Below are 276,720 nucleotides of genomic sequence, written 5' to 3'. Positions count from 1 at the left end.
CAGGCGCTGCTTCCGCTAGCATAGTAGGCATCCCTGCCAAAGGTCGTTTCCACGGCCGGGCCGGGGCATCGGATGCCGCGAGCCCGCGGCACCGGCCATCTCCCGCCCAGTCCCAGCCGACCCTGACGAAGCCAGCTGCCGAGAGCGCCCGGCCCGGTTCGACGCCCGCGCGGCGCGCCGTACCGGGAGGCGGGGCGTGCATGTCAGCATGTGCCGCTGCCCGCCCGCGCAGCTAGCGACGCGACGCGACAGCGCGCAGGGGCCGCGCGCGGCGCGGCTGGGTGATGGGCACCGCACAGGACGCCGCGGACGCGCTGCTGGCGAGAGAGAGGGCGAGGGATTCCTGTGGCGCCGCTTGGCCGGTTGCCCCGCCCCCGCGCTGCCCACTCCGCGGCCCGCGCGCTGACGCACACGGGCACAGCGCCACAGCCCCCGCGCCGCGCCGGATCAACCCCAAGTGCGCAGCGCGCCAGCGCGTTAACTCTGATCACTGTAGGCTTACGTTCCTTCTGCCCGCGAATTGAAAGCCCCCGGCGCAGCGCAGCGCGCACAGGGCCGCGGACCGGAGCCAGGCAGCCAGCCATGATCCATCCCATGCAAAAGGTAACAAAGTACACGAGTAAAAATGCTCGATTCATTCTCCGAAGCAGCAGGCATGAATTGAAGCCCGCGGGCGGTTAATTCCTGGCTGCTGCTGCTCGTGCTCGTGCTCGACGAGGTTACGTCGCGTCAGAGAGGTTCCAGTTTCACTTTCACCTTCGCCGCCTGCAGCAGGAATGTAGAGCCATTTACTACGCCTGGCTCAAGCGGCCATGCTGCACGATCAATGAATACGTATGCACAGGCCTGCCTGGCCCCGGCCGGCGTCGTCGTGGCCGACGCGCGCGGGGGGGAGGATGGCGCCGGTGCGTCGGATCCCGTGCCGCGCACTGTTGGGCTCGTCGTCCGGAGGAGTGAATGCGTCCACGGTTCCACCGGTGGCGCCGGAGCGGAGGGGGGGAACGTGCGCGCGGCCCCGCCTGCCTGCTTTGCTTGGCCTGTTGGCCATCGGCGCGGCGGGCGTAAATTCGTCACGCGCGCGGGCGCGCTGGCGGGCGGGTGGGGAGTTTTGAGGGTTACGGCGGCCGTAAGCAACGCGAGCCGGCACTGTTCACGTGGTCACTTTCACGGAGGATCCGGTAATGGAGCTCCTACGCTCCTACTCCTACAACGTAGAGGAGGCCTTGATTTGAAGGAGGGAGGATCTACATGACACATCTACTGCGTTTGCTGCTTTGATGTCTTGGACTGATTCGCGCTGCTCAAAATGGGCCTAACAAAAGCTGCCCTGGTCCATCTTAGAGCTTTGAGCCCATCGAAAGTTCCGGCCTTCGAATGAATGCTTGGGCCTTAGTTACAGCATCGGCCCAATATTCTTCATGGGCCCAAGATACAATCCATTTTTGGGCCCTACGTTGAAAACAGTCCGTGTACATATGTCGCATGTTGTGGGTCACAACTACGAGCACTTTTGATTTTTACCAATCAACCAATGTTGTAGAACTTAAGAATAGGAAGCCTATCCGATGAGGAGTCGCGCTAACATGCAAGAGTGCGACTGCCGCAGCCAAGGGGAGGTGGGTTACCATGGCCCGTTTTTTTTCCACTTCTAAATAACTTCCTTGCATAGTATCTATTTTCAATTCCGTTTGCATCACTGTATCTTTCATATTGAGATCTATGAAACAACACCCATGATTGATATATTTTGAAATATTTTTTATTTACTAGCAACTTATACTAAGTGTGTGGTAGCTACTTATATATTAAGTGTGCAACAAATTATGTGTAAATCTCTCAATAAACTGTGTACATAAATTGCTACACAAATATTTTTCACCTTCATATTATTTTACCTACTGAAGAGTAAAGTATCTAAATAAGTCACCACGTTGTCTCTACATAAGTTACTACCATAAGTTATAATACTATATGCACATAAGTTGTTACATGTTTACATAATTGATACATATTATATGATATCAATTTATGTGCATATCACGTGACAATCTTAGTATATTTTTATAGCAATTTATGACCTCTACGATAGTACCTAATGTGCATACCATGTAGCAACTTCAATATATTCCTACGATAGCAATTTTAATATATACACGATAGCAACTCCATTGATAATCTTTAATAACACCTTTACACATAAGTTGCTACTAATATAAAAAGGTCTTCAAAACATATGCAAGTGCGGTCTAGTTTTGTTCGCCTCGTCACGTAGAGCGCAATGGTACAAATGGAATTTGAAACGGACACCCCATTCAAAAGTTATAGCGATTTAAAGTAAATATTATCTTTTTTTTCTCCTAGGTGCGTCAGCCCAACAGTAGCCATGCATACAGCTTGCTTCTCCGACAGCAGTAGTATGGTAGGGTTGCGTTGTTACCGGTCACAGGTTATTCCTGTCCTTAAGAATAAATATAAACAACATTTCAACCACTTGAGCTTGTATGTCTTCACTCATGCCATACTTAATCGATGTCAACTTGAGGGCTTCAACATTGCATTCTAGCTGAGCACATCCATATTTGAACCAGTAGTTTAGGATTTTATAACATATGTGATCCAAGTCATAATTCAAATCCTTAAGCTACTCCAATATATCCTTCGACAAATATTTGATGCACTGCATTACTTCACTGGATAATGTTGCAACCTAGTCACGAAGGAAGCGTTCCGTGGGTGGGTGTTCGTAGGCGGGCGGCGGCGACGCATCCTCATCGCCTCGACCGGCAACGCTTGGCCTTCACGTCGTGGAGGCCCGACGCCGCTGGAACGCGGAAGGCGCCTGAGCGAGTCGCCCAGGAAAGGCTCAGGATCGTGCCGAGCTGCGGGATCTCGCGCCGTGGACTCATGGTGCACAACCATGCGCCTCATTGGCAAAGCGGCGGCATGCCCAGAGTCATCGAGGGTGAAAAGTCCATCCGGGGCGACGGAGACAACCGGCCGTTTGAGCGCATTCCCCATGACATCCGACGCTGACGGATCCCTAATCACCGATCATGTGGCTCCCTTATGGTTGTCAGGGTTGTAAGTTGCATAAGTGTTTGGCGACGTGACACACAAGAGAGGGTGTACGTTGTGTGTGGGCGTGTAGTGCACCCGACTAGGTGCACGTACACTAAGCTTCCTGGCGGCTGGCACCAAACGTGACGAACCATGTGGCTCCACAGCCACAACCTCTTGGCCACAGCACATCATCAGGCGTACATCCACGGGATGGGTTCCGAGTACATGGTGAATGTACACAATTAAGTAACCGACATGACACGTATATACTACGAGCGATCGTCCCGCCCGCCAGCAATCTCCTCGATGAAGCACACTCTCGAGGGCCGTGCACGTGGCTCGAGCGCTTCACACTTTGAGGTCATCGTGTTGCAGAGGCTGAAGGGTCAAAGGGATGCTTGGGCTGGGCCGAATCGGGCTGGTGTGCTTGTTGGTGAACTACCGTGCATCGCATGAAGCCTAGCGGGAAACCAAACCGCATGGTACCTGACTCCCTCCAGCTTTCCAAGCTGTGGGGATTTCGACTCGTGTCGGCCGTGTGCCCCGGTGGTCTATAAACATAGTTTATCTCTGCGCCAACAGAATTTGAATTCCTCCCTTTCCTTTTCATTTCCACTCCCTACGCACGTTACACCCTCCATCCATTCTCTCATCTCCGAGCGTCGTCCAGGGACTCGCAACCATGGTGGTGAAGCTTCTGATCACCGACCGGATTAGTAAAATTATCAGCGCCTCTTTCTCCCCTTCTCTCAATGTCGCACCGTAGTTGGGAGAAGATGAAAGCGTTTAGGGTTTTTGCTTGCTGAACTCGTGGGTGGGAACATCGTGGATGGATTTGTTGAGAAGGGTTTCGTAGCAATTCTCTATAACATTTGGTGACAAATCTGTTTAGCCGCGAGATTCATTGCTGGAGTTTGCTCGACGGTGCATCGCGTCGCGTTGAAGGATCACGAGGGGTTGGGTTTTGCATTGTCAGAAAGTCGCGTGGAAGGCTGGGCGACGCCACAGTGCGGCGGGGAGTCTGTAGTTCGTAGCAGCATGTCGTCGCGGTGCGTAGAGTAGCGCGTGGCGCTAATCAATTCAGTCAACTTAGGGTTCGTAACATGTCACTGGGGGCATAGTAGAGCGCGGCAGGGATCAATTGTGCGAGCGCAGGGTTCGTAACATGTTGCTGCACAGTTTGCCGAGGGGCGCGCATGGTAGAGCATTGCGGCAAAACGTTCGTGAGATCGGATGCTGTTGTAGCGTTCGATCTTATCGCGGCCTGATCAGCTCGCATTTTGTTGATGTGCAAGGCTGTGGAGTCCATCTACACCGCGATCAAGTCCACTGTCGAGGAGTTCAGGTGGCACGCGCACATTTTGATCCCTGATGATCCCACCTCACTCCCAGAGACTTGGCAGATCATCACTACAGCATCGGGTGTGAGGAGGAGCGGCGTGCACCTGCGCGCATCTCTGCTCGTGCTTGCGTTGTAGGAGTGCCGCGCACCGTTCGCCGCGTGGAGGCTTGTGGTTGTGGGCGATGTGTTGCTCATCGTCATTTGGGGAGTAGGCGTATTCACTCTGGGGGATGCTGATATGGAGGTGATACAATTAGTTCTACTGCTAGATCACTTGTTTTACTGATAATTTTTTTATTTTTCCTTTTTATTTTTCTCATTGGTTTATCTCTGCTGCAGGAGGATTTCCCACTACCTTCGGCTGGACTCACTGCGGCAGAGATGCTGGTGGCATCGCCGCCTGCCATCCCTGCCGCCACGTTCCAGCAGGTCATCTGCTGGGGCCGCACTAGCTTTAGAGTTGTCCTTCCTGCACCGTCCCTTCCAGGGCTCCTGCAGCAGCTGTACGCCGACTTCATCCCCGCCGCTCCATGCCCCCCTCCCGCTGCCGTGGCCGCTCCCATCCATCCAGTCTTCCACTGGGGCCGCGCGGGGTTGGACCTGACGTGGAGGTGCTCCCTGCCGCGCCTCGCTCCGCCACCCCCCTCCCCCCCGTTCCACTCGTCGATCCGCTCTGTGCATCTGGTGCCCGGTGCAGCGGCACCACCCTACCGACCTCTTCTCATCCCCATAGTTAGGTGAGTAACACACTCGTATTTGCATTTTTATTCTGTTTGTGCCTGAGTTCTGTGTCTGCTTGGTGAATGCCGAGTTTGATTTTGGGGGCATTTAGTTTATTTGTTATTCTCAAATACTTCTAGGATTAGATAGTGTTGAAATATGCAATACATACTTAGAATATTCTTGAAGATCGTGGAGATCTCAAGAGACTAACTTTGCCATGTATAAGGATAAGATCATGGCAAGGTAAGAAGGTTCTAGAAAATTGAAGAGAATGCATGAGCCATAGTTGCCATGCTTCATGGTGAAGTGTAGAATACTCTAGAACTAGATATATTAGCATGGTAGAAATATAAGAAACTAGATAAGAATGAGAAGGGTTCTAGAGTTAGGATATTTTGTATGGAAGAGTGTGGAAGTTACCACATGGCAACACCACAATGATCATGAGCACCTATAAATAGAGGTGCTTCCCTCCCTCCTAGCCATACCATGGCTAGAGTGGCATGTGAGCCATAGGTGAAGAGATGACAAGGTTGCCATGTAGTGTAATGATGTCTTGGTAGGGTAGGCACATAAAGAGTTTAAGAGTGAGTGTTGTATCAAGTTGTGATTAGGTGAATAAAAGATTTGGGTACCCTTGTAGAGAGTTGGTCTCCCGCATTCGTGTTAATGCGAAGTTCTTTTCGAAGTAGTGTGGGTAAGGGTTTAAAAAAAAGTGGTAGCACATTACTTTGGTGCCACTTCTAAAAAGTCGGTAGTTCGGGACGCTGATTTCTCAAAAGATAGTGTTGGAACTTTTAGAAATGCATCACTAGTCTAATTTGACATAAGATTCACTCGATGATTAATCTAAAATTTTCTCACAAGAGTAAGATTATATCTGTAGTTAACATTGTTAGTAAATCTGTTTTGTATAAATTGATTCTTTTGTATGACTTGCAATATATTTGAACTCGTTGGTTGATTATATATAACTCCCATTGCTAAGATCAACCATGGAGTAAAAGCATAACTTTTTCAATATTGTACTAATCTTGATTTTCATCTCAATCGACAACTTCTTTTACAAATCTGAGATTGTATTTTGTTGAAATTTTAGTTTTGCTCGTGGATCTGCGAAAGCACGCGGAGTTGATTACATCAAGGACAAAGAATGTACATATCAAGGGTCTAAGACATTGGCGGCTCCTTAGAAGTAGTTTTCAGTTACTCTCCGGATGGTAGGGCCAGACCTTATGCTGGTCAATCCATGCTGGATGTCCTTTTTTTTAAATACATGTTCTAGCGAGCAATTGGCTTAGGGCCTAATAAAACTATCAAGAGGTGCAGAAAACAAATGGTCAAGGTCACATTGCTCTAAAACTGTTGAAAGGGACACATGGTCATGGTCACATACCTCTTAACTAAATGAAAGGGACAAAAACCATGGCACATTGCTCTGAAACTCACATGTCTAACCTGTGTTTTTGTTTTGAGCTGATGCATCCTACATGCCCGCCTCCAGCTCACTCCCAACACGTTATGTTGTCTTTGTTCCTGAAGTTTGTGGGATACATGGCATTGTTTTTGTTCCCGAAATCTGCTATATTTCACTATTTTTGTTCCTATGTTCTAAATGAAAAAGTAAGTATTGAAGTATTTTACAGTCTTGTGAAAGGGCCTCTAGCCTAGTGATTAGAGCACCTGAGTAGCACTCAGCAAGCTCGGGTTCAACTCCCCGTGGAAGCGAATTAAACAGGTCTGGAATAAAAAAAAATTATAAAAAATTAGGTAAGGGCTTCCCTTGCTGATTTCGGTAAAAAAAAGTATTTTACATCCTCAAAAGATGATCGCCTAATGAGATGCTATTTTTTAGGCTTTAGGATGGACGAATACTCTTTTAGATGCTATTTTTTAGGCTTTAGGATGGATGGGTAAAAAAAAGTATTTTACAGTCTCAAAAGATGATCGCCTAACGAGATGCTATTTTTTAGGCTTTAGGATGGATGAGTACTGTTTTAGATGCCATTTTTTAGGCTTTAGGATGGACGAGTACTGTTTTAGATGCTATTTTTTAGGCTTTAGGATGGACGAGTACTCTTTTAGAGTTTAAAATACCTGATGCGGTATTTTAGGCTAGAAGAAGAATATTTTATAGTTTCAAAGGTTGATATGGTACTCTGGGTCTGAGGTGACATGTGATGCATGTTGGTTTCAGGTTCAATAATCTTGGCTTACTAACAAGGTCCAATGGTCAGTACCTATTAAATTATGGGATTTATGACAAGTATCATGTCTCTTTGATAAGTGAGCAGGATGACCATGAAGTGTTCAGCAAAGTTGGTAGACGAAAATACAGTGAAGTATTTGAGGGCATCAGTGTCAACAGCAATGAGAAATGCATCAATAAGATCCTCAAACCTGTGAAGAAAAAGAAGGTTTTCCATGAATCCTATTGCTTGTTCTTTATTTATCCCTTGAACTACTGTTTTAGCAATAACAGGTTACGGTTTTGTTAGTTGTTACACATCTGTTTATATTGTGATGGCCTTTTTAACCTGCACCCTTGCAGATCAAAACTCAAAAGAAATATTAAAATCCTTCAGAATCTTTGTAGAGGCTTAATATTGTGAAGCTGCTTGATACTGTTAGAAATCAGCATTCAACACAGATTTCAAAGTTCTGTATCCAACATTGACAGAATATGACATTCGCTATTACATCTAAGAGTTGTTTGATTCTTCCACTTATTTATGTTATATCATAAGCAACTAACATATTTTATTCTCTGAAGAAGTCTTGGTAACCACCAAATTGCTTTGGACTAAAGGCTTGGCTGTCGTTGTTTAGTCTTGATAACTTCGAATTCTATCTATATCTACTCTTGAGTTGCAACGTATGAAATTTTTTTCTTTGTGTGCACTGTGAAGGCATTTTTATGTTAGCAAGGAAATGACCACATCAAGTTACTGTTGGTCTGATTATCAAGTAACAACACTTAGATCTTTCACTTAGCAGGACAGAAGTGTTATCGTTAGTGCAAAGTGCAAATATTGCAGATGATAAATAATCCATCAGTTCCAAGTATGCTTAGGTTTTACTTTGCATTAAGAGCTATGCTTCTCAGCCTGGAAGCCTTTTTTCAGACAAAGGGCCTGACCTTGGATCTGCTTCAATTGGAAGCGAACAAACTAACTGTTGCATACAATACAAGAATTAGGTCTTAGGAAATTCAGAACAGTATCCAAAAAGCATTGTCTTACATGTCAGGATATCATTTCAACTATGGATCAACTAAACAGCTTCGGAAATTGGAATTTAATTTTGGACCTTCAGTGCTGTATACCAAAACTGTATATTGCCTTTTGAGTTAGGCACATCAATTTAATTATCAATATCATTTAGTAAAGGTTTGGGATATTACATCTCCTTTGTAATTCTCTCTCTGCCATTTTTCTCTTTCACTTTTGGTATCCTTTTTCATTTCCGTGCTGCGAGACAATGACACCATTGTTTCGCTGCAGCATATTTTTTAATTCAGATCAACATTGTGGCCAAAAGTTTAAGTATCGCTTCACAGTTTGTCACGAGATACTGATTAATCAGTTATAGCATGCTATAGCTTTCTAATTTTTTTTCGAAACGAGCCAGCCGCTTTATTAATAAAGAGGAATGCCCGACGGCGTAATAAGATAGAAAACTTTACATGCTATACACTGTGGACTCGGCTGAAACCCGAAAAAAATGATCAGACACCCCTATGTACACTCAACTACGCCTCGCAGCGTCAAGGACCCGCTCCAGGTGTGTAGCACGTGCGCCACCCACGTGTTTGCTTCGTCTTTTATCTTGGCCACTAATCGAGAGAGGGATTGTTCCTGACAATGGAAAACCCATGCATTGCGTTCCTTCCATATCTTCCACAACACTAGAATGATAAGAGATCTCAATCCTTTTGCATCAACGACCTGCACACCCGCTAAAGTTGTCCACCAGTCATGCAGGGTGTCGTGTGGAGTCCAGCAGCTCGGGTCCATGGCTTCGCACCTGGTTCATGTACTCAATTGGGTCCAAATATTCCTTGTATAACTGGATTCAGTGAACAAATGCAGCCCCGTCTCATGAGCCACTTTGCAGAGGACGCAACGTGGATTGCATGGCTATCCCCGACGCTGCAGCCGATCCGCAATCCATATTTTGTCCTGAACGGCCAACCAGCCAAAGAACTTGCACTTCGGTGGTGCCCAGGTTTCCAGATAATTGCCTCGAAATTGGTGTTCGTTGATCCAAAGAACTGCGCTCGGTATACTGATTGCGTGGTGTGTTGTCCATCTGCCGTCAATTTCCATCGAATAGTGTCCGGGACTCCTGGTTGGAGTTGCACGCAGGATGCGGCGTTCCAGAGATTCTGAAGCTCAATGAAGTATGTCACTGAGAACCCCTGGTGCCGGAGGTCAATATCCGTGACCCAAGCATTATCCGTGATGGCTTCGCGTAGTGATCTGTTCTTCCCTTTTGAGATGTTGAAGAGGTTAGGTGCCATGTCCCTGGGCCTTTGACCATTGATCCATCCATAGTCCTAGAAGGATATTTTGTTGCCATCGCCAATTGTTAGCGTCGTGCTTGCCGCGAAGAGCTTATGGTCAGCTTGCAAGCAAGGGGCGTCGCAATCATCCTAGGATGCACCCTCATTAATCCATTGTTGCCATAACTAGCATAAGCGTAGCGCTCTAGAGAATTTGGCAAGGTGTAACACACCTAGACCGCCCCCTTTCCTATGTTTGGCAGATCTCGTCCAGTTCACTTTGCATTTACCACCTGTGATATTTTCATTGTTGGCCCACAGAAATTGCTTTCTCTTGGCATCTATTGTCTTCATGATTTCCTTTGGTGCATTCAGAGCTGTGAGTAGGTACACTGGTTGGGCAGTTAGCACCGATTTGACAAGTTTCAATCTCCCAGCTGTTGTCATGTTTCTTGCGCTCCAACTGCTAAGTTTCCCAACTGTCTTGTCCACTAGAGTCTGAAAGTGGATTGATTTTAATCGTGACGTAGATATAAGCCCAGATATTTGGTAGGGAAAGTTCCGAGCTTGCCCGACAAATTTCACAGTACTTCCATTAGCGGTATCCCTTGGCATCAAATAGGCAGTGCTGTTGATTTTTGGAAGTTTGATTTGAGCCCCATCGTCTCACCGAACATATTCAAGATGTCTACTAGTGCATCTATCTCCTCCTTTCTTGGCGCAATGAACAAAGCCGCGTCATCAGCGTACAATGATATCCGGCATGAAGGCCCACGTCCTCGGAGTTTGGTAAAAATTCCCATCTCCATTGCTAGTTGGAGTAATCTTTGCAGCGGGTCGATTGCTATGACGAAGAGAAGCGGCGAAAGGGGGTCACCTTGTCGCAGACCCCTGCCATGCTTTATAGGCGGGTTTGGGACCCCATTTAGTAGAACCCTCGATGAGGAGGTTGACAATATTGCCACAATCTAGTCACGCCAACGCGCCAGGAAGCCAAGGCTTTGCATTAGTGATAGCAAGTAATCCCATCTAATGGAGTCGAATGCCTTTGCAATGTCCAGTTTAAGGAAGATAGCTTGCTCTCTGTTGCGATGGTAGTGTCGCGCCGTGTTGCGTACCGACATGAAATTGTCATGAATACTCCTCTTCTTAATGAATGCGCTCTGGCATGTGGAAACAATGGAGTTCATGTATGGTTGGAGTCTTAATGCCAATGCTTTCATGATGATTTTGATGAATGAGTGTATCAAGCTAATGGGCCTGAAGTCCTGAACCGTGTCAGCCCCCTCTTTCTTTGGCAGCAGAATGATTGTAGCCGAATTTATGAGGCTGAGATTGTTGCAGCGAAGTGAGTAGAAGGCATTTATTGCCCCATGACATCCTGTTTGATTACTTCCCATCATGACTTGAAGAAGAGGCCCGTGTAACCGTCCGGTCCTGGGGCTTTATCGCTTGGCAATTTGTCGATGACCCTTTTGATTTCCTCTTCAGAGAATGGCGAGTCGAGTGAGGAGAGGTCATGGCTGCTGAGTCCCAGGGTGTCCCAATTGAAATCTGCCTGACGTGGTTGTGGCTGTTGCATGGTGAGTTTAAAGAAGTTTTGTATCTCTGTTGCTTTTTCTTCATGTGTGCATGCCCAGCCGATGCCCTTCTTTAATTTTTGTATGAATTTTGCACGGCGCCATGCGTTGACCCGCCGATGAAAAAATCACGTGTTTGCATCCCCCATTCTCGCATCAGGTATCAGGCGGTTGGACCATTCTCGTAAAGTGACGGCTGTGTCATGGAGCCTGTGATAGAGTCTGTGGAAAGGCTCAACGTGGGCTGACGGAGCATTCCATGCTCGGGCGACCGTGTCCCTGAATCCTGGAAGCTTTGTCCAGTAGTTTTCAAAGCTGAATGATTTTGGTCGTATCGAGCCGTCGTGGTTGGAAAGGAGTAGTGGACAATGATCGGAGAGCGAGGTGGATAGTGCTTGAAGCATATGGTTATTGAAAGCCTGCTCCCATTGCTCATTTGGCAAAACTCTGTCTAGCCTAACCATAGTGGAGTTTCTCCTCTCATTATTCCATGTGAACTTTCTGTTCTGAAGGTGAATCTCACGGAGATCACAAGCATCCAAGGCCTTTCTAAACATGTTCATTTGTCGCCGATTTAGTCTGTTGTTATTTTTGTCGCTTGCTTTGTAGACGAGGTTGAAGTCACCTAGGACTAGCCATCAGGAATTGTTCTGTGGCTTTATAGATTGCAGCTCGGCGAGGAATTCAGCTTTCCTGCTAGCTCTGGTCGGACCTACACTGCCGACAGAACAAAGGTATTTAACGTTTGTTGCAAAGTGACTGTCGCCGTTATATGATGTTGTCCTGTTACCACGTTTGTCAGCTTGACATGATTGGCGTTCCATAACAGGAGAATGCCTTCCCGCGTTCCGCTAATGCCCCTTGCTGGCTTGTAGGAGTAGTTATCGAGCCTATGTCCTCCCAAATATGCCGCTGTGAAATGGTTGATGTCGGCAAGTTTTGTTTCTTGGAGGCATGGATGTGGCATAAGGTGGCTGAGATCGTCTCTAGGACTGTGTCTCTCCTCGCTCTACTGTTCAGCCCCCTCAGCATAGGATTTCAATGTTCATTTGCGTCATGTTTGGACAGAGAGACGTCGTTTGCAGCGTTGGTGATTGTGGCGTTCGTGCGGCTGCTGGTCGTCGGTAAGTGCAGCCTGGTCAAGGGTGGGGGAAGGTTGCTGGCTGAGCCTTGCCTCTTCCCCATTAGCTCGTGCAAGTGTACCAGAACCCACTCAGGCGTATAGAAAAGTAATGCAGCCATTAGCTGGAACAACACAAACGCTGGAGGTTGGTGCAACGCTGAAGTTAAAAGAAGAAACGACGACACAGAAGTTGTAGCGCAGCCTTTACGAAGCTGTAGCATTAAAATTACAACCCAAATTGAAACGGAGTCTCTGATGATGAAAAGTAGACTGCAGCGACGGCATGTGCTGCACAAATTTTCTGAACTTGCAACTGACATAACAGAGTAGGAGACACTAAGCGACACAGAGGCGTGACTGTTAAGCAGCCGCCTGCAGGACATCTTCCTGTAAAGCGTCGACAGCTTTTTGGATGTCCTGAATTGCTTCTCCGGTCACCATTGCCATGGCTTCGTCTAGGGCTTCGGCGTGCGCGTCGTCCAGGTTGAAAGTCGCCATGAGCGCCGCGATGACATGCTGCGGGAGAGGGCCCTGGAACATGGCGAGGTATTCCTGCAATGCAGCCTCCACGGGCTGCAGGTCATCATTCAGGAGACCGAGTTTACGACATAAGTTGCGCTGCGCGCGTTGCATGGCCGGCATTGGGCGTAGAGTGGAGAGGCGCGCACTACGACGTACCGTTGACACGTCGAAGACACGGCGTGAGCGGCGGCGCTTGGTTGACCCCGGCTGTACCGGCGGGGCCGGTTCCTGCAGCGACGGCGCGCTGCTGTGAAGTGGCCTCTCCGGCCTGATGAAGAGAGCCCCGGTGATGCTCGTGGTGCTCTGGTGCTCTGGTGCAGCGGTTGCGTGGATGATGCGGCCGTCGGCCTGGGCTCCTGGTGGCGCGGTGAAGAGGCCAGCAGGTGAGCCACCATGCTCCGTTTCTGCCACGGGAGAGGCTCGGCCGTCAGGTTCAGCCACGCGCGGAGCCTGGCCATTGGTGCCGGGGACGTTCTGGCCGCCCTGGTGCGCGCGTGCGGCCGCGTCCAGGCGCACCGACAGCAAGTTCAACGCATCGTCCACTTCCTCTGTGGGGTTGTTCATTATAGCTTTCTATTCAACATTCCAAGATCAGACGATTGTTTTCCAGAAAGGTATCTATGATTTTATAGAAAGCATGTAGAGTTTTGTTACAACCGATTCTGCTTGGGACTCTAGCTTACAATAGATGTTAATCAGCAAAAGAACCTGCCGCGGCCACTACTATAGCAAAAGACAAAGAACTGCAGCTACAAGATAGATCAGCCAATTGTTAGCAAGTACTATAATTTTAGTTTTGACAATTTATGCGTAAACACATCCAATCCTCTTACTATGGAAGATTTAGTACTATTATGAGTTTAATGTTTTAAAACACGGAATTCAGGCATTTATTTGAGATAAACAGTTGAGTTTTACCTTATAGTGTCTTGTAGAAGTCAAGAGTAAACATTGCTGTGCTGCATCGACCTTTAGACATTATATGTTGTGTCTGTAGCTTCCAGCTTGTATGCAGTCGTGATGGATTTTAGTTTAACAAGGCACTGTTGGCCTGTTGAGTCTGGGGTGGCAGTATCGGTATGACTTTCTGACTTTTTTCATGGTCCCTGTGAGCTTTGTATAGTGAAATCCTCAGTTGTCCTCTGGTAAACTTGACTGTGATGCTTGAGTCATTCTCTTTAAACACACATATATTAATAGATTAATAATAAGGCTGGGAGCCTGGGACAGATTTGCTAGTTTTGATTAGAAAGAAAATTACGCTGTTATAACTTTAGAGAATGTCAGGCCTGCGTGTTTTTGAATTCTGCAAAGGATGCTTAATTTGCAAATGGATTGCCTATGACATACTGTGGCTAAAAAAAGGCAACGAAAATGCTTCTAACAATCATTGGTTCTGATAAATGGAGTTGACATGTTAAATAAAATTTATTAGTGTTTGTGCTTCATGATTAATGGAGTTACATTGTGATGAGCTGATTTACTAGCAGAAATAAAAATATATAGCTGCTTTAGGGGTGAACTTAGACACTGCTGTGACTTTAGCTGCTAAGGATTTGCTGAACAGCAGAGCAGATAATGTAGAATGGCTAAACAGCTGATATGAGCGCAATGAATGCTTTCAGTCATTACCTGCTAACGATGAAGCTTATTAAACCATTGCCAAGTTTTTTTTTGAACATATTGCCTGGATGGCGAAAAGTGATATCTACGTAGATTTATTTCTTTTGTTGAGCACAGATTCGTTTATGTGAACCTGCTCATGTGTAGATGTCTTTTTTTTTTTGAGCAAAGCTCGGGCAGGTGCGCTGCCATTTAATGATAAAGGAGAAAACATTTACTGGCGGGAGTGCCAGTTACATGTATGGAATAATTTACAAGGCGGCAGCCATATTGTTAGCGTGCCTTCATACAACAGGAAACAAATTCTTGTTTGATCACTCTTTAAAGGTCTGCGCCATTCTGTATGCCTGAATGTCTTGCCTGATGATGTTGAACAGTTGTTCCGGTGATAGAGCTTTGTTGTCAAATACTCTGCGGCAACGTTCCTTCCAAATGTTCCAGGCTGTGTAGATTATAGTTTGTGTTCTCTGAATAGATATTCCACGGCCTCCTTCTGTCAATTCTTGCCATCCCTCTTTTAAGGTTCGATCAGTTCCCCATTGCGGCTGTGGGAGATCAACCCAAGTCAAGATACGGGTCCATATCAACTGCATTTTGCGATCATGTGGGTATTGGATTCAGCCGTCGTTCTACATAGCTGACAGATTGGTCTGCCTTGACTTCCTGCGGCAGTGAACTTGTCCGATGCGATGTCGGCAGCTTATATTGCAGTAACAGCCACGCGAAGAATTTGCATTTGTTTTCCACCTTAGCCTCCCAGATGGACTGCCACTTGGTGTCTGAATGTGATCCAATGAATTTGTGTCTGATAAGCAGATTATACTGAATAAGTTCCATTGGCAGTAAATCTCCATTTTATCTGATCATCTTCCTCTGTCAGTTGGAAGTCTTGTATCGCTGTCCAGAGTGCTATGAATTGTAGTAGACCTTCTTCAGTGTTTATGCGTCTCAGGCCTCGCATCCAACGCTTGTTTGTCAGTGCGACTGCCACTGACTGGTTCTTGCGCCAGGCAAGTCTGAAGCATACCGGCGCTATCTCCATGGGTGATCTTCCTCTTAGCCAGTTGTCTTTCCAGAAGTTTGTTTTTTGCCCATTTCCAACAGTGATCTCGGTGCATGTTTTGAAAAGTTGCCTTTCAGTTTCAGTCATAGTTATGGGTAATCCGGAATATGGTTTGTCAGGCTGTTTCCATTTGAACCACAACCATCGAAGCCGCAGTGCGCGATTGAAACGACCAAGATCAAGAATGCCCAGGCCACCCAACCTCTTTGGTCATGTGTAGATGTCTTAAAGATTGTTGTCCCATTTACAGGGCCAGCTTATGCAAATGACCATGATGGTTCCACCTACTTTCACGCAAGAACTCCACTATCTGAACAAGGAGGACAGGCTGCTCGCTGGCTGGTTGTGAAGCATAGAGATGCGGTATACGGTCTGGAGTTCATCAACGAGGATGATGGGAGGAACGAGATGAGCGGGTTCAGCCTTGCTCATACAAAAGACGACTACGATATTGAAATTGGCTCCGATGAATCCGAATCCGAGTTCCTCTCCTCCGACGAGGAGTCCGATGGCTACAAGTTGTTCGAGGGGGGAGGGGGAGAAGTAGAATGCTGTATGACCTTGTACGTTTGTAGGTTTGAATGAGCTGCAAATCTTTTAGTGGTAACATTTGCTACCAGGTTCTTTCTTACACAAGTCGGAAACATTCAGCAGGCCGCCCAACCGTCGCTGCACACTAGATTCTGGCAAACATCTTCTTTCTGAAGGAGAAAAGCACAGCAATCTCATTTCTGACCCTCCGCCTCCGGCTTTCTGACCCTTCAACCTTCATGGAGATGTGGCCATGCACGATCAATGAATCAGTCGACCGTCGTGGCTACCGCGCGGTTTTCTATTGCTTGCTGTTCGCATCAACATGTGAGCATCTACAACTTGGATTGGTTTTAGTAACTTTTCTGAGTCGCGTTCGCTGGTTCGGCACCCAAGTTTAGCAAGATCTCATCATTGTGCGTCGCCCGCCCTAGGAATAGCAAAACGTGGCGTACTTCACCTATGCCCCGCTTAACAATCAAGCGAGACGAAAAAGTCACGGCGAGAAGCGCTTCTCCAATAAGATATAAAAAATAAAAAAAATTATGCGTTTTAGCACTAATGGAAGAGGTGGGGAGAAAGCGTGGTCAGAAAAGTTGAAAAAAAATTCTCTAATTTCAACTTATTTTGACGATTTGATCGTAAGCAAAATTTAAACAGTTTCAAAAAAGACCGAAAGCACGCGAGAATCGGACCCACCCGCAGCAGATGCACCAGCCGGCCCAGGCCCATCGCCGAGAAGATTTTTTGATGCGCCACACGCCCACACCCCCTCCCCTTCCACCCTACCTCTCTTTCCCCTCCGACGCCACCACGCCCATCTCCTCCTCGCCACCTCCCGCTTCCTCACGCCCGGCGCGCCAGGTACCTTCCTCCCCTTCTCGCGTTTCCTTCTAGAACCTTCTCGGCGCGTCCGCCGCCCGCTACCTCTTCCTCTCGGGGGCCCGGGCGTAGGAGCTGCTGCTCGGCGGTGCGGTTTAATCTTCCGGTTTGGCTCTCGCGCGCTTGCACGTTTTAGATCTCCGAGTTCGTTTCGGTAGATCCTCGAGCTTCTGGCCAAATTGAGCAGCGCTGCTTGGTTCGTGCCGCGCGGTACGCTGGGGGTTCCTGCTGGGAGTGGGTTGGTGGTTCGGTTCGGGTGTGCAGGGTTCGTGCGGGTCGGTAGCTTGTGAAACTTGTGCTCTGGTGTTGGAACTTGTAAGGATTCTGCGGAAGTTTACTTCAGATTTCAGAGTGATGGTTAGTTGGTTACACCTGTATTAGCCTGTCTTCGTTGGGCTGTTGAACTTGTTCTAGGGTGTTCACTGCATGTGGGGCTATACCTGCTTGCTTACTGGTTTGCAGTCACAGAGTGTCTCAATTTGTGGCACACTTTACTGTTTTGGGCCTGTTAGGAACTAAAAAATTGGCATGCCTGTTCGTTCGGTGGCTAATTAGTGCATAGTTACATTGTTAGGTTTTCTCACAACGTTTTGCAAGGTCTTGCTCCTGACAGGTGCCTCATCATGTATGCCTATTGGATATGCTACTGCATAATTCACATGATATTGGATATGTTACTGCATAATTTCACATGTTCTTGTGCGTAAGGATTACTGTGCTAGTTTGGCTTTATGTTTTATACAGCCAGCCCAGTTTCAACATTGCGAAAAATGTGGACGCTCTAGATTTTTCTGGGAGAAGAGGGTTTTTGCGATACCTTACTCAAGAAAATTACGTATTAGATTTCTGCAATTGCATTATAAATTCAGTTTAGTCCTGTCCGAACGATGCCGCATAAGGAGCCATGGATATTGGGATAATATACAGTCCTCTGATCTATATAACATTAGTTCTTGTCGGTTACAGGTCGGCTCACACATGTACTAGGTGTTGGACAAATTTGTGCTTCACATGGCTGGGGCGCTGCACAGTTCCTGTTTTATGGCTCCGCTGTTATGGGTTGTGTTGTTACTGGTCGTCTCACCAGGCAATGCATTCTACCTGCCTGGCAGCTACATGCACACATACTCCCAAGGTGAGTTGATATCTGCCAAGGTGAACTCGCTCACATCCATTGAGACGGAGATGCCTTTCAACTACTATAGCCTTCCATACTGCCGCCCCCAGGGTGGCATCAAGAAGAGTGCCGAGAATCTGGGTGAGCTTCTGATGGGTGACCAGATCGACAACTCGCCCTACCGGTTCCATGTGAATGTTAACGAGTCCATCTTCCTCTGCACCACAAAAGGGCTTAATGAGAATGATGCAAAGCTCCTTAAGCAACGTGCCCGTGATCTTTACCAGGTCAACATGATGCTGGACAATCTGCCTGTCATGCGTTTCACTGAGCAGAATGGTGTCACAGTACAGTGGACTGGCTTCCCTGTTGGTTACTCTCCAGCCGGTAGCTCAGAGGATTATATCATCAACCATTTGAAGTTTAAGGTCTTGGTCCATGAGTATGAGGGCAACAATGTGGAAATCATTGGCACTGGAGAAGAAGGATCTGGTGTCATCTCAGAGATAGACAAGAAGGGGATGTCTGGTTATCAGATTGTTGGATTTCAGGTCGTGCCTTGCAGTGTGAAGCGTAATGCTGAGGATTTCTCTAAGCTTAACATGTACGACAGCATTGACCCAGTGGACTGCCCTGTGGAGCTTAAGAAGGCTCAAGTGATCAGGCAACAAGAGAGGATCACATTCACTTATGACGTCGAGTTTGTGAAGAGTGATATCAAGTGGCCATCTAGGTGGGATGCTTATCTGAAGATGGAGGCTGGTTCTAAGGTCCACTGGTTCTCTATAATGAACTCCCTCATGGTGATCTTGTTCTTGGCTGGAATTGTCTTTGTCATATTCCTCAGAACTGTCAGGAGGGACCTGACCAGGTACGAAGAGCTCGACAAGGAGGCACAGGCACAGATGAATGAGGAATTATCTGGGTGGAAGCTTGTAGTTGGAGATGTATTCAGAGAGCCAACTTGCTCCAAGCTGTTATGCATAATGATCGGTGATGGGGTTCAGATTTTGGGCATGGCAATCGTAACAATAGTTTTTGCCACACTTGGGTTCATGTCTCCAGCCTCAAGAGGAATGCTTCTTACAGGGATGATTGTTCTCTATCTTTTCCTTGGTATTGCAGCTGGGTATGCCAGTGTTCGGTTCTGGAGGACTATTAAGGGCACATCTGAAGGTTGGAGATCAGTGTCCTGGCTGACTGCCTGCTTTTTCCCTGGTGTCATGTTTACCGTCCTGACAGTCTTAAACTTTGTGTTGTGGAAAAGCGGGAGCACTGGGGCTTTACCTATCTCACTGTTTTTCACTCTTCTGGCTCTATGGTTCTGCATTTCCGTGCCATTGACTCTTGTTGGTGGCTTTCTCGGTACAAGAGCGGAGCAAATAGAGTTCCCTGTTAGAACCAATCAGATCCCTAGAGAGATCCCTGCGAGGAAGTGTCCATCATGGCTTCTTGTCCTTGGTGCAGGCACGCTGCCATTTGGAACCCTTTTTATTGAACTCTTCTTCATTCTATCGAGCATCTGGCTTGGAAGGTTTTACTATGTGTTTGGCTTCCTGCTGATTGTCCTGCTGCTGCTTGTCGTTGTCTGCGCTGAGGTTTCCGTTGTCCTAACATACATGAATCTCTGTGTGGAGGACTGGAGGTGGTGGTGGAAGGCTTTCTTCGCCCCAGGTTCTGTTGCTATCTACGTGTTCCTCTACTCCATCAACTACTTGGTCTTTGATCTCAGAAGCCTGAGCGGGCCTGTCTCTGCAATGCTTTATGTCGGCTATTCATTCCTCATGGCATTTGCGATCATGCTAGCAACTGGAACCATTGGCTTTTTGACATCATTCGCCTTCGTGCACTACCTCTTCTCATCAGTAAAGATTGATTGATGGATTCCACGGACTTCAGATCCATACACAAGTGTGCATGCCACGTGTCGTTCACCCTGAGATGCACAGTTTACCATTTGAGGTGAATTTTGACAGCTAGAGATGTTTTCAGTTTCAAGTAGATGGAGTGCAGTATCCCCCATTTAATGCAGCATCCTTTTTTAGTTCCAATTGTTCTGAGTTGTAACTGCTCCATTAGATCTAGATATTACAATCCGGCTTTGTAAGGGTTCGGTGCAATGATGATATGTTTCGTCCTGTGTGTGTTCCACAAACTGTAATGGAGTGGAAATGGAATGTTTGCTGGCTTGCTGCATGTTTTGGACAGTTACTGAAAATTGCTTAGTACTGTAGCTTGTACGCTCTTCTTGATCGGGTTTCAATACGATTGGAGTTCTGATGGTATTCGTGATCTTCAGATTGAGATGATCTCTTAATGGTACATTGCCATCTTTGCTACACTAGATCAACTACAGGATTTTCTGGGCATGGGTGCTATGTAATTTCACATTAATCCATGTTTCCCATTCTCTATTTAAGTTGTAACAATCATTTGTAGTTCCTTGACCTTTACCTATTCAGTTTCAGTCTGTCTCTAGTCTTAACACGTTTACCAATATATGCAGAAAATGACAATCATAGTGTGGTACTGTGGCCTTGGTTCAACAGTAGATTAACACGAAGTGTTCGTGTAAATGCAAAGCACTATCAGTCCTTTTATTGCAGACGCTGCTCTAGTGAGTAGTGAGTACTGACCACGAACTGCAGAGGTACAAGAGCAGACAGACTAGGTGGCATGAACAACAACACATAAAATAGATACGGCATCGATCAGAAATACTACGGCAGAATGGTGCTCCGCTCCTTAAGCCGGCGAGCGCTTCTCGTTATTGGCCCAGATGATGTGCCCGTACGGCATGAGGTGGCAGATCGGCGCGCCGCCGGGCTTGGTGCCGAGGAGCTTGAAGGAGACGTGCTCCGGGTTCCACCGGGACGTGTCGGTGTGGCAGACGGTGGCCACGGTGACCGCGCCCCCGCGGGTGCCCTCCATCTCCACCATGTACGCCCTGGCCGGGCCGGTGCCGTGGCACCGGTACACGGTGTACGGGTACGCCTCGTCGTGGCACGCCACGAAGCCGGCGCCGCCGACGCGGCGCACGGCGCGGACGGTGTACGGCTGCAGAGGCGCGCCGGCGCGGGGCAGAGTGGAGGTCACCGCCCGGACGTCGCGCGTGCCCAGCGCCGCCACGGCGCCCTTGACCAGCGCCTCCAGCGACGTGGCGCAGAACTTGGGATCCCCGGCGAGCGGCGGCGTCTCGCACGCGCGCAGCGTCCTCGCCATGGCGGCGGCCTGCGCGGAGCCCGGGGCGACGCCGAGCAGCGCGAGGACGGCCGGCAGCGACGGCGCCGCGAACGGTATGGCGTCCGCGATGTGGCGCGGCAGGAGCCCGAGCGGCGCGGGCGACGCGGCAGGGAAGCGGAACGCCAGGCGCTCGCCCACGCGCACCGCCTCCTCGTGGAAGAACACCGTCGTCGTCGCCGACGCCGGCGCGTCGCCGCCTGCGTGGCGGTGCCCGCCGGGCGCCTTGTAGTCGTAGCCGAACGGCGTGTCGGCTCTGGAGCCACCGCCGTCCGCGGCGGCCTTGCTCGGTGCCTTGTAGTCGTAGCCGAACGGCGTGTCGTCTCTGGCGCCGCCGCCGCCCGCGGCGCCCTTGTCCGGCGCCTTGTAGTCGTAGCCGTACGGTGCAGATGAGCGCTCGTAGTTCTGGTAATCAAACGGAGAGTTTGACCGATCCGCGTCCTCCGCCTCGGCTTTGCTTACGAAGCTGTCTGCACCATCCATGAGAGACCATGTCACCATGACCATGAACCGTGCACTGCACATTCCCTTCAGAGGCGCATACTGCATTCGTGTGTGATGGAGGTCAGGTAAAAATTAACGAAGGGGGGAGGAGAACCGACCGGGGCGGAGGAACCGGAGAACGGCGTCCGGCACGGCGGAGCCCGGCAGGACGGCGCGCCAGAACACCTCGGCCGTCGACGGCGCCGCATGGCTCAGCCGTCCAGCCTGAACCCGAGAAGAGACACGTAAACGCGTTCTTTCTAGTTACATGCTTGAACTATACATCAAGAGAAATAAAACACGCGCGTTGACCAGTGAATTCTCCGGTGATTACCGCTAGCAGGGCGGCGGCGGCGAGGAGAACGGCAGCGAAGCGCGCCATGGAACCGGAAGCAGAGTCAGGCAGCCGCGTCTCCCGTGCTTGCGTGGGAACAAGGCGGCGCGGCAGGCGGGTACTTATATACGATCGCGAGGCCGGGAAGCACCTGCGTTTGTTGCTCGGCTCCTGCGCGAAGGTTTGCCAGCGGTGTTTGCCATGGAGCCGGAGGGGTGACGGTGACAGATAACAGAGCGGCCACGACATGCCCGGTGCTGCCGAGCGCCGATGCACTTGAGGAGGCCCGCCGGAGAATATAATCTTGGGCGTGACATCCGCCGTGCCCGCAGAATCGCGCTGTCGCCGCCTCGCCGGAGTTATCCGCCGCGGATGCCGAGCGCATCGGATGCTTACGCGCTCTTGATTTCCCCGACGTCACACTCGGACGGAAGGGAATATTGCGCCGTGGACGGCGTTTCTGGTAGAAGTTTTGGGCCTGCGCTCGTGTTTGGGACCTTCTGATTATGGGCCGACCATAGTGACTTGTGTCCTGCACTTTGTGGCCCAACTTCTCAGGCCCTTGCGATCCGCCGAAAATTCCAGGCCCGCACAGGATCTGATTCTGACCGTTGCCTACCTCCTTCCCAAAAGCGCTCGGCCACCCGACCGTTGGACGCAGCGCAATCCGCTTGGCCTTAAGCCGCGCCGGCGCCGCGCCCAATCCTCCCAACCCAGAGATCAGCGTGCTTCCAACCCCATCTTGCCATCTCCGCTTCCCCTTTCCCAACTCCAATCTCACATCGAACTCAGATCTTTCCCCAAGAGACCGCCCCTTTCCCTGTTTCCTCCCCCCACATAGATCCCGTTCTTGGACAAGAAACCTTGCTGCCATGGCGGAGCCGGCCAAGAACGACGCCCACATCGTGGAGATCCCTGTCTCCGTCGACGGGGGCGAGGCGGAGGCAGCCGCGTCCCTCGACAAGACGACGGCGGAGGTGGAGGCAGGCGGGGCCCACCCGCTCGGGGAGATCGCGGCGAGCGCGGGCCACCTGCTCCTGCTCAAGCTGTGGCAGCGGGAGGAGGACCGCCTGGGCCGCCGCGCGTGCGCGCTGGAGTCGCGCATGGACGCGGCGCGCCGGGACGCATTCTACCTCTGCGCGGCCTTCCTCGCCTTCCACGGCCTCTCCCTCGCGCTCCTCTTCGCCGCGTCCGTGGCCGCCGCCGCCGCCGACGGCGGCGGCGGCCAGGCGAGCGCCGCGTGCAGGAGGTGGTGGGCGCCATCGTCGCTGTCCCTGGCGGCGTCCCTCGCGCTCGCCGCGGCCGTGCAGCTCCGGGTGTGCGCCTACTGGCGCGCCGCCGCGCGGCTGCGCCGGGAGCGCGGCGACGCGCGGGCGCTGGCGCGCGCCGTGCAGGAGCTGCGCATGAAGGGCGCGGCGTTCGACCTGTCCAAGGAGCCGCAGTACGGGGTGACGAGGGCCAAGTGCGCCAGCGTCGAGGGCGCCGGAGCATGGGCGCCGCTCCGGTGGTGCCAGCAGAACGTCGTCACCGCCTGCCTGCTTGCCGCCGCCGCCGCCGCGTTGCCCTCCGGCAAGTTCATCCTGTGCGCGTAGAATGAACGCCAAAATGTGGGGTGAATTCTGAACCTACCCAGTTCCTTCCAGTTTCCCTTCCCCTTATAACTTCGTTTTCGCTCAATTCCTCGTCAAATTTTGAAGTAAAATTTATGGTAATTTCACATCAAAATATCCAATAAGTAAAATTCAGAACCAAGAACTTTTTAGTTAGCATGACGTGTTTTCTGCAATTCAGTAACAGAAAAATTGGAATCGTACATGTTAAGAGTCCCAACTTCTTATGGACGCAGTTCTGCCTGCTTGTTTGCAGGGACGCCAGCTTCTTGAGCAGATCTGGGAAAACGGAAGAGGGAAATTGCAGAGTGTTCATCGCTGCATCGGGGACAGATCACTACTTGTGCTCCCTTGCAAAGAGAGACCCCCGAGCCCAGGAAGATAGTGCTACAAGGCAATAACAGGCTTAACATCGTAGTAAATTCTTTTTCCCTGCCCTGAAATGATTGAAGGGCGCATTCTTTTGTGGTAATTTTTACAGTAGCTGGAGCTTGAGTTGTATGTTCTTGGGCCTTCTAGCATGAAAAATCTGTGCATTTTCAGCCCATTCAAAAGTGATTCTCCTTGCAAAAGTGATCAGGGTTCTCACACCTAAAACCGTAAATTGTATCGGCTCCAGATCAATTCGCTAAAACACTTTTGGGGACTGGTGTCATCTTTCTATGACTTATGAGCCCCGGCCTGATGACAAACATGACCCAGTCTTTTCTAGATTCAGAAATTCCACGACGGCAGGTCATTTCATCGTCCTCCAGCAGTGGCACACCAAATTTTGCTGCAAACCAGCATTCCATGTTTCCAACAAATCAATGGAGCATCAGCAACCAAATACCTGGATTTAAGGCGAGCATCGATTTTTATCTAGTCTACCCGTAGACAAGAATCTTGAAATTACGATTTCGATGCTCTGATAGTTGTTAGACAAGCTGAGAGTACGATCAATTAGATTTTCAGCTCTGAAAGTGAGAGGTACCACGTGAACGGTGGAATATTAGTGCTAATCATGATTATTCCATTAAGAAGCAACTAAAACGATCGCGTGTGTTTGCAGCAAATACTTAGCTTAAGATGGTCACATTTCAGCATAATAAAAATAAAATACATCGAGCCAACTTAAGCAAAATAAAATTGAAGAGACCCCATTTCTGCTCCCCAAGTCCAGTATAGCAGCATATATTCACAATCTCACAGTAATACAGGAGTCAAGTAAACCATGGATATGCAGAGCTTGCAGAATTCTGTATGAAAATGTTTTACTAAGCGGCTATTGGCTATACAAGGAACGGTTATCCAGATAAATTATCAGGGTCCAGTAGTCTGTTTTCCAGAAAAAGGCCATAAGTTTATTTCATTCAAGTCCCCTCTAGATTCAGAGAGACAGCAACTTTAAAGTAAGTAGAAAACAGCAATAGGAAATGTCAGAAGTTTGTATCGCAAAGTGAAATGCTCGGGCACGCACACACGTCTGCTGCAAGTTAACTTTCGTGAGCATAGCTACCACAAAGTGCAGGGGTTATTGCATCATACAGAAAATTGCAACCCGTCCATACTCTGGAAATTTGGCAAAGAGTTGGCCTGAAACTATTCCCAGGAGAAACAGTATATACAACCACATTCTGAAAATTTGGTAAAACACCACCACCCTGAAATTACTCCAAGGGAAAGCATGATATTCATTATACACAAACCAAAGGATTGACTAATGCACAGAAAATGGAAAAGTATTTAAACCTGTACAGACAGAGCTCCAAATTACACAGAACTCTTCTGGGCTGCAATTGACAAACAAGCAAATCTAAAGAACATAATGACATAACACAACTATAGCTTCAGGAATTTATAGTAATACAAACATTTCATGGCAGTCTGAGATGGACAAGATGAAGCATCACAATAATCAGGGAGTAGCACACGATTAATAAATATGGAAGGAGTATCTGTCACGCATGAATCATCACCATCATACAGCCTCCCTCTCCCAACTACAACCAGTTCCCTCTCCCAAATCTGAATCGAATATCACTACTTGTACTCAAGAGGGGGCACATCAGATGATCATCACGCCATCTTAGAGTTATTAGGCGGCAAACAACAGAACAAGGGAAACAGCAGAGCTCAGCGCACTCTCAATAATTTACTAAAACTCGCAAGGCTCGATCGAAGCTACTAGTAAAAGATACGGGATGGGCAATGGTTTTACTGCGGCTGGACGTAGTAGTAGCCCATGGGGTCGGTGGCGGGCATGCCGGCGCCGGGGTGCGGGATCCCCGCCCCCATGCCGGCAGCCGCGGCGGCCTCGGCGTCCTTGGCCTCGTCCCTCGGCACGATGTCGACGAGGAAGTCGAAGACCTCGGTGCGCGCGACGGCGGCGGCGATGTCGGACTTCTGCAGCGTGCGGCGCTTGTTCTCCTCGGCGTGCGCCCAGCCGCGGTGGGTGAGCTCGAGGATGAACATCTCGCAGGCGCGGGCGAAGACGACGGGCGCCTCGGCGGCGATCATGCGGACGTCCTCGTCGGCCTTCATGATCTTCTTGATGCGCGCCAGGGGCAGGTTGTGGTTCTTGAAGTCGGTGGTGGCCTCGATCTCGCGGTACTGCTCGTTCCAGAAGATCTGCAGCTGCTGCTGCGCCGCGGGGCCCAGCTGTCCCGCCGCGGCGGATGCGGCGGCGGGGTGGGGCGGGGGAGGCGGCGGCGGCGGAGGGTAGAGCGCGGCCGCCGGCGCGTGGGCGTAGGGGCCCGCGGGGTACGCGGCGGCGGGCGGCGGAGGGTACGCGACGGGCGCTCCCATGACGGGGGGCGGGGTGGTGGATTTGGGCTCCATTGCTAGGGTTTCGGGGGGGGGGGGGGGGGGGGGGGGGGGGGGGGGGGGGGATTGGGGGAGTGGGGGGAGTGGAGGATTGGGGTGGGGGGGAGGTGGCCTGGTTCTCCGCCGATGCGGGGGGAAGGGGAAGGGAGGAGAGGTGGAGGCTTTGGCTTTGGTTGGGGGAAAGGGATGGGCGTCGCTGTCCGGATTATATTTTTCGACTTTAATTAACGACTCGCCTTTCGCGAAATGTTGCACAGCGCAGCGGCGGAATGGTCGCCGGTGGGTGCGCGGCTTGCGTGTCGCGCAAAGACACGTGCACGGTGTATGCTCCACCCGACTTTTTTAAATGTTTCAGTACACTGCATTCGGAGAAAACCCCTCAAACGCATTCATTTTTAATCAGGAACCGTAATAAGAACTGCGAATAGACGGTGAGGGTAACTGTTAATCTCTTATTTGTTTGTTTGATGAGTGGCATAATGCATGGCCACGTGGATTCATAAATGAATTATAGCTCGGCACTTTGACCGCTCTGATTCCATGTAGAGTTTGTTATAGGTAAAATAGGCGTAATCATCTCTAAATTTTTGCTTATAGGTATGTTCAATTTAGTTCATCAACTTTACCTGTTTAGTCAATTTCGTCCTTCGTCCGAGCTAGACAGATACGTTGGCATTTCACGTCATTTGGTCGCGTGTTAGGGTTTTGTTACACATGTTAAAAGTCCATACTGCCCTTTGCCCTTTTAACTTATGGGTCCACCACTTAAACGAGCTTCTCGTTTTCACGTGCAGCCAGCTCTCCTTTCATTTCCCCTTCCGCCTCCATCGTAGCTAGTCCATCCGCCTCCAAAATGGAGAGCGCCGATGGCTTGCGCTGGCTGTCACAAGAACAGATCGATGCTAGGTAGGGAAGGAAGAACACATGGTGGTGAGAAAATCCGACCGCATGCATGTAGAGATGGAGGTTAGGCATCAATTTTTCCCATATTTGGAATTTGAGAGTTTTATTGGTATTCAAATTGATTCCTTTCTATAATTCGTTTAATGATTCCAAGTTGAATTCACTTGTTTTTAATAGCTCGAGCGGCTGCTCGGCGAGCACACAAAAGGCAGGGTGGTTACGACAGGGATTACATGCCGTCATGGTTTATCTAAGATTGGCTTGCAGCTGGTCTATATGCATGCAGGAAGGAGGTCCTTGCAATGCGCAGATGTGGAGGATCCGTGTGATTTAAGTACGAGCATCAAACCCCTAAGGCCCTAAGAGCAGGGTGCCCACGCCAGGGGATACCACCGGCGGCGGCGGCTTCAAAAATCAGGACCCGCGGGGAAGAGGGGTTAAGTAGAATGAAGAGCATGTATGACATTTACTATGGTTTTACATGTAGCCTGGTGACATGCGGCATGTTCGCTTCAGCTTATTCAGCCGGCTTATCAGCCACCAAATAGTATTTTTCTCTCACAACAAATCAGCCGTTTCAGCTGGCTTATAAGCTGAAGCGAACAGGCTAATGGAACGTCTACGTAGCTGTGCAACTCGGATGAAGGATGGAATTGAATAGGCAGGTTGCCAACCAACCAATCACGTCCTTGGTGGCTGAAAAATAACATCTCTTTTGTTCAAGCTACCGAGGTGTAAATTAGTTTATCACCCTCTAAATCAAAACGACACAATACAATATGGATGTGTTTGGTTGGTTGTTTGGATCATTTAATTCATGTATGAAATGATTTAAAATAATATGATTTTTTTGTTCGGTTGAATAAATTTTACCAACACATTCAAAGTAAATTGTTTGAACCGCACCATCCAAAATTATCTATACATGTATCATGTAGTGCATGCAACTAAATACGCATTATGCTTGGATCTGTCACACATAGACCGTTGATACGGTGGTAGCGGTACTACATTCTTCAGTCCTGTTAACTCCGCTAGCTAGCTAGCTATCCATTGCTGGCGAGGGCGACCAAGCCGCAGACGCGGTTGACGACGGGAAGCAGCGGGGGGCCCACGGAGGCGCCGGAGAACACCGCGGCGACGCACTCCTCGCCGACCCCGGCGAGCACCCGGCAGCAGTCCGTGCTGAGGCGCGCGGTCTTGAAGACGAGCGTCTCGAGGACGTCGCGCGCGCAGGGCCCGGACGCCTCCAGGACGGACTGCACGCAGGCGGCCGCGGCCGCGCCGGCTTCTGCTGTCGCGGGCGGCAGGCTGGAGCCGAGGGGCAAGAGCCGGCGCGCGCGCGCAGGCGCCTCTGGCGCCGGGGCGCCCGTTGTGGCCGCCGCCGCCGCCGCCGCCGCGGCGTGCGCGACGGCGAGGACGAGGAGGCAGCAGGTCGACGAACCGTTCGCCATTGCCGCGGTACTGGGAGCAGTGCACGATCTACCAGCAGGGCAGCGCTCTGCACAGTTGCTACCTGCGTTAGCTGTGCCATCGCCGAAGGATAGCGGCTCACCATTTGTAGAAGCGAGGAAGACGATGGATCAGCGTTACGTCTATTTTGGAAACCGGCATTGGCGCACCGCACCAACCCAAAACGGACATTGATTCAGCGTGCGGTTTCAGAAAGCTTTACTTCCAGCAAATTTAAAACGGAGCAATTTAAAATTTAAAATCGAACAATTCGCTGCTGTCACCACCAGCAAATCAAAGTCTCGAACCACCGAATAAACCGCAGGAAAGATTTTTTTTTTAAAGCAAACATCAACGACACGATTTCATTTGTCGATGGACCCTTCGTCTGTGATCTGTCGTGTAAACACTCAACGGCTCCGTGGTCTCGACGTAGGCGAACGTCCGAAGGCAGTAGGCGTCCTTGATGTGGGCCACCGCCGTTCCTGGCTCCCTGATCCGCACGGACCGCACCTCGCCGGTCGCCGCTCTGCAACCTCCTCCCCGCGTCACGCATCCTGTGCGCGTGCAAGTGATTCCGCCCCCACTCCGTCGACTGCACGGTCAGCACGTACTCGCCGCCGTGCGCAAAGTGCGGCGCCGCGAGCTGCCCCTCCACCCCCTGCACCCGCACGCTGTACCGGCGGGTCCACCCCCGCCGGCCGCCTCCGCCGTCCCCGAGGACCCAGACCTCGGTCTTTGCCGGCGCCGGCCTGTCGGCGCTGACGGCCAGGCCCAGCTGTAAACTTCTAAACCATTCGAACGGTAGAACCGTCCCAACTAAACCACTCAACCAGTCCCTCCACAAACAACGGAAACCAGTTAGGCCCAAGCAAACCGTCCACCAGCGGGCTGGTTTGAAACGAGTTGGCAGTAGAGCTGCCACTTTATTAATAAAGGAGAATGCCCGAAGGACGAAACAAACTAGAAAACTTTACATGCTGCACACTGCAAACTTACCTCGCGGGCTGGAGAAATAAAGGAACAGACACCCCTATATACACTCAATTACGCCTTGCGGCGTCAAGAAACCGCTCCAGGTGCTTAGCACCTGCCGCCACCCACGTGGTTGCCTCGTCCCTTATCCGGGCCACTAAGCGGGGGATGGATTGTTCCTGATGATGGAAAACCCGCGCATTGCGCTCTTTCCAAACCTCCCACAATACTAAGATGATGAGAGATCTCAAGCCTTTTTTTGTCAACGACCTGCGCGCCTGCTAATGCAGTCCACCAGTCATGCAGGGCGTCATGTGGAGTCCAGCATTCCGGGTCTATTGCCGGGCACCTCGTCCACGCACTTAGTTGAGTCCAAACATTCCTTGTGTAATTGCATTCGGTGAACATATGCAGCCCCGTCTCTTGAGTTGCTTCACAGAGAGCACAATTTGGATTGCTTGGCCATCCCCGATGTTGCAACAGGTCCGCTGTCCATATTCTGTCCTGGATCGCCAGCCAGCTGAAGAACTTACACTTTGGTGGCGCCCACGGTTTCCCTGATATCGTAACAATCGTATACTCCTACCGACGGAACGCGTACGCTACGCACGTTTTCTAAATTTGGAATTTTGACCTTGAATCAGAGTTTGTTCCTAGCAACCCGGCATCCCTGATCTTGGGGAGTGAGTTCCTTATTTGCCTCCTTGGCCCTCAAGTTTGCTCCGGCTAACATATCTCGGCTAAGCGAAACGGGAGAGAAAACACAAAAGTGAGGCCGTGCAAACTGCAAGGTGCATGCGTTGCCAATGGCGACGGCGCCGCCTACCGACGGCGAAGTGGATGAGGGCTTGAGCCTCCATACGGACGCCTTCGTGGAGATCCTGATGCGCCTGCCGCCGAGCTGCCGGCGCTGGGCCCGGCTCGTATGCCGGCACTGGCGCGACATCATCGACCAGCGGACGCCGCGGAGCCCGCCGCCCAAGGTGCTCGCCTTCTTCACGAGCACCAGGTCAGCTTCAGCGTACGTCGTCAACGACCTCGAGCACGGGTGGGGCAGAGAGGTGTGGGGGGTCACCGCCGGCACCGCCACGGGGAGGTGGATCGACGTGACGGCGGTCGGCACGTGCAACGGCCTGCTGTGCCTGTGCGACAACAGGAAGCCCGGCGGGAGGGTCGCGTTGCTGAACCCGGCCACCGGCGAGACGCTGCGCGTCCCGCCGCTCCCCGTCTCGTACCGCGGGCTGCACGGCTACGGCAGCGGGAAGAGGTACACCTTCGGGTTCCACCCGGCGACGGGGGCGTACAAGATCCTTCACCTCCCGTGCCGCGGCGACGCGACCGCGGGCTTCAACGTGCTGCAGGCGTTCACGCTGGGGGCCGCGGCGTGGCGCGACGTCCCCGTCCCCGGCGCGAGCTGCTGCCTCGGCGCCGGCCTCGTCAGGGTCGGCGGCGCGGCGCACTGGGTCACCAAGGGGATGGAGGGCGTTGCTTGTGCCCGGATGTCTATCGGACGCTCCGTTGGTCCATCACAACATCAAAAAATAATGTCTACAACATAAAAAATAAATATTTGCAACATATAAAACCACCATTTGCAATATCAAAAAATATGTTGAAAAAAATTTATTAGCCATCTGTTGATGATGAGGAAAAAAACCCGCTGCAACATCTGTTTCGTGTTGCATGGAACATTTAAATCTCTCATTGAAAATGCAACATTCAGATAAAACACTTGCAACATGTGTGTGAAACATGTACAATATCGCAACATCTAGATCTACTTTGCAACATCCACATGAAACACTTGCAACATTCTTCTGAAACATCTAAAACACTTGAAACATACGCTTGCAACATGCAGCAAACCCTGGCACGAGAAGCACTGCACACCAGGATCCTAGGAAACGGTGGTGGAGGAGGAGGAGGATGGCGGCGGCCGGCGCGGCTCGCCCCTGGCCGCGGTGGAATCTTCCTCCTCCTAGAGTACGATAGCAGCTACCATGGATTCTTTCCCAGCCCCACGCCTGCCGACCGCCGCCGCAACCTGTGCCCGCATCGCCAGTAGGTGCCGCCGTTGGCCTCACCACCACGCACCGCTGCCGTCGCTGGCCTCGCGCGCCCATGCCTGCCGGCGCGGCCCCGCAGCGCGCCCATGCTCGCATGAACTGCGCGGCAGAGAGAGTGAGTGGTGCGGGTGATTTTTCCCTAGATGAAAGGATAAGGAAGAATTGTAGGAGAGAAAGGATAAGGTGGAAAGAGAGAAGGTGTTTGTAGGATCCGTGCCAGATATTTTTAGTGATAAGCGTCTGACGCGTCGAGCCATGCCATTACCGTAATTCTTTCTGTGCGCCGAGCAACTCTTTTCGGTTATCCATCGCCCATGCCCCCGCACTCTTCTCCCCACGTCTCCTGCACTCTTTCTCCCCGCCTCTCCAGAACGTGTGCCTGTGCTTGTGCCCGCTTGCGCTATTAATTTACCGCCTAGGGCCTAAACAAAGCACTAGGCCTCTGTTTCACGCGTAATTGTGCCTACACGCACACGAGTAATAACGTTTTGTCGAAATTGGTTCATTGTAAATACATGGTTGTGTATGAGAATCTACTGCTAATGCTCTTGATAGCGCATTCCATTGTTTGAGTTATGTTTATTCTTCTTTCCTTTTTTTTATATTTTAGGTAGCTCAAGTGGGGAGAGGGACAAGAATCAGGAGCTTTCCATATCCTCTACAAGTTATTCAGAAGGTGAGTCAAGCTGGGCTATTTAAAATCCGACGTCATTAAATTATCATGCAAACTGTCATCCTATGCAGCGAAGATATGGATACACGGATACACTATTTTCCAGAAATATCCAAGACACAGATATGTTTTGGTATTTTTTTGAAATGCGAATACTAAAGCATAGTATGAATAAAAAAATTAGCTTGTGATTAGGCCATTTTTCTCTTTTCCAAAGCTTTCATTTTAATGAGCCAAAACAGCCAAGCGTCTCAAATTCACCAAAGGCCCCCATCGGGCCATGGCTACTGTTTCCCATACAAACTTTGGCGAAAGGGCATAGTAGCGAAAGTTGGTCTCTGGACGGCTACGGCAAAGGTCTATTTGTTTCCACCCTCCTAAAATGTTAGCTCCTAAAAAGTGATTAAAAAGTGACTAAAGAACCAAACACTGACTAAAAGTGACTAAAAACTTTTAGGAGGCTTCAATTTCTTTAGGAGCTCCACCCCTCCTAAAACCTCCTAAAGCCCATCCTGAACCCCATTGCCCTCATTTATTGTCCTCCTCTCTCTCTCTCACCCTCCCTCCTGCCTAGGCCCCCGCATTCCGCCCGCCACCGGCGTCTTCCCCCGTTCGGCCCCCGCCAGCGGCGTCCTTCCCGCCGCCCGCCGCCGCCGCACGGCACCCCTACCCCCGCCGCCCCCGCTCCCTTGCGCCGCTGCACGGGCCGGCCGGGCGCTCCCCCGCCAGATCCCCCGTCGCCGGATCCGGGCGAGGGAGGAACGGGAGGGGGGCGGCGGTGCCGGGGAAGAAGAGGAGGGGAGGGGCGCGGCGGCTGGGATTTGAAGGGAGGGGGCGGAGTCGGCGGAGGGGCAGTGCAGGGGCCGGCAACAGACGAGCCTAGCGCCGGCGGAGGGGCGGTGCGGCGCCGGTAGAGGGGCATGCAGGGGCATGGAGGAAGGGCATCTTGGGTATTTTACACTTCATTAATTGCCTTTAGTCACTTTTAGGAGGTGGAACCAAACATACTTTTAGGAGGTGCCTAAAAACTTTTAGGAGCTAAAACTTTAGGAGGGTGGAAACAAACAGGCCCAAAGTGGGCAATGCGGCTGATGAGGCCATCCCTTGACATTTAGAATGCCTGCTTTGGGAAAAAAAATTTGTATCATTGCCCAAGCGAAGAATTTGCACTTGTTCTCTGTCTTAATAAATGGGGATGACCGGATGTACTCACTGATGAGTCGGGGCGGTAGGGGTCACCCAGCAGTAGTAAGGGGAAGCGTGCGGTGGTCTGGTCTGGCTTACGTGAGGCGGTAGGGGTCACCCAGCAGTAGTAAGGGGAAGCGTGCGGTGGTTTGGTCTGGCTTACGTGAGTTCCAAGACGTGCTGTGCTAGGACCTGTTTGCCTGACAGGGGCTAACTTTCATATATTAATTAGAAGTATTAAATATAGTCTAATTATAAAACTAATTACACAGACGGAGGTTAATTCGTAAGATAAATTTATTAAGTCTAATTAGTCCATGATTTGACAATGTGGTGCTACAGTAACTATTTGCTAATGATGGATTAATTAGACTTAATAGATTCATCTCGCGAATTAGCCTAGGGGTTATACAATTAGTTTTATAATTAATTCATATTTAGTCCTCCTAATTAGCATCCGACATCCAACGTGATAGGGCTAAAGTTAGTTACCGGTGTCAAACAGCCCCTTAGTCTTATTGTCGTTAAGTTTTAGGTTGTGGCTAGGCGGCGGGGCTTTATCCATGAAGTATCCACCAAGCAAGTGCCGAATATGTGTCAGCAATTAAAATCTTTGTTTTCCCAATACTTATGTATCTGTGATGTATCCACCATGTACCGGATACCGGATACAGATACATGTCTTGGTATGTGGCTTTTGGAGTTTGCGTGATGATGGTTACTTATTATCAATACTAGTCATGGTCATTACAGCCAATTCTTCCTCTGGTTAGTAGCCCATAGTCAATGTTGGACTGCTGACTGCCTAGCACGATGGGAACTACCACATCCAGAGCGTTGCCTGCTCTGTGACCAGGAAGATGGGATAATCCACCGCATCATAGTCTCCTGTATCTTCTCAAGAGAAGTCTGGTCACTCTTGTTTATACTGTTTGGTCTCCCCGACCTGTCACCCCTACATCATGCAGTTCTTTGATCGGTGGTCTGGAGCTATTAAGTTAGTGGCAAGTTCTATGAAGGCTGGTTTGAACTCCTTGGGGGCTCGGATATTTTGGAAACATCGGGTATCACCGCTTGCAAAGGGTCGTTCAGATTATTAAGGATGAGGTCCAACTTTGAGTCATGGCTGGTCCCATGGTTGGCACAGCCATAGTCGAGGTTTAACTTTAAAGGGAGAAGTCACGGGTCATTTTTGTTTTCTTTAGTGGTGTGTTGTGTGTGTGTTTTGTGCTCTATATATTCTTTTTAATGCAATGATGTGCCGTCTTCTGGGTATTCGAGGGAAAAAAAGTTAGGGTATGATCATTCATCGCTTCAACCATGTTGCTTGTTAGATTCTCCTGTTTTTTTTTTAAATCTTGCCACTAACACAGATGTCGCTTGTGTGTGTGTGTTTTGTTTTTTTTTCTAGCTATAGTATCAGTGAACCCCACATTAATCACTTCACCGTGTTGCACCAGATTTCACGGAGCTTGTGAGAAATGATCTAAAGTCCCGTAATTTCAAAAAAAAAATCATGTCATTTTCCTCAAGAAAAAGAGGACCAAAAGGACAATAGGCACGAACTAGAAGTAAATGAGTGCTGGTGCTTCTGGTAAACAGATGTTTTTCTTGTTTGAGTTGCCCTATTTCTCAGTTGGGACCTACAGCGAGCTGGACCCATGTTATTGTCCGGTCATGTACATGAGTCCACGTACGAAGAGCCAGCACAGCAAGCCCATCTCGTCAGTTTCCGGATGCTCGCAAGCTGCGACGCCGAGGTGCTTGCTGGCTTGCTGCTTTCGACAGGAACAGCGCCTCCTTTCTGCCCCTTGCACAGAGGTCCCTTTCCTGGTCCGCCCATGCCCTCACATCAGCTCGCCGACGACGACCTTTCGCCCGTCCTGTCAACGTGAGGCCAGGATCGCCACACACCTGTTACGTACGCACTACGCGGAGCTCGTTCGGCACTGCTCAGACAGGACCAGAGCGCGATCTAGATGTAGATGAGCTCTTCGACTGTGCGCTGTGCGTTGATGAAAGTTTCTCTCTGCGACCGCCCAATCACCCAACAGTCGATCCAATGCGTACACGGACTGTGGCGTGTGATCAGCGAGTCCAAGGATGCGACGTGGCCGGCCAGTTCAACGCGATAGGGACCAGTGCTTCTTCGTCGAGAAAAGGGTTTAGACTGTGCAAACTTCCAAGAACATTGGCGAGCTTTGCATTGCCGAACCGTGGGAAAGCGGATGTCTAAAAATTCTCTACAGGCAGCGGAGCGAAAGTAATCAAAACACAAAGGAACGCATGGACAGCGAAACGCTTTGATTGGACTGAGATGCTGCCACCCCAAAAAGCCCGGATAAAGGTTTCCGGATAAAGCAGTCAAAGATTGTTCCGGTTTACCTCTGCGTCCAGCATCTTCAGACGAGGGGCAAACTGGAATAGCTTCCGGTTGCCGTTCTGATGCAGACGACCCAAAGTCGAAACGCGTGCACACTTGCCCAGGTTCAGTTCCTGCGGGGTCGCGCCCATGACGCGCGTGCGAGGCTGCGAGCAGATCCCTCGCCCCCTCGCTAATTTCCAAGCCAACCCTGAACCCTGTGTCGTCCTCGTGCTAGCAACTTGCTCGTCGCCCCGACTCGAACAGTTGCCAGCTTGACAGGGAAATAGCTTTTGGCCTCAATTAGTCTTAAAAAAAAAGATGGTTGGGTGGAGGTCTGGTGGAGAGGTCCGAGAGGACCAGTAGTGAAAGCCGCTTTGAGCTGGTCAGCTGGATAAAAATTAGATAAATGGATCTACGTACTATACAAATTAATCCCTTTGCACCATATATACTTGTATATTTGGATATTTTAAAATAAAATTTATATAAGAGATAGAATAGAAAAAACGTTTATCTTTTCACTTCTGCTATTTGAGATTTGCATGACTCTTTTTTTTACTTCAAAAAAGACATTTGCATGGCAGTATTTTAAAACAAAATGTCGACAACGACATCTGAGTAGAAAGCATATCAGTACAACAATATTACTAGTGGTGACAGTGGCACCGCGGGGTTTGAATCATGGTCGCCGGCTGGCCAATCCGGGTCTCCCTCTTACTAATAATTAGCTTCACATGATGATGGCGAGCAGCAGCACCGCGAAAGCAGGAGACAGACAGAAGGGCGTCAACGGCGCCTGGGCCACCGACGAAGAAGTAGACGGCGACGGCTTGGAGGACGCCGACGCGGCGTCGTCGAACGTCAACGTGTTGTCGTCCAGTTTGTAGGTCATCTGCCTGCCCGCCTGCACCATGCTGCCGATGACCGACAAGCCGTTGGACCACGGCGACGGCAGGATGGACAGGCACACGACCCCGTTGCTCTTCTTGTACGAGTAGTGCTCCGGCTGCAGCTCCATCCCGGCGTTCTCGCCGACGAACAACAGCGTGATCGCCGGTAACTTCGTGCCGTTCGGGTAGCACAGCTGCCCGAATCGGACGGAGCCATTGACCGGTGACGCCACCGCCTTGAGCTCCTGCTTGAGGTGGTCGAAGAGAGACGAATTGAGGAACGTGAACGGCATGGTGGTCGTCAAGATTCCGGTGGCCGCCTCGCTGGCGACCTCGCCGCCGCCGACCTTGATGCCGGTGACCTTGACGGAGTAGGTGCTATTGTTGGAGCCGACGGGGCCGAATAGGGTGATGCTCCTGCTACCGGCTCGCGCCGCCGTCGCTCTCCGGGCCAAGAACGCGTTGTGGGCAAGCCAGACCGTGCTGCCTTGAAGATCGCCATCGATGATGTAGGAGAAGAGCGGCCACTCCTTTGGGAAGCTGGCGAGGATGTTGTTGCCCCTGCCGAGTCCGATGACGGCGTAGTAGTCGCCGGAGGCGTCTGGCCGGCACGCGTACGCCGTGTTGTACGCCGTGTTGTTAGAAAAGATTCCCTTGCTCTTGGCACCGAACAGGGTGATATTGCCCTTGCGGAGCGGGACGCCAGCCGGAGCTGCGCTGTTGCAGACCCGTCCCGCCGCCGACGGGGCATCCCCGCCGTCGCACGCGCCGTACTTCTCGCACAGCGGGTCGCCGCACGCCACCTGCTGGCTGCTGCTGTCGCCGCCGCACCGGCTTGTCCAAGTGACCCGGCTGGTGACGTCGACCCCGCCCACGGAGAAGTTCACGCCCCCGGCCTTGACGACGTCGACGGCGACGGCGTTCGGCAACAACCCCGCCGCCGCGTCGTTACCGCGAGGAAGCAGCTCGCCGTCCGTGGCCTTGTCGATGGCCTCGAATCTGTCCTTGGCGTCCTCGATCCGTTTCTTCCACTTCTCGAGGAAATCGGCGGCCCTCTTGAGCGCGGCGTTGCCCGCGCCGGCGGCGCCGGCGGGCGCGGGAATGGACACCGCGGCGACGGCGAGGACGAGTAGGGCGAGGCTGGTAACCTTTGCCATGGCTGTGGATCGATGTGCTGCGTCGAGCTATCGATGGATGTCGTGAACACGAACGTTCACGTACACTGGCTTTATATATCATCATCAGCTAGTAGTAGGATATGATTATTAGTCAAGGATGGCGGGCGATGTAGGAGAGCACATGTATGTGGTCACTGTGCGCGTGCAAGTGGGAGATCGACGACTGGTCAGGTCCTTGGAAACCGCTTGCAGGATGCAGAGGCTGCATGCAGCTGATTTCTTCGTGTGGTCGGCCGGTTGGATCCACATGATGCTTGATTTCAGTCGGCCGTGGGCCATTCTGCCTTGACTGCAGCTTGGTTGGCTGACGGTGACAATTCACCTCGCTGGTACTAGTTGCCACGATGATCAGCTTGCCACGTCAAACATTACTGTCTCTTCAGCTAGCATGATTCGGTGGATTAGCCGTAAGATTGTAACACCCTAATTTTCAGCCTTTTGTTAGAATTTTCTAGAAATTAATTGCTTATGTTTAAGGATTTAAGGTTTTCTAAGGTTGCAGATTAAATTATTAGGCATTTAAATTTCTTTTAAAAATAAGTCAATAAATCATAGGGGTTTATTGCATTCATGCTGGTGCATTAGTTTTGGGTGTTTGTATTCAAATTTGTATTTGAATTCATTTGTTTGATCCCTTTTAAATAATAGGAAAACCTTTCTCTTTCTTTCTCTTTTCTCCTCTCTTTTGACCCGTTCCTCCTTTCGGCCCGGCTCTACAGCAGCAGTACCGCAGGAGTCAGCCCAGCAGGCCGGCCCATCAACACCTCCTCCACGCCGACCCGTTCCTGCACCGGCCCCGCCCGCGTCTCGCTGACGGGTGGCCCCCACCCATCATCCCTTCCGCTGCGCCGCATCGAGCCGGATAGCTCGAGTCCCGGTCGCCTCCGACCTTGGGCCTGCACGCCAAGGACACCTCCCCGGGCCTATAAAACCCGCCGCCGCCTCCGCAGCCCTTACCAAACCCTAAACCCCACACCCTCGAGCCCCGGAGCCGCCCTCGCGCCCACAACCCTATCCAAGTGCCGCCACCTTCGATCTCCATCGCCACCGCCTTCATGATCGGATTATTGCCCGAAGCACCGCGAGGAGGTGAGGAAGCTACCCGTGAAGATCCCGTACGCCCCCATGCCTTCTTCCGCGTGCACGACCTCGTCGGAGTTGCCGCCGCCGCGCCGAGCTGCTTCACCGAGCCGCGCCCCGTCTTCACCACGCAATCGAGGCCCTCAACACCCTAGATGTGCTCACAAGCCTTCCAGCTGGATCCAGGGCCTCACCGTGTCGCAATTTGAGCCTTCTAGATTGAGATCAAGCTCGCTCCGGCGAGGCAGCCCCGCTCTGGCGCCGCGTGCCACAGTTTCCACCACCGAGCGCCGCCCATCTACCGCCAGCTGTCCGATCGCCAATCCACCCTGCGCTGATCAAAGATCCAGAGGATGTGATGGTTTTCTGCTGGTGAGCCTCGAGCATCGCTGGTCAATATGATCTTGTATGTGATAAGGGTAAGACTACTGATTAAATTTTATAGGTTTATCCATGATATCCACTTTAGTAATGCAAGAAAAAATTCTGTGAATGTGAAGTTATTTGAAGCACCAATGTCTTCGGAACATTTTTGGCCTCTCACAAAGGAAGATGAGAAGGAATGGCATATGGAACAGGCGCTACATACAATATGTTGCCTATACTTACACTGGGACCATGTAAAGGCTATTTTGTTGTTTCAGTTTTACTTCTCTGAATATTTGTTTCCATGTGAGTTACTCTTCTTACAATGGAAAACTGATTATTGGCAGATGTAGCTTGTTTGTTTACAGGGCTTCTTGGCAAGCACTGTTCTTAAAGTGAAGAATGTGCCTAGCTAGCACTACTATTTATTCATTAGTGAAGTCTCATTTTTGCATGTAAGCTGCAGGCCTTCCCACTGTTGGTTTTAATTTAATTCAAATGCTTACTTTATAATATTAGGTCTCATAGCTCGGTATCAATAACTGAAGACCCCTGGTGTCCATATATTTCGGTCCTGCTGGAAGATCACATTGACCATGAGTTTATCTTGGTGCTGATCATTTCTTTAGTTCTGAACATCTAGAAATCAATCAATCTCGCGCATGTGAATTATTTTGCTTTCTGTCCGAATGCATAGATTGTTCATAGATTTTAGAAAAGAACCAATCAATAATTTGCTCATGCAGCTTGTTTGGGCACCAAAACATATGCGGAGCACAAAACATATATCTGTGAAAATATCCATCATTCAGGGCTTCCTGCAGAATCAGGGGCTCTCTCTCCAACCTTGATTATTTTCCTCTTCCTGGCACTCCCTGCAGAAACTTGTTTCCACCCGAAGCTTGCACGCCATTATGTTCTCTCTGTCAGAAATAACATATTTAGTTTTATATAATATCTACTCCTAACTGCATATTCCTGCACATATTAGTTTCTAAAAGTTCAATAATATCCTGAACATATAGAATGTCAGAATCTATATCTGGTTTACTATCTGACCTCTCTCAGTTGTTTCAATACATGATGGAGTGTGACTAATATACTTATACCTTACTTTTGAGAAACTTATGTATTGATCTAACATACTTTGAAAATGCAAAGTTTGCTAATTAGCAGCACACTCGGTATTGTTCTTTTGAGGCAGAGTTTGTCCATCGATCCCTTTTCCCATCAGGTACAATCTGTCAATCTCTTTTGCTGGTTAGGCAGTTGCAAAATGCTATAGTTGTAAGACAATTAATAAAGTTCATATCATGGTTTAGGCAGCAAAAATAGCAATACTTTTACTTTTTTGGTTATTTCTGGTCATTTGTTTCCAATTTCTGGTGAAGTCGTTTCACTAAGTTTTGAAATTCAATTGACAGGACTCGATGAATCTCAAGAGCTGCTACCGTAACTTGTTGGAGAGATTATATGTAGACCCTAGAAAAGAGGAAGAATGTTGCACAAGTTCCATGTGTGTAGTTCTCAAGATTTTCTATTTTAGTTTCCATCCATTTGTGTTAACCAAGTTTGTTTCTTGGCATATCAATTTATGGCCGCTTTCACTTATTATGCTTGGTATTCCATTTTGTTCGGTTGGACAAGAAACTTTTCACCCGCCGCTCTGCGTTGTCACTGGCAGCCTTGTGCAGATTTTATTGAAGTATTATTATAACACCTGTAATAATTTTTTTTATTGCGTTAAAATTTTTAGGCTCCCGTGGCAATGCACAGCTATAAACCTAGTGATGAATAAATTTATCTTGTTGAAGGTGGAGCCAGTGCAGGTGATAAATGTGGTAGATTAGGGCCTCTCTTTGGCACGGCTTATGCAGCGGCTCCTTTGTAGACTTTCGCTGAAGGCATACCAAACGGGGGTAAAAAAACAGCTCCGAAGGCAAAGCCGAAGCCGAAGAAGCTGTTTTGCGATTTGTGTTGAAGGCATGAAGCCAAACAAAAAAAGTGGCTCTGCGTGGCTCCCTCCTCGGCCCCGTGAAAAAGGACCAAAGCGCCCCTGAACTTCGTTGTATTTATTTACAACAAAATTGCCATTGCTCCTGAATGGATAACCCAAAGCCTCTCAATCCCCTCTCTGTTCCCTTCTCTCGTTCCCTCGTCTCTCTCTTTCTCACGGGAAAAAGCACGGCGGTGGTAGATGGAAGGCTGGCCGGCACTAGAAGCTACTGATGGCCCGGATGGGGTAACTGGCGGATCCGGTGATAGCACGGCCAATCTGTCCATCGTTGTTTGTTATTAGTTCAGTAGTTGTTTGTTTGTTGCTTCTCATGACTTGTGTGTATGGCTAATGATCAAAAACTTCTTTTGGTCTAGTTCTCCTGTTCTAATATGTTTTGTCCATGAAATTGATTTTGTTGGTAACAACTTGGCTGATTGTTGTGATGAGAACACTAGAATAGTGTGTGAGATTTTTGCAGATAAAGTTGACAAAGGACATCATTCAAACACACATTTGAGTAAGACTGGGTACAAGAATGTGATAGAAAGGTTCAAAGAGAGGACTGATATTCTGTACACTAGAAAATAATTCAAGAACAAATATGATAAATTAAAAACTGATTATGGTATTAGGAAGAACTGAAACATTGTGAGATAGGTATAGGATGGGATGAAAGCAAACAGAATATTGAAATGACTGAGGCTTGGGGGAGGAACACAACAAAAGTGAGTGTCATCTATGTTTCAATTGTGGCTCTATTTTGGTGCTGTTCCATCCACAATGAGAATTTTGTTGCATCTCTAGTTTTTACCGAGAGAGCTGAAAGAGAAATGTTTATGACTTTGGACACTCCGGAGGAAAGATTTGACTGGTTGAAGAGAAAGCATGAGTGGATGACTAAAAATGATATTCCTGAGTAGATATTGCATTTCATTCATATTAATTACCTTCCAATTTGGCTTGGAGCATGAACCAGTGTTCCTGTATCAGTATGTTGTGTGAGTTTTCATTAGTTATGTATGAATAATGTGTGTGACTTTCCATTATTCCTGCATGAATAATTTATGTGCAATCAAATAATTCCTTATTCATGAGTGTTGTTTGTATGGTGTACAGATCTGATTCTTCTGATGTTAAAATGGATGACAGTGGTTCAGACAAGGATCAGTGGGCTATAAATACTATGATATTGATAAAGTCAAATCAGAATAGTCTGTTTGCTTCCAAGTACTTTATGACCTATCATGATAAAAATGATGCAAGAACTCCAACACAGAGTGGATTTGGTTGGACAATGGAAAAACTCAATACTCCTAGTGAAAGCCATAAGATGTTCAGAATGAATACATTACTATTTTACAAGCTGCATGATTTGTTAGTGAGTACTTATGGTCTCCAATCATCTCTTCATATGAATTCTATAGAATCACTTGCTATCTTCTTGTGTGTTGCAGTTTTGTGTGTTGCATTCATGCTGGAAATGCATAGGGTTTTGTTTGAAAATATTTTATGCACTAGGTTCCATTTGAGAAAATATTTTGGGCCAAATTCCCTTTTAATACGCCACCCCTCCCCTTCTCCCTTTTACTTCAGCCCAACCCACCTCCCCTCCCTTATCTTCTCGCAGGCCAAGCCCACCTCCCCTCCCCCGTTCGTTTTCGTTTTCTTTTCCATTCTCCCGAACTAGGCCACAACCCAACTTCCCTCTCCGCTCCCCCCTACCCCCTTCTCCTCTACCTTCCCTTGTTGGGCCGAGCACAGTTCCCTTCCCCCTCTTCCCCCTTCCTTAGCTAGCCTTTCCACCTGCTTCCCCTCCGCTTCTCTCGCATGGGCCGTAGCCCATCAGCAGCCCAGCCCCCTCCCCCACTCTCTCTCCCTTCTCTCCCTTCAACGCGGGGCTCACCTATCAGCTCCGTCTTCCTCCTCCCTCACCTGCCCTTTTTCCCACACCGAACACCATCGCCCCATCAAAATCCCGTAGTACCACACCTCCTCGCCCCCGCCCAGCCCCATGCCGCAATCCCCGCTTCCCCCTCCCTCCCTTCTTCCGCCCGTTACTCCTCTCCTCCTTTAATGGCAACAAGTGCCATCAAGGCCATCAAGACTGAGACCCCTACTCTTGATCTCCTCTTCTTGCCTCCCATCCGTCCTTCTCCAAGCAATTCTTCCCCAATAAATCTTGTGCCGAGCTCCATCTCTCTCCTTTTTGCCTCTCCAACATCACCCCACCGTTTATCGTGCCTTCTCCCAGCACCATTTGCTCACCAACGCCGCCATGGCCGAAGCTCGGTAAGCGAGCTCTGCCACTGCCTTTTGCCGCAGTCGAACTAGCTCTCACTTCCTCCTCCCTCTCTCGGTGTCATGGGACTCCCAACGATGCAATTCCAGCGCCCAGGAGCACCAGACCAAGGCTGCCATGCCGCCCTCACTCACGGCTCCGACCTCCTCCGTCCCTCTCCGCTGTACACCTTACATGCCATGGATTTATCCTTGCCCCACCCCTGGTAAGCTCGCCGTGTCCTCCTCTCTCGAGCGCGCCACGTCTCGTCGTCCCTTGTGGGTTGTAGAGCTGTCGTTCCGTAATCTGGCAAAACTCCATTGTCGGGGCTCCTGTGCGAGCGGCACCAGGCCCAGAACCGGCAGCACGCCCCAGGCCGCTCGATCCCATATGAATGGCCATGATTAAAACAAGGGGTACCTCTTTGGTCATTAAAATCCGACCATCCATATCAAATCCAACGGCCAAAATGCAATCTTGACCACAGTCAGATTTGCCTGGCAATCTTATGATCTAGCCCCTGAAGATCTATGAAATTAATCTAAAATTTCTTTGAGTCGTAGGAATACTTACCAGCTACCCCCTATTGTCTATCGATAATTGCACCTAGGTCCTTGCTGACGTCATCACCAAAAAAACTCACAAAAATTCCAATTTATATATTTTCATTTCCTAAAAATTCATGATGATGTCATAAAACCCCTTGCTAACTTAATCATACAACCATGAGAATTATATGGGCTATGGTCTTGGCTGAGTAAGTTGGGTAATCCAACGATCTATGTTGAGCGGGTAGGCGCCGACTAGGGCAGCGTCCCATAAATCATGGCTCGACGCAGTGATGGTTAAGAGCCTTGATGGGTCAATGCGCGCTGGAGAACCAATGGAAGGCGTCGTAGTGAACACATGCCAACACATCTCGGTAATGTGTAAGAGGTTTGGCCGCCTTGTCATGATGGGTATCATGACTCGTGGGTAAAGTTGTACAACCTCTGCAAAGTGTTAAAAATTGTTATAACAGTTGTGCTCATGGTCAAGAGTGGTATGGACCCTCACATGGTTAGTTGGATTGAGAGAATCACAGATGGTGTCTGTGGTTTGGGAGTTGGGTTTGGATGATGAGACATTGACCTTAGGTTCAGGACAGGTGGGGTAACATGTGCCTTGTTGGGTTTTTTGGAAGCTTATCACACTAATGGTTCTAGGTGCTTAATTAAAACTTGACAAACATTAAAAAATGAGCTTTGTAGTCCACTTGCGGAGTACACGCCTCCAAGTGTACTCACCTTTTTCCTTTCAACCCCCTTGCTGTGCCCTCCTGTTGCTGCTCAGATAGTGCCATACAGGAGCTGCTACGAGGAAACTTGGAGGAGCCACTCATGAAGACTTGGAGTTCTAGGTTGGTGTGCCCCTGGTCGACGTCCAGTTTGGAGGTGAGTTCGTGTTCCTCAAGCCGTGTGCTCAGAGGGGGTGCTCGTGAGGGAGTGAGTGTGCAGTTGGGGAATGGAATGCGTACGTGCCGTGAAGAAGTGGCCCAGCTCCCCTTATATGTCTTCGGGGGCCGGGTACAAGAAAGAAGGAGGGGTCCCTCAGGTCTGTCGGTCCTGCGGGGCCCATTGGTGGAGCTCTCCTGGGTCCTAGTCGGGGCATCGCCGTTCCATCGTATCGGGAGTCCCGTTGGCTCGTCCTTGTATCGTGGCCGTCCTGCGCCGCCTATGGCCGCATTAGGGCAGTACATGCTGCTGCTAGGTAGTCTCATAAGTCGTTTTATGCAATGTCATGTAGGATTTTTACTGATGTGAAGAGAAGGTGATAAGAGAGAAAGATGTTGATTTTAGGACTACGAGACGACTACTCTACCATTGTACAAATTGTGATTGGTATGCAACTAATAATATTTCTTTTTTTCATGCACAAATTAAGGGAATGGAATTATTATGAGACAACTTAAAAAGATAACCTATTATACAAGTTGTTTGTTAAATCATCTCATAATTACATGTTGCATGACTGTCTACTAAGGCAGCACTTGCCCTTAGGGCACTCCCAATGGGAGAAACCATCGTAGTTTCCAGAGTCTAGGATATTGTATCAAGAAATCATCCTTCATAATGCAATTTTTTTTTATCTAGAGTCTAAACAAAAATCCAACCAATCATTCTCCCTTCTAGTACCAGATCCTCTATACATCATGTAAAGGAGCTCGAGTGATGGGTAGAAGCGGTGCAAGCACAAAGGATCCGACGGTAAGCAAGAAGAAACTACTTGGTCTCCCCAATGCATATTCATTGGTTTCTTGACCTATCAGTATGCGTGAGGACTTGGTTTCCTCTCCAAGAAATGGTTTCTCTCTCTCCATAATAAATCTACTGCCACATCAGCAAATTGCTTAGTTGGCATGACAATTAAGAGGGATAGAAACTATCATCAATGTTCCATTGGGACTGCCCTTAGTCCTATCTGCCAACCCCCGTTGCAGAGGGTGGCGTGCGGCAAGTGTGCTGGCGCCTGTAGCATCCCATCAGAGTAGGTGGCAGGTCGTGAGGTGGTCGGATCGGTACTCCGACCCCACGCCAGTGTCGGTCACTAGCTCCCGAGGTCGGGAGGGTTGGATACGGTGGTCGTAGTGATCGGTTCAGGTCAACAGGGCAGGTAGTGCAACGCCTCGTCCCCGCGCACAACGTGGCTGTCCTCGTCGACTGTTGTGTAACACCCAAAATTTTGAATAATTCAAATTCATTAAAATTTGCTCAAATTAGGGTGTCATTTAAATTCTAGGCATTTAAATTCATTTTCTTTAATTTAATTAAATTCATCATAGGAGTTAATTGTGCATTCATGCTGGTGCATTTATTTTGATTGCTTGAGTTTGAATCAAAATTTGAATTTCCAAATTTAAATTCAATTTCCAAAACCTTTTCTTTTCCTCTTTCTTTTTCTTTTTCTTCTTCTCCTTTCTGGGCCGCATCTTCCATTCGTTCCCTTCCCCTTTCTTCTTTCGGCCCAGCCGCAGCATCTCCACCGGCCCGCGAAGCAGCTCCGCGGGCCCCCTTTCTTTTTCTCCCGCGCGGCCCACCGTTTCCCCTTTTCCCGCGCGGCCCGCCGCTTCGTTTCCTTCCCGCGGCCCGCAAACACGCGCGCCGGCCCACGAAGTCACGCCGGCCCGCCTACCGCTCCCTTCCTCCGGCCTGACGGGTGGGCCCCACCCGTCATCCCCTTCCTCCGACCGTATCCGGCCGGAACTCCCTCCCGCAACCGACGCGCCGCCGCCTCCGGAAACCCGTCGGCCCCCGCTCCGAATCCTTCGGGGAGTTTAAACCCGGGGCGCTCTATCTCCAAGCCTCCACCCTATATAAGCCGCCGCCCCTCCCGGCCTCAAGCACCCGCACCCGAAGCCCCCAAAACCCTAGCGCCCGAGCTCCAAGCGCCGCCACCTCTTCCCCGCCGTCAAGCACCGCCTCCGGTGAGCTCCGGTCGTCAAGGACCCCCAAAACGAGTTCGCCGTGTTCTCCTCTTGCTTCTGGTGAAATCCGCGCGCCAAACCGTGCCCCGGAGCGCCGTTTCGGCCAACTCCGGCGAACCGCCGCCGCTCGCCGTCGCATATGTTGCTTACTTTATTTATGATCATGTTTAATTTCAAGTGGTATGAACTTATACTTAGTTAATTGCTAATAAAACTTGACCAACTTAATTAAAAGCGAATGCTAATTATGCCTTAGCCATACCTTGAATTAGCCTTACACTACACTATTCCCCACGACTTGTTGAGTACCAACCATAAGTGTACTCACCCTTGCAAAACCGCTGTTCAGACCAAGCTAATTGGGAAGAGGAGTATCTACACGACTTTGAGGAGTTCTAGGCGTACGTTTCTTCAGTCAGCTGCCTGTGGAGTTGTCGTCGTCTTTGGAGTTCCGCTGCGTAATAATTAGACTTTGTGGTTTACTTGAGACTTTCGGTCATGTAATAATGGTTAATACTCTCTTTATTCGTTTTAGCACTGTCTTTGTTATTCACTATTGTCGTACATGTGTGTAACTTGATCCTGGCACACATGTATTTAATGCACTCGATTTTGTCCTTAAAATCGGGCGTGACATGTTGCCTCCGTCAGCGCCTAGGGTATGGGTGCCGCCCCTGTTCGAATCGTGCGGGGGCAGGTGCCCGTACGCCGTGGCGCACGTCGACCGCGTGGCGGTGCAGCGGGGTGTTTATTGCCCTATCCGCTAGCGGGGCGTGGTGGTGCAGCGTGGCGGAACTCAACCATTTGTTGACCGGGGTGACTGATCGGGCGCTTGACCTAGCTGATGGTCGGATCCCGGACCACCCGGGCTGCCTTGCCCCATTCGTGGACCAGCCGATGTGCGCTAGTTGGACCGCGTGGCCCAAGTTTGAGCTCTTGAGGCCACCTGCGCGGGTACCCTTGGTCATAGATGGCCAAACAGGTGGCCCGGCCCGGCCTGGCATGAGCCTAATTAGGCCCGCACAGTAACCGTGCTGGGCCGGGCCAGCCCACGTGACGAAGGAGCGGCCCAGGCCCGGCCTGCTGCCTTCTTAGGCGGGCCGTGCCGGGCCGCTTGCCCGACAGGCCTTAGCGGCCTGGCCGTGCTCGTGCCGGCCCGCGGCACGGCTCCAGCTCCTCCTTTTTCCCCAATCCCCACCGCAGCTTGCACTTCCCCCAAATCGGCGAGGCCACCACCATATCACGCCAAAATCACCACCAAATTGGAGCAACAATATAGCAGCAGGGACTTGCATCGACGAAGGGGCGCGGGGAGGCGGCGAAGGGCCGCGGGAGGAGGTGGCCGGGGGTAGGCGGAGGCCGCTAGGGGTAGGGGGAGGTAGTGGAGGGCCGCGGGAGGAGGTGGCCGGCTCCGTCGTGGGAAGAGGTGGCCAGGGGCAGGCGGAGGCCGCTAGGGCAGGGCTGCAGGGGGAGGCAACGGAGGGCCGCGGGAGGAGGTGGCCGGCTCCGCCGCGAGAGGAGGCGGCGGAGGGCCGTGGGAGGAGGCCGCTGGGGAGTTGCGAGGAAGCGGAGGGGGGATAGGGGGACGTGGCAGTTGCGAGGGAGAGGGTGAGTCGCGAGGGAGGCGGCAGTTGGTGGGATGAAGGTGCCGTGAAGCAGATAGGGTTGGTTTGGGAGGAGCAGGCCGCTAGTTTTAGATGGACATGGAGGTGGGCCAAACGGGCCTAAACAGGCCATGCCGCCCGTTGCAGTCCATGGGCTAAATAGGTCGTGCCGTGCCCGGGCCAGCCCACGGGTTGAGGCAGCGGCCCAAGCCCATCCTGTGGTGTAGGTTGGGCCGGGCCGGCCTGCAAGGCCACCATGCCGTGCCTAGGCCGGGCCAAAATGCCATGCCGTGGGCTGGCCCATGAGCCGTGAGCCGTGGGCCAAATGGACAACGGTTTAGGTACCCGACACTTTACAACATTCAAGTAAAAAGGTACCTTCTAATAGACCATTTCATTATTGACGAGCAAATAAACAGGAGTTCACATGCCAAATTGTGCCACATATGTGATGCACTAGCACGACGAAGCTAAAGGAGATCCATGTACCCCTCAGAACTTGAGTTCTCCAATTGTGAAAACAAGCTCATCGATGTACAAAATTTGAGTCAAGAAGTTGCAACACGGATAAATTATTTACCGAACATCAAAGCAAAATAAGAATGAAATCTGTTTATTAAAGACATTGATTATGGTTCAACAAAACGATCATAGTATCCATGGGAAGTACTAGAGAATAATAACATTTACAACTGCATATATGCTGCTAGCAGCCATAATACACACAAACACACACACACATGCATACACAAAACATGTACTTCCTCAGTGAACTGCACTAGCTGGCCCCATACAGTCAGACTGTCACAACTTCATAAATTTCTAGTGGATCTATACCAACGCATATTATGCGTTGCCATATGTGGCGTTGTAATGTCCTATATAAAATGCATATAAATGCGTTGGTAAGTGGATTTTGCAACCTACCAAAGTATTTCAACAACGCATATATGTGCTGTATAATACAGAATATGTGCTTTTTTGGAATCGTATATGGGTACGGTATTTTCAATTGGCTTTTGCTGATCACTGTTGGTAAGGTGATAAATGTTATATGCATCAAGCATGACACGTGCAACAAGAGTTCAACATAGTAAATATGTTCATTAAATAAAAAGATTCTATACAGAGAAGAAAATGACACAATACAACAACACAATGTTCACAGACCAAAATAAAATATACATGAAATCTGAAATTGTAAACTTCTCTTGTGGGCAAATCTTGTAGTTCGTTCATCCTTCGATCATCTGCACATCCAGAGTCCTGCATGAAAATATAGAATGCTATGGTAAGTATATAGTTGATGACATGATATTTTCTCCATGAATAAAATTAACGTGCATGTGGCAAATTTATTCTTGCCATGTCTGTCGTTTTGTCTTTTGGTGATAGATCATTTGTTCATTTGTTGTAGAATTTTTCAGGCCTGCAAGAAGGGTTAGACCCTCTGTCGCCAAAATAAAACCTAGTTATCTGCAATATGAAATATTAAATTTGAGTACCAACTATAACATATAAGGGCATATACAACGGTATTTAGAAGATATCTATATACCACCAGGTCAGCCAATCCGTCCTACGTGGACCATCAACAATGATGAGAGCGGATGGTGTCGTCGTCTCGCGCGACGCCGGCAAAGGCTCGTTGTCCCAGATCGTATCGCCAGTCCTCGCCGCGTTGTAGCCCTCGTTCCCAACCGACGACGGCCTTCCTCGATCTGGTGCGGAAGGCGGAATCGTTGATGGCGGCAAAGAGCATGCTCGCACGCCAATCTTCCACGCCAAAATTTCTTCCTCGGTTCCTCCCCGTCCGTCTTGCCCCGGTACCCTCCAATCTCTCGCCCCCATCCCTTCTTCCCCCAACCACACGATGCATCCCCTGCGGCATGAGATGAGCAAGGCGGCTGCGGTGCGGCCGCGGAAGCTGCTAAACGCGGCGGCAGTGCGGGAGCAGAACGGAGTAGCGGACTGCGCGGGAGGTGAAGGGCGCGGCGACTCTTTCCGGCGTCCAGTCGCCTTCCCAGCGCCGAAGCCTTCGGCTGCGCTGATTCTTCCACCGCCGCCTCGCCCTTCTCTGGATGCACAGCTTGCTAGATTTCACGCTGAGTAGTTTGTTTCTTGCAGTGTCTCGACCCGTCGGCATTCAGCTGATCAGCTCCACTTCACATATTGCAAAGTAGGTGGCGTCTGTGCTTGCTTCTTTGAATGCCTTGCGCTCCTTGCTTCTTTGTTTACTTCAAAATACAGAGTGAAGATGGTGCAGATCTTCTCTCTTCCAATTTCTGATTTTTTTTTACATCCTGGTGCTTGCATATCTGAAACGTAGATTTGTGTTTTAATTTCATGATCGATTTTTATGATTCAGAATGTGATGAGATATTAAGCAAATTGAACAGAAGGTTCAATTATTCTACTAATATCAGTTGTTTTACAGTTTAAGTTCTCTGCTAGCATGTTCCTGATATTCTAATAATCTTGATCAGTTCAAGACATGCTAATATTGGCATTAATTTTTGCAGGCACAGCTGCTGCACAGCCTACTGCTATTTCATTCTGTCTAGTAAGGCTCAAAAGCCCCCAATTCTGCCTACTGAATGCTAGGTAGTGATTGTTAGGATGGATATGGAGCTATGCAGGAACACAAATCCCCTCCGTTTCCAGCTTATGCAGGCTGCACAAGCATCGCTGGCGCAAAAGGTCTCAGTTCCGCTCACATCACTGCGTCTCCTCACCGTGTGCCGCATCTCCTCACCAGTCCACCACCATGCCTCCGCCGCCGACCTTCTGCGCCAGCAGCGGGGCTGGCACCCCAGCAAAGGCTGCCGCTTTCGGTGGCTCGGTAGGACACGACGGTGCCGGCTCTGACTCGTCCCAAAGGCGCCGCCTTCAGCATCCGGCCGGAGCTTCTCGCGGTGGGCGGGGTCCTAGCGCCGGCGATGCTGATGATTTAGAGCAAGCGGCATGTGGTCGCGGCGACTCTCGCGTCAGTGGCGCTGTTCAAGATTGACGTCGGCGGCCGCTACCGGAGACGAATAAACAGGAGCTGGATTTGTGCGGCCTCGGCCTAGTCTCGTCAATTCGGGAGCAGAGTCGCCGGCCAAGACGCCTAGGCTGAGCTGCTCTGACTCCGACACGGGGAGCAAGGTCCCACCATCGGTGAGAGAGCGCATTGCCGTGGGTCGCTTTGGTGCCAATCATCCTCGTCGGTCTCGTGGCCGGACAGCTCCCCGCGGTGGCGCTCACTGAGTCACTGTGCTCTGCGCCGTGTTCTTCATCTCGGTGGAGGGAACACTAGCCCAGTGATGACCCCGTCAAATCCAACTCCGCGGCCAGGTCACTGAAGCTGCTGCTCCTCGAAGCAGCACGCAGAGAAGCAATGATGAATCCAATTTTGGTTGTGCCTAGATTCGATTCACCATGTGAGAATTGGATTTTGATGCTCATCAGTCAATTTTAAAGTTATGTGGGTTCAATTTTGTAATTCTCGATCTGCAACCTTCCGTCTCTGTTCTTTTTTATTTTTCTTTCCTTCGCGTGTGTGAACAGAGATAGCGTAATTTCCTTTTGGTTTGCCTGTGTCAAGGTTCAGTCTTTAGAGCATATGCATGCACAACAGTAAGAGCTACATAATTAGATTTACTACTTCGATATGAGTTATGAACGTGTTTCATGTACTTGCGCTCAAGGTGTTGGGTGAAATGTCTAGGAGGACACAGGTGCATGGTAAACTCGCTGCATAGCACAGGAGGTGGCTATACCCAATGCAAGCCAATCAACCAGCACGATCTTCGTAAGCCAGGCTAAGCTTAGCACAACAACCAAACAAGGAGGTATAGTACTAGCATAGCCAGGCGAAGGCTTGCCATGGCTAACTCATTGTCAAGCTTGGACTAAGCCAAGCAACCAATCACCACCTATGTACGCAAGATTCAGTCAATTCTTTCAACCGGATACTTTTGTGAACAAGTATTGTCATGTGTCTCAACAAGCAACAAAATAAAATACAAAGATCATATTCATGCTTAATCGTTAGTACGATTTATGGTCCATACATGTATTAAATACCTTGCAGCCTAATAATCTGAACGGCAGGGAAGTAGATGCAGGATTGACCTTATCTAATAGTTATGGTAGGGTTCAGTATTTCAAAATAAATGATTTGCTATCTACTTGTCTAAATGATTTGCTATCTACAATTAGTGTTCTTTAAAAAAAATACTACAATATTGATTATGCGTTGTCAGTTTCATGTATATTTTATATGCTAATAACTGACGTGTCAACAAGGTAGAGGATCTGCTTCGCGCCCAGACTGCGCCGTAACCGAAATTCGGCATATATACGAGTTTGTAACTGGTAAACATGCCAGGTTTGGTCGTTGTTTAATGAAAGTCTTTCCTTTCAAAAGAACAAAAAGTTTACCAAAGTGGCATGTGACAAGTTTATTTAATGAGGATTTTTATTGTGGTTGAACGGTACCAGGAGGTACCGTCCGGTACCCATTTTTTCTGAATTTTTGTGGCCGTTGATCTGCAAATGCTATTTAAAAATTAAATTTATGAATTTTAAAAATAATTAAAATCGGTACTGATCCCACTTTATTTGGTACCGAACCCACCAATTTAAGTACAGGTACCTCGAAGTACCTCTTATTTCTCAGCTATTGGATTCATGACGATGGTATCGTACAACCACCATAACAAGGCTCTTATTTAATTTAACTAACATAAATTAAAAAAATCAAGCTTCTCCTGTTAGATTTCACCAATCCCGAGCCGCCACGCAACACGAACAAATTTATTTAATTTAACTAACACAAATTAAAAAAATCAAACTTCTCCTGTCAGATTTCACCAATCCCGAGCCGCCACGCAATGCGCCAGCTATATTACATTATATTAATTATAGAAGAAGACATGGAAAAGTTGCCCGCACCGCCTCTTGGACCCCCTATCTTCCCATCGCCTAGTCTAGCCTAGGGTTTCGCCCTTTTCCCCGCTGGTGGCGGCGAATAATCAGATCTGGCGGTACTCTACCCTGCAATTCCCTCCGATCCCTCGGTTCGGCACCGCCTCACCCGCTTCTCTTCCCTCGACGCCGGATCTCGGGTGCTTGCACCGCCAGCCACCGTCCATCGGCCTTGTCCCCCACCGCTAACTTCGGGTCACGGAGGTGACCTCTAAAGCTCCTTCTCTTCTCTCAATTGTATTCTTATTTTCCATGTGATCTTTGTACAAGACTAGTCATCGGCTTGACCTGTAGATATGTTTGCCATTTGGGAAAGATTGTTGATGGGCTACATTCGATCTGCCTAGTACTAGTATCATTTGGGTCCATTCTTGACCTAAATATATAGAAGAACATAATATTCATATGTTTTGCAAGTTGTGTTTGTTTAAATATATTTTTAACTTTTTAACTAAAATATATGTTCCACAGGTTACCAAATATTTCGGGAGATATCATGGCAACTCTCAAACTTTAGTGATAAGGAAGTTGCAGGTTGGTTGTCTTTATAGAAAATTTAATAGATCACAGTGTAGTTGCGCTAGCCAAATGATAAAAATAACTAGTGCTTTTATAATATCATATTTAAAAAATGTTCAATTTCTTTTTTATGTAGCGATGACAATATTTTTGTTAAAAAAATATTTTATCTAGAACCATCATTAAAAGCACTTGGTGATTCTATCTTGGTTTGTATTACTTTTTGTTGGAAACTCTTATTTTTACATTTTCTTTTAACCATATCAGCAATTCATGTCTTGTTTGGGCATATTATCCTATTCTTAAGGGGATGGTTGGCTGACTTTTCGCTAAAGTTCCGGTACCTAAATAAGCTAAGAGCCAAATACAATGCATAAGCCAGTCAAGTGCCCCCAAGCTTCTACTTGTGATCTTCAGCTCACTTAGTTTTTGTGCTCTTCGTAGGTCTGATGTTGATGAGGCTAGCTACAAGAAGCCAAACAGGTATTCTTTGAAGTTCCTCGATATGATCTGCTTGCTTTATTTTATAAATAATTCATTGATTAATTATTAATACATTGTTCATTAACAGATGGCCTATGCCTGAGCCATGTTGGTCCTATCCTTCCAGCAGGGTACCACGGCCCTAGTTGCTTTTCGGTGCCATGCACGATTGAAATGTGACCTTAATGCATCTCAGTCCCGAACCTCCAAATTTGCCAAGAACCTATCTAATTTGAGCTATTGGATTCTTAGTTTATGATCTCCATGCCCCTACCTAATAGCAAACCTGGCTTAGTTTCATAGACTCCTACTTGGTAGCAAACCTGTTAAAACCTGTTGAATTTGAACCATGAAGCTCACCATGTGAGTAGAGATTTCCCTATCGGTTTGCATGTTATGACTTAAATTTAAAGAATATTTTGAGAATTTGATGTAACTTTATCAGCTCAGCCATACCACCCAACTCTGCCCTACCCTGCCACATCATCCTTTACCGGCCCCAAAGGCTAAAGTATAAGCGGGTGGTTCTGGTAGTTGTGGTTAAGATCTCGCTAAATCAGAAGCGGCTGGTTATGGTACTTGTGGTTGAAATCTCGCTAAAATAGAAGCGGCTGGTTACGGTAGTTGTGGTTGAAATCTCCCTAGTTAGTTTTGAGCATGATGAATGCTGGTTGAGGATGCCTTCTTTGTTATGTGAACCAAGAAGGGATGAGATTTTCACAGTTGCAGAAGTAGAAGGGGGCTATAGTGGGTTTAACTTCATGTCAAGCACTATAATGTAAAGTACTCTAACTAATTCACTACTCAGTTTTTCCTTGTATGGTTTCAGGAATAATAACCCCTATTTGGTTTAGCCTTTGCTTCCATTTCTGAAGATTTATTTGTTGGCTTATCAGAGTAGAGTCAGAAAAGTCTATTAGACTTTGTTTGGCAGTGTTGTCCAAGTCCTTTACTTTCAATCAAGCACTCAAGCTTTGTCCTAGAAGTTAAGAAGTGTACTCAGCTGGTCATTGTGGGCTAGTTTTCAAGAGCCACTATAGCCACCTTGATCATGTACTTTGGTTATAAAAAATAGCAACATAAATCCAGAAAAGCTGCAAAATGCAGTGCAAAATCCTTTTGTATTCATCCAATTCACTGATTGGAGAGAGTAGAGAAGAGTAGGATCTCACGTTATTTCCTATGTGCCGTATTAATATTTAGCTATGCCTTTCTACTGTTTCAAGATCTTTATGCTGATGATAAGGGCATGTGTATGGCTAAAACTGCTTGCATTTGCAGTTGTGCTAAAGAAAAATGCTATTTTTGCAGTTCTCCAAGCTACAAAGCTTCAGATGTAAGGTTGAAGAAGGTTGTTTCTGAAAGTAAAAGAAAATTTGCTCTATCTTGTCTAGCCGTAGTATGTCTTGAAGTGGTAACCAAAGAAAAAATGGAGGTAGCCAAGCGACAAATAATTGGTGCCACTATTTTTGATCTAGAGGGCTCGTTGATTGGTACAATTACCTCATTGGATCAGCTGGCATATGATTTGAAGTTCGCACAATAAGTGGCAGTTGATTGGTACAATCATCTCATTGGATGAATTGGCATATGATTTGAAGTTCACACAACAAGCGTGCCTCTGGGTGGATGAGCTCGAAGCAAAATTGAAGGCTAAAGATAAAAAGGTAAATATTCTGTAGGCTAGGAAGGGCAGACTCGGACCAAGTGAAACAAAGAAAGGGCCAAATGGAACAAAGAAAAGGTTTGTGCATGTCAGACATCATAAAATGCACGTGTGAATTTCTTTTGTTTTTATCCGGATAGACAATCAATATGTGCTTTTCACTTTGTGAGATAAACTTTCAACTATCTCTTATTAGGAAACTCAAGGATTACTATGAGTAGATCATCTGATGACAAAATATATAGAAGAACATAATATTCATATGTTTTGCAAGTTGCGTTTGTTTAAATACATTTTTAAATTTTTAACTAAAATATACGTTCCACGGGTCACCAAATATTTCGGGAGATAACATGGCAACTCTCAAACTTTAGTGATAAGGAAGTTGCTAGTTGGTTGTCTTTGTTAAAAATGTAATAGATCACAGTGTGGTTGCGCTAGCCAGATGACAATAATAACTAGTGCTTTTATAATATCATATTTAAAAAATGTTCACTTTCTTTTTTATGTAGCGATGCCGATATTTTTGTTAAAAAATCTTTTATCTAGAACCATCATTAAAAGAAAAAATCTTTATATTGTTTTTATATTATCTTGAAAGAAGTATATATCTATTTGATTTCAATGATATTCTAAAAGTATTATTTACAAGGTAAAAGGTTTTAGAGGTGAAAATTGAAATATTATGTTAAGGTAATACTTTAGAAAAAATAATAAATATTTCTATCAGATTTGGACAGCTCGTTCTCGCTGCACGTCCCGCCCTTGTTGCCGTCCATTAGCGCCACCTCCACCATGCACCACCCGTACTTGTTGTGAGCGTTGATCTCCATCGCATCCACCACTGTGACCTATCGATGTCATCTATCTCCACCACGCGCTGCTAGTGCTTGTGCTTGCCACGGCGGCCCTCCAGCTACCGACTTTGGGGAAGAAGAAGAAATAAAAAAGTAGCATTTCAAAAATGTTGATCTTTGCTCTAGAAAATGTTGGATCTGTTCTAGCCTATAAAAAATGTTGACTGCACTACTATCTACAAAATATTGATATATGTTTTGAAAAATGTTGATTATGTTATTTTCGAATGTTAGTCTGATTTTTTAAAGTTGTTAAATTTGTTATGTTGAAATATTAATTTATTTTAGATTTCTAGGCCGATGGACTTTAAAATTATGGAGTCTTTCCCCTCTCTCCAACGAAATCGGTCGAACCGGTTCGGCCCATGTGACAGCGTCTGTTGCGGTTTTCTTCCTCCCCGTGACCCATCTCCTCCCTTTGCTCCCCCAACGCCCGCCGCTCTCCGTGTTGTCAGCCCGTGCACCGCCCTTCACGCTCCCCTGCCCAGCTGCAACTCGAGTCCAGCTGGTGCGGCAGCACCCTCCTATCAGGGCTAGGGGCTCCTATCTACCTTCCATAAGGGATGAAACTTCTGACCCATCGAGGCCCATCTTTTCCCCTTCCTCATCTTCTTCCCCACGCTCCCCGCCTTCGCCGTCGCCTCGTCCTCTACCCCAGTCGGCGGCTGCCACGCTACCGCGCCGTTCGCCTACCCTCCACTGCCATCCCCACCCCACCATTCCTAATCCGAAGCTTGCCGTCCATCGCCCGCTGGATTTCCTGCCCTAGCTGGCTGGCGGCGCTCTCGCGCCGCCTCACCTTCGCAGCTGGCCCAACTGTCACCACCGCCAGACCTACCCCCCCGGCCTTGACCTCCTCCTCTAAGCCTGACGGACACTGGAGCTCCCCGAAAACCCTGAACCCTAACCCTAACTCCACCACTACCGCCGGTGGTGGTGGCAGCCTCGACCACCACCCAAGCGTCGTATCGCTGCCACGGCCGAACCGCCGCCGCCGCCGGGCCAACCTCATCCTGTAGCGGAGGAGAAGAAGCGGGGGAAGAAAAAGATCAGCAAGTGTTGGTTCATATTCTCATACGAATCTTAAAGTGGAAGTTCCTTTGGAAAAAAAACTCCCGGAAGATGCATAGGTTTTCCGGCTACAGGGTCACATGAACTTGGCTAAGTATCCTTTGTAATGCTCGGGCCAGAGGCCATGTCAAGAACTGGGCTAAGCCCATTGGGCCACCACGCCGACCTGTGGCATAACCCAACCCCGTGTAGGGAAGGGGCGTGAATGAACAGAGTACCGAAACCTAACCCTTCCCGCTCATCTTCTTCTCTGTTCTCTCTCTCTCGGCCTCGGTCTTCCTTTCCTAGCGGCGACGACAGGGCGAGTTGCGCTGCCCGTTGTTCGTCGAGCGACGGGCACTTCGCCAGTGACGAACATCCGACAGGGGTATGCCTGCCTATTCCCCTCCCTTCCCATCCTGCTGCGCGAAATCAAACACCCAAAACCCTAACGTATGGTATTTGTATTCGGATCTGACCATGATTTTACCTACTAAATTCGATCTTTCTGCAACAGTTATTGGATGTACACATGTACACCCATGTCCTATACTGGGTCCGCCCCTGCTAAACGACACTCCCTGTCCTGAGTCATTCATCCCTGTCTTGGCATCCCCTGTCTATCTGCTGAACTATAGACAGCAAGCAAGAAAGGAACAAAAAACACATATAAGTTGATATGTGATTGCCATGTGCGCTGCCCCATGTCAGTGAGGCTTCTTTGCGATTGCAAATGATATACTGGCTTGCTGCTGACAATGTCATTGTGACACATTGCTAGTTGTACTGATCAAGACATTGCTAAGGTCTGGGGGCACTGTTATTGCTAATTGCCTAATTATATGGCTGACCATTTCATTGTTGCATACTGTACTTTTGCTTGAAATGCACTGGAGCAAAATCCACTTCTGCTAGAAATTACCGCTTTTGCTTGACATCAAGTCGCCAATCTGTACTTTTCTTGTGTTATTTCTACCTTGGGCTTCTTTTGTGAGCTAGTGTATCATTAGTAACTATTCTGCTCATCTATATAGCTTTCAGGGTTATAGATCTGGTTGGATTATGGGTGTTTAGTTGGCCTTTTAATCTGCTGCAAATTTATACATTACCATGACGATGCTACGTTTAGTAGATAAATAGTTATTCTGAACTTGCTTTCATCATTGCCCACATTGTAAATTAGTATCGCCCGTACCTCCAGTTCAAATCACCTTATTTATCTTATATATGAACTTTTCAGGTCTGATTCATTTGAACTAAAGGGCTAGTTTTTCTTTTGCTGGTGCAGATTTTTGGAGCACCATGTTGATGTTCCAAGTTTTTTACTAGATTGTCTTGTCTTACTCTGTTACATGTATACCTATGTGCTGCAGAGTCACTCCTAAACGTATAAAAACAGTTTACAATTTTACGAGTTACTTGTGCACAAAAATAAAACAAAAACAAATAACTCCCATGCTGATGATTACTCAATATTGGGATCTTATCTTTCTGCTTCAGGGTTGGAAAGATGTCTATCAGAATATGTGACAGCTCAAGCTCGAATAAAAAGAAGAAAGCTCGCAAAAGTGGAAAAAAGACGAGTTATTGATTCACTTTTGCCAGTTGTACCTCTTTTGCATGTATTTATGCAATTATATTATAACAGTAATAATTTTGTTGTACAATGCTCCTTGACTAGGAAACCTGTGGTTGTACAATGTTTTTGAAGAGGAATTTGGCAGCTTAAGTAATTCTAGTCAAGGCACCTTTAGTAAACTCAGTCAAGAAGTTGTTTCAAATTTATCTGAAACTGTTGTCTCACTGGCTTCATTCAATGGTGATTATACAAATCAGCTTTCCTTATTTGCATCTGATCATCAGTTATAAAGATTTAAGTGTTGTCTTAAGCAGGAGATCGGATTCATGCTGTCTGCACAGGCATAGTTGTCAAAAACGAGGGATGTGGTACAAGTGTCCTAACTTCAGCAACTCTGGTTAGATCTCTGGATATTGATAATGGGTGCAAGATTTTTCCAGGCTTGATGGTCGGTATTGCAATTTCTTATGTATTCCATTTCTTGCCTATTTAATGTATGGCAATAATTCTGTGCTATTGTTTTGCTTTTATCGTTACAGATTGAAGTGAGCCTTCCAAATAACCGAAGTGCCGATGGGTGGTTGGTGCACTGTGACTTAAATTACAATGTTGCTGTTGTCAACATCAGTCATTACCCTGGTTTTCGAGCTGCACATTTTGCTCACCTCATACATTTTGGGTGTAAGGTAGTAGCTTTAGGGCGTTGCTTCAAGACAGGCAAATTGAAGGCCTTGTATGGGACAGTGAATGATGAGCCCAGTGGAGATTTACGCAAACACCTTATGATCTCCACGTGTAAAATCACTATGGTTCGCTGCTGATTTCTCTTGCCTCTTCTCAACATACTGGAAATAATTAATTGTTTCATGATATTGGTGGCATAATTTATCAATGCATGCACTTACTTTTGGGGCATTAACATTTCTTTTCTTTATGAACTTGTTATTTTTCATGCTTGGCTTAGCTTAGCCTAACATTATTTTTTTGTTCCAGACAATGGCTGGAGGGCCCCTTGTTGATTTGGATGGCAGCTTTGTTGGCATGAACTTTTATTCTAAGAAGATGATGACTCCATTCCTACCAGTGGACACAATTTATAAGTGCTTGGTCCATGCTGGGATACTCTGGTACGCCTTCTATACTCCCTCCATCGCAAAACAAGTCATTCTATTTTTGTCCTAAGTCAAACCTTCTCAAGTTTGATCAAGTATATATAAAAAAAATATCAATATTTACGATACCTAATAAGTATCATTAGGTTCATCATGAAATGTATTTTCGTAGTATAATTATTTCATGTCATAAATGTTAATACTTTTCGCCATAAATTTGGTTAAACTTAGAAAAGTTTAACTTAGGACAAAACTAGAATGACTTGTTTTTTGGGACGGAGGGAGTACTTTCATATAGACCTGTCTGAACACTGGGCCAAGCCAGGTCTGAGACTAGGCTTGGAAATCCTGAAGCTCAATCCTACCAATAAACCATTTCCCAAAGCTAAAAACAGATGAAAAGTCACATGCTATCAACTAGTTCTCGAAAAACAGAAGTCTTTTAATGAAACTAAAGGTGAAAATGTGCTAAAAGGCAACTAATGCTAGTACCAATAACCAGATAAAGACAATGAATTACAAGATAGGCATCTAAATGAGAATGCTCAGTTGTAGATACACACATTGAAGTTGAGATGTCAGCAACTTCCAAATGACCATATAAAAAAATTAACTCGGCCTTCCTAGGAGGAACTTGGCATTGTAGATAAGAAGTAGGAACCTAAATTTGAGTTGAAGAGGACTCGAACCTTAGGGGTTGAGGTTGTACACCCACACATTTCTTTACTAAACTTGGTTCAGTTCGTACTTCTGAACGACCGTAAAGCACCTGGGCTACTTGTGATTTTACTGTTCAAGCTGGAATATGGAATCAGTTGACGTAAGATAAGTGGATGTATAAAATGAAGTAAGCAACAACTTACTACATTGGCAACTGCAGTTGTTTGGGCCAGAAGCAAGTTCCAAATTTATACATCAGTGTAGTGTGTACTGGATAAGGCATGCTATATCAAAAAACTTTTGAGCTGATTCTAGCTTGCTAGTTCATTTGGCACAACAATTTGGTTTGCACATCTGTAGCTGAATACTATTGTATCCATAAGAAGCAATGTTTGCTTTAATTTGGGATTGGTAGCTCTGTGCATTTGTTCTAGATGAGTTTACTACATTTCTGATGCAGTGCTGAAATCAAGCATGGAGGTGATAGCACAATTGAAAGAAGCCCATGTGAGATACAGGAATTTCTTATGCCCAATGTAGAAGGTAAATTAAAGCATGATCACTCTTAATGGTTTAAATTATTTAGTGTCAGGAAATTCATCTTCACCAGCTTTAATCATTAATCATCACTTATAGATTCCTGTCCTGTAGCTTTAGGTAAGTTTTGTGGTGCTCCCTCTATCCATAAAGTGGATTTTTATTAGGGATGTATTGGGGATAATAAACCTATTTTGCTTTGAAGTATGAAATACTGCATTTTTGGACAATGATATAAAAAATCGACACTACCCGTGGAACTTATTGCTGTACTAACATATAATCTGTGCTAACTGGTTCATTACAAGGCTCAAAAAGGTGCTAGGCACTAGACCACTGCCTAGCGCCTAGGTTGACTCAACGTGGATTAAATGCGGTTAAGTGATTGTGTTTTATGCTGCTGGGAGCATGATCAGAAGGCATTTGTCTAGCACTTGGTGGATTTGCATCACAATTCATACATTCATATGTTCATTTGTCAGGTTCAGAGCACAAGCACACGAGCAGTAATCAGATTCAGACGAAATTAGAAAACACCAAGACAGTTTTGTTTAGATTGGCCAAATCGCCCAAATCTGATGAATGCATGTAGCAGAGAGAGGCAGGGTGAGAGAGGTAGGACATAGAGCAATTCAATTTTATGCAAAGAAGTGAACTCATCTAAGTAGGAAAAAAAAAGCATGGGAAGGTAGGGAGGATGCGTGTGTGAGGGGAGGGGACTCGGGGCTGCGCCGATGGTTGGGTGGCACAGTAGCAGGGAAGGGCACATGTGGTCGGGGTTCCCCTCGAAGCCACGGGTTAGTACTGCGCGGACGGCGGGAGGATATGCACGTGGGGGTGGCACCGTGACGGGGTTCCCACGCGCAGATGCAGTGGCGCGGCGTGGCGCGGTAATTCTTTCTGTGCGCCAGGCAACTCTTTTCGGTTCCTGCACTCTTTTTCCCCGCCTCTCCAGACCGTGTGCCTGTGCTTGTGCCCGCTTGCGCGATTAATTTACCGCCTAGGGCCTAAACAAAGCACTAGGCCTCTGTTTCACGCGTAATTGTGCCTACACGCACACGAGTAATAACGTTTTGTCGAAATTGGTTCATTGTAAATACATGGTTGTGTATGAGAATCTACTGCTAATGCTCTTGATAGCGCATTCCATTGTTTGAGTTATGTTTATTCTTCTTTCCTTTTTTTATATATTTTAGGTAGCTCAACTGGGGAGAGGGACAAGAATCAGGAGCTTTCCATATCCTCTACAAGTTATTCAGAAGGTGAGTCAAGCTGGGCTATTTAAAATCCAACGTCATTAAATTATCATGCAAACTGTCATCCTATGCAGCAAAGATATGGATACACGGAATTTTCAAGAAATATCCAAGACACAGATATGTTTTGGTATTTTTTTTGAAATGCAAATACTAAAGCATAGTATGAATAAAAAAATTAGCTTGTGATTAGGCCATTTTTCTCTTTTCCAAAGCTTTCATTTTAATGAGCCAAAACAGCCAAGCGTCTCAAATTCACCAAAGGCCCCATCGGGCCATGGCTACTGTTTCCCATACAAACTTTGGCGAAAGGGCATAGTAGCGAAAGTTGGTCTCTGGACGGCTACGGCAAAGGTCTATTTGTTTCCACCCTCCTAAAATGTTAGCTCCTAAAAAGTGATTAAAAAGTGACTAAAGAACCAAACACTGACTAAAAGTGACTAAAAACTTTTAGGAGGCTTCAATTTCTTTAGGAGCTCCACCCCTCCTAAAACCTCCTAAAGCCCATCCTGAACCCCATTGCCCTCATTTATTGTCCTCCTCTCTCTCTCTCACCCTCCCTCCTGCCTAGGCCCCCGCATTCCGCCCGCCACCGGCGTCTTCCCCCGTTCGGCCCCCGCCAGCGGCGTCCTTCCCGCCGCCCGCCGCCGCCGCACGGCACCCCTACCCCCGCCGCCCCCGCTCCCTTGCGCCGCTGCACGGGCCGGCCGGGCGCTCCCCCGCCAGATCCCCCGTCGCCGGATCCGGGCGAGGGAGGAACGGGAGGGGGGCGGCGGTGCCGGGGAAGAAGAGGAGGGGAGGGGCGCGGCGGCTGGGATTTGAAGGGAGGGGGCGGAGTCGGCGGAGGGGCAGTGCAGGGGCCGGCAACAGACGAGCCTAGCGCCGGCGGAGGGGCGGTGCGGCGCCGGTAGAGGGGCATGCAGGGGCATGGAGGAAGGGCATCTTGGGTATTTTACACTTCATTAATTGCCTTTAGTCACTTTTAGGAGGTGGAACCAAACATACTTTTAGGAGGTGCCTAAAAACTTTTAGGAGCTAAAACTTTAGGAGGGTGGAAACAAACAGGCCCAAAGTGGGCAATGCGGCTGATGAGGCCATCCCTTGACATTTAGAATGCCTGCTTTGGGAAAAAAAATTTGTATCATTGCCCAAGCGAAGAATTTGCACTTGTTCTCTGTCTTAATAAATGGGGATGACCGGATGTACTCACTGATGAGTCGGGGCGGTAGGGGTCACCCAGCAGTAGTAAGGGGAAGCGTGCGGTGGTCTGGTCTGGCTTACGTGAGGCGGTAGGGGTCACCCAGCAGTAGTAAGGGGAAGCGTGCGGTGGTTTGGTCTGGCTTACGTGAGTTCCAAGACGTGCTGTGCTAGGACCTGTTTGCCTGACAGGGGCTAACTTTCATATATTAATTAGAAGTATTAAATATAGTCTAATTATAAAACTAATTACACAGACGGAGGTTAATTCGTAAGATAAATTTATTAAGTCTAATTAGTCCATGATTTGACAATGTGGTGCTACAGTAACTATTTGCTAATGATGGATTAATTAGACTTAATAGATTCATCTCGCGAATTAGCCTAGGGGTTATACAATTAGTTTTATAATTAATTCATATTTAGTCCTCCTAATTAGCATCCGACATCCAACGTGATAGGGCTAAAGTTAGTTACCGGTGTCAAACAGCCCCTTAGTCTTATTGTCGTTAAGTTTTAGGTTGTGGCTAGGCGGCGGGGCTTTATCCATGAAGTATCCACCAAGCAAGTGCCGAATATGTGTCAGCAATTAAAATCTTTGTTTTCCCAATACTTATGTATCTGTGATGTATCCACCATGTACCGGATACCGGATACAGATACATGTCTTGGTATGTGGCTTTTGGAGTTTGCGTGATGATGGTTACTTATTATCAATACTAGTCATGGTCATTACAGCCAATTCTTCCTCTGGTTAGTAGCCCATAGTCAATGTTGGACTGCTGACTGCCTAGCACGATGGGAACTACCACATCCAGAGCGTTGCCTGCTCTGTGACCAGGAAGATGGGATAATCCACCGCATCATAGTCTCCTGTATCTTCTCAAGAGAAGTCTGGTCACTCTTGTTTATACTGTTTGGTCTCCCCGACCTGTCACCCCTACATCATGCAGTTCTTTGATCGGTGGTCTGGAGCTATTAAGTTAGTGGCAAGTTCTATGGAGGCTGGTTTGAACTCCTTGGGGGCTTGGATATATTGGAAACATCGGGTATCACCGCTTGCAACTTGCAAAGGGTCGTTCAGATTATTAAGGATGAGGTCCAACTTTGAGTCATGGCTGGTCCCATTGTTGGCACAGCTCACCATAGTCGAGGTTTAACTTTAAAGGGAGAAGTCACGGGTCATATGAGGATAGTGAAAGTAAGAATCAGCTTTTCATATCCTTTGCGAGTGTTTCAGAAGGTGAATCAAGCTGAGTCACTTCCTTTTTTAACCGAAACACGGGCCACTTAAGTTCTAATGTTATTAAATTATCGTGCACACTGTCATCATGTTATAATGTTGCTTGTTTATCATTACTGGTACTTGGTCATTGATTCACTTCAGCTTGATGCACCAGATTCTGAAGAAGAGGAACTCTGGCCCTTGCTTTATCCTAATCCATTACCAGTTGATGGTCAGTCATTGCTTTCAGTTTTTCTAGCTATAGTATCAGTGAACCCCACATTAATCACTTCACCGTGTTGCACCAGATTTCACGGAGCTTGTGAGAAATGATCTAAAGTCCCGTAATTATCCTATGCCAATTAGGCTTGAGGGTGAGCAATTATTGCTTTGCTTTTTCTGACTAATTTTGTTTCACAGTTTGACAGTCTATTCTAGCACTCAACTGTTATACTATGTTTTTTTACCCAGGGGGTATGCGCTTGATTAATACTTTTGAAGAGGAATTTGTTGAAGATACATGGAGCAAACTCAGTAAGAAGGTTGCTTCAGGTATATCCCGAAGTGTTGTCTCACTTGCTTCATTCAAAGGTGATTGCATAAGATAATTTACTTTTTCATATATGTTTGCTTTCTCTATTACATCACTGACTACGGTTGCAACAATTTTTCTTTGTAGGAGAAGAAAGGTTTTTTGCTTGCACTGGTATATTTATAGGCTTCAATGAATCCACCTCAAGGGTTTTGACTTCAGCAAGTTTGGTTAGAACTTCTGCTGATGAATACAAGATTGCTGATAACTTGAAGGTTCGTACTGCAAACAGTTATGTACTTCTTTGTCTGTTCATTTGAGATACTGGTTAATTCTCACTTTCTCATTCGTAGCAGATTAAAGTGTACCTTCCAAATAAGCAAGTTGCTGAAGGGACATTGCAACGTTACAATTTGAGTTATAATATTGCTGTGGTCAGTGTCATGGGTTTCCGCTGTCTTCGAACCGCAGCATTCAACAATAGGCAAATTGAACCCCATATGGAGGTAGTAGCTGTAGGACGTATCTTTGAATCAGGCAAATTAATGGCCACAAGTGGGAAAGTGGCTGACAAAGAAGGCAATCTCGACTGCAAAGAGCTTATGATCTCCACTTGTAAAGTCACAAAGGTACACTGTTGATTTCATTTATGGTTGAAACAAATAGTTGCATCAGATTATGAGCAACTTAAATTATCACTTGCATCTGCATTTGCATGGTATTAGAAATAATAAATATTATCTGTTCACGTGTCAATTTGCTTCTGTGCTAGGCTGGTATTGGAGGCCCCCTGATTGATTTTGATGGGAATTTCATTGGCATGAACTTCCATGGTAAGGAAGAAACACATTATCTACCAAGGTCTATTGTTCTGGAAAGGTTGAGGCTTTTTGAAAGGTATGCCTATACACATCTTTTTTTTAATAGTCAGCAAGTGCTATTTGTTAGCCCAAAGATCTCTTTCCATTAACCACAGGGACAATAGCTCAGTTTGGGGTATATATATAGCCAACCATGCGTAGTACTATATAGAGCTACTAGACTTAACTATCACTATTCATGTACACGATACTCTTGTGTTAGGACATTGCACTTGGTTCTCATCGACTAGTGTGATTATGTCCCCTCTTCCAACAAAACTTTTGGTGGTAATTGCAAAACATAGGGTCAGTTTGGTGATTCTATCTTGGTTCATTTTACTTTTTGTTGGAAACTCTTATTTTTACATTTTCTTTTAACCATATTAGCAATACATGTCTTGTTTGGGCATATTACAATGTCTGAACAGATGTTGCATGATTTTTATCCTATTCTTAAGGGGATAGTTGGCCGACCTTTAGCTAAAGTTCCGGTACCTAAATAAGCTAAGAGCCAAATACAATGCATAAGCCGGTCAAGTGGCTCCATGCTTCTACTTGTGATCTTCAGCTCACTTATTTTTTGTGCTCTTCATAGGTCTGATGTTGACGAGGCTAGCTACAAGAAGCCAAACAGGTAATTCTTTGAAGTTCCTCGATGCGATTTGCTTGCTTTGTTTTATAAAATAATTCATTGATTGACTATTAATACATTGTTCATTAACAGATGGCCTGTGCCTGAGCCACGTTGGTCCTATCTTCGCAGCAGGGTACCACTGCCCTTGGCGCTTGTCGGTGCAACGTACGATTGAAATGTGACCTTAATGCATCTCAGTCCCGAACCCCAAATTTGCCAAGAACCTATCTAATTTGAGCTATTGGATTCTTAGTTTATGATCTCCATGCCCCTACCTAATAGCAAATCTGGCTTAGTTTCGTAGACTTCTATTTGGTAGCAAACCTGTTAAATTTGAACCATGAAACACACCATGTGAGTAGAGATTTCCTATGCATGTTTATGACTTAAATTTAAAGAATATTTTGAGAATTTGATGTAACTTTATCAGCTCAGCCGTAAGCACAGCACCACCCAACTCTACCCTACCTTGCCATGTCATCATTTCCTGGCCCCAAAGGCCAAAGCAAAAGCGGGTGGTTCTGGTAGTTGTGGTTAAGATCTTGCTAAAGCAGAAGCGGCTAATTATGGTATTTGTGGTTGAAATCTCGCTAAAGCAGAAGCGGCTAGTTATGGTACTTGTGGTTGAAATCTCCCTGGTAAGTTTTGAGCATGATGAATGCTGGTTGAGGATGTCTTCCCTGTTATGTGAAAATCACCTCTATGGCTCTTGGAGTGATGATCTATGCTTAGTGTTGCTGAGGTAGAACCACATATGGGCTGAAAGTTGGTCCGAATTGAGACCAGCAAATGGTACACGGCACACCAGCAACTCGTCAATAATCTCCAGTCACCACGCTTTCCACACTACACGAAGTCAGCTTACAAAGTAACAACCACAACAATAGCAACAACACTGGACTCAGCTGAGCTGTCCTGACATCTAGATACTGACACAAAACACACTACTAGCTTAGACATACATCACTTGGTTCTACACAGGCACCTAACACAAACACATGACGGGTCATCCTGCAACTTTGAGACGCCTTATCATTCCCTCAGAAGTGAGAACTCACGTCGATCGTGGCTAGCTGGCTCCTCCCCAGAGTAGAAAACCACAGCACAAGTCGAGCACCGCGAACCTGTCCAGATTTAAACTGCACTGTGAGCATCTGTATGTTTGTTTTTCCTAAGAGCCAACGTTAACTCCCCAAGAGACCAATTCGATCTTTGGAAGGCATTACAATTTTGAAAAATTGAAGGAGGGCCTTCTCTACCCCAAACTGAAATAAAATAGACCTTACCTCTTTTATTGGCACGTGCTTGTGCCTCATACAATCACTAGTAGAAAACTGAGTATTAGTCCCGGTTGGAAGGGTGCAAATCTCTCGAAAAACTATCCGGGATAAAGCATTCGGGATAAAAGGGGGGTGTCTTTTATCCCGGGTCCCTCAACCAGGACTAAAGACACCCTTTAGTCCCGGTTGGTAATACCAACCGGGATAAATGGTTTTGCAAAAAAATTTGAAAAATAAATAAATTCCCAAGGGGCCTCCCCACCCCACACGCGCAAGTCACAAGTCACGCGATTTTCACGCGAAATATGCGCGTGCGCGGTTCGTGGGATTCGAACCCACGACTTCAAGCCTCGCGTGTACCTTCCTTGCCATCCCACCTACACACCACATCTAACTATATAGGGGATCCAATCCTTTTATACTAACTCGTGGGGGACCCTTTTATCCCGGTTGGAAACACCAACCGGGATAAAAGGGTCTAAATGATTTAGTTTTGTCCCAGCTACACGTGGGGGACCCTTTTATCCCGGTTGGAAACACCAACCAGGATAAAAGATCCCCTTTTATCCCGATTGGTGTTACAAACCGGGATAAAAGGGTCCGAGGACTTTAGTTCTTTTTCAGCCGCCCGTGAGGGACCCTTTTATCCCGGTTGGTGTCGTGAGTTTTAGTCCCGAGTGGTAACACCAACCGGGATTAAAAGGGTGACCTTTAGTCCCGGTTATTCTTACCACCCGAGACAAAAGGGTCTCCCACGGGTAGCTGATTTTTTCATCCGGGACTAAAGGGTCCCCCACGGGTGGCTGATTTTTAAACCGGGACAAAAGGTGACTTTTAGTTCTGGTTGCAAATACCAACCGGGAGTAAAGCTCCGCACACCCCCTTTATACCGGGCCTACTTTAAACCGGGATTAAAAGGGGGCGCATCGAAAGTCAGTTCTCTGCTCTGCTTAGTGAATTCTCGCTAGCATGGCCAGTATTGAAACATTTTCCTAGCAAATGTAGAAAAAACAATGCAAATGTCACAATCTGTAACCTAGCTTGAACGAGAGTTACTATATGTAATTTTGTACTGTTATTACGAGGTTTGTAACTCTTACATCTGCGATTCGAAGCCACCCTCGTAGAGCCGCCTTTATAGTTGGGACTGAAACAGAAAACTTGCATCCTAGCTCTTGCACCTTCGGAATGCACTCCAACCACCAAATGATCTCTTGCCAACAAAACAGGTGCACCTGATGTGTTCCCGGCTTAGCTGTGTAGTTGGAGCGAACAATTTCACGTTCAGCGTTCCGAGGACTAGTAGTCGGTGGGGTCCTCTGCATGATGCCATGGAGACACAAAACAAAAACTCAAGAGTCAACATATGCATGCACACAAGTAATCATATGCATGCATGGTACAGTACGTAATAATGCAAGTAATTAAAAACTCTAGTCGGTCCTTACATTATCTTGCCGGCGAATGTCCCTGGGCGCAATACGATTAAAGGACCCATGTGGAAGAATGAAAGTAAGACAACATCCATCCCTGGGCTAGTGGGTGCGGCTTCAAAGAAGGCCAAAACATTGCAGGGATCCCACTGCACAGCATCAACCCGCAACAAGGCAAGGTCCCTAGCCTCGTCAACAAAGAGCAGTGTGGCAGGAGTAGATTGTGCGGTCAAATATGGCTCGGAGCGAGACACCATTATGTTGCGGGTACCCAGGGGAAGCCCATGCACGACATGCTCACAGGTCATGATCAGACGTGTGTTTCCACGGCCAAAAACAACGAAGCCATTGCCCGCTCCGCCGCAAGGCACACGCAAGCGTACCACAGAGGACTCGAAGCAGTCAAATATGCTTCTCTCCCACTCAGACACCCCACCACCACCCGCCATTGTTTGTTGAAGGTGCGGTTGTGGGGGATCGGAGATGGATCGGTGACCTTCGTTCCGATCCTGGAATTAAGACAAGGAAACCAAACGAATCAGCACCCAACTTGTATTGCATTGTATGCACGCGCTAGCTTGTGATCTGAACGATGGAGATCGATGACGGAGCAGCTAGCAGATCATTACGAAAGCAAATGCAAGGTCCCAGAGATGAGAAACAGAGACTCCCATACATACCTAGCAAGCAGGCTAGCTCCTCTCGTCGTCGGCGGGGCGGGAGCGTGCCGGACCGGAGCACCCACCCTCTGGCCGGCTTTATACACAGTGCTTCAAGCTTTTGATCAAGCCGAAGCCGGCCTGGCGCGCAGCTGCGTCGTCTAGTGTATGCTGCTCTTGCTTTACGGCGAGCGAAATACTTTTAATGCAAGAGACGAAAAAGTTTTCATTTTTAGCTCTACTCAGAATACGGACACGTGAAGCCAGCAATAATTCTGCACAGGATGCATGGGCCGGGACGCTGAGATCTTTTACTGCAACGTGTCTAGCGTGAATCTCTACTACCTTCATCTAATGAGATGAAGATTTACTGCAGCTCGCAATCCGGAATAGGGGGTCAGAAAATCTTGCTAGTTAACCTAGCCCAAGAGTCACACGAGGGCACGAGGCGACACATATAGACTGAACCGCCCCAATTCAACTGAATGCAACAGGAGTAGTCACACTTGCTTAGTTGCTAATTTTTCTTCTTGTCCCGTGCGTAAGGCCACATTTCGGTATAATAGTTAGCAGGTGGAGATCCAAACGGATCTGCTAACTATTAGCACTCCACCCTGCTAATAATTAGTCTATTAGCTAGTTGGAGCGTGCTAATAATTTAAAACCAACTATCTTACTATCTATTAGCAGTACTATCTAGCAGGTGGATTCAAACACCACCATAGCTATCTAACTATTAAATAATGCTGGCCCTAGATATGTTATGGTCTTGCAGATGGTCATCTCGATTTTCATTACCCATTTCCGCCCGATTCCAGCATGGTTCCCATCCGTACAGGTTCATTTTTTATATGCATAACCTTTAAAAAATTTTGTATACATGGATATCTGCGCCATTCTTGCTTTTATCTTTTTTCCATTTTCATCGTGACAATTTCTTTTGGCCGTCTCAATTTTTTATACTTAAGGACTCAATTATATTAAGATAATAAAACCAGAGTACTAACAGGGCTTCACCACCTGCCACCTACCCCTACATTCCGTGGGGCAAACCCGCACCCAACGGCATTTAGATAACTCAGGCACCGTGCCTGTGTTACTAAATAATACTCCAGCCCTCCTAGGACTTCCGCCCTCCGGATAGACAAGCATAGGGCCAGAGCAACCAATATGATCATTTGAATTGATGACGTGGCTTATATCGACTAGCCTAACCATGCTTTGCATATGGAGTAAATATAAACTATGGAAAGGGTATAGGACTAGTAAGATAGCACATAAATATATGACTAGCAAGATAGCATATAAGCCGAGCACAACAATATATAAGAAAGATAACTCTATTATAAAGCATAAAGTCTTACAAGGAGGAAAGGATACAAGAGTCATAGCCAAAACTCCAAGAGGTGGAACCAAAGAGTAGAGCTTCCCTTAGCCTAAAAATCCAACCTATAGACTAAAGAATACAAGAGAGAGTGGTCGCTTCTTGGTATATGTAGGAAGTGAGAGCACACTCCTCTATTTATAACAGCTTGGAGGAAAATCTCCCAAGGAATCTTTAAGGAATCATCCACAACCGTGTAACCACGGCGGTAACTGTCAACACGTGGCAACCAGGGGGCAAGAGGAGGCAAGGGCGGCGACCGACCCCCTGGTGGCCCCGCTCGCCACCGCCTTTGGCAAGGTGGCTCCTTAACCCAGTGCACAGTGGTTCCTGAGAAGTTGTGGCGGTTTTGGCCGGTTTGTGGGCCCTTTGATCCATGTGCTTCCTACAATGGTGATCCCTTATTGGTTGGAGTTGTGCTTCTTCGCCATAGAATGTGTTTTCTTCTTTCTTTATTGATAAACTTCTGCTTTCAAATAATCTCCAAGGACAAGTGGAACTGCATTATTATAATAAAATATGTGGGTAAGAAATATTAGTTCTCCTTTATTTTTAGAGTATATTGACGGTCATATTTGGTACTTAACTACCGTCAACACCTTGCGCTGTGGCTATTACGTGTGTGAGATGATCAGGGTCATCGGGAGGTACAGAACAAACGACGAAGATACAAGTCTTTTATTCGAAGAACTCATCATGTAAACATTTACACATGATAATTTCCATCTCTTTAACACTTGCATGCTTTCATTGCAGCCTCCTATCCCATTACATAGCTATCACACCCGATTTTATAAGGACAAAACCAAATGCATAACTATCACACCAGGATAGTTTATTTATATATGCGGCGACTTCATCAATGTATCGTTACAATATCATACATAAACAATAGAATTCATTACAAAAGGAACGGGGGGTCTAAAATAAAACATACATGGAGAACGTCCAGCGAAAAGTGAGTCTTCCATTATTTTACGAGCAGTCATCCGGGAATCACCATCCTAGTACGGAGCATCAGGGTCGAAGCCAATCATCTTCTTGGTACTCCACTTCGTCTCCAGCTTCTAAATAGCAGAAGGGGGAAGAGAAGAGATATAGCAGGGGTTGAAAGGAAAAACGGTGAGTATCTAGATGTACTCCGCAAGTGTAGTAAAAATATAACATGTGGCTGAAATCAAGGAAGGACAACTCAGGTTTGACACGCTCTTAAGCCAACTTCCTAAAGTCAACGAAAGCATCCTGGTTACTAAGTGAGAGTACTCCAACACCTTGACCAATATCTCCTCGGTTTCCATCCGGACAACCGAGGCCAACCAAAACCAAACACCAGATTCCATCCAGTGCCCAAACCAACCACGAACCATCCAACCATAGCCCCGCTAGGCCACTAATCATGAAGAACTGTTCAGTTTCATCGTCGTACATCATTGTCGCCGTTGCTGTCGTAGGCCCCGACATCATACAGGATCCGCTTGTTGGTGTCCGACAGAACTGTTCAGTTTCAGTTAAAAATCACATCACTTTTTGGGTCTTTATTTTATTCTCCGTGCGTAAAATCTCTACCTAATATTAAAGTGCGGTTGTTTCTTCCAACCGTCGTGATTGTTTTGCAAAAAAATCTCTCAACTTTTTTTAATCAACCTGCAGTCCGATCCATCAAAACCCGGTGTCACGTACACAGTTGGAAAAAAACCGGTGAATCGACGTTTTCTGGTTAAAAAAAAATAGCTGAAGTGGACTTCTACGACGTGAGGAAAAACTCCGCTCTTGGGCCTGGCTGTTGCATCCACCTCCTAAGCTGAGCTTGCTATGCCTGGGCCAGCCCTCATGAGCCAGCAATGCAATGCCCCCCATTCGCGCATTTGTGCCATACCGGTGATGCTAACTGCTAAGTAAGCACCACAGCAGGTGATAAGACGACACCCTCAAAAAGAAAAAAAAAGTGATACGATAGCATCATCATTCCACAAATCCTTCCGAGGCTATTTTTTCTCCTCTGATCTCCAAAGTAAATGAACTTTATATTTATTTTAATCGCCCCGATGAGATCTTCGACATGGTGTAGTCCAATTTTGTATTTGAAATCATCTCCAATATTACCTACTTTGGCCCTACATTATGGCTTTTTTTAACATAATCACATATGCTCCATTTATATGATTGCTCATGTATTTCTAGCATATTTTTGAAAAAAGAAACAAGCAGAAACACCCAAAATCCTAGAATAGTGAGGGTTAGTGCTAAATAAATGCACAGATATGAACTTCAACCATAAATTCTCGAATTTGGCTACACCTTACGAATCGAAGAAAAAGAATAAGAAGAAGACCAACAAGTGCCACCGGATCGACCAAACAAGAAAAATCCAATACATGATGCACGATAACCCAGCCAGATTCCAATGGTAATTGCAGCACACAAACAATCTAGGAAAAAATCCAATTCAATTTCAAACAATTCTTCACTAGATTAGATTAGGGATTAGGGAAAAGTTTTTTTAGGTAGGGATTAGGAAAAACTTAGCTCACTTGCCCAATTTCCCTCGAGGCAAAAGAGGTGACTTAACGTTGATGGATGATGGAGGCATGTCGACCTCATTGGAGCCTGCGAGCGCTACGAGCCGACTCCATCACCGTTGGAGGATAAACATGAGGCTCATCCATACTGGAGGCGTCACGCTTCATGCGCCGACCACAACCCTGTTAGAGGACAAGCACGAGGGCTGGGACCATGCTATGAGCTGGCCCTGCGCCCAACCCCAACACGTGCCATGCTCTAGCCTTCCGTCTTTGAAGATAGAGAAGGCTATTGCATTGGCTGTGCAATTTTAATCACTTGGATTTTTTTGTCATGTTTATTAGCATAGATTTCTTCCGTTGCATCGCACGGACATATTTGCTAGTATAAAAATATGCAACGTTCAAGTTGAGCAAAGGTTAATGGTGCCACTGGGCCTGGTGTTGTTGCACAGACACAGCAGCCCGATGCACTTGCAGGTGCCGACCATCACCATGTCGATTGACACCGAGGGTTTCTTCGGGTGGACGTGGAGTCGCGCCGGGGGGACCGGCTCACTCCGCCACAGCTCTGTGCCGTGCCCTTCTGCTCAAGGCTGGCCCTGGGGGGCAGGGGGGGCGGCTGCCCTGGGCCCCCAAATCCCAGGGGCCCCACCCCAGGTGTCAGGTAGCAGGAGGTACTCAAGTGCTTTTGGCCTTTGGGCCGGCCTAAAGCTAAAGGGCAACGCAATTAGCAGCTAATAGGTGGCAGGCTACCGTACCAATTAGTAGTTGGAGTTCTAATTGGAGTTCGGACGATAGGTGCGCTGTGCGCAGCAGATCGCACGCGATTAGGCAGGTAGTAGATTGCGTCCTAGCCTCCTAGTACCGCAACGCCGCCGCCGCACGCGGCACGCTGCACTACCGCAGCGCCGGCCAGGGATGCCACCGCACGCGTGCTGCGCGCCTGCGCCCGCGCTCCCAGCGCATGCACGCGCGATCCTCGTCGTGACTCGTGCCGTCGTGCGCGTGTTGTTCCTGTTCGACTGCGTCAGCACACAGGTACGCTGCTCGATTACCAATTCCCCAATTCTCCATATCATTAATTATTAATTCATAAGTTATTTAATCTCAACTGATTTATAACTATTGTATATTTATAATAATTTCAGCACCGTGGGAATTGGGATATCATGTCGTCTAGAAAATATGAATCAAGCTACGAGAAAAGAAAAAGGAAAAGACGTGTGGATGAGTTGATAGAATCACAGAGAGGAGCTATGGATAAATTTTGCAAGAGTTATCATGGCTCTAAGAGTAATACGGGCGCCTCGACGAACCCAGATGAGTTGGCAATAGTTGTTGCGGATGAACCAACTAATGGGAATCAGGAAGAAAATGTTAACATCAACGTGGATGATAACAATGTAAGTGACTCTCAGACCACAATAAATGCATCATGTGCACATGCACAGTCTGCTAGTGTTGATGAGGAACTAATTTACACTTCAGATATTTATGATCCAAGAAATTGGGATAATCTTGATAATAAAGCAAGAGACATATTAGTCGAGAAAGGGCCTATAAGAGAAGAAAATATCAAATTTCCTCTAGATGTTGCCTCAAGATATTTTTCATATGCTCATTATTCTAGAAAATTAAGCAATGGAGAGGTACATGATAGAAAATGGTTAGTTTATTTGAAGTATGTTGACAAAGTTTTTTGTTTCTGCTGTAAGATCTTCAAGTCTAACACTAGCAAGAGTCCTAGTTCCTTAGCAGGTGATGGGTTAAGAAATTGGAAGTATATCAGTGAGAAGCTTAAAGAACATGAAAATAGTGTTGAGCATATTAGTAACATGAATAGTTGGAATGAATTAAGAGGTAGACTGCGGAAAAAGGAAACAATTGACAAAGAATTGCAGCAGCAAATCACAAAGGAGAAAGAACGGTTGAGGCAAGTTTTGTTAAGAATAATAGCCATTGTGAAATTTCTTGGTAAACGCAATTTGGCTTTCAGAGGAAGCAGTGAGCAGCTTTATAATGATAGTAATGGTAATTTCTTAGCTTGTGTTGAGATGATTGCAGAATTTGACTTGGTAATGCAAGGCTACCTTAGACGTATTCAGAACAAAGAAATTCATTATCATTATCTTAGTCACAAAATTCAGAATGAATTCATCTCTCTTTTGGCTTCTGATATCACAAGTTATATCATAAAGGTCGTTAAAGAGGCCAAGTATTTCTCTGTTATCCTAGATTGTACCCCTGATGTCAGTCATCACGAACAAATGACTTTATTAGTTCGATGTGTTAATTTATCTGATGGCAAGATAAAAATTGAGGAGTACTTTTTGGGGTTCTTGAAGGTGGATGACACATCTGGTATGGGGCTTTTTAATGTATTGCTTGAATCTATGAAGTCCTTTGGCCTAAATATTAGTGATATAAGGGGTCAAGGATGAGACAATGGTTCTAATAGAAAGGAAAATACAAAGGGGTAAAAACACGGTTACTTGATATCAATCCAAGAGCATTCTACATGCCATGTGCGTGCCATAGTCTAAATCTTACTCTTTGTGATATGGCAAAATCTAGTGGGAAAGTTGTTTCATTTTTTTGGAATTGTTCAACGCATATATGTGTTATTTGCTGGTTCTACGAAAAGATGGAATGTTTTGCTTAAACATGTTCCTAGTCTAACTGCGAAATCATTATCCAATACTCGTTGGGAGAGTCGAATCAAAAGTGTTACAGCAATAAGATATCAAGTTACTGAGTTAAGATCTGCTTTGTCTGAGTTACATCATGATTCTGACGTTGAACCTAAGGATAGAAGTGATGCAAAAAATTTATTCGATGCACTTGGCAGCTTTGAGTTTCTACTTGGTATGGTTATCTGGCATGATATTTTATTTACTGTAAATAAAGTGAGCAAGAAGTTGCAATCACCAGCCATGTGCATTGACTCTACTTTGAAGCAAATACAAGGTATAATGCAATACTTTGAGAATTACAGAAATGAAGGGTTTTCTTCTAGTCTGATCATCGCCAAAGGTATTGCAACAGACATGGGTGTGGAGGCATCATTTCCTGAAAAACGTCGTGCTACGAGGAAGAAACAATTTGATGAAAGTAATTGCCAAGAAGAAATTTTTGAAGCTGAGAAGGCTTTTGAAGTTGAATATTTTTTGTTTTGGTTGATATGGCAATCGCTTCTTTGAAGAACAGATTTGAAGAACTCATGATATTTAAAGATATATTTGGATTTTTGATGAGCTCAAGCACTTTGAAGTCATTATATGAACTTGAAGAATGTTGCATTAAATTTGCAGAAACCTTTTTTTTATGGTTCATCTGATGTTGAGGTATATGATCTTATTTCTGAATTGAAGATTATGAAATTCACTTTGCCAGATGACGTGATGTCTGCTATGGAGATTTTTGAGCATGTCAGAGATGTGGATTGTTATCCTAATATCTCCATTACTTACCGACTCTTGTTTACTGTGCCTGTGACTGTCGCATCGGCTGAAAGAAGCTTTTCAAAGTTGAAGTTATTGAGGAACTATTTGAGGTCAACAATGACTCAAGAGAGGTTAAATGGTTTGGCAACATTATGCATCGAGAAGAAATTGTTGGATGAGATTGACATAAACTCTATCATAAGTAACTTTGCATCGAGGAATGTTAGAAGAAACTTTTAAGGTAATATGTATAAATAATTTGATATGAATATTGCTTTTAGATACATTTAATTATGTATTGGTAATATTTTATATATATCTGTATAATATTTATATTAAAAGATCCCAAATTTTACTTTCACCCCAGGCCTCCCAAATCTTAGGACCGGCCCTGTTTCCGCTAGGTCGTCGATGACGAACGCGGAGGCTGACACTTTCCTCAGGCCATTGTAGTTCTGGTAGTCGTAGCCGTAGTTCTGGAAGAAGACGAGCGCCATGGGCTGGCTCCACCTCTCCGGCGCCGGCGTCAGCTCGTGGATGACGTCGCGCCAGTGCCGGCAGACGATGCGGAGCCGCCACCGCTTGGTCGGCGGGAGGAGTAGCAGGATCTCCACGAAGACGTCAGTAGGGAGGTTCCAGCCCTCGTCCGCTGCGGCTGTAGCTTCGCGGTCGACCGGCGCCGCAGTTGCCGTCGCCGCCGCCATTGCCCTCGGAAATTTCGGATCGGTCTCCAGTTTCAGGTGCAGGAAGGTTATGCGTGACCGAGATATATGCCGGGATCATAGAAAACTTGAGAGCCAAGGAGGTGAATACGGATCGACGTGGCCATGACATCCGAGTTTCAATCGCGTCGTGGCCATCGGATGGCGTGGCGTATCTAAGGGCATCTGTCCTGCTTTCAGCCTGGCACGTTCTCGTGCTCGGCCCCGTGCGAAACTGCGAACACACTGCTCCGTTGTCCCGTTACAACGGCATGGATGACGATGCGGCACTTGGTGAGTAATACATCTCAGCAGTCGTGAGCGACTGGGTGGATGATAACGGCAAGTGCGCCGCAGCAACTGCCGTTGGAAGGGGCAGAACTCATCATGAGCGAGGAAAATCCAGGGCGAATTCACAGCTATGTCCTCCCCCAGCTCCTATTTTCAGGAGGTAGCTTCATCTTCATGTGCTGCAGCAATCATGCATTTGGTTTGTAGAATAAAGATGTAAACAATATCACAAAATGTTCAGATTAAAGTCTCAGCACCATACAAGGATTTAGTCGGGCCTATTCATATCCTTGATTTTGTTAAGAAAAAAAGAACAGATAAAACAGAGCTACTTTTGTTACTCAATACACAATACAGAATACACTAATGCGACATCCCCATAACTGCAGCATTACCATCACTCCACTAGTAAGATTAGATCAAAAGGATCAGAACAGCTCGAAAACTCTTATCAACAATCTTATTCTACGACTTATACTATACTTGCCCTATGATTTATGGCCATGGCATTTCAGGAACAAAAATAGACGCTCTATATCACTTATTATACATCAATAAACAAATTAATGAACTACTCTATATTGCTAATATATGTTATCAGCAAAAGCAGGATCTCATGGATTTATGTTGCACTCACGTAGAAAAACATGATCAAAATTGACATACTTGGACCAGAATTGGCGGTATCTTGGCAATCCAATCTCAAGCCACGGTTTTCGATTCCCATTGTAGTGTACAACAGCTGCGCGCTCGATATCCCTTTGGTTGACATTCGGCTTGTACCCTAGACCCAAGAGATGCCATGAGCGATCAAGAGGGAATGTGTTGTTCCAGAATGTGACAAGGCCAGCGGGAAGTGTTCCTAATTTCCATAATTGCCTGTTTGCGTTCTGCAAAAATGAGATTTTATGTCCTTGGTAAGACAAGAAAATAATACAGCATTAAGCAATGCCAAAATCAATTTATGGTTATCCACAAGTGTATAAAAATAGTCTATATTTTGTTAATACTTTTAAAATAAGGATTAAGTAGCAAAATAACGCAAGCCAACAACCATTGCCACTAATGATACTTTACAAGCACTTACGGCAACAGTAATTTTGCCTCGGAACATTATTGATAATTGATAAGTTTATGAATTATGAATACTCACCAGATTCTGCCAGTAGTGGTAGGCATCAGTAATATTCTGCTTCCTCCACTCAGACAAATCAAACATGTTCATGCCATATGCCCAGCCACAGGCACGGCGATCGAACTTCTTAGCGATTAGAGGATTTGAGAAGTTGAGGTACCTATCAAACCTATGGAAAGTCTCTCCGCAGGTATGGACAGCGCCATTAACTTTGCCCTTGAGATCTATCGACCAAAGATAACTTAAATCCTGCTGGACTACAATATCATCATCGAGAAATAGCACCTTGCTAAGCTTCGGGAAGATCTCAGGAAGATAAAATCTCAGATGGTTGAGAATAGAAAGGTACTTGGGATTCTGGAACTTTGGGTTTTTATCCGGCTTATCCTGATGGGTATTGAAGTAGTAGTTGATCATGAAATGGGACTCCAGCTGCTTCAGAACTGGACTATAGCTCGAATTTAGCCATGTAAACTCTTCAATGTTCTGGACCTGAACAGCAGTTTCTCCAATGGGATTTGCCAAGAACCACATTCTCATTGCAGCATAATTGTGTTTGTCCGTCACAATATGGAAGACATGGCTTACTGGATTCTGCATTGGATTTTGGTTAAAATGTTAGCCCATGCCTACATGGTACAAACAAAGTAATATTGAATCTTATAATATTTACTGCACTGTAAGTTGATTTGCATAGATTCATAGCTTCTCACTTTTAAATTTTAAATGTAAGCCACTTACTCTCTCACATGTTAAATACTGTACCTTAGCATTTATAAGAGTTGAGTTCACAACCACTGCAGCTGCCAGTACATTATCTGAGAATAAGGCATAGTGCTGTAGCTTTGGATCTTCAAACCTTTCTTCATATGGAAACTGCTTTTTGTTGGTGGTGGAAGAATAATACTCATTTGTAAGACGCAGTGTAAGACAATAGAGCCTTTTTGGTAGAGCCTTAGCTGCTATTTGTGCTACATAGTTAGCCTTTTGCTTGTGAGCTTGAACTTGGTCCTCAGTTGAATGAAGGGTTGCTAGTAGCTTATCAATAACAGCTGCACAGTTCTCGTGTACTTGCTTGATCTTTGCTAATGTCAACTCCATAGCTCTAACTAATCCATGGACACTGTGTATAAAAAAATTAAATTGAAGTAAACAGGTAAGACACGTTTCACTTCTGATCAGAATCCAAACAATTAGGTACACACCATCATCGCAAAATACCAAGGTGAACTACTTTACAATACAACTAAGGAAAAACGTACTTCTTTGGCAACCGCCTATCACTTGTTGCATCACCGAGTGCTTGTTGGATATCCCTCATCTTTCTTCGAAGATCTCTAACAAAAGCATGACGGCCTCTAGAAGGTAGGAGCCCAATATATGTTTTTGCTGTTCTTAACTGGTTCTTGATGGCACGTATTGTAGCATCTGGCAAACTTGTATGATGACTAGTACTACTGCTAATTGCCTTTGCATCAGAGTCTTCTGAGGTAGCGCCTCTTAATTTCTCAGATGATCTATCAGAAGTATTTTCCTGGAGAATTCAATCAGTAGCAACTAAATAACTACTTAACCTTGAAAAAAAAACAAGACGGAAACTACCATGTTCAGACTGCACAAACTACATCCTGCAGACTACATCATAAAATTGTGCACCTAAAGCAAGATAATTATAATGTGTATATGAAATAATATACAGTGGAAAGAATACATCTTCACGTAGTTTTACTAAATCTGAAGCAATAAGGGAAAAAGGTAAAAACATCCCCTGACTAGAGGAAAAACAGATGCAAGGACGAATTAGCTATCAGCAGGAAAGCCACCAGGACAGAATTTGCTGATAATCGGAAACAAGCAGAGTTGGGATGGAATCCTGCATATTCTGCTACGCCACTAGTGTAGCGAAAGCAGCTTACTAATTTTAGTCCTACGACGATCTGCTCACTAAAAAATGGAAAAGACATCTTAAGATTTCTATATTTCATCCTACTTTATGAAATCTCATAGTTCAGAAACTTAATGCTTTACTCTTTGGACATGAATTTGATCAGTTCACAAGTTTAAAATTTTCAATCTATCAGTAGCTCACTCTCTTACCTTTTTCAATGAAGCGTTAGGATTGCTGTGCATTGCAGTAGCATTGTGGTACCTCGCTTCAACATCACTACCACGACCACTTTCTTTTCCCAACCGAGCAACCCCCTCTTTGCCACTAATGGCAACATCATCATCATGCCTCTTAGCCTCATCCTGTGACTCCATCTCCTTCATCTCTTGTCCATTCCACAGTATGTTATGCTTTCTGACCGTGGATTCTCTTGATCTATCTGAAACACTTCTCCGACCAACATTTCGCCGGATTACTCCATCCTGTCCCAATTGAGAGCCATGATCCACTGCGACAACCACGCCCTCCTTGCCGTGCGCGCCTATGGCAGATGCAACTGTCTGTGCAGGCTCTTTCACTGCCACACCGAATGTGTTCTGCAGAGCAGTTCGCCACGGTGCCTTTAACTCTGAATCTTGTACAACTGCAAATGGAAGCATCTCTAAGCAGAGTGAAATTCACGCACCTGTGCCAGCGTGTTTAGCCGCTTGTCCATGTCACTCCGAGCGATCTACGAAAAGAAACACGTCAAGATCGCTGATTGGCATCGTCTCCGAAAGCCTGACTGAAACAAACAGGTAGGGGATGCCAAACGCGGCCGTACCGAATCGGACGGATCACGGCCTAATGAGCGCCTCCCGGTCACTGCGATCACCGAGAGCGCAAGCAATTTCGTCAAGGGAGGCGTATAGGGCCAGTGTGAAATGAGGGAGGGGGGCGGATCAGGGAACCGTACGGAGGGGGCCGGAGAAGGGGGAGATGGGGGCGCCGCTGTAGAGCGCGAGGGGCGCGAGCACCGAGGCGAGGAGCAGCGCCAGCACCACGTCCCGGGGCCGACACTTCCACCTCCGGCACCGCCACCGCCGCGGCGCGGCCGCCGCCATGGCCGTCGTGGACGTGTGCTCACAGGGAACGGCGCGCCCCGCCGCGTGCTCAGGTGGAGAGAAAGCCTGCCACGTGTGACAGGGGTGGGCGAGCGCGTGCGTTGGAGGGAAGGGAGCGAGACATCCGTCGCAGCCCCAGGTTCATTCCGTAGTACAATTGACGATGGTCTGCGGTCTGCTGCTGGCATTTGGATGAAAGTGTATCGGTTATTCGGATTCGCGTAGAATCAGATTGGGATAACACTTTTTTTATTACTATATCTTTAACTCGAATATGAGTATAAATTTGGATGTTTTCAAACGCAAATAAAGAACTAATGTAATAAATTTGGATTCACATTCGAATAGCAATTAGTCAGTATTAAGTATCTATTTACTTTGTTCATAGTTTTAGAAAGTAGAAATCAAATACAAGTATATCGATAAAGATCACTTGTGCAAATATGTATTTTATGTATTTTATAATAATATTTTAAAATAAATAAATAAATAGAGAAAAATGATGTAAAATATTTTACATTAATAAAATAAATAAAATGTTTGAAAGTAATTAATATCAATAAATATATGGATTTCAAAGTTATTGAAAATAATATATTTATAACATTTAGAGAGGCGTTTATTCTATTTCAAATACAAATACATCCACGTTCATGTTAAATACGAATTCAGATAATGAATAACGAATTTGAATATATCCAGTTTAGTTACCACTTTAAAACGGATGTGGATATGAATATCCATATTCACGTTTTAGTGGATATGGAATCCGAAGATCCACGCTAACAATGATGCACACACACTTATCCTTTTAAATTAGACCCACAAAAAATCTTACAAGCTGAGTTACTAAGTTTTTTCTTCACTTTAATCTTCACCGTCCTCAGTTCTAGTGAAATTAGCCTCCCACACCTTCATCTTCAACCAGATCAAACCTCTCCTAGTCCCGTAGAAATTACAGATGCAACACAAACACACATGCAACCCTACTCTTATAAACATCTCTGAGAGATTGAGATAACAATCTCGGGATTGATGAAGTCACCACATGCACCTCGCTATGGACGGATACATCACCTACCACTAAAAGAGTAATGTTGGTTGAATCTTAAAATAAATCTAGAAAAATACAAGTACCTGTGATGAGTCGAAAACTCGAATCCGGGTGGATAAGTTTCACCAGAAGTAACCTTACAAGTTGAGATACGCTTAGTTTGTTTTTTTTTTCTCCTTGCTCAAAACCTCAACTTGAACGGTGGTAACTCTTCCACGCATCGGTCTAGGATTGGATCATGCGGAGGAGAGTAGGAAGAGGATCTTTTGTCTGTCCTACCTTACCCTATTGATGTGTCTTTCACCACGGTTCCACTCCCACTTCCACAGAAGTTGTTGTGTGCATTTTTTAGCATTCACGACAGTTGAGCGGATTGTGTGTACTTATGACAGTACGGTTACCTTTCGTCAAATATCCCGAGGAAAACAGGGACAAAAGGATGGGAACCGATGCCGTGATGCGGTATACGTTTGCATCCAGCTTGCACTTGCATGCAAGGCATGAAGCTTTAACCGAGTCGTATAGCAAAACTTTAGCTGCACTAACCGTCCATGAACTTTGGCAATCAGTTAAAAGTTAAAACAGAAAGAAAAAATCTTTGCCTTGGTTACTTGCTGCCACCTCGAACCAAAATACGAAAGGAAGATGTATGCAAGATCCGTCATTCACATTTGGCAGGTTAGTGAGACAAAACAAGCGACAAAACCCTAGAATGGTTGATAAAATAGCGAATTGAGAAGTATTCTTTGATTTCCCCAAGTTTCTAGCAGCCACAAACATGTTAAATTCTTTTTCCATCTATATCTATATCTGGAACTCTGGGACTGTAAATAAAACCCAAACCTATCAAACTAAAATTCTAAATTCGAAATTTGTATTACAGAAAGCGAGGAAATAACAAAAACCATTGCATCCGTCGCCATCTATCCTTCTAGTATATCTCCCCTGTTCCACAGGCAACCGCGCCAGCGCAGGGCTCCGCTGACGCGGCGGACCCCTGTGCAGCCGCCAGGTGGGGCCCGGGGTACCTGGCGACTCGGCACGTTGGCGTCATGCGGCGGGCTTGGCCCCCTCGAGCACGGAGCGCCAGAGCGGGTCCACCTCGCCGTCGCCGGCGGCGGCGAGCCACGCGTCCAAGTCGTCGAAGAGCGTCCGCTTGCTGGGCGGCGGGGAGAGGCGGTCGCCTGGCACCCCGATCGCCGCCGCGCGCCCGTCCACGAGCGAGCGGAAGAACACGTCGCGGAGCTCCCACCCGCAGCAGCCGCCGAAGCCGAGCCCGTTGCGGCACTTCTGCCACGGGAGATCGAACACCCCCGCGGGGCGCTGCCACGCGCCCTCCCCGCCGTCCGCCACCGCCAGCGCCGCCGCGGTGGCCGCCGCCTCGTCGAATAATGCCGCCACCGCCGCGTCCTCCGCCTGCAGCCCCCTCTTCTTCCCCGCCGCCGGCGCCACCTCCTCCCCCTCCCGCGCGCGCTTCCTGTCCACCCGGCGATCCATGCACGGCGCTAACGATACATGCACCAACATTTCAGGCTTTCAGCTCCAAGAACCGTCATGGCCGAGCCTTTCAATCCTTGGGCATGCATGCAAGAAAATAACAAAAGAGCACATGCATTCGATTATAACCCACCTGATCGGAGCAAGGGTTGTTGAGCGGAGGCGGATGCCACCTCGGGTGTTCTTGGAAGGGAGGAGGCGGTGGAGGTTGGTGTATGTGCTGTGTGTCCAAGAGGCTGTGGATGTGTGTATATATAGAGCGCGGTGGACTGGGCTGGATGAGAGGCCAAGGCTGATGGGCGAGCGTTTTGCACGGCCTGCGGCCAAAATAAACTTGGATCCGAACAAACTACTGTACTATATGATTTTTAGTGCAATCTTATGAGCCTACCTTATTATGTGATTTGTAATATGCATGGATTGATAAGATTTGGCATTGGAAGAAGATTTGGCGATTTTTATTTTGAACTTCAAAAAGGAATTGGGATTCCTAGGCTGGTTTTAATTCGATCCAAGTGGTGTGCGAGAAAGAAAGGTCGGATTTAAGAGGAATGTAGTTAATGCAATAAATAAGTTTTCTTCACGCGGATATGGCTTTGGGCATCCTAGTGTATGCAACGGCTGTGATAATTTATATTTCATATCCGGGAAAATCATCGTCCAGCGGGCGGAGTAATTTATATTCCGTATACTGGAAAAATCATCATTCAACAACCGGAATAATTTATTTTTCCTTATCCTGGAAAAATCATGGCTGTGGGCATTAACAAAAGCTATACATAAATAACATTTCCATGTCAAAAGGATCGGCAAATATCTGTTGGTTAAGGAAAGCATCGAATGTCGCATCTTGCCATCAGATCTGCACTGAAATTTTTGTTGATCAAGCCCATAGGAGTGTTAACTGTGCTCGACTCCAAGATCCAGATGACCGGCAGTGCAACGCCGCCAGCAAAGATGACCAAAGAGAACATCACACCATAAGGAGGTAACATGAGACATAAGAATGATAGGGTGGTGTCAGATTGATGGCTGGAGGATTCGATGTAGGCCAACGAGGGAAGGTCACTCATGAGGAATTGTCATTACGGACATAAATTGCTCTGATGTGGCTATGAGAAGTGATAATTGGGACAAACTTGGAAGGAAGGTCGATGACCGCCTGTTAGAAGGATCAACGATGATGAGTCTGCTAAATTGCTCCGGCGTGGCTAAGAGAAGTGACAATTGAGACAAACGGGAAGGAAGGTTGATGGCAATGAATTGATGGTATAATTTTAGCATCGATGGCAGGATCGATCGGTGATGAGCTGTCTATATTGCCTAAGGATAGCTATGGAGGTGATGATTGAGGCAAACTAGGAAGGAATTAAAGAAGGTAGAGCAAGAGTAGCGTCGAGGGGCAGAAGAAGGATATGCTAGCGAAAACAGATATTCAACGGATGAATAGAATGAAGATCAACTAAAACCTCAACTAAATCACACTTTCATTCTATTTGAGTTCCTTGTTTGCTGCCTAAAGATCACTTCTTAGCAAGAAGCTCACATGTCTAATTATATGGATTTTGAGCCTAACATACAATTCATAAAAAATATATATCCGATCTCACCGGGTCGGTCCTGATCTAGCAATATAATATTTACATTTTTAGAGGGCTCAAATGTTTTGCCACATTCGTTTGGATCTCAAGGGCTATGATTAAACAAGATGACATTACTACGCTCATTAATGCTCCTCGCTGCGATGTTTAGCGTCATTTGCACCTAGATCAGTCAAATTTTTGCATCATTCCCCTCCCAAATTTTGTAAATGTTTGGGTGACTAGCAATTTGATTGATCCCGAGGTTAAATGAAAGGCATAAGTCTGCTTAAGTTCAAAAAAAATCTTTTGATATTGATGAATAATATATATCTTTATTAGGTTAATCCCACCATACAACATATAGCATAGGCACTTAATAAGTGCAACATAAGATTTTTACTAATGTGGCATAATATTTAAAAATTGTGTAAATGTTCAATAACTAACTGGATTCTTAAGAAACAACACCAGCGATCAATCAATATAATCTTATCCCTTGGAGTGTTCCCAAGATATTTCACATGAGGTTGCACATGCAAGAAACCATACATGCTTCTAGAAGACTATCCAAACAATGTTCAAAGAATTGAAGGATTTTGTGCACGTTTAGGTCAAAAATATATATCAATCTAATTCAACTATTAATATGTGTTTGTGTGCGTGCAAAAAACTATATAACTCAACTTATAATCTAGTCGTTCCATCTTTGCACTGATCATCATATCGGAAAGCTTGGGGTATACCGCTTTCGCGATCGTTTTGTTGTTTTTTTTTTCTAACTGTGTATATAATGGTGCTAGAGGGTCTTCGAGGGTGACATCAAACAGTATCAGTTTAATGATACAAATATTAATATATTTCTGTGTACCTATTAGTAGTTACAACTCACAAGCGAGTTTTAATTTGAAGCTTGACTGCACAGTACCTACGAAGAAATCTATATATGTGACTGGATACAACTTCAGTCCCTCAGTCCCATGTCAGTGTGCAACCAATACAACCAAATTATTTTCTCTTTCAAATCAAGTATCGGTACAGCACAACTATTGCCCACCAGGTCCCAGCAACACTTTGAATTGAATATGCTTTGTGGATATTTTAAACAAGCATGAACATAAGGATGCAGACATGATAAAAATGAAATTAGTTAGGAAAAGAAGAGCTCCGAGGGTACTGCAACGTAGCAATACTCCCTCCAGTCGACAAAGAATGTGATACTTTCAATTCTGGCAAAAGTCCATTACAAATGGAAGCTTGGGATGACATGCACTTAATCTGCCTTCTGCCACTTACCATAGTCCATAGTACTCCTACTCCATTTGCTTTCATGGGTTTTGATCATCTATATACGTTGAATGTAACTACTATCTATTTTTGTTTTATTAACAAAAAAATGCTCCTTTTACATGTGTTTCATTTTATCGTAGAACCCTACAACACGCCAGACACCTAGCGTTAACAAAAGTCATCCATGACCATGCACAAGAGAGGGAAAACGAAGCATGAAGGCAAAGGCACGGATGTAGAGGTTTTTGCTGCTGGTAACCATTTTCCTTTTTTGAAAACGCTGCGTGAGCTCTGCCTTTATTAGTAAAAGAAGACAACAAGAGTTTTACAATTTACGTGCTACATGCCCTATGGCATTTTCAAGTTTCAACAGACACATGAAAGCTCGAGAAAAGCACCACATAGTTATGGACACACTGGTAAAAAAAACAAACTCGCAGCAAGGACGGTGACAGACGCAGCGACGAGGAGGAGCTAGCAGATCGTTTCATGAGCTCGGAGGACTGCTGCCATGGCCACAGCAGGGGCTATGGCCTGAACTGGTCTCCTTATTTGCTGCAGGCACCTGTAGAACACTCCTTCCAGTGCATGGATAATGGTGTGTGCTGATGATAGGTACCCTCACTTCCAGCTTCCTTGCACGAGTCGGCGCAGGGAGGTGCACGAAGCAGGTGGTGGTGAGAAGCAACATGAGCACAGCAGCAGCGGTTTTCGACGAAATGGCCAGAGTTTACAAGGGCTGCTGGATGGTGATCTCAGTGGCAGCTAGTTTGGGATGGGAGGAGGAGGATGAGAGAGCTCAGGAGCTATGTTACTCGCAGCTTAAGATGCAGGGTTAACCTCTTGAGCAAGGTTCCTCCTTTATATAGGCAGATTGTACCACTGACGTAGGTCAAAAGATGAAGTTTTTAATGGGAGTTGGTTAGTGTGGGGGACCGACCATAGATGTCGCCGGCAAATTATTTAGGACTCCAGGAATTTAGATCAGGATGCGCCTCATTATTTTAACACATCCAACGGCAAAGGAAACTCATTCAGTATTGTTCTAGGAATAAACTTCCCAACTGATGTATGCTATGGCTGTGTATGGAACTGAAAATCATGTTGTGTGTTTTGTTGCGGCATAATAACATATGTTGCCAAGTCGTTCTTTTGTTTCTTTCAATTTTTATAGGCTATGTGTATCCTAGATATCCAAATGTCAGGAAGTGTCTTAGTATGATTTTATCACCTTGATGAAATTGTCTAAAATTAATAAAACTTTCCTTATGAACAAAAAAACAACTGATGGGAGATACTGTATGTATGAGGTAGTATTTGTAATGAGAGAAATAGTGCCACGAGAATATGCATGTCTCAACCGCGGGTGAACCCGGTGACAGGCTGACAGCCATATCAGGTCGATGCTTTAAAGTTACTCATCCTTCTAAGTTCTAACAAGCATGATCATTTTCTACGTTGTTTTGCCACTAGATCGATCAATCTATCATGCTAGCAATTCAAAGAGAAACAATTACAAATTACAAAGAAAATCATTCCCCCTTGCTGGCTAGGATGTCAGGGCGGGCCATTTTGTTCGTGAACAGTTACTTTTGAAAGTTCAGGATGCTTGATATTGTAGTTCATGATTAAAAATCATATATATTAAACAAGGGGCTGTCACCGGACACTAAGCGTTTATGATCCGATTTTCGTGGCCACTCGATGGATGAGGCCGAACTACCTATGGATCTTCTTCAACCTCCATCACTGGCGTCCTATTCTTCTTCCCGAGCTCCATAAGCCCCGCTGCCTAGACGAGCGGAAAACATGTGGCCAGCAAAAGCCACTGTGTGAGAACATGAATATACTACAAATGTGGATCGATCTGCATTGAGCCTTGTGAGTTGTTTTTATTCCCCGAGCTGTAACTGTTCACGGTGGCACTGCACACCAAGTTATCTGGGCATCTCATGGAAGCATCATTAGGCATTCAATTTGCAAATTGAAGTACATAGGCGCAGTAGGCATAATGTTGATCCCACTTGTAATGAAATGAGCATATATATACAACCCTACAGCATGAAACTAACCAAGTTGCAGCAACCACAACCTATCAGGGTTTGTCAGGGACATTCGGTGGAGGAAGCAACATTCAAGTTGGAGGTTCTAATTTTGTTGCTCCTTGCTGCATATAGAAAATGGAGGTTCTAATTTTGTTGCTCCTTGCTGCATAGGGAAAATGGAGTTCCCAGAAAATATATTTTTGTTTCGAGGAATCGTGCCACCAAAAATTGCTCCTCTGTGGGATCCCATTCTTCTGCAGTTCCTAGTACCTGTATTTAAAATTGGAAAAGGCACTTTGAATGCATTTTCCTTTGTTTGGAGTCTTTCTTCCAGTTGTCTGGCTGGAACTCGTTCAATGTTCCATGCCGAGGTTCCATTGTCCTTTCTATCACAATGCACAAAAGTTGATGTGGACTTCTAAATTGACCACTAAACGAAAAGATGATGTGAACTTGACAAATTATTGTAAAGCACAAAAGTTCTATATTCTTGCCACAGCAGTATAGCTTGGTAATGGTTTTCATAAATTTATTTAGCGAGGAAAATACCAGGTTGAATAAGGTGGAAACCCACTCTTCCATCAAGTTAACAAGCACATGCACATGCATTGGGTACAACACAACCACTTGAATACAACTCAAGTACAATCATGTATTTAAACCATCAAATGCATTTCTGAGCTTCCATACAACCCATTTGAATACAATACAACAATGCATCTTAAACCATCATGACACACATATGTTTTCATACTAAAGTGAGCAGAACGAGGAAGTTCCATCACCTTTTAGTAGCATTAGGGCTCAATATGCTCTCGGAGAACAATATTGGTCATTCATGCTCCATTACTCATGCAAGGGCTGAGACATTGGAGTGCAACCCATCTGAATATTTGAAACGCTTGGTATGGTATGTTGAATTAGCACCATGGTGGTACAAAGAAGACTTAACATGTCCATATCAATGTCGAACACCATGGTGTACTCCAACCAAAATTTAGAATGCGCCGAGGGAACTTTGCAAGAAAAAAAAGGCCAGGCACACAGAATATTTGGGGGCAGATCAGCCATGGTTTGGTGCATGAGAATAAAAGGAAATCTTGTGGCTCAGCCATCCGCTCTAAACAGAATGTGCCAAAAATGCAATATTTGAAAAATAAAAAAAACTCTATAAAAGATTTTGAATATTTGGCACTAGAAAATACTGGGGACAATTTATTCAAGTCACAATCTTTTCCGTTAAAAAGCTTCAGTAATTAGATGGTGTCAAGAAACAAGGACACCAGAGCATGTTAGAAGGGGAAAAGAAAATCATCCGACAATTGTCTGATCAAAAATTTCAAGTCATAGTATCATGATGATTTCACAGAATTCGCAAGGGATTTAAGAAGAGCTGGTGATGGCCTCCTTAGAGTGTGAGTGAGAAGGATCATCAGTGACAATAGAGTCAACGCTCCAGCTTGATGCGCTGAGCCCAAAGAAGTAGGAACGTACATCAAGAGTGTAGATATGCCCAACGTAACCTGATATAGAATAGGTAACGTTGTTAGAGGTATTGTACACTATATAGGTAAAGTTGTCCATTAAATAGTCCATAAGGTGCCAATTATACTATTTCATGTGCCACAGAAAATATTATACACAGTAATCGATTTTTTTTGGGTCATTTGTGTGCAAGAACTACATCTCTAGTGAAACACTAACATCAAATAAACCCAAAGAGCTGAATTTAGTACCTGAAGAGCAGCCATCCCAAGCGTGCTTCCAATCAGAGACTTGACTGCAGGATGCATGTCTATTCTCCTTGCAGCCAACCATAAACCACCCACAGACAATAAAGTGGTCGTTGCAAGAATTCGATGATTGAGCTACAAGAATGGAAAGAACTTATTAATCCACAAGACTGGATGAAGAACTCTTGAGTCTTCAACTCTTGACTGACACTTCAGTAAGTTCTTTGCATGAACAAAAGAACATGATACAAGCATTGGTGTTCCCATCATAAGAAACTAGTACTTATATGACTGTTTTTGCAACATTGGTCAATGCATTCCTTTTAGGAAAGAAACTTCAAGATCATGATTTTGAATATGGGCTGTTTTTTGTTAATGAGAACACAAACAGATCTGTAAACTTATCATTAGGGGGAAAAGTTACCTGAACCATAGATGTATTCTCAAAAAAATTGCGTATGAAAGGCTCCATACTAAATATGTCTTCTGGGATCCAAGTGTCACCCATCTTTGGGAATGAATTGTATGCATGCCCCTGGCCATAGCAATCAGAAATCAGACGAATAGAACAAAAGGCATGTCTACACATAGTTTTCAAGATAGCAAAGAAAGAGAATGTAGATAGTTTCAATAGCTGGCAAAGAAAGAGAGAATGTAGGTAGTTTATATAGAAAGCAAAGAAAGAGAATGTAGGTAGTTTATATAGAAAGCAAAGAAAGAGAATGTAGATAGTTTTCAAGATAGCAAAGAAAGAGAATGCAGGACATACAGCATCATTGCCTGCAACAAATGCTCCAGATATAGCAGTAATGCCTACTACGGCACTGACAGGAATTGCTAACTTTCTAATCTTTGCTGCACCATTTATCCAGTTCATTGATCCAGACGGAGGATCAGGCATCACAACTGACAAAGCAGTCCACAGTATACCACAGTATATTACAAACGCAGATGTCAGATGAGTTGCCAACCTATATGGGCTAACCCTTGGTTGAACATACTCAGATGTTGGCTCCTGTGGTGGAAAAAGAGTTAGTGAAGCTCCAAGCCTCAAAGTACTTAAAACATGAAAGACATTGTAAGTACCTCAAGGCCACTTTTCACCATCCACCAGCCAATCAGTCCCTGCCCACCACCAAGCGCAAAAAGGGCAGATAGCCTCAGTCCAAGTTGGCGGGTAACATACCCTTTTGCAATGAAGTATGCAAAAGGACCTGCAAATACAAAGCCCAAAGCTCTTCCCCACATTCTGTGTCCATATTCCATCCAGTATATAAATTTGAAATCCTCAAGGCTCATTCCTTTGTTCACCCTGGATATGTTCATAGAATGCTGCTATTGCATTAGCAGAAATATGATACGCAAAGTAGTACCTCTTAATGAAATTAACATACAAGGAGCAGATGAAGGAAACACATCTGGGGATAGTTGGTTGCACGAAAATAAATAAAGATTGCTGAAAATCCATGTGAATAGTTCCTCAGTAGCTACCAAACTCATATTGATTACCACAAACAGTACTCCATCCTTTTCTTCTTTGATGTTCTAGGTTGTTGTTGTCAGCAATGATGTTCTACACTTTCTAATATTTGATAATATCTTCAGAACTGTCAAGATTAGACATTGAAACTTTGAGGATTTTCGGTTTGATGCACCAAGAGAGATAAAGTTGGCCTTACTAAACTTTGGCAACTTGAACAGGTTAGACTGCCATTTGGTCGGATGCCAAAACTTTGGTAAGGATTCATTTTCTTTGGCTCTTTAATTTATTTTTTGAGCTAAACAGGACTGGCACACAGCCAATTTTAGTAGTGGTCAAAGTTGCATCAATAGCAATAAAATGTCAGATATAGCGGATAGATCGGATGGCAAAGCTTAGTAAACCTTTCACAGGTTTACTAAAAAACATTCTCAAGATACTAACAATAAGATTATAAAGTCAGTCCCACTGGCATGTTCTAATACCACAAGTTGTGACAGTTAAACCATCCTTGAGAAACATTTTTTTTAGTAAGAATGTCTTTCTTCATCCATTTCCAGAGACCCATCATAACTTGTTACACATTGTATAGTGTTACCATTCCAAATATTTGTTCACAGATTGTTCAACAAATAAGAACTGAGGCAAAGAGCAGTAAAAAGTTCAGCACCGAAGTTGTGCTATTGGTGTTCTATTGAGATGCTAAAATCATCTAAAAGGGTCATGAAATTCGAATATAAAAGAAAAATAAGTGGTCGCATCATGCAGCAGGCCATTACCAAATTCCAGCTGTGGAAATAAAAAATATATATAAGGCAAAACCCAGATCCTTACCTCTTGTACTCAGGCGATTGCTTGTATTTCTCAAATTCCAGCAGCCAAGCCTCATCTGACATTGGAGGTATTTCCCCGGTGAACTTCCAGTCAGTCATTGACAGACCAGAACGTGTGAGCCGGGTTATTCCTCCAAGTATGACCAAGCTGAACACCCAGGCAGCACAGCCAAAAAGCCATATCCCAACTGCCTTCTGTGCTTGAGGCCCTTTTGTAACAAGCAACTTCAATCCTGAATTCGCTGCTCCATTGGCCATCGTCGAATTCAATGTTGCTGTGCTAGTTGACATTTTTCTTGTGCATTGGCCCAGTAAGGTCTAAAAATGGAACACTTGAATCAGCTGTAAATTTTGAGAATTACTTAGAACAAGGTCAGCTGATGAATTTTATATTGCTCTACATAGCACATTCCTTTTGAAGCTTAATAAATGGGTTGATCAGATGATGTGTGAATTTCATGCCATTCATCAGCATATAAAAAGTCATCAACCATTTTCAATTTTTGAGCAACTACAAAAATTTGCTTGCGCAGAGTTTAATCACATAAGCTATTCCCTTCCAATCTCAAATTCTAACGAACATACATGGGCAACCTTCATTACAGCTAATGCACTATGACCAATCAGATAAACCTCTAGGAGCCAGATAGCATATCCAACACTATGCTAATTCACTAGCAAATCAGATTAACATCTAGAAGTTTGAAACTGATAAAGCTATCGCCCCAAAACGATCTTATGTCAGCACACGATACAAATTCGTCTTGGGTCATTTCCCTCGAAACCGATCCCATTACAGAAGGGGTGGGCATTTCCTCGAGAATGGTGGCATCAAACAGGGGGAAAGGGAACTAAGCAAGGAGAGAAGTCAGAGGAAAGCAGAGAGTCCCGCTAACCTTGGGGGCGAGGGAGCGGAAGGCGTGGAAGGAGGCGAATCGGGAAGCGGAGGAGAAGGCCCCCGTCGACCCCGGCCGCGGTGGGAGGAGGCATCCACCGCCGCCGCCGGAGCTGGATCCGATCCTAGGAACAGCGGGAGCGGGAGCGCTCCTCGGGACCAGGCGGGGGATCACCAGAGTCGGCGCCTGGTCCCTGCCGCGACGGAGCAGTGCCGCGGCCACCCTGCTCCCCATCGAGGCCCCGCCGGCGGCGAGGTGGCTTGCGGAGGAAGAAGCAGCCGGCGGCTCGTCGGGGTTTAGAATTGATTTGAGGGAGCGCGCGTGGGGTTTAGGCGGCGGCCACGTCGTCGCGGAGGTGGTGATTTAGGTAAACGGGTGCGCTGACACACGGTTTTGTGCTAGTTCCGGTGGTTCCCCACGGAAAATGAAGCCTAAACCACCTCGCGGTGCGTGTTGATCAATTGTGCTAAGTAACTTAGGGCTTGTTTGGTAGAGTTCCACGCAGATCCAGATCTTCAAAAACAGCTTCGCTCCCAGTTTTTCCAGCCAAATAATTTTGCTTTGTAAAATTCAGATCCGCAAAAAATTCAGATCTAATTCCTAGATCCACCAAATCCACCGAGCACAGAAAATACTTTCAAAACACTAGTTTTGTAACCGCTTGTGGAGTTGGTGGTACGAGTACCATCGATTACACCCTCCGTCGTACCGGTTCGCTTTTTTTCTTTTTTTCTTTCCGCCGCCGCTCCGTTTTTTCCCGTGCGTGACGCTCCTTCTCCCTGCGCCGTTCTTCTCCGTGCGTTCTCCCTGCACCGGCCGCCGCCCACTGCCCTTGGTCCTCCTCGTCGGCGTGCCTGTCTCTCCAGCCATGGGCGGCGGCGCCCCTCCAACAGCGGTTGGCTGGGCCTTGGCGCGGCGGCAGCCGACACTGACCTTGGCGTGGCTGGAGGGCGCGACGGCCTTGGCACGACGGCAAAACGGCACTGGCCTTGGCGTGGCCGAAGGGCGCTGGCCTGGCCCTGGGGAACAGTTGGGCGACGAGCGAGCCGATGCCGGAGACGTAGGCAACGATGAAGGAGAAGCTTAGCGCGGCGTAGACGACGACGACGACCGTGCCCAGGTCCGCCCCCAGGGTGCTCGACGCAAGTCCCGTGAAGCTGACCTCGTCAACGCCGTCCTGCTCCATGGCGGAGAAGCTCAGCTCGGCGACGAGGACGATGGAGGACACGACGTAGGCCCAAGAGAGAAGGATGGTGGCCGCGGAGGTTGCCTGGCCAGAGCGGATAGTGGCGGACGGCAGGCCCAGCATGCCCGGCCCGACCGCCGTGCCGATGATGAGGCTCACCGCCCGCCCAGAAGCTCTTGTTCCCCCCGCGAGTGGCGTTGGCATCGGTGGTTATGAGATTTTGCTTGACCGAGACAAGCAGCACAGGTTAAAAAAAACTCAAACTTGCAGGAAGATACTGTATCTTCCGTTCTTGAAGGAAAAAAACAGGTATTCGTAACTCACTGGATCTCGTGTAAAAACTAAAACTTCTAAAAAAAACTTCGCTCAAACAAAATTGTATTGAGAAATTTAAAAAAAAGCACCTCAAGTACAACATCCATACAGATGGCGTAAAGAGAAAAAAAAAGAAAACACCACGTACGAGCGACCATGCACATGACGTTAAAAAAAAGAAAAACACGGACAGGGCATTAGTGGACAATCCAATCAAAATCTTTGTTTCTGGATTTAGAACTATTGTTTCAGCCAAACATTTTTCCTCAGCTCCACAGTAAGAGTATAGATCTGCGCTGGAGCTACTCTGTGATGAAGTTGCTATTTTTGAGGATCTGGAGCTTCGTGGAACTCTGCCAAACAGGTCCTTAGTTATCACTCGTTGGGCCGAGCCGAAAGCCAGGACCAAGATTTGGCCCACACCGCACAAAGGTGAATTTTGGGAATTTTGTCAATAGTACTGGATTTTCACAATAATTCACGAATCATTTTGCCTTTGTTTTAGTTCAACAGAAGAATGATTTATGGCCAAAATTGATAATTTCGTGTTGATGGGGCCTTTTCCTACTCCAGCCTTCTAACCTCGTTGTTCAGGGTGAGGTACTCAGGTTAAGCGTTTTGCTGCTCCAAGTTTCTTTGCAAATTTCTGCCGTTCTCTGAGTAATTCGGTCATTACTTGGGAAGCTCAGCTCTTCCGTTTCCTATGTACTTATCTTCGTTTTACAGAAGAAAATAAGAAAATACCTTTCTTTATCCGTATCACTTAGTGTAATATTTTTGGAAGATTCCGTTCTGAATATCATCCGTTCCAAATTACTATTCGTTTTGGTTCTTTTACTATGTATATATCTAGATGTATATCAAAAGCTATCTATCTAGAAAAACCAAAACAAATAGTAATTTGGAACGGCGGGGAATATTTCGGTAACAGTCCTAACTATATGAGCCTAAGCATAGGTAGTGGAAGGCAAAAGGCCCATTTTCGATCTGTTCCGGATACGAGTCGGACTAATAACCATCGATCCATATAAGTAGGGGTAGGTAACGAGCTGGCTCGGCTCGCCCCAGCTCGTTACGATAACGAGCTGGCTCGGCTCGTCATCTTAACGAGCTAAAAGCTGAGCTTGGCTCGGCTCGTTAAATGCTTGAGCTGGCTCGAGCCAGCTCGCGAGCCAATCAAGTGACGAAGAACATGCAATGTGTACAGCATCAGAGAAACGCTCAAATGCATTGTAAAAGCACAACCACTTTAACTTAAAAGCATAAAAAAATAGAGCTAGACCTGATTGACGGACTCAAAACACAATTCACATGAATAACAACTCACACTCAAATCACAAAGGCTTGCTTGACCGCAAGAAGCAAGAAGTGCCAAGGCAATTTTCAAATGAACTTAGATTCTGATTTCTCACGATTTCACAATATCAATTCATGGAGGTAGCAGAAGGGGTATCCAATGCCAATGGAATCATGGAACCATGGAGGTCAACCACGGCTAGCCAGAGTCTTGTGCTTGTCCCGAAGCTCTCATGTGCCAAAAAGGACAGCTGGGTCCTCTTGGATTGCCCCTCGATTCCGCGAACTGCTAGAGCGCCGGACTGCCGGGAGGGATGTTGCGGCTCTGCGCTAATCCGTCTTGGCGCTAGCGTGGGGAAGTGGTGGATGGGTGGCGGCGGGCAGGCGGCGCGTTGATGAGAGGCGAGCAACGCGATGCGTGACTGCGAGTGAATGGCCGATGGCATCACTAGGGTTTCGTTTCCTTGGAGGCTGCCTGTTGGGCTGCTCATGGGCTTTGGAGTTTTGGACCAGCTGCTGGTTCACCTGCTGGCGCTGGGCTGATCCTCAGCTCGTTTGGCTCGCGAGTTGCTCACGAGCTGCTCGAGCCAGCTCGTTAAATGTAACGAGCTAACAGTCTTGCTCGGCTCGTTATCAAAATACAACGAGCCGAGCCGAGCTAGCTGCGAGCCGAGCGAGCTAACAAGCTACGAGCATTTTGTCCAGCACTACGTATAAGCACCGCGGTCCGTCCCCTTCTTCCCCCTCATCGTCCCCCAACCATCTCCTCGCTCACGGCTCAGCGCCGTGCTTCTACGATGCGCGAGCTCAAGCGGGTGCGCGGCGGCTGGGGGTGGTAATGGATCATACCTCCTTCACAATCCAACTTAGTTTTATCTATTTTTAATTTAAAATAAAATTATATATTATTATGACCCGTTCGTATTGAATCTAATTTTTAAATTTACTAGGCTAAATCAGAAAGCTTTTTACCACCCCTAGCGGCGGCGGCCGAGTGCACCGCTGCGTCTACGCCGCGGCATGTTCCTCACGCTGACCATGGACGGCAAGCTCGCGGAGGTCGTCATGCCAGGGCGCGTGCTGGACGACGGCGACGGCGGCGTCGTGGATCCGCACACGGGCATGCGCGAGCACGACGTAGAGACTGCAAGGGCGAGCGGCTTGTCGTGTCCATGCGCGAGGAGGAGCGCGGCCTTTTCAGCTGTTTCAGAAGAAACAAGTGCCGCATTGCCAGAGTCAACTGGATTCATTACTTTGGGTGATACCACTCACATCCCTTATATTCAGGTTGCAAGGAAAACGAGACTACGCATGCCTCAGCGTCAGCGATAGCAATATTCTTGTAGAAAACGACTTGAATTCTAGTGGTCTTTTTTCTTGGAGCTAGCGTTTGGTCAAACAGACAGAATAGAGGATTAATGGGAAATCTAACGTGGTGTTTGGTTTTAGCCTTTGAGGAATATACATATCGTTCACAAATGTCAACTTGTCAAGTCCGTCAACGTGCTATAAAAGTTTGGAAAACCTTAGACTTGTTGTATACACACAAACCAGATTTTCTTAGGATTGACATAAACTTGCTATGAAATTATTGATGGACTTCCATTCTTTTTTATAGTCATATTTTCACAAATGATAGTTCTATGTGCCATCGATGTAGACCACGATAATAAATCATACCAACAACAAGGAGTCATCACAGTAAAACAGTGGAGGACTATTGAGGAGACCTTCGATTAAATTAATTGGATGATAAGTAAGGTTGTTTTCCTTGATCATTGTGTTAGGATAAAATATGACTATCAAAAGAGAATTGAGAAAGTAGGAGAAATTAATTATCAAAGTGTGCTATTGAATACCGTGGCAAGTCGAAATGCATCTTATATTTTGAGATGGATACAATAACTCAATGCGTGAGTATTTCATAAGTAATAACTAACGATTCACCAAATTATAGAGAAATCCGAACGCAGACTATTGTACAAATTAAAGGAACTATCATGGATCAAAGAAGCTACCCTCCAGTGTACATAAATACCACGGCCATTCGATACACATCAACCAAGCGGATATATAAACTTAGATACTACAAATCACATTTCATGACACGTGATTTGACACACATCAGCCAAAATAGCTATACAGATTTGGATATAGTATGGATCACAGATGGAGTCACTACTAAAATAGTATGAGGATCAAACAAGTTAGTTAGATTTCAAGGGTCATATAGTAGTACTATATTTCATTAATTTTCTATAAAAAAATTATAGATTTCTCATGCAAGTGTTTCGATGATAGGGCGGGGAGGGGGCACATGGCCCCCGCCAGCTCCTCCCTAGCTCTGTCACTACTACATACACACAAAAGTTAAGTTCGTCAACTTGCTATAAATTTGCTAACGGCATCAAACTAACAACATTTCTTAGGGATTGCTAGCTTGCATCTAGCCTCCTGAAATCATAGTAGGCATCAAGTGGCTCAGTGTTCTTGAGGCTGGCCACCTAATTAGGTACATACCTCAGAGAGAAAGAGATGTTTCAGGTGAGAGAAGGAGACGCTTTAGGTGAATAATGTTGCTGAAGAGATTGGAAAAGCGAGCTTGCATTGGTTGGGAGCGTTCTTGACAATGATGGCCGGGCGGCGGATGATGCCTTAGGAAGCAAAAGAGATCGCGACCACGATGGCCACGACAAGAAAGTCAAAGAGAATGTGTAGTTGAAGATGTGGTCCCATGGACGAATAAGGGGCAGCACTTGGGGTAACACTCATTGTAGTACTCACTGTAGCAGGGTAGCATGGCCATGGGTCTAGTGGGAGCACATGCCTTCATTGGGATTATTCCGGATTCTTGTGGGTTAACCCTCTTTAAAGAAACGACACTAAAATTTTTAGCTGGGTTGGTTCTAGTCTTGACTTGAATCAGATCAAAGCTCAATTGTGTCACATAAATCCGTACCCGCCATGTGAGCACCTAGCATTGATATGGCACATTGACCAACAGGGGCGGAGCTCCAGGGTGGTCCGTGTGGGCCATGGACCACCCTAGAATCCAGCCCAATACCCATTACTTTCCTGCCTTCATCTAATTTTTAGAAGAAAAAAACATTCCTTTCCACATCTGCTTGTTCAAACAGGAGTTGAATTGTCCCTGGTATTTGTATTTGGAAAATTATAGATGCTTGTATATTATATTTGTAGTGTTAAAAATTTTATGTTAAGTTGGACCACCTTGATACGAAATCCTAGCTATGCCACTGTTGACCAAACATGTCCTCTTTCATCCCTCTTTAGCATGGATGGGATGTATCAAGCCATTCTTAGGCATTTCATCGAGCAAGTCGCGAGTGCCACAAGCTCCATTCATCATCAGCCGTGAGCTTCGTTAACGCCGCCTCAACCCGTTGCTCATTGCCGCAAGCTCCCTCCTCATGCCGCCACTGCTGCTAATAAGTGCCATCGTGCCACCTTGCCGCTACCACCAAGCACGCGCGCACCTTGCCATATCAGCGCTAGGTGTTCACGTGAAAGAGTATGGATCTATATGATACAATTTAAAAAGTTTGTGGATTCGAAAATGTGTGCAAAGTTTATGACCTTACTTGAACTTCCGATGTATTTTACTCAACTTGAAAACACTGTAAGCTATTTTTCTTATATTTCTGATGGATACTCTCTGAACGTTTCTCGTTACATCGATCTCAACACTCTACCGAAACAGTCCACAGGTACAGTTCTTGCTCGGGGAGGCCAAGCTCAAAGGTGACCAGACCACAAGCATCGTCGTAGGAGAAATCAACCACCTTTGAATCGACGGCTACACTCTTCGGCTTTGTTGAGGAGTAAGCTCCAACCATGCCTGCGCCCCGCACTTTGAGCTCTACGTCAGCGTTCTCACCGTATCTCACCTCCCTCACCGCGCCACCGGAGTTGAACATGCTGATCAGACCGATCGGCGCAAAGGACGCGCTGTTCGGCAGGTGTTTCACTGGGACGACGGTGAACACCTCGTACTCGCGTGATCTCAGTGTCACGGGCAAGGAGGCGTTCTTCGGCAGGTACACCACCTCCCCTGAAAAATGGACAACCAGAATGCTTGTCACTAATGAGAAAGATAGTTAAGATGGGTAATTCACGAAAATGAGGATTTACCTCCTATATGCGAATACACGATCACGTCACCGTTCCAGCTTTGATCAGCAACCTTTGCAAGGTAATCCACATCCCGTGCCCGGATGACACCGGTGACTGTTCCAGGCTGCTCATCATGGACAAGGTTCTTCTTCCCTACCCGGCACCAGCCAGCACCTTGGCAGTTGAAGGCGCCAACGACACCAGAGTGCTCATTCAGGTTCCATATCTTGAGGATGCTGCAATCATAAGATGGTTTCAGAAATGCTGAGCTGTTGCATCAGGACACCAAGTAGTATAAAGAATTTGCTAGAAGATAGAAGCTAACCTTTTGCCGTCCCTGGCAGGATCAGAGAACAGGCAGTCTCTGGTTGGTCTCCCGGGGAGTTTGGCACGCAGGATCGATCCGTCAGGAAGCACAAGCTTCTTCAGCAAATTGAAGTCATGGCTTCCAGGCTTGTCACTGCAAAATCACAAATAAATTAAACATTTGATCATTAGCATATATAATTCAACATAATGCAATGTAAATAACTCTGTGTCGCTGAAAGTTTTTAGATTTACCTGACGTATATGGCACAACCACCAACTGCTCGGGCTGCAGCGTGGTATTCAGCCATTGGGTGAACACTCTGTTGGCATGGAAACAAAGGTCATATTAGCAGCCAAGCCATAAAAGAAGTCATACTTTAAACAGAGAAGAAAGAAAAATATCTGTACTCACGTGGAACATGTCCCAATCCGGCTGCATGAATTCTCCAAGAAAGACAGTGTTATAGGCGACAGATGCAATGTGTATGGTATGGGAAGCCGGGTCTCTCGGCCAGAAATCATCAGAGGCTCTCACAACTGCACTCCTTTTTGAACTGCAGCAAGAATAGCAGCATGTGAATCACCACAATTTCAAGATATTTGCACCAACCACCAAGCAATGCTTTCAAGATATTTTAGCATAAGATTGTTACCTGTACAAGTTGTCTGTGTTGTGGCTCATGCATGATATGATGCCATTATCAGGGAAGTTCCTAGTGATGGAAGCTTCTAGAGCCTGTTGATACTTTCTAGCCAGCAGTACCCTTCCCCCATGGCCAGCACCTAGCGTCTCGAGGATGTTCTGCACGTCTACCTTAACTCCATCGATCCCAGCAGAGGCAAGATAAGAATGGAGCTCATTGTAGAAACTGAATACTTTGTCAGGGTTCACAAGGCCCATGCCGTTAGTTGTTATGCTGTTCAAAGCATCACAGTGCTCGTTTTTCTGAACTCCTGGTGATGAAACAGGATGCTGCATCTTCGATTCATAGTGCTCCATTCCAACAGCACCTGGCCTGACTCCACCCCAGTATCCAGTAATCGCATGCCACACATATACATACCTGGATTGTTTGACATTATGTGTCAGAAATATGAACCTTCATTTGTAAACTGAATAAGACAACAAATTATCGAAAGGTGTCATACTTCAGCTCATGTTTTCCTTTAATTTCATTGACAATATGTGCGAGGCCTTTTGCTGGATCATCTTCCCTGTGGCCCTCCCTCCCATTTTTCTGAAACTTGTGGTTCTCCTTAATATGAGTCAACCTGTTTGCAAAGCTGACGGACAGAACAGGCAAATTCAGAACCTGAACTGAACTCTCTAGATTTTGTACAGAAATCAAGTATGACTGGCAAAGTGCAGTAGGTTTAGACTTCTTACTTGGCTGAGTTATCAGCTAAGCACGCAATTCCCACAGGATCCATACTGACTGATTGCCATCCATCATCAATTATGACAAACTTAGGAGAAACTCCACCTTTTCCAAAGCTGAAAATAAAGAAAAGATATGTTTCAGTGCACTTATAATGTGGTAGGATTTAGTATTGTTTGGGGAAACGGTGTGAGATTTGTCATTTGGAAGGACCTCTGTAATCCCTCCTCCACTCCTTCCGCGGTAACGTTGGTGTAAAATGCATCCCATGTGCACCAGCCAAACCAGTTTAGAATGTCCGGCATCTGCAGCAAGTTGAACGTTCAGAACTCTGAACAGACAGAAACCAAAAGTGCAGATACAATTTCTTCAAGAAACATCTCAGTACCTTTTTCTTTTCCCTGTGAGAAAAAGTCTGCAAGTGCCTCTCAACAGCTCTGCAGCAAGTTGATCGATGTTAGTTCAGATAGCAAGCTACGCACTTAAAAAAAGTAGTTGGCTAATTGAACCAGAAACTTGAAGGAAATGAGACGCACAAAATAGTGGACTAAAATAAATGATGCTCATCAGAGAAGGCATTGACTTACTTTACTGAACTTGTGATCACTTCAAACGGATCCGATCCAGCACCGACAAAAACAAGATGTGTGCCTTCAAAGGATTCCACATCTGGATCACCTGAATCATGGCGACAAAAAAAATACTATTATATCGCACAACACAACTGTACTGAGTCAAAGGAGTGATATTTATATGGTTGCTTTAGTTACCACTCTCCACGCAAATCTCCAGCTCATCATCAGCGTTCCCCTGAAGAACAGCCCGGAATGACCCCTCCAATATAGGAAGGAAGACAGTGTACACCACAGGTTGTTCGGTGCTATGGCCGGTGAGCTGCGATCCGTCGGTCCCCTCGACGATCAAGAACTGTGTCTCGAAGGGGATGTCACGGCCTGACGAGCCCATCCTCTGCGTCATCCACCACATCTTGAACCGGAAAGTGCACATGAACCGTAGGTCCCTGCAACACAAGCATAGCGTGACTTCAGGTTTTTTTTCTCTTTTTTCTGCGTTAATGATTCATCTGGCCAAATTGGCCTTGGAAAAGCCAAGTGGTTTGTTGCTTATTCCCTCCGTCCCAAAATAAACGCACATCTCAGTCAAACTTTTTAAGTTTGATCAAAATTTATAAAAAATGTACTACTATTTATGATGTATAATAAGTATCATTAGATTGAGCATTGAGTATATTTTACTAATAAATTTATTTGAAGATACAAGTGTTGATACTATTTTCTATATTCTTAGTCAAACTTAAAAATGTTTGACTCATCGAGAAGCGGATGTGCGTTTATTTTGGGACGGAGGCAGTATTTTCTTCCCCTTTGAGAAAAATCACTAGGAAACAGAAAAGGGGCCGCCAAGTGATCTTTTCGCTAAAAGCTGTGTGCAGATAAACTACAGTCCCAACAATTTCCTCTTTTCGCTAACAGCATCGGAATTCCACTGTTTTCCCTCACACTAAATGCTCAGTGTTTACTGCGAATCAAAATTTACATTCCAACAGTTACCATTTCACCGGTTGTTCAGAGAACAAAATTTGGAAGGAAAGAAAAAGGGCATCAAGATTCAAGCGTGCACAGAATCAACCGAACAGATTACTGAACCATCACGAACAAATTGAACTGATTACCTTATCCGGGAATGGGAAAACAAATAAAAAAACATCGCAAACAAAACAGAGGAACAGATCTGAAGAATGCGCGCATCGCATGCATACCGGAGCTTCCCGACGGGGAAGATGCTGCGGCTGCCGGCGGGCGCGGACCGCACGCCGAGGAACGCGCCGTTGGTGAGGCCGCCCCCGGCCGCCGGCGTGACGAGCACATTGGCACGCACCTCCCGCAGGATATTGGCCCCCAGAGCCATGAGGCTCCCGTCCTGGATCGCGATCCCGGCGCCCACCGTCATCTTCCTCCCGACCTTCGGATCAACCGCCCGGCAGGCTCAAAGGTTTCTACAGCGGGCAGCGGCAGCTCGGAATCCGTGGAGCCACCGGTGGGTTATCGCGATGGCGGTGAGCTCTCTCTGGACCGTCGCCTCCGCTTTGGCACCGATCCTCTTCCTGCTTTATATAGCGTTGGGATTGGGTGGGAGGCTTTTTGCACGTTGCCCCTTCTGTTATTCTTTCACAAGTGCACGGGTGAAAATATAGTGAGTAGCTAGAGCTCTTACTCAGTTATTCTTGTTTCTTTTCATCACCTTTGTGGTGTCACAGTCAGAATTGTAGATCATGAAGTACAAACTTAGTCGTGGTGCAGCTCAAGTCAAATTCCTGATGGATGATTCCGTGTTTGGAACAGCTAGCCTAACACGCTACTCCTTCGCAAATGATCGGTACAACGTACAAAATTGGTTCCCTATCACACGCCTTACGAATAATAAAATTGCTAAAAAAAACACTAGCGCATGTGTAGATCCTATGGACCAAGATTTAAATCCTACTGGACGAAGACGTATCCTCGTGCCTTCTTCACCACCACATCGAGAGATGGTTCATTCACCGCTCAAATTACATTGTTATGCTCCGTGTTCATCATTTGTACCTCCCCCGAAACTCCAAGAAACTCAATACTTCATCATCCATCGAGTAGTTAAGTAGTGTACCAGCTTTCGCTACCAATCGTTATTAATCTATAATCATGGCGAGGAGAGGCATGATGATTCCCCCCCTACTCCGTAGACGCTGCGGTCAATCACTCAAGCAGCGTGCGAGTAATTCCAGACCATCATTGGAAGCAGCCAAGTAGAGATGGCCAATAGCCAGCCACGAACATCCAGCGTGCTCGTGCAGCAGGGACGCGCGCGTTTCTCGACCCGTCCTGGAAATCATCGCTCCACATGCGATCCGAGTCGGACGACGCTGACTCCTTGGGTTACCCGCCACGTCAGCTCCAGCCGCGCACGGCGGTCGCGTGGCCTGGGATGTTTTTTTGGCTCGGAAAACGGTTAAAAAGCGCCAGTGGCCGCCAGCCCGCCAGGAAAAAGCCAAAGTGACCTTTTTTAAAAAAGCTCGGATTCGCCACACCACTTAGCCGACCCCCTGCAGCGCCCGCCGTCCACGGTGCGCGGGCCCCAGGCGGCGGCGAGCGGCTCGGGAACGTTGGGTGGGGCCAGCGGGTATTTGTTCCGGTGAGGGAAGGGACGGCGATGCGCGCGCGACCTGTGTGAGTGGGACCGTTGGACGCATGCAAACGGCACGATGTTTTTTTTTTTATGATAAGGTACGATGGTTTTTGTTGCTTGCAAACAAACTGCTCTGGTCTGGTCTGGATCCTCTCCTGCTGTCCAGCACAATGCCGATTGCCGAACAGGACTGTGCAGCTGAGCTGAGCGGCTGAGCCTGGGGAAGAAATTGATAAAAAAAAAAATTTAACGAACGGGCACAAGATTGTACCTATTTCATTGGTAGAGAAGGAGAGTACAACCAACTAGCCGGTAAGGTTACACGCAATTAGTCGTAAGATAAAAAAAACATTAGGTCATTTGCCCCGCTACTATCCATGCTCCGGCTTCTTCTTTGATTCTCGCAAATAGTGAAGTGGTTGCCATTTCTCTCGATTGAATATACGCCTGTTTATTTCCTTCCAAATTTCCCATAGGATGATGGAAAATTGGAAGAATTACCCTTGTTCCAAATACAGCTCAACAAAGACCGCAACCCTTCAACCACCAACACTTGCCCACTCCTAAACTTGAATTTCCTATGTTTAATGGAGGGGAGAACGAGGGAATGGCTTGACAAGTGCGAGGGCAATCGAACACATCCCTTTCATGGGAACTTTTGCTCTAGTGGTCATGTTTATCCACCAGTCGAGGATGTTGCCGCTCTGTCGCCATGCTGAGAGGTGTATGCTTGGTTGTGCCATCCAATCCGCCACCAGCTCCAAATCTTTTTGGTGAATCTGCATTCGGCCAGTAGGTGAAGGTTGGCTCCATTTCACGCCTGCATAGGGGGCATGAGGGAGAGTGAGGCCATCCCCTGCACGCGAGCCAATCAGATGACCATACTCAGTTTTATAGTATGAGCCATGCGAAAAATTTGCACTTCAGCGGTGCCCAGGAGCGCCAAAGTGTTTTGTTATGCGGTGCTTTGGTGGATCCAAGAAACTAGGCTTTGTACGCCGAGGCTGCCGAGTACTTGCCATTCTCCGTAAACTTCCAGCTAATAAGGTCCTCCTGTTGTGGTTGTAGGTGGACCTCTCTAATGAGTCCCAAAGCGTAAATTCTTGAAGGTGCATGGTAGTAATGCCGCCGTGTATGTTGAGATCCCTAATCCAGTTATTTCCTGTAAGGCCTCTGCAACACTTCTTTTTTTCTTCCTGGAGATCGCGAAAAATGTTAGGCGCAATGTCCTTTGGCCTACGGCCTTGCAACAAGCCTGAGTGCCAGAAGCTCGTCTTCTGAACGTTCCTCAAGGTGATGTTCGTACAGGCCGCGAACAAAAGTCTATCAGTGTCATCGCATGGCGTCTCCATTCCGACCCACTTTTTTTGCGGCGACTCCCATTCATGCCACAACCATCGTAATCTGAGGGCTCTTGCGAACTTGTGAAGGTTAAGGATCCCCAGCGCTTCGTTTTCCTTTGGCAGATAGCTTCTGATCTAATTGACCTTGCATTTACCACCAGTCAGTGCATTGTCTCCTGCCCACAAGAAGCGTTTCCTTATTTTGTCTAGTTCCTCAAGTACTTCATTTGTTGCCTTTATTACTGTCATTAGGTAGATCGGTTGTGATGTGAGCACCGTTTTGGTGAGACAGGTACGACCGGCTTGGTTAAGGTTGTGCCCGTTCCATCCCGAGAGCTTGCCTACTGCTTTGTCGACCGAAGGTTGGAAGTCAATTTTACATAGTTGTCTGATCGCAAGAGGAAGCCCAAGGTATCTTATTGGGAACCCTATTCGAGTTACTAGCAGCTCCGAAAGGATTTCGTCTAGGTTGATGCTCACACAGCTAATGGCAGCCGCGCTTGTTTTTTGAAGGTTTGTTCTCAATCCGGTTGCCTCGCCAAAGAGGCTCCATAGTTGTGTGGTGTTTGTGATGTATGCGACTGTTGGTTTGATGAAGATCACTGCATCATCTGTGTACATCGAGATATGGGCGCGTGGCACTTGTTCCCCAGCTTGCTTAGTAGGCCCATGCCCGTGGCTTTGTGTATTAGCTGGTAAAGTAGGTCAATTGCAAGGATGAAGAGGAAGGGGGACAATGGGTATCCATGTCGTAGGCCGCGGCCATGCGTGATTGGGTTGGATGGGATGTCGTTAAGTAGAATTTTGAACGTGGATGTTGTGAACATTGCCGCAATCTAGTCCCGCCATCTTGGGGGGGACCTCTGTGCTATAGCAGTGAGAGTAGGTAATCCTAGCGCACTGAGTCAAAAGCCTTTGAGATGTCCAGCTTCATTAGTAATGCAGGTGTTTTGTTCCGTGGAATCGACGTGCCATATTCCAAACGTACAAGAAGTTATCGTGAATACTTCTTCCTTTAATAAAGGCACTCTGGCATGGCAATATTAGGGCTTCCATAAATGGGGCTAGATGAAGCGTAAGGATTTTACTGATAATCTTGGCGATGGCATGTATGAGGCTGATGGGTTTGAAGTCTTGGATGCTTTCTGCGCCCTCCTTCTTGGGGATCAGTACTACATTAGCTGTGTTAACAAGGTTCACGTCTTGGCAACTAATGCCGTGGAAGGAATTAACAGCCACTGTGACATCGCCTTTGATTATGTGCCAACACGATTTGAAAAAAAGGCCAGTGAAGCTGTCCGGTCCCCGTGCCTTGCTCTTAGGAAGCTCTACGATTGCATGAAGTATTTCTTCCTTTGAAAGGGGTTGTCAAGTGCACGTAGATCAACCGCTGGGAAGTCCATAACCTCCCAGTATAGGTCTCTAGTATGATGCTGGGCGGGCACATCATGTTGTCAAAGTGGTCTTGAATTATCGTCTGCTTGTCTTGGTGGGTTAGTGCCCAGCCACGTTCCTTTTTTAACCTCTGGATGAAGTTTTTCCTTCTTCTAGCGTTGGCCTTTAGATGGAAGAACTTCGTATTTGCGTCGCCCTTGCACAGGTAGGTGCTTCTCGAGCAATGTTTCTTCCTTGCTTTTTCAATTGCCGCCCATCCCAAAAGTCTCCTTTTCAGCTTATGGCGCAAGGAGTATTCTGCGTCTGATAGGGCCCTTGTCTCTTTAGCCGTATCAAGGCGGAGGATGACCTCTTGGGCCATGTGTAGCTTTAGTTTGGCGTCTGAAATGAAGGATCTACTCCATGCTCGAAGAGCCTAAGTAGTGGCATGCAACTTGTGCCCCAATCCGTGGAAAGGCTCTGTGTGATTAGTCGGCTTGGACCATGCCTGGGTGACCACTTCATGGAAGCCGGGTAGGCGCGTCCAGAAATTCTCAAATTTGAAAGGTGTTGGGCGTCTGGGTCTGGATTGTTGCACTAGTAGTAGTAGGCAGTGATTAGAGTGTGAGAAGGAAAATGCGTGTAGAACATGGTCATCGAAGTATAGATCCTAGCTCTTCAGATTTGCTACTGCCTACCCTATACCCACACATCTTGTACTCTTCTGTTGCAACTCCAACCAACCCTATAATTCCTTCTTTTCTTTTCTTTTTTAAAAAACAACCCTCTCTACAGGACGTCCTTGATGTCTTCGGGATTTCAACCAACCGACTAGGAGTTGGGCACGGCCTACCCAGGGCAGAATAGCAAAGCTCCTCTCCTAAAATCACCATAGGAGCCACTCCAAGCACACTACCAAACAAACCCATATGAAAAATAGATCAAGTTAGGAGGAGTTAGGTGATTTTTCACTAAGAAGAAGAAATAGGCACCCAAATTCGAGTTAGAGAGACTCGAACCTGGTTAGAGTGCACAACCACAACTCCCACTCTAACTAGTTAAGCTAGGCTCACTTCCTTGTACTCCATCCGTTTCAAAATATAAATCGTTTTGGTTTTTTAATTCATATGTATTTGTATGTATCTAGACATATAGTATATTTAGCTATATAAAAAAACTATGCACCTAAGAAAATTAAAATGATTTATAATAATTTGGGACAGAAGGAGGGAGTATAAAGAAATGGTTCAGAACACCAAGCCGTAGTCCAATGACGATGCGCAAATCTTCCAGGTTAGCTCGGCACGTACGTAACTTTTGGATCCCCCATTTTGTCGTGGATCGGGGACATCGCGGAACATGCATGCATGAGCTGAGATGGCACGGACGCGAACGTCGCGCGGAGTCTCACAAGTGGCCCGCCCGGAGATCGGACGAGGCCGTGTGCCCGTGTCCGTGTCCGCACACTTGGGCTAGCCTACTGCTCGAGCCCATGGCTGTTGATAGCCCCCGCCGTAAAGGGCAGCGCATGCGGGTGCTGCTCGCCTGCTCCCGGCACCCAGATTTTTTTTCGCTCCGTCCAACATGGATCGCCGGCAGATTGGTCGGCCTGGGCCCGGCGAGCGGCATTGGATCGGGCTCCGGTCGGGGTCGGCAAACAACTGGCCGGGCGATGATTCGGCGACGCTACTTGCTTCTCCAATCCAGCCGTCGTTGTTTTCGAGCAGAGATTTTGGCGTGAACTTGTTGGTAGTACTATAGTTGTATAGCATCAGCAAGTGGCGCCGCACGTACACGCACACAGTCTCTGCACGATCCACGATCCTGTGAGGGTATTAGCAGCGTCCGTAGCGTGTGGTGTGGTCGTTGCAACCCTGCACGGATACGGATACGTCAATACGTAGCTAAGCTGCTGCCTACATCGAATTTGTACTGCTCGAATTTGTTGCTGCCATCTACATCCAGAAGGGGACAATCAAACAAGAAGTAGTCAAGAACTGAAGAGAGACAGACAATAGATCAAGGAAGGTAAGGGCACCGGTCGCCGGACAAGGTGAAGGGGAAATAACTCAACGGAGGTCCGTCGTGGCCTCGTGGGCGCACAGGCGGCGCTCCTCTTGCGGCGGTGAGGCGGACAGGCGGGCTGGCGGCGCCGCGGCGGAGCGCACCGGCGGCGGCGACGGCGGCGGCGGCTGAGGGCGCTCGTGCAGGCACCGACGGCGGTGGCGGAGGGCGCTCGTGCCTCGCTGGGTCGGGGATGCGGCGCGAGGCGGCTAGGGTGTCGGGTGCCAGGCGCCCACCGCCCAGGCCAGCCAGAGGATAAGGTTGCTTGCGCTAATTGGGCTGGGCCGTATTGTAAACTACCGCCAATACGAACCCATATGCGTATCAGTGTTTTTTGAATTTATTTTTATTTCGGATACTTCCTGATACGTATCCCACGCATATCCATACGTATTCCTGATACGTATATGATACGCGATATGGCACCATTCCCAAGTATCCGTGTACCATAGCTTGCAAGCGATGCCTCTGGATGATTGGTAGCCTGGCAAGTAGCAGCATGTTCAGTGTTCGTTGCCTTTCTGTTCCATGGCGACCGGTAGCATGGCACAGAAAGCGTGCCCCCGTCACGGCTGGAAGAACAAGGTTAAGAGTATTGGCTGGTAAATTGGCATGTTGCGGTAAGTAACCCTGACATATGAACACGTTGATTATTCACTTCTCCCTCGAAACGGTAAGGTAAATCTGTAGGCGCCGAAATGTGTACTGGTCTTACATACGTAAATGAGGAAAAATAGGTATGGGAAAGAGCATGTAAGCATCCAAAGAGAAAAAAAAATGGAATGGGAAAGGCATGGCATGGAAATGGGAAGCATTATAAAAAAAAGTGAAAACTGAAAAGTACAAAAAAAACAATAATTTTGGCCCATGCAGGTCTCGAACCTGCGACCTTCGCGTTATTAGCACGACGCTCTAACCAACTGAGCTAATAGGCCTCCTGGTGCATTTTTCAAATAAAATAAAATTTAACTGTTATTTTCTCTGGCTACCATTTCACACCCAAGCGCCCGATGTGAAGCTCGGTACATGCTTTCAACTTGTTTACATGTATAATTGTTTGTTTGGAAAGATACTCGAAAAATCAGCACAAAGTACTTGGCAGATTTCAGTTCGGTAAGTGCTTGGGAATCTCAGTGTAATATATCATTATTTATTTATTTGTAGTATAGATTTTATTTATTTATAGCACTTAATATGATTTTTTTCCACATGAACAGACAGTAAAAAGAACTGAAACGAACAGCATCGATGTGTTGGGCTTCGACGTCCTGCCGTTTTGGTTGTGGTGGGCCTACGAAGGAGAGAGAAGGCGGCAACACTTGATGGGCCGCAGCCCATTATATATGGCACAGCATATCGCTCGGCCGAAGCGCTGAGCATGCAGCGGCAGCGGCGCAGCGCGTTTAGTCCCATCTCGCCCAGGCAAAGAGCACGGAGGCGTCGAGTCGCTATATAATGAGACCCTGGGCTCCCTTCCAAATCATACCTTTCTCGGCCTTTTGGCTAAGATCAAGTGTAGTATCTGTTCTTATCAGTTTAATATCTGATATGTGGGCCATGTGCCCACTTCGATATTAAATTTATTTTTTGTGGGGGAGGGCCCACCACAGTGGCTTGCCACTGGGGTCCTCGAGCGTCGCCCAGCCGTTGCACTGCTGGCAGGGCTGGCGCACCCCAACCAAATCAACACCAAAATTTCAAACTGTGAACAATTGTTCCGTGTAAACTTGGGCCAGCCCAGCCCATCACCGCTTGGGCTTTCTCGTCTGGCCCCTCGAGCAGGCGAGAACCTGGTACGTGGCAGGCTGGCCGCTGAGCCGCTCCGCTCCACAGATCTCCGGCGATGTTGCCCAGTAGCTGCTGCTGCTTGCAAAATTTACTTGCCAACCAGACACCCCAACGAAACGGTGTCGTTAGAATTCGTTGAATCTGATGTCTGTCTCGATGCTTTCTTTGCCAACCAGACACAGCAACGAAATTGGAACCGTTCTCGATTGCCACACGGGATTTGAATGGTTGAGCCACAGTTAAGTTCAGCTTATCCCAAATTCCGTAAAACCAAATGGAGCCTCAAAAGTTTTGCTCTGATCGATTGCTCAACGAAGTTCATTCTCTCAATCGCTCTGCTAAACCAGGCACCGTGAGAATGAGCGCGGCAGTGTCCTTGATCTCAAGTGTTGTTCCACGCTACTAATGCCAAACGAAGCAGGCTGCAGGCATTGCTCTGACTGTGGGATGTGAACTGAGCAGATTTTACAGGCGAGTGGTGTATGGCGGCAACCCGTGGATGATCCACCCATACTGCTGCAGATAGTGGCAGGCATCCGTTCCTATTCCTTGTCGTCGCAACGCAAGCGATGCCGCCGAATTGTTTGGGCTTTCGGCCGTCCGGCAAGTAGTGGCATGGAGCATGGTGCGATTGGGCGCACGACAAAAGGCGTGCCATGCCCCATGATGATGGCAGCCGGCAGAAGGTGCGATGGGGTAAACCTTGATGTTAACCTCTCTGATACGAACGAATTGGGTTATTATTATATCCCTGGAATCCGTGACGCAACCAGTACCATTATATAGTAGTGCACACAAAGAACATCAGGCAGCGCAATTGAAGAATATCAAGAACGGTACTAGTAAGAACACAAATGCATTTAAAAGAAGAAAACGTACTTTAGAAATAGAATTTTAAAATTCAAACGAGGTGGAAGAAGAAAAACATTAAAAATTATCAATGGCACATGCAGGTTTCCAACATGCGACCTTCGTGCTATACATTAATTTATTAAGTAAATTTGTATTAAATTAAGTTTACCATGTTTTAAAATTAATTTGTATTAAATTTAATAAGTAAATTTGTATGGGTCTGTATTAAATTTGTATTAACTGGCGGTTTGGCTCTACGATGACGATGCCAATTTACAGATACGACCCCGATTCCAACGGCATCAGTTTACCATAAGGACACACATGATCGAACGCATCAGGTATTAATGAAGCCTCTCAAGTGACCTTTTTGCCATGATCAGTTGAGCACCATATCAGCTAATGACTGATGTATTACAAATCGAGCAATATGTTACATACATGAATTAGATTTCCACATGATAAGAGCAAAATCCAATCAAGGCATACACAGTAAATTCCAGGCCAGCCAACCACCGGCAGGTATTATGTACTGTTTGCAAATATGTACATGCTTTTTCCAGCAAGAATCCTCCAAACAATAATGCTTCTGTCCTCCTGATTCTGAACCAACCAATCCAGAAAATACACCTGCAACCCTGCAAATGGCATGGGCACGCTTCACCGCCCGCTCCACGCTGCCAGGACGCCATGGAACACCTCGGCCACGAGGTCCCGCTCCGCCGTCTGCAGGAACGCGCTGAGGTCGTCGTGCATCTCGTACACCTTCCTGAAGTCCACCAGGAACCTCAGGCACCCGCCCTTGAGCCTGGGCAGCCGGTACAGGTGCGCCGTCTGCAGCCGCTCCAGCACGTTGCCCGTGTCGATGTCCTCCAGCAGGCTCTCGTGGCAGGTCTCCTTCAGGTCGGCCATGTCGTACTTGTCGGCGGCGCGGAGGAGCGCGAGCCGGTTCGCCAGGAACTCCTCGCTGCGCAGGTCGCCGTAGATGTAGTTGAGGAAGGCGTGGCAGGCGTCCAGGGACATGTCGGGGATGTCCACGGCGGAGAGCTCCTTCTCCCTGAGGTCGTGCGAGAACATGCTCCGGAACACCGGGGAGCGCGCCGCCAGGATGGCGCGGTGGGCGCGCACGCTGCCGTCCGCCGCGTTGATCGTGATGTCGGTGAGGATGTCGTCGTGCAGCATCCGGGCAAAGGCGGACAGAGCGGTGTTGTCTGAAGACTGCTTAATCTGCTGGGAGGCCCAGATTGAGGCCGGTTCACCACCCTGAAATGCATGCAGTTCATGACCATCAGAGGCAAACTGTTACAAGCACACGAAGTGAATACTGAATAATTCTTTAGATTGATATTAATAAACCTTGCAATATTTGCAAAATTTGGTTTACAAAGAAAGGTTATCCTGACATTAGACCTATGTTTTTTCAGTTCCTTAATATAGCCTCTAACTTTGAAAAACCATCAATTTCACGATGAAACGACATCTCCAAATGTCATATCGACGCTGCACATACTTTCAACCGATGACAACAACAGACCAGGTGGTTCTTTATTTCAATGCAGAAGCAGATGCAGAAGTTTCTATACGATGTTTGTGAGGGTGAACCTGTGCAAGACTAGACATCTAGACCTGATTTCAGGTGAGTCAAGGGCATCACTCCACGTATACTACTACTCACCAATAGTAGTTGTACCAACCTTTGACAAAAAACCAGAAGAAGACAGTGAGACAGTGCTTACAGATGGATCAGCGATCTTCAGGTCAAGAAACTCTATCTCAATGACAAATCTCCCCGTAACGCTACTATCAATCGCCCACACAAAACCTTCGTGTTTCAGCTGCTTGTCAAAAATTCCTGAATATGTGCAAACCATTAGTTAGTTAGAAATCATTTCAAGAAAGGTTTGTTAGTTAGAAATAAGTGACGTTTGGTGTCGTCATTGCCATCACTCCCACATGCTTCCCACACTACCTGATCAGTGCGAAGAACTCAACTTGAAATCACAGTAATACTGCCAATTCGAAACCTAGCTGATATTTAAATGTTCAGTAAAATAAAGTTTTGTATTGCTTGGTCTGTGCTACTCAAACTCTGCATATACTATTGTAGCCAAATAAAATTCCTTTTCATAATGACATATTGAGAAATTCAAGCATATGTCCATTTTTTATGCATTTCAATGTAATAATTATAACAATTATAAGGAGATAGTAGTTGAAAGCCTGAACTAGTAAAGGATGATGTTTTTATTTAAAGAATTAGTAGAAGAAACTTACCTGGGTGGATTATAGTCTGTTGATTAGGTGGAAGAGATATGAGAAGTTTGGTGACAAAGGAAGCTATTGGGGCTGAGTGGCCGTTCTTGGCAGAATTTGAATTCTCTGCAAAGAGCTTAACACAAGTTTGCTTGTTGTTTCTCTCCACAGATAGGTACCTTCACATTGCATTAGCAGAAACATTATTAGTTCCTCACAAAATGACATCAATTTTCCCTTTCACAAATGCTACAAAGAATTCTTGAAAATTTCAATTATGTCAATGTGGATGACGACTTCAACTTCTTCATATAAATTTAAGGAAGCATACACCTTGATCAATGATTTTCATACCAACAGCAGAAAATACCACTGAAAGCGGATGTTCCAGAAAGTGAAACTTTGTCTGAAATATCTTTGGTTCCAAGCAAAGTCTCTACTTTTCTGACAGACCAAATCTGGTTAAGAAAAATCCTGGCTACACATAAGTTGGTGAGGAAAGGTATCCAACTATAACTAAAAGGAGGCCAAATATAGTTTCGGTTGGAAGTATAATATTTAAGCAGATACATCCAAAACTAATGAACAACGTAGCAAACTGAAATACTATTACACTGAAACCGCTGTCAGACAAACCAAATTCAGACCTGATGCTGTGCTGCCAAACAGCCAAAGTTCTGAATATTTTCCAACCTCAAAGAAAGGACCATAATCTGATGAAAGTTCAGTCCCACCATAAATAAATTTCAAAACTATAACATGATTTAATAGCTCACTTCATTCGGAACTCTAATATGCCAAATGAAAGAAATTCAAGTAATTTGCTATTCGTCCACTCACTCTGCAATACCGGTAATATCTGAACTTCAGATTAATGAAAACAATGGCCAACCAGATTTCACAAGCACAGGGAATTCCATGTCAGATTACTCCAATGAAAAACTAAACTCCGTGTCAAATACGATGGAAACGATTGAAACGAATCGCAGAGCAGCAACGCAAAGTTGCAAGCTTTTGCATCCTGGACGACATGGCACCAGGTAACAAAGCAGAGAATTTCCTAGCAAGCAGTAACAAATCTGCAGGGAGAGACAAGGGGAGGGGAAGCGGGAGGGATGACGGACCAGTTCCAGAGGCCGATGCGGAAGGGGAGGGACTTGCGGTAGGTGTAGCAGGGGAGCGCGTCGACGCGCCATTGCGCGAGCCTGGGCGCCGCCTCCACGCGCGCGCCGTCGGTCATGGGCCCCCACGTCGCCGCCACCGCCGCCACCACCTCATTGACGCAGCCCAGCAGCCCCAGCGCCTCCCCCGCCTCCTTCCCCAGGTTGCCTCCCTCCCCCGGCACAGCCCCTCATGTACAGCCGCCAATCGCCAAGAACTCGACCGCTCGGCCCTCACCGCCGCACCACCCAGTCCCGGCTCAAGCTCAAGAACTCCGAGAAATCAAGGCACCTGATTGGACTTGGACACGACGGATGCGTGCGCCAGGAACCAGTGGGACTGGACGAGATGACTGGTTGCTTGTCCCCGGTTCTTGGCGGGCGGGTGCCACACGGAGTGGGAGGGTGGTGTGGCGGTGGCGGCTAGGCTATATGGTGTCTGAACTCTGAATGGGCGGAGGAGGGGGGAGAGAATTAATTCGCCACGCAACGGCTGCGGCGACGCACGCGACCGAGCTCGAGGCTCGTTACTTCTACGCGAGAGGAACACGGATACGGATGGGTGGATCCGTGGATGGTGAATTGCTTGATTAAATCTGATTAATTTCCTATCATTCGTTCGCGCCTGTCGCTTCCACTACACTTCAGGGTTCAGGCACCACTCCATCCCTTTACTGCTACTACTTTTTTGCTGAGATTTTATCCTTCTTGGGGTGATCATTTCGTCATGGACTTGTTGATTTGGTGCAGACGCAGACTCTATGAACAGGAGCAGAAAATGACGGCCAATTACTGGCCCCCGAGGTGCGGTTAGTGGATCACTAAGAGCCAGGTTAACTGAGCAATGATTCTGCAGCTGTATGCATAAGTATCTTTGTGCATGGACCCTGATTTCTTCTCCTTGAAAGATTTGTTCTCTTTTGACTCGAGAAATTCTGCAAATTGTCACCTCTGCTTTGCTTCCCCACTTTTCTCTCTTTTCTCATCTCCTCCTGAATTCATTTTTCTTTTCCCGCAGCACTTGCTGAGGCCCATGCAGCAAGTGGTGGATTAATATACGAGGAGGGAAAGAATCAAGAACATCATTATCGTTGCTGAGATACGCGCAGATCGGTTCGATCAGGAGGAAAAGGATCTCGGCGCTAAAAATTAACATTTCTTCGAAGGAAAAACCGCGCACCTATGCCTTGGATTGCATGCACGCGAAGCAAGTTGTTGCTCAGCATCACTGCAGAGAATCCAGCCGCAGGGGTTAACAAGCCATTGTCACCTGATCATGACACAAATGGTTTCCTTTTTGAAGATGTTTTATAATCTGTTTGACAGTATGAACAAACAAGCGGATTTGATTTGGTGCCGTGTGAAGCAGAACAGTAGTGGATGAGAGTTCCTTGGAGATCCCCAGTGGACAAGGGAAGTATCTTGCGCGATTCCACGTGGGCCCGCGCCTGTTGCCCTCTGGATTCGCTCTCTGATCAACGACCCCGGCGGCCCAAGAGGACAAGCAACCGGCTGGGCCCCGGCGGTTGGAATCTTTGATTCTCTCTGGCTGCGCCGATGTGGCAGCTTGGGTAGTGCAACAATGTTGCTAACGACTGAATCTTCTTCCAGGTTCCAACTTCCAAGTACATGCACATTGATGGAGGTTATGGCACTGAGTCACTGATCCCATGACTAAACTGCAAACAAAGTAATCTGAAGCATAGTTCATGATGCAGCAGCAAATTTTGACCCTGTTGCATGCAAGGACTTTTGTTTCCCAATTCCAGTGAGATTTCTGCAGTTCAAAAGGATATTAGAACGCATAACTCGTACAACGATCATTTAGGAAAAGCTTCATTCGTAACAAGAATAGAACAATGCTTGGCTAGTCAAACCATTGACCACCCCTGCAAAGCGTGAGCAGGTAGCCATGGAAGAATCACCAACAGATCCAGTGGAATGGAATGCTACTTCCTAGACAGACACCAAAGGAATCTCTGCTGAATTCCCAAATAAACCACAAGTACCTTTCATTTGCTTCCCACACTCCAAACACTACATCACTCTCCATAGCCGGCTTAATCCCTCACGTTTCACATATAGTAATTAATGTTAACAGCAGTACCGTAATCATTATTAATAATAGCAGCAAGAAGTGTTTGTTGCACGCCTAACTCTATGACTTGACTGGTTCATCTTTGTGCAGTTCATCCAACAGAGCAGTATCCCAAACACCTACAGGACTGCAGAAATAAACAAGTGACCAAACGATGAACGTTGCTGCCTCGTCTTGCAATTTGGCCAGTCGTGCTTGGAGGCGAGTGGCTGAATTACCTGTCGATTTCGCCCGTGATGGTGCGTCAGGTAGGAACCAAAAATAGGGCAAGTTGGTGGTGGTGAGTGGAGGAGGCACGGATGGATGCGTGTCAGGCGGTGGGCCACGGTGCAACCAACTTGTCACGGCAGTGACCGGTGGACCAACCGGCTGTTCTTTCGCCCCTGCGCCCCTGTCCACCGTGCACCGGGGGCAAGCGACGCGTTGCGTGGCGATGCACAGCAACTTCTTCACGACAGCAGACGATCTGAGACGTCCATTCCCAAGGTCCAACGGTCTATGTTCCGTTCAGCTGGACACATGAAAACCTCCGTGTGACAGAAACAGTAGAGCAGGTATCTACGGTAACGGTAGCCAGTACCCAAGGGATGCTTATATTTTGAGATGACAATCTGGTGACGGACAGATGTGCAGGCCTGCGGCCTACAACTCATGTTTCGGAAAATGACGCCGTGATTCATTATTGGGCCTGCACCTACCATTTCAGGTTTTCTACCCTTTTTTTTTTGTCCGGTGTCTGCATCAGCAGCAGTGTCAATTTTGCAGGCTGCCCAGGTCAATGCCCAAATACCTGCTACGGGGTTTAATTTTTCTAGGCATCGGCGCCCACGCTGCGGGTGCCCTAAAGGCGAAGACCTTGTCCAAATTGGCTCGCTTATTGCTACAGTTTTCAGCACATCCCTTTTGTAAGAAGGAAATCATTTTTTTTGCAACAAAAAAGCAGCCATTTTGCAGCTTGTTACTACTCGGTAAATACTTGCATGCCTCAAGAGCGATGACCACGAGGCCCATATATGGAATAGAGAATAGAGTCTCTTCCCTTTTGTCTTTTTTGAACGAAAGTTCACTGCAAGTGCAACAACAACTGTATGATACTATGAATTAAGCGTAGCTCAGCTGGTAGTATTTCTTGTAAAGAAACCTATTTGAGTCCTCAACTCGGCTCGGATTTATCCGAAACTATTCTTCCGGTGGTAGGTCCTTTCAGTGGTAGGTGACATGCTCGTCGATAGCGAAGCGCTAATAGTGACTTCGTCAATCTCGAGAATTTACTGACCTGATATTTTGAAGATGCTCATAAAGGTAAGATTGCGTAGGTGTGTTCGTAGGGATAAGTGTACTTATGTGTATGTAAGTATCTGCGTCCGTACTTGTGACTCGGAAAAAAACAACTGCACGGCGATGCAGTAAACGACGTCGATCCACAGCCACCCGATGCTCTGGTCCAACGGTCGATGTGCCTTTCGCTTGCTTTCCCTTCGCCAGTCTGCCGGCGCGTCAGGTGATTCTCGGCCCGTCCGCGAACGGAGGGGCAGGACATAGCACGGCCGAACCCGTACCCGTCCTCTTGCCGTCGTGGCTGGCAGGCAACGGCTGCAACACTGACATGTGTATGGTGTGCTTGGCTTGGTTAGGGAGCTCGTAATGCGTTGTCAAGGCCTCAGTTGGTTACTGACTGCTGATGCAAACGCGATGGAGATGGCAATTATCGCCACCTGGAACCTGTGATCTGATCATTAAGGCGTACACGTACAGCATGGAAAATGACAACATGTTGGTGGCTGATATTGGAGTGGAGTGCTGCTGCCTGAATTCCCAAGCGAAACGCAGACGCACCGTCTTATTTGTGAACGTCAGGCCGGCCACAAGGTCAAAACTTTAAATTCTGCATGGTGAAGAAGGACATCATTGCTTATGTAAAAATTACTTCAAAAAAGTTTCATGATTATTTGTACAGGTTAGGAGCATCTAATACTAAATTAAATGTAGAGATATGAAATTGCATGAAAAATAGATTAAAAAATAAAGTAAAATTCTAGCATAAATACCATGTCCATTAATTATCACTCCATAAGATTTGAGCTTAAGACTCAACTTGTATGAATAGAAAAGAAAAGAACTCATTAAGGCCCCATTTGGATCCTTCATTTTGAAGAAATTGGAATCTACTTAATGGAGTAGGCTATTTATCTTGGAATGTGGGATTCCACAACTTTCCAAAGTTTAGATATAAGTCTATCTTAAATTCATAGGTATGGGAGATGGAAATTGATTCTATAGATCCTCATGCCATGTTTCTAATGTGCAACTTATAGCACGCTCTTCGACTCGCTTCCTTATAGCAGAAGTGCAGCATATAACTATCTCTCCCATATGGCTAGCAATAATATACAAATATATTCCATATACAACTATATTAGCTTAATTAATTTGTGTCTAAATTATGATTATTAGAATGGAATTCAATTCCAAGGATCTAAACGGAGCCTAAGGGTTTTTCTTTCAGAGTGGAGTAACTATGTCTAAATTGAAATAGTTTTGGGGTGTAAGATAAGTTGTATATGGTGGTCAAGAAAACTAATTGAAATAGTTTGACGGAGTAAATCAAAACTAAATTTTGTTCAAAGAGTCAAGCAGACAAAATGTCTAAATTGAAATAGTTTTGGGGTGTAAGAGCAACTCCAAGAGTACTTCAAAAAATTCTTCCCCAAAACTATGTATTGGGGTTCTTCCAAAAAAAATTTCCCCCAAAAACATATCAATCCACAGCAGATCGCTAACAAATAGCCCCCAATATTTTAAAACAGGCCACGTCATCGTATTGGGCCCATCGGAAGGGACGCGCGAGCGTGCGGGAATCAAGATTGGGGGAGGAATGCCACCGCTAAAATATACGCGGTGATAGGTTGTTTTTTAGCGTTGCTAAAAAATTGGGGAAGGTTTGGGTGGACTGTTGGAGTTCGTTTTTTCTCCTTTTTACCCTAAAAGAAGTATTGGGGATAAGATTAGCAGCCTCTTGGAGCTGCTCTAAGATAGGTTGTGTACGGTGGTCAAGAAAACTAATTGAAATAGTTTGAAAGAGTAAATCAAAACTAAATTTTGTTCAAAAAGTCAAGCAGACAAAGTGGATTGCATGACATAGTAAAATGTGTTTCCCTTTCCATAAACATCGAACGTTGTACCATGCATATTTTACATCACCCGCCATCATAAAAGTATGTGTGCCTCGTAGTGGTAGGAAGGTACCCCGTGCTCTACTTGGAATTATTAATATTGACAATGTAGACCAGCAATCATCACAAAGATCAAAATGTAGCAAGGGTAAACGGTTTTTTGGACCAAGCCGTTTGTGGTGGTATCATGGTTGAACGGCTCAATAAATTCTACCATTCATATAAACATGTAAGACGAATGTGCAAGGTATTTTACACAACCCACAACAATAAAGTGGGTGTCTGTTCCTCTATCAATGCTAGGAAGCTATCTCATGCTGTACTCGAATTATTATCTGACTAATGCATACCAACACAACCGTTCAAGGGTAAATAGAGCTACATTTTTTTTTCGAACTATTAAACGCATTCCATTTGTGGTGGTGTCATGGTTGAACAGAAGCATCCTCACCATCCCAATAAAGTCATACCCTTTCTATAAACATGTAAGGTGGATGTGCACCCAATTTTACACCACCCACCGTGCGCGTCCCTAGCCAATCCTAAAAAATCGTCGGCTCGATAAAGATTGACTAATGCGGGCCCGTAACCATCACAAAAGATAAAAATGTAGCAAGTGCAATCAGGGCTACACTATTTTCTTTGGACCTTTCCATTCCCGGTGGTAACACAGTTGGAAAGAAGCTTCCTCACCACCTATACTTTCTATAAACATGCAAGGCGAATGCGCGATGCATTTACACCACTCATCAACAAAAAGCTATCAGCTATACGCCTCCGAGCCGTAGGAAGTTGCCTCGACTCGATTGGGAGTCACCATGCAGATCAGATCGACGTATCCAGACCAGCAACCCGCCCAAATGGCCCTCCGATTCTGCTGCAACCTTTTCCCGCCAAAGGGACGTTTCCTCCTGCCGTGACGCATCAGGCTACCCATCGAATCACTGACAGTTTCAATTCATACCCGAAATAGCACAAGGGACAAAAGCCCATCTTATTGGTGGGTGACGACCCAACCGCGAAACGTCCCGCGGCCCAAGTCCAGCCCAGCAAGCAACCTCCCCTCGGCACGGCGGCTACCGAAAACGGAAGGATCCCGCCGCCACCGGGTTTGGTGCTCCTCGGCTCGGCGTTGCCCTCGTGGCCGCGCCGCGCCCGTGGTTTGCGTGCTTCTTGGCCAAGAGTCCGGCGCGCAATGCGGGTCGGGGAGATAAATCTCCGGGATTTACACGCCCCGTTTATTTATCCGTCTATATATCTGGGGTTTAGCCCGCTGATTTAGGCCAGTGGTTGGTTCTTCGGCTCCTTACTCTTCTCCTGCCTCACTTCTCATCTTGTTTCTTGCGATCTCGGCGAGGGGATTCGTTTTCCAGGTAGGTGCAGGTCCCATGCAAAGATCGTTTTGTTTCGATCTCCTGGTGCGGTCTCGACGGATTCCTGATTTTCTTGGGTTTTGCCTGCTCTGTTGTTTGCAGAGTTGGGAGGGAGGAGACCGATCGATCGGGAAGGAAGGAGGGACGGCCATGGGGTCGTTTTTCTCCAAGGAGAATCAGCCCGGGGGGCGGCAGCCGCACGACTACAATCACAGCCATAATCAGAACAACGGTGCCGCGACTGCGAGCAGAGGGGGCAAGAATCGGTATGCCAAGATCGGCGACGATTACCACACCCTGGAGCAGGTGGATTTCTTTTAATCCGTGTTACTTCTTGAGTTCTTGCATGTGCATCGCTGATCGCTGACTAGTGCTGGTACAGCTACACGCTGTGAGTTGATTCGATTTTGTTGGGAACAGTTCTGGTGATTTGATCTAGGCTAACCGGATGTTGGTGGTTCTTTGTTGGTTTAATAAGAGATTTTTACTTCTCTGCATGCATGGTTATTTTAGATTATTGGGATGGAAGGGGGTTTATAGTATTAGATCATGTGTGTGCTGATAACAAAATATTTGTCCTGTTTATCTTTGATAGTTCTTAAATGCGCCAAGCTTTGCAAAGTGTCTTGGTCCTTTAATGTAATGATTATTGTTATTTGAGTTACTGTGGAACTGGATAGCGTTGCTGTCAAAATAAGTAAATGTGATCAGGGGAAGTCCTACACGCACCTAGTTGCTTTCTATTAGGAGTGGGGATATACTTTATAGATGGTGTTACTAAGCATTGCATTCTTACCAGTGAAGCTGTCCTTTTGAACACCTTTGACGTGGTTTTGCACAAAAGGATTTTCTTTTGTTAATCTGACTCAAGATTCCATTTGGCTATACTGAAACATTTATAATGCTATCTTATCCTCTCTAATTAGGTCACCGATGCCCTTGCGCATGCTGGTCTGGAGTCCTCAAATCTGATTGTTGGGATTGATTTCACAAAGAGCAATGAGTGGACAGGTACGTTTGCGCCTGATCAGCACGTGAGACTTGACTATGTGAACTTTCACAAGAGTTGTTTTAATTTTTCTTCTTATCTTTCTTCCAAACGTACTTATGTTCACTGTTTATAAGCAGGCAAAGTGTCCTACAATAACCGGAGCTTGCACGCAATGGGAAACACTCCAAACCCATATGAGCAGGCTATTTCCATCATAGGGAGAACCCTTGCACGCTTTGATGAGGATAACCTGATACCATGCTTTGGATTTGGCGACGGTTAGTTCTTAAGATGCCTCGACTCAAATCTTTTTATGTAAAACTGCAAATGAATAACATTTTAAGTTTCGTGTTACAGCAACTACTCATGATAAGTCAGTATTTAGCTTTAATCATGATAAGCAGCCCTGTGATGGCTTCGAGCAAGCACTTTCTCGGTACAGAGAAATCGTTCCACAACTTAAGCTGGCTGGTTGGTGCATTATCTTTTGTTTTAAGCTTCAAATGTAACAATGTATTAAGGTTCATTTGGCTGATATGCGATGATAATGCTTCACAGGTCCAACTTCATTTGCACCAATCATTGAGACTGCTATTGGAATTGTTGATAGTAGTGGTGGCCAGTATCATGTCCTGCTTATAATAGCAGATGGACAGGTTTGTTCGTGAACTAGTATTCCAGTTCTGTTACAGCATCGTAATTCCTAGTCTGACGAATTCATCGTGATGTATAACCTGTACTTTTCTGCTGGTGATTTTCTTATATGAAATTTCAGGTTACACGCAGCATTGACACAGGCAATGGACGGTTGAGCCCACAGGAAAGGGAGACCATAGATGCCATTGTGAAGGCTAGGTAACCATATACCAAATATTTCTGTGATTTAGACTGGCCTCGACTTACTAGTGTTCTGCCATACTGAGCTTTTATGTTTCAACACTAAATGCGTCAATTTTGCAGCGATTACCCTCTTTCAATTGTGCTTGTTGGGGTTGGTGATGGACCATGGGACATGATGAGGCAATTCGACGACAACATACCTTCTCGGGCATTCGACAATTTTCAGGTAAATTTTATAGTTATTCTCTGGAACTACAGCACTTCATATTTAGATCAAACATTGCAAATACTAATTATCCTGTTTCAATGCAGTTTGTGAACTTCACACAGATCATGTCTAGACCTATACCCACAAGCAAAAAGGAGGCCGAATTTGCTCTTTCAGCATTGATGGAGATCCCAGAACAGTTCAAAGCAGCAATGAGTCTCCAGCTTCTTGGGTATTTTTCTTGTCTATATAGTTGCAGACACACCCATTTCTAGAAATTTGGATCCCCTGTTTTCTTTTTTCATAATTGAAGCGGTCATCTCTAATTGTTTTGTATCTGGTTTCTTGGGCACAGCAAACGAAGAGGATTTCCCAACCGGCCAGTGTTGCCTCCACCTGTGAGCAATCAGCAACAGTACTCTGGATTTTCAGCAGTCAAACAGACCCAATCTACTAGCTACTCTGGCTGTTCAGCAGCCAAACAGACCCAATCTACTGGCTATGGAGCAGCACCGAAAACCCCATCGGCGCCTCGAGAGGACAGCGATATAGGTGATCCGCAGGTACATGCCAGTGTCTTTTACACGATGAAACATTCATTTGGTTTTTTTCGCACTTTCACCCCATGCTGAACTCATGTCCTGCAGACCTGTCCAATCTGCTGGAACCAAGCGAAGAACCTTGCTTTCGGGTGTGGCCATCAGGTACCGGAACGGCTCGACAACACTCCCTGAAATTTCCTTCAGGGTCTATCATCAACTTTTACATGAATGAAATGGTAACCAATCACGCGTTCTCAATGCAGACGTGCTCCGACTGCGCAAAGGATCTGAAGGTGTGCCCGATGTGCCAAAAGGTGATCTCGGTGAGGCTGAAGCTCTACTGAAGCCCTTGAGAAACTCATCATATGCAATCACCAGTTGAAGGAGCAGCTAGCTTTTGATATGAATTAAATACTATGAGGTTTTGCAACTTGCAGTACAACTGTAAATACAGGGTTTGGGGTCCTATAAGTATGGACGACGACGAGGCTCAAACTTAATACACTCGTGCCTGGTTATAGCAGCATAAACACAGCTGATAACTAAAGAAACAGTCCATATTATAAGCGATTCAGTATTTTCTTAGTCTTGCTGCATACATGTTTATGTGTCAGTCAGTTTCATGTTACACCAACATGGTGGAATGCGGTTTATATGCCAGCAACATACCTGTTTGTGTGATAAAAAAAGGGTAGAATGTAGGAACGTGTATGCGTACGTACCTGAGCTGCTTGCTCCTGAAGGAGAGTGGAGGACTGGTGGGTGCTGGAGAGCCAGACAGAGGCCACTGAACCTGCATGACTCCCTCAACGCCAACCGGGATGCACGCCAGCCACGGCGGCGTTGCTTCTCGGATGGCATTCAGGGAGCCAGGCAGCAGAGAGCACGATGTGCCCATGGAAAGCTCATCTGGTTGTCTGTACAAACCGCACCGGCTTCCATGGCGAGGCAGCGGGTCTGCGCTCTGCAAGACGAGAGACTGAACCAACACTAGAAGCGGAAGCATATGCGGTGCAACACTGTCACTGACGACCCAAGACATACCTTGTCTTGCCAACAGAGGCCATGCACACACCATGGGCACATCATCATCAGGGACATATACCCTGGCCTGTCTTGCCAGCTGATCGAGTCCATATCCATACAACCATGAGCAACGCCCGCCGAGGCGAGGAGCCGAGGAGGAGGGCGTACATCCTCGCGAGGAGGAGGGCTTTGGCCGTCCTGCATTATTCCCGGTCGCTACTCGCTAGAGCCTAGAGGAGGGTGTTGGTATTTGCTGGCCGGACGCGGCCAAGGGTACGGTGCTAGCTGGCTCTGGACCCCAGCCGGCCGGGGACATGTAGCTCGATCGAGCTGATGGCAGCCAAGCGGCGGTATGTGAGGCGCGCGCCTGTGGCTGCAGCGGCGGCAGCGCGGGTGGGTACAGTACAGCATGGATAACTGTTGGTCTGCCGGAAGTTTGCTCGGGCAAGCGGCCAAACGGAACGTACGCTATGGCGAGGGTAGCGGACGATTCCTCCACTGGCAGCTTACAGATCAGAACTTGTTGTCGGGTTCGGAATTTATCTGTCCGTGTTGGTTCACATGGCAGGCGCGCCATCATCTCTCGGGGTCTCGGCTGCCGCCATGCCACCTCCTGGGCCGCGCGGGGAACGGCCCCGCGTTTCATGAACGCCACGGGCACCGTGCACCCGGGCGTCTCGCCGCAACGAGGACACCGGTTGGATGATCAAAGATCATCATCATAAAATAAAAAAGAACTTGAAGGGCGAAATCCAATGCCAAGCTGCCAGACGAGAAACCAACCACGGATAACAATGCGTACCTGAGGCCGTCGAGACAGAGGGGAGAGGCTAGGTAGGCTGCTAGGAGAGGGGGCGGACGCTTGGCATCGCATTGCCCGCCCTTTCTTATATAGCACACGTGCGGGGCCGGGCACGCGACGCGATCGGCGCCAGCAGCTCACTCGCTCCTGCTTCGCCCCGCGCCATTCCCGCTCCGACGAGCGCTCCCGCCCGCCCGCCCCGATCCCTCCTCCTGACCAGGGACTCCTGCTGTTCTGGATCCGCACGCGCCGCATCCCGTCGCTCACCCACCGCCACGCCACGACAACCACCATCTTGTTCTGTGCCCTCTCGATCGCCACTAACAACCTCCTCCTCCCTGCAGGCTCCCTCCCTTTCTTTCTTCCTTTCCCCGAGGCTGCGGCGGGAGGCTCCGACCCGGCGCGCGGCGTGGCCGATCGATCCTTCCTTCCTTCCTTCCTTCCCGTGCGCGGCGGCGGGCCGGGCGGGTACGTGCGCGCGCGATGGGGCGCGTGAAGCTGCCCATCCGGAGGATCGAGAACACCACCAACCGGCAGGTGACCTTCTCCAAGCGCCGCAATGGGCTCGTCAAGAAGGCCTACGAGCTCTCCGTCCTCTGCGACATCGACGTCGCGCTCCTCATGTTCTCGCCCTCCGGCCGCCTCAGCCACTTCTCCGGCCGCAACGGGTGCGCTCCCCCACTCGCTCTTCATCTGGCGTTCAATGTTCAGGGTGACTGGATCCGCTAAAGCTTCCGAACCTTCTTGCATTGCCTTCTGCTCATCTGCTGCGCAGGGTGGAGGACGTGATCCTTCGGTACATGAACCTCTCGGAGCACGACAGGGGATGGTGAGTGCTCGGTGATCAAATTCCCCGCAAATTCGCACTGCCTCTTTGTTTAGTTACCATTGCAATAATGTCGTTGAAATGCGGCTCATGTTTTCTCCTTTAATTTCTTTGGGTTTGCCGATCGATCATATTGCAGCGCCGTCCAGAACCGAGAGGTAAGGCATACACTGACTGAGGCTGCCCCAATCATCCAGTGGAAATCAAGGAACTTGTAATCACAGCGAAATTCAGTGCAGTACCTCGTCAGCATGCTCCAGCGGCTCAAGCGCGAGGGTGACATGGCCACGCAGCTAGCCAAGTACATAATGTCTTTTCTTACTCGTAAAAATCTTGAAAACACACAGGCCGGCCTAATCTCATCTCAATTGCGTTCTCTTCTTTCAAATTTACAGCCCCGGGGCACTGAGCGAGAGAATCAAGGTGAGAATTCAGAGCCTGATGTCCAGGCCTGATGTCTTCAGAGTTCAGACAACTCGTTGCATTTGAACGATCTTTTCTCTTAAACTACTCCAATGCATGTGCATCTCCCAGGAGATCCAGCGGGAGATTTACTCTTCGCAGCAGCAGCTGCACATCTCCGAGGAACGCCTGAGGTCAGTGACGCATTTTCAGAGGTTCAGAACTGAATTCGCCGTACTGAAATGAAATTGCTTCTGACCTTGTTGCATGCTGCAGGCTGTTCGAGCCAGACCCTGCCGCGTTCAGCTCCACGAGCGAGCTCGACGGCTGCGAGAAGCTCCTCGCCGACTTGCTGGACCGTGTGGTCCAACGGAAGGTTTAGTTTCTCAATCGCAGTCTGAACCTGCAACCTGATAACTGATTCAGTAGCGTGCTAACTTTGCCCCCATCGTATCTGCAGAACTACTTGCTGGGCGAGCACATGACCCCGTTCGATCCGACAGCATCTGGGATGGAGGTAATCGCTGGCTCTTTGTTCTTTGTTTTTTGGTTTTGTTATTTATCCATAAAGGATGGTATGGGAACGTGCAAAGTTTATTACACGAAGAACGTGTCGTGCAGGGGACAAATGGAGCGCAGATGTTCACGGACCAGCAAGCGGCGGAGGGCATGGGCACGTTCGCCGGCGACGCCGCGCTGTGGGCCGCCGCCGATGTGGGGTCCGACGACCCAGGCCATCAGATGTTCGGTGGGTCCGACCCGCTGATCTACCTCAGGTATGTGCACGACCTCCTGCCGCGTCAGCACCGTGCGGCGCGCCGGCGCCAGTGCAAGCACGCGCGTCACCGGAAGCTTTTCTTCCTCTCGTGTTAGCAGGGACCAGGACGTGTACGACGCCACCTCCCAGGTGGCCGGGCTGCACGGCGACCCGTGCGCGGCCGCCGCCGGCGAGGCCGACGCCGACGCGTGGCGGGAGGAGTACACCTGCACCGAGCTGCTCTCCGGGCTCATCCCCGCCACGCCGTTCCCTCTCATGCCGGTGAGCCACCATCCAATGCATCCGTCGTTAGTCCACGGCCGGCGTGCGACGCCACGACGGCGGCGCGCGCGGTGACCGTGACCCTGACGTGTCTGCTGTTGTTGCCGCTGCAGCACTGGCTGGTGCCGGACGACGAGTTCCTGCCGATGCCCGACGGCGGCAGCGGCGGCGGCGGCATGGTGGCCGCGCAGGAGCAGGTGGAGGCGTCTACGGCGAGCTGCTCTTACGTGCCCAGCGACGACGCCGGCACGCCGGCTGCGGCGTACGACAGCACTACGGCACCGGCGAACGTCGCCTGACCTGACCTGACGAGTTCACCCACTGTAATTACAACATAGAGCATATCAGAATAACCAGAGAATAATCCCATAGCTAGTGGCGGCGCCTGTGCTCACAAAAGGAAAACGACGCAGACGCGCGCGCGCACATTAACATCACATGTAACCTCTGGAACAAAATCATGTGATCTCTGTTCATAAAGCGCGACGAGATCGTCGGAACCCGAATCATTCAAAGAAGTTGCAGTGATACAGATCACCAGACGATTCGATCCTTTCTTACCAACGCGCGAATCTGGATTCTGGATTGCACCTGAAGAAGAACGAAGACGACATGGCGTAGTGCTCCGCTCTCCCATCCAACTTTCAAGGAAGAAGATCCATCATCCATGTAAAGCTGTGCGGTGCGGAGTCAGCTTTCGACGTCGCTGACAAAGCAGGAGCACTACAGACTAAAACACCAAAGCCATGGACTCCTCAGGAATGTTCCTCCCTGTGGGAGATCTCGTTATCAAACCCGGGCCGGTTTTCTGTCAGCACATACAGGTTCCTTAGTCATGAATTAACCCCATACCTGGCTTTATTTCGAAACGGAACGGGTCCGGGACCGCCTTTTTCGCCTTTCTCCGGGGCTAAGCAACTTGTTCTGGTCTCTCTTCTTGTCATCTCCTCCCACGGCACTTCTCATCTCACCTACTGATGTATTGGCTGCTTTTCAGTTCTAAATTTCTCTTTTAAACTTAGACTTCATTAACAGGAAGATCGCATGAAACTAAGTGTGTGACACATGCTACCACTTCATCTCACCTTGGTCAATGTTAAAAACTGCATGATAAAAGCATTGAGCAGGTGTTCCTGATGAGAATGATTGATTCACTGAGTATGTATTAGTGGGAAGAGCACATTCTAAGTTGTTGTCTGAACAAGCCAAGCCAGATTGCCAGAAACATAGACATCAAGTATCAGATTATTTGGTAATGTGAAGAATAACAGAAGCTTTATCTTTCCACAGCTCAAGAATTATGCTTTTGTGAGATAAAGCAGACACCAATCGATTGCCGGCAGCCGGCAGAGTTGCCCCACTTCACACCTTTGCTCGAAGCAGCTCCATTTTTCAATGGCCAAACACAAGATAGTGGCCCTACGCCCGATTTTCAAAAGCCTCTCTTTTCTCCCTCTTTATTTTGGGGACACCACCATTAGCCCAGCCCAGCCTCCTTTTAACTCCATCACTCCATTCCCTTGCTCTTGTTGTTGTTGTTCTTGCTTTCCCCATTAGTAGGCCTCTTGCAATCTTGAGCTATTCTCTTGTCAGGACATCTTGGTGGTGGTGGAGCTGCAGAAATGGGCACTCCTTACCACCTCCAATCACCAAGAACCATCCTGTCTAAGCTGGTCAACATGAGGCAGCTACCACCGGGGCTTCCACCACCACCGCCGCCGGAGCCTCCATCCAAGACGATCCGGCAGCCAGAGGTGCTGCCACAGCGGCTACCGGCAGCTCCTTCGAAGATAATTCTTCAGCCGCGTGACCGGACCTCGCCGGCGATGTGGTTTGCGGCCATCGTCTGCTTCGCCTTCAGCATCATCCTGATCGTGGCTGGCATGGTCATCTTGATCGTCTTCCTGGCGGTCAAGCCGAGGGCGCCCTCCTTCGACACCGCCAACGCCAGCCTCAACAGCGTCTACATCGACTCGCCGGCCTACTTCAATGGCGACATGACGCTCGTGGCCAACTTCTCCAACCCCAACCAGAAGATCGACGTCATATTCCGGTCTGCCACCGTGGAGCTCTTCTTCCGGGACAGGCCCATGGCCGTGCAGGTGCTGCCGCCGTTCGCACAGCGCCGGGGCCAGTCCCAGGTCCTGAACTTGCACATGGTGTCCAGCCGTGTGCTGCTGCCGCCGGAGGTGGCCATGGAGCTTGTGAACCAGGTGAGGAGCAACAGGGTCGTGTACACTATCAGAGGCGCCTTCAAGGTGGAGGCTAGAGTTTGGTTCAGCCACTACTCATACTGGATGAACACAATCTGTGAGCTGGAGCTCACAGCTCCTCCTACTGGAGTTCTTGTTGCCAGGAGATGCAGAACAAAGTGACTGGCTTTTGAAATCCACCCCTCCCGTTCTATTGCTGTATCACATCTTAGATCTTTTTCTTTTTGTATACTGAAATTGGGCAGAGTAAAGTAAAATATACTCATGATTGATGCGAATTTGATGTTGGTTCTTCATCTCTGTTGACCTCTTGCTGGTTCAGTTGCTGCTGGAGCCTGAAGGCTACCTGCAGCACAGTAGCAAAAGATTGTAAGCAACTTGAACATAGAGTTCGACAAGTGCGTAATGTAATGTAATGTCCACCATGGAACTCATTGCTTGTGTTGAAGCAATTTAGTGGGTTTTATCGAATTATTATTGCAGGTAGAGAAGATACAAAAATCGCAAAAGCCTGCTTGCATTAGTGTTTCAGCAATGTGTCACCTTTAATAACTCGATTTTCCTTCATAGATCATATGAGAGAGAGAGAGAGGCAACGCTGCATCTTTTACCACTAAACTAGTGTTACATATGGACAGCAAACGTTTCGTGACAGCACTATTTTTTCATTATCACGACTAGTTTTACAACACATCTTGGCAGACATCGACAAAAACACTGCCAGAAACATAACAGTTTGATCTACTAAATCTGGACGCATTTGTCTATGTCCTGCAATGAACATCAAAAACCCTCACACAGTGATCAGCTCCACAGGAAGCCAGCTCAAGCGCCGATTTCTCATCGGATGAATTGGGTTCCCGCCACCGTAAACGGTGCACGGTTGACACGTGACACAACAGAGGGTCAAATCGAAGCATGCACGCTGCACTGAGCGGAGACGAGTCTGGAGTACTGTCTGCAGAAACTCTTCCACCTGAAACACCCCAGAGCTCGATCAATCCATTGTCCATGCCAACAGCGAGAATACCGGCATTGGAAGCACGGTCACGGCCCATCCATGCCAATGCGGTGACACTGTCACGGAACTGAGGCAATGTTGCAAGCAGCTTCACAGAAGACGCATCTTGAACACACCATATCTTGACAGTCTTGTCCCTTGATCCAGTTGCGAATTCATAACCGAAGGGGTTCCATGAGCACGCCCATACAATTCTTTTGTGTGCTTCATGCTTTGCAACGAGATGGTGTTCCACTCCTTCCTCTAGAATTACATTAGCAGAATCGTAGTCACAGAGAAAAACAGTGTGACTGAAAAGACAAATGTAAAGCAATAATTTCAACGAACTGCATGATTGTAAGAAAGTTTACTTACTGGTTTTCCTGATTGAAAAGATCGACAAATGACGATCCCTTGAGACACTCAAGAGAAAAACATTATCACGAGAGAACTCCATTTGTGTCACTGTAAGATTGTGGGATTGCAAGCGGCCAACAGCTTTCCACGTTCCAATCTCCCAGAGCCAGATCTCAGCAACTGGCGCTGATTGAGCCTGAATGATAGTAAGTTCCATCAGATTTCCCATGCATACAGTAAAATCAAACCATAAACGATTAAGCATAATATGCATCAACTAATGCCATTATGCCAGTGTCAGATATCAAGAAAGTGAAAAATGTAGTTTTGCCACATGAATATGCACAACCAGATCTCGTGAAGGATCTGGAAGGAACGGAATGGCCAGGTCTTTGACAGCCAACTGGAGGCCACCGTGGGCCAATTAGTCGAGGCAGCTCTGGATTCAGGCCAGAGCGAAATACATGGCCGGTCTTTTTTGTACACTGATCTAGTTATTAAGTGCACCTAGCATGATCTAGTTCGTGTACTGATGGTCTTCCTAAATTGTCTTTGTTTGCCCTGTACAAGCACCCTTATGGCCTTATGTAACACTGAACTCATGTGCTTGCGCCCGAATGGTGCACGTTGTAAACTCATACTCTTCTTAATACAAAGATGCGCAGCTCTCCTGCATATTCTCGAAAAAAAGAAGACCCACAACTCTGTACAGTGGTCCTGACTGAATGTGTCAATATTCAAAAAAACCCCAGAATTAAAGAAGCTCCAAAAATACTGAAATTTCAACTCACACCCTGTTTATATTAAGATAAAAAAATAGCATTTGCTTGTAGATTCACATTTGATCAGTTATCTTTGAGAAAATGTGTGGTGAATTCTTGAATCAAAAGATCAAGTATCTATTATAACATGGTGATGGCACAATGGTTGTGTGACTGGTGTATGGAAGGACAAAAACATTGTCTCAACGGGATCCATGACTTTCCATGGAATGGTCTTTCTTAGATTGAGCCTGAATGATAGTAAGTTCCATCAGATTTCCCATGCATACAGTAAAATCAAACCATAAACGATTAAGCATAATATGCATCAACTAATGCCATTATGCCAGTGTCAGATATCAAGAAAGTGAAAAATGTAGTTTTGCCACATGAATATGCACAACCAGATCTCGTGAAGGATCTGGAAGGAACGGAATGGCCAGATCTTTGACAGCCAACTGGAGGCCACCGTGGGCCAATTAGTCGAGGCAGCTCTGGATTCAGGCCAGAGCGAAATACATGGCCGGTCTTTTTTGTACACTGATCTAGTTATTAAGTGCACCTAGCATGATCTAGTTCGTGTACTGATGGTCTTCCTAAATTGTCTTTGTTTGCCCTGTACAAGCACCCTTATGGCCTTATGTAACACTGAACTCATGTGCTTGCGCCCGAATGGTGCACGTTGTAAACTCATACTCTTCTTAATACAAAGATGCGCAGCTCTCCTGCATATTCTCAAAAAAAAGAAGACCCACAACTCTGTACAGTGGTCCTGACTGAATGTGTCAATATTCAAAAAAAACCCCAGAATTAAAGAAGCTCCAAAAATACTGAAATTTCAACTCACACCCTGTTTATATTAAGATAAAAAAATAGCATTTGCTTGTAGATTCACATTTGATCAGTTATCTTTGAGAAAATGTGTGGTGAATTCTTGAATCAAAAGATCAAGTATCTATTATAACATGGTGATGGCACAATGGTTGTGTGACTGGTGTATGGAAGGACAAAAACATTGTCTCAACGGGATCCATGACTTTCCATGGAATGGTCTTTCTTAGAATTATAAGGCTCTTTTTATGTTGTTGTTTCATCCACAAATTTCAGATGAGTCAGCACAAAAAGAAAACATACAGCACCAATACCTTGCAAGATGATGCAGCAAGCTTCCCTTCATAATCACAGCATATCGAGAAGAGCTCATTTCCATGACCATATAGTTTGTGCGATTCAGGCCATAGAGTATTCCATGCAAGTTGGTCCTCCACAGGGGGCTCGGTAAATACAGTAGGCACTGCATCAGGAATTGTCTCCATAGAATCGGGACCATCAGTAGAATTACTGCTTAGGGATTCCTTGACTCCTGAATACACCACCATGCAAAAAATAGCATCAAATAAAAGAAAACTGAATTGTTTAAAGATGCAATTTTTCAAAGCCACATAAAAGGAGGGACTATTGCTCAATGACATATACCCACGTGATGTGTGAGAGATGCTAACCATGTGTATATATGGGTTTCTGTGAAAGCCCAAGAGCAGACATATTTGCTCCAACGACTTGCACATTGTCAAAATCGTCAGAGACATCAGGTTTCAACAAAGTTGCTTGTTGTAGGGTCTTCAAAAATGATAAGGGAGCTTCAAAGACCCTAGAAACCTTTTCATCAGCACCACTAACAAAGCGGTGGTTCCCACTACCCTGAATAAATGCCACACAGTTAATATCATGGCCATGAATTTGTGGACGTGCGATTTCACGCCAATAGATCATGTCTCCAGGTTTAACTTGATTTCTCCAAGGAGCAAATATTCGTGTTGTCTGCATATTTAGCATTGACCCAGAAGAACATTAGCATGTTGAAGAGAAACACAACAACCAACCAAATATATAACTTATATAAGTACAGGCCAAAATTGATAATAAGCACAAAAACTTGCCTGGTCATGGCTAACGGATAACAAATATTGACCGGATCTTGCCCATGTTAAGTCAGACACAGGAGCAAAATGACCAGATGGGACTATCTGAGGCTGCCAATTTTCAGAATCCAGTCCAACATCTCTCCACATATGAAAGGAGCCACCATAGCCATGTGCAAGAATGGATTTTCCATCAGGCTGCCAGTGTCCACCATAAAATCCAAGTGCCGAGTGACTTAATTCACCAACTGTCACTGAATTGATCCAAAGGCCAGTATTTTTCTCTGGCCTCCATATCATCATCATCTTGTCCATGGATGCGGATAGTATACTCATTGCCTGATGAGCTTCATCCCCAGGTAACAGTGTTGGCGGTTGCCACTCCACGGAATACACCCAATCTTCATGGCCAACAAGAAGAGACTCCAGTGATACTTGATAGCTTGTATTACCAGCTACAAAAAGTGGTCCCTCAATATAGGAGGTCATTTCAATGTTTGCCTTCCTCAATTGTGCCGTGGAGCCTGACGAAACAGCTTCTGAATCCATTTTCCATATCCTAATGGTTCTGTCCTGAGATGAGCTAACGAGGAAAAGGTTGTGCTTTCCACTGCTCATCATCACGGGTAAAGAAAAGTCTAAACTTCTGATCCAATCAGAATGACCTTTAAGTTCACAAGCTTTAATGAACTGTTCATGGAAAATGCCTAGTTAGGACAAAGAAAGGGAAGGGACCCAAAAAAAAGGGTATAAAAACATAAAATTACAAACCTTGCCCGACTTATCCCCACAATAAATGTGGATCTTGTGATCTAGACCACCCATTGCCAAAATTAGATGGCTTCCCTGTTCTGGTAACACTGCTAAGGAAAGTGAAACCATTGGTTTTGAACCAATGGACAAAGTATGCAAGCAAGACACTTTGCAGCTGCCTGCAGAAGAGAAAGAAAATAACTTAAAGTGCAACAGCAACACACATTCTCCAAAGTTCAAAATCGTCAAGATCATAAGATAGAAAAAACAATAGAATGTGACTCGCTAAATCTGTATGATTCTTAGAAATATGCTCCAAGCAGTAGCTATCACAATCCAGAAGTAAAGCCATCTTACCACCAGGGGTGGGCTCAATCACCATTTCCCAAATAACCACAATACTATCCGACGAAGTAGAAGCAAAAATTGCAACAGTATCAGACACCATCCTTCCAGCAAGACAGGTGATCCCTTTCTTATGCATCCCTGGGAGCTGCAACACATGAGACCACTGCAAAGAAGGCATAAACAATAAATGAAACAACTAGGCGCTAGAAGAAACCATTCGAACCAATTTTCAAGTTAATCAAGCAAATATGTCCCAGCAAGTACGCTGCAACTACATGACTGCACCCCATTCTAGTATTAATATAAGTTACAGAACACAGTATGCGATTATAATAAGGTGAAAACAGAAAAAAAAAACTCACATCTCCTTTGCCAGAACCAATCTTCCATGCCATGATAGCGCCATCAGCACTTCCTGAGAGTAGATAGTATGTCTCCCTGCCACGAACTGCAAACCATTAAGGAAAAACAGTCAACAATTCAGCTCTAGGCCTCGCACAAGAGGAAAAGAAACCAGCATTTAGGATTAGACATATCTAATCCAGTGCTATATATCTGCAGCTTGTCAGTTATCAACTAAAACAATTCATTGAATGAACCAAATAGTGACAGTCAACAGTCAGCTCCAGACGATGGCTACTGAAACAGAGTTCAATTTCGCAGTTAAAACATAAAACTTTGTTGCTCAAGACAAATCACAGAGAACTAACAATCAGAAGCAAGTGGTTTCAGCAAGCTCCAAACTAAAGCACTTAGGTTAATAAACATTAAGCTGCCAAAATCTAAAAAATGTACAAAAACTGATGCACCTTGGAGCACATCCTTCTTCGTGGGAAGCCATAGCGTGCAGTTCACCGGCGCCTTGTGCCCCGGAAGCGTCGTCACGATCTCACCTCTCTGCTCGAACGAACACGAGTTTGGACGAGTTAATCAAAACAATGACATACTTATAAAGTAGTTAAAATTGCAGGAAAAAGAAGGATAAGGAACGAGGTGGCAGACCTCGGGAGAGAAGAGGGCGACGGCGTTCTGGGCGCCAAAGGCCACGAGGCCGCAAGCTCCCCACGAGACGTTGTTCACCACACGGTTGCAGCCGGCCCCTATGAAGACCCTCTGCACCTCCATGCCCCCGCCCTCTCCGCGGGCTCCAGCGAGCTCTCCGGCAGCCGGCGACATCACGAGTAAAACCCAGCTCCCAGCAGCGGAGCCGCAAGTGAAGCGCGCCTAGGGCTGGAATAAACGGTAAACGGCCAGGGAGTAATCAAACTACACCGCCCAACGGAGCTGGCGCTGGCGCTAGCCCAGCTAGGATGACGAGCGGCGCGGGGCTGGAGAGACGCGACGGCGGCGGCAGCGGCGAGCGGGCCGGAGACAAGCGTGCCGTGGGGGGAGGAGGGCGCGGCGGCGGGTGCTCGGGTGGGAGTAGGGTTGCTTGAGATTCGGAGGCTTGGGCCCTTTGATTGATCAATTTCGGGCTGGATCTCCTTGGACTGGGCCCAGTAAAGAAGAAGCTTTTCAGGATGGGCCCTACATTTGCCACTGCACATTTTGGCCCATACACGGATCGTGGCCTTTCTATAGATGTCTTTTGCTTCTGCTCGTGTTTATTGAAACTTCTCCTGTGTTTTTTTGTGGGTGAAAAGGGATACTTCTCATTTTGATTCTAGTAAATCCACGAGCTACTTTGCTCTGCATTTTTTTATGAAATTGATTTCCATTAATTACTTAATTTACAAGTACAAATACATCTGGGTACAGAATTACAAGTTATAATCTGAATTAATAAACAATTTACTACTTACTGATGAACTAATCACACTATCTTATTACATCTCAAAATTCCACCTTTCCAGTGCCTGCTAATTGCTATCTACCAGCACCTTCAACGAGCATGATTCATCAGCTAGAGTAGTCGGACATGGCGAAGGAGCAGCTCGACGAGCCGCCCTTCGGCAGTGGGCTCCGAGCCGGCGACCGCTGCGCCTGCACGGCCGGTGGCGTAGTGGCAGCGGCGGAGGCCGAGTTGCACGCTGGCTGCTCCTTCCCCTCCTCCCCGCCCTCGGCGGGCCGGCTGACCTCCTTGAGCAGCGCCACGACGTCCTTCATCGCCGGCCGGTCGTCGGCGCGGTGCGCGATGCAGAGCATGGCCACCGAGAACACCTGAAGCATCTCCTGCACCTGCGCCTCCGGCTTCCCCCGCAGCCGCGGGTCCAGGAGCTCCGCCGTGTCCCGCTTCGCGTGCACGTGCTCCCGCACCCATTGCACCAGGTGCGCGCCGCCCGGCAGCGTCGGGTCCAGCGGGTGCTTCCCCGTCAGGATCTCCAGCACCACCACGCCGAAGCTGTACACGTCGCTCTTCTCCGTGATCCGCTGCATCGACGCGTACTCTGTTTTCATCAATCAAGAAGAAAAATGTCAGACAAAAATGTTCCAAATTTTTTGAAGAAGAGATGCTATCACGATCGCGACTAGAACAATCTTTACCTGGCGCGATGTAGCCGTACGAGCCGGCGATGCGTGTGGGCTTGGAGGAGTCGACCTTGGCGGATCCGGACGCGACGGCGCCGGAAAGAACGCGGGCGAGCCCGAAGTCGGCGAGGTACGGCTCGTTCCGGGGGCCGAGCAGGACGTTCATGGCCTTGATGTCGCCGTGCAGGATCGCCGGCAGGCAGTCGTGGTGGAGGTACGCCACGGCGTGCGCCACGCCGAGCGCGATCTCGTAGCGCGCGCCCCAGTCGGCGGCGCCCTTGACGCCGCCGCGGTGGAGGAACCCGCTCAGGCTGCCGTTGGGCAGGTACGTGTAGAAGAGCAGCTTGGTGCTGCGGTTCGCGCCCCACCCGAGCAGCCGCACGATGTTGCGGTGGCGGATGGAGCCCAGCGCCGTGATCTCGTTCCGGAACGCACCGGCCTCGTCGGAGGACCACATCTTCTTCACGGCGAGGGAGTCGCCGTTGGGGAGTCCCACGCGGTACACCACGCCGGAGCTGCCCGTGCCTATCACGTTCGCCGACGTCAGCGCGCGCACCACCTCGTCCACCGAGAAGTCCAGCTTCTGGTACAGGGTCACCTCCCACGTCTCGTCGGCGCCGTGGATGGCGCCGTCGCGGCGGCGCGAGCGGGCGAGCACGTAGGTGGCCGCCAGGAGGAGGAGCGCACTCACCACGGCCAGGATCGTCATGGCCACCTTCAGCGCCGAGATGGCCGCGTGCCGGGAGGCCTCGTCGGCGCCGGCGCCCACGACGAGCAGGTGGTTACCAGCGATGTCGCTGAGCGGGAGCTTCTGGAAGAAGGGCGTGTCTGGGAGCTCGCCGGAGAACGCGTTGTAGGAGATGTTGAGCATGACGAGGTTCTCAAGCCTCGCGAGCGGCGCGAGGCTGCCGGAGAGCTGGTTGTAAGATATGTCGAGGCTGCCGAGCTTATCGAGGTCGCCGAACTGCGACGGGATCTCCCCGGAGAGGCGGTTGCAGCTGAGGTTAAGCGAAATCTCCAGCGAAGGGAGCTTCCCGAGCTCCGGCGGGATGCCACCGGAGAGCGCGTTGTCACCGAGGTCCAGCAGCTGGAGCTTCTCGCAAGAACCGAGCTCCGGCGGTATGCCGCCGGATATCCGGTTCTTCCCCAGGTTAAGTTTTGTCAGCTCCGGCAACAACCCAATGCCGGGTCCCAGCAGTCCGGTGAGCTTGTTGTCGGAGATGTCGACGAACTGGAGGCTGCGGGGCAGCTCGTCCGGCAACGCGCCCGACAGAGCATTCGAGTGCAGGTCCATGAATTCTAGGTTGTCGCAGCCGGACAACGCCGCCGGCAACGGGCCGACAAGGCGGTTGCTGCCCAAGTCGAGGAAATTGAGGTTCTTCAACCTGCCGATCTCCGCGGGTATCGTCCCCGAGAGCCGGTTGTTGTTGAGCCGGAGCCGGTAGAGGTTGGTGCAGTTGCCGATCTCCGGCGGTATGAACCCGGAGAGGTCGTTGTCGAGGAGCAGCAGCTTGGTCAGGTTCTGCAGCGCGAACAGCTCCCTCGGGACGGGTCCGGTGAAGTTGTTGTACGAGAGGTCCAGCGACTGCAAGCCTTCGCACTGGGACAGGCTCGCCGGCACGGGGCCGGTGAGCCGGTTCTGCCACGCGTAGAACAGGGTCAGGTTGCGCAGCCGCGGGAAGTCGATGCCGATCTCGCCGGAGAGCTCGTTGTTGTCCACCTCGATGTCGGTCAGCGACGTGCAGTTGGAGAGCTCCGGCGGGATGACGCCGGTGAGCTTGTTCGTGCTGAGCTGCAGCTGCTGCAGGTTCGGCAGCGTGCCGAAGCTGCTCGGGATGGGTCCCGTGAGCGAGTTCAGCGACAGGTCGATGAGCACAAGCTCCTTGCAGTTGGCGATCTCCGGCGGGATTGTGCCGACGAGCTGGTTCTGCCACAGGAGCACCGTCTGCAGCTTGCGCAGCCGGCCGAGCTGCGGCGGGATCGGGCCGGTGAGGGAGTTCTGGTACAGGTACAGACTGGTGAGCTCGGTGCAGTTGCCGATGCTCTCCGGGATTGAGCCGGTGAGCATTGCGGTGTAGATGGCGATCGTTTGGATCTTCTTGAGCTGGCCGATCGTCTCCGGGAGGCTCCCGGAGAGCCCGGTCTCGGCGAGGCCGAGCATGGTGAGGTCGGTGCACCCGCCGATCTCCGGCGGCAGCGGGCCCTTCAGCGCCTGGTTGCCGCCGGCGCGCAGCACCTGCAACTTCTTGAGGTTGCCGATGCTCGCCGGGATCGCGCCGCTGAGCTCGTTGTCGTAGAGGGTGAGGTACGTGAGGCTGGTGAGGTTGCCAATGCCGTCAGGGATGGCGCCGCGCAGCGAGTTGGTGTTGAGCGCCAGCGACTGGAGCTTCCGGAGCCGGCACAGCTCGGCCGGGATGGCGCCGGACAGCTGGTTCTTGCTGAGGTCAAGCGTGGTGAGCTCGGCGAGGTCGCCGAGCTCCTTGGGGATCGCGCCGGTGAGGTTGGTGCCGGAGAGCACAAGCGTCTTGAGCGAGCGCCCCAGCGGCCGCAGGTCCGCGGAGGGGAGCGCCCCGCCGAGGTCGACCGACTTGATGCTCAGCGACACGACGTCGCCGCGCGCGTCGCACGACACGCTGAGCCACCGGCACGGGGTCGCGTCGCCGGCGTTCCACGAGTCCAGCGCGCCGCGCGTCGCGTTCGTGGACGCCTTCCATCGCAGCAGCGCCTGGCCCTGCTCGTTGACACCGTGGCACGGCGCGAGCAGCGCCGGGGAGGAGAAGCACAGGAGGAGCGCGAGGAGCCTCGCCGCGATGGTGGCGCGCAACCGTGGAGGCATTGGTGTGGAGGGAGTGGGCGAGGGCCGGGGTCAGCCGAGGGGCCTGGAGCGGTGGCACCTCCTCTCCTCGTTGCCTTGGGATTGTAGAGGGGGAGACCCCAGAATTTGTTTATAGCACGAAGGCTTTGGAGATCTGGATCCAAATGAGCAATAGCTCACCTTTTCGGGATATTCTTTTCAATAAACAACGGATTTGATTAGGTACAGTGGCTTGCACTCTCTCAAGCAAGGCCATAGCTCCTAACGTGTGAACCGTCGATTTGAGGGTGGTTTTGCTCCGGCACGGATCTTAAAGCCGTTTCAACGCCAAGGATGTGGCATGAATGGTCACTTTGTGCAAGTGTTTTTGCATTTTCTAAGATACAGTAGTGAGCGTGAGTGAGTGGTCTGTTGTACCTAGAATAGGTGTATCAAAATTTGGTACTTGAAGTTTCGGATCAGAAAGGAATATTAGCAGTTTTCAATTGTAGTGTGGGGGCAAGAAAGAAGATGGAAGGAAGATGGCATGGAGCCCAGATGATGCCATCATTTGGAAATGTTTATCCCTAGTTGATGTACTCATTGTCTCCATTGGGTGATCCTGAATTGTTAATTGCTTTGCTGCTGTGCTCTCAGTTGAGAAGGTGAGGCGAAGAACATTTCTTCCTCCTCGGGTTCCGGGAAATGCTAATCGTAATTCCCTCGGTAATCTGAACTTTATCCTTTGTTAAGTACGGTGTTCTAGCGCCTGTGAAAGTTTGTTCTTTTGTACTGCGCTGGTGCAGGGGGTGGTCAGAAGTTAACAGCGCCTGCTGCTGGTGTTTGTTTACTATTCATTTGACATTCTCTCGTCTGGGCCTTTACCTTCTAAATGCTTCTGATGGCCTACACCTGCAGTGATTCAGAGCGGCTTCTGTGGAAAAAATCAATCCAAATTTGTTTTACAGTGACACTGTCAAACTTTTACCAGAGTCAAACTTGAAGTCCCTTCAGTTTGGTACACCTCGTGCATATGCATGTTTTCACAGTTCCTACTACTGCTGGTAGTTGTACTGTGATCTTACTCTCTCTCAGACTGAACCAAAAAATGTTTTACTTCTTACGATGGAAGGTTCAGAAGCGTCAGTTCCAATGAAAGAAAAATCATGCTGCAGGTTGCAGGTGAACATGCTCTGTGATCTTGGTAATCCAACCTCTCTGAGGATATGATCTGGCTAACACTTCCTATAGAAAATCCATGTTACACAGATCTAACCTGCGTTCTTCTTTCGCTGCGCTTGTCTCAGATCTGCACAAACTTACAGTAGCAGCCTGCCACTGATGAGTGATGACTGCACATCTACTGCCTTGAGTCTGTGTTTCTATGTGTTAAAATATTTTCATGTGGCATATTATACTACAAACCTTTTAAGTGTTTCTGTGATATCATTCCACTACTGAGTATTACTGTGATCATCCGACAAGAAATTGTGCTCTTGCACATGGACAGAGAACTAAACTTTTGGGAGGTCCAGCAGTTTAGCCACTAGCCTCACGACACTAAGCGTCTCCCTACCAGTAATTCACATGGATGAGAACTAAAAAAAAAACTGCAAGACAGGTTGCTACATAAGCCATCTGCAAATTCATGGAGTGTAGAAATATTTCCTTTTTCAGTTCATCAGTATTCATTGGGCAGTTTACTGTTTCTGCATCTTCTGTATGGTACTATTTTCCAAAGTTCAAAGAGCATGTTCACATCACATGCCTAACTTTCCTAAGAAACTGAAAGGAGTGCAATAGAAAACAAGAGCCGGCAAACTCTTATTACTGTCTGTGAACTCAATCATAGGCATCAGAGGAGTGTCTTGGGTTAAAGAAAATGAGCAAGTGTGGTAGAATAAGCCAGGGGAATCTTTGGGGCACATGCAGTAAAGGAGTATAGGTTACTTAGTATATACCCTAGGCAGATAAAATATTACCAACTTAACCGTGCAAAAGGGTGGCCACCCGCTGGAAAGTAACAAAAAAGGATTAGGTGCTAGTGAAAAACTGAAACTTTTAGCAAGAGCATGTACATGTCTTTGAGTAGAAGGCACTATGAGGGTAAACTTATTAAGACAACATTTGATCTATATTAGTTAAAACTATCCGAGATGATTGCCTAAGTTAAGTAGCAACTTCTTCAAGATTCAAGTAAATTCAGATTACATATTCAATGAAATTATTGTCTCAAATTAGCTTTGTGTTAATTGCAGTATGCACTGAGTCAATGTCGTCCAACAAATAGACCACAAGAGCATGAAAAATACAACACTTTTAGGTTAAAAATGTGATCAAATGAGCGACGGCAGCCAGGTTAGGGGACATGTTAGGTGTCACACATGGCTCACACGGTTTAAGTATTAGGGATGGAAGCATCATGGGAATACAAAGAGGGCTCCGGATTTAGATCCCATCAAGGTGCTGTGACCTAATGGTGGTGTGATCACAACATGGGCCACATGGTTAAGTTACAAGCGAGGACTTATCGCGGGTTTAAATAAGGTGAAACTTGTACCTTGTTCTAGCTGTGATGCATGTTCTTTTACATCTCATTCTTCCGTTAGTTCTCTGACACCAGAGCATTTTCCAGTCCTACTTGCAGCCAAGATCTGATCTGATCTTGTAGTAATTTAAAGTTTCACAGAACATGGCTGAACTGTTATGTACTTGATAGATAGATCCAGTTGATGAGTTCCTGCAGGTACAGTGATCAAAAGCAGGTTATGATTGTTGGTATTACATTTACCGAACGTGACCTCTGTCAGTTCAGAACATTCTGCTGCAAAGAAGCTGCAGAAGGTTAAACAATGATGCAAGAAGGATTAACATTTAATTACCCTGCCATTAGACGCTTCTTCCAACGTGTTCTTTGCGGAGCACTAATGCTGTCAGAAGGCAACTTACTTGACATTTACCAAAAGCAGTCAATTTAAGTTTTACCAACGCGGTGGAACCTGTAAATTTCAGTACTGAACTACTGCAGCCGATGGACATGAATCTCTTTCTTCCAATTGCAAGGTAATGTAGCCAAAATGCTAGAGCTAACCGATCAAAATTGTACTAGCTACAACATCTCTAAAGTCAAAAGTTAAATTCGCTAGTAACTATAACATTTATTGATTTACCCCTAGCGACTTCTGTAAAGATGAGCACATTCTACTACTCTGTAACAGCTAAAGATAGCTGCAGAAAGGTAAAGGTCTCACGCAGTCACTTCTTGCTTCCAAAGTGCAATGCCTAAAGGGCTACTGGGGAGTAGAGACAGCAATCCAAGGTTTCTGGCCTGGCAACTGCCGCCCCAAAATGCTGAGGTTGGAGTGTTTTCTGTCTTCCTCGATCTATGTCTGTGTGATCTGGTGATAGCTTGTCATTGTTTCCACTTTCCAAGCTTCAAATATTTGCCAGGACACGACAAGAACATATTTTAATCTAAAATATTCAGGAAGAATTAATGTACATAATGTTTTAACTTGGGCACAGCGCTTTTGGAGATTTAGGAGCTCACATACAGCAGCATGACAAAGCAAAGGATCTTGCTGGGCCATGAGATATGAGTGAAAGCCAAAGTTTAAGGATCAAACCACATCTCAACTAATCTTTGTGGCTCCTTTTCGTTCTCCACGTGGTAACACCACTGATCAGCCGCAAAGCGGATTACGAGGCCATCATAATCCATAATTTGCATGAGCAATCTCATAATGCAATTGCTGTCTGAACATATCTAATAGTATATGCAAACTTCTCCGATCCTCATCGGAAAAACCTTGATCCCTAAACATAATCTAGAAATCCCTGAGGATCAGCACGCGTTTATCAGCAGGATGTGGACTGCCACCCTGGTAGTTCAGGAGGCACTACTCCATGTTTCTTTCTTCCCCCCTATAAAACTTCCAAAAAAAAAAAGAGTGGTTTGTCATGCGCTTTGGAGCAAAAGGCGTGTCACATCGATTTCCCCTGCCTGCCTGCCCTGCCCTTGTCAAGATCGTTTCAGAGACTTGCTCTTGCTCAGCATGGTAGCTTAGAAGAAGCCATGGAAACGTATAAAGATTACAGTGGTGTGATGTGTTGAGGCGAGGCGTGCAGTTGCAGTGCCAGGGGTCACTGTCTTCAGTGTCCCCTAGGCGCACGACCTAGTGGTTGGCGACGATTTTGTGCTCCCTGGTTTTCAGGAATTTGCTGGCTTAACGCCCACAACACTGTCTTCATCTTTTTTGTGCCTCTGGGCACTAATCTATATATTCTGTATCAGGAGTGGGTTATAATGTGGGTCCTAAAGACTGATTAGTTTGCAGTTGGGTGTGATTATGCACGGCCATTCTGTTGCCTTTTGGAGGACCACTAGTACAGAAAATATGCAAACAATATCAAATATTTTCTTTTTTAAAAAAGTAGAGATTTGCAGCATTTTTTCAAAGAAAACAAGCAGAAGATGCATACAAAAGAGTACTTCCAAGTTCCCGAGTACAAAAGTTCTCTGAAGCGTTAACAAAAAACGATAGAACCTCATGGTGGTTTGACTGAATGTGCATGCTCACACGACTGCAGACCAATTAGAGGAAAAGACAGCTTTGGTTGATTCGATTACCAACTCCATATATGATTGCGCTTCCAGCCCTGGATGTTTCTGAGATAACCAAAATTTGGACCTCGCCATCTATCGGCGACAATTATGGAGCAGGAGCACTATACTTGGGCCTGCAGATGCATTTGTATATATGCATTTCTGCATGCGTGTTTGAGGTGCATTCCAGTCAACATCAGTGTAGAGACTTTTTTTCGAGTATGATGATGTGTCATTCTGCTAGGAAAGCTTACACCATTATTGTAGATTCGATTCTCCAATTTGTTCTTCATTGACAATCTGTTCTTCATCCTACTTTGAAATTAAAACCACAATTCATCATAAAAGCAAAAGACGACTTTAATCGAATCCTTCTGCTATCCTTCTAAAAAGTGAGGACCATCAGGATGAGGACCATCACTGAACAAGGCATGCATCTGCCTGCGGTACGTAGCGCCTCGACGCCTGATCGGGGCATGCTTGCACGCAGCCGTGGCAGGTCTGCGACTCCTCCTTGGGAGGATGAACGCTACCCACAGCGCGCCCACCCAACGGATCCCCCGGTCGGTCCAGCACCCGCACCTCGGAACCAGCACGGTTTCCAGAAAATTCAGAGTGACACGATGCAGAAAAAGTTTGCGTCGCAGAATGTCCGAGCGCCGTCAGAATGACAGCAACCTGATCTTGAGACGAGGTATGTATGTTGAGAGAGAGAGACAGCGTGAGGACGGGCCAAGTCACCATGTCAGCAACGGATGCCCTCACATTTTCTGCTACTGCATGCTGGCTGGCTCTGAGGTAATTCTAATGGTTAAAATTTCAAGCCTACAAACTCGAAAGCAAATTCAGGATCATGCTCCAGTTCTAACTTCTCCTGCTGTTTCTGCTGGAGCCCTACTAAATCATGGATTTAAAAACACCTCCACACCTACAACACTAGAGGAGCCGGAGCCGTTTTGTATTGAGAAGCTGGAGCTAAAAATAGTGGCTCCTCCGGCTCTTCTTGGAGCACTTCCCTCATTGTTGATTTACGTAGTATGTAATACTTCAAAGAAGAGGAGCTAGTACGAGACATTTGACAAAACGTACTCCATCTGCTTGAGATTACAGGGCTTCTTTCTTTTCTTTAGGATAAGTTTTTGACCAACGGTTACTCCAGCAAAATATTATCCGTGATACAAACTTGCTGTCATTAGATTCATATCAAAAGAATATGAGTACACTTTTGTCTCATACGTCTTCTTTTGGATCGTCCGCCATGGCAACACGCGCATAAGGACCTTCCTCTTCTGCCACGGCGTTGCAGGCATGCAAGACTGCTCCTTCTGCGACGGCCACCCCGAAGACATCGAGCACCTCTTCTTCACCTGCCCCTGGGTCGAGCGCCTCTGGAACGTGATCTATCCTAGCGTCGTCGTCGCCAACATGGCGCCCCTACTCAGGGCGCTGCCACTACCTCCCGACGTCCTCCTCAACATGGTCGTCCTCCTGCTCCTATGGGTGATTTGAAAAAGCCATGGTCTTCGACTCTGTCGTGCAGCCAATCGCCGGCATCGCCACCGCCGCGACAGAGCACCTTACCCTCTGGGTTCATCGCTCTCCGCAGCGCCAGGGCACTGCCCCGATTGAGACCTGGTGTGCTGCTCTTGCTGCTAAGTGACACCACCAGTTGTATTACTAGTTTTTGGTTAAAGTCATCCCAATAAATACGAAATACTGTATGTTTATAAAGAAGAACAGAACATTATCTAAAAAGTAAATAAAGAAGAACAGAGCGAACGATGTTGAGCTAGTCAAATTGTGCCGACCATTTTTTTTCCTGTCTTGGGCCGTGCCATTTCCATTCTTGGGCTGGTCATAGGTGGAGAAGCATGGTCCACATTGCCCATGGATAAGTCTGTCGGCCGAATAGGATCGGAGTCCCGTAGCCACACCTTGATGAGCCGCTGATAGACGACGAGTCGACGGCAGTGTCTAATCGTCATGAGCGGAACTGACCTGAGGAAGAATTTGGTAGTGGAAGGAGAGATTGGCGAATCACAATTCACATGGTGGGCCGGGGCAAAAGCTAACAGAGACGAGAGGAGATTGAGATATAGACGAACGATGCACATAAAAACTCTATTTCTCTGCGAAAAAGGTACATATGCAACAATCACAACGAGACAACTGCACATCCTACTCTAATGAATACCTAGCGGAGACGGGACCGATAGATCTTCGTATCAATAAAGCCGCTATAATCATTTACGACTGAAAGCACAATTCACCATATATAAATACAAAACACCGTTGACGCTCGTTATTAACACAATTTTAGTGCTATTTAACTAGTATTCATGCTTAATCTTATACTAACCCGCCACTTGGCACTTGAAATAACCCCATTATTGCATATGTGTTGTATTTTGGTAAGAAATATGATATAATCAAGGGGATTTGCATAAAGAGCTTAATGAATATATGGACATGGGTCTTCGAGAGAAGCCAGCACGAGGAAAGAGAGGACCAGAAGGGCCTAGGCTGACCGGCCTAGGCCCGGTCGACCTCCCGTTTCTTCAGCGTGAAGTCTATGATGATGTCTAGGAATTTTTTTTCATCGATATTGACCCAAAGCCACCACCTATTGAAGACTATAAATATCCTCTCCTGTACTTCAAGGGAGGAGAGTGGGAGAGAAAAGGAAATCACCACGCAAATATCATCCACCGCCACCACAAGAAAGAAAAACGGAGAGAAGATTGAATCTACAAGAGGTCATGTGAAACTGAGCACCAGAGGAGGGGAAAACCTCCCAAGCTGATCGGCTTGGAGGTGCCCAGGCCAATCGGCCTGGGGATTTCCTACCCCCGTTCATTGCCGCTTTCGGTCCAGTTGATCTACAGGGCGTCTTTTACCTCCTTTTGCGTCAACATGTGTAAGCTCATAGGGTAATACCTCTATTTGTCCTCGGGGTTGTATGGGGATCTTGATTTGTAATCGCCGAACCTTTGGTTAAGATCTGTTTTGTTATCATTCATATCTTGATGATGCTCTTTCATGTAAAGGCTGGCCAGCGCTACTTTGGGTTGCTTAATTGCTTACCTAGAACGATCATCATGCCGTGTTCTTATGTTCTGATATTTGAGTACCCCTGTGTAGTGACAGTATTGCGGGAGGGAAAGTGTTGGGCATGGTTCACAACCACTCACGATAACATTTAGATCGAGTTCTTTCATGCATAACGATTGCATCTACAAGTGATCCTAGATCCTGAAGCATTTAATCTATCTTATTCATAACCTTTACTCTCTATCCATCTTAATCTAGACTACTTAATTCTTTTGTTAGCATAATCATATCCTATACAAAGAGCTTTCGGTTACATTGATTAGTGCTTAGTTAAGCTTGCAAATCCCTTGTTCCGTGGATTGATAACCTTGGAGGAATCTCTAAGGGAAAAGCTGCAACTGATCCGTGCGCTTGCAGTTCACAACTTGGCGTGCTAACTGCTATCAACAAACACCCATAATGTGTTGGAGTCTCAACATGCATGGATAATATCTAAAGATGGGCAAGGTTCGGTTAGGCCCATCGGCTCGCCAAACCGTCCCACTATAATGAACCTATTGGGCCCCTATTTTGATTCACAAAATATGTTAGGGTCAGCGGACTCAAACCATAGGGTCAAGTGGTTCGACCCTACCGCCACCGCCAACCCTCCCGCCGCCATCCCCGCCTCTCCCATCGACTCCGCCAGCCACCTAACCCCGCCACCGCCGCCGCCATCCATACCTTTCCCATCAACTCCGCCAGCTCAGCCGCACCTCCCTCCCCCCTCCCCACCCCCACGCCAACCACCCGATCCCAACACAACTTCCTCTCCCATCTCCTCACCTCCGCCGGAAGCTCCGCAAGAATCTCGCCAATGCTACCTCAAGTTGCTCTCGCCTTCCTCTCCTGACGCCACCACAAGACCCTCGCCTACTTCCGCAAGAAGCTTGCTACCACCATCGAGTTTTTCTTTGCCTCTGCAAGAAACTTTGGTCACATGGAAGCCGGCACCCCCGTTGGCCACGGCTATCGGCACCAATTACACCCTCTTGTCAATTTTCGGTTACTGGTAGCTCTTTGATCATATGTATTTGCAACTTATTTTTAAGGCGGTTCTGGTGGTGTGGTTCCAATGAGAAATGCTAAGACGGTTTCAGGTGGTCTAGTTATTGCTGTTAGCTATAGGATGAGATTCTTTTGTTGGCAAAAATAGGATAAGATGCTACGGAGTCTGGAAAATGTATACTAATGGGGCCTTCACATTTGAATGGTCACAACAAATTCAGTCGATGATACATCGATACTTTTAGAAAGATTGACCTATGCTAGTCTAAATATTGGAGGGTGATTGGCAACTCTACTGCTATAAAATGCTTCCCTCATGATATTCAATGCTAGACATATCTCTTATCTTCTTTCATCAAAATTTCCATTTCTCCTGAAATACATTCTTGAGTATTACCAAAGATTTATATCTTTTATTGTCAGATTTTCATGAAAATAGGTGAAAACTGAACATGTTGCTTTTTTTTTTGCCTGTTTTACCACATGTAACCCTAGAAGTTACAAACTCACAATATACACATAACAAGGCACTTCGTAGATAGCCATTGCACACAGATTAGAGAACTAGAAATCATGTACTGCCTATTGTTTAGCTCGTGGAGGAATAGTCAGACTAGAAATTGGCTACTGCCTGTTGCTTTAGGATGCTGCCTGTTAACCGGGAATAAGGGGGTACCAGCATGGGTAGAAATGATGGCTGAACAGAACGGATAAGCAGGAACCAAATGTAGAGTCGGTTTTGAGATCATCAATCCAATTGTGCACAAAGTTTGGAAGTGTGTAATTTGTTCAAGGGTCGACATCACGGAAGCAGAAATTTGAGGAAATCATTCAGCAACTCAATATCCAGGAGCAAAAGTATCCCAACATTGATATATCTATCGTTGGAATTCAGCCTATCTTATGCTGGAAAGGTACTTGCAGTTAAAGAGATTGTTTCAGTCCCTCACACAACAGGAGCTAGAGTACACAGATTTACCCTCAAGTGAAGAGTGGGAAAAGGCACAGATGGTGTGTGATTTGCTAAAGACTTTTTATGATGCAACTAAGGTCATATCTGGATCACTTTACCCTACATCAAACCTATACTTTCATGAGCTCCGGGAGGTCAAGGTTGCTTTGGAAAAAGGCATTGTAGAGGCAAATGCGGACTTGTTCCTGACAGTCTAATACATGCATAGGAAATTTAGTAGATATTAGAAATTAACATGGTTGCATATCTCATTTCCTATCATTTTAGATCCACAGTTTAAGTTTGGATTCATTGACTTTTGCTTGAAACAAGCATTTGGGAGCAAGCTGAACAAAATATTGCAACAGTGAAGAAGGTTTTGTTTCAACTATTCAAGGATTATTCACAAGCAAATCGTGGTAGTCAAGATATGGCACAACAAAGTACTTCTGTTGCCGCTGAATCTGCAAGTGGTAGATACACAGACTAGCATCAGCACTTGAATCAAAATGCATCTCTTACAAGTGAACGAACTTCTCAGCTTGAACTTGAAACCTATCTAGGAAAGCCTATAATTCATCGAAATGATTCTTTTGGTATACTCACTTGATGGAAGAGTAACTCAGCTGAGTATCCCACTCTTTCACGTATGGCTCGAGATGTCTTGGCTGTTCCTGCTTCTACTATCGCCTCGGAGTAATCTTTCAACCCCGGAAGGAGAAAAATATCAGATTTCTGAAGTCGGTTAACTCCTAAAACTACAAGATTGGATGATAGCTTCTTTGGTATAATCCGTTTGTTGTTTTTAGTTCTGTATGCTATAAATTTATAAATTGATGCATCTATGAAAAAATATAGTTTTAAATATTTTTCCTGTTGTACTTTGGCAAGTTCATCTCAGTTTTGCATGAAATCGATCGAATTTATTGAGCTACCCAATCAATGGGAGTGATGGTGAAAGGTTTGTTAATTTTTCTTCAAAATGTACTTTATTAAGGTAATTGATTCCAACACAAGTAATGGTTTGTGCCTACCTGCTAGATGTGTAGAACATTGTAACATTGCAACTTATTTTCATTTTGTGCCTATTTGAGTATTTGTTCAGTAAAAGCTTCTCTGAATCCAATAGGAAAAAATCTAGGTTTTTCGTGGGTTGCCAGGGTGCAGGGTTGTAACTTGTAAAGTCTAGTTTATCTGCGAATATAGGTTTAAACAAGATGTTTATTTTGTTCGCTGTCTATTCAACCGTGTTCTCTTATGTCACATATTTTCTGTTCAGTTCTCTATTTTCAAAATGTTCGGTTCTAATTTCTAGATAGCCAATAGCTAGCATAGTGTTCAACTGTTCATTCTAATTGTGACTGAATAGGAAGTTTGGACAATGGAGTTCCTTCTTAGTAGCAAGTTGTTCACTTGAGTTACCATGCACTAACAAGCTTTAACATCCACTAATTCCGTGTACTCTACTTGGTAAACAGGCAAAAAGCACATTGGTAAACGTGCTGGGTGCACTCGTTTGCTGGCGCAAAAAGCACATTGGAGTAGAGTTGAGGTGCAGAAGAGTATGCATATGTAATTACCAACTTGTTGCTGCAGATAGATTGAAGCAAGCTTGGGCTGGCCGAAGATCGCAAGTGTTGGAGCTGCTCGCTTGCTAGAGACACGCCCAGGAGTTTTGCAGAGATCGCTCGTGTTGGAGCTTGCTTGCTTGGCGGAGGCCGCACATCCAGGAGCTTGCTTGCCGGAGGTCACGTGTGCAGGAACTTGCTTGCCGGGGAGTTTGGCCGGCCGGCTGGTCGGGAAGCAGCGATCGACGGGAGGTCACCGCTTGCGTTTGGATCGCGGCAGGTGGAGGGCCGCTTGCGTCTGGATCGCGGCAGGTGGAGGGCCGATGGGTTCAAAATTCAAATTGCAAGCTAGCATGCGTGGGAGATGGGAGGGTTGGGGGCACGGGCACATGTGCTTATACAGCTGGATGGTATAATTGAGGGTATATTTGACCTTTTGTTAGTTTTCTTAATTTTTCTAAAACTGATCAGAACGAACTATAAAACGGAACAGAGGGAGTAGCTAATAGTAGTATTTGCGCACTTGCTCTGGATCGACCCGCACGGTCCAATGGATCTCATGGAGCAGCCTTAGAAAAAAAAATGGCTCGATCCATCACTCCATTTATTAAATGGATCACGTGGTGCTCCAATGGGGCATCCAAGGTTGGCCCACGCTCATCTTTATTAATATCTCTTTCCCTAGTAATATATCTCCAAAACGCTGGGACATAACTACCAGGGCTTTTCACAAAAATCACAAATACTAGTCGCTTCTATAACACCTGGATTATTAGGTCATTTAAAAAATCACTAAAATTTTTACCCTTTTCAAAATTTCAACAAAAAACGATATTTTTATAAGCTAGCTAAGTTAGTTAAAACATTTTTCTATTATAAAAATCTTGCATATAAATCATCAAGTGTGTTGCATTAGTTGTCTACCTTCTAAAACCTTAGGATCTTTTCAAATCTTTCTCCAAATTCGAATTCATCCTAAACCGCATAATGATTAGTCAGAACATTAGATAACCTAAACCGCTCTTAGATGCACAAGTTTAGTTTTATGATGGATTGAGTCACATTTTTTGAAAGCCACATTTTTTCCTTTATATATTTTAAAAAAAAGAAGTCGAGAGCAGGCTAAGTTGGCAATGGCTCCGTAGTCTCCGCGTAGGGAAAAGTCACGACTCCGCCATCGTTGAATCCCGTGTGCACGATGAGCTCCGCCCCCTCCAACGGCCACAGCTCCGCGTTCTTGCCGCCGCCGTTCGTCAAGTCGCCCACCTTGCGCCGATACAACCATCTCGCACGAACTGCCCACCTCTCGTCCTCCCGTTTGCTCAGAACATACTCGCCGTGCGTGAAGTGCGGCGACGCGATCCAGCGGCCCTGACCCGCGCCGCCCGGCTCCAGGAGGCTCCTCCTCCGGCTCCACCGTGGCTGCAGGCGTCGTCCTCCGCCCTCCAACACCCACACGTCCACCCTCGTCGTCGCCGTCGGCTGGTGGCGCGTGACCAGGACGCCCAGCCGCCCGTGGACGTTCGTCAGCTGGCACGTGGCCTTCTCCGGCACCTGCAGAAGCCGCAGGCACGGCGGCGCTTCGAAGGACGCGACGCGCTCGTCCTCTAGGTCCAGCGCCATCACACGGTCGGCGCGCGCGGTGAGCCAGTACGTCGAGCCGTCGACGGCGACGACGTCGCCGGAGTCGTGGTAGCTCGTGTCCGGGGCGAGCAATGGCAGCGGCACCTCTCGCCACTCCGACTCGCCCAGGGTGAACACACGCACCACGTCGATCGCCAGCCGTTGGTTGGAGGAGGAGGAGGTGTTACACGAGATGTTGACGACCTTGTACTTCCCCGTCGTCGTGTGTTACCCGAAGCTATACTTCACTACTCTCCTGGACCTGTAATGCTCCCACGACATCGACCCCTGCGGGATCGCCACCTTCTCGCCGGTGATCGGGTTGGCCACGGCGATGGTACTGGAGAGGGTACGGTAGGCGCCGGGCACGGGCACGTTCTCTCAGGCAGAGCAGGCCGTTGCACGTGCCGACCAAGCGGACGACGCCGCCGTCGCTGGACTTGGAGCTCGTGAAGGTCCACTCCTGCCCGCCGGTACCGCCCCCGTCTTGTTGGTCGTCGGGGAAGACGACGGCGCGGGAGGTGCCGGCCTCGCTGAAGAAGGCGAGGATCTTGGCGCGGGCGGCGTGCCGCTCGGGGGTGCGCTCGGCGATGACGTCGCGCCACCGCAGCAGGACCTCCACGAAGGCGTCGGTCGGCAGGATGAAACCGTCGTCATCCGCCATTTTTTTTGCGTACGTGATGATGACTGGTATATATAGGAGACCTGTACAGGCAAGTTAAGTTCCTTTTTTCCTTTCTTTTTTTCTTTTTTGCGAAAACGGCAAGTTCCGTTCGTGATGTGCTCTTTTTTTTTTTGGAACCGTTCGTGATGTGTTCAAATTAAACTTCAAAGATACTATATTCGAGTAAAATACGGGTAAAAGTAATCCGCTCGAGTCGAATGCGCGACGAGCTCGAGTTCAACTTCTAACGCATGTCTCGCGCGTACAGGGACGTCCTAGGGGCTGCACGGCGTTCCTTACGCTGCTGTTCCCTGCTGCTGCTGTCTCGTAAGACGATTATCTCCTGGCAGAGGATCGGAGAGATGTGTCATGAGTCCACAGGTCAGGCGGTGACTCAGCGTCAGGCCTCCACTATTGCCGGCTGCCTGGTCTACTCCGTCAGTCATGACTCATGACAGGAATCTGAGGAAGGATGAAAGGAGGGAGATGGAATGAAGAGGCTCTGCGATGCAAGCAAGGTGTTGCTTTGGTCTGGCGACCTAAGTCCGTCTCACGTATTCCTTGCTAGTATATATGGTATATTCATCATATATAAACCCTAAGAACTAATGCATCGTTTTCCATGCACCACAAAACGCTAACGGCCATTGAAGACCTCTTAGCTTGTTTGGTTTGGTTTTGGGAGGATTGCAACATGAAGAAGATCAGCTTCCCCTCATCAAGACGAAGACGTTTAAGATGTGATCTTCATCTTATGCTGCCTCTGGCTCTCCTCTGCTTTCTCTCAGGTACTCTCACTTCGTCAAAAACAGCAAATGTCTACAAAGCGAGCCATACACGTCTATGACTCTATGCGTTCATGTTGGCAATTGGCAGGCGCGCCGCGGCTTGCTGACTCCGCCCGGGTCTTCACCATCGTCAACCTGTGCGAGACGGTGATCTGGCCCGCGGTGACGCCCGGCAGCGAGACCTTCGGCGCCGGCGGCGGCTTCGAGCTCCGCCCCAGGCAGTCCGTGGTGTTCACGGCGCCGGCGGGGGGCTGGTCGGGCCGCATCTGGGCGCGCACGGGCTGCACCTTCGACGCGTCCGGGAACGGGTCGTGCGCCACGGGCGCGTGCGGGACGGCGCTCAAGTGCGGCGGCGCGTCTGGGGAGCCGCCCGCCAGCCTCGCCGAGTTCACGCTGGCGTCGCCGTCGGACTTCTACGACGTCAGCCTGGTGGACGGGTTCAACCTCCCGGTGGCGGTGGAGCCCGTGAACGGGCGGGGCAACTGCAGCGCGGCGGGGTGCGACGGCGACCTCCGGCGGACCTGCCCGCCGGAGCTGGCCGTGAAGGCGGGCGGGCGGACGGTGGCGTGCCGGAGCGCGTGCGACGTGTTCGACACGGACCGGTACTGCTGCCGCGGCCAGTTCGGGGGCCCCGGCACGTGCAACGCCACCGCCTACTCCAAGAAGTTCAAGGACGCCTGCCCCACCGCCTACAGCTACGCCTACGACGACCGCAGCAGCCTCCTCACCTGCTCAAACGCAGACTACACCATCACATTCTGCTCCGACAGGTATTGCAAGCTCTTGAAGTTGGAATTGGCGAATTGCTATCCTGATTTGACTAACTGCGCAGGATCTTTTCTGAACTGCTAATCATTTGACAAGTTCCGGTTCCTGTGTTCCAGGAAAAAACGAGTGTGTTCGTACCACAACAATCGGCTGGTTTGCAGCGACTCCAGCCGGTCTTGGCCGGTCGTATCCACTCTCCTGTTTGTGCTGCCCCTCGTCTTTTTGGCTCTGCAGATTTCAGTGTGAGGATCAAGGAGCAGTCATCCTGATGTATATTCTTCTGGTTATTTTCTTGTCCACTTTGTAATTACAGGCGATCATGCCCCTTCACGTGTGAATATGTGAATATATGTTCTACTCCACGTCCCAAATTATAGGTCGTTTTGAATTTTTAGATTTATGGATTTTGTTATACACTTAGATATACCCTGTCTAAATACATAATACTATCTATGCATCTAGAAAAGTCAAAACGGCCTATAATTTGGGTCTAGAAAAGTCAAAACGACCTATAATTTGGGACGGAAGGAGTATTACTTATTGACTCATTGTACAGGAGAGACACCGTAAGAGCAACTCCAAGAGTCAAAAAAATCTCCTCCAAAACTATCTACTGGGGCTCTATTAAAAATTTATTTTCTCAAAATCATGGCATCCCACAGCAAATCTCCAATAATAAACTCCCCAATACTTCAAAACTACCCACGTCAGCACGTGGGCAGCACGTTAGCGACGAGGTCTCGGAGCCGGCGTCGTAAGGGGCGAGCTCCCCGTCAAAGGTGGGCGGATCCGTGCCGCTGTCGTCCTCCGCCGCCTCGCTCGCCCAGCTCGCCGTCGACGCGCACCTCCTCACCACGCCGCCGACGCGCCCGCCGGCCTCTTCGGTCCCGCCTCACCGTCAACGACCCTGCCTTGCAACACCTCACTACGCGCCGGCGGCCCTCGACATGTGCTGCGGCCTCACCCCGACTGTGCATCCGCGACTCGTTCAGATCCTGACCCAGCGCGCACGGGAAAAATAGAGCGCGGGAACAGATCAGCACACAGGAAGGAGCAACTCGGGGGGCAATCGGGGAAGGACCGGACTCGCGGATATATGCGGAGCGACGGAAGTATTTTTTAGGTCCGCGTATTTTTTTCACGAAGGTTGGGGGAGCTATTGGAGGTCCCTAAATAAGATTTTGGGATAATTTTAAAGAAACCTTTTGTAGGTGCTCTAAGTGATTAGCCTAATAGGAGAGGCGAATTAGGCTTCTAATTAAATGCCTAAGGAGTAGGTAAAAACTTCTATTTTTTTAATTTATATGTGCACTACCGTATTGCTAGTTTGCTACTCTCTACCCCCACAAAGTTATGCACCATAGGTTTCAATTTTACAAACTATTACATGGTGATTCAGGAAAGATAAAAATGTCGGAATATACAAAATGTGGAATGTAAAGAGTTACAGAATGCAAACACAGAAAAGACGATGAATGCTTCTTTCAGCAAATGATTAAAAAAAGAAGAGGAGAACGAAGCGCTGGATGGGCCAAAAAGAGGAAAACGAAGCGCTGCATCGATTGACGATTGGGCCGAAAACAAAAACCTACTCGGAGGCAACCCAGAGCGCTCCGCGTGATTCAGTCAGGCGACAAAAAGTTTAATTTTTCGCAAACCACTCGTGTACACGAATCCGCAACGAACTCGAGTTCTAATGCAAGAAGTCTCCCGCGTGCATGGACGTCCTCGGAGAGCACTGCACGGCAACGGCGTCGGCATCGGATTCTGCCGAGCCCTTACATGATTTCCAGTTTGTGAGCCATCGGTTGCCTTGCGTTCTTTGTGACCAGATTTGCGAGGCCCTTGCTCGATCGCTCTCGTCGCGCGCAATGCAGTCGTACCAAGTCGAGCACCTGCACTCGGCTGAGGCCGTCGACGACGCCATCAACCGCGAGGGCGAGAGCGGCCGCCTGGTGGTCGTCCGCTTCGGCCGCGGCGGCCACGGCGACTGCGTCCGCTTCGACGACGCCCTGGCCGCCGCCGCCGAGCGGGTCGGCCCCGGCGTCGCGGCGATGTACGCCGTCGACATCGAGGAGGTGCGGGACTTCAACGCCATGTACGAGCTCACGGAGCCCTGCACCGTCATGTTCTTCTACGGGTACCGCCACGTCAACGTCCGCGGCCTCCGCGGTAGGGATGGCATCGACTGGGCGGCGTGCACCGGCGGCGAGTTCGCCGGCCTCGTCCTGGCGGTGCACGAGCGGGCAAAGGCCGGGCGTCGCCTCGTCATAGTCGACTAGGCAGCTAGGGAGTAGCACGGTTCCAAGACTTTTGTAAATGATATTGGCGCGGCATTTGTATGATTTAATTTGTTCCTGTTGTAGCTTTTTTTTCAACTCAAACAATTTTGTTCTGTAGCTTACAGACGTAGGCATTCACATACATGCACACGCATTCACCCCTATGGATATACGCACACAACTCTGCACCTATGAAAGACTAAGCTGACGGATCTCGAGATTGAAAAAATCCATAAGTGTTTTTGTGTCAATGGGCATGTCACTTACCACTGAAAAATAGTTAAACTTTAGAGTATTTGAATAGCATCCATCCAACAGGTATAAATTGGGCTTACCCGATTGACTTCAGTAAAAAAATAAAAAAAATCCAGTTAAATGTTGGATATCCCGAGTTGAGGATTTGAACCTAGAATTATGACGTTTAAAAGGAACAATTTATAAAATTTTTGTCACGAACCTGAAACATTTACTCTAGGTTTATAAAAATATTACACTATTATAAAAAATATTCTGAAGAAAATAGTATCATCCAATCGTGGGTCTGAAATTCTGAATAGCATCCAACGCTCATTTGCTCCTTGGAACTGGATTTAAAGTCTCCACGTAGGCGAAAGTCGTGAACTCGCACTCACATTCCTCCGTGCTCATGATGAGCTGCGCCCCCTTCGGTGGCGGCAGCTGCCTGCCGGTGCCGCCGCTGTCCGTCAGCTCGCCCACCTTGTGCCGGTGCAGCTGCCTCTTCCTCCGCCACGAAGACGTATAGTTCCACTCGTCCCGCGATGCGCTCAAGATCCAATCGCCGTGCGTCAGCTGCGGCGCCATGACCCAGGAGCTCCACGCCGTCTGGGCGACGCTGTACCTCCGCTCCCACTGCGGCTTCTCCGCCCCGCCGCCATCCAGCACCCACACGTCCACGCTTATCAGCGACATGCCCACCGACGACACCATGACGCCGAGGCTCGCGCGGACCTTCGTCAGCCGCCACGTGTCCCTCGCCGTCGACCGGGTCGGCGCGGGCCCCATCGCCGGCGGCGCGTCCAGGGACGTGACGCGCTCGTCCCCGAGGTCCAGCGCCATCACCCGGCCGGTGCCGGAGCCGGACGACGCGGCGGCGAGCCAGTAAGTGGAACCGCCGACGCTGACGGGCTAGCAGAGGAGGTCGTAGCACGCGCTCGGGACGGGCACCGGCACCTCTCGCCAGGCCTTGCCGCCGGCGCCAAGGGTGAACACCTGCACGGCGTCGACGGATCTCCGCTGCCCGCGCGGGATGTGCACGACCTTGTGCAGCTTCGTCTCCGGGTGGAACCCGAAGCTGTACTTGCCGGGCCCCTTGGCGAACTGCGACCACGCCCACCGCGTCGGCACCGGCGGGAGCGCCACCGTCTCGCCGGTGACCGGGTTCGTCACCGTGACGGCGGAGAAGCTGATGCCGCCGTAGGTGGTGTGGTCGTGCAGGCAGAGCAGGCCGTTGCAGGTGCCGACCATGTGGACGCGGCCTTCGTCGCTGGAGCTCGTGAAGGCCCACGCGTGCGTGCGGTGCCGGCCGCTGCCGTCGAAGACGAGGGCGCTGCAGCTGCGGCCCTGGTTCATGAAGACGAGGATCTTTCGGGGGAGGTTCTCCTCCGGCGGCGCGCTCTCGTCGATGACATTGCGCCACCCCTTGCAGACGAGCCGGAGCGGCCGCCGCGAGCTGGCCGGGATGAGCAACAGGATCTGCACGAGGACGTCGTCGGGTAGGCACGAACCATCGTATGCCATTGCTGCGCCGCCACCTATCGCGGGTCGACCTCCAGATCTAACTACTCGTTTCAGTTTAATTCGGAGATCGATCATAGGAGTATGTCCAATTGGGGCTTGAGAGCACGGGATGGTTTTACAGCTCTTGGCTGTCACGTGAAGGCTTGGTTTCCTACCGCTCCGTGACGTGTTCAAGTATTGCAAGCACGTACGTGTTATATATGTGATCAAACCTTACAAAAATAATCGCTTGTACCGATATGTACTACTCCCTCCATCCCAAATTATAAGTACATTCACTTTGCTATGTATATAGATATAACAATATGTCTAGATGCATAGCAAAGTGGATGTACCAAAAAAATCAAACCGACTTATAATTTAGGATGGAGGGAGTACATAAGTATTTTTGGTAGGTGAAATAATTTATAGCATGATTGAAAAAAAACATTTTGTAAGGCATGGATTGACCCGGTGTGTCTCCTACGCCACACCATGAGTCCATGACGGTTAATATTCCTCGTACTCCCTCCGTCTTAAATTACTATTCATTTTATTTTTTCTACATACATAACTTTACATATACATCTAAATATATATTATGTCTAGATACATAAGTAAAAGTTATGTGTCTGCTAGAAAAGTCAAAACGAATAATATTTTGGGACGGAGAGAGTACATTTTAACATGTACTAACATAATAGTATAAAAAGTATTCTCAAATATTATATGAGTCAAATAATAGTGGTTCTTATGGTATACGGAGTAATCCACAAATTTGTAGACTAAGTATATTAGTCAAATATTACAAATTTTAAATCTTTGTGTTGCGTGGGCGCCTTACAGAGAGAAAAAGGTTGTGTTTAAGACTAAGCTAAAGCATTTTATCATGTTGGTTAAACTTTAGTTCACTCCATGCCTAGATAATTTAGGTACTAAAATAATCCTGTATGCGACTGAAGGGGCTCTAGAAATGTTTATAGTTTTTTCACAAAACGTGTTATTAGTATGTGCTTACAATTTGAAGAAGAGGGTGCTTTCTTTTTCAAAATGTAGTTCGACTGTAGGAAATAAGCAAGTCACCACATTCGACAATCAGTCATCCGTGAATGCTCGGCAACGGCTCTAGAGTCTCGACGTAGGCGAAAGTCGTGAGGTCGCCATTGCTTTCCTCCAAGCTCATGACGAGCTCCCGCCCCTTCACTGCCCGCGACTGCCCGTCGTCTTGGCCGTCGCCGCCAGTCAAGTCGCCCACCTTGTGCCGGTACAGCCGTCTCCTTGCCCATGAACAGCCCCAGATCAAGTCGTCGCGCGTGCTATCTTGTGATGCGCGCAAAATATACTCGCCATGCGTCAGCTGCGGCGCCGCAATCCAGTAACCGGACGTCGTCGGCCTCGCCTCAACGATGTCGTACCTCCGGCTCCACCGCGGCCACGCGCCTCCGCCATCCAGCACCCACACCTCCACCCTCGCCATCACCGCCGTCGCCACCACCGCGCCCATCCTCCCATGGACGCTCGTCAACTCCCACCCGGCTTGCGCCGCCGGAATCAGGCCGGGGCACGCCGCCCGCGGTGGCGCGGCGAAGGACGTGACGCGCTCGTCGGCGAGGTCCAGCGCCATCACCGCGGCTGGCTGACGCGTCGAGCCAGTACGTCCGTCCGTCGACGCTGATGGCCTCGGACAGGCGGTTGCAGCTCGCGCCGCCCGGGGCGGTCACCGGCACCTCCGGCCACGACGTCGTGTCGCCGCCGCCTAGGGTGAACACCTGCACGGCGTCGACCTCCTGGCGCCGCCGGCACGGGATGTGCACGACCTTGTACTTGCCCGTCGTCGGGTGGTAGCCGAAGCTGTACTTCCCTGGCGCCCTCGCCTGCTCCCACTCCGACGACTCCGGCGGCGGCGGAAGCGCCAGCGTCTCGCCGGTGATCGGGTTGGTCACCGTGACCGTGGAGAAGCTACAACTGCCAGAGGTCACGCGCTCGTGCAGGCAGTTGCAGGTGCCAACCATGGCGACGGTGCTGCGTTCGTGGGATCACGGGTAGATCCACGCGTGCCGGCGGCGGCCACGTCTTTGTCGAAGACGAGGGCACGGGAGCCCCTGTGTTGGCTGACGAAGGCGAGGATCTTGGTGCGGACCTGCAGCTCCGGCGTGCGCTCGTTGATGACGTCGCGCCACCGCCATTGTGGCGCTGCCTATCGCTGGTCGATCGATCTCGGGATCCGACGAATCACTTCAGTTAATACAGGAGATCCATCAAATTAACACGGCGGGACCGTGTGGGACTATTTGCAGTAGCTCTTCACGACGCGGACACGTCTCACGTGAAGATTTTGTTTCCCTACCACTACGGGAAACACTAAAGTTGCCGAGTGTAAATTGTTCGCCGAGTGCATTATTACGGGCACTCGGCAAAGTCCGTATTTGCCGAATGTATCCGTGAAAACACTCGACAAAAATAATACACTCGGCGAAAATATTATTTGCCGAGTGTCAAAAAAAATACTCAGCAAACTCACGGGGGACACTCGGCAAACAACAGACACTCGGCAACCCTTAAGCACGTGACCAGCACGTGCGGCGTCCGTTAGGGGGTGTGCCGGACGTTAGTTGTTTGCCGAGTGTCCCCCGTCGAAACTCGGCAAAGATCAAGGTTTGCCGAGTGTCAAATGCGACACTCGGCAAAGATCAATGTTTGCCGAGTGTTTTGATGCGACACTCGGCATACATGATGGTTTGCCGAGTGTTTTTTGACACACTCGGCAAAACTAAAATATTTTTTCCCTCCTCCACCCTCCAAACTTTTTATACTCCCCACATATGACATTTGGCACTGCATGTTAGAAGGTGGACTATTTATTGATCTGTTTCCTATATTTAATGAATTAATTTCATTTAGAGTAATTTGTTGATTTTAGTCAAATTTGAACTGCAGGTGATTGGAATAATGGAATAATATGAGTGAAAAAATCATATTCATGTTAGTGAGTCCAAATTGAGGTCTCCTCCGGGAAATGAAAAGAAATTTCGAACATTTTGTTAAGGAAACACGATTACGAACGTGTGGCCGAATGATTTTTTAATTCTCAAAAATACAAAGGAAGTTTGAAAATCACGAGATTTTCCAAGATGCTATGATTTCATATGCGGAGGCTGTGGTAAAAAATTGAGAAGGTTTCGTACAAATTTTGACATATGATGCTTAGAATTCGAAGCATCTCCGGAGAGGATTCGTAGAAGTTGGAAGGATCCGGTAAGATTTTGAGTCGAATCGATACTTGAATTTGTCATTGAGTTCAAATTTATTTTTATAGGCTATAGACAACATAGATTGGTTCATGTCAAATTTTGGGAATTTTTCGGATCTGTTTGATAATTTTTATTTATTAATTGCAAGTATATGAATTTAATAGATATAAATTCAATATGAGCTATAAATCCATGAAATAATGGAATAATATTAGTTAAAAAATGAAATACGCAATGTTTAATGAATTTGACTAGGTTTTTGCAAAGTTTACATACTTTTAATTACTAAAACAGTAGTTTGCACATGGAATATAAATACTGATTTGCCGAGTGTCGCAATGAGGCACTCGAAAAAGCATAGGTTTGTCGAGTGTCATCCCTAGGACACTCGGCAAACCTCTCCGCGGGTCCACTTCCCAGCGATGGTCCCGTTCCAAAATCCGGAAAAAAAAAGCCTTTGCCGAGTGCTAGATCAAGGGCACTCGGCAAAGACTGGAGATTTAGCCGGCCCACACATCCGCCCTAACTCACGCACACGCACACACCCGCACACCCACACGCGTCGCCCGCCCCGCGCCGCTCGCGCCGCCCGCCGGACTCGCGCCGGCCCCCCGACCGCCCGACGCGCCGCCCCTGCGCCGCCCCCGGCCGGCCGCCGCGCTGGTCCCCGCACCGCCCCTGACCGGCCCCCGACGCGCCGCCCCCGGTCCCGGCACTAAGGTTAGTTGATTAAACTGAATATTATCTACAATACCTGAATATTTGAAATATTATCATGCTTGAAATATTATCATGCTTAAACTGCATTATCTGAAGGAATTATTCTAATACACCATCTTTGTGTGGCATACATGAAAATGAAATCCCAAGGTAGCTTATAACTGACTTGTCACTTGGAGGTTTGCATTAAGTATCAGTGCTTGTTGTGGAGTCGGCCATCGTGTCGTTGTGTTGTTGTAGATGTGATTGTCGGCCATTGAGCCATTTTATTTGATGCAGGTTATGGAAACCTCCCCGTGCAGGGGAGGTGCTGTCGAAATTTTAACTTGACAGTAGTATGTTCTTTTTTTCAGGAGAGTCTACGTTACCGTCCTCGAGTCGTCACTTTGCAGGATAGCAAGGTGAGTCATCCTACATCTCTCTTTCCGTATGATGTTCGTATATCACGTAACCTAGTTAGGCGTCTCCTGTTCGAAAGAGATACGGTTGGAAATATGCAGATCTTTGCATATCTATAACCGTATCTGTTTTGAATTGTCCACGTTTTTTGGACAGCCCGAGGATGTGTAGGTGGGTTTAGTATCCATGGTCTATTTCCGGTCCAAGATAGAGTTTCGGCAGCACCTCCCTGTTGTTCTCCAGATAACAATCTCCCATCAAGGACGTGTATTTGGAGAACAGCGGGGAGGTGCTGCCGAAATTCTGTCTCGGGTCGGAGTAGACCATGGATACTAAACCCACCTACACATCCTCGGGTGGGATTAGGACCTATCTTTACCTAATAGACAATATAGGAACGTGTATATGCAATGTGAATTTTGTATTACTCGCTTATATGCTAGAGGATGGAGGATCGTCAGTGGATGTACACGGGTCGCACTAGTCAGAATACGTTGACCAATGAATGGATTGACAAGACGGATGTTTTCTTGGAACGGGCGTTTGCAAGTGTCAAAGGAGCTAGATCGACTTGGTGTCCGTGTAGCAAATGTGGAAACATGCGTCGGCAAACCAAGCTAGACATGGGCAAACATCTTGTGAAGAACGGATTTACGTCAGACTACACCAGGTGGATCTACCATGGTGAATCTGATCATGGGAGAGAGGAGGTGTTGAGACAACGTATCGAGGAATATGATGATGATGCCGGGGTGGGAGACATGTTAAATGACTATCATGAAGCACACTTCGATGAAGCACGTAGGGAGGAAGAGCCAGAGGCTACCGCAAAGGCTTATTACGAAATGTTATCTGCGGCACAGCAACCCCTTCACGGCCATACCAAGGTTTCTCAACTAGATGCCATTGCACGCCTAATGGCTGTGAAGTCTCAGTTTAGTTTGAGTCGAGATGCGTTTGATATTATGTTGACAGTTTTTGGAAGCCTGCTCCCGGTTGGTCACATCTTGCCAAAGAGCATGTATGAGGCAAAGAAACTCCTTCGTGCACTTAAGATGCCATACGAGCATATACATGCTTGCCCGAAGGGATGCATCTTATTTAGGAAAGAGTATGCTGAAGCAAAGTATTGTGTGAAGTGCGAATCGTCTAGGTTTCTGGAGGTAGACTCTGGTGATTGTCAGAAAAAGCAGCTCGCAATTCCCGTGAAGGTTCTACGGTATCTTCCTTTCATACCGAGGATCCAACGGCTTTTCATGATTGAAGAATCCGCGAAACAGATGATATGGCACAAAAACGGACGTCAATATAATCCTGAGAAGCTGGTACACCCATCCGATGCTGAAGCCTGGAAAAGCTTTGATGCGATTTATCCTGCAAAAGCTCTAGAGGCCCGTAATGTACGCGTCGCGTTGGCAACAGATGGGTTCAATCCTTATGGAATGGCGGCCGCCCCGTACACCTGTTGGCCCATTTTCGTTATCCCCCTGAATCTCCCCCCTAGCGCCTCTTTCAACGACATAATATATTCTTGTCGTTGATAATTCCATAGCACCCAGGGAATAATATGAGTGTGTACATGGAGCCTCTGATTGATGATTTGCTCCGTGCTTGGGAGGAAGGGGTAGGGACATATGACCGAGCTACAAAGACAAACTTCAAGATGCATGTTTGGTACGAGTACTTCCTGCATGACTTGCCGGCATATGGGATTTTCTGCGGATGGTGTGTTCACGGGAAGTTTTCATGCCCAGTATGTAAAGCATCTTTGAAGTTCATTTGGTTGTCGAAAGGTGGCAAATATTCTTCGTTCGACAAACATCGACAATTCCTCCCTCCTGACCATCCATTCAGACGAGACATCAAGAACTTTATGAAAGATGTCGTAGTTACAGACCCCGCACCGCCGATAATGACATGGGCTGCAGTTCGTGCTCAGTTAGACGCTCTCGAGGTCAATAATGAAGAAGGTGGTTCTTTGGGATATGGCGAGCAACATACGCAGAAGTCGTGCTTGTGGAACCTCCTCTATTCTGATGACCTTCTTGTTCCACATAACATTGATGTAATGCACACGGAAAAAAATATCGCCGAGGCAATTTTTGGTACAATCATGGACATTCCTGACAAGACAAAGGATAACGTTAAGGCTAGAGTGGATCAAGCGACGTTGTGCAACAGACCAAAGCTAAACATGGCACCTCCAAGAGCTAGCAAGTCGTGGAGGAAGCTTAAGGCCGATTTCGTTCGGACGAGGGCCCAAAGGAGGAAGGTACTAGAATGGTTCTAAACGTTAATGTTCCCTGATGGCTATGCAGCGAACTGGAAGAGGGGAGTGAATTTAGCAACTATGCGAATCAACGGGCTCAAGAGTCATGATTACCATATATGGCTTGAGCGCCTACTTCTGGTGATGGTTCGAGGCTATGTCCCTGAGCATGTGTGGCAGGTGCTAGCGGAGTTGAGCAATTTCTTTCGCCAGCTTTGTGCGAAGGAGTTATCTCGTACCGTGGTTGCAGAAATGGAAACAATAGCGCCTGTGTTGCTCTGTAAGTTGGAGAAGATCTTTCCACCAGGCTTCTTCAATCCAATGCAGCATATGATTCTACACCTCCCGTATGAAGCACGAATGGGGGGGCCTGTGCAGATGTCAAAAGGTTCTTCGAACTAAATGTAAGAATAAGTGCAAAATTGAAGTATCCATTGCAGAGGCATACATTCTGGAGGAGGTGTCAAACTTCACATCAAAATACTACGCTGACAACCTTCCTAGCGTGCATAATCCACCTCCTCGTTACAATGCCAGCGAAGATGAATTGAGCCTTAGCATTTTCCGCTGGCAACTCGGAAGTGCAAGTGGTGCGACCCGCAAGACCTTGAACCATGAAGAGTGGCGCTCTATTGTTTCGAACTAGTCACCATTCTCTTGCCTAAACGTATATTTCTCGTTGTTACAGGCAATTTCATCGTCAATTCTGGCGTAAATCAAGGCAACCGTACCCGCACGAAGCTGAGACTCTTCTCAAAGATGGTGCGGGAAATGGAATGCCCGATTTCATTTCTTGGTTCAAACAGAAGGTACAATCCAATTTCTTCGTCGATTCTTGTATATACGATTAATATAACAAACTGCCCTGCTTGAACTTGTAGGGCCGAACCGATGCGTCTATGAATGTCGAGTTGAGACAGGTTGTCGATGGCTATGACTATAGGGTCAGGTCGTTTACCGGTTATGACGTCAACGGATATCATTTTCACACAACAAGGCACGAGCAGAGTCGGGCCAATTGAAGAACCACAAATACCGGAGTTTTCACGCCAGGCTCTGATGGGGTCGAGTACTACGGAAGAATTGAAGAAATATACAAACTAACTTTTCATGGGTGCAAACCTCTTAATCCAGTCATATTGAAATGCCATTGGTTTGATCCATCTGTCGTGAGACAGGCTCCTAATCTTGGGCTAGTCGAAATTCGACAGTCATCCATGTTACCAGGAGACGATGTCTATATTGTGGCTCAACAGGCCACGCAAGTTTATTATTTGTCATACTCGTGCCAAACTGACAGCCGTCTTAAGGGTTGGGACGTTGTGTACAAGGTATCGCCACACGGTAAACTACCTGTACCAAACAATGAAGATTACAATATAGACCCCAACATGTACGAAGGAGAGTTATTCCAAGAAGATGGGCTCGAAGGGAGTTTTGTGATAGATTTAACTGAAGCGATCGGAATGGAAGTAGACAACGAAAGGGTTGCTGAAGGGGATGGTGGAGACGAGGTTCAGAATGTGAAGGACTTAGAATTACTTCAACGATTACAATTAGCTAATGACAGTGATGACGACATTCCTTCTTTGGAGCACGGGCTTGACTATATCGACACGCGTGATAGTGATGATGAGACTTATGATCTAGCTAATCCTGATCATGATGATTATTTCTAATACATGTATGAGTCGTACTAATTTATTTATAATTTATTTATAATTTGCATATCTTTCTAATTATGTTTTGTTTATCTATGCTGACTGGTTTACTCTTTTTAATTGCAGGTCATTGAGCAATGGTGGGCGGTATGAGGAAGCTCACGTCGATTTGCGAGAGACTGGCCGCTACAAGGACTGGTTCAGGGTCAGGGTCACGTTCAGGGAGCGGTCGAGGGAGGCGTCGAGGCAGGCCTTGACGTAGGGTTGAGGAGGAGGAGGAGGAGGAGGTGGTGGTCCAGAGGCCTCAAGGGAAGGGTAAAGCGGCGAGGCCCCCGTCGCCTAAACCTGAGGTGGTGGTGAAGGAGGAGGAGGAGGAGGAGGAGGAGGAGGAGCTACCTTCCGCACACGCCTCTGGGGACGACGAGCAGGAGGAGGCGGAGGAGGAGGAGCAGCAGGAGCAGGAGGGGGACGGGGAGGCAGGGGATGCCTAATCCAAGATATGGTTGCGAGGTCCCTCATCCCTCCCAAAGCGTCCGATACCTGAGCATTTACGCCCGCTGATTAAACCGGTTGGGACCAAGTAAGTAACTTTAAATATTCTCAATAATGTTCTTATGTTGAAAGTTACAAAAACTAATAATGTATATTAATCACTTGTGCAGGAGTTGGATTAAGCATAGTGGGGGTGACCACAACCGTAAGGCCAACGGGATCCTTGGCCTTTTGTGCAGGGTTCACTTCCCTGGCTTGGTGGTGTACGTCGGATAGCAGCAGCCGGCCTACACGTGGGACCACTACGTCGCCGCCCCCGACGTCCCTGATCGTCAACAAAGGAGATTCCCCAACATAGCGGAGCGGGTGAAGGCCGAGCTGTGGGTAAGTACTCGTCGCACTAAATTGCTCAATACATCACCTACGTTCGACATTCTTGAAATAATAACTGTATACATCGCGTCTATATGCAGGATTTCTATAGATGCCAGGAGGGATTCGAGGCCAAGGCGAAGGCCGTCTCTGATGTAGCCGCCAAGAAGCTCGTGAAGGACATGCATTACGAGGCGCGCATCCAGGCCATCATCGAATTCCACGCTCAATACAGACGGATGAATGTTAGAAAAGAGGAGGCAAGAACAATGAACCTGACCAAGGACCAATTCATGAGGGTAAGTAAAGAACGTTGATACTTACTATTTAAGATTAATTAGGCTCAATTTCTTTTTTCATATGTCACACGCTTGATGATGTAGGTGCCTCCGTGGTGGTATCGTGCGCATATCCAGTGCTGGGAGAAGATGGTCGACGTGAGGTTGGAGCCTGGGTGGTTGGAGAACCACCTTGCTTGCCGGCAGCGGTGTTTGCAGATGCCGACTGCACCACACCATCAAGGCAGCCTAAGCCTTGATGAATATAGAGAAAAATGGGTACGCAACTTCAATTCTTTATTCTAACGTTCAATTCTACATAATTCCTAATCATTTTTTATTTTTTGCCGCAGTCGTCATCACATGATGGCCGACCTTGCTCCCAGTTCAAGGCATGGGTCCTCTCCAAAAAGAGCAAGGCGACGGCCGATATCGATTTCAACCCAGACGACCCGTCCGAGGCGTACAACCATCCTAGCATACACAGTCACGTCACCGAGTATACAGCGATGGCTAGGGAGGTTCACGGTCCAGACTTCGATCCGAGCTCCGAGGACATTGATGGAGAAATCGTGATGAGGGTGGGAGGAGGCAAGAAGCATGGCCGATATTGGATTGGCGACGGCGTAATCGACACGGCCTCTACTCCCACTCTCTCCCAAATCCGAGCAAGGAGCACGGACTCGAGCCCGGCGATACGGCCACGACCCACCACTGCACAGTTCCAGATGGAGGCTCTCCAGGTTCTTTCTCTTCCATTCATCGTTCGTTTGTTGTTATACTTTAGCTTTGCATTATAACATTGCAATGAAATATTGTAGGCCCAGGTGGAAGCTGCAAGGAAGAAACAAGAGGAGATGGCGGCGCAGATGGAGGACATGCGGGGAAGATGGAGGAAGAAAATCGGATGAGGATGGACCAGATGTTCCAGTACATGCAGAATTTTGCTTCGAGCATGGGTCAATCTTTGCCTCCGCCACCACCGATGCTGTTCCCTCCGCCTCAGCCACCCACAAGTACTCCTGTGAGTCACTTGGTACATTGTGCTTAAGATTGAATACTTTAATTTTGACAACTTTAGATGTTAGCTCAGAATGTCCTATCTTATGTGCAGAATCAATCGGCGGCTTCGAATAATGAAGATCAAGATTTGTCGCAGTGGTCTCCTTGGCCTCCACGGAACGAGACTTGGTTGTGAACTTGGTTGAAACTAAATTGTGACTTGAACTTGGATTTATGGATTGTTTCGTGCTTATGTTGGATTATGCCTGTGATGTTTATGAATAATCCTTCTAATGGTGGTTGTGAATTATGCCTGTGATTGTTTATTACAAATGCCTGTGATGATGTGTATTGTGAATTGAGAGGGGTCCATTATACATCACAAAACGGGAAAAAAAAGGGGGCTACTGACCACTTTGCCGAGTTTGCCAAGTGTTTTGGCTTTAACACTCGGCAAAGTGGTCTGTTCCACCACCAGGTGCCACCTATTTGCCGAGTGTTTTTGCCTTAACACTCGGCAAAGGGCACTTCTTTGCCGTGTGTGGGCACTCGGCAAAGAGGCCGTATTTGCCGTGTGCTGGCACTCGGCAAAGAAGCAATTTTTGCCGTGTGCTGGCACTCGGCAAACATGCTCTTTTTGCCGTGTGCTGGCCATCGGCAAAGTTGTCGAGTTTGCCGAGTGCCTGCCGTCTGGCACTCGGCAAAGCTGCCGTTAGCCTCGACGCCGTCAAAGCCAATTTCGCCGAGTGTGTCTTTTCGCCGAGTGTTTTTTGGCCGTCGGCAAAATATTTGCCGAGTGCACGAGTTTTGACACTCGCAAAGTGGTGTTTGCCGACACAATGTTTGTCGTGTGCTATATGCCGAGTGTAACACTCGGCAAAACCTTTGCCAAGTGTTTTTGGGTCTTCGCCGAGTGCCTGTGGCGCTCGGCAAATTAAGTGTTTCCCGTAGCGTACCTGTGCATTGTGGTAATGCACCATTTAGGCGCACGTGATAACCTCCACGGAAAAATAACATTGGTGCCCGTTTCTAAAATTGGACTTCTAATTGTATAATATATGCTCCTCCCTCCATCGAAATTGAGGTATGACATATTTGTTTAATACCCTAAAATATCTTTATCAATTACAATCATATATATGCCGCTATGATCACACGCACACCTACATCTATGCACGCCTATAATAATAGACGGCGTCAAATCTTACACGTCCGCCTACCCTGAAAAAATAGTACTGATAATTTCTTAAATAAATCTAAAAAAAGGAGCACCATTTATCGAACCCAGTGGATAAAATCCAACTATTTGAGCTATGGTTAGTTTGCAATACCCTTTGATCAATAGAGCAATTAACCTAAAATACCCTTATACCTACTTTTTTATTATCCACCACTCCCATTATACTAACATAAATCCATGTGCTGACAAAGAGGACAACATAATTTGAATGCATAAGGCTAGTCCCAGTGCAAGGTTTCATTGCACTGTTTCCAAGGATGCCACATCATCCCATGAGGTGTATTCTCATGAATGAAACAAGGAGTCCCAGTGCACAGTTTCATTTCACGATTTCATAGGATGCCCATGACATTTAATTGTGAGGCATGTGATTGGATATGGTTAGATAAAATGAAACTCTATAGCCCCCAATGCAAGTTTCAATAGGTTTCATAGTCTTGGAAACAGTGTATACACAGTTTCATCCTGATGAAACTCCTTCTCTCTCTCACTTCATAACTACTATGCCATGTCATCACATATGCTGATGTGTCACCGTATTTAATGTGCATGAAACCTCTATGAAACTCCCACTGGGATTAGCCTAAGACCAATCTCAGTGCATAGTTTCATCATACTATTACCAAGACTGCCATGTCAACTTTTCAATGAAATGAAATTGTCACTCTCAGTGCAAGATTTCATTGCACAATTTCCTGTAGCATTTAATTCTTCAATAATGTTATGATCAAATGTGTCATGGGATGAAATGAAAAGGGTCTCAGTGGGTGTTTCATCCAGTTTCATGATCTTGGTAACTATATCGGAGGAGTGTCATGACCATGAAACTCTATTCTTCTCTCTCATCATAAAAACCCTGCCAAGTTAGCAAATATGTTGATGTGTCCAGCAATTTATTGCCATGAAACTCCCCATAACACCTCCATTGAGACTAGCCTAAGTCATTTGATGTAATATATAATATAAAAAATAAAATAAAAACTTAGTCCATGTGTAAAATAAATAAATATGTAAAAGAAAGTATGCTGAATCTATTTCTATAATGGAAAAAGCATTATTCTAAAGAAAAACAAACAATATAACATATTCTTTCCTCCTCCAGGACAACATACATTGTCTAGTTTTGCTCAAATGGTTGACGCTAATGCCCGCTTAACAACATTGGAAAAAGATGGTTAAGTGATGAAGGCGGAATGATGTTTATGCCATAGGGGTCTTGACAGATGACGTACATGGAAAAGTTATTTCCAAAGAAAATAATTATCCTTTTGTTAGTTACTACTCCTCCATTCTTTTTTGATAGGGATATTTCACTTTGACACGATAACCAAGAAAAACAACTCTACTTATCATCTAATTAATGCAAACAAACGTTTTTCATTAGTCCTTCAGTGGCAATGGTTGACGCGATGACTCCTCGTTGTTGATGCAATTTATTGCCGCGGCCCACATTGTTGGTAAATAGGACTATCATTTGTGAAAAATCTGAATTTTGAAAGTATGTCTATCAAAAGAGAATGGAGGGAGTAACGTACACGCACGCAATCTAAATTGAATATGTAAAGTACATAAGCTTCTGCACGTTTTTAGGGCAAATTTCGAGAGCTTCATTCTTCATTCAACAGCAGGATTACAACCACAGTTTTTCCACTTCCATAAGCCAATTTGGAAAATGACTAATTCAGGAAGACTCGATCAGACATTGTAGGTTGCTTTCGCGCAACTGCAGTGAGCCACCGATTTAGGGTGCTTTCTTGCAACAGTGAGCCACCGATCTAGCCTGACCCCTGCCGTCCCGGATTTCATGCCATTGATACTACCGGTGAGCTATCACCACTCGAAGATTGTAGTTATTGAAGAGTTCCTATATTTTTCCTATGCCTCATCCAAACACATGTTTTATATCTATCCTATGTTTTAGATCCATGTAGGATTTCAATTGCATGTGCATTACAATCTTATGTTTTTCCTATTCCTATGTTTTGGAAATCCTACGTTCCCAAGAGGCCCTTAAGCACATACTGCACACAATTACACAAGCTAGGCGCCTAGGCTTTATCTGGTACGGACTCTCGAGTCTTCTTTATTTGTCATTCCTGGTCACGCTATCCTCTCCCTTCAACCACAACCAGCCACCAACACCTCGCACTTCCTCCATCACCGTCGCCTCGCATGGTCCCGCGTTTGCGCTCTAGGAGATGCAAGTGGCGGCTGCGGTGGCGTCCACGCGCGGCACTGAGGCGGGCGGCGCGAAGCCTTCTGCGCGGCGGCTGGTCCGCGTGATGGCCGGGCGCCGCCGGTGGGCCGCCCTGCTGCTCCTCGCGCTGGCGTACACGGCCGCGATGCTCATGCTCGCCATGGGCGGCGGCGAGGTGCTGGGCACCGGCGCTGTGGTCGAGGCCGCGCTGCAGCGGCGCGCGGCGCCGGCGACCACGTCGCTGTCTCCTCCGTCGAGCTCCAACGCCAGATTCTGGCGCGCGGGAAAGCGCGGGAAAGGAAGCACAGGGATCACTATCGGGGAAGGAGAGAAATCGCGAAATACGCAGGGCGACGGAGTCCCGATTCGGCTCGGCCAATATTTGCGTCAGTTTTGGGGAGCTGTTGGAGAGCTCTTTTTCCCTTTTTTTTCCTCCCTAATTAAGGTATTAGGGGTAATTTAAGGGAGCTTTTAGAGTTGGAGTTGCTCTAACCCCCAATCCTATCTCCATTCAATTTCTATTTCTAGTACAAATTTGGGTGACCGATAGATAAGTAAGATCTCAATCAATTGAGTAAAACTCTTTGTCTATTTGCACAGTGGACAGTACAAAAGGGGAAAGCTTGGTCTAAAGTCAAAACAATCTGATGACGAAGGGAGTTCGATCAAAACCGGGGACACAACAAATGGAATGGAACTACAACTCTGAAAGGACAAAATCATACGGATCCAGATGAATGAATTTTATAACACAGTTCAACAAAGCACAAGTAAAATAAAACTCGAGTCCAGCGACTATACAAGGAACGATTTCACGCGATCACCGACGCCGAGGGAAGAAGCTGGAGCCGCAATAGACGAGGGCGGCTGGGGTGCGATCCCTTCGGACACCTTGGTTGGGATCTTGCGGCGTATCCTGCCGACCCCACGGCGGCGGCTCCGCCTCGTGTGCCGGCACTGGCGCGACGTCATCGACGAGCGCATGCCAGCGCCACGACACGCCCGTGCCAAGGTCCTCGCATACGCCACCGATAAAGGCGGCTCTTCTCGCCGCCCCCGCGCCTACGTCCTGGACGACGACCTGATCGAAGGCCGCAGCAGGGAGCTGGAGCTCCCCGGAGCGGCTACGGCGCAGTTACGGCGGCGCTGGCTCCTGCATGAGGAAACCCATGAAGGCATGCGAGTGATCGGCACGTGCAACGGCCTAATCTGCCTGTGCCGCGGGCGCGGTGGCGGCATCGTGATGTTCAACCCCGTCACCGGCGAGGAGCTGGCCGTGGACCCGCCGCCGCCAGTTGCTCGGCCCGGAGGCTCGCGCCGCGACGAGGCCGCGAGCGCCTTCTGCTTCGGGTACCACCCGGCGACGGGGCTGTACAAGATCCTGCACGTCCCGCGCCACCCCAGCGAGGCGTTCGACGCGGTCCACGTGCTCACGCTGGGGGAGGCGGCGGCGGCGTCGTGGCGTGAGGTGCCGGCGCCCGGGTCGAGCTGCAGGTACGGGTTCGGCCTCGTCGCCGTCCTCGGCGTCGCGTACTGGGTCACCAAGGACGCCAAGCGGGTAGTGTCGTTCGACCTTGGCGACGAGCGCGCCGTGGTCGTCGCGGAGCTGCCGGTGCCCATGCCGTTGCTGCCGTGGCTGTGCTACACGTGCCGCCTGGTGGACGTGGGCGGCGGGAGGCTGGGCTTCACCGTCTGCCGTAACTATAGGCACATGACGAGCAAAACCGAGGTAAGTGTAGTACGTGCTCCGGCGAAAACCTAGCAAACACAACGGCCTGTGTTTCTCTTTTGATTCGTATGAGCTATGTGTGCAGGTGTTCGTGCTGGAGGATGGAGGAGGGGAACGGATGGTGTGGATCCGCCGGTACGTTGTGCTGGTGAATGACGACCAGGAGCAGCAACTGGCTTCGCCGCTCGTAGCGCACGGCGAGCACCTCCTGACCTATAGCCGGCGGGGTTGCCCGCAGGCGGGGAGGACGGTCTCTGCCTTGTACGTGCACCGGCCGAGGGAGGACAGGGCCCTGCGGTGCGGCGTGGTGCCGGTCGCCGCTCGGAGCCCAAGGACGGTGGTCGGCGAGTACGATTGCGACAGCGTCCGGGTCTTCTCGTACGTGGAGACAACGGAGTCTTTGCTCGCGTACAGTTGCCTTGCGAAGTGAACATTTGAGATGTAGCAGGACAAGATATGAGACAATGTACAACGCAAACGTTTAGCAGGCGCTTTTGATTGGTTTTCTTAACGGGACTGCTAGCGCCCGAGATCCAGGGCGCTAGTGTTCGGACGGTTGGGAAGCAGAAAAAATACCGCTGCAACACGCGTCACATGTTGCATCCAACATGCAAAGAATAAAATTTCTGGAAATAAAGTTCGACACATAAAAGAGGTCATCGCAATAGTTGTGAATGTTTCGATCAACATTTAATTGGAAAAATTCGTTTAATCCAAAACATCTCGCAACACCTTGTATAACATCATACATCATCTATTGGAAAATCTCGATTTTACAGTTGCAACATCTCGAAACCAGAATAAAATCATCATCAACCTTCGTCAAAAAAATCATCATCAACCATGCAACATAAAAAAGTCACCGCTGCAAAAAATCGAGCATAGTATAGAACATCTTAAAAATCAATCTTGCGACATGAGCCAACACTACTCAAAACATCTCAAAATACCTGTTGCAACATCAAAAAACCTCGATGCTACATGGATGGTTGGTGCCTCTCATGGCGGAGTCTTCTTCTTCCTGGAGCATGATAGCGGCCACCATGGAGTCTTCCCCCGCGCCTGCCGACCGCCGCCGCCCTCCACGCGCGCCGCAACCTGTGCCCGCGTCGCTGCCACTGCCGCCGGCTTGTCACCACGTGCCTCTGCCCACGCGTGACTCTATACTTGCCGGCCACTGCCATCGCCACCCTTGCGCGCCGACGGCCCCGCCGCTCGCGCTCCTGCCTGCCAGCCTCACGCGCTGCCAACCCCGTCGCGCGCCCGTGCCTGCCAGCCTCGCACGCTACCGGCCCCACCGCACGCCCGTGCCCGGATTGTGACGACGAGGCTCCGCGGTGCGTGGGAGGCAGTTACGAGCACCGCCACGAGAGGTGACGAGGCAGCGCGGCGTGGGGGAGGGGGCGGTGAGGGCGAGCGCCACCACCGATGAGGCAGCTGCAAACGCCACCACAGAGATGCCAGAGGAGTGAGAGAGCGAGAGAGTCAGAGAGAGGCGTGTGGGACAGGTGGGAGTCTGGATGGTGGTGAAGAAGATAAGGATTGGGAGACGTTTGGATGAGAATAGGCCACGTAGCCGTCCGACAGGGGAACCGCGCGTCCGGATGCCCGGCTCATTACCATTTTTTTAACATCGTGGACCTGAGGCTATTCTCGCTGGGAGTTTTTTAAGAGTTTTATTCTTATTTAATGATACGAAACATCAGCGATTTTAATGATATGGCATGCGGATTATAAAGAGAGGGAATGAGTTTTATTAGGATGAAACTCCGTATACACTTTTTCCAAGACTATGTAACATGATGAAATTAGCATTGGGGACTAGAAAGTTTCATTTTATCTCATCACATCCAATCACATGCCTTACAATTAAATGGTATGTCCGGCCTATGAAACCACGAAATGAAACTCTGCATTGGAAGACCTTTTCATTCATCTCCTCAAAAAAATTTGGATGACATGTCACTCTTGGAAACCGCAATATGAAACTCCACAATGGGAATAGCTGAGAGCACAAGGTGAGCTCCTTGTGTGGTCAGTGGGTCCCATCCCAAGTAAACCAACGTTACAATGCATCACCCTTAAACGCGGCCCCTTCCGTTACTTTTCTGCACGAGAAGTAGCGACATAAAATACCTTCATGTCGTGTGAACCCCACAATCATTCGTATGATCAGGAGACCAGCCGTTCCACGTTGCATACAAGGTCGATCTCAATCCCTACATAACTGACCATGACACAACAAGATCAAGTTGGATCGCGAGAGATCGATCGACCAGAGATTGACGCCGCAATGGTGGACGAGTGTTTCGATCTCTGCCTCACAACGCCCTCGTGCAGGTCCTGCTGCTCCTCCCAATGAGCTCGCGGCGGTGGTTCCGCCTCGTCTACAAGCGGTGGCGCGAGCTCATCAACGAGCACACGCCGAAGCGGCGGCTCCGCACCAAGATCCTCGCCTTCTTCCCCGGACGCGGTTGCAGCCACGCCGTCATCTTCGACGACAAAGAAGGCAGCCGCAGGCGGCAATCGTGGACGTACTGGTGTTACTACAATCGCAGCTACGATCTAGTCGGCACATGCAACAGCTTGCTTTACCTCCATGAGAGGACCCCGTGCGGCATCAACGCCAGCAGCAAGTCTGCCATCTCGGTGACCATGATCACCGGCGAGTCGCGGCTCCTCCCGCCGGCGCCGATGCAGTTCAGGGCATTCGGGAAGTACAGCTTCTGGTACCACCTGACGACGGGGGAGTACAAGGTTGTGCACATCCCGTGCAGGAAGGGCCAGGCGGCCAGCGTCGTGTGGGTGTCCACCCTAGGCGGCGGCGTGTCATGGAATGTATATATAGAACTAGGGCAGAAGCCTGAAGAGATCGCTGGCCGTACATCGAAAAAGGGCAGAAGCCTCTTCAAGAGATTGCCTGGCCGTATGCCGCCCACAGCGAGCATCTCCTTACCACCCGGACGATGGAGTACGACTCGGTGAGCTTGCACGCGTCCCCCCTGAGTGAGGTGGAGAAGCATGGCCATGTGGTGAGGACGGAGGCCGCACCGCCACTGTCAATCAGCCTGTACGACAAATGTCGCAGCCTTCGGATGTTCGCCTATGTTGAAACCATGGAGCCTTTAGCGTTTTATGGATGCGGTGGTGACAACGAGGTTGGCGATATTATGAAGTGCGATTGGAGATTTGATAGTGGGGAAGGACGGTGGAAGTTGATGTTGCATAGTTCCTCGTGGGACGCTATCCCTAAGGGGGGCTCTTAAAAGGAACCGATAAACCCTCGCGTCGCCCCCACGTGGGCAACTCAGGCAGCCCCAGGACCCTATCGCCACCCCTTCCCTGACACCTCCTCTCGCCACGCCGCGGCCCGAGCGGGCCACCGGAAGCCTACGCGGCTCGCGAGGAGGGTGGCAGCGGGGGCCCTTCCCCATCTTTCGGTGGATTTGGGTAGGCGCGACCACCTGAGACACCTGAGGGAGCCTGCCACCGTGGGCTTCACCCCACGGTGGCAGAGGCTGAGGGGCCATGGATTGGGCACGGTGCCAACCAGATCCGTTGGCGGTGCGGCCCGTGCGCGCGTGAGGCGGCAGAGGTGTTGGGTGCCGTCGGAGTCCCGGTGGGTGGCGGTCGCACGCGGGTGAAGGCCGGCGACAGCCGGCGCGGGGCTGCGGTGGTGCGCAGAGGTGAGCGCATGAAGGTCGGAGGCGGCCGGTGCGAGCCACAGAGGCGCGCGTGTGGCAGCCGGAAGAAGCACGCGGCGGCAGCTGCGGGCCGCACAGGTGTGCAGGCGGCGCACCTGGGAGTGGCACGGTGGTGTGCGACGTGGCTGTCCGCGACGGCATGTCAAGGATGAGGCTCTGCGTGGCTTGGAGGCACTGTGGTAGAGTAGCCAAGTGTGATTCACGCGAGTCTCGCCAGCAACACCATGGTGGTTTGGCTGGCGCTGGCCTGCGCAATGGCGTGCCAACGGTGCCATGGTGGCATGGTTGGTTGCGCAGGGCCATCTTTGCGGCGCAGGCGTGGCAGAGACGGCGGCAGAGGGCGCTGGAGTGGCCACACGCATGGCGGTGGTGACTGAGGGTTGCGGTGTGGTGGCAATGATGGACGATGACTCAGAATGGATGTGGTGGCTGCCGTGTGTGTGATGGGCGGCTGGCATAGGTGTCTTGGGGGCGTTGGGGCTGCGGCGGCTGTGGGATGAGGGCTCTTCCAGGCGAAAGTCTTGCTCGTCCTCGGGCTGGGCCGACAACGACAACGTTCTGCGGACACCGTGTTCCCTCTTGGGGGTGTTGTCGAGGTGCCCTCCTCTCCCTGGCAGGTTTCTCCCGGTGAAAACCTTGCCTGAGTTTTCTCAAGCAGGTGGCGGCGCTCTTGGCGGCGTTCCTTCCTTGGAAACGTCGTTTGTGGAGAACCTATCCCGGCCTCTTCCGGCGACTCCTCTTCGGTATTGTGGTGCTCTTGGCTATCAAGAGGGTGGGGTTCTACGCGGGGACGAGCGGATCTCTCTTCTCTCTTACCCTCTCCTCCCGCAACCTTTGCCTGTATTGACATTCGGGATCCACACGTTCCAGGGGAGTGCTGCCTAGTTGGAGTTTGGCAGCGCGTTTGCAACTCCACGTTGGCCTGGCGGCGATCGGTCACGCATTGCGGCGGCCGACTTGGTGCTAGGTTATTCCCCTCGACGGATTGTCTATTGTCATTGGCGCATGGTCTTTTCATCCTTTCGGACGAGTTCTTCATTTAGTCAGGCGTTTGCGAGTTGAGATCCAACCGGGTAGGTTTATAGAGGCTCATGTCGATGTCCCAGTCCGACCGGGCAGAGTTGTTATTGAGGTTCGTGTCGATGTCCCAATCCGAACGGGCAGAGTTGTCTCGTGGAGACGAGTTCTGCGGCTTGCGTCGATGTCCCAATCTAACAGTCTTGAGTTGTTTGAGATGAGTTGAGTTCGGCGCGTATTGATGTCCCAATCCAACCCGCTGTGTTTTCATAGCTTTTTTCTTTTTTTTTCTTTTTTTGTTTGCCTGGTTATGGCCTTCCAGGGACATAACCTTGTATTTTTTTTCTATATCAATAGAAACGCACTCATCTGAGTGTTGTTCGTTAAATAAGCTAGAAAGGGAAATACTAAAATCGAAATTCAACTTAATTATCATTGATAAGGGGAATAATCAAAGTGTTTTTTACAGCAACCGAACTCTCCAGCGTACAATATCAATTGTAAAGTTGATATCACTTCGTTTGCAGCTGAGTGCTGATCTGCTTTACTCCAATATATGATCGTTTGCCAAAAGAGATGGTGAATTGTTGTATTTAATGACTTGTAATTGTTTTTTGGTAAAATTCGATGAGTTATTTTTCTTAGAAATGGAGTCTTATAAATGTGTAGCATTATAGAATATGTTCGCAAGCAAAATATTAGCAAAAGCACCATATATGTGCTATAATATTTTTAAGCGAACATGTTTTACTATATGGATTTTTTCTGAACTTTTGAATTCCTCAGGTAGACAAACTAATGCTTTGGCACACATGCTAACATATTAGATGTAAAATTGACGTAGAACATAAATCATGATTTTTTTTCTTCTGACCACAGTGTTTTTAATTAATGTCCTCATCAAGTCCGCAAATTGAGTGAAATACGTGATTCCTCCATCCATTAGTAAATTCTAATTATGTATTATCATGGGGAAAAGACTTCAACCGCTTGTGCACTAGCATCCACTCCCAATAAAAAAACAGTATCCACGCCCAAAAATAATGTCAGCAACATATGTGCTCGGATTATGCAAATCATGAAAAGACCGTTGTCCTCGTGAATGTTTTAGAATCTATGTCCTTTCAATAGGCAGTTTTGCTTATAATCATTATTTTAATTTCGAAATACAATCAACGGTACAGATTTAAAACCCTTGGCTCAAAACTCATGCAGAGGCTCAATAAACCTATTCCTTTACCTAAACTAGTGCGACACGCACGTGGTATTTAAAAATTTAGCAACCAAATCAACAATTTTTTATTATTACAATTAGGGGTTTATATTTATTTTCTAAATAACAAATATTTAGAAGTAATAGGTTAATGCATACCTTGGTCATCAATGTGTGTACATGGATGCCACTGGAAATGCATGGCCTCGTATAGTGTGATTGTCCGAGTTACAGATTCATTAATCATTACCACTAAAAGTTGCCATCAATTATTTGGACTATAATCAACGAAAATTGGAAAAACCTCGCATTTGCATCCAGCAAAGGAAGACCAGCCAACCATGCATTGTTCTTCCTCATTAGAGGGTTCAGGTTCCCACTGAACTATTATAGAAGTAATTGTTTGTCTAGGATAGCGTAAGGTTATTGCTTTGTCATCCATATAGAGAGAGAGAGTCAAAAATTCGTAAGTTTAAAGATGGCTTGAGAACTGACTAATTTGTATTGATGTCATCACAATTATTAATGAATGTTCAAATAAAACAATAAAATATCTATCGATACAGTTAATCAATAGAATTTCTCCTCAGGCAGAAGAGAAGAGAGTCACCTCCTATCCACCACCAAGCAGTTACTCCCTCTTTTTGCCTTCATCAAAGATAAAGTAATTAAGAACAATCAAACATTCAACAAGCCAGCAAAAGAACATCAAAACTTCAACGCGAAATTGCCAATGAATTAGTGTGCTGCAAAGCTGCATTTTCCTTCAGAGAAAAACCACCAACAGAAGTTGTGGAGGATGATAGTTTTGTCTTGAGTCTGGAAAAAACAAATCGTTCCTTAGTATTTGTTGGCAACTCATCTCCTTCACGCCTCTCTCTAATCTCGTCTCCCTGTGGAAATCTCATCTCCCAGTTTTTTTCTCCATGAAGCAAGCAGGTCATCGCCAGCCATGCCAACGCCACCGGCCTGCATCCCCGCTGGCCGCTCGTCGCGCTCACAGGAGACACCGCCAAAAGCAGCTGGCCCTCCTCTGCGTTGACCTGCACGGGCGGTGGGGGCGGCGGCGCAGCTCACACAGTCCAACGTCGGCGTAGGTGCTCTGCTCCAATTCCACCCCCGCCATTGGCTCCCGCGTGCTCGCACTCCGCCGAGGATCGGAGGATGGGAGCGCAGAGAGGAGCGACGATGGGGAGGACGTCGCAATGCAGATGGGGAGGGGAAGAGAGGGGGAACGCGCCTCGGGGCGTTGGAGGGAAAGGCGCCAGGGGAGATGGAGGTGGACCTGGCGCCACCACCGCATTAGGAAGATAACGACGGGGCCCCAACTTCGGCCACGGCCCCGAGGGAGCGCGAGGGCCGAGGGCGAGTGCGGGCAGCGAGTCGGGCGGGTGCGGGAGGGGGAGCGCGGGACACGGCACTGCTGGTGACCGGCGGTTGGCCTTGGCAGATGGGGAGGTTCGCGGGGGAGCAGCAAGGCGAGCGCGGGCAGCACGGCGGAGGGTGTTGCTGGCGGGGAGCCGGGGAAAGGGAAGGGGAAGCGCGGACGGCACCGCGCGGAGAAAAAACAATAGGCGCGGCGGGTACAGGGGTGGGTAGGACAGCGTTCGGTGCAAAAAAAAACAATAGCTGTTTGGCTGAAACATTTTAAAACTCTCGATTTTATGGGCCTGCACCTCCTCCGACCTTCTTTGAGGCCTGACAGGTGGATCCAGCGTGAGGATGCGGTGCACTCAAATTAGGTGAGAAAGATTTTCAATTATTTTCGATCTTTACAGTATAGAAGAAAAGATGGCATGCGATTCCTGTTGCTATTCATTTTTCTCGGAGACGTGAACCAAGTACTCAAGGTCAAGGCTATCGTTATTGCGGTGCTATCTATGTTTCTGGAATTAAACAATCTAAACGCCCACCCTAATTTACTCAAAGCAGAAGAAAATAGAAGGGTCCATTTAAGTGCAAACACTATCCAAACATAATTTTTTCCTTTTCGCAGGAAGCCAAAAAAATTTCAATTTCATAGAGTGAATTTAATCTAAAAAAACATATTTTGTAAATTATCGGTCATTCCTGCTCAAACTAACAGTAGAGTTGGTATTTGTCGCATGTAAATCTTATGGAAAAGATAATGTGCTTACATGTAAAGTCACGCTGGCACGAGTTGTCATACTATTGGCATACGTGTATCCTTTGCTTCCGCAGCGTTAGCACGAGTTGTCGAGTTGTACACTAGTTCGAATAAAAGTGCGGTTTTCCAAACGTGCACATTGTCTTCAAACGCATCACGTTCGGTTAGGAAATATATCCATCTCCTATAATCGGCACGATTTTATTAGATCTCCGGATCGATCTACTAGCGATAAGCAGGCGCAATGGCGGATGACGGTTTCAGTCTACCGGACGACGCCTTGGTGCAGGTCTTGCTGCTCCTCCCGACGAGCTCGCGGCGGCGGTTTCGCCTGGTCTGCAAGCGGTGGCGCGACCTCGTCGACGAGCACACGCCGGAGCGGCAGGCCCGCACCAAGACCCTCGCCTTCTTCGCAGAAAGCTGCGGCTCCCGCGCCGTCGTCTTCGATGGCGAAGACGGCAGCCGCAGGTGCCATGCGTGGACGTACCCGTGCTCCTACGACCTCCGCTACGATCTAGTCGGCACGTGCAACGGCTTGCTCTGCCTCCACGAGAGATCGGCGTTCGGCGTCAACGCCGGCAGCTTGTCCGCCATCTCGGTGGTCAACCCGATCACCGGCGAGTCGCAGCTCCTACCGCCGGCGCCGACGCAGAGGCACTGGGAGCAGTTCAAGGCGTTCGGGATGTACTACCACCCGACGACGGGCGAGTACAAGGTCGTGCACATCCCGTGCCGGCAGGACCAGGCGGTCGGCGCGGTGTGGGTGTTCACCCTAGGCGGCGGCACGTCGTGGCGGGAGGTGCCGGTGACCACCCCCGGCGGCGCGAGCTACCACCACTCCTGCGCAGCGGTCAGCGTCGACGGGTTCACATACTGGCTCGACGCGCTCGCCGACAGGGTCATGGCGCTCGTCCTCCAAGACGAGCGCGTCACGTGCTTCGACGTGCCGCCGGCTCTCCGGCGTGGTCTGACCCCGGAGAGGAAGGCGGGTGGCGGCTGACAAGCGTCCACGCGCGGCTGGGCATCGCCGCTACGACGTCGTGGACCGGGGTGGAGGTGTGGGTGCTGGAGAGAGCGGCGGCGGCGGAGGGCGGCCGCGGTGGGCTCGAGGCTGCACGCTCCCCGAGCCCCGCGGCACCTGGGGCCCTGGATCACGGCGCCGCACCTGACGGGGAGTACGCCATGAGCCGGTCGTGGGGCAGGGCACGGCTGTACCGGAGCAAGGTCGGAAACCTGATCGACCGCCACGGCAACAACGGGCTGCCGCCGCTGCTGGAGGGGGCGGCGGAGCAAGTCATGGACGACGACACACCACACTACGAGGAGATAAAGACCTTTGCCTACGTCGAGACTCTGGAGCCATTGCCGGCTATGGACGGGCCTGCTGCTGGAGATGGCGGATCAAATCAAGCACGTGCAGCAAATGGCGGCATGGAGAAGAACGTGAGAGGATGAAGGTGGGCTCTTTTGTTGAAATTTTAAGCTGTAACATTGTTTATTTCCCATAGCTGTAACTCTGATCGTAAATTCTCTTCAGAGAGGTTTGAACTATATATAGTTTTCAAATGTTCACTAACTATTTTCTGTATTCATGTGTATACCTGAATCTGATGAGGTTTTGCTTTCTTTTCTTTTCTTTTTCTTTTTTGAAAGGTGGATAGAAACCCATTTGGCCCACTAGGGTTTATCTGGTCCTTAAGCAGTTTCTCATCTTTAGTTTCTATTAGGCCCACCAAGGCTCATTGTTGTTTTCTTATTATTAGCGATGGGCCACTGTTTCCGACCGATAGGGCAAACAAGCATGGGACGGATGGAGTAGGCACGGAGAAAGCAAGGGTTAGGATTGAGTAGGATTGAGAAAGCAAGCACAAGCCGACCCGAGGGGCAAAGCAACTCACGGACTGGCGAACATCTCTATTCCGGACTGGTGCAAATGAATACCTCTTTCTCACGGGTTGAGCCTCTTTCGGCTGGAAGAAAACTCTCGGAGCGAAGCGTCCAGGTGGCGAAAAAAAAAATGTCTGAGCTCGGGAATATCATCCTCCTTTCCAGCAATTTCTTACCTAAACTTTCCTCTTTATTTGTAACTGTGCTATACTTAGGCAGTTAGCGGGTGGAATTCATCTATTCCCTGTATATTCTTTTTTATTTTTCCAAATAAATAAAATAATAGGAAATTAAAAAATGGTAATAGGTCTTTATTACATTACCTAAACTTATTTATTTCTCTTCATCTCTACCCCAATAACCCCCCCCCCCCCCCCCACACACACACCCCAACCCACCCCCCACACACACAAACCCAAAAAGAGCAGCAATGTCATCAACTACGCACAAAAACATATTTTGCCAACAACAAATGGTGCTCGAATTATGAAAACTGTGAAAAGTCCTCCGTTATCCTCATAAATGTTTTAAAAACTATGTCCTTTCTAGATGCAGTTTTTATTGTAACTATTATTTATTTTGAAAACATGACTATCAATTGGTGCTATCTTATATTTCTAGAAGGAACCTATTCACTTTGTCCACTTAACCTCTAAACAATTTTTTGGCTCACTTTACTTCCCTGAACTATTTCATTTGGTCCAATCTACCCTCTAATTAGATTTCTCTTTTTTTTCTTCATGTATGAGTTGAATTTTGAGTTCAAATTTTGTGAGCATATACAAAACATGATACCTTAGAAAACTATACTAAAAATCTTTTATGGTTATTTTTATAGGTTAGGAATATTTAATACGAAATTGATCTTAGATATACAAAAGTGTACGAAAAAATAATCATGAAAAAATTCTAATATATTTTTCTAACATAGAGCATCATATTTTAATCAACTAACAAAATCCGAAATTAAAATTCAATTTGTACCTAAAGAAACAAAAAATAGAAATCTAATTAGGGGTAGATTGGATCAAATGAAATATTTTGGGGAGTAAAGTGAGCCTAAATTTTGCTTAGAGGGTTAAGTGGACAAAGTAAATAGGTGAGGGAAATAAAATGAATTTTTTCCTTTCTAGAATAAAACAATTTAAACAAGTGGCCACCCTAATTACTCAGAGCAGTAGAAAATTGAAGACCATGAATTTAAGTACAAACGCTAGCCAAACAAAACTTTTCCTTTTCGTGATGAACTAAACTTTTTTTTTCAATTTCATAGAAATTAATACACAAAAAACATATGTTTAAATCATCCCGCCTCGAACTAACAATAGAGTTAGTATTGTCGCATACGAATCTTATGGAAAGGATAATGTGCTTACATGTAAGCCACGCCAAGAACAGTTGGCATCAACAGCCAAGTTATAAGGATTCCGTAACTCATTGCATCAAAGTTTTCTTAGCAGTGGCATATTTATCCACTCAGCAACTAGTCAATAATAAATGTAGTGAGTGAAATATAGCTTAAAAACCATCAAAATAATGCTATAACTAGCATATGTCATATGTTTTACTATAGACAAAACAATATGCTTATCCCGTAGGGCAACTGAGCACCATTGGAATCGTCACGCAAGTTCAAAAGGTTTACGAACGCACCATCAATAATGGATGACGTTGGATTATTTTTTTGTTGTGAACGACACAAACATGATGAGTTGCATAGCCATGACATGTTATATGCATATCCACTGAGCAACTACTCAGTGATAAATTCACACGATGTCATATTGGCAAATTGCTCAATAACCACGAAAGCAACCATCATGTTTGCTTCAGCTTATCAGCCACCGAACGGTGTTTTTCTCTCACAACAAATCAGCCGTTTCAGCTTTTCAAGCTTTTCAGTCGGCTTATAAGTCCAGCCGAACAGGCCGAACATCATTGGTGATATATCACCACAATGTCGAATTGGCCACCGAATGATTGCTTGACCTCTTTACTGACGAGACAGCAATTGACAAACGCCACCATTAAGATTAGTGCTCTCCCTCCATCCCAAATTGTTCGACGTTTTGATTTCTCTAGATACGCAGTACGCATCTAAATTCATATTATATCTAAATACATAGTAAAAATTATGTAGGTAGAAAAGTTAAAACAACTTACAAGATATGCAATCTCCAAGGGGAGAAAGTAGGAGAGTAAATATTTAAAAAAGAAACAAGGAAAGGCAAAAACATTGTAGAAACCTAAACGATTCTAGGCCAGCAACGTGAGTCTTCACAATCATTTTCGTTGCTTATCTCAGACCAAAAGGCAAAAGAAAACAAATGCCGAGTCCGCGCTAGTAGTCTGCTAGAGCAGTAGAGCTGGAGGTGTCAGAGGTGCGGAGAAACGTTGGCGCGCGCGCACGCGCCCAAAATCTTGACACACTGGCAGTGGCAGAGCATCCACCCAGCCGACCTGAGGGAATCACCGCACCTTTTGCGTGGACAGACAGTGGCGGGCGGAGCTCGGCGAACGGTTGCCACGGGTGCGTGGGGGGGTGGGGGGCGTACGCCGTGTCACGCGCATGAGGGGCAGCTCCAGCTCGCCCCGCTCCCCGCCTCACACGTAGCACGCCACGCGGCGACGGCGGCGTGCGCGGGACGGGATCACGGGGCCACGGGTGCTCCGCGAGGGGCCAGGACAGGGGCTCTCCCGATCGCGCCCGCCCACGTGAGCCCACGCCCCCAAGGCGGCAAGGCTCACGCGGCCCGCCGTCCCCCGCCCCCGCCCGGGCGGGGTCCGCTGGTTTCACCGCGCCGTGGGCTCCATCCGATCCGAGGGAGGCGGGTACGACGACGGCACGGCACGGCACGAGAGCCAGGAGGCCATGGCCGCCACCACCACCAACCAGCCCCGATCGGCCGTCGGCGTCACGCACGCCGGCTCCACGTGACCGACCCGGCTGGATGGTTCGGCAGCTTGACCGCTAGGGAGCCCAGCCCTAGCAGACTGGCACCGCCCTCTGGCTGTCGTCTCTTCCGCGCCTTGGCTGCATCCATCCCCGGCAACTTTGCGCGGCAGCCAACTCGTCTGTTCAGGGAAGATGTACGATGTTTGGTGATGATTTGATTGGTGTCCTGTCCGCACATTCTAAAGCACAACTAGCGTACAGTGTTTTCTGCGACTCGGTACGTTGGACTTGGGGTGTTTGGCTGCACGGGGTTAAAATTTACCCTATCCCATCGGATGTTTAGATACTAATTAGGAGTATTAAACATAATCAAATTACAAAACAATTTAGTCTATCCCATCGGATGTTTAGATACTAATTAGGAGTATTAAACATAATCTAATTATAAAACTAATTATACAGATGGAGTCTAAATGGAGTCTAATTCGTGAGACAAATCTATTAAGCCTAATTAGTTTATGATTTGACAATGTGGTGCTACAGTAACCATTTGCTAATGATGGATTAATTAGACTTAATATTCGTCTTGCGAATTAGCCTAGAGATTCTGCAATTAATTTTATAATTAGCTCATATTTAATCATCCTAATTACCACCCATAAGGCGAAACTTTAGCCACTGGTATCAATCGTCCTGCGCGGCCGGCGGCAGCGCGAAGAGCCGCAGAGGATCTCGCACGGAACGGAAGACAACTCGGAACCGTGGAGGTGAAGCAAGCGCGGACACCGCCACACCGGGAGCATAGCGAAGCCCGTGACGAGACAGCGGCGGGCGGTGGCCGATGGACGGGACGGGGACGGGGACGCGCCCGTCCAAGTGTCGCACGCGCGCGCCGCATGGCCCTGTGGCCCGCCAAGCCCCCCCGCTGCCGAGCCGCCACGAGTGACGCGGACGCGCGCACCGCGCCACCAACCGCCCGTCGACGCGTCCCCTGGGCTCCCCACCTGCTGCTTCTCGCGCGCTCTCTCCACCGTGGGCACGGCGCGGCGCGGCGGGGCACGGCACCGCGGCATGGGCGCGAGCTTCGCCGTGGCGACAAGTGTGGGGGGCGCCCCGCGCGCGGGTGGGAGCGGGGGTGCCCCACGTCGCCGGGCTGCGGGGGTGGGGCCGGCCACGGGCCCCTGGCCCTATACGCCGGCAATCGCGGGTGCCGCCACGGCGGACTGCGGGAACAGGAGTCCGCTGCGGTGCCTACACGCCGCGGGCCCTGTGGCCCCGCGACGAGCTGGGCTGGGTACACCGGAGGTCCCGGAGCAAGTTGCCGTGTACAGTGCTGCTCCTGTGCTCCACAGGGTGTTCTGTATTCATACGTGGCGCGAGGAAAGGCCCTTGACCAGCCACAGAAAACAAGGCGGTATTTTTAAATAAAAATAAATTGGCACATCTATATTTGGAGGAGCTTGAACTAGTTGGAGAGAATGTTACACCCATGCTTTCCTACTTCAGTTCCTAGTGACGCCTGAAAAAGAAGTTAATTCCTCTGCAACCAAAGCCGTCCACGAATGTACACGATAGAGTATTAAGGCGGATAAATGATGCGCTTTATGCAATGATGATCAGTGGATCGCTCCATCATACATTTCATACGCTAGATGATGGATGGGGTCGCCTAGTTTATTTGCAACCCAAAAAAGAAACCACGAATAGACAGGAGAGCAGGCATAATCTAACGGCAACTTGCGTCGCCTAATTCGATCCAATGAATTGACCCCTGATTTGCTCACCGGATGCCCATTGCGGATTAGCGCCTCCACATGCGCGGCCCATACCAGCAAAATCTCCCCAACAGGATCTCGCTTGATAACGAATGCCCCAACGGTAACCAACCCAATCATCAGGCCTGGTTGCGAACAAAAGCCGCAAGTTTAAAACTTCATCGCTCGTTTTCTTTTTCCCCTGTAACATTCCCGAAACAATTCAATAACTCCAGCATTTAAACAAAACAAAAAAAAACTGCACAATTATCGCCAGGCACAAGCGTTGGCCTTAAAACTAGTCGGGTTTGTACGTGCAGATCATGCGAACATATTCGCCGTGTCGGAGGTTTCAACCGCAAGAACCCGCGGCTCACTTGTCGCCGAGCAAAGCTTATTAGCCGAACTAATTCCAGCGAGTGACAATTTTTTTAAAATCGCCCGGGCACATGGCACGTCGATTAGTTGTTGTTCGTTAATCACACGCATTTCTTAATCCCCCGCCACACAACAATTATATATTTATATATTTATATATCTATATATATATATATATAGTTATATACTCCCTTCATCCCAAATTATAAGTCATTCCATGAATCCTGGAGAGTCAAAGTATCTCAAGTTTAACCAAATTTATATGCTAATATAATAATATTTATGATGTTAACTAAGTATCATTAGATTCTTCATCAATTATATGAATTCATAGTATACCTATTTTATGTCACAATTTTTTATAATTTTCTCTATAATTTTAATCAAACTTGAAATGCTTTAACTCTCCAAGATTCTTGAAACGATTTATAATTTGGAATGGAGGGAGTATATAGCATACACGCACAATGCTTAGCGGGGAGAGGTGCGTATCCCGGCCAATTGCGCGAGTCCTGGGCCTCAAGAACTCAGGATCACCAATCAATAAGCTAATCGCTAATTAATCAGAAGAAAGCCAGTTTGCCAATGTCACCGCGAAAGTTACAAGTAATCAGCAAAAGGGATTAAAAAAAACAGGCAGCAAAATCTAACCCCAACCGCGTTAAGATTTTTCCCCGGCCGAGTGGCGGAGCGATCGATCGCCATCAGCGCGGCAATGATGGGCGCGCTTCCGCGCCATTAGCTCCCCACTCATCCTGTTCAACTACGCCTCGGGTTTGAACGAACGGGCCTCTGATGGTGATCGGGGGGGACAGGTGGCGGCATCGCGGCAGACGGGGACAACGGCGCGGGCGCGTACGTGTCGAGCATCCGGCGGCCGGCGGCCTCTCGCCGCTGCGCGAGCGGGTTGACGGGGGCAGCATGGAGCGGTGGAGCCATCAGTCGCCGTCGGTTGATGCAGCCTGAAGCTAGGATCGTGCTAGTCTCATGTATAGCACAGCTTTACGATCACAATGGGATGAAGCTATTCTCACTAGTAGTTGGGTACCAAACCCTAATCAAGAATAAACCTTCTGAGCAAACTAAGAGAAACTTGTTCACATTGCATTGGGATCGAGTTCTATAAATTGAAGTCCATGTTCGCATTGGGGTAGGTTATTATGAACTTCCCTCTCAAAAAAAGAGAAAGAGGTTATTACGAACTTTAGCTGTGACTATGATGGTTGCCTGTGCTACAGCGCTAGTGCGACAGCTCACTAAATATCAACAATTTACATCAGCTTTAAATGGTTTGGTACCTTTTAGCCGGTGTCTGGTCTCGTTCAGCCTGCCATGATCTTATCCGGTAACAACAGTGCAATGCCGTGGACCATTTTCTTTCTTTCTTTTTCCTTATTAGGACGCTTTGGACCATTTCAACGAGCTGACAGTAGTAACCACGACAAAAAGCTCCACAACTTGGTCCTGTTGCTTGCTCCACGATAGATGCAGATCATAGAAACACGCCCAAAAACAATATTTTAAAACTTTAACCAAACATGTGTGCAAAAGTATTTAGATTTGCCACAATTAGTTAACAAATTATTTAAGACATTTCTCATTAATCGTTGCTAATGTACTTATACTGCAGCTTCTAGAGTATGCATACATTGGAGGAAGTTCCAAGAAATCTAATACTCGTACATGTAGTGGCAATACGAGGAACTGCTTTCTATCTTTGATTGAAGATGACCTCCCTTCATACTCTTGGCCCCTCAAAAGAGACAGAAAAACTCCTCCACCATGGGTTAGGCGTGCTGCCAAAATTACCGCAGTAACCTCCCACGGTAACTGTGCCGCCGCAGCGCCTGCTTTACCCGTCAGGCCGTCACCCACCGCTAGAAAAACGGAGCCCCACGTCTATAAATAGCTCTCCCCACTCGAATCCACCACTACCATCCCAATCTTCTCCTCCCGCATCGCACCCACCTCCCCGAAAAACTCCCAAATTGCAATCAGGTCCCTGGCGTCCACCCCCAAATCCGCAACCCAGCGAGGGATTCGGGAATTCATCGCGGGAGCCCGACGGATCGGCCGGCGAGTATGGGCATCTCGAGCATGCCGGCGCCCAAGGACAGCCTGATGGGGTTCGTCCTCTACAACACGGCGGTGTCGGTGGCGATCCTGGCGGGGCTGGTGCGCGCGGCGCTGGTGTTCCTGGGCCTGGCGGCGCCGTCCCCGTGGGAGTGGGAGGGCCTCGCCACCGACGACCACCACCACCACCACCGCCCGGTGGTGTCGATCACGCCCACGGGGCCGAGCCTCGCTGACCGATTTCGGAGCCGGTTCCGTCCATCGCGGTTCGGGCGCCGCCGCGGCGGGGTCGGCGGCGGCGCGGGGGCGGCGGCGGACTGCCGCGTGTGCCTGGCCCGGTTCGAGCCGGAGTCGGTGGTGAACCGGCTCCCCTGCGGGCACCTCTTCCACCGCGCGTGCCTCGAGACCTGGCTGGACTACGACCACGCCACCTGCCCGCTCTGCCGCCTCCGCCTCCTCCCCCCCGCCGACGACGACTACCCGGCCCTGGCGGCGGCCGGCCCGGCCGTCCGGTTTTAGAGAGAGATCTCCAGCCACCGGGGGCTAGATCGGCGTTGCCCCGCCGTGTGCGCGTAGGAATTCCAGAGGCAGTCAGGCAGGCAGAGGAGGAGGCTCCTCCATTAGCTAGCTCTAGTGCTCCGCTCCCAATTAGTAGCTCCTTTTTTCCCTTTTTTGTCATGCGTTTTTCCCCACCATTTCGTGCCCTTTTTTTTTTCCCCCTTCTTTCGTTTTCGTCGCTCGTGTTTGCTGCTGTACCGTCTGTAAATATTCGCAGCGTGCTCCGATGGTGTAGCACTTGCAGTACCGTGTACAGGCTTTTCGAAAGCGAAGAGATGAGAAGAAGAAGAAGAAAAAATTGATGCAAAAAAAGCTGATCCCCTTTTGCTTTTCTCCGCTCTTTAAACACAGTACTACGCGCCTTTTAAGTTTTTATCTCACTCCAACCAGTATATTCTACTCACTCCAAGTAGTATATACTAGCACACTTGCTAACTTGAATTAAATCCTTCCATTTCTGTGCTAAAAGAAAAGAAATCTGAAATTAGTAGGAGTTTGTTACCCTTTTCAAAAGGTGTTGGGAGGAGTATATAGAATAATAGTTTCTGCAAAAAATATAATCAAAATAGTTGGGGGAAAGAAATGGTAATAAAATGGGGGAATGTTCTAGTGGAGAAGCGACGGTTGATATTTTTGGGAGGAGAGTCAGAGAGAGAGAGAGAGAGAGAGAGGGGAGGGAGGCATCGCCATCGCCATCGCTACCCGCTAGGAGCTAGCCGGGAGGATATCTCTAGAGCTTTTACGCATCTGCCGGGGAACCGGCCGGGGGGGCAGACAAGCCGCTGAAAGGCACCCCGGGCGCTCGCATAGTTTTATGGCGGGTCACATGGGGGTGCGTGCGCGCTCGCCCGTCCGCCGGGGCCCACCACCTCCCCCAACCCCGGCGGCGGCGTCCGCCACCGGCAACTCCCCCCGCATCGCGTGCGCGTGTTATCTCCGGTGCGCGGCCCAGATCACGCAAGGGAGACGACGAAACAGGCCGTTGGCCCGGAAGACGGACGGCCCTGATTTGAGCGCTGGTCGTGGCCGCCGGCCCGGGCGGATCGCGCCGATATGGATGGATAGGAAGCAGCCGAGCATGCCACCGGTTTTTCTTGGAGGCCATCAATGGCAAGGCAGGCGCAGGCACCACCGCTCCAGCGACGTCCCGGGGTTCTCGGCCCCTGGATTTGCCTTGCCGTCGGGAGGGAGACATGGAGGAGTCCAGCTTCGCGTCGCTCGGGTTGGATAAGACCTGTGCTGTGCCGGGTCCCTTTCAGCAGGGCTTCACTTCAGGCTGGCCGGGGCACGGGGGCTCTGTTGTCTGTTCGGTGTCACGTCTCGTTCGGCCGGATAATATCTCACTCGGCGGCGGGCGGCCTTCGCCGTCGTCATCGGCTCATCGCTACCTGTTCTGATGTACTGTACTGAACTGGCGCCATGACAAAAGTGCACAACGGGCGACGCCGACTTCCTGCCTTCGAAGGCTGTAAACTTTCACTGCTTTATTGTTCCATCACTTTATTCTCGGATTTGTACTGTCCAACAAGTGGCCAAAGAATCAGAGTTATCTGGTTCTGGGGCAATACAACAGAGAGAACTTGCAAGCCAGACATTCAGCTACTGTCTTTCTTTTTTTGATAACAGGCTACTGTCTATTGAGCTATCCTATCCCAAGTTCATGCTTTATGCTGGTATATGGTAGACCTTTGTGTGGTATCCAAGTTCTGCAACCTCTGCAGATTTCAGCTACATTTGACCAGGTACAACAAAACTGGTGGAGGATGGGCACCATAGGTTCACCAAAATTTTGACCGTAGTGGTCCGCATTATTCTTCCAACACAACAATCAGAATCAGTTGCTGTCTGGGCGTATCTTCAGCCAAGCAATGTTGCTGTCTGGGTGTAATCTTCAGCCAAGCAATGTATGTACAGGCCATGCCAGTGTTAGGAAATGTTCAGTCACTGATCAGTATTATGCACAGGGACAGGGATGGTGAGAGATCAAGGGTGGTCCTATCTGGCATGTGAGAGCTCCCTTGATGCCAGGTTGAACATCTCTTTCAGGCGAGCGGATGAACTGGAAAGAACGTTCTTCTCAATTCGCTTCTGATGCCTGGTGGACTTTGACCACTCGATTCCGAGGGAAACTTGAACACTGCTTGCCCTTTGCTTAGGTGCAAGGTCCTCAATTTGGTACTTTATATGAAGCTGCAAACGCAAGAGAGGAGAGCAGGTCAAACATACTGTGTTTATTCTGCTAATGTGAAGAGAATCAGAAAAGCGAGTTTGATCTTTCATATGATTAGAAAGGATCTGCTGCTGATTTTTGTCTCCACATAGCTACCCCTTGACTATGTTACAGCACAGGATCACGGAATATCATGCCATTGACCAATTGACAAGGGTGTACTCAAATCGATATTACCTTGCAATGAAGCAATTGTCTTTCATATTTTCTTATCTCTGAGGAATCAAAGATAAAGTTTGCGATTCCCCTCTGACAATGGCTGTTATTTTTTTTAATGATAAACTTATAAGCTAAAAAATACTCCATTTAACAGAGACTTTGACTTTTCGTTAAAAAATCATAGATTTTGACAAGCTGGTTTAAATGATGTGTTTCTATTACAGTAACACAGTTTGGCATAAAGAACATCTAGGTAAAAATAAAGCTTGGCCAGTTTCTCAATAAGAAGAATTTTTTTTTCTAGAATTGAATTTCTCTAGATGGTGTTACAGTTAGATTGTACTACTACCAATTCAACCTTTTGTTCTGGTCAACTACACTTCCCAGGTGATATACGGAAGCAGACAATCTGTCATAATCCAAAGCACAAGAAAGGAGGGACTTTTCAAACACAATAACGGGAGCATGCAAATTCCAACCAGAATGCCAAGGAACAGAAGATTCAAGTATGTATACAAACCGTAAAGAAGTCGCCGAGAAGGACTCCTTGAAGCTCCATCACCTCTTCAATAATCCATCCTTTCTTATTGGGCATAGGAGATTTCTGCTGTGTTCCTGTCACTTCTCCTCCAACGGGAGACAGCTTCTTGCTAAACTTATAATGAATTTGTCGTTGATACTCATTGGGTTTATCTGATTCCCATTGTGTAGCTGAGTATTTCTGACATCCAACTTTCTCCATTACCTTCATTTCCAAAGGACCTCCTTCGAACACCTCCATAAGTGAGGCCATCTGGCAAGAGACACATGTATGTCAATTTCAACTTTCTTGTGATGGACCAGAATATAAGTAGTCAATAAACTTGCAGAGGCGCAGGTGTATATTCAGATTTGCCATGGTTAGTATAAGTTAACTGAACTTACATTGGTTGAAATGGTTGAGGAGAAAACTTCAGTCATCTGAAGGCCCTTGGCATCCTCGATACCAACAAAAATCCCACTATCCTCGCTCTGAAGGGTGTTATTTTGGGACTGTTCTTCAGCAAGCTGTACTTTAAGCTCCGTGCTCAGAGATCTTGCTTTCCATAATGCCATTATTGTCCTGTAAAGCACAAACTTTATTTATTATTGTATGAGGGCAACAGACCATATTTATTCTGGTGAGAACCTATAAACCATGCGAAAGATATTTCAAGAATCGAGGCACTGTGGATCAGGGCAAAAACACAGGCCAGAATACTTGATGATTTAAACAGGCAGTTAATTTTAACAAAGATTATTAGAGAGTTTGATTTATAAGAGCTATATGGAACATATTCCAAATGCTTAAGAATTTGGACATTTTACCTATGGGCCACGCTAAATGATGCAAAAGACTGGAGGCAGAACTTAAGCTTTCCATTGTCCACGCTCTTTGCACCATGCTTTGCATCCATGCCTCTACCTCTGTGAAGAGTTATTACAACGGATGGACTCCATGATGATATTGATTGGGGTATTCCTTGTATGTCTTCAATATCCTCCCATAGAAAGTAAAATTTTGTTTTCCTCCCAAACATGCTTGAATAAAACCCAATTGTTCTTGGAGATAAGAAAAGATGACCCTGAAGTTAAAAGTAGAAGAGTCCTTGTTAATTGACTGGACCAGTATCGAGCTATTCAGAACCATTGGGGACACAGGAACCCAGTTAGTTAATCCAATAAATCAAACAAAAGCAATAAAATACATATAAACATTTAACTCACATAGCATGGAAGGAACGATATGAAATAAAATAATAAAATCAATTTACAAGGCACTGCTGGCTTACATCTTCAGTTGGTTTCTATCTTGAAATCACAAATGATGTAATTGCAAGAAAATGTTCCTGAAATTTGCACTACTTTTCAAAATAAATGTATAAATTAGCTATTCATCTTTCATACTACAGAAAATGTGCGCACACAAAGACTTTTGGAAGTACCATCCCTCAGCATTCTTCCATAGGGAAAACGATTGCGAAATAATATACAATGTATATTATGAAATATAAGTATTTATGAGAAAAATCAAAAGATTACCTGTGTAGGCAATTTCCTCCTCAAGTAACAGGTAAAACTGCTGATGAGAAATTCTTCTGCTGGCAGAGAGAAGAGCTCCTGGAATGCAGTATTGGTCCGAGGAGACCTCAATGTCATCTGGTAACAGTAACTCAAATCAGATTGGGAACATCATGCACTAACAGTATACTCCATAGCAGAAAGGAATGAAAGTTCTCACCTTCTTACCAACCTCCTTCTCCATTTTACTCAGATACTCAGTGACCATGCCAGTCCCCTTTGAGTTGTTCAGGAAAACCCTCAGATGCAACTTGGACTGCCAAGACTGGGCCAAGTTACCTTTAAGAGGAACCCATACATCAGCTAACGCTGACAAGTTTGATTTTACAAAGTTAATTTCTGCATGTCCAAGGGACGTAACTTCATCGAATGGTCCATCAAAATCATACACATGTACACTCATCACTGATGGTGGATCATCCATGGCGTCAAATTCAAATATTTCTGCAAGATTTAGTGAAATAGGTTTAGTTGCCTGTTGCATGACATACAACAAAACACATAATGCTTCTATGCTACTAAAAATAGTGCAGTTCAAATTAAAATTTCCTTCTGATACACAGTTATGGTAGAAGATGACAGGGTTTAAGAAGAAACCAGAAACAGACCCAGAAAATGCATACCGTTCCACTGAGGTTCCAGTGTCTGGAACTTGATTGAACTTGTTTTTGTTTTGCCATTGCAAGTAAATACCACATAAGGATCGGAGAAACCAGTAGCATCGACTGGAGCCAATTTGATTCCCTCAATTAAAGCAACCGTTAACAACCATCCATCACCTTGTGCTTTCACGCCATGATCACCACCTAAATGAGGAAAAATATTGACAAAATAGGCATAAATCACATTCATGCATATAAGATCCAAAAGCATACTACAAGACATGAACGTCATAAGGTTGTAGTCTTTCTTCCAAGAAAATCAAGCTATTGCGGCTAGTTCCATAAACTTATTGAGAAAAAGCTGTAACAACTGAAGTTTTATGATTCCTTAAACGCTAGTCTTAAGAACAAGCTGGTGTCAGATAAGTTGAGTGTCATTGTTTTGTTTACACCAAATTTCAAGCTAAACTCAAGTGTACCTGAACTTCTTCCTACTAAAAGTTTCAAAACCTTATTCTGATTTTTCGTGCTAGAGATAACATGAGATGTTATGGAAGGTGAGAGAATTTTTTTTTACCTTTTTGTCCTCTTGCTTGAACAAAGCATGTAATTTTCTTAAGTATGTTCTGTACTTGAAGAAACAACAGCCCACCCATGATAATTTCACTGAGCGAATCTGGCAGATCTAATCCTGGGAACTCAAGGCCTTGAACAGAACTTGAATTCACTCGCAAAACATGCAGAACAATGTAAATAGACACAAAAAGGGAGGATAAGACACCAAAGTTGCAGAAGTAGAGAAATGCTATCTTCCAATCAGATTCCTGGCCCCCTTGCAAAGAAGCTAACACCTGTTCTTTGTCAGATCCAGAACCTTCTACATCAATAGGCTTTATCTTTTGTGATAGTAAATCCGAAAACTGTGAATAGTTTTGCTCCAAGCCTTGCCTTGCACCATTTTCAATCATACTTTTGATCATAGTACTCTGAAGAAAATTCATGCGCCAAGAAATTACCAAATGTGACGTCTGTTGCTGAGAATCAAGTTCAGGGCCTGGCATGATTCGGAAAAGAATTTCTGTCCGAAAATAAGTACCACAGGGAACATCAGGGGTGCTTACACTCAACAAAACTGCATACTCTTTTCCATCAGCCTTCAAATAAGATTGCTCCTCGGTTGCTCGAACGGCTTTAACCAATTTCGATGGTGCCGTTGTGTAAGTTACCACTCTCTTCAAGGACTCCCCATCATTATCAAGCCTCCAGGGTTCAGTTTTGAAATCAGTACAACCTTGAAGCTCAATCATTGTTTGTTTAAAATCTGAATCTGGTGAGAAGAGAAGGTTATTCAGATCACTAGGCGAGGCAAGATATGACTGGTTAACAAGAATTCCTGGTAGATTTACAGGCATCTCGACTCCTTCATGCCGTGATTCGAGAGATTTCAGTAGTTCACTGAATGGAGCCTCTGGGCACGTCTTATCATCTTGGCTTACTGGAATCTCATATCCTCTTGGTTCCTCTTGAACTTGTTCTGAAGCCTCGGAGATTTCAGAGGAGGTTGGCACCACATCGCCATTTTTTTTACCAAATATTTGGCAGACACGATCGACAAATGATGGCTTATCAGTTTTAGAACTAGAAGTTTCAGCTCCATTCAAAGCTGCATTAGAATTTTCTTTTGACCTGTCCTGTGCAGCAGCTTGATTTCTGTCAGTAACTTCACTACATTTATCCTCTGCAGGGATTTCAGACCCATCAGAATATTCATTGATACTATCTTCTTTACAAGTTTCAGTTTCTCTATAAGCTAATGCAATAGATGGAGCTGTGCTTTGGCTTGACAATGAGTAGTCTCTCTCTATATCAGTTAATTCAGCTGAAAGATCATCAGACCATGACCGTGTGGCTCCGGCTGATTCTAAATATATTGAGACACAAATCTCCCCTGCAAGGTGAAAACAAATGAAAAACGAAGTGATGATGACTTTTATTGAATAACAACATCAACTACAATTCATGTGCTAGATCTTACTTGACAGCAAGTTGTCCTAAGTAACCAGTAAAATGATGCAAATTCAGAAAGTGAATTCACATGAACAAAGAAAGATGCATGACTGAACATAACCAATAAAAAAAACGAGCAACAAAACTAGATGAATGTTCATCAATTACCACAATCGACCGCCTTGTTGGTTTTGCCCTTCGGAAGAAGCTGGTACCATTGGGTACCAAGCGATAAGTCCTCCGCTGCCAGAACATCCTCTAATGGCACCCTCAGCTGCCCCAGGAAGTCATCCATCTGGAGGATGTCTTCGTCATAGACATCAAGCTTGAGCACATCTCTGACATCGCCGACAAGGAAGCTGAACTCCTGATCCCAAGTCGGGTTCAGGTTCATCTTGATCACCTTGGTCTTGAACCGCTGCTTCCCGAGCTGCAGCTTCACGTACGGATCGCTGAACCCGTTCGAATCCATGGCCCGCAGGTTGCGGGCCTCGATCACACGAACAGTCAGCCTCATCTCTGCTGCTCAACTGAGCCAGGAAACACCCCTTGGCAGAAATCCCCAAGTCGAGAAGAACAGGAATCACCAAGAGAAGTGCAGAAATCGATCAAAGATCCCTCCTTCCCAAATCCTAAGCGAAACTCCGCATCAGAAATTCATAACAACAGTAGCTTCCCCGAAGAAATCGACAGGATACCAGCCGCTCTCCAATCCGCCCAATCCCAGCACCGGAACAGCAGCAAGAACTCCCACGGAAGTCGGATCAAATACTCCTTTCTTCCCTGGACATTGCCAGCTCCAAATTCAGCTTCAGACGGCCCAATGATATAGAGACACAAGCGGATCGGATTTACACGCACCAAGCCGACGGAAGCAAGAATGGGTAAGCCGAGGCGCACGCGAAATGGGAAAGCAAATGATGGAAGCAAAGTAAACCGCGACCAGACTTCGAAACTGGTAGGACCGCTAGTATTTTACGGCTGAAAGGCGCGTTCTTGGTTGGATCAAGTCAAAAGCTCCCACATGGACGCGAGATTTCGTCCACGACACACGCACCACACAGTACACACAGAGAGAGGAGCGGCGGAGTGGAGAGCGAGGCAGGCAGGGGAGCTAGGAGGGAAGGCAATCGCATCGAGTTCGCGATTAGACTAGCCGGGAGCCTTCGCCTTTCCCTGACTCGATTCGGCGCCTGGCGTTGTCTCTCCTCCTCTTCTCCCCTCTCTCGTGTCCAGCGAGCCGAGTCCCCCCGTCCCTTCCCCGCGGTTGCGTTGCGGGTCGCCGTCGCCTCGCTTTTGAAGCTGCGCAACTTTTTGGAGGAATTTCGTCAGGTTTTCTGCAATGATTTCTGCAAAGACTGCGACGAAAGCTGTGTTTTGTCCGATGACTGCAAGTCTGCAAGTGCCAAAACTTCAGTTACAAAATCTTGGCAGGTTCTGAAAACATTTGTGAATAAGTTTTGGTACTTTCTGACCAGATCTGGACTTGTTTTGTTAGATGCTGGTTCTTTTTTTTTTCCTAAGTGCCACTGAGAGGAGGCCTGCTTCATTTGGGTGCGCACGAGAGACAAACCTTGTCCCCCCGTATCTGGCAAGAACCAAACCAAAATCTGGAGTAGCCGGCAAAACTACCTGCGTTGACATGGAGAATGATGTCTCCTTCATTGCTCCCCTTCTTTTTTTTGTGCAAACGCATCTGTCAAATGATGTTTCGGCATCGTACGTTCGCACTCCATTGACATGTAGACTGCATTGTTTACGGGAACTGTCACGTCCAACATTCTCAATTAAGTTGTCTGTTAGTTTATGCTGCGAGTGGTGTACCAACTCCTCCAAGGACGAAGCTTCCTATGCAGGGCAAGGAGGTGTGATTAGTGTGGATAATTGTTGTTGCTGCGTCGCGGAGATTTGATTAGGTATACCCCTACTAAAGTTTAGTACCTGTCATATTAGATGTTTGATGCTAATTAAGAGTATTAAACATAAGTTAATTATAAAACTAATTGCACAGATGGAGTCTAATTCATGAGACGAATCTATTAAATCTAATTAGTCCATGATTGAACAATGTGGTGCTACAGTAACCATTTGCTAATGATGGATTAATTAGGTTTAATAGATTCGTCTCACGAATTAGCACAAGAGTTCTGCAATTAGTTTAATAATTAGCTCATGTTTAGTCTTCCTAATTAGCATCCGAACATCCGATGTGACACTGCTAAAATTTAGCATCTTGTATCAAACACCTCTTAGCCGATCTATGTGTTTGACCCGCAGCCGTCCATCTACCTTGATTGATGGCAATAGTGCACAATGATTAACATATCTAAGAAAAGCTTTTTAAAAGAGTGCAGAGCAAGTACTGCTAAGCAGCTTTGTAACTAGGTTGTGATGGCATGAATAACTGAATGACGCTTAGATTGCTCCTATGTGATTGACGAAGAATATTACTCCCTATGTTCCAAATTACTATTTGTTTTGACTTTTCTAGTTACATAACTTTTTATAAATATGTAAACATTGCATAGTAAAAGTCCCAAATTACTATTTGTTTTGACTTTTATAGATACATAACTTTTTATAAACATGTAGACATTGCATAGTAAAAATTATGTAGGTAGAAAAGCTAAAATGAATAGTATTTTAGAACAAAAGAGCACTATGCTAGCTCCTCATTGACGAGGCCAAAAGTGTTAGGCTAATGATGAGATCAGTCCTGAACACTCTTGTTACTTCTTGATCTTGACGTTCTACGCAGTGTATATTGGGCACGTTTGGATTGAAGCCCTTGCTTGCCCTACAAAATAATTGGCGTTGACCAATCTCACATACTCACGTTTGAATTGAAGCCATCACCAACAGATGGGCAAAACGGCAGGTGGCAAAAAGCTCCGCCAAATATTTGGCGACCCCGGATTTGGCGGGCACATACATCAAAAAAACCAAACGTGCTTATTGTGACTCTCAACGGTGAATGTAGCGCAACGAGTTAGGAGGGGTTCATCTTCCTCACTCTTCCTCCTCTCCTTTGTTTCCTTCGTCCTTTTCTTCTTTCTTCACTCACTTTTCTTCTTCCTCTCCTTCATACATGGCTAAACATGTACGAGAGGCTGGGGTGGGGTGAGGTTGGTGGTGGTGGTGGGAGGGGGGAGCCTCCATTGCATCTGGAACTGTAGGAGGGCTTGAGTTTCGGCCGTCCCACCATTAGATCCATCCCCAATGATTGTGACTGTAGTTCACCTTTACTTGACTACTAATAATAGTAAAATCGAAGTCCACCACTGGTTGCTCTAATGTTGCTTGGCAGAAGAGATATATAGTGTATTACAATTTTTTTTAAAAAAATTCAAATTACTTTCCTCAAGTATAGCGGATAATTCCCTAAAGTATTTTTTGGTTCGCTTTACACCCTAAACTATGTTATTTGGTATAATTTACCCCATAATTCAATTTGTCATTTTGTTTCTCCATATATAAGTTGAATTTTAAGTCAAGGTTTTGCAAAGTGGTAGTTGATATCAAAATCTATGTTAAAAAATATATTATGATTTTTTCATCATTTTTTTCATATATTTTTTATCTCAAGAATATATTTATTATTAAATATCACGAAAAATCATGATATATTTTTATAACATATCTTAGGATACAAAATATTAACTCAAGGTTCCTGTATTCCACTTGTGCACCGAAGAAAAAGACAAATTATATTAGGAGTAAATTGAACCAACTAGAATTGGAATAAATTTATATTGTGCGTCTATTAAATGGGCCGATCAAAGTAGTACGGCCTACAATATCATCAGTCCTGATTTATTGGACGGTTTTTCTCGTATACTTCTTTAAAAAAAATCTCGTATAATTGCCAACTTAGTAGAAAAGCCCCCTTGTGCGTTTATTGAGCGGGCCGCTAAGCGCTAATGCAAATTCGCAGGCTAGCCCACTGTTGTTTTCCTTAGCCGCGAGCTCATACGGCATCTGCGACTGAAATCCTGAAACCACAAGGGCGAACTGCCGAGCTTCCGTACGCAACCCTAACGCTGCCGCCATGGGGAAGGCGGAGACGAGAACCAGGGGGCGCGGCGGCGGAGGCGGAGGCGGAGGCGGCGGCGGCGACGGCGGTGGCAACCCGGGGTATGAGCTTCCGGCCCCGTCTCTCCCCTAGAGCTTACGGGATCTCGGTTTAGCGGCCTGATTGGTTCGCGTTTGGTTCGCAGGAAGATTTTCGTCGGGGGGCTGCCGCGGGACACCACGGATGGTAGGCTGATCGATTCCTTCGTTTTGGTGATTTTGGGGTGCTATGCTTGTAGTGATCCGTTTGGATTGGGTGCGGCGATCGCGATTCTGCTGTGCAATTTTGGGGGTTTTCTTGGACTGTGGGTGTGGGAGAAAGCGGTATGCTTGGGCGGTTTTCAGTTGGTATTGGGATGTGTGGTGCGTTTCCCTGCAGTGTTGCAATGATGCCGTGCCTCGGCTCGTTTGTTAGCTATAGCGTGTGAAAAATTGCAGTGATGGTCTGTGTTTAGTACATGGATTCTAAGCTGTGTTGTGACTTGTGATCACTGAGGGTTACACGCAGTGCACCTAGGCAACAAGAATTTTGATGCTTCTCTACTGTGGTAGCTAATCTGTTTAAGTTGCCACCGACCCTGTTACCATATCTGCATTTATGTCTGATGAAGATCTTGTGTGGGTGTATTATATTCCATTGCCAATGAGTTTACATGTAATGCCTAATTCTATGAATTGGAAACATCCTATGAAAATATCTGTTAATTTGTAAGAAAAAGTGCTTATATAAACTTTGTAAACCATTCTGCTCATTATCCTTGTAATCAGTGCGGTGCCAGAGATAGGGGGTTAGGGCTAAACGTTGGGAACAGTTTATAGACTAGGGCATGTTTTAGCACTGTGAATGCATCAATATCCTGCCATTCGTGCCTTTTTTCCATTTTACTTATCATTTGTTCAGCAATTTGATGTGTGAACACTAGTGAATCTTAGGATTAGTAGATTCTCAGGTTTAGGACACATTTTGGAAAACTAGTACTAATTGAACTAAAAAGGATCGGTGAGGATCCTTAGTGGCACCAATTCACATCACTGCTCAGTTTAGCTTTGTTTCCGTTTTTCTGATTTTGTGTTGCTGTTTCCTGTTGCAGCTACATTTGTGAGGCATTTTGGCCAGTATGGAGAAATAGTTGATTCAGTAATAATGAAAGATAGGCACACATCTCAGCCACGGGGTTTCGGCTTCATTACATACTCTGACCCTGCTGTTGTTGATAAAGTGATAGAGGAAACTCATGTCATCAATGGAAAGCCAGTAAGTTTTATTTTCCAGTAATTCTGTGTCACCATTTAGTAGTTGAATTGCTCTATTTTTTTAATTCTTGTCTGCACTCTGTATACATTTAGGTCCATTGTGTGATAATTACAAAATCTGGATATATCATCAATTGTGTTAGCTTACGATGCTGTGTTGAAATGAAATTACACCTTCTGATTCAAGTGCCTAGTTTTTTTTTAATAGTTAGCAGTACTTCTCATACTAAGTACGATTGTTATTTTTTGGTTATCTAGTTGTGAATGCATTTAAGCAAACACGACTGTTGCTACTGTGGCTATGTTTATCTGTATTGCTTTGTTACTTCAAGCAATTGGCATATCAGTATCTATCATGGATTTGCAAACTTCTAATGGTATTTCTGATTCAATTTTGGGTCATTGTCAATTTGCTCTTGTTACTTAATGGAGCTATAACAAATGTGATTTACCTCTCAATTTCCTGTCAGATGTTTCAATTGTGAACCATACCTCATCCACAACATTTTCCTTTGCAATCCCCCACGTATTGACAGCTGACAGTTACTTAGTAGTACTGCCATTTGTTTACTCCAGGTTGAGATTAAAAGAACAATACCAAAAGGTGCAATGCAGTCTAGCTCTAAGGATTTCAAGACTAGAAAGATATTTGTTGGTGGGCTTCCCTCAGCACTAACTGAAGGTAATGGTAGTATCAGCATGGCATATGATGGTCAGCTTTGTTTTACATTGATTTTTGCCTGATGGTTCTTCCATTTGTTTCCTTTGATCAGATGATTTCAAGAATTTCTTTGCAAGATATGGGACTGTGGTAGACCACCAGATTATGTTTGATCGTGAAACAAAACGCTCTAGAGGCTTTGGATTTATAGTTTTTGCTTCTGAGGATGTTGTAGATGATTTATTAGCAAACGGAAATATGATCGATCTTGCTGGTTCAAAGGTGAGTCTGCTGTTTATTAAAGAAATGTCACAAATGGTTATCCCGTCCACTGTGTACTTATGGCGTAAAATATGTGAAGTAACATCAACAAAAATAAAATGCACTCTTCTATTCAACTCAATGACTGCTGGAACATCATGCTTAATGGATAGAAAGGCCCCATAGGTTATTTGACAGGGCTTAGGTCATTTGCTTTGTTTGTAGGTGGAGATCAAGAAAGCAGAACCAAAGAAATCCTCAAATCCACCTCCATCAGGGCGTGGTAGAAGTTCTAGGTCTTCATATGATAGTGGCTCTAGGGACCACCCTTCTGTTGATAACTATGGTGGATTGACCAATGCTTATGGCAGTTACAGTGGTGGTGGATTTGGTCCTTATAGGAGCGATGCAGGTTTCAGCGCTAGTAGGCTCGGCAGCTACGGTGGGATGGGTGAGTTTGGTGTTGGATATGGTCGTTACTATGCAGGATTAGGGGCCTATGGAGCTGCATCTTCGTTTGGTTATCCCAGTCGCTTTGGGTTATATGGAGGAGGTTTTGGTGGAGCTTATGCTGGTGGAGACTTGAGTGGCTATAGACGCACTGTTGCTGATGAGAGCTTTGGCGCCCCTGGTAGTTCTGGCTTTGGTGGTGATGCTGATCAGAGCTTTGGTGCCCCTGGTAGTTCTGGCTTTGGTGGTGCCACCTATGGTGGGGCATATGATCCTGCTCTAGGTGGTTATGCATCTGCTAGCACACCTGACGGGAATAAGGGGAGCTTTGCTGGTGGATATGGACGGTATCACCCATATGGATGACAAGAAGAGCCCACCAATCTCAATCTTCTCTGCATGCTTGTTCCCTGTCATTAGAGGGTGCCCACTACCCAGCATTGCTAGGAAAATGCAGCTGCGTTGAAGCTTTGAACCCAGCTTAATGTCATGTACGTGTTTTCTAGTTCATCTGAGGTTTAACTTTTTCCCCCATATGTAGTGATGCAGACTAGATGTCATATTGACGGTTTCGTTTGGCATTATATAGAATTCTGGTATTGTGTTGGTTTAAGGTAACTCTGTAAGCATACCATGGGGAACAGATTAGCAACTGTCTAAAACGTTAGGAGGAACAGTGTCGATTACTTAGCATCCTTGATTTGATACCTGAAGGGCAATGTCTGTGATCCGTGATGTTATTACCGTTAATCTTTTTGTCTGTGCTCACAAGTAATTGATGCCCAGGTGTTCACAGAAATATACATATAATGTAACCTGTACGATGGAGTAGATGTCTTTTGCGGGCCAGTTCTTTATGTATGTCCATGCAAATATCTGGTACCTTTCATCCATTGTCTTTACTGACTAGTGAACCTAAACCCCACATGGTCAGGTGAAGAGGGATTTCGCTTAATTCCAACCGATTGGTTGTGTACTTGTGTTATGCTTCGTGCTCGAGTTGGGTGATTATCTGAACAAAACAAGTTCGTCTAGCTCAGTCTATTGTTTCTTACCCAATCTATGTGGTTTCAGCAAGTTGATTGCTTTTACGATTCTGTGATGTTTGATTAAGTTTATCATACGGACAATACGTACATGGTACTTCGTCAGAGACACGGTACTCCAACTTGATAAAGGAAAAGATCTTAGCTTCACAAATTAGCTTTGCTAAGACTGTTTATACAGTTGCTTGTCGAGAAGATCACAAATGGTAACTGTATCAGAAACTGGACACTTAGCATGCCTTTGCACGCGTTGTTTCCTTCTCTAATCTTTTTCTGACTGGGATTAGCTATACTAGAATACTACTGCGACACCGATGACAGCCGAGTGCCCGGCTGGCGGCTAGTGAACTGGGCAACCCGGGGCCCGGACTCCCGGCGCCGTGGGGCACCTGGCGAGCGCGCAGTGGTCGTCGACCTGCAGCCCCCACCAGTCGACGCCGTTGACGCCCCTGGACTGCAGCACGGCGTAGGAGACGATGCCCATGAAGGCGACGCCGGCGTCAAGCCCCGCCGAGAGCACGTAGTTGTGGCGCGCCCACCAGCCCTTGTACCTCCGGTACACGACGTGGTTGAAGGCGAGCCCCACGGCGCCCCACATGAGGTAGTTGACGGACCTCGCCGGCGGCATCATCCCCGTGGCGCCCAGCAGCACGGGCATGTTGACGAGCCGGAGCCACGGCGCCCACGCGCTCCCCGGGAACACCCGGGACAGCGCCCAGAAGGGGACCGGAGCAAGCGCGCCGGCGAGGAAGAAGTAGTTCATCTTGGCGTAGAGGCCCAGCCGGCCGAACATGCGCAGGGGCCCGACCACGCCCCAGATGATGGACGCGTTGAAGAAGACGTCGTCGCCAGGGCACGTCCAGGGGCTCCCCTCCGGTAGCTTCGACGGGTCGCAGATGTTGGGCACGCTCTCCAGCAGCCACCACGACGTGCCGAAGTACACCGACGACGCCAGGACCGTCCCCACCAGCTGCGTGATGTTCGTGTTCGATCAAAATGTTGTCAAATTTGTTCGCGAATTTCACCGGAGAGAAATGAAATTGGACTGAATTGAATTGAATTGAATGGTCGATTGCTCATACCTGGACGATGAACATGGAGCGCGGCGGGATCTTCATGTAGTGGCCCAGCTTGAAGTCCTGCAGGAACATGATCGCCTGGGACATGCTGATGTAGCCGTACGTCTTGAACGCGACGTTGGCGAGCGGCCGTCCCGGGTACAGGTACCCGATGATCAGCTCGGTCACAACGTTCAGACCCGGTTGCTGCTCAAGAAACCACAGCGTGTCAAAAAGAGGATAAAAATTCATCCGAGGTAAAGTAAAACTGTGAAAAAAAATGCAGGCAGTTAATTTGTGAACCTGATTCGTCGTGGCGGTGATGATGCCGATCGGGAGCGTGAAGAAGAAGGCGAGGCCGGCGGCGAGGAGGACGCCCCAGTATGGGAGCTGCAGCTGCCGGCCGAAGCCCTCGCAGGTGAAGACGGAGAGGCCGAGCACGAGGACCAGCATCACCTGGAACCACCACTGCGGCACCGCGGCGTAGTTCCTCTTCATCAGCCTGGTGTGCACGTCGCCGGCGTTCTGCGCGCGCACCGTCGCCTTGGTCTGCTCCCATATCGACCTGCCGTGGTAGAGGGCGACGTGGGACAGGGTGGCCGCGAGCGTGGCGAAGCTGAGGCCGTAGGTGAAGGAGAAGAAGATGCTGAGGTTGATCTGGCCGGCGCCGTCGTAGCCGGCCTGGCTGAACTGGAAGGTCGCCGGGTCGAGCACCTTGTTCACGTCGTACCGGCTGCCGTTGGCCATGAACACGTGGGAGGAGATGATGGGGAAGCGCTTGGCGCCGTACGCGTCGGTCCAGTAGGCCACGGGCACGATCACGTAGACGATGAGGAAGAAGCCGGCCATGATGTTGGCGATGGCGAACGCCGGCGTCGACAGCGGCGTGCCCAGGAACCCGGCGACGGTGGCCCAGTCCAGGCCGAAGGAGCCCACGCCGAGGCCGTACACGCCCGAGCCGATCTGCTGCGCGGTGACCGAGTTCTTCCATACCAGGCACACCAGGGAGATGGTGGAGATGGTCGGGAACAGGTAGTTGGGCACAATGTAGTAGGCGAAGCTCGTGATCAGCACTGTCAGGAAGAACTGCAGCCTCGTCGTCCCTCCCTTCGGCCTCTTCTCCTTCTCGTGCAGAGCTCTGAAAAGAGTCAAATTCAGAAGCAATCAACCGAGTTGCTATTTCATTATTGCAGCTCAAGAACAGGTTGGGGATCACTGATCAGAGAAACAATTGGATTGGGGAAGAGGATGTGGTGAAGACCTGAAGAGGGAGACCTGCACCAGGTTTGCAGGCCACCACATGTAGGGGGAGTCCACAAGGAACTTCCTGAAGAGGCCCGCCCAACCATACCCCATCAACTGAAAGCAAACATAGTTTATGAACTCAAGGCAGTGTCAGAAGAAAAGATGAACTGAAAAATTACCATCACTTGGAGATGCCCAGTCTGGTTATGCTACCTGGGTGGTTTGAGTGAGCAACATGGCGGCGAGCGGATGGATCTCCCGGTGGTAGAACGCCTTGACGATGGTGATGATGCCGACGGCGTACACCGAGTTGGAGCCAGTGTTGGCGAAGATGGTGATCAGGACGTGCTCCTTGAGGTTGAACGGCCCCGGGTTCAGGGAGAAGGACCACTTGGTGCCCCTGATTCTGACGGCCTTCTTGGGGAGGCAGGCGGCCATGAGCTTGCCGAGCGGCAGCACGACGATCTGGACCGAGAGGGAGGAGATGTACAGCGGGTTCTGCCGGTAGCCGAAGAACTGGTTGGAGAACGCCAGCAGCGCGCAGGAGATGAGCCCCAGGAACCATGTCCTGAACGTCAGCGCCGGCAATGCCGGGTTGTCCGTGATGGGCACGGTGAGCCGGACCTCCTCGATTGGGCAGTCGTCGACCTCCTCCGCAGAATCTAAACAAGAACCATTTGCTTCACTTCAGTGAGAGAAAAGAAGACGAAGTATTCGTTGCGGAAGAACAAGGAAAGCTCAGGACTGAACAAAAGGTAGTATTATTTTGCAGGATTCAGACTGCTGAGCATTCCTGCTCTGGTCTCAGGAAAGAATTCGTCAGGTTTCTTTCAAGAACTAGGCAGGGAAGAAAACTCACCAGTTCTTCCACCATTGGTGCCTGGCCTGGCATCCCGGCCGTCCAAGTGGCTGAGCTCGACTTGCTGAGGCTCCATTCTGGCACTCCTCGCCAACCTTCCACCTAAGCTTTGCCCTTATAAGCAGAGGCCTTGTGTGGATGGAGCACCTCACGACAAGATGGGAGGGCCAATTAGGGGCTGTGTTGGTAGCGAGTAGCTCCTGCCAAGTGACAAATGGATAGGTTAAGGGTCGTCTTCATCCTCCCTTATGCTCGCAAGTACTAAACGTGAGTGATGTTAGAAAGGGAAATGCCGAGCATCTCCAACAGACTATCCATTTTTATCTTTCCATTTGATTCTCTATCTAAGTTGGTAAAAAAATTTCTCTCCATATTGAGTTGCTCGTTCCGACAAACTATCAATTTCCCACTCTCCAAATCCTAATAGCTAGGTTCAACCTCCATCCACTCCAACAAATTCTCCATTTCGCACTACAACAGTCTCTCCATTTTGCACTCTCCATTCTAGTCATTACTGTGCGTGTGACCCATACTTTGGTAAGGCAAATTGACTTGCTAAAGGCTTGTCAAGTTTGGCAAGTGTGAATAGAAGTTTGGCAAGTTGGATGGGATGGAGAGTCAGATAGCAACTCTGTTAGATCATGATTTTCTTACCGAGGCAAGTTGGATAGCAACTCTCTTTGGAGTTGCTCTAACTTAGCTTCCTCTTCTGCAGCGCCATGGTCCCCTTGCATGGCATTGTCTGCGCCTATTTACAGAGGCAGTTCAAAGCTGTGAACTTGTGAAGGAACAGCTCGACTATTTATGATGCAATGAAGATCGTCGGTACTGACAAAAAGCTACTGGGGCAACTGTGATGCAGTAGTGTCTGCAGTACAGTAGGACAACCCTTTAAAAAACAGGAGCTTTTGGGCAAGTAGTGCTTTGTTTAATTGTAGAGATTATGACGACAATTGTTTAAAGTATGAAGATGATTGGATAAAGTTTTTGGAGACCAGACATGTGAAAGTTGGTGAATGAATCAGACACTGTTTCTGATAGGCAATGCTGTCTTGGAGCATGCGTTTTTCCTCCTAGTTTATGTTTGGTTTTGTTCTGCCATGCCTAGAAAAATTCACTGTCAAGCACAGCTGAAGAGATAGTTGATGGACCCATAGCATTTTTCACAAATAATGTGAATATAAAACAATAAATCCAGCAACTTTCAGATGCTACATTTGGATCAATTGAAGTGTCTGATCTTAAACCAGCAATAACCTTCCACTACGGCAGCAGTACCTGCACTTTGCAAACCTGAATATTGATCAATGTGTAGTACATGCGTCGGGAATCTCTGGTGCATTCATACGGACCCCAAGTGCCCAGCCATTAAGAGAAGCATTCAGGGAGCATATTAGTTACGATTTTTGTGCTGTTACAACATGAGAATGCAAGAGAGACTGTCCACTTAGCAAGCAAGGCACCGGAGGTGGTCGCTTTGGATATATTTGCTAAGAATTGATAGAGAAGCAATAATAAATTTTATTTTTGATTTCTTCCTTCACTTCGTACTATTTACCATTTTATTTGTGATCAGCTTGCAAGCTGAAGATATATAAATTTGGTTATGTGCGGTCGCAGAGGCGGAAACCTTATCCATTTTTTTTAAAAAGGAAGGCAACCTTATCGAGATCCAAGAATCATCGTCCGACACCGGGGGCGCGCGTGCGGTTGCCGGAGCCCGGAGAGAACGACCGGCACCGAACAAAAAGTCTCCGGAATGGGTGCACATTATCTCACAAAATATTTCCTTCATATCTTTTTTTTTAAAAAAAAAGGTTTCCCTTCTCACATGACCTGACCACAACATGTTTCTCTGCAACCTAGACACACTGATGAGCATTGCTGACTTATTTTCTATGGAGAAAAGACACTTGATTTCGATTGCTCATACAGCTTGTATTTTTTTAAAAAAAGGAATGAATTTCCGATCTCAATGTAGATGCGTGTGCCGGAAATTAAAAATTGCTCATTGCTTTCATACTGACCCGAGCGCCTCACCATCAGTTCCTGGCACTGAAAGTCTGGAACAAACAAAATGGGAGCCTAGAAACCCTATCACATGGTTCAACAAAAATCGTGGTCCGGGAAGCAGCTAGCGCGCGCGTGCATTTGGCGGGGCAGCATAGAGAGAACGACTGGCACTGAATGAAATTTTCCGGCGCCGGCTGGTATGATTTCGTTCAATTCGCCGTTGTGTTGACGGCTCACTCGTCGTCGTCTGCTCACTGGCCGATCTTCTCGATCCGTTCCGCCAAGTTGCAACAAGGGAATCCCAGATCTTCCGCGTCTCCGATTCTAAAAACGTGGACACGCAAAACTTTTGGTTGTCAAGAACTCCCATCCCACAGATTCACAGCACGCTCGCTGGCGTGTGGTTCTAATCTGAGGCTGCTCACCGCTGCTGAAGCTGAACTTCAACTGCAAGGATAGGATTCTGAACCATTTCTAATCCGATCCAGTTGCAGTTCCCCTATTGAGACAGACGATACGCATCATCAGAAAGTCGTCGTCGTCGTGCAAGTCAATGTCACGTCCCCAATATGTTTATGTGGCATGCTCGATGAACGATGAGCACCAATGCATCACATGTATATAGGCCAAGTAGCTGCGCAAAAGAAGTGGGGTGGTCCAGAGCTCGCTGACAGTGAGGGCTGTAGCGTCACATGCTACTGTGTGCCGCAATGGCTGCTTGGTTATGGGCAGAGGCATGGTGGAGCATGCGCTTGCACTGGTAGGCCGCTGCTAGGCAGCTAGCCATCTATGGGTATGAAGTAGTATGAACAGAGAACAGATTCCCTTTGCTGCAAACCTCGAAGAGAAGCTATGGCCTATAGGAGAGGACTCTGTCGATGCATGATCGATTTGGCAACGGGATGAGAGGCCGGACGTGTCGCCAGTCCATTATGCATTGTTGATTTGTTTCCTTTCAAAATTTTTTTTTGCTGATTTGTTTCAACAAACTAACAAAGTAGCAGTGCAGTTCAGTCAACTATTGAGACTTGAGAGACAGTGTACACACGCGCATTAGTGATTAGTCCACGGTGAAGTCGGCCTCAAGATGGACTCGCTCGCAAGACTCGTATAGCACGCGCGTGGCGTTGAGACTTGAGAAACGCAAGAAAGCAAAAAATTATAGTACGAGTTTTTGTTAGCCGGTTCTCCTTGTGGGCTCGCTAGCTGCTACTCCATCCGTTAGATCATTTTTTTACTCTTTTATATTTACTAGTAGTAGAGTGCACGTGCGATACACGTGTTACTAAAATATTGTAATTATTTCTAAAGGTTTAAAACATAGTAAAGTGCACATGCAACATGAACGTATTTTGAAGAAATCTAAAAGACTTATAGATCCATCATACAAGACATATACATTTACTTGGAAAAGAAACGGATTACATATATTTTTCTCTTTACATTGCAAGATTAATGTACATGTACTGGAATGGTAATCGGATATATCATCAACTCATCGTATCCATTGATCCCCGCAATAATGAACCTCGAAGTATCTTAATGCCCATTGCAAGTCTCCCGCCACTGCATCCAGAGTGTCATCCTCCATTCACAGTTCAGGTCAATAGCCAACACACCCAAAAAAAAAACTAAGTCATTGATGCCCTTGTGAAATGAATTCTTCTGAATCCTCAAAGTATACGTTGGACTCCTGCTAGAAAAGCTAAGTATTTAGGCCTCCTTTGGCAGGACTCCAGCCGCTCCTAAAATGGGGAGAAGCTGGAGGAGTCATTTTTTTTTCTCCACCTTATCGATACAAAACGGCTCCGGCTCCTCTAGTGCTTCAGGCGTGGAGCTGTTTTTGACCAAACTGTTTGGTAAGGATCCAGTCGAAGCCGCAGGAGAAGGTAAAGATGGAGCCTTGCCAAAGGATCCCTTAATTTATGAAATACTTTGCGATTTTGAAAGACATGGAATAATTTCCTATTATGAAAACAAGTTCTTTAAACTCATCACCTCCTTAAAATGTTAAAAATGCAAGAGGGCATATAATTCTAAATTGAACTTATCACCTCCTAAATTGAGATGGGTTATAATAAATGTATCTTATCCTTTCGTGAAGCAATAATTTAGTGATAAATGCAAGGTGTTTTAAATTTTAACTCATTGCTGATAGTAGAGAGATGCAACATGACACAGATAATTTCATATGATAATTCAGTAGGAAAAATATGTTATCAGTGAAGAAAACTGACCTGATGTTGAACGTCAGAAACACTTCCACTTCGTGAGGTTATTTAGAATGCACATTTTTTTAGATGCTCAAAAGACAACACAAGCAAGTACTTTCCTGCAGACTTTAGAATTTATTTAGAAAAGGACTGCTACAGAAAGTAAAGCATAAGCATCATCGGTCATCGCTTACTAATAGTAAGCATTGTACAGGCATGAAACAGTGAGGTCAGAGTGTCAGGCTCTCACAGACAATAAAAGGCTGCAATTTAGGTAATAAATCCATCCAAAATATAAATCAGAAAATTTGTATCTATCGTTAATAATGATACCTGTGATTGAGCTGTATCGCTACTCTCATAGCCACTGCAAGCCCATGACGTACTAAGCATTCCAATTCTTCCTTCCATGGATAATAACCTTCTTGGTCTGGGTATTTTTCTTGTTTCTCAGACATACCGTCTACCGTCCTTAATTAGCAATGCTGAAGGCCACAAATCTTTCCACTGATAGAGCATTATGAAGCATCTATAGTTTGCAAAGAATTAAACGAAGCTATTGTTACAAAATAAGTACAACTGAAATCCTAGAAATCCAAATAAAAGAAAAATGGCCTGTGAGAAGAATGAGGTGGCCTTCAAGCATTCAGTATTGATTGGCATATGTGAAAAGAAAAACTTGAAACAGAAGAATGAACACTCAGTACCAACTTAAAGAAATGATCTCGAACTAAATAATGCCCTGAAGACTAACACGTACGAAAGGCAACTTAGGTATTGAAAAAAGAAATATCCTGAAATCAAGCATCACAAGATAAGGCATGTAGAATCAAAGGTTAAATGACATGAACAAAAGTTTATCCTGGTGACATTCTGAATAAAAGCAAGCACAGGAGCAAAGTTGGTCAGATCCTTCCCCCATTTTGTAAATTAAAATTACTGTGGCATGCAGTTCAAAAACATCAGACGCACATCACCAGCATGCTGTACATCTATTCTTTGAGCCGGGTACCACGAGCAAAGGCCCCGCTGAGCAGTGCGCTGGATCCAAAGCACGGAAAGATAGTTTTGAGGTGGCAAGTGGCAGGTCACGTGACTTATGTTATGTACTAGTAGCACTTTAGCAGTAGTATTGAAGAACACTAGTAATAGCAAAAGAACACAGCGGCAGGCCGGCAGTGCAGGCAGTACGCTGGTACTGCCACCGCTACGGCCGTCACAGATTCACAGTGCCATGTGAGTATGTGGCCGTCTGATGAAGAACCGGTCCTTTAACTCCCCCCCCCCCCCCCCCCCCCCCCGCCCCCGCCTGGTTTACTGACTTAAAATTAAGCACCCGTCACATCGAATATTTAGTACTAATTAGAAGTATTAAACGTAGACTATTTAGAAAACCGATTACATAAGTGGAGGCTAAACGGCGAGACGAATCTATTAAGCCTAATTAGTCCATGATTTGACAATGTGTTGCTACAGTAAACATTTGCTAATGATGGATTAATTAGGCTTAATAGATTCGTCTCGCCGTTTAGCCTCCACTTATGTAATAGGTTTTGTAAATAGTCTACGTTTAATATCCCTAATTAGTATCTAAACATTCGATGTGACAAGTGCTAAAAATAAGCAAAAGGAATCAAACGTCACCGGCCGTTGCTCTTGCTCGGCAGCATGCCATCAGCATGTGATTCTCTTCAAGTTTTGTCACCGCACCCTTGTCCCGTCCGTCCCGTGCAGAGTTGCAGTGCCGTGGATCATTGTCGTTGGCTTGGCTTTGCCGCTTGCCGGTGCCTGGGCATCGGTTAATGAGAACTTTGCAGTTCACTGCTGTCAAATCAGATGGGCATGCGTGTTGTGTGTTGGCGTGCGTGTTTGCTTCTCGTGCTCGTTTCTTTATAACCAACTGCCCTGCAACGAAGCAAAGACGACATCGTAACCAACCAACGAACTGGTCTTATACAAGGAGCGAAGCCGAGCCCCAGTTGCCCAAAGCCCCAAAGCTCGTGCGCTCCGGCAGAAGCGCCCGTGTTTCACTGCAGATTCTACGGCCCCCTCTTGGACCTCAAGGCTCAAGCAAGTCGCCGCCTACTCCACCGGGGCGATTTCAGTTTGGTGGGCTCGCGCGGTGGCTCGGTCTCGGTCTTGGTGTGTGTTGGGCGCTTGGCATCATGGGGTTCATGGCAGGACGACGCCCCGGTCTTGTTCTTCCACTGCGCGCGCGCGGCAGGGGCTAAAACTTGGGGCCGGCGGTGACGATGATGCGGGAAAGATGTGGGCCGCAAAACGTTGCCATGCTTTCTTCTCGGCCTCTTGGGCCACACAGCCTATGAAGGAAGCCCGTGGTGCCAGCCATCATGATCAAGAAACAAACTTCATGCTGCTGACCGCCGTTCTCTCTCGACTCTTCTTTCTCTTCGATCCCGGCGTCGATCTCGCTGGTCCCTCCCCTCCGGTGATCTCTCCTGAGGCCGGAGGTGGACGGGAACCACTAGATTGACGTCCGGTGTGGTGTCCTGGCCTAATCTAGCTAGTCTAGTTATGTGTGTTAGGGTTAGGTTTCCCGATGGAGTCGTTGATGGCGATTTCCGGCGGGATGTTGTCCTTCCAAGCTGTCGACGGCGTCGTCGCCACCCTCGGTGTAGCCTATAGCGGCAGCTTTGCGAGGTGCTATGTTATTTCCCACAACCTGGAGAGGTCGGGTTGCTGGTTTCACTTCCCCGTCCGTTTTGGGTTCTACTGCCTCGTCGGTGTGTTTGCCGGCGATGATTTTGCCATCGAAGGATTGGAAACTGGAGGTGCCAGTTCCTTCTTTCCTTGGCGAGGTAACGGCCTTGGGCCGTTCGACGATGCCTGTTCGTTCAGCGAAACAAATGCGCGTCTTGGGCGTGCTGTCTCAAGTGGCAAAAAAAGATTGAAGTTTCCTCGTCGATCAGGGGAACGATTTCCGGGTCCATCTTCGATGCTTTACTACGTCCAGCTCCGGCGAGGCGCCATGCTTGGAATGTTACATTGGAGGTGAAGCAGAAGTTTAGGATCTTGCAACGACTCTGTAATTTTGTTATCTTCAAGGGATCTCTCTGTAATGGGTCGTTTGTAATTTCCATGTTTTATGTTATTAATAAAATCCAACCCGGTTCATTCAGCTGCAGCCTTCAATTTGTGTCGAAATCGACTGGACATGCCGTGGCAAGGCGAAGGGTTTATAGTTTGGTAAAGATATACTACAGCCGGCCGTATTTTTGTTGCTTCTTACGGCCGGCTCGATCTACCGGTCGTCCAGGATCCAATGGCCCGCCAGACTATGGTAGAGGAGGTGTCACACAATTCCTCCAGGACATGCAGTGGAACCTGCTTCGGGCATCTGTGCTGCGGTGAATAAGTTTCCTCGCATTTCATGCATAGCCCCTTCTCTTCTTGTAGCTCTCAGTGCAGAAATTTTATCATCCCATTTCGATCTTCCACTGTTCTTGTCAGGGACTGCTGTTGCTTGTGTGAGCTGACTTGATGTAGTAGCAGATCTTGTAGTGTATTTGCTATTGAGTTCGTGATGAGAACCTTCTGTCGGAGGCTTCCAACATTTCTTCCTGCATTAAAGGAAGGGATAGAGCCGCATCAACTATTCTCAGCTTATGCAAAGCAATAGTATTACTGATGTTATATTTCAGACCATTTAAGAACTTTTGCACAAGAAAAACATCATCAATTTCTCTATTATGCACCAACACTCTGTGCTTGGCCTACTCAACCCTACCTGCATACTCTAAAACATTACTTGTTTGTCTAATGGATAGCATTTCTCTCATGTAGTGTTGATAAAGGTTCCTACACAAAGCTCAAGCCAACTTTCTACAGTGTGTTGAGCTTCATAGGTTTGGAGCCATAGAGCAGCATTTTTGGTGAAATTCATGCTAGCAAAGGGTGCTCAAAGATGAACAAGAACATTGTACATTGAAAAGTATTTCTCACATCTCTCTTTCCACACTCTAGGATGGTCACCATCAAACTTTGGGAAATCTAATTTGGGTAATTTGTAATCTTTGGCAGGGGAGTGGTGATTGAATGAGTGTTGGTTCCTATCACTAGTCTCGGTGATATGAAAAGGCTAGGGTTTGTTCTTGATCTTTTGTTGAGTGGGGGATAATTTGATTTGGGATGGATCCGATGTTGTGCTGCCCGACTACAACAACCAACAGGGACGCTAGGCCTTAGCGACAGTCACAGCGACTTCAATTTGTTGCTGTTCTTGCCGGGCCAAGAACAACTTTGAACCTACAAGCAAATTGAAGAACAATCAAGAACAAGTGGACAAACAAACAGCGCATAGACCTTGCTCAAGAGATAAATATGATACACTCAAATTTGAAGTTCTTGAATCAAGCAAATCAGGTGGTACGCCGGAGGCTTGGACGGGAGGAGGACGAGGAACAATAGAGGGTTTGGGTTTTATGGTATTTCTTCGTTGCCTTGTTCACTCGGTGTTCAAGTCTTTATCCGTGACACAGGCCGGCGTGGTAGCACAATGGTGGGCTTGGCCCAGTTCGATGCATGGCCTCAGACCCAAGCTGAATACATGGCCTCTGGCCCATACAGAGGTCCTGGCAGAGAGGTATGCGTACCCGTCAACGTGGGAGGTGGGCGGCGAGGTAGACTAGAGACATCGTAGCCTGTGAGGGCCCTCCTAAGCTAGGTCGCCCACGGAACCTCTCCTCGTCTCCCTTTTGCTGCGCCGCTTCTCTTCGTCACCAGCAGGAGATAACCCAGGAGGAGGAGAAGCCTATCTGCGATGGCGAGGCAGTCGTCGCCGTCGCTGGACGGGGTGGGGAGCCATCAACGATGGTGCAGAGAGAGCGGGGATGATACCAGGTGTATTGGAGGACTATTTTGGAAAAGGTTAGTGCGTGATAGGGGATTTACGTAAATATTCGGATCGCGATTAATAATCATGATGGGAGTTTTAAGAAATTTTATTTAGATTCTGTTTGTTTCCACCCTTCTAAAATTTTAGCTCCTAAAAAGTTTTAGTCAGCTCCTAAAAGACTGTTTGGTTACAGTAACTAAAACTAACTAAAGGCAATAAATGCTATGGCAAAAAGACCATGTTACTCTCCCCGTACCCCTGCTCCTTCTCTGCCTGGAGCCTCTTCTTCCCCACCCCGCCCCACGCACACACGCACCCGCCCCTCCCCTCCCGGCCCTGAGCCCTCTCGCTGCCCCCACCGCCGCCGGCCGACGCCCTCCTCCCGCCGCACCCTCCCCTCCCTCCTTCCCCCGGTCGCCCCCCCTCCCCTCCTCTTCTTCCCCAGCACCGCCTCCTACCCTCCAATCAAGGCTGCCGCACCCCTCCCCTCTTCTTCTTCCCCGGCCGCCGCCCCTTCCCTCCTCCTGCTGGCGCTGCTCCCTCCCCTCCAATCCCGATCGCCGCGCCCCTCCCCTCCTTTTCTTCCCCGGCACCGCTGCTCCCCCTCCCGGTCCTCCCTCTCCTGAATCCGGCGGCGGCGAGGATCCGGCGGGGAGCGCCCGGCCGGCGGTTCTTGGTCACGGAAGCCGACGTCGATGGCGGATCGAGCGGCGGTCGGATTGGGGGAGCAGCCGGCATCGAGGAGGAGCGGGGGCGCCACGCCCAGCCCAGCCCCGTGTGGTAGCGCAAGGGAGCGGGGGTAGCGGATCTGGTGGGGGATGGTGTGGCTACCGGTGAGAGGCTGCGGGTGCCGGCGTGGAGGAAGGAGGGATCGGCGGCGGGGTCGGGGAAGGTGCGGTCGGGAGGAGGGTGTGGGGGCAGAGACAATAAAGGAGGAGTAGGAGGAGTCCAGCACTGGTTTTAGGAGGTTTTAGGAGGGGGTGAGGGGACTAAAAATTTTGTACCTCTTAATAGGAGTGTTTGGCTCTTTAATCACATTTAAGTTACTTTTTAGACGTTAAAATTTTAGGAGGGTGAAAAAAAAAGTACAGCCCTTCGCGACCAATAGTCGCGATCCAGTTGTTTTATGTAAAAGTGCCACGACTTCGCCATGGCCATGGCGGCTCCGGAGTCCGGCCACCGCGAGCCCCCGCCCCGGCGATCAGAGCAGACCGCCTCTAGGCCCCCGCCAGACTAAGTAGAAGATAGCAGACAAGATGGAGGCGGCGACGAGCGGCCAGCGCGCAGGCAGCAGCAGCAGCACCGCGCCCACATACAACGGGCGCCTCGATGCCGTCACCCTCGTCGTCTCCTCCATGGCTCCATCTTCAAGCACCTCCCTTGAGTACTACCTCCCCTCTCTGGCTCTCTCCTGCCTTCCGCGTTTCGCCGCCTTCCGTCTCCCGTTGCTGTTTACCAACCTTTCCTCCCCGTCGCGCCTTCCCTTTCTGTCAAGATCTTCTTTGGCGGACAACCTCATCGGATTTGAATTCGTTAGTTTCGAACTGTGATTCGTTTCTTGTGTGCTCAAACTCGGATCAAACTGAATTCAAATATGACAAATTTTGATTCAGTTATCAAACGCCATCATGTGCAGCGCCAGCCAGCCACGAGCTCTGCTTGCGACCATGTAGATGTAGTTGCAGAATTCTGTCGAAGTGATCACCGTAGTCCATTTACTTTGCTATAAGAACAAGGCCCATGTAGAAGTGATCAGAGAATTATACTGGTAGAGAATTTTACTCATGTACGTACAGTACTTGCTGCTTGAGTTGCATAATGATAAAACTACAAATGTTTGCAATCTCTGGACACTTGTAGTCTTGGTCAGTCAGCACCTTGCTCAAGATAGCAGCTAAGTTTGCATTTGTTCATCACTACACCTGAGCATCTTTGCATGTTTGCATTTGATCACCAGTGTGCAGCATGCCAGCATTCACCTTGTTGTGTGTTCAAGTCTTGAACTGTCACTCTGTCAGAATGACGGTATGGTCTTGTTATAAGCAGAGTTGTTTCAGTTAGCAGTTTTCTTTGCTCCCTGCTAGATCCTCTTCATCCTTGCATGTTCTAATTTTCTCGATTTTTCACTAACAGAAACTTGGAAAAGGTGTTAGTAATTCGCCAGCTATGTTGAGTTCGAGAATTCACCAGCTATGTCAATGGGTGATTAAAAGCACTCCTTATTGGCTCTGTATGTATCCCTGATGTTAGAGATTAGAATGCTCAATGATTTCCTTCATTCCAACAGTATCAATTGACTATCCTTTTTTTTCTGGAACCTTACCACTAACTGTTGTGGAACGGCAAGACTAGTGAATTTAATTGTCAATTCTTACATATTGTCAAACCTGAAGTTGATTCTTTTTACTACAGAGACGTGAACTTTGAAATATCATGGTGGTGGAAGTCCGGATGGAACTCAATAACATCACAAAATTGTCAGAAAGTGAACAGCGAAGGTTGTTTTGTAGGTATCTTTAAAAACCTGCTTCTAATCAGCTATTGTTAGCTCGGCTAAGGAAGCTAGCATTTGCCATTTGGTGAGATTAGGATTCCCAATTATGTTTTTGCTCGAATCCAATTCTAACATTCTGATACTGCATTTTTTCCCCGACAAACCTACGGTGATACTGCATATTGACATGGATTAAAGGATGCCTCAGGGGATTTTGTTCGCTGTCATCATGGATACAGGCCTATCTCCCCCATGTAATAATTTCACTGATGTTATAGACAATTTTGTACAGTATTACTTGCCACTTTAGTTTCATATACATGGAACTATATATGTTTCCAATTTGTGGATTCTTGTACAGAAGCCTTGATTTATAAGTACCTTATGTCATTAAGCAGTTAAGCACCACATTGGTTCTTCCAAACGTTTGTAGGATTTGCCTTCCGACCGGTTGGTATACATGATCTGATTCTCACACAGCTCTCAGTTTCATCAACCAAACACGTGAAAGTAGATTGATGAATCATTGAACATATATGTGCTAGTTATACATAGCTGGAATCTTTATCCATTCCAACCAACAAACTTCAGCAACCAGCCACGATTGGTACTGCACGACCAGGCGTGATTGTTAGAGTATATTAGGCAACTCCGGATATGGTTATTTTAGGATTAATTGTAATCCCGGGATAACCTTCCTTATCTCTAGGAGAGGCTACTTGCCCTCCAAACCATGTACTCCTGTATATTCGCCCTAGAGGCTCAATGCAATACAACCCACGCATTATACACAATCTTACAGTGATCAAGAAAGAAAAATAAGTTGCAATTGATGCCAAAATCAAACAGGATACTTATCTTATGATGCCAGGACGAAAGAATTTCCCTGTCCTTTAGGAACCTCAAGATCTTCAAAAAGAATTGCAGAATGGACGGTACAAATTATTTTCTTAAGCAGATCAAAAGGAAAACAAAAAAGGGCTGGTTGAACATCAACGGTCATCACAGTATACACTTCAGAACTGAACATTGTCCTCCTTTCACGCTCCTCTTTGCATGAACAATGGCAACATGCGATATTCATAAACTGAAAGAAAAACAACCCCATAAGAACTCAAACCGTAGATAATTATCTGAGCCCTTCTATTTGGTAGTGGGATTAACCTGATCATTAGCAGGTGCTGGACGCTCTAGCTCAACAGGTATCATCATTCAGCACCCTGTTTATTAGTTGTAGCCTAAAATCAGGCATGCTATTCAAATTCAAAGCGCAATAAGGTCCCAAGATTGGACCTGAGAGGAACATCCAATGCAGATATCCTTATTCAGACAAACACTGTTTTTCATATTTTTTTAGCTTAAACACATTGATTCAATTACAATGACAAACTTGGCAATGCCAGCAAAGGCCACAGCAAGGAATGACTTGATTTTCAAAGGCATGACATTTCTTCTTGTTGGTTTCGGTTCAAAAAAGTAACATGGTCTAGTTATTCTAAGAGCAAAAGAACAGTCCAAGCCCTTGATGCAGCAATGGCTAAGCTCTCTATTGTAATTTTGCTGACTTTCATTATCTCTTTTTTTGTTTCTTGAGACTTTCTTTGCACATGTTTTTATCCCTTTTAATAGATGTATAACCAGCAGGGGGCAACCCCTCCTGTTCCTAAAAAAAAGGCCACAGCAACAAATTCACAGAAGACGTTGAGCCAGAGTACAATACTCGAAGCCCCCAGCTGCATGCAATGAGCAGCAATGGCATCGGCGCATTATTATGGCCACTGAAAACTCAGCTCATCAACTGACTCGAAGTACATGCCAAATTGTTCTTTCACCCTCGCTAAAGAGTACCCCGTGCACCGTCAGGTTGAATTTTTTTACTGTAACATCCAGTTTCAGAACCATTGCATCGGTTTCCAAATTACTTTGGACATTCCCAATTCTGCAGCTCTGGACTCTGGAGATAGCATTGCTCATAGAGGAGCTTCAATTTGGAGAGCACCATAAACATGGTTGAAACTGAGAGATCCTGAACAATTTGACCTTCTTGATCACGCACAAACCCCCCAAGCCACCTGTATGAATGCTCTCTGAGTAAGCTCCATCAAAGATGATTTTAATAAAATACGAAGATCAATGGCATCATCCAAAAGTTCCTTCACCAGCAGGCTTTGGAGGTGATGCATAAAAAATTTCCAATCTGCATACAGCTATTTAGAGTAAACTGAATTTTCACCAACTGGTTCAATTGCCTTGTTTCTTTCCATCCACCAAAGCCATAACAAGGCAATGGCTTCGACTTGCATAATTCTATCCATCAACTGATTCAACTTTCCGTCTGTCTACAATCTGCATAATTCTAACAATCACTTGAAAAATAGCACGCTGCACGCTCTCACTTGAAAACCAATGGCCACCATCATCGACACAACTCACACAAACCGTTCTTTCCCATGCATTGGTGTTGACATCCAAAACTGATTTAAAGATCCTGCCGTATTGCACATCAATGGCTCAATGCTGATTGCAATTATGCCAGATAACTGATAAGGCAAGGATAACCAACTTAACTTAGAAATGAAATGAACAATGGTAGCATAGAAACGGCTGCTTCTGTATATAGAACAACGAAAATAGTGTGAGTTGTGCCCAAAGGGATCATGGAAGGAGGAAGTCCAAACTTGTGAAGGCGCATGGCTTACCTGCAAAACGCGCATCAGAATGATCAAATTCAGCCCGCGCAAAGGGGCAGCAATTCGGCCAGCCACAGTTGGGAGGGGATCCTCAATCCGGGACTCGCCAACGATGAGGGGATCAGGGGTTAGGGTGAGGGTGAGGCTCTGCTTACGGATCGGTCGGCGTGCCTCCTAAGCCAAGTCGCCCGCCGCCATCTTCCGGAACGGAAACTCTCCTGGTTCTCCCTTCTGCAGCGCCGCTTCTCTTCGTCGCCAGCAGGAGACAACCCGGGAGGAGAAGAAGCCCCTCCGCAACGCCGAGGTAGCCGACCCCGTCGCCGGACGGGGACGGAGATCCATCAGGGATGGGGAAGAGAGGAGGAGGAGGATGACAGGCGCATTGGAGAACCATTTCAGAGAGAGTCAGTGCCGGATAGGGGGTTTTATATAAATATTCGGATCGCGATTAATAGTCTCGATCCAAATTGGGGGGTTTTACGAAAACTTTATTTACATAAACCCTCCTAATTTGGATCGCGATCCTAGCACCACGACCTTGCCGGTCGCCATGGCCATGGCGGCTCCGGCCACCGCGAACCCGCCCCGTCGATCACACCAGACCGCCTCCAGGGCTCCAGGCCCCTGACAGACCGGATAAATAGCGTGATTCGCATCTCCGGAGCCCCCGCACTCGAACGAGGAGAAGATAGTAGACGAGATGGAGGCGGGCAGGCGGCGCGCCGCGGCGGCGAGCGGTAGGCTCGCGGACAGCATCACCGCGCCCACATACAACGAGCGGCTCAATGACGGCACCCCCATCGTCCCCTTCGTCTTCAACAAGGACCTCCCGTAAGCACCAGTCCCCTCTCTCCTGCCTTCCGCCTCCCGTTGCCGTTCACCCGTTCCTCTCCGTCGGGCCTTGCCTTTATGTCGAGACTCGAGATCGTCTTCGGCGGACAGCCTCGGCGGATTTGAATTCGTTCACTTTGTATTGTGATTCGTTTCCGCGTGCTCAAACTCGGATCGAACTGAATTCAAAGTTTCGAACATGACATATTGCGATTCAGTTTTCAAACGCTGTCATGTGCATCGTCAGCCAGCCACGAGCTCTGCTTGCCGGCATGTAGACGTGTACTAATGGTGTCAGTTCTGTCGAAGTGAACCGTAGTCCATTTGCTTTTCTAAAAACAGGGCCCGTGTAGAAGTGATCAGAGAATTATACTGGTACATAATTTTACTTATGTGCAGTATTACTAGCTGCTTGAGTATGATAAAACTACAAATGTTTGCAATCTCTGGACACGTTAGTCTTGGTCAGTCAGCACCTTGCTCAACATAGCTGCAATGTTTGCATTTGTTCATCACTGCACCTGAGCGGCTGAGCATCTTCCAAACGTATGCAGTATTTGCCTTTGCAGTTGTTATACATGCTCCATTTCTCACACAGATATCAGTTGCATCAAACACATGGAAATAGACCAAAGAATAGTTGAGTACAGATGCTGGTTATTCGTAGCTAGCTCCCATTCCAGCCAACAAACTGCAGCAACCAGACATGATATTTTATATAAAAGGTCGCAAGAAACAAAGGCTATCAAGTGGTTATGCAGTACCAGACATGATTTTACATAAAAGATCGCAAGAAACAAGAACTATCAAGTAGTTATGCAGTACCAGACATGCTCACAGAAGAAAAATCAGCTGCAATTTATGCCCAAATCAAACAGGATTTACAATGCCAGGGTGAAAGTATTTCCCTGTGTCCTTTAGCACCACAAGATTTTCTAAAAATTGCAACATTGATCCGGTACAAATTGGATCTTAAGCAGTTCAATAATAAATAAGAACAAGGCCTACTTGAAATAGAGCTAAACCCTACACCGATCATCACAGGATATGCCTCCGAACTGATCTTCCTCCTTTCATACACCAGCTTGCATGCACCAGCCCATATTAAAATTACTGAAAGGAAAATAACTCTAGAAGAATTCGAACTCTAGAAAGTTATCTGTGCCCTTCTGATTGGCAGCTGAAGCAGCAGCCTTATCATTAGCTGGGACCGGCTTCGGTGGGCGATCGAGCTCAACAGGCTTTGGTACATCTGGAGGGCTCGCGCAGCGTATCAGCGCCCAGTTGACACCCTCAAAGAACGGGTGCTGCTTAATCTCAGTAGTCCCTCGTTTGTAGCCAAGACGATGCTGCGGATCCTTGACCAGCAATCCTCTTATCAAGTCCCTAGCTGAGAAACTCACAATTGGTGACTCTGGGAACCGCAGGGGCTGACCAACAACGTTGAAGAGTGTAGCCCGGTTTCCTGACCCCTTGAAAGGGGTCTTGCCAAATAGAAGTTCATACAGGAATATACCAAAGGTCCACCAGTCCACAGCACTGCCATGACCTTCTCCCTTGATTATTTCTGGCGCCAGGTACTCATGGGTGCCAACAAAAGACATGGAGCGAGCATCCGTCGGCTCCGCGATGAGCTCAGGCAGTGGGCTAACTTGGTTCACAATCTCAGGCTTTGGCTTCGGCTTCTTCTCCTTCTTTGACTTGGACTTGGAGGAGAAAAACCGGGGACCAAAGCAACTTGTTGGAGCGACACATGCTGGCTGGATGCAGGACGGCTCGATACAAGCAGGCTGAACGCAGTATGCTTGGTTGTTCCTCTGCAGTGCATCTGGTCCAGGGTTGGAAGACTTGACAACAGTAGGGCTTACATCGCAACGAAGGGAGAGGTCAAAATCAGACAGCATGATGTGCCCATCTTCCCGAACAAGGACATTCTCTGGCTTCAAATCACGGTATATAATCCCAAGCATATGCAGGTATTCCAGCGCGAGTAGAACTTCTGCTACATAGAACCTGGAAAAAATGATTATAAGCATTGCTATCTTTATCTGATCTCAGGCAGTGAATTATATATAACAGTACAAATATAAACCATGCAAGCTCAAAGTGGTATATTAGAAGCAAGGGATTCATGCAGGAATATGCAAGGATAGTTAAATACGATACAAGTTACTGCAGTAGACAGCATTAACAGAAAAGGAGAAAGTGGATGCAGCAAAGAACAATAATCACTATAGGACTAGAAAGCTTCAAAAGAAAATTAATATTTGCAAGATGTATGAGGAATGATGTAATTTAGGTGTTGGAACATACTTTGCTGCTTGCTCTGAAAAATATTTCCCAGGTTGCCTTTGTCGAAGAGTGTGTAGGTCCCCTCCGGGGCAGAACTCCATCACCAAACATGAGAATTTATCTGTCTCAAAGTGGGTATATAGAGTTGGAAGAAACGGATGGTCCAGAGACTGCAGTATCTCCCGCTCTGTCTGTGCTCGAAGAAGCTTCTTCCGGCTCGCCAAAGACCCTTTGTCCATGACCTTCATCGCAAAGTAGCTTTTTGTACCATTCAGTTCAGAGAGATAGACACTGCCAATATCACCACAACCCAGCTTCTTAAGCAACCTAAAATGGCTCAAACCAAGAATGCCATCCCTTGATCTGATCACTCGGATGGCTTCCCACCTAGAATCACTCCCCTTGTGCGGCTTCGTCGTGCTGCTGCTCATGCTACTGCACGAGCTCTCATCACTAATGTTGCTGCTTGCACTTGGGCGGCACATGCTGCTCTTCCCACTCTCTGGAAAATCAGCTCGGTCGCTGATCTTAGCACTGCCACTGGTCTTCCTCAGGCTGTTCGTCCCATCGCTGGCTTTTGCCGTAGCAAAGCTCTCGCTTATGCTACTCTTCTGCGACGTATTCTTCTCCTGGTTAGCGTTGCAATCCAAGATCTGAATATCCTTCAGCTCCCCAGAATCGCCTTGTGGGGTTAGTGGCTCATCCAGGACGCCGGAGTCCGAGCAAACGCTGGAAGGACCCTTGTCCAGCATAGATGCAGAAGACTCTTGCCGCCGATGAGAGGGCTTTTGCTCCTCCAAAATCTCCTTACCAGGAAGCTCCGGCGTGCCATCCACGTCTTTCTTGTTCTCCTTTGCAGGAACTGGATCAGCCCCTGGTTTGACCTGGTGCCCAGGCACATTCTGCTTCGCAGCCTCCACAGACACGGTGGCCATATAGACTGAATGCAAATCTATCAGACGAGCGGACACCAAAGTCCTACTTCACCTTATCCAAAATCTAACAAGACTACTCACTGCTTAATCGCGTTCCTCCGCATCTGAAATTAGCAATGAAGAACAAAGAACACCACATTAGCACGTATTGATAGTGCTGTCTAGAAAACAAAGAACTGGTAGCTCTACCAGGGATTCAACACGAGACTGAAACGCATGAAGAAAAAAATAAAATACCAGAAAAATTGTCAACACTAGCAAGGGTTGGGACTGGGAGACCTAAAAATGCCCATAGATGAGCTCAAAGTTCATTGTGCTGCACACAAGATTAGCAAGCAGGCAGGGAGCAAGGAGGTAGGCGCAGCCGCGAGCACCTGCCTAGACACAGCACAGATCCAACACCCAGTCCGTTGCATCAACCAAAGAATCACCAAAGGGCACAGCACAACAAACAGGTCCCAGAAATCACAGAGAAGCCATAACATTTGCCATGAAAAAAGATGGGGGCGATATGAATGCGGCCATGACTGAGGTGCCAGGAGACAAGAGATTAACAACGAAAGCACTGCTACCTGGAACAGCTGCAGAATCACGAGCCCCTCTCCCCACTTCTCCTTTGGAAAGACGCGGGGGTAGCTGTGGTGGCGGAGGAGGAACACCAGAATCACATGAGCCAGACAGCAACACAGCCACATGGAGGCACTAACTCAAAGGAGGCCATTAAATGCATCAAGAAAAGGCGAAACGGAACCAGATCAAGAAAGTGTTGGGCGGCATTGCATCAACAGATCAAGAAAGGAACCCAGCAATCAGTCAGTCGGTCAAATCAGTCAGCCACGCAATCAACAACCGAACTAGACATGGAGAGTAGGAGACCAAGATACCTCTGCTAGGCGGCCATGGCGCTGCTGCAGGTGCCGGCCGGCTGGCTGCGACCGGCCCGCGAGGGTGGGGGAAAGGAGCGGGAGCAAGACAGCAAGTGCATGTACTAGGGATAATGGATTAGTACTATTACTCCTCCATGTTTTGTGATCATATATTGGGGAGAGAAAGAGAGAGAGAGAGAGAGATGGCGAAAGGCAAGATTAAAGTGGGGGCGGCGTGCTCCTCCTGCCGCGGCTGTGTGGGGGCAGTCAGAGCGAGCAAGGCTGTGCAAAGAAGAGAAGGGTCAAAGCTCAAGGGAGGGGGGAGGCCGGAGGCTGGCCCAAAGCTGGGGCTTCGGGCTCATAAACAAGTGTCGCCGATCTGGGCGTGCTCTGACCCACTCGCAGTACTTTTCTTGTTTTATCTTTGCTCTTTTTTTTTTACTCACATGTTCACTCACTGTCCTCGAGGTCAGGCCAAGCAGTCCCAGTTTTGACCCACCCGGCGTCACTTTTGGTGGGTGCAGTGCAGCTCCCGAGGTGATTATCTTTGGTAATATAGTAATTAGTTAATTACCTCTACTCAGATAGTAGTACTTGTGCTACTCAGCTTTGCTACCGGTGGCACGAGTATTTCTCGGCGGGTTTCTATTCCTACCGTGCTTGGAATACTAGAAAAACGCCTTAGAATGGATGGAGTATTTTTCCTGACAGGATACCAAACCGTACAAGGTTTGCATTGCATTCAAAACGATTTGTACTACAAACTCCACTGAGTTTGAGAGCTTAACTAAAATTTAAAAGATTCCAAGATGGCAAAGACGATGCAGAGGCGAGACTATGCAAAAATGGAGTCGAGGCCTCCACGCCATTTGTCTCGCGAGGGCAGATTCGGAAACGCAGGGGCTCCCAAGAGGGAGAAACGGCAGCAGGGAACAGCCTCCACAGCCTTCAATCACTCGCTGTCCCCTCGCCCATGCCCCGACGCAGACGCACGCAGCTTTCGCTCTCTTGGATGGATTAGCCGGTAGGGGCTAGCGGAGCGCGAGCGCGCGCCGCTAATGCCAATTTTCGCCGCTAACCTCGAGGCGCAAAGCACCGTCTGCGCCTCGGAATTCGTGGCCGCCCTTTGTTTAAAAGCAACCACCACTCTACAACCAAGGGCCAAGAGTTTTGTAATGGCTTCAGCAGGGGCTTCGTTCGGATGGATGTGCTTGGAAGTCGCTTTCGCCCAACAAAGGCGTATTTTCCGCGAAGGCGCCTACGCACAGTGCCCGTGAGCCCTGCGAGCGTGACACGGCGAGCTGGACATGCCATTGGCTTGGCTTCGCGTGGTCGCTGCTCCCCTGCCTGGCTCCTGCAGCGCGATAATGAGCGCTCATTAACCCTGCAGCATCATCAGCTTTTGCTTGACGTGGATCTGGATCAGATCTGACACATCCACACATTTTCCAGTTTTTTCCCAGCCTCTCCAACCATCCGCGGCGCTTAACACTTGGCGTCTTTTTTTCTGACACACGACAAAAAAACTGGTTTCCGATCATCATAACAGCCCTGGAAGTATAAATGTACCAGCATGGACGTGATGGGCTCTCCCAAATACGGACAGCGAGCGTAGTAGACCGTAGACGACAGCTCGGGCAGCAGTTTGGGCCGACAGCCAGATCCACGCGGGGCCAGGGCCGCAGAATCTTTGCAGCTGCCACGTTGCTCCTCCAGCCAGCATGCTTATCCCTGGCTCCCTGCCCGTCGCGGTCCGTTCCCAAAAACTCCTATTCAGGGCGTACTTCCAAGCTCCGTTCGTGTGGCTCATGGCGCGCCAAGCCTACGGGAATCGGGCACAGATCTATCGCGAACAGTTCGGCCATGCAGACGGCGGTGGCGGCCGGCGGCAAGCCGGACCCGGTGGCTGCTTGGGGGAGAGCAGGGATTTTTCGAGAAATTGTGTTGGCTGTTAGAGCGGCACATGGATTTTTGCGGCTGCCAAATGGGCAGCGACAACGGGCAGAGGGCGAGAAGGCGCTCAATAGTGACATTCCCTAGCGTGTACTTGTGCACCACACCCCTGCTTTGTGCCAAACCTACACGGTTCTGCAATCTTTGGTTCGTCTCTGGCTTTCTGCTCTCTTTTCGCTATCACCATAAATTTTTCCCGGCTACTCTAGTCCACGTGGTCCATGCATCTGCATCAAGCCCTGCAGCTCGATAGGAATCTGTCAAGGGCAGTGCAGTTTATGCAGCATGCTTGACCACTCAAAACTGGGTCGAGCATTCAAACTTGGTTTCACGAGTAATCAATGGCGAACGAGCTGGGGTTTGTTCTTTGTCAAGGAGGAGCCAGTGAGATGGTTAGTGGCTTAGTGCCAGCGTAAACAAGTGAAGGTTAGTCTAAGCTTCTATTGGCACAACAAAGCCTATAGGTTTGGAGCCATGAGCCCCGGCACATGGAGCCCCTCAAAGGGCTGGCCGAAGGGCATCTGAGGGAGATGCCCTACGAGAACTTGTTTTAGTCCTGGAGGCACATGCGCGGCTTATTAGCGTCGACGCTGGAGCTGGATGTTTTTCTTTTCCTGCAACGCCAATCGGAGATGATGAGAGAACAGAATCCTAGGTGCCAACGTGTTCGCTAAACCAGTCAGATTGATCTTTGACCGGGTTGGATCCAAATCCGATGGGCCAAGGTGTGCTTGCTGTTATCATGCCACTTGTGTACTGTAACAGTGGTGAATTGAGCAGAGGCGACAATCAGGTATTCAGGTTATACGGTACCTGACAGTGGCTGATGAAGGCTACTCCCCCCCAGTTGTTCCTTTGCAAAAGAAGTGCCGAGAGACAAAACCGCCAGCCTTTTATCAGTCACCTGCAAAAGGAAAAGGTTTAGTATAAAGGGATTCCAGGAAAGGCACACATCAACAGCAGATTCAGATTCAACATCAGATGAAGATGAAGTGCAACTGAAAAGAAGAAAATGTGAGGTCACAACTCAGCTAGAAACTGATGTCGGTGGTAAATTTGTGGAGCAGCCAATATGTGACCACACTAGTGTCAGCAGAGGTATCAAGAGTTGCAACTTGCAATGTTGGGCAGGTGCAGGCCTAAATAGGAATTAGGTGAATGGCAACACCAGCAGGATGTACAGTTTACATTGCACTCTGCCAGCAGCTTTGTTGTTCGGATATCTCGGTACACATCACATGTGCTGACAGGGATGCAAGATGGTCTGCCATCACAGCACAGAACAGCCTGATCTGCCGATTACAAAACGGGTAGTTTCCATTTAGGCGAGTCCTACCCCAGGAGATGTTGAGAGGTTGAAGTCGCTAGTCCCAGGGTTCTTTGTACAGGCAGAACCTTAGCCCATTTGGTTACTACTATTGAGTAAAAAAATGCAGTGTTAGTCAGACATAGCTAATCAGAATTCTGCAATATCTAACATATAATGTACAAAGCTAAACCTAGCTCTGTAGACCAGCTTCCAGCCCTCCCTTGCTCGAGTTTATAAACAAAATCACCCAGTTTCTTCAAGACTTCTTCCCACCCTTACTGAGCTTATTTCTTCTCAAGCCAGCACATATCTCACGGTATAAAATTAACATAAACAAGGCCAATTCCGCTGCATAATAGTGGCTAAAACCTGACAGCATAATCTGATGGAAAAACATGCTTTACATGAACCTAGCAGCATTAGGGTCAGAGAAAGTTGTTATTCTATTGTAAACAATGTCGTACTATGCACAACAGTGATCTCAGTGCAGTTGGTATCTGCAGCACAGTAATTGTCATAAACTGAATTGCTCCCAAGTAGAGAGCATACTGAAGATGATTAGCAGTGAGAGGGAGGGAGGGAGGGAGGAGATTTGCCTGTACATTCTGTTGCTGAAGGAATTTAGTGATGCAGGAGATAGAGCATTAGTATTTCTACGGAATTACAACAGTGGTTAACGGCCAGCTAATTGAATAGCCGATGAGGAATGGCAGGTGTAAGAACTGCACAAAAAGTAGGACTGCAAATTTAGTCACAGGAATAACTAAAATAACTCACATTATTGTGTGGTGCATTGGAGCTCACCATTAGATAAACTGAAAGAACACTTGTGAGCAAAAACTTCTCTAGGGTCTAAAGCCTGATTGGATAGCAAGATTTTATCCAAGTTTTCTGCCCTGAAAATAAGTATGAACAAAATATAGTTAGCAGGATCAACATGAATCCAGCACCGGAACATAGATTAGCAACAAGGTCCCTTATTTCCATATTAGCATGGCAAGAAGTTTTCGGTCTATATAAGGAATGGCTATTTCCAAATCTGCTTTAAAAAGTAGCATTTCTCACAGAAAATGTTATAAGCAGATTCACATTAAGTTGGTATGCAAAAAAGGGGGAAAAAAGATGCAACTTCAACTAGAGCACAGCTGGCCCATAACAAGTTTGATAGTGCAACCAATGTATTATCCAAGAAGTACCTGACGAAATTTTGGAAAGAGAATTAGTCATTGGTAATTTCATATCTATAAGAGTACTTACTGAGCCCATGATGGAATCAATCTACAACTACGCCTTATTTCCCTTTTAAGCTCCAACTCATCAATATCACCTTCATCAGAATCTTCATAAGGTGACATTTCATAGTACTGCAATAAATTCACAGAATGAATGTTAAGCAACCTACTTCTCGAACCATAACCATGGCAAAGTTCTGGCAAATGATAGAAGATAACAGCAGCCCATAATGCAGCTGCCTGCAGTTCAGTCTGTAATGAACTGAAAGGTTTCACCTGAACATTTCTCCAGGTTATCAAAAGATACGGTTACACAACTACAAGGGAAACCACTAGATTCTGTTAATCAATAATGCATCATGTGAACCAAAGGATCCCAGTGCTTTTAATATGTTCGCACTTCACAATCTATTTTCTGTTCCATAATTACTCAGCATTTCAACTGTTTCTAGATGTACCACCAGATAGACATCGAATTGTGTGTGATATATGAGCAAAGATTCTTTCCCACAATGTGTGTGATTTGAGTTCCCCTCACAAGATAATGCAACACTTAAGGTAATATTTAAAACTTCAGTTGTATTTTTTATATAATTCCAATAGGCATTGTAGAGAATGTAATTGTACATTTTACAAAATTTGTTGCTGGGATGTCTAACCAGAATTTGTGCTAGGGGGAGATTCTCAGAAGTTCGCCAAAATGGAATGCACTAATTGATAACATGCACTGTCCCTCACACCTTGTAGTGTAGGTCTACAAGGTGTAGGTCTACAACTGACAAACTGCAATAGCTCTGCTATTTAGATTCCCTATTAATTCTATGCCATAACAATCTGACCCACCAGGCCACCAGCCACCAAAGAAGACTTTGTTAATGCTTTTCTTATTTTCTCATTAGTGAGAAGGGCCTTTTCCTATTTCAAGATTTATAGTGGGAGCTTCTAACCCTTGGGAGAAAAGAAAAGGGGTTGTCAATCCTATTGATTATTTAAATTTATATTAGATGTATCAATTGAATGAGTATACCATATCCACATTGTCTGACAAGCTTTCCTGAACCTGAAGCCCATAACCTTCAGATTTCCAATCCGCAGAAATGCACTTTAGACTGTTGCTTTCAGATGCTATAAGCCTATGAACAGATTCCATTCTTTCATCAGATAATAATGGATTCTTCACCCCTTTCACTAAATGCTCCACCATATCCTTGCCATCCTGAAATGATTAAACAGCCTAAAAAAGTTAGTTCATACTTCATAGAGTAATTCGAAAGGCGATGATTGTTGTAGTGTTTACTAACAGTATTGTTTGGACAAGCATCCTTCATGACATTTGTAGAGTACATTATTTCCACCAGCTTCTTTTGACGTTTTGGAGCCTCTTCAGCGCATTTTGTTTTCCTGCCATTTCCCCTCTTTCCATCATTTTCCCTCTGCCTCTTTCTAGTAATAATGTCTGCATCCCTTTTCTTCTGCTGCTCCACTTGTTCTTGTCTGTGCTCTTTCTCTTGCTTTAATCTTTCACGCTCTAATGCCACAGCTGCTTTGCGCTTTTCACGCTCAGTTTGTTTCTTCTCTTCACGACGCTTTGCAGCTTCAGCTGCCTCAAGTGCTCTCACTCTAACATCTCTTTTTCCTGCAAATGAGAAGTTTTGTTTATTGAATGTCTGATCACTGATGTGCCCATTCAGGAAAATGTAAGTGTAGTACTTTTGTACAACATCAAACATATAACTTATGATCATAGCATCTTGCAAGACTACACTTGAACAATTATATTAAAATAAATTTCAAACTTAAAATAGCTGCAAACAGATTAGACTTACCACATGATGTCAGAGGTCGTTGCTTTTGTTTTACATTTGGTACAAATGATGTCATATTAGATACTATATTCCTAGGCCTGAATCCTTTCTCAAGATTTGTTTTGCTTCTGTTCCTTTCACTTTTGCAAGACGACATTTCTGCCTTACTTAATCTGCCAAGGAGCGGGTGAATCACTTTTCCTGCTTTCCTAATTGAAGGAGCACAGTTATCCTTGGGGTTCTTTATGTCTTGGTTAGCTCTGATATGCACATGCCGATCAGGCTTCCTTGTGTAGGATTTTCCAGCTGTCAAGTCTAGGCTGCTTGTTCCTTTGCTTTTATATATGTTAGTAGCATACCCAAGCGGCTTTTTGGCAGTCAAGCCTTGCCTTGAATACTTTCTACCAACAGGGCCAGATAAGTTCACTTGGTTCTCATTTTTCCCTAGGATGGTGCTATCTTCATCAATTCTATAGCAGTCAAGTTTTGGTATAGAAACCAAATAACCTGAACTTGATCCCGTTCTTCCAGATAGCTTTTCCAGGTTATACTTCTCAACCAAAAGGGTCAAAGGAACATCACTATCCTCTTGGACACCATAAGCATATGACGAACCATAAATAAGGTCATCAGACATCATAAAAACACCATCCAAATCCAAACTATATTTGCCAAAATCTCGCAATTTCTTGCTGTCATGACTTTGATCAAGCAGGTTACCGTCTAAGGAATAGGCAAGGGATCGGTTCATCAGTTTCTCGAACTTAGATGGCAGTGACTGATACACACCATCCAGTGGTTTCATCTTGTACTTCGCAGAAAGGCTGGAACTCAAGTTGATCAACTTTGTAGACTCACAGAATGCCTGAAATGCCCTATCACTAATGGTCGGGCTGTTAGATCGAACAGGGATGCTGAAGTTCTTGCATTCTTGCATAGTTTCATCAAATTTAGAATGATCTTCAGCTCTTGCAGTCTTTAAACCTCCATTCGGACATTCAACGCTTGAATTTTCCTGAAAATAATAGAATTCACAAGTTTCAGCAGTAGGACAACTTCACAATCCCAAACAACAGTACCAGAAGGAATAAAGTACATGAAATGCAATAAACTAGGTACCATATGGTGTTATAACATATTGATCTAAAAAAGGGTGTTATAACATATCAAAACCCTGCAACCAAACAAGGTGAAAATTTTAAATGTTATTTGATAGTTGAAAACTATATTGAAGGATTTATTGTATCTTTTTCAGGGCGAGGTTCTATGATAACTTGCATATGCACTAGTAGAACTGTGAAAAGGTTTGCATAAAATGTATCCAAGTGCAAGTGATAAACAGCCACCAAATAGGAACATATCTGAAAATTCTAAATCAGAATAGGTAGTGTGCCTTTGCTAATGATGTACCTGTCTTATGTAGCATCTCTCACCATCAGCTTGAAAATCAGAGAAGCCAGCCACAGATGCAAACGCGCTATCAAGATTGTTCGCTAAAGAATAGGAACGAGAATGTTGAGGAATTGTTGTTACTTTAGTATTCAGACTGCTGCCACTACACAGAGAAGCTTGCAAGATTGGAGAACTGCAATGAATAGCATCTGATAAGTTAGACATACTTTTTTCAGGTGAATAATTTGCAGCTGCTTGAACTTCATGTGTCAATGGACTTGTCCGGTTACTTGCATTGATCCTTTCCTCAATATTCGGTGAACTGCATTCACGTGATCCCAACCTACTTAAGCAGGAAAGTGAAGGTAGTGCCTTCCCTGAGAGATTTCCTCTAGTTTTTTTCTGGTCATAATCATCTTGATTGTCCAGGGATGATGATGTGCTCATTATGCTAGAAGAACCATATAGCTCATCATCTGATTGTCCATTCATCTCTACCTTTTCACAAGATGAATTCCAATTTACCTGGATTTCACTTGCACTTAATTTGTCCAGGTGACTAGCAGTTCTTTGAACATGTGACTCGAGTGAAGAAAACATTTCACCAGATACTGAACTGCATGAGTGTTCACATGAAGTCTCTGGAGAGTTGTTTTGTTTATCATTCACTGTTTGGAGGCTCTCATTTGTTGTGATTTTACTTTCTGTGGTATGCAGTACACCTGCTATTTTAGATGAAGCACCACTTGAGACATTTGGCATCACAGATTTACCCTTGTTTGGAAAGTTTGCATGAGCATGATCAGACTGTCTAGGCTGGCACTTGATTGAATCCAATATTGGTTCCCTTTGGACGCTCTCAACCAATGTGAACTGAGCAGCAGACGCCATTTGAGCTTCCACAGCTTTACCAGTCTTAACACATTCTAAAGGTATTTTAGCCAATGAAGATTGCATCTGAGCTGACTCACTCTCTGCGCAGACAAAGGCATCTTCAGCACTACCAGTACTAGAGTCACCACAATGAATCTCTGCAGATACAAAGGCATTCGCGATACAGGAACCATTGTGACTAATTATTGTTCCCGAAGAAACAATGCTGTTCTGACAAGCCTCACCATCATCTGTATACTTCAGCAGAATCTTGTCAAGATCAGTTTGAGTTTGAATACAGTGCAATGTAGCCTTTTCGAGCAGTGGACTGGCCAAGAAATGTGGCCCTCCGAGTGAATCAGTTAGTGCCGGTTCCTTTTCAAGCAATAGATTAGCCATGGAGTTGGTTCCTTGAACATCTGGCATTTCTGACCTGAGTGAAGAAAACTTCTTGCTACATCCTGAACTGTATAAGTGCTGGGCAGAAGGTCGTAGAGACTTGGTTTGGTTATCACTCACTGCTGCACAAGAATCAGCATTTAGTTCCACTGCATTATCGAAAAAGCATATCTTCTGTTCTGTGCCTGCATGATTAAGAGTTCAGTAAGAAGGCAAGAAGCATGCTGTTACGTAATGACAAGAATTTTGACCAAGAGGAAGCATAAAAATTACCATGACGTTGTAGACTTGTTAAGCTTTTGTCTGTCAGCATTCTACGGTTTCTTTCTGCAGTGTGCAATGCTCTTGCACTCTTACATGAACCAGCACTCAGAGCTTCTGGCCTTGAAGATATATATATGTTATTCCAGGCACAAACATCACGTGCCTCAGAAGTATTATCAGCCAACTGATAAGGCTGCAGAGCAGATTCATTGATTGGAGCAGGTAGCACATTATATCCTGAGCTTTGCTGTTCAAGAGTTCTGGAGCTTTCATCATCACATCTATCAAAAAGACTGCTTCTTTTTCTTAATTTTTCGGTATGATCAATTGTGTTCAAGGGATCCTTTTCAATCATTGGACTAACCAAACAAAAGGGTCCTTCAAGAGAAGTGGTTTCAAAAGTATGTCCTGCTTCCTCATCAAGCAGTAGACTGGGCATACAGTATGTTCCTTGAAGAAAATCAGATTCAACACAGTGCAGAAAATCCTTTTCAGCTGGTGGGCTGGCCATGCCATGTGATCCTTCAAGAGAATCAGCCAATGTTGATCCCTTTTCGAGCAATTTACCATTTTTAACGTGAAGACTGGTTAATACTTCGATAGGAACATTTTCAGCAGTCTCAAATGCATCATTTTCAGGCAGTGGTCGACTGGATACACAATCAGGTCCTTCCAGAAAATTGGGTTTAGTTGAGTGCAATGATTCATTTTCAATTAGTGGGTTGGCCATAAAATTGGGCCCTTCAGAAGATTCTGATTCAGCAGCATCTGTTATTTCCTTATCAAGCACTACACTGGGCATAAAATAATGGCCTCCATGATGATTAGTATTCACACAGTGCAGTGTATCCTTTTCAAGAGAATCAGTTAATATTTGTTCCTTGTCAAGCAATAGACAAGCCATGGAGTTAGTTCCTTCAAGAAAATTAGCTTTATCAGAGTGCAATGTACCTTTTTCAACCAGAAGACTAACCATAGAATGTGGTAGTTCAAGAGAATCATTTTCAGGATTTGTTGCAATCGGATCATTTTCAGGATTTGTTGCAGCTACACTAACAAGGCCTTCCAGAGAAGCAGGTTTCACTGAATGAAATGAATCGATCTTAAGCAGCGGGGTAGCAATACACATTGGGTCTTCAAGACATTCAGTTTTGGCAGTGTATGATGTTTCCTTTCGAGGTGATGTACAACTGGTGATAGGATGAGTTGCTTCATCGAGATCAGCATCAACAGAATGCAATGCATCATTCTGAAGCAGCGAACTGAGAGCAGGATGTTGTACTTCAACAGAATTGGCAGTCGATGGCTCTTCACTTGAAACACACATGATCGTAGAATCAATGACAGTTTTACACGTGCATTTCTGGCACTGATTAAATTTTTCTGAACTGTTGATATTCATGATAACTGGTTTGACTTCAACAGCTTCATCAGCAGTTCTTTGTTTGACCCAATGATTGATCTCAGGAAAGACATGATGCACATGATCTGCGCTTTTTAGATCAGCAAGATCAACCGACAGTTTTCTTACAGTATTGCCTGCAAAAGAAAATTCCAAACTTGAAATTCTTGTGTTCTCGGAGCCATGGATGGACAAATTCACAAAAATTGGGACAATAAATGATAAAGCACTCCAGATTGGGAACAAACAAAAATCACAGCAGATTATATTCTCCCAGTACATACATTTTGTCCTTTTTCTTAGATAAGTACATCCTATCATGTTCAGCTCAAATATCATTCAACTAGTTGTTAATGACTAGTACAGCATAAGCAAGAAGCACATGGAAATAGGCAGATTATTGTGAAAGAGAACAAACTAGAAATATAAGTAGCCACTAATACAGCAATTCACATCATAGCATTAATAGAAACTCAAACTTCACATCACCAAACAAGACATGAACTGTAGCTTGTCTAACAAGCTAACATACCCATGATCTCTTACTCGGTACAAAATACACACCACCTCATCATCTGTAATCAAACTACATCACTCAAAAGACATAATTTGTGCTCCAATGCACTTAAATTTTACCCACTGTTTCAATAGGTACTATCAAAAAAATCATGAAAAAAATCGTTTAACAAGAATGCAACGAACAGGGGAGAGAAACCAAGGTACCTACCTTGGGTCGCAGCATGTCCTTCTTGACAATTAATACGTGCACAGTGCAACATGTCCTTTCCAAGCAGTGAACTAGCCTTCGGTTGTGGTCCTTCAAGAGAATCCGTCAATGTTGTTTTCTTGTTAAGCAATACACTAGGTATGGAGTTAGTTCCTTCATGAAAATTGGCTTCATCAGAGCGCAATGTATCCTTTTCAAGCAAAAGACTGACCATAGAACATGGTACTTCAAGAGAACCATTTTCAGCAATCTCAATAGAATCGTTTTCAGGCAGGGTTCCAGCTACACTATCAGATCCTTTCAGAAAAGAAGGTTTCACTGAATCATTTTGAAGCAGAGGGGTGGTACTAGACCTTGGGCCTTCTAGAGGTTCAGTTTCAGCAGCATGTGTGGTTTCCTTTTCGGGTAACAGAATGGTGACAAGATGAGGTACTTTGCAGAAATCAGCTTCAACAGAATGTGACGTCTCATTTTGCAGCAGCAAAATGACAGCAGAATGTGGTACTTCAACAGAATTGGCAGGTGATGGGTTTTCATTTGAAGAATGCATGCCAGTAGATTCAATGACAGATTCTGATGCACATTTCTGGCGTCCATTAACTTCTGCTGATCTGGTGATATTCATGATACCTGGTTTGACAGCAACAGCTTCAGATGTTTTTTGTTTGAACTGATGATTGACTTCAGTCAATTCATGATGTACATGATCTACACTTCTTGGATTAGCAGGATCAACCAATTGTTTCGTTACAGTATTTCCTGCAAAAGAAAATCCCAAAGATGACATTCTTGTGTTCTCTAGAACCATAGGCAGACAAATTCACAAAAAAGAGTGCTCCAGACTGGAAACAAACAACATCACAGTGCCTAATTTCTCCATCATGTTTAGCTGAAACATCAACTTGTTGTTTAGAACAGTTCAGCCTACGCAGGTAAGTTTGGTCTCAGTTGATTGAAGTATATGGTATATTTGCTAACTATATGATTTTTCAGCACATGGGAACAGACAGACTATTGTGAACTGAAAAGGCATAAACTGGAAATATCTTAGTAGCCACTAAATGTGTCACAGCCACACAGCCCTAATAGAAATTAAAACTTCAGCATCTCCAATGAAAAGTGGGGGAAAAATACTGGCATCGCATTGTCATTTCAAGGCGTGCAATTCGAATGCTCTTTCACAAAATTTTCACCAAATGAAAAAAATGAACTGTAGCTTGGTACACCATAAGTTACTCTGGGCACAAAATACACATCACCGTATCAACTACAACCTAACTACTACATCACTCAAACGACATAGTTTGCGCCCCCCAAGACGCTTAAAATTTTATCCGCTGTTTCATTATCTAGTATCAACCCATGGGGCACGATCATCAACTGATTATCCGGACGAACCTAAATTGAAATGGAAACAGATGCACGGCAAGACCACGGCCCCGAGACGGAATTGAAGCGCAGAACCCCCAGCAAACCAGAATGCAACCAGCGGGGGGAGAAATCGAGGTGCCTACCATGGGTCGCGACGTCTGCGGGGGGCTGGAGCAGCCACGGCGGGGGCCGGGGGCCGGCGGCGAGGAGGGCGCAGGCGAGGGACTGGGAGTAGGACTCCACCTGCTGCCGCATCTGCTCCTCCGCCCGGTCCCGGAGCTCCAAGGCCCCGACGCCGGCGTCGGGCGGGAGGAGCCACGGCGGGGGCAGGTGGCCGGCGCCGCTGAGAGTGCGGGCGAGGGAGCGGGAGTAGGCATCCACCTGCTGCTTCATCTGCGCCTCCGCGAGGCCCCCGCGCTCGAGGGCCCCGAACGCGGCGGGGTGCGGGAGGAGCCACGGCGGGGGCAGGTGGCCCGCGGCGAGGAGGGCGCAGGTGAGGGTCTCGGAGTAGGACGCCACCTGCTGCCGCATCTGCGCCTCCGCCGCGTCCCGGCGCTCGAAGGCCTGCATGAACAGCGCCTCCATGGCTGCGGCGGTGGCGCTGGCGGTGGCGGTGGCCGGCGGGTTTGGGTTAGGGTTTGATCATCCGGTGGCGCGGGGCGAGTGGGGAACGGAATTCAAATTTTCAAAGAGGAAGCGGTGAGGGGGGCGGGAGGAGAGCTAACGGTTTTGTTCCGGGATCGGAGAATTGGTTTTAGGCAAGGCAACCACGGGTTACGAGCGATTGGATCGTTTTCTATTACTGTAGCTTTGCTATATTCTCCTACTGTGATATGGTATGATGGTATGAATTTGTTATGCTTGATATTTGGGCATTCGGAAGAGTTTAAAGTTTTGGCTGTGAGAGTCATATCGTTGTCCCTTTTTTCATTGAAATTTGAAAGCATGCATTTGAGAGTGTGCTTCAGCCTGTTCAGATTATTTTAGCTGCAGCACAGCAGCCAACCATTAGCTCTACAGCAAAATGCACACAGCGACAGTCAGAAAATAGTCCCTGCTGCTAGATGGATAGGTGGTTAAGCTTGCAACCAGTTGGTTGGGATGCAGCGGTAGCAGCAGCCACAGCCATAGTCGGTTAAAGAAGCTGAAGCGAACATAGCCAAGGGTCTGGTATCGCCTCGCCTTGCCCCGGCAAAGAGAGGAACATCCACTTGCAAATTTGCTCAACTTTGGCAAGGCAAATCCCGCATCCTTGTAAACTTGCTAGGCAGTATATTGATATTCCATGTCAACAGAGCCAGACAAGCAACCCGATGCTTATCGGAGGATCCAAACAAGCAAACACGTCTTAGCCTTCATAAATTGTTCGGAGCCTTAATTCGAACGAATATCTATTCGTTCTTGCTAGAATAGGCAACCCATGGCATACATTCCGTTCACCTATTTTTATTTTTAAGATGAATTCAGCTGTGTTGCTGCCGTTTGAACGGTTTTTTGAGACTTGGAGCGCTTTGAGTGATGGGTCCGAATTCAAATAGGCCACTGTTGCAACTACTACCATACGCGATCCATTTTTAGATGGGCCAGACTTTGTGTCCGGCGGCCACTTCGCAAGCCAAGAAGACTGCGGCCAGAAACTCGGGGGCTTTCCAAATTCAAGCCCCGCCAAACAATTCGCCACATTTTGGCAAGCTCCCGCCCAAATTTTCGGCTTCGATGTGCCTTCGCCCTCACCATACCGCCCAAACAATTCGAAATCAAATTGCCAGTACTGAATATCCCAACCTACAAACTGCGCACCTACCAGGGATTCTCGTTTTCATGTTCGCTGAACATAAATTGCGAATCTCACGATATTGAATTTGGAAAGGCTAAATACTGACGAAAGGCCTGAACGTCCAGTCGTCCTCAAATTTCAGAAAGAGGCCAGAACGAGCCCCTATTTCTGAAGAACAGAGGCAGGAACTGAAGACAACCGAAATTACAAAATTGCAGCTCAAACCAAGAGAGACTTCAGCAGAAATTGATGCTCAGGGAATGGACAATTAATCCAGGCAATACATGAATTTGCAATCAGAAATTGCATTGGTGAACTACTCAGGAACAATACACCAGATTCACGAAAGCACACGCGCACACTTCTTACATTAATCAGGCGACCAAGTACTGGAGATACAGGAAAGCAGGGCAACTACCGCCGCTGCAACAACCATCCTACTACAGGGGTGAACCAACCACGAGAAGACAACCGCATCGCCTAAGAGCTGGTGAACTTGGTGACGGCCTTGGTGCCCTCTGACACGGCGTGCTTGGCGAGCTCGCCGGGGAGGACGAGGCGGACCGAGGTCTGGATCTCGCGGGAGGTGATGGTGGGCTTCTTGTTGTACCGCGCGAGCTTGGCCGCCTCCGCCGCCAGCTTCTCGAAGATGTCGTTGATGAAGGAGTTCATGATGGACATGGCCTTGGAGGAGATGCCGATGTCGGGGTGGACCTGCTTGAGCACCTTGAAGATGTAGATCTTGTAGGTCTCCACGCTCTTCTTCGCCTTCTTCTTGCCCTTCTTCTCGCCGTCCTTGCCGGCGGACTTGCCGGCCGGCAGCCGCTTCTCGGCCTTGGGCTTCTTCCCCGCCGGGGTCTTCTCCGCCTTCTCGGCCGCCGGCTCCTCCTCCGCGGGCTTCTTGGCGGCGGGCTTCTTCTCGGCCTTGGGCGCCATCGGGATCGGGTGGGGGTTGCCGCTCGACTAGCTCGGAGAAGACGAGTGGATGTGGATGAAGATTGGGGATTTGTTGCTGCTTGGTGAAGAGGAAGGCGGGTAGGCGTGCGGCTTTATAGAGGTTGGGAGGTGGGCCGCGATTGGTGGGACGTGCGAGCCGCGGATCGGTGACGTGGTTGTGTTCGATGGCGCGGTTGGGCTCCACCGTTCCTGAGGACGGATGGGATCATGCAGGTAGACGCGGATCGGTGACGTGGAGTGGGAGGGAGTTGGGGAGGAAGAATTCCCGAGCGCCGCGGATCGGTGACGTGGTATCCTGGGGCCCACGCGTCAGTGGGCGGGGAGGATTGGGCGTGGCGGGAGTTTTGACTTCGTCTGTTTTTTCGTTTGGCGCCTGATGCAGGACCACTTGAGGGCCCGGCAGTCAGCTGGAGAACCAAATGCCAAGTTTGGGAAAACCCGCCATTCCGTATCGAATAGTGGGGGATTTTTTGAATACCAGGTGCTAAACTTTAGCAGTGTCATATCAAAAATCATGGACTAATTAGGCTTAATAGATTCGTCTCGCAAATTAAATATATGTGCAATTAGTTTTGTAATTAGCTTATATTTAATACTCCTAATTAGCCTCCAAACATCCGATGTGACAGGTGCTAAACTTTAGTGGGGTATATCCAAACACCCTTTAAGTTTGGTGTCGAAATTATTTTGAAAGTAGTATATCATTTACATGCGAGCCTATAGCATTGTGATGCTTAATTTTTTTGGTATTTAAACTACAAATTTATCTCTCCTTTAATATAAGCCTTTTCCGTCCAATTTGGCATGATACTTTTCCTAGAATTCCAACTAGATTCGCACAAAATTCATGTGAAGTATGAAGCCCGACCTAGAATCACGAATGAAGTGATCGAAGTACTTTTCGCGATGCAATTTGAAGTTCCAACACCGCATATCAAAGAATTACAGGGAGTTCCGCTTTTAGGTGTTGACGTTCCATCCATGACAAAGGTTAACTTGACTCTATAATCAGTAATAATACATTGCATCAAAAACAAATCAGTACGCATGCATTACAAATAGACGAGGAATAAGGTGAAGTAGGATTGATTTGTTTTTGTCCCCGTATGCTCATTGCAAAACCGATAAGGTCCATTATCTTTTTGGTGGAGTATGTACCTGTAAATAAGATAGAAAGTTAATTAAACACATGAAAATGTTGCACAAATCATGATGCAGATTGCAACCCATGCGCTTTTGCTTCAACGGCGTCATATATTTAAGAACAGAGGGAGTAGTAATATATATTCTGGATCCTTGCCTTAACATTTGGCCAACGGTGATTGTTTTTATGTCATGCTGCCTTCTGGAGTCGGATCGATGGGGAGGCCGTCGCTAGAAGATCCAGGTGGGGGGCCGAAGTAGGGGTTCTTGATGACAAAATCAACAAGCTCAGGGCCTCCCTTCGGCCATTTCACGGCTGATCCTGTGCCTTCAGCAGGCCCCTCAGCGGCTGCTTTGGGTGCACTCTCTGCCTTGCCTGATGTGCCAGTCGCATAGCTGCCCGCATGAACGAATGGTGTCACCACTGTGCCTACGAAGACCAGAACAAGCACCATGACGGTGAGGTTGCGTGCCATTGTTTGTTGCAATGTTTTCAGATTGTGGTTCACTCTATGGTTTGCAGGATAGGTGTGGTGTGTTTTTGAGAGGGCATGGCCTGTTTTTGAGAGGAGAAAGAGAGGTGGCGATGGACACGGGTATATGTGTAGATACTTTTGGACTTTCGGATGAAAGACCGAAAAAAATGGTGGCATCCACCAACATGCGTAAAATTTGTGGCTCTGCGTACTGAGTGCCAACTTTGAGGCTATTTTTGGTGATTCCACGCTTTACTCCCATACGTTCTGTTGGGAACGTCTCTAGGAGTTTGGCTGGTTCTAGCCATACCTTGTTCCCATGTGATTAATAGGATCATGTTAGTGGGTGAATATCATATTAGATCCAAAGAAATTTTTCTAAATGTGATAGATAGGACTATTTAATATTTGTATATTCCAAGTTGATCGAATCAATACCCTTTGAAACTTTAGTTTGTTGGGATGTTACATTTTAGCAAGATACTAGTATTTTAATTGGAACAAGACATGTCTACTGTCTATTTAACTTTAATTTTTGCATTTTTTCCATTAAAATCAATATTGTGACCTATCCAATTCTAGTAATCAATTTATGTAATGCAAAGCTACCTTCTACTGCTAAAATCGACAATATGGACGACCACGATTGCTTTTTGTATGTTTTCATTTCAGGTAATAATAAATATCGGGCAGGTTGTAAGAGCTAAGATTGACATTAGGTGGAGGATAGCTGATGGTAGATGCCAAGTTGGAATCAGCGGCGGATCACCGTGGGTAGTTCAGGTAGGCCAAGGACTAACCTAGATTTGGCCCAAATTTTTTTACTACTATGTGGCTCAAACAAGAAATGAACAAAGCAGCCCACCTAGATCTGTAAGCAAATATCGGCCTCTCCAGCCATCCTTGATTTTTGCATTGTCCCGATGTGATGCAAATGAGACCATGGGTCCTTGGGACTCCGCAACAGCGTCTATCCTCCTCGGTCCTCACGCCGTTGTTCGGATCTTTAATCCGGACTAAAATTTATGTTACATCAAATATTCAGAGTTAATTAGGAGAACTAAACATGAGCTAATTATAAAACTAATTATGAGGCTAATTCCCGAGACGAATCTATTAAACCTAATTAAACCATCATTAGCACATATTTACTGTAGCACCACATTGTCAAATTATGGACTAATTAAGCTTAATAGATTCATCTCGCAAATTAGCCTCCATCTGTGCAATTGATTTTGTAATTAGTCTATGTTTGATACTCCTAATTAGTATCTAAACATTTGATATGACAGGAATTTTAGAATGTCCTAAAGAATCGGGGCCTATACTCTGTCACCACTAGGCACCCACCTACCGCCCTCATGCTCCACCTCCTCCGCTCCTCACTGTGCACCGACCACCGTGATTCTTGCCCTCTCTCACAGTGTCAAGGGCACAACAATTTAGACAACTGCTGTCTTTTTATCACATATAGATAGTGAAACAGACAACTTATACAGAGATTTATCTATTAGGTTGTCTACGAAGTATTTAATCCATTCATCGGCACATAAATCATGGTGATCAAGTATAAAGTTGATGTGTGTAACCATTTTATTGCTTGTATAAAACAGATTTTGCTGGTATGAAATTGATATTACTTAGAAATAAAAAAGCTTAGACGAAAGACCAAATTGACCTTCTAATGAGACTTGCGGCCTCTCATCTCTCTTCGGTGTTGTCTCTTTTGTCCTCCTCTCGGTCTATCTCTCTCAGGGCGTCGCAGGGGCCCAAGAGCACCCCATTGGAAGGTGGCGGCATTGATGGTGATGACTGGCTGCCACGCCACGGCGCGCTCCAGCGTGGCCTCGCTGTTGGGCTCAATGTCCGCGCCGCCGCGGATCCCGCCCACACATACCTTCCAGTGGGAGCTAAATCTTGTAGGGGAGGAGCGAGGAAGGCAGGCATGGAGACTGGCGTAGCGTAGCCAGATTCTCCCGACGTCCTGTGACCGCCGTGCTTCGCAGCGCGGCCGGCTTCCTCGCGTTGGGGCGCCGTCGCCGCGAAGGCGGTGTGGCCTCCGCGGCTGAGTGCAGCGCTGCTGCTTGCTTGAGACAAGCGTGCGGGTTGATTTTCGCACTCGATCCGGAGGTGCGTGGATGGATCATACAACGGTTTTACAGACAGACTATTGTACAAATTGTCTATGTCATCGTCTATACGTGCAGTTCTTGCCAACAACAGTTGTTTGAACTGTTGTATAGGACAGTCTACCCGACATCTTGTAAATGACATTTAATACTATTGATAGCCAGATAAAAATTGATTGTATGTGTCATTGACTTACCGCTGATCCAAAAAACAAAAAATGATTTTGCCAGAAAGGTAAAAAATAAGGTGAAAAGATTACAATTAGGCAAGCACAACATTCAATGTGTTGTCGCACCAACGTGTCATCAGGTGCATATTATTCTAAAGAATTAAGAAAGAAGTCGACGTGCCGGATCATGCCAAGAATGTGGTGTAGATCTCTGGATAGCGGGGAATCGGCAGTTACGCGTCGGAAGAGCTGCTGCTGGACGGTGCATCCGACGGGGACGAGGCGGCGTCGGGTCCTGGGGCCGGCGCATCCGAGGCTGGCGCGTCGGCGGATAGGGACCTGCCCTCGACGTCGGCAGCGACATCACGCGCCTCCGCCGCGAACGGCGCCACCGCGACGGCAGCCAGGAGGAGCACGACGAGGAACATGGCACGGGCCATTATTGCTGACTCTAGCTTGGCAGTGGGTGATGTTGCGTCGCGGTGTATGGGAGTGCGAGACCGAGGCTAATGGTGGTTTTGCTTGCTTGGTTGCTTTCTATGTTGTGATGATGAGGCGGGGCATAGTGAGGGGTTTATGTACGAGAATCTTGGCTATTTTTAGGTAAGGGGCTTTAGCATCGTGTCGCGCCACGCGTGTGGTATACCGGTTCCTCGCTTGAATTGGGCGTGGTTACGATTGGAGGAGCATTTGCCATAACAGAGTAGTGCCGGACAGAGTGCAGTCACAAACTGCAACACGTGGCGAAGGTTGAGCTAAATTTAGAGGGTCACCTTCGTAATGGCAAAAAAGAATTTTCCCCATTTAATCTCAAAGGCTTGAAAAACTACCATGATAATAGCAGAAAAAATAACTACATAATCAAGTATGAAATTGGAAATTGCTGTGAATAAAGCATCTGACATAAAAGACATTTGTTGTTAAGTGGATCACTCTACTACAGTCCCTATATCTCTTATGAGGAAAAAAAACTTGAATTTCATCTAGGAGACAGGAACGCCATTTAACAAGCTACTAATGACATAATGATGCTACGGTAGTATATAGAGCGCAAAATCTGTTACTAGACTACCTTTCTAGCAGTGTGACCTCTGATTCCAGGGGCATCGGAAAAACCAGTTTATATTCACTACATATCTTGCATCCGTTCTCTTATTTCCTTGTCCTGTTATGATAAGATGCAATTCTGTATGGTTGAATGAACACCAACCAGAATCAGATAACAGGCAAATGGTTTTAATAGAACTAACCCTTTTCTCAGCACATTGTCGGTCTAGCACAATTTCGTCTTGGCAGAATGGCTCAATAACATTTATTTCTAGGCCTGGAGAAAACATTCTCATAGCACTTCTCTACATAAACGCACATGGAATTAGAGAAACATGATATCAGTGTAAGAAAAACCAATTACTCACATAAGAAAAGATTCCTGAGTATTCCATCACAAAGCTCAACACCTTCAAGGACATGTGATGCAATCTCTTTAGGTATGACAGGTGATGTTGGCCCTCTCATTGTTTATTGCTTATCGACTGTTTGAAAAAAAATAGTCATGAGAAATTGACAACATGAAGTGGAAGCTATACTCAGTGCACACAGTTGAAAGCTGTGAATTGTGATACAATTCAGCAAAGCTATGAACTGATGTTTCTAATTGTTTGCCCACCCCCACTTGTTTATTATACTTTGATATCATTGATCTACTTATATTCCATAATCAGCAAAAAGAACAGCCTTTTATCACCCACGGCTCAATCCATTTGTAAATAAGAAAGCTATTCTGTTCAATTTGCAGCAGCACAACGTTGCACATCGTTCCCCTTCTGCACTCCCTTTTGTTAGCAAGTGCCACCACAAATGCTAGAGCTGTAGTTCCTGCCTCCAACCTGCTGGAGGGTTCATGGCCCAACTACTTTCGGCCTGCAGTCCTTTTAGCGGCTATAGGCCCGTACTCAAGCCCACACAATAAGTCCGGGATTGGGCCCATCCTGCTGGCCTTTCCGCCGATCAGGAACCGTCGATTTGCGGATCAACGTCAGTATAAAACAGCAACTCCTCCAAACCCGCAGAAGCCCTAGACTCTGCTCGAGCTCTCCGCAGCCGCCGCGCCGCTCCTCCTCCTCGGGCTCTCGCTTCCCACAATCCAGGTATGCCTCGCCGATCCTCTCACGTTAGATCCCTTCTGTGTATGGTGTCTTCTGATCTTCTGTTCGTTACAGCGATCTGGCTGTTCGTTCTAGGGTTGTTATTGTTGCTGGGTTGGCTCCAAAATGCGCGTTTTGCTAGTCTTGTGGCGCCATAGTAGTCAGTAGATTTGCTTCTGTTGAAATGGGATGATGGTTTGCACATGTTTGTTTGGTGGTGGTTGTTCAGGTCTGGATGAGATATTAAATCTTTCGCTTAGCCCTCAGATTGTATGTTGACCATTAGGATTTGCTTGAATCATTTTGAGTATACTTAATGGAATTATTAGCTTAGCTTACAGGTCGAGAAGACGTGGTTAAGATTTGCTTTGCTGACTACCTAGTGCTGTTGTAGACTGTACGTATTTGGGGTTATTTCAATTCATGTATCCAGAAGTTTAAAACTTTCAGCTTCATTGGTGGCACACAAAATGTTAAGTGTTTGTATTATGATAGATTCATGTGTTGTCAACTAGATTGAAGGCTATTTGTATAATCTTTTGGTTGGGTTTTTGCTGAAGGGTGCTCTATTGCTATGCAATCACTTAATCTAGCTCCTTTTATGCCTGAAAAATGGACTTTTAGTGACACTGTTTCTTTGTGGATTGAACAGGATGAAGTTCGTTGCTGCCTATCTGCTTGCTGTCCTTGCTGGCAACAACAGCCCCTCTGCGGAGGACCTGACGACTATTCTGGAGTCAGGTAATAACATATAGCTAATTGCTGGTTTGAAGAACTTGTTACTGTTAATTGAGCTTGTCTGTTAAGTCATCAATTTTGGAAATAGGGTAGCCTTGTCCATTTGTAGTGACCTTTATATTGTTAAACTGGAAATGGCCTGAGCACTAATTATTATTTTTTTCATGTTGTTTCGAGTTGTGCATTCATTCCGATATAGATCAAGTATTATATGGTTTAAAGCTACATGTGCATTCTGTAATATGTAGATGGCACATTTAATCTTGTTTCTTATGTGGCAGTTGGTGCTGAGGTTGACAATGAAAAGATGGAGCTACTGCTGTCCCAGCTGAGTGGTAAGGACATCACTGAGCTCATTGCTGCCGGTAGGGAGAAGTTTGCTTCAGTCCCATGCGGCGGCGGTGGTGTTGCTGTTGCGGCTGCTGCTCCTGCTGGTGGTGGTGCTGCTCCTGCGGCTGAGGCTAAGAAGGAAGAGAAGGTGGAGGAGAAGGAAGAGAGTGATGATGTAAGCTCATTTTTATTGCCCATGTTTGTTTTAGTATCCATTATGCTTCCTGTTAGAATGCTACGATCAGGTGGTACACAAAAGGCTTTCATATGTTATCTTGTAGTAATGCCTGATTTTTATTGCCTATGTTGACGTATCTTTCATATGTTCTCTTGTAGCAAATGCCTCGCCTTTACGCAAATTTTGTGTCATTCCATATACCATCTAGTCTTGCTGTTCTAGGGGCTATAGTAAGAGTGTGGCTTTTATCAAACTTGGTTCAACAACTAATTGTTTTGTTCGATATGCCTTTGCAGGACATGGGCTTCAGCCTGTTCGACTAAGCTGGGATCCTTCTATCATCAGTGCCAAGTCTTTGGGCAGAGGAAAACAGAGTCAGGATGTTTGGATTTTAACCTTGTTTAGGAGTTGGGAACCACTGGAAGACTGCTACTCTATGTAGTATGTCAGCGTAGATTATGATGTTCGGTTTACCGGTGAACCAAATGTTTTGCTACCCTATCTTGCTGTTTCATTAAGAATTGATTGTCTCAGCAAAGTTTCTTGGATGTTCCCAATTTCTGCGTGTCTTGTTCATTCTTATCTTAAATTTTATCGGTATGTGCAATGATTCTTGAGACTGGCTAGATGTGTTCCATTTCTTGCGCCTGCTTTCAGCTGACCATAGTTTGCAGTTTCACGACACTGACTGTGAAAGGAGTTTCAATTTCGCCCTGCCCTTTGTGCTACAGGCCGTAGGTTAGATACGGGCAGGTAGTGTAACACATGTGAAAGGAGTTAGTGATACAAATATGCAATGATTAAGATTTTTTTCAACTTAGTTCCTTAAGTAATTTGAAATTGGTTATTCTCCATCTACCTGCTTTCCTAATTTCAGTGCCTCTTGCCCCATTTACTTCTAACTGATATCCGTAACAACGAAAACTTAAAGAATTCAGCTTTTAAGATTTCTGTGATCTCGACAAAGCACAGCAGCAACTCCACTTGTCGTAAGCTTTAACTAGCCTCTAGGGTTAGCTACTGCAGAATCGCAGTTTAGCCTACAGCCGCTACAGCAGTACGCAAATGTCAGACCCAATTAGGGGTTGTTTGGGAGTTTAGCCCCTGACAGCGAATGTTTGACACTAGTTAGGAGTATTAAATATAGGGTAATTACAAAACTAATTGCATAACCCTAGGCTAAATCGCGAGATGAATCTATTAAGCCTAATTAGCCTACGATTTGACAATGTGGTGCTACAGTAACCATTCACTAATGATGAATTAATTAGGCTTAATAGATTCGTCTCGCGATTTAGCCTAGGGGTTATGCTATTAGTTTTGTAATTAGCTCATATTTAATTCTTCTAATTAGCATCTGAACATCCGATGTGACAGGAATAAAGTTTAACCCCTGGTATCCAAACGCCACCTTAGTTGTTGGCCAACTCTGCCGATAGTTTCGTTTCTGAATTCTGATGATCCAAGGCCCTCAATGTGCCTGCCTAATCTCTACACTCTGCTGGGGATGCAGGATGCAGGTTCGTGCTCTTCTGTCTTCTGATTCTAGTCTGGAACGATAGAACTCATGTCGGCTAGTTTATCAGTCGAGTAATACTCCTGCAAGTATCAGACGAAATTCAGGCTACAAATGGTTGGTGCTCCTGTTGCACGGTTGCCACCGGCGTCTTCTGAACCCCTTTTTATCAGCATCCTTCAGCTCTGGTTCTTCAGCTACGTAACTGGGCTTTTCCATCTAAATGAGCTACTTTCGATTCGAGAACGATGCCACACCATAAATCACTTTCCTGAACAGTAGCAGTAGCTCATGAATCCGCACGTTTGTTAGCTGAGCGCTTCGATATATAGTTCGATTGATCAATGCTACTCGAATGAGTGTCGAGAATCTGTTGGCATCGATGGTCTCAGGTTCCAATACAGATACAAATGGAGTATACTTACGAAAACAAATACAATTATCGTATGGCCCCAAGGGCGATCGTATCAAAATTCAAACGAAAATGAAAGAAAACAAAAGGAAAACGAACTCCATTTGGTTGCCGCACCCAACGTATCATCATCGGGTGGATGTTATTCAATCAACGAATGCAGAATCGGCTCGTGGATCTCCGGACGTACGGCGGCGGAGGCTCTCGCAACCGGTAACAACGTAGCTAGGGCGTGCCTTAGGAGGAGCTGCTGCTGGACGGCGCGTCCGAGGAGGAGTCCGGGGCCGAGGCGGCGTCGGGCCCCGGGGCGGGCGCGTCGGCCGCCGGCGCGTCGGCGGACAGGGACCTGCCCTCGACGGCGTCGGCCGCGACGTCGCGCGCCCCCGCCGCGAACGGCGCCACCGCGACGGCGGCCAGGAGGAGCACGGCGAGGAACACGGCGCGGGCCATTTGCGTCGCTGGCTTGGCGGTGGTGCGGGCTGCTCTCGCGCGCTGGGCTGAAGTGTGCGTGTCGCTTTGCCTTTTCTGCTGTGTTGGGGTGAACGGGAAAAAAATTGCATGGGAACGGCCCCCATAACCATCGCTGTGCGGCCCCATCTCGATTTGCGCCGCGTGTGCTGTCCAGCGATCCTGGAACGGAAGCGCGCGTGGGAACGGCCTGGCTCCGCCTCGACTCTCAGCTCGGCTGCCAGCTGCACGCTCGCTCGTTCCGCAAGCGGCTCGCTCCGCAGATGGAAGCTCGGATCTTGCTCGGCTCGCTCCGCCACGCCTTATCCATTCGTCCGCCGCCGGAAACCATCCTCGGAAAAAAAATCGCCACTGCATCCGCGCCCACATCCTCGCCCCTTGCTCCCTCGTACTCGACGTTGACGGGCAGGTGTCCGACGTTCTCGCGCGCAGCATCTGCAGCGCCGCCACGTAGTCGACCGCCTCCTCCAGCAGGTCCGGCGCGGGGAGCTTCCGGCAGCCCGGGACGAGGCGGCCCAGCACGCGGAGCCGCTCCTGCACCTTGCCCCTGCCCTCCTCCTCCTGGGAAAAAGAGGCCGCTTTGCTGCTCTTGTTCGGTCGGCGGTGGCGCCGCCGGATCTTGCCGCCCGCCTTGACCAGCACGCGGCGCCGGCAAGCAGGATGGCGCGGCTCCACCGCGTCTGCCCGCGCGCCGTGAGCGCCAACGCCGAGTCGGCCGCGGCCTTGACGGCGCGCGGCTGCCCGCCACCCGTGGCGCGGAGCGCGTCCAGCAGGCGCCGCCCGTAGATCTTGTGCTGCGTGCCGCTGCGCCCCTTGCTCCCTCGTACTTGACGTTGACGGGCAGGTGTCCGACGTTCTCGCGCGCAGCATCGGCTTGCAGGCGCTCGATGGCCTCCTCTCCAGCGAGGTCGCTGAGGATGCCCCCTGCCGCTGCGGCGTCGTCGACCTCCATGCCCTATAGGTTGCCGACGACGCCGTCCGCCGAGGCCTGCTCGCCATGGAGATTCCCGCGGACGCCCTCCGCCGGCCTCTACTTGCAGGTCAAGACCGGGAGCGGCAGGAGCTCATGGGGCTTGCCGCCTGGGCACGGCGTGGCGCCCGTCGCAGTGGTCCTTGCCAGCCCATGAGCATCGCATGACGAAGGCACGCAGCGGCGCTCCGGTGAGCCTCGGCGTGCAGCGGAGACGGCATTCTTGTGACAACCGGGGTCCGACGGGGAAAAAAATTGCATGGGAACGTCGTCCAACTCTCTGCACCGAGGTGGAAAAGAATGTGTGGCCTGCGGTCGTCGCTCCCACTGGCAAGGTAAAGCCTGTGATTTACAAGACGTTCCCTTCATATGAAGCAGCTGATGCGCACAGGTTGATGGAAACTAGCACCCACATTGGCAAGATACTGTGAGATTAACTGGCTTATTTGTATCCTCTATTTTGACAGAAATCATATCTTCCAGATGCCGGTTCGAGCAGTACTGGTTCCCGCAGGGTTATGATGCTATTATCTGTTATTGTGATTTCTGAATGTGCATGTTAACTTCCTCCAAGCTTTTGATGCTATATGGGGCTAATTGTGATTTCTGAATGTAGGGGGTAAATTCCTTTTGGTCGTACTCCATACGCTGATCAATTATCTCATTGTCTATTTTGCTACTGAATAGAGCACACTAATGCTATTAGTAGTTTTAGGGTGCTGTAACAGCATAACTGCATAAGTGTGCAACTGTCTGCTTTGGGTTCTTCTTTTTCAGTTAGCTAAGTGATTTTGATACGTGCAATTGTCTGGTTTGGATTCTCTACTTTCACATAAATCATCATCCACCAATACTGGTCTAAAAGTATCTTTTACTGCACTATATCATGCTCCATTTGTGTGAATGTGATTTCTGATTGGCCCTTGTAATTGCATAGCTAAATTCACTTCCTGACACTGAAAAGAGAAGCACAGTTGTGATAATATTATCACCATATTATGTCACTGCAACTGCGAAGCTGATATGCAATTGGTATTTGTTTCATTGCCTGACATGTAATGAGCAGTCTCGTATTATCAGAGGAGGGAATCACATCACCTGGCCTTCTCTCCCAGGAAAAAATTGAGAAGGTTTAACTTCTTTGTTGGTGTTCACTATTCTGGCCTTTAAACTGGTCTTTAAACGTTGTTCACAGCCTACTGTAATCATTCAGGTTTTAATTTTCTCATGCAGATGGAAGCTGAAGTTGTCAAGAAAAGGAGGACAGAATTAGAAGAGATCTGCCAAAATGCACACATAGAACCTGATGTCAGCATGGCTCTGAACAAACTGATGCTCTGATCGAGAGCTCCTGGACTAAGTCTGCAGTGATATTGTCCTCGATGAGATCGAGCTCACCACCTAGTTGGAAGTCAAGTTCTTGGAGCAGTCCGGAGTGTGAATGTTTGATGTTGTAGTTTGTACTTTGTAGTAATCACATATGTAAAGAGATGATCAATGTATCATCTTTTCTTGACATGATCAATGTATTATTTTTTCTTTTGATATGAAATTATATATGGATGTTTCAAATTATGGAATGTGATGGTATAAAAAAAGAAGAAAAATGACAACATAACAGAGTGTAATATGGTAAAAAAAGAAGCAAATTATGTGATCTCATAAATGGCTGGTTCTTCTAAAACAGCTTAGATGAACAATAAGCATCAGTAAAAATAAATTTATGCTGTAACACAACAAGGTTACATATTTTCTTTATTTGTCGGTCCATCAAAATCTAATTTTCTAGCAGGCAGCTGCATTGTGGCAGCTTGATCAACCCCAAGTAAGAGACTTGTGTATCCTCCTCTAATATATGGAACGCTCGTGACAGAAGAATTCCCGTGCATATTGAAGTGTGGTATTGTACTGTTAGCATCAACGCTACCATCATTTAGATCCTGTCATAGAATATGAAAATGTTCATAAAAATCTCATATTCATAAAAATAGTATGTAAGCAAATAAATATGAAAAATAAATGCAGTCGAAGCCAAAAGTCTTACAATAAATTTATCTGGGCCAGCACCTTCATAACTATTTTCCGCTACATTATTTGACTCTTCTCCTACAGTCAAACACATATAGTTAATAATACAAGTATAGAATAAAACAATAATGCTAGAATTGGTACAATCAATACCTTTATTTTTAGCAGTTTTCTTCTTCTTGCCTGTATTCTTTTCAAGGGAGATGGTCCCTCGTTTACTCTTTGCACCTTTTACCACCTCAGGAACTCTAAACGATATTGTACCTTTAAATGTATCTGTTGCGAAGTTAGCTGAAACAAGAGGAGCCTCCTTCGATTGTTCTTCCATCTTGCTTAGATAATTATCTGCATCCAAATCCAACTTATCCATAGCTTCCTCCAAAAGATCAAGAAGTTCTTTTGACTTTGAACACTTCAATGCAATAGATGTTGCCTTCCGTGAGATACGTGCGGCATGGGTTTTTAAACTTTCCTCCTCAGATCCTTGTTTCTTAATATAAAATCCTCTCTTTGCATATTTTGTCCATCTGTGCTGGATATATTGCGAAGGCAAAATGAAAACATCGTTGACATTGAAGACTTTGAAGGCATGCTTGCACAATATACCTATCAGATATGAATGCCATGTTTCATCAATTTGTATTAGATGCTGTATTATTGCAATTTCAAATTTGAATATATATACGTACCTATGGATTCGTACTTCCTGCAAGCACATGTAATGGTACTGTCTGCTTTGTTGAATATGACAGTTGCTCCATAATCAGAATGCATATGTGTAACCGTATATGTCAGAATTGACCCTTCGGCTTGCAACAACTTACAAGAGAATGAAAATTGTTTGTTAAATTCTTCCTCAAACTCTTTATACATCCTCCTTGTATATGACTCAGCTGCGGTCTTCAACAGAGGAATATGAGTAACTGGGCTCTTTCGACGTGAATTAAAATCTTCATCCAACTCATTATTACGAAGACTACTGGAAACCTTCTCACATTCTTCAAGAAGTTCCGAAAGACCCAGTTTTCTACGAAATCTTTTCTTAAATACATTATTCATACCTTCGCTCCTTTGGGTCGAGTTCATATCAGCTGTAAATGAGTCACGATACACAGCAGCCCATTTTGCCCTCAAATCATATAGGTTTGCCATCCATTTGTTGTCCTCAAGGTTATAGTCACGCAACAATTCATCCCACTTCTTTTTGAAGTAAAACTCCGATCTGTCTTCATAGACACATCTCTTAAAATCAGGTAGAAACTTGTCAGGATGCTTTTGAATTACATGGCCGAGATGTTTAGCAGCATTAAGGTAAATATGCCACAAACAAAGGCGATGACTTGTGTTTGGAAATACATAAGCAATTGCTCCTGCCATGGCCGCGTCTTGATCAGTGAAGATTGTGCTAGGATGTTTGCCTGACATTGCTGTTAGAAAGGTTTCAAATAGCCAAACAAATGATGGTATAGTCTCATCAAACAACAATGCAGCCCCAAAAATGATAGTCTGCTTGTGATGGTTGGTTCCGAGGAATGGAGCAAAAGGCATTTCAAACTTATTGGTCTGAAACGTTGTGTCAAATGACACAGCATCACCAAAGCATGCGTAATCCATGATAGATTGGCCATCTGCCCAAAAGAAATTAGCTATCCGACCATCTTTCTTGTCTATTTGCATGGCATAAAAAAAAGTTGGATCCTCTATCTGCTTACGCTTCAAGTATTCCAGTATTGTTTCTGCGTCATTGGATTCTAAGTACTTCTTGCGCTCACGGCCAATCTCATTGTTGCAATCCATCCGTGAGAATGGCACTTTGTCGGCTCCTCCATAAAACTCCTTCATAAACTCAAAAACCTGGGCTGGATTCATCCCGGATTGTCTCATCTGCCCAATTAGCTTCCTGTCCGCTTCTTGAACACTTCGTTGGGACCTCAGCTTGTCCCTTTTATTTGGACTAGCAAGGTAATGGTTGTGATCAAGTATAACCTTTTGCACCGTCCAAATCCCCTCTTTACTGACACTAAACTGAACACGAGCATCGCAATCCGTCCTTGTAGTGTGCCTTGATGACTCAGTTTCTCGATGACCTTCGTTACTGCAAACCAAATACTTTTGACGTAGAGTCCCATCACCTCGTCGCTTTGTATGGCTCTTTCTAATACTAAACCCAATCTTACCAGCATAGGTGTTGTACATCTCATAAGCTTTATCCTCTGATTCGAAAGCCATTCCAACTTTAGGAACGATCATAGGTTGCACAACTTCATCAGCCATCTGTTGTACATTAAGTCAGAATTAATGTGACTTACCTTTACGATACGAAATAAATTACGCTCTTAGTTAAATAAATTATTTGTAATTTAGTTACCTTACCTTGTGCTTCATCTGCTATTTCTTCAGGTATCATGCAACAAACTTTGATGTTATTGTCGGAGTAATTCTGTGCAATCTAGCATATATATGGTCACAAATCAGTGGAGCTAGAGGTCATGTAACACGGTCAAACACACGTGAAAACTCATGATGACCAAAGAATGTGAAAAAAATATGTACCTGCGTTGGCTGCATTCCGTTGTGTGCTAGGGCAGGCACAGACGACACCATAAGCGACGAGTCGAGAACGTTGTCCTTCTCCTGGCTTCCTACCGCCATTGCAGTTGCGATATGTGAGGAGGCTTCTCCTGTCGTGGAATGCAGACTGCTATCCTCCTGGCCTCCTTCTCCCATGACGACTGCTACGGCTGGGATGCTCGTCGAAGATTTTTATGGCGGCTGTCCTCGTGTGCCACGATCAGGATCGCACAAGGACGTCTTCTCCTGATCGAGGCTACGGCATCGGAAAACGGTGGCAGCGTCGGCGGCACACAAGGGGTGCGGTGGCAGACAACGAACGGATCCTCACGCGGAGGTTTTGACGAGAGGCGGCGCGGTTCTCATCTAGCGGAGGTTTTAACGCGAGCGGACGAACGGTTTCTGCTAGATGCCCTGGTTTCTGTTTTGACGATGAGCCGAGCGAGCGAGCTAGCGACGGATCGATCGAGCGAGCCGAGCGAGCCAGCAGCCAGGCGTTCCCACGCGACAGAGCCGAGCGTGCGCTTCCGTTCGTGCGCTGGACACCCACGCGGCAGAAATCAGGAGGGGGGCCGCACGGGAGTGCTTTGGGGACCGTCCGCACCTAATTTTTTTCCGACGATGAGGCCATGCGCGGTGCAGGGGTTTATGTACGAGGCACCCGCGGCTAATTTTAGCGCGGGTGAGGGGGCGAGGGCGCGCGCGTGCGGTGGTGGTGCGCGCCGGCCGGTTCTCTTCCTCGTGCGGTCGCGCGCGGTGGCTGGTGGCCGCTCGCGGGCTCGCGCTCGCTGCCCGCGGCCGGCTGGACGCGTGTGGGTGGGGTGGGTTTTCCGGTTCCGCGAGGGACCCGGCCGTGGCCTTCCCGTGGCGCGCGGGCGCGTGTCCGGACTCCGGACGGCCTCGCATTTGGTTTGGGCGTGCCCGGTTTGGGAATGCCCCGCTCCGGCGCCGGCGGGGTCCGTGGGGTGGTGAGGGGTGACCGTGTTAACAGATAGGTAATCCATGCGTGTTATACCAGGAGTTTGTTAGCTCAGAATCCTAGAGATAGAATCCCAAGGGTAAGATAGATTTCAACTTGTATTCCAAGTATATCTATAGCAAACTTCAGATTCTGTACATGCCACACTAGGACTCTTCCTACCTATATAAACATGCAACCGTGGATGCCAAGAGGGCTAACCACGTTCAACCAAAACCTTTCATGGTTATCAGAGCCTAAACTTCTTCCTAGATATATCTACACCAGAAAAAAAACCATCCATGACATCGTCGTCAAGCTCTCTGGCGTCCCTCAGTCCGCTGATCTCATAAAAGTTGACGCGAGACAACTTCTTGTTGTGGAAGGCTCAGATCCTTACTGCCATCAAGGGTGCCAAGTTCATGGGCATCCTGGACGGTTCTACGAAGGCGTCGGCAAAGACCATGGTCGTCGTGAAGGACACCAAGCAGGAGGTCGTTCCCAATGAGTCGTACGATGCTTGGCTGGCGCAAGACCAGCAGATCATCAGCTACATCGTCAACTCCCTAACCAAGGATGTGTTGGTGTCGGTGGTCAAATCACATCTGCAGTGGAGGCATGGACAACGCTGGAGTCCATGTACTCTGCGCAGTCACGTGCCCAGACCACCAATCTCCGACTACAGATCTCCACGCTGAAGAAAGGCAACATGACGGTTGCTGTCTACTACGCCAAGATGAAGGCCATCGCCGATGAGCTTGCCACCATTGGAAAACCCGTTGACGATGATGAGTTTGTCTCCTTTGTCCTCCTTGGCCTTGATTTCGATTATAATCCCATTGTGTCATCTGTCATGGGTCGAACAGATCCCATCTCTCTGAATGAATGATCTCTATGCACATCTTGTTGCATATGAGACTCGTTTGGAGATGCTCCTGGAGAACAACAGCAATGGCAGCTTCTTGTCCTCGGCAAACTTAGCAGCTTGAGGGCGTGGAGGCTTTCGTGGGCGCAACAATGGAGGCAACAATGGGTGTGGCCGTGGGGATCATGGCACTGGTGGTCGCAGCAACAACCCTTCGGGCATGTTCAAGCAACAATCAGAACAATTCAGGAAACTCCTCCAAACCTAAGTACCATATACGCAAGAAGTTGGGACATGAAGCTCTAGATTGTTGGTACACGTATGATGATGACAACAATAAGACACCTGCAGCTCCATATGGAGTCGACACCAATTGGTATGATGATAGTGGCGCAACCGACCACATCACCAACAATCTTGAGAAGCTGATGGTGCGGGACAGATAAAGTGGCCATGATCAAGTGCACATAGCAGAAGGAACAGGTATGAAGATTAGTAACATTGGTCAAGCAATTTTACAAACCCCAAATCATAATATTCATCTCAATAATGTTCTTCATGTTCCAAGCACTTATAAAATTTTTGTCTCTGTCCATCGCTTAACATCTGATAATAATACCTACTTTGAATTTCATCCAAACTTCTTTCTTATCAAGTACGAAGCAACGAGGAAAGTCATTCATCAAGGGAGATGTGAAGGAGGCCTTTATCCCTTAGTGTTGCATGGAGCTGTTCTTTGTAAACAAGCCCTTGGAGTCAATAAGCCGTCTACATCAAGGTGCATAGTCGCTTAGGTCATCTTGCTTTTCCTATTGTTAAAAGAGTTACCAAGAGTAATAATCTTCCTAATATTAGTGATCAAACAGTTGAGTCTATTTGTGATCCGTGCCAAAGAGCAAAGAGTCATTAGCTACCTTATAATAAATCCAACAATATTTCTAGTGCTCCCCTTGAGCTTATATTTTCTGATGTTTGGGACCTGCTCCTATCTCTGTTGGAAAACATTCTTATTATGTTAGTTTCATTGATGAGTTCAACAAGTTCACTTGGATCTATCTCCTGCGCCAGAAATCAGATGTCTTCCAAGTTTTTTAAAATTTTCATAATCTAGTTGAAAGAAAATTTGGTAGGAAGATTATTGAACTCTTTCTTCCAAAAAAATAGGCACCTCTCATCAAGTCTCCTTCCCCATGCGCATCTACAAAATGGATTAGCAGAAAGAAAACATCGTTACATAGTAGAAGTTGGATTAGCTCTTCTTGCAAATGCATCTATGCCTTTAAAGTTTTGGGATGAAGCTTTCTTAACAGCCACATATCCAATAAACTTGTTGCCAAACAAAGTGGTAGATTTCAATACACCAGTCAAGCTTCTTCTTAAACAAAAACCCAACTACAGTTCCCTTCGCATATTTGGATGTGCCTGCTAGCCTAATCTTTGGCCATTCAACTCTAAGAAACTTTCCTTCCGCTCGCTTAAATGTGCGTTCCTTGGTTATAGTCTCTTGCACAAAGGCTTCAAATGTCTTGATATATCAACTGGTCGGGTTTATGTCTCTCGAGATGTTGTGTTTGATGAATCGGTTTTTCCTTTTGATGATCCGCGTCCAAAGGCTGGCGCTTCCCTTCACAAAGAAATCTTGCTCCTTCCAAATAATCTCCAAAATCCGAGCCAAGAGAGGGTAAACTACACTGATTCGGTTGTTACTAATCAACATGCCAGTGTTTTGGATGATTTATAGGAACAAGGGTAAGGAAACATGGATGCAGAATCAAGTTTGGAGCAAAATAGTGGCATATATCGCATGCTTGGGTTCCTTCCCTTCTCGGCTACACGACAGAAGCAACATGGACTCTCATGTGGATCCGGGCGCTGAAACCCGGGCTGATACTGCGGCACAGCAGTCAGGCGCGCAGGCGAGCGCGTGGGATGCGTCCACCGCCAGTCCAGCACCGACGCGTGGGTAGGCGAATCCAGGCGCACGCGCTTCCACGGGTGCGCCCAGTCCAGCTCCAGCACGTGGCGGACTCGGTGGAGATCAGGCGGGGTTGTCGACAGTCACAAGAATCGAGGGCGATCCTCCTGCGGCAGATGGGCTAGGATCCTCTACAACAACTTCAGGATCCAGTGTGGCCACATCTTCTTCAACACATACAGCTCGTCCGCCTGCATTGGAAGTGCACTCTTCTCCACCGCAAGAATAGCAGCTTCGCCTAAGAACACGAGGCCAAAGTGGTATAGTTAAACCAAAAATTTTTACTGATGGTACTATTAGATATGGTCCTGTGTGCAACAGGTGAACCCAACAATCTACAAGAAGCATTAGAGGATCAAAATTGGAAGCTAGCTATGCAATAGGAGTTCTCTGCTCTTGTCAAGAATAAAACTTGATACCTTGTACCTCCAGTCAAAGGACAAAATCTGATTGATTGCAAGTGGGTGTACAGGATCAAGAAGAAAGCAGATTAAAGCATAGACGGATACAAGGCCAGACTTGTTGCAAAGGGTTTTAAGCAAAGGTATGGAATAGATTATGAGGATACCTTTAGCCCGGTTATTAAAATTACTACAGTCAGATTAGTTCTCTCTATTGCTGTGTCATGAGGTTAGGTTTTGAGATAGCTAGATGTAAAGAACGTGTTTCTTCATGGTGTTCTGGAAGAAGAGGTATATATGAAGCAACAACCAGGTTTTGAGGATGCTACAAAGACAAGCTTTGTCTGCAAATTGGACAAGGCCATATGTGGTTTGAAACAGGCACCTCGAGCTTGGTATTCTCGGTTGAGTTCTAAACTTTATGATCTTGAGTTTAAAGCTTCAAAATCTGACACCTCCCTGTTTATTTATCAAAAAGGATGTGTATCTATCTTTATGCTCATATATGTTGATGATATCATAGTCACAGATTCTTCTCAAGAAGCTATCTTAGCTTTGCTACAAGACCTGAAGGCAAACTTTGATATGAAGGATCCAGGAGAATTAAATTTCTTCGTTGGGATTGAAGTCATAAGAGAGGGACATGATATTGTTCTGTCACAAGAAAAATATGTAGCTGATATACTTAAACGAGTAGGTATGAGCTCTTGCAAGTCATGCACAAGTCCCTTATCTACAACAGAAAAGCTTTCCTAGTTTAAAGGAGAAGCGTTAAATGATGATGATAGTGTCAAATATCGAAGTGTGGTAGGTGCATTGCAATACCTTACCATTACTCGTCCTGATCTTGCTTATTCAGTGAATAAGGTTTGTCAATTTCTACATGCTCCCACTACTGCTTATTGGACTATTGTGAAAAGAATTCTCATATATATAAGATACACACTTGGTCTGGGGATATCTATTTTATAGATCAAGTTCAGTTCTTGTAAGTGCATTCTCTGATATAGATTAGGCTCGAAGTGTTGATAATCGACGATCGACGGGAGAGTTTGCTGTTTTCTTTGGACCAAACCTTATTTCCTGGAGTCCAAGGAAACAACCTACTGTAGCACGGTCAAGCACAGAGGCTGAGTATAAATCCTTAGCAAATGCAATGGCTGAAATAATCTGGGTTGAGTCTTTGCTTGCAGAACTTGGTGTTAAACAAGAACAGCCACCATGTTTGCGTGCCACATATCTATCAGCTAACCCTGTCTTCCATGCTAGAACAAAGCATATAGAAATTGATTTTCATTTTGTTAGAGAAAGGGTTGTACAAAAATTATTGCAGGTACGGCTCATACCATCGAAGGATCAGCTCGCAGATGGTTTCACCAAGCCTTTGGGTGTTCAAGCATTCAATGAATTAAGCGCAATCTAAACTTGGAGATGAAGACAGGTTAGATTGAGGGAGGGTGTTAACCGATATGTAATCTCATGCGTGTTATACTAGGAGTTTGTTAGCTTAGAATCCTAGAGATAGAATCCTAGATATAAGATAGATTTCAACTTGTATTCCAAGTATATAGATTCTGTACACGCCACGCTAGAGGCTCTTCCTAGCTATATATACATGCAATCGTGGATGTCACGAGGGCTAACCACGTTCACCCAAACCTTTCATACCGTGCGCGTGGCATGCATGATTCCAGGTGCTTGCTCCGTCTGGAGGCAGAGGGACTGACGTTTTCTGGTTTTGAAGCAAGTAAAATCTAGTAATCAACTCTCGATTTAATCAACGTGTATTGCGAAATGACCAGCTCGGGAGAGAGTACACTTTTCCTTGCGACGCGGGGGCGTCGGGGTTAGATCTGAGACGTACAAGTGGACCACCACCGGGACCGTGGTGGTCCCGCCATTCCCCTTCTGCTACAGCTACTAGTTCTCAAGTGTAGTGTACGTACATGCATATACGTTCGATACTTCGAGATGGAGGAAAGGATATTACGCCCACCGTCCACCGACACCTCAAGCACCGGCCACCGGGGTTCGTCCGTGCGTGCGGTAGCATAGCTAGCGGTAGGCGTGAGCGCGAGACTGGGAGTGGCCCTGCAGAGTTGATTTCCGATTCCCGCAGCACCTGTTCATCTTTTCACGCCACGTTTCACGGGCGCTGCCTGCCACCTGCCCGCCGTTGCACTGCAGCCGCTGCTCGTCGTCGTCAATCTGCTCGACAAACCCATTAAATTGCGAGTAAATCTAGGTAGGCGTCAAAAATTAGCATCTCATATTCTCATCCATCGTTTAGAAAGAACGGAGAAGAAGGCAGGGAATGTACATCAGCTATTGGATTATGGTTCCCGGATTCGAATCCAGAATTTTTGACGCAGACCAAATCAATCTTTTTCATACTAACAACAGCAATAATGGAGCGAGGAGAAAGAAGAACCGAAAAGAAAGGCAAAAGGAAAAGAAAAACCATGGCGTTTCCATCCAAAGAGAAGCACCAAATCTCACGGCACATGCTCACGCACCGACTCACAGTCACAGCACCCACCGACAGACACCACCACCATTCGAGCAGATCCGCCTCGAGAGAGAAGATTAACCTTAATAATCCCCTAAACCAAGGCGGCGGCCACGGCCACAGCGGAGGCAGTAATGGCGGCGAGCCACCGCGGGCGAGGCCCGGCCACGTTCTTCTTCGCGTTCTTCCTCTGGTCGGCGGGCGCCGCGTCGTCGGCGGCCGGGCCGGGCGCGTCCGCGACGTGCCGCGGGCGGTGGCCGCGCGCCCTCGTGGACGCCCTGGGCGCGTCGGCCGCGGGCGCGGGCGCCGGCGCGGGGGCCTCCGCGGGCTCGAACAGCTCCACGGGCTCCAGCACGGCGTCCACCGCGTAGATGGCAACGGGGTCCCTGTCGTAGACCGTGGACCTCACCCGCGCGGCGGCGTCGGAGGCCTCCGTCCGGATGCTCACCTGGTCGCCCACGTTCTGCACCGTGAAGTTGTAGCCCCGGGATCCGCCGTCGGTGGCGAGCGTGTTCATGGGCCCGTTGTTGGACTTGAGGCTCCGCAGCGTGTAGTACACGGGCACCGCGTGGAACAGCAGCAGCGACGCCTTCCCGTCGGCGCTCAGGTTCCTGTAGCTCGGCATGAAGGGCCGGAGGGCGTCGTCGGTGGGGCAGAACGCCGTCACGCCGCCCTCCACGGCCGACTGGAACGTCGAGAGCGCGTCGGGGGACTTGGACACCAGGGACGCGAACGACTTGCACCCGCCCTTGGACATGAGCGCCGTGATGTTCGGCGGCGCCGCGGGCGCCTTCGCCTTCGCCGCGGCGGGGGCCGCCGCCGCCTTGCCGCTGCCACCGGAGGTGGCGGCGGAGGCCAGGGGGAGGAGGACGGCGACGAACAGGAACGCCGCGGCGGCGGCGAGGGGGGAGCCGCGCATTGTGGGGAGCGTGCGCGTGGGAGTGAGTGGGACGAGTGGCAGCAGCAGCCGACACTCCAGCAGACCAGCAGCGTAGTGATGAGAGCGAGCGAGCGTGTGACACTGTTTGCTCAGCTGTCTATGTGGTGGAGGTGCCCTTGAGCATCCGTGGTAATACCGAGGATTGCCATCCCAGCTGCGCTAGATTTTGTGAGTTAACGTGTGATTTGGTGGTTGCTCCGTCTTGCTTATGAATCATAGATTATTCGTTGTCCTTACTCTCAGAATTCGGGGACAGTTTTGTTGTTGTCCTCTTCTTCTGTCTCGTTTTAGCAGCATTCTGGATTTCGTTGCACCGAGACTTGAGACTGAATTTTTGCTGAATTCACCCGAACGGAGTTTTACGCCAAGAGCTGCTGAGCTGCTGCACTGCAACTTGCTGAATGCATTCAATGGCGAGCCTCAACTACGCAAGGGGATCTCCAATGCCGTAAACGCTCCGCTTGTACTGCTACCCATTCCCCGATTCCCGCCCCGTTTAATCGCCGTGGGGACGACGATCAGATCAGCTGCCACAGCTACAAATCTTCGCGAGTGCAGTGGGACAGGTGGTGAGGTGGATCCGATTCCAAACCCAGGAGCGCGGAGCGCCGCATCACACCGGTGCCGCACTGCCAAAGCTGCCCCTCCGTTCGGCCCCCCTCGCCCACTGGCATCTCCTCGCCTTGGTGGTGGTGGTCGCTCACCGACACCGCCTCCTCCGGGCCGTTCCTACGAACTGCCCCGTCGGAGGCCTGACGCCTGACGGAGGCCGGATGATCGATCGGCGCGTTGCGCTGATTTGGGAAGAGTGGGGCTTCGCTCGCACGGCGCCTCGTTCTCGTTGGATTTCGCCGGGTGACGCTGACTCGCGGGCGCCATGACGAAGTGGACGAGACAAGTGCTCTACGCCATGTGATGCCGTCGATCACCTGTGAATGTGTGGTGTGCATTTTTCAACAAAAAAAAAAAGAATGTGTGGTATGGTGTGCCAGTGCCACACGCACAGCGCTAGTCACAAAGACCGCGTACTCCATGACAGCATTAGTGCATTAGCATCACCATGTAACCGTGCAAAGCTGCTCGTCTGAAATTTCGTCTTGTGTTGACGTAATGGATATGATTTCTTTTACGAAATTTCCTCTCTCCTCATGAAAACTCGCAGGCCAACTTTTGAGACTTAATTTGACCAGAGAATGCCCGTGTTACATACAATGTAGCACTGTGACTTATAACGGCTATCGGATCACTCCAAACTAAAAACCACCGGTACCGTCATGTGTAGTGTAAATGTTGGGACTGATTTTCTATTTTCATAGCATTTGTAGTTATGTTGGATTCCATGAACGCGATAGCGATAGAGTAGAAGTTAGTGGTTAAAGTGTGCTTGAGGTATTGTGACGCCGCTAATGCGACAACATTTTGTGACTAAAAGAACTATAAAGGTTCTTTAATTCTAAGCATTTGTCTCACTGTTTGTGCTACAATGCTCTCTCTCTCAAACATATACGTGTTCCAAAGTGCATATCAGTAGTTAGTTAAGAGCAACTCCATCAGACCCTCTAAATTGATCCCTACTTCAAGTTTAGAGAACGAAGTAAAAAAACACACACTCCAATAGGTCCTCTACCTGGCTCCCCATTTTGAGGAGGCCTCCAAATTCCCCCCTTCACCCTAGGTTCCTAGGAGAGTCTCTAGGTAGCTCTCTCTCCATGGGAGCTATTGCTGAAGTTGGAGATATTTTTGTGACCCTTAAAAAATAGAAAGAACCCCATTTGATCTTTAGGGTTTTGATTAGAGGGCTATTGCTAGAGTTACTCTAAACTTTAGAGGACCCGAAGGCCTATACACTATAGGGCCGTAGGGGCTCCGAAGACCTATGGCTCGAGGGTCGTATAGATTTGCACATGGGGTGGCGGAGAACATAAGGCCGACCCCATCATAATTTGATTGATGTTTATTATTTTTATAATTATTCCCTCCATTTTTCTTCTTTTATAAGGTTCATTTCATGTAACACTTGATCAACAATTACTCTATTAGTATATATAACCTTTGGATACAGAACTGATGTCATTATATTTGTATTTGAAAAATACTTTCTTATAGTTATAACTTTGTATCACACATAAAAAATAAAAATGAAATTATTGGTCAAAGCCTTATCCTATAGTGAAAAACACTCTTTTTCATAAAGGTGAACGATTGATTAGACTAATGTACAATTGGGCCCCTATAGATTTGAAAACGTAATTCTATTGACCTAGAACTTAACTTGTTCAATGTAGACGCTGACACCAACGACACAATAAAACAGTTCCATACGTTTATATCTATAAAGCCCCGCTTGGATCCACTTAGATTGTGAAAAGGTACCTCGTAGCTTGTGGGTTGTTAAAAAATGAATTGTAGAAGGTGGATTGTTTGGATCAACTAGAATTTTTCAAAGCCATGATGCACGAGAGCCCGTAAAAACTAGGGAGCTGTAGCTTATGAGATTGTAAAAGTTTGATAGTAAACCTACACCAAACACATGACCTCCACCCTCCAGGCAGGCACCTAGTAGTAGTAAAAGGAAGATACGTAAAGTACTTAAAGCCTTTTTACATGTACATTTGAAGGTGCTTTCACTGAGTTTTGAGTACTTTTCACATACGCGAGCTCTAAGGAGTTTTGTTCTATCAGTTCCATATGCTGCAATTTGCAAGACTCGCTATAAATCTACATTAGCTCACATATATTTTTGAAGGTCGCCATAGCGAGTTTTGGTTCACCAGACCTTTTTTTTCTGAAAGTTTATGTTTCAGTTCAGTATGCGAGAGACCGTGATGCTATAATGCATAATGAACTCAATACGAAACTGACAAGAATGACAAAGAAAACGGACAGAAGAAACACAGCTATGTATAATTTATGGATGTTCAAATTACAGACATACACAAAAACAACGGAAACGGACAAATTTAACCATACACCAAAGAAAAGGCCTAAATAATTTGGAGGAGAAATTTTAGAGACGCCTAATAAATCGTCGACACCTCAAAGAGTTAAGATCACGCGTGTAGATTCCTCTCTGTAATGAAAGAAGCACATACCATCTGCGCATCAGAGATCAAGGCCACCGGGGCCTGTCTAGAAAGAAAGCACAACGGAGGCGGCGGCGGCGGCCACCACGGCTGCAGCGATGCCCGTGCCCATGCCCGCGCTGCCGCTCTCATCAGCGGCTGGGCCTGGAGAATCCGCTGGCGAGTCCGATGCGTGGGTGGGTTCGGGCGGGCTATCGGCGGCGGGGCCTGCGGCCTCCGCCGTCGACGGTTCCTCGGCGGCGGCCTCGCCACCGGCGGAAGGCTCTTCTGCGGCGGCGGCGCTGCTGTCGGGCGATGCGGCTTCCTCTGACGAGGCCTCAGAAGGGCTGGACGCCTCCTCGCTCGTGGGGGAACCGGTGGGGGTCGTCTCCGACGCGGCACTCTCGCTAGGTGACGCGGCGCCGGACTCGGAGGTGGGCGCCTCGGAAGGCGTCGCCTCTGACTTGGAGGCCGGGGCCTTGGCGGGGGTCGCCTTGGGCGTCGCCGCGGCGTTCTCAGGCGACGCCGTGGGGGCCTTCTCGGACTTCTCGGATGCCGTGGGCGCCTTCGACGGCGAGGTCGACGAGCCCGAGGCAGACCCCTTCGGCGAGGCGGCCGGGGATTCCGCGGCGAGGGCCACGGCGGCGGAGGCGACGAGGAGGACGACGGCGAGAGCGAGAGCGCGGGCCATGGTGCTGCTTGCGTGCGATCTTGCTCGGTTCCCGTATGGTGTCACGTCGTGAGGCGTCGCCGCGGAGCTATATAGGCGACGACGGAGGGGAACCTGTCGGCGAGAGAAA

General features: G+C 47.3%; 30 protein-coding genes, 3 long non-coding RNA genes and 3 other non-coding genes across 49 annotated transcripts; 17 read left to right on the top strand and 19 right to left on the bottom strand.

The window, feature by feature from the left end:
* Window positions 1–16,777: 16,777 nt before the first annotated feature.
* On the top strand, window positions 16,778–20,355 carry LOC117859711 (transmembrane 9 superfamily member 12). The gene is made up of 2 exons (XM_034742886.2): window positions 16,778–16,935; window positions 17,920–20,355. Exon 2 carries the CDS (start codon window positions 17,965–17,967, stop codon window positions 19,948–19,950), a length of 1,986 nt encoding a protein of 661 aa, XP_034598777.1. The 5' UTR covers window positions 16,778–16,935; window positions 17,920–17,964; the 3' UTR covers window positions 19,951–20,355.
* Window positions 20,356–20,642: 287 nt separating this feature from the next.
* Window positions 20,643–22,538, bottom strand: LOC117859712 (protein RAFTIN 1B). 2 transcript variants are annotated; one of them, XM_034742887.2, is made up of 3 exons: window positions 22,128–22,533; window positions 21,913–22,018; window positions 20,643–21,780 (listed from the first exon to the last, which is right to left on the bottom strand). In XM_034742887.2, the coding sequence occupies exons 1-3, from the start codon at window positions 22,374–22,376 to the stop codon at window positions 20,816–20,818; spliced, it is 1,320 nt and encodes a 439-aa protein (XP_034598778.1). In that variant the 5' UTR covers window positions 22,377–22,533; the 3' UTR covers window positions 20,643–20,815. The 2 variants fall into 2 exon arrangements, with proteins under 2 accessions (XP_034598778.1, XP_034598779.1); XM_034742888.2 differs by lacking the exon at window positions 21,913–22,018 and having other exon boundaries at window positions 20,643–21,853; window positions 22,128–22,538.
* A 120-nt stretch (window positions 22,539–22,658) lies between these two features.
* LOC117859713 (uncharacterized) lies at window positions 22,659–24,293 on the top strand. 3 transcript variants are annotated; one of them, XM_072294678.1, is made up of 2 exons: window positions 22,659–23,734; window positions 23,974–24,293. In XM_072294678.1, the coding sequence occupies exon 1, from the start codon at window positions 23,000–23,002 to the stop codon at window positions 23,717–23,719; it is 720 nt and encodes a 239-aa protein (XP_072150779.1). In that variant the 5' UTR covers window positions 22,659–22,999; the 3' UTR covers window positions 23,720–23,734; window positions 23,974–24,293. The 3 variants fall into 3 exon arrangements, with proteins under 3 accessions (XP_072150779.1, XP_034598781.1, XP_034598780.1); XM_034742890.2 differs by having other exon boundaries at window positions 22,662–23,739; window positions 23,994–24,293; XM_034742889.2 differs by having other exon boundaries at window positions 22,670–23,734; window positions 23,994–24,293.
* A 1,325-nt stretch (window positions 24,294–25,618) lies between these two features.
* Window positions 25,619–26,566, bottom strand: LOC117859714 (nuclear transcription factor Y subunit C-6). Its single transcript, XM_034742892.2, has one exon. The coding sequence runs from the start codon at window positions 26,555–26,557 to the stop codon at window positions 25,934–25,936; it is 624 nt and encodes a 207-aa protein (XP_034598783.1). The 5' UTR covers window positions 26,558–26,566; the 3' UTR covers window positions 25,619–25,933.
* Window positions 26,567–30,678: 4,112 nt separating this feature from the next.
* On the top strand, window positions 30,679–31,431 carry LOC117861919 (F-box protein At3g07870). Its single transcript, XM_034745439.1, has one exon. The coding sequence runs from the start codon at window positions 30,679–30,681 to the stop codon at window positions 31,429–31,431; it is 753 nt and encodes a 250-aa protein (XP_034601330.1).
* A 19,166-nt stretch (window positions 31,432–50,597) lies between these two features.
* On the top strand, window positions 50,598–52,683 carry LOC117859828 (uncharacterized). The gene is made up of 2 exons (XR_004641309.2): window positions 50,598–51,198; window positions 51,542–52,683. It is a non-coding gene; the product is annotated as an uncharacterized lncRNA (long non-coding RNA).
* Window positions 52,684–58,806: 6,123 nt separating this feature from the next.
* LOC117859577 (uncharacterized) lies at window positions 58,807–68,568 on the top strand. 4 transcript variants are annotated; one of them, XM_034742709.2, is made up of 17 exons: window positions 58,807–58,953; window positions 59,083–59,371; window positions 60,066–60,148; window positions 60,247–60,384; window positions 60,459–60,592; window positions 60,684–60,953; window positions 61,138–61,271; window positions 62,377–62,459; window positions 63,650–63,715; window positions 66,307–66,363; window positions 66,440–66,505; window positions 66,603–66,722; window positions 66,811–66,938; window positions 67,020–67,292; window positions 67,436–67,560; window positions 68,119–68,157; window positions 68,248–68,568. In XM_034742709.2, exons 3-17 carry the CDS (start codon window positions 60,076–60,078, stop codon window positions 68,330–68,332), a joined length of 1,791 nt encoding a protein of 596 aa, XP_034598600.1. In that variant the 5' UTR covers window positions 58,807–58,953; window positions 59,083–59,371; window positions 60,066–60,075; the 3' UTR covers window positions 68,333–68,568. The 4 variants fall into 4 exon arrangements, with proteins under 4 accessions (XP_034598600.1, XP_034598601.1, XP_034598599.1 ...); XM_034742710.2 differs by lacking the exon at window positions 59,083–59,371 and having other exon boundaries at window positions 66,603–66,683; XM_034742708.2 differs by lacking the exon at window positions 59,083–59,371.
* Window positions 68,569–80,043: 11,475 nt separating this feature from the next.
* LOC117861392 (probable galacturonosyltransferase 4) lies at window positions 80,044–83,721 on the bottom strand. Its single transcript, XM_072294460.1, has 6 exons — window positions 83,579–83,721; window positions 83,103–83,489; window positions 82,268–82,539; window positions 81,771–82,128; window positions 81,024–81,599; window positions 80,044–80,760 (listed from the first exon to the last, which is right to left on the bottom strand). The coding sequence occupies exons 1-6, from the start codon at window positions 83,606–83,608 to the stop codon at window positions 80,485–80,487; spliced, it is 1,899 nt and encodes a 632-aa protein (XP_072150561.1). The 5' UTR covers window positions 83,609–83,721; the 3' UTR covers window positions 80,044–80,484.
* Window positions 83,722–86,100: 2,379 nt separating this feature from the next.
* On the bottom strand, window positions 86,101–86,547 carry LOC117861917 (uncharacterized). Its single transcript, XM_034745437.2, has one exon. The coding sequence runs from the start codon at window positions 86,545–86,547 to the stop codon at window positions 86,101–86,103; it is 447 nt and encodes a 148-aa protein (XP_034601328.2).
* A 6,063-nt stretch (window positions 86,548–92,610) lies between these two features.
* On the bottom strand, window positions 92,611–96,792 carry LOC117860595 (heme A synthase COX15). The gene is made up of 7 exons (XM_034743922.2): window positions 96,405–96,792; window positions 95,510–95,826; window positions 94,282–94,507; window positions 93,965–94,210; window positions 93,620–93,730; window positions 93,199–93,330; window positions 92,611–92,985 (listed from the first exon to the last, which is right to left on the bottom strand). The coding sequence occupies exons 1-7, from the start codon at window positions 96,636–96,638 to the stop codon at window positions 92,815–92,817; spliced, it is 1,437 nt and encodes a 478-aa protein (XP_034599813.1). The 5' UTR covers window positions 96,639–96,792; the 3' UTR covers window positions 92,611–92,814.
* An 87-nt stretch (window positions 96,793–96,879) lies between these two features.
* LOC117861916 (uncharacterized) lies at window positions 96,880–97,794 on the bottom strand. Its single transcript, XM_034745436.1, has 2 exons — window positions 97,393–97,794; window positions 96,880–96,963 (listed from the first exon to the last, which is right to left on the bottom strand). The coding sequence occupies exons 1-2, from the start codon at window positions 97,792–97,794 to the stop codon at window positions 96,880–96,882; spliced, it is 486 nt and encodes a 161-aa protein (XP_034601327.1).
* Window positions 97,795–102,799: 5,005 nt separating this feature from the next.
* On the bottom strand, window positions 102,800–107,135 carry LOC117860594 (probable galactinol--sucrose galactosyltransferase 1). The gene is made up of 13 exons (XM_034743921.2): window positions 106,804–107,135; window positions 105,794–106,044; window positions 105,611–105,701; window positions 105,412–105,460; window positions 105,237–105,328; window positions 105,032–105,139; window positions 104,794–104,928; window positions 104,298–104,708; window positions 104,057–104,198; window positions 103,897–103,964; window positions 103,661–103,795; window positions 103,354–103,571; window positions 102,800–103,273 (listed from the first exon to the last, which is right to left on the bottom strand). The coding sequence occupies exons 1-13, from the start codon at window positions 106,992–106,994 to the stop codon at window positions 102,903–102,905; spliced, it is 2,262 nt and encodes a 753-aa protein (XP_034599812.1). The 5' UTR covers window positions 106,995–107,135; the 3' UTR covers window positions 102,800–102,902.
* A 6,716-nt stretch (window positions 107,136–113,851) lies between these two features.
* TRNAI-AAU (transfer RNA isoleucine (anticodon AAU)) lies at window positions 113,852–113,925 on the bottom strand. The gene has a single exon. It is a non-coding gene; the product is annotated as a tRNA-Ile (tRNA).
* Window positions 113,926–114,472: 547 nt separating this feature from the next.
* Window positions 114,473–114,668, top strand: LOC117862275 (U2 spliceosomal RNA). The gene has a single exon (XR_004641931.1). It is a non-coding gene; the product is annotated as a U2 spliceosomal RNA (small nuclear RNA).
* Window positions 114,669–116,025: 1,357 nt separating this feature from the next.
* On the bottom strand, window positions 116,026–119,702 carry LOC117861372 (BTB/POZ domain-containing protein At1g55760). Of its 2 annotated transcripts, none has more exons than XM_034744910.2 (4): window positions 119,008–119,702; window positions 117,905–118,062; window positions 117,325–117,482; window positions 116,026–116,893 (listed from the first exon to the last, which is right to left on the bottom strand). In XM_034744910.2, exons 1-4 carry the CDS (start codon window positions 119,121–119,123, stop codon window positions 116,291–116,293), a joined length of 1,035 nt encoding a protein of 344 aa, XP_034600801.1. In that variant the 5' UTR covers window positions 119,124–119,702; the 3' UTR covers window positions 116,026–116,290. The 2 variants fall into 2 exon arrangements, with proteins under 2 accessions (XP_034600801.1, XP_034600802.1); XM_034744911.2 differs by having other exon boundaries at window positions 117,367–117,482; window positions 119,008–119,683.
* A 5,705-nt stretch (window positions 119,703–125,407) lies between these two features.
* Window positions 125,408–128,853, top strand: LOC117860458 (E3 ubiquitin-protein ligase RGLG2). Of its 2 annotated transcripts, XM_034743748.2 has the most exons (12): window positions 125,408–125,687; window positions 125,790–125,993; window positions 126,614–126,698; window positions 126,816–126,956; window positions 127,036–127,149; window positions 127,237–127,334; window positions 127,454–127,533; window positions 127,639–127,744; window positions 127,831–127,958; window positions 128,082–128,289; window positions 128,374–128,430; window positions 128,532–128,853. In XM_034743748.2, exons 2-12 carry the CDS (start codon window positions 125,838–125,840, stop codon window positions 128,610–128,612), a joined length of 1,254 nt encoding a protein of 417 aa, XP_034599639.1. In that variant the 5' UTR covers window positions 125,408–125,687; window positions 125,790–125,837; the 3' UTR covers window positions 128,613–128,853. The 2 variants fall into 2 exon arrangements, with proteins under 2 accessions (XP_034599639.1, XP_072150453.1); XM_072294352.1 differs by lacking the exons at window positions 125,408–125,687; window positions 125,790–125,993 and having other exon boundaries at window positions 126,652–126,721.
* Window positions 128,854–130,209: 1,356 nt separating this feature from the next.
* LOC117860459 (agamous-like MADS-box protein AGL104) lies at window positions 130,210–132,900 on the top strand. Its single transcript, XM_034743751.2, has 11 exons — window positions 130,210–130,764; window positions 130,872–130,925; window positions 131,062–131,080; window positions 131,162–131,223; window positions 131,318–131,345; window positions 131,457–131,518; window positions 131,601–131,700; window positions 131,785–131,841; window positions 131,946–132,100; window positions 132,201–132,363; window positions 132,477–132,900. Exons 1-11 carry the CDS (start codon window positions 130,580–130,582, stop codon window positions 132,660–132,662), a joined length of 1,071 nt encoding a protein of 356 aa, XP_034599642.1. The 5' UTR covers window positions 130,210–130,579; the 3' UTR covers window positions 132,663–132,900.
* A 719-nt stretch (window positions 132,901–133,619) lies between these two features.
* LOC117860460 (NDR1/HIN1-like protein 13) lies at window positions 133,620–135,028 on the top strand. Its single transcript, XM_034743752.2, has one exon. It carries the CDS (start codon window positions 133,986–133,988, stop codon window positions 134,736–134,738), a length of 753 nt encoding a protein of 250 aa, XP_034599643.1. The 5' UTR covers window positions 133,620–133,985; the 3' UTR covers window positions 134,739–135,028.
* Window positions 135,029–135,165: 137 nt separating this feature from the next.
* LOC117860457 (elongator complex protein 2) lies at window positions 135,166–141,143 on the bottom strand. The gene is made up of 10 exons (XM_034743746.2): window positions 140,720–141,143; window positions 140,527–140,614; window positions 140,080–140,165; window positions 139,727–139,880; window positions 139,388–139,548; window positions 138,635–139,306; window positions 138,197–138,515; window positions 137,840–138,057; window positions 135,952–136,129; window positions 135,166–135,840 (listed from the first exon to the last, which is right to left on the bottom strand). Exons 1-10 carry the CDS (start codon window positions 140,891–140,893, stop codon window positions 135,341–135,343), a joined length of 2,550 nt encoding a protein of 849 aa, XP_034599637.1. The 5' UTR covers window positions 140,894–141,143; the 3' UTR covers window positions 135,166–135,340.
* A 323-nt stretch (window positions 141,144–141,466) lies between these two features.
* LOC117859979 (uncharacterized) lies at window positions 141,467–145,119 on the bottom strand. Its single transcript, XM_034743184.2, has 2 exons — window positions 142,202–145,119; window positions 141,467–142,104 (listed from the first exon to the last, which is right to left on the bottom strand). Exons 1-2 carry the CDS (start codon window positions 145,020–145,022, stop codon window positions 141,617–141,619), a joined length of 3,309 nt encoding a protein of 1,102 aa, XP_034599075.1. The 5' UTR covers window positions 145,023–145,119; the 3' UTR covers window positions 141,467–141,616.
* Window positions 145,120–159,119: 14,000 nt separating this feature from the next.
* LOC117861370 (pathogenesis-related thaumatin-like protein 3.5) lies at window positions 159,120–160,591 on the top strand. Its single transcript, XM_034744908.2, has 3 exons — window positions 159,120–159,279; window positions 159,368–160,049; window positions 160,164–160,591. Exons 1-3 carry the CDS (start codon window positions 159,186–159,188, stop codon window positions 160,291–160,293), a joined length of 906 nt encoding a protein of 301 aa, XP_034600799.2. The 5' UTR covers window positions 159,120–159,185; the 3' UTR covers window positions 160,294–160,591.
* A 1,174-nt stretch (window positions 160,592–161,765) lies between these two features.
* On the top strand, window positions 161,766–162,329 carry LOC117861915 (thioredoxin-like protein YLS8). The gene has a single exon (XM_034745435.1). It carries the CDS (start codon window positions 161,766–161,768, stop codon window positions 162,327–162,329), a length of 564 nt encoding a protein of 187 aa, XP_034601326.1.
* Window positions 162,330–163,475: 1,146 nt separating this feature from the next.
* On the bottom strand, window positions 163,476–164,087 carry LOC117861914 (F-box protein At3g07870). Its single transcript, XM_034745433.1, has one exon. The coding sequence runs from the start codon at window positions 164,085–164,087 to the stop codon at window positions 163,476–163,478; it is 612 nt and encodes a 203-aa protein (XP_034601324.1).
* A 23,895-nt stretch (window positions 164,088–187,982) lies between these two features.
* Window positions 187,983–188,738, top strand: LOC117861913 (F-box protein At3g07870). The gene has a single exon (XM_034745432.1). The coding sequence runs from the start codon at window positions 187,983–187,985 to the stop codon at window positions 188,736–188,738; it is 756 nt and encodes a 251-aa protein (XP_034601323.1).
* Window positions 188,739–196,564: 7,826 nt separating this feature from the next.
* Window positions 196,565–197,615, top strand: LOC117860524 (probable E3 ubiquitin-protein ligase XERICO). Its single transcript, XM_034743840.2, has one exon. The coding sequence runs from the start codon at window positions 196,736–196,738 to the stop codon at window positions 197,243–197,245; it is 510 nt and encodes a 169-aa protein (XP_034599731.1). The 5' UTR covers window positions 196,565–196,735; the 3' UTR covers window positions 197,246–197,615.
* A 1,119-nt stretch (window positions 197,616–198,734) lies between these two features.
* On the bottom strand, window positions 198,735–205,665 carry LOC117860523 (C2 and GRAM domain-containing protein At1g03370). Of its 2 annotated transcripts, XM_072294341.1 has the most exons (9): window positions 204,551–205,662; window positions 202,953–204,323; window positions 202,397–202,579; window positions 201,934–202,217; window positions 201,735–201,851; window positions 201,021–201,277; window positions 200,598–200,775; window positions 200,194–200,466; window positions 198,735–199,474 (listed from the first exon to the last, which is right to left on the bottom strand). In XM_072294341.1, the coding sequence occupies exons 1-9, from the start codon at window positions 204,897–204,899 to the stop codon at window positions 199,280–199,282; spliced, it is 3,207 nt and encodes a 1,068-aa protein (XP_072150442.1). In that variant the 5' UTR covers window positions 204,900–205,662; the 3' UTR covers window positions 198,735–199,279. The 2 variants fall into 2 exon arrangements, with proteins under 2 accessions (XP_072150442.1, XP_072150443.1); XM_072294342.1 differs by lacking the exons at window positions 198,735–199,474; window positions 200,194–200,466; window positions 200,598–200,775 and having other exon boundaries at window positions 201,017–201,277; window positions 204,551–205,665.
* Window positions 205,666–208,298: 2,633 nt separating this feature from the next.
* On the top strand, window positions 208,299–211,829 carry LOC117860769 (heterogeneous nuclear ribonucleoprotein 1). The gene is made up of 6 exons (XM_034744144.2): window positions 208,299–208,516; window positions 208,600–208,640; window positions 209,545–209,708; window positions 210,284–210,389; window positions 210,481–210,650; window positions 210,855–211,829. Exons 1-6 carry the CDS (start codon window positions 208,431–208,433, stop codon window positions 211,443–211,445), a joined length of 1,158 nt encoding a protein of 385 aa, XP_034600035.1. The 5' UTR covers window positions 208,299–208,430; the 3' UTR covers window positions 211,446–211,829.
* Window positions 211,830–212,252: 423 nt separating this feature from the next.
* On the bottom strand, window positions 212,253–215,518 carry LOC117860768 (oligopeptide transporter 1). Its single transcript, XM_034744143.2, has 6 exons — window positions 215,288–215,518; window positions 214,642–215,090; window positions 214,445–214,542; window positions 213,487–214,321; window positions 213,208–213,390; window positions 212,253–213,095 (listed from the first exon to the last, which is right to left on the bottom strand). The coding sequence occupies exons 1-6, from the start codon at window positions 215,361–215,363 to the stop codon at window positions 212,466–212,468; spliced, it is 2,271 nt and encodes a 756-aa protein (XP_034600034.1). The 5' UTR covers window positions 215,364–215,518; the 3' UTR covers window positions 212,253–212,465.
* A 9,405-nt stretch (window positions 215,519–224,923) lies between these two features.
* LOC117859622 (uncharacterized) lies at window positions 224,924–227,286 on the top strand. The gene is made up of 2 exons (XR_011898596.1): window positions 224,924–226,598; window positions 226,781–227,286. It is a non-coding gene; the product is annotated as an uncharacterized lncRNA (long non-coding RNA).
* A 405-nt stretch (window positions 227,287–227,691) lies between these two features.
* On the bottom strand, window positions 227,692–230,422 carry LOC117859621 (uncharacterized). The gene is made up of 3 exons (XR_004641230.2): window positions 229,708–230,422; window positions 228,027–229,561; window positions 227,692–227,949 (listed from the first exon to the last, which is right to left on the bottom strand). It is a non-coding gene; the product is annotated as an uncharacterized lncRNA (long non-coding RNA).
* Window positions 230,423–231,222: 800 nt separating this feature from the next.
* Window positions 231,223–247,870, bottom strand: LOC117859619 (serine/threonine-protein kinase D6PK). 5 transcript variants are annotated; one of them, XM_034742767.2, is made up of 11 exons: window positions 247,347–247,870; window positions 245,833–246,591; window positions 243,713–245,242; window positions 242,186–243,624; window positions 240,797–241,790; window positions 240,272–240,606; window positions 239,998–240,186; window positions 238,996–239,102; window positions 238,543–238,634; window positions 237,243–238,460; window positions 233,609–233,714 (listed from the first exon to the last, which is right to left on the bottom strand). In XM_034742767.2, exons 1-10 carry the CDS (start codon window positions 247,786–247,788, stop codon window positions 238,423–238,425), a joined length of 5,925 nt encoding a protein of 1,974 aa, XP_034598658.1. In that variant the 5' UTR covers window positions 247,789–247,870; the 3' UTR covers window positions 233,609–233,714; window positions 237,243–238,422. The 5 variants fall into 5 exon arrangements, with proteins under 5 accessions (XP_072150781.1, XP_034598661.1, XP_034598662.1 ...); XM_072294679.1 differs by having other exon boundaries at window positions 233,611–233,714; window positions 237,243–237,333; window positions 238,516–238,634; XM_072294680.1 differs by lacking the exons at window positions 237,243–238,460; window positions 238,543–238,634; window positions 238,996–239,102; ... (5 more) ...; window positions 245,833–246,591; window positions 247,347–247,870 and adding exons at window positions 231,223–232,396; window positions 234,183–234,312; window positions 234,495–234,790 and having other exon boundaries at window positions 232,697–233,714.
* A 1,449-nt stretch (window positions 247,871–249,319) lies between these two features.
* Window positions 249,320–250,011, bottom strand: LOC117862271 (histone H2B.1). The gene has a single exon (XM_034745805.2). The coding sequence runs from the start codon at window positions 249,914–249,916 to the stop codon at window positions 249,461–249,463; it is 456 nt and encodes a 151-aa protein (XP_034601696.1). The 5' UTR covers window positions 249,917–250,011; the 3' UTR covers window positions 249,320–249,460.
* Window positions 250,012–255,846: 5,835 nt separating this feature from the next.
* On the top strand, window positions 255,847–257,802 carry LOC117859580 (large ribosomal subunit protein P2A). Its single transcript, XM_034742713.2, has 4 exons — window positions 255,847–256,002; window positions 256,652–256,740; window positions 257,019–257,242; window positions 257,542–257,802. Exons 2-4 carry the CDS (start codon window positions 256,653–256,655, stop codon window positions 257,566–257,568), a joined length of 339 nt encoding a protein of 112 aa, XP_034598604.1. The 5' UTR covers window positions 255,847–256,002; window position 256,652; the 3' UTR covers window positions 257,569–257,802.
* A 4,738-nt stretch (window positions 257,803–262,540) lies between these two features.
* LOC140223253 (protein FAR1-RELATED SEQUENCE 5-like) lies at window positions 262,541–265,291 on the bottom strand. Its single transcript, XM_072294777.1, has 5 exons — window positions 265,193–265,291; window positions 265,008–265,088; window positions 263,329–264,913; window positions 262,793–263,245; window positions 262,541–262,551 (listed from the first exon to the last, which is right to left on the bottom strand). The coding sequence occupies exons 1-5, from the start codon at window positions 265,289–265,291 to the stop codon at window positions 262,541–262,543; spliced, it is 2,229 nt and encodes a 742-aa protein (XP_072150878.1).
* Window positions 265,292–266,943: 1,652 nt separating this feature from the next.
* On the top strand, window positions 266,944–267,086 carry LOC117862311 (small nucleolar RNA Z247). Its single transcript, XR_004641962.1, has one exon. It is a non-coding gene; the product is annotated as a small nucleolar RNA Z247 (small nucleolar RNA).
* A 4,629-nt stretch (window positions 267,087–271,715) lies between these two features.
* On the bottom strand, window positions 271,716–272,971 carry LOC117859958 (fasciclin-like arabinogalactan protein 1). Its single transcript, XM_034743163.2, has one exon. It carries the CDS (start codon window positions 272,835–272,837, stop codon window positions 272,013–272,015), a length of 825 nt encoding a protein of 274 aa, XP_034599054.1. The 5' UTR covers window positions 272,838–272,971; the 3' UTR covers window positions 271,716–272,012.
* Between the last annotated feature and the right edge of the window lie 3,749 nt (window positions 272,972–276,720).

This window comes from Setaria viridis, chromosome 6, assembly GCF_005286985.2.
Source record: "Setaria viridis chromosome 6, Setaria_viridis_v4.0, whole genome shotgun sequence".
NCBI classification, from domain to species: domain Eukaryota; kingdom Viridiplantae; phylum Streptophyta; class Magnoliopsida; order Poales; family Poaceae; genus Setaria; species Setaria viridis.
This window is presented reverse-complemented; position numbering and strand designations above follow the sequence as displayed.

Coding starts and splice junctions, on each gene's coding strand:
- LOC117859711 (XM_034742886.2), top strand. CDS start 17,965: ATGGCTGGGGCGCTGCACAGTTCCTGTTTTATGGCTCCGCTGTTATGG.
- LOC117859712 (XM_034742887.2), bottom strand. CDS start 22,376: ATGTCGTGGCCGCTCTGTTATCTGTCACCGTCACCCCTCCGGCTCCAT. Junction 22,019..22,127: donor CCGCCGCCGCCCTGCTAGCG/GTAATCACCGGA, acceptor TCTCGGGTTCAG/GCTGGACGGCTGAGCCATGC. Junction 21,781..21,912: donor TCTCCGGTTCCTCCGCCCCG/GTCGGTTCTCCT, acceptor TGGATGGTGCAG/ACAGCTTCGTAAGCAAAGCC.
- LOC117859713 (XM_072294678.1), top strand. CDS start 23,000: ATGGCGGAGCCGGCCAAGAACGACGCCCACATCGTGGAGATCCCTGTC.
- LOC117859714 (XM_034742892.2), bottom strand. CDS start 26,557: ATGGAGCCCAAATCCACCACCCCGCCCCCCGTCATGGGAGCGCCCGTC.
- LOC117861919 (XM_034745439.1), top strand. CDS start 30,679: ATGGCGACGGCGCCGCCTACCGACGGCGAAGTGGATGAGGGCTTGAGC.
- LOC117859577 (XM_034742708.2), top strand. CDS start 60,076: ATGTCTATCAGAATATGTGACAGCTCAAGCTCGAATAAAAAGAAGAAA. Junction 62,460..63,649: donor TCTTATGCCCAATGTAGAAG/GTAAATTAAAGC, acceptor TATATATTTTAG/GTAGCTCAACTGGGGAGAGG. Junction 66,723..66,810: donor CTCACTTGCTTCATTCAAAG/GTGATTGCATAA, acceptor TTTTCTTTGTAG/GAGAAGAAAGGTTTTTTGCT.
- LOC117861392 (XM_072294460.1), bottom strand. CDS start 83,608: ATGGACAAGCGGCTAAACACGCTGGCACAG. Junction 83,490..83,578: donor GGCTAAACACGCTGGCACAG/GTGCGTGAATTT, acceptor ACTGCTCTGCAG/AACACATTCGGTGTGGCAGT. Junction 80,761..81,023: donor ACCACTACTGGCAGAATCTG/GTGAGTATTCAT, acceptor TCATTTTTGCAG/AACGCAAACAGGCAATTATG.
- LOC117861917 (XM_034745437.2), bottom strand. CDS start 86,547: ATGGATCGCCGGGTGGACAGGAAGCGCGCGCGGGAGGGGGAGGAGGTG.
- LOC117860595 (XM_034743922.2), bottom strand. CDS start 96,638: ATGGGGAGCAGGGTGGCCGCGGCACTGCTCCGTCGCGGCAGGGACCAG. Junction 93,731..93,964: donor TTGTTGCAGGCAATGATGCT/GTATGTCCTGCA, acceptor TGCTATGGCCAG/GGGCATGCATACAATTCATT. Junction 93,331..93,619: donor AGAATACATCTATGGTTCAG/GTAACTTTTCCC, acceptor CCATTCTTGTAG/CTCAATCATCGAATTCTTGC.
- LOC117861916 (XM_034745436.1), bottom strand. CDS start 97,794: ATGCCAACGCCACTCGCGGGGGGAACAAGAGCTTCTGGGCGGGCGGTG. Junction 96,964..97,392: donor CGCCCTTCGGCCACGCCAAG/GCCAGTGCCGTT, acceptor AATTTTACAAAG/CAAAATTATTTGGCTGGAAA.
- LOC117860594 (XM_034743921.2), bottom strand. CDS start 106,994: ATGACGGTGGGCGCCGGGATCGCGATCCAGGACGGGAGCCTCATGGCT. Junction 106,045..106,803: donor TTCCCCGTCGGGAAGCTCCG/GTATGCATGCGA, acceptor CTTGTGTTGCAG/GGACCTACGGTTCATGTGCA. Junction 103,572..103,660: donor CCTGCCAGGGACGGCAAAAG/GTTAGCTTCTAT, acceptor TTATGATTGCAG/CATCCTCAAGATATGGAACC.
- LOC117861372 (XM_034744910.2), bottom strand. CDS start 119,123: ATGACCGACGGCGCGCGCGTGGAGGCGGCGCCCAGGCTCGCGCAATGG. Junction 118,063..119,007: donor CGCATCGGCCTCTGGAACTG/GTCCGTCATCCC, acceptor TGCAATGTGAAG/GTACCTATCTGTGGAGAGAA. Junction 117,483..117,904: donor ACAGACTATAATCCACCCAG/GTAAGTTTCTTC, acceptor GCACATATTCAG/GAATTTTTGACAAGCAGCTG.
- LOC117860458 (XM_034743748.2), top strand. CDS start 125,838: ATGGGGTCGTTTTTCTCCAAGGAGAATCAGCCCGGGGGGCGGCAGCCG. Junction 127,534..127,638: donor GATGCCATTGTGAAGGCTAG/GTAACCATATAC, acceptor TCAATTTTGCAG/CGATTACCCTCTTTCAATTG. Junction 127,959..128,081: donor ATGAGTCTCCAGCTTCTTGG/GTATTTTTCTTG, acceptor TCTTGGGCACAG/CAAACGAAGAGGATTTCCCA.
- LOC117860459 (XM_034743751.2), top strand. CDS start 130,580: ATGGGGCGCGTGAAGCTGCCCATCCGGAGGATCGAGAACACCACCAAC. Junction 130,765..130,871: donor CACTTCTCCGGCCGCAACGG/GTGCGCTCCCCC, acceptor TCTGCTGCGCAG/GGTGGAGGACGTGATCCTTC. Junction 132,101..132,200: donor GACCCGCTGATCTACCTCAG/GTATGTGCACGA, acceptor TCGTGTTAGCAG/GGACCAGGACGTGTACGACG.
- LOC117860460 (XM_034743752.2), top strand. CDS start 133,986: ATGGGCACTCCTTACCACCTCCAATCACCAAGAACCATCCTGTCTAAG.
- LOC117860457 (XM_034743746.2), bottom strand. CDS start 140,893: ATGTCGCCGGCTGCCGGAGAGCTCGCTGGAGCCCGCGGAGAGGGCGGG. Junction 140,615..140,719: donor TCGCCCTCTTCTCTCCCGAG/GTCTGCCACCTC, acceptor TCGTTCGAGCAG/AGAGGTGAGATCGTGACGAC. Junction 140,166..140,526: donor GAAGAAGGATGTGCTCCAAG/GTGCATCAGTTT, acceptor AATGGTTTGCAG/TTCGTGGCAGGGAGACATAC.
- LOC117859979 (XM_034743184.2), bottom strand. CDS start 145,022: ATGCCTCCACGGTTGCGCGCCACCATCGCGGCGAGGCTCCTCGCGCTC. Junction 142,105..142,201: donor GTACGGCTACATCGCGCCAG/GTAAAGATTGTT, acceptor TGATGAAAACAG/AGTACGCGTCGATGCAGCGG.
- LOC117861370 (XM_034744908.2), top strand. CDS start 159,186: ATGAAGAAGATCAGCTTCCCCTCATCAAGACGAAGACGTTTAAGATGT. Junction 159,280..159,367: donor TCTCCTCTGCTTTCTCTCAG/GTACTCTCACTT, acceptor GGCAATTGGCAG/GCGCGCCGCGGCTTGCTGAC. Junction 160,050..160,163: donor ATCACATTCTGCTCCGACAG/GTATTGCAAGCT, acceptor CCTGTGTTCCAG/GAAAAAACGAGTGTGTTCGT.
- LOC117861915 (XM_034745435.1), top strand. CDS start 161,766: ATGGACGTCCTCGGAGAGCACTGCACGGCAACGGCGTCGGCATCGGAT.
- LOC117861914 (XM_034745433.1), bottom strand. CDS start 164,087: ATGGCATACGATGGTTCGTGCCTACCCGACGACGTCCTCGTGCAGATC.
- LOC117861913 (XM_034745432.1), top strand. CDS start 187,983: ATGGCGGATGACGGTTTCAGTCTACCGGACGACGCCTTGGTGCAGGTC.
- LOC117860524 (XM_034743840.2), top strand. CDS start 196,736: ATGGGCATCTCGAGCATGCCGGCGCCCAAGGACAGCCTGATGGGGTTC.
- LOC117860523 (XM_072294341.1), bottom strand. CDS start 204,899: ATGAGGCTGACTGTTCGTGTGATCGAGGCCCGCAACCTGCGGGCCATG. Junction 200,776..201,020: donor TCATTTAGCGTGGCCCATAG/GTAAAATGTCCA, acceptor TGTGCTTTACAG/GACAATAATGGCATTATGGA. Junction 199,475..200,193: donor TTCTCGGCGACTTCTTTACG/GTTTGTATACAT, acceptor TTGCGTTTGCAG/CTTCATATAAAGTACCAAAT.
- LOC117860769 (XM_034744144.2), top strand. CDS start 208,431: ATGGGGAAGGCGGAGACGAGAACCAGGGGGCGCGGCGGCGGAGGCGGA. Junction 208,517..208,599: donor GACGGCGGTGGCAACCCGGG/GTATGAGCTTCC, acceptor TTTGGTTCGCAG/GAAGATTTTCGTCGGGGGGC. Junction 209,709..210,283: donor ATGTCATCAATGGAAAGCCA/GTAAGTTTTATT, acceptor TGTTTACTCCAG/GTTGAGATTAAAAGAACAAT.
- LOC117860768 (XM_034744143.2), bottom strand. CDS start 215,363: ATGGAGCCTCAGCAAGTCGAGCTCAGCCACTTGGACGGCCGGGATGCC. Junction 215,091..215,287: donor CACCAATGGTGGAAGAACTG/GTGAGTTTTCTT, acceptor GTTCTTGTTTAG/ATTCTGCGGAGGAGGTCGAC. Junction 213,096..213,207: donor GCTCCATGTTCATCGTCCAG/GTATGAGCAATC, acceptor AACATCACGCAG/CTGGTGGGGACGGTCCTGGC.
- LOC117859619 (XM_034742767.2), bottom strand. CDS start 247,788: ATGGAGGCGCTGTTCATGCAGGCCTTCGAGCGCCGGGACGCGGCGGAG. Junction 246,592..247,346: donor CGCAGACGTCGCGACCCATG/GTAGGCACCTCG, acceptor TTTCTTTTGCAG/GAAATACTGTAACGAAACAA. Junction 243,625..243,712: donor AACAAGTCTACAACGTCATG/GTAATTTTTATG, acceptor TTAATCATGCAG/GCACAGAACAGAAGATATGC.
- LOC117862271 (XM_034745805.2), bottom strand. CDS start 249,916: ATGGCGCCCAAGGCCGAGAAGAAGCCCGCCGCCAAGAAGCCCGCGGAG.
- LOC117859580 (XM_034742713.2), top strand. CDS start 256,653: ATGAAGTTCGTTGCTGCCTATCTGCTTGCTGTCCTTGCTGGCAACAAC. Junction 256,741..257,018: donor GACGACTATTCTGGAGTCAG/GTAATAACATAT, acceptor CTTATGTGGCAG/TTGGTGCTGAGGTTGACAAT. Junction 257,243..257,541: donor AGAAGGAAGAGAGTGATGAT/GTAAGCTCATTT, acceptor ATGCCTTTGCAG/GACATGGGCTTCAGCCTGTT.
- LOC140223253 (XM_072294777.1), bottom strand. CDS start 265,291: ATGGCGGTAGGAAGCCAGGAGAAGGACAACGTTCTCGACTCGTCGCTT. Junction 265,089..265,192: donor ACGGAATGCAGCCAACGCAG/GTACATATTTTT, acceptor TATATATGCTAG/ATTGCACAGAATTACTCCGA. Junction 263,246..263,328: donor CAGGAAGTACGAATCCATAG/GTACGTATATAT, acceptor CATATCTGATAG/GTATATTGTGCAAGCATGCC.
- LOC117859958 (XM_034743163.2), bottom strand. CDS start 272,837: ATGCGCGGCTCCCCCCTCGCCGCCGCCGCGGCGTTCCTGTTCGTCGCC.